The sequence below is a fragment of the Astyanax mexicanus genome, chromosome 4 (genome assembly GCF_023375975.1).
Source record: "Astyanax mexicanus isolate ESR-SI-001 chromosome 4, AstMex3_surface, whole genome shotgun sequence".
Taxonomy (NCBI): Eukaryota; Metazoa; Chordata; class Actinopteri; order Characiformes; family Acestrorhamphidae; genus Astyanax; species Astyanax mexicanus.
In genome coordinates this window covers 43,719,058-44,007,415 of record NC_064411.1, presented here as the reverse complement: position 1 = coordinate 44,007,415, position 288,358 = coordinate 43,719,058, and the positions used below count along the sequence as shown (strand labels likewise).

General features: G+C 37.7%; 12 protein-coding genes across 25 annotated transcripts; 9 read left to right on the top strand and 3 right to left on the bottom strand.

Annotated features, from left to right (window-relative positions):
• Positions 1 to 36,734: 36,734 nt before the first annotated feature.
• On the top strand, positions 36,735 to 64,627 carry septin4b (septin 4b). 6 transcript variants are annotated; one of them, XM_007239420.4, is made up of 13 exons: positions 44,349 to 44,440; positions 45,865 to 45,987; positions 47,413 to 47,736; positions 49,317 to 49,413; positions 50,166 to 50,252; positions 50,479 to 50,602; positions 50,740 to 50,874; positions 52,762 to 52,879; positions 52,969 to 53,070; positions 53,657 to 53,753; positions 54,893 to 55,055; positions 57,209 to 57,308; positions 59,902 to 64,627. In XM_007239420.4, exons 2-13 carry the CDS (start codon positions 45,865 to 45,867, stop codon positions 59,968 to 59,970), a joined length of 1,539 nt encoding a protein of 512 aa, XP_007239482.2. In that variant the 5' UTR covers positions 44,349 to 44,440; the 3' UTR covers positions 59,971 to 64,627. The 6 variants fall into 6 exon arrangements, with proteins under 6 accessions (XP_049334641.1, XP_049334642.1, XP_049334639.1 ...); XM_049478685.1 differs by lacking the exon at positions 59,902 to 64,627 and having other exon boundaries at positions 44,327 to 44,440; positions 57,209 to 59,197; XM_049478682.1 differs by lacking the exon at positions 59,902 to 64,627 and having other exon boundaries at positions 44,341 to 44,440; positions 45,872 to 45,987; positions 57,209 to 59,197.
• An 8,841-nt stretch (positions 64,628 to 73,468) lies between these two features.
• Positions 73,469 to 75,475, top strand: apoa1b (apolipoprotein A-Ib). The gene is made up of 4 exons (XM_007239417.4): positions 73,469 to 73,533; positions 74,106 to 74,155; positions 74,285 to 74,429; positions 74,523 to 75,475. The coding sequence occupies exons 2-4, from the start codon at positions 74,113 to 74,115 to the stop codon at positions 75,115 to 75,117; spliced, it is 783 nt and encodes a 260-aa protein (XP_007239479.3). The 5' UTR covers positions 73,469 to 73,533; positions 74,106 to 74,112; the 3' UTR covers positions 75,118 to 75,475.
• A 2,711-nt stretch (positions 75,476 to 78,186) lies between these two features.
• On the top strand, positions 78,187 to 83,630 carry LOC111194548 (T-box transcription factor TBX1). Of its 2 annotated transcripts, none has more exons than XM_022679061.2 (8): positions 78,187 to 78,332; positions 78,411 to 78,576; positions 79,566 to 79,667; positions 79,867 to 80,038; positions 81,435 to 81,590; positions 81,803 to 81,870; positions 82,728 to 82,813; positions 83,257 to 83,630. In XM_022679061.2, the coding sequence occupies exons 1-8, from the start codon at positions 78,311 to 78,313 to the stop codon at positions 83,412 to 83,414; spliced, it is 930 nt and encodes a 309-aa protein (XP_022534782.1). In that variant the 5' UTR covers positions 78,187 to 78,310; the 3' UTR covers positions 83,415 to 83,630. The 2 variants fall into 2 exon arrangements, with proteins under 2 accessions (XP_022534782.1, XP_022534781.1); XM_022679060.2 differs by having other exon boundaries at positions 78,188 to 78,332; positions 82,728 to 82,852.
• Positions 83,631 to 86,567: 2,937 nt separating this feature from the next.
• bace1 (beta-secretase 1) lies at positions 86,568 to 103,869 on the top strand. The gene is made up of 10 exons (XM_022679059.2): positions 86,568 to 86,727; positions 87,073 to 87,418; positions 93,649 to 93,737; positions 94,728 to 94,944; positions 95,066 to 95,203; positions 95,285 to 95,419; positions 96,373 to 96,474; positions 97,847 to 97,996; positions 99,196 to 99,367; positions 99,625 to 103,869. Exons 2-10 carry the CDS (start codon positions 87,161 to 87,163, stop codon positions 99,867 to 99,869), a joined length of 1,506 nt encoding a protein of 501 aa, XP_022534780.1. The 5' UTR covers positions 86,568 to 86,727; positions 87,073 to 87,160; the 3' UTR covers positions 99,870 to 103,869.
• An 895-nt stretch (positions 103,870 to 104,764) lies between these two features.
• On the bottom strand, positions 104,765 to 108,493 carry LOC111194455 (phospholipase A and acyltransferase 2-like). Its single transcript, XM_022678579.2, has 4 exons — positions 108,336 to 108,493; positions 108,099 to 108,219; positions 105,572 to 105,873; positions 104,765 to 105,480 (listed from the first exon to the last, which is right to left on the bottom strand). The coding sequence occupies exons 1-4, from the start codon at positions 108,351 to 108,353 to the stop codon at positions 105,391 to 105,393; spliced, it is 531 nt and encodes a 176-aa protein (XP_022534300.2). The 5' UTR covers positions 108,354 to 108,493; the 3' UTR covers positions 104,765 to 105,390.
• Positions 108,494 to 111,413: 2,920 nt separating this feature from the next.
• LOC103027673 (tyrosine-protein kinase receptor UFO) lies at positions 111,414 to 174,392 on the bottom strand. The gene is made up of 20 exons (XM_022679062.2): positions 173,675 to 174,392; positions 164,405 to 164,612; positions 164,082 to 164,182; positions 162,443 to 162,625; positions 156,085 to 156,165; positions 154,934 to 155,049; positions 147,998 to 148,193; positions 134,645 to 134,784; positions 133,191 to 133,335; positions 132,634 to 132,657; positions 130,861 to 130,990; positions 129,772 to 129,863; positions 121,733 to 121,828; positions 121,311 to 121,388; positions 121,080 to 121,172; positions 119,414 to 119,535; positions 117,218 to 117,327; positions 116,489 to 116,648; positions 116,153 to 116,289; positions 111,414 to 115,073 (listed from the first exon to the last, which is right to left on the bottom strand). Exons 1-20 carry the CDS (start codon positions 173,739 to 173,741, stop codon positions 114,617 to 114,619), a joined length of 2,736 nt encoding a protein of 911 aa, XP_022534783.2. The 5' UTR covers positions 173,742 to 174,392; the 3' UTR covers positions 111,414 to 114,616.
• An 8,882-nt stretch (positions 174,393 to 183,274) lies between these two features.
• si:ch1073-83n3.2 (uncharacterized) lies at positions 183,275 to 193,856 on the top strand. The gene is made up of 5 exons (XM_022679063.2): positions 183,275 to 183,417; positions 187,747 to 188,005; positions 188,201 to 188,234; positions 189,022 to 189,196; positions 190,535 to 193,856. The coding sequence occupies exons 1-5, from the start codon at positions 183,375 to 183,377 to the stop codon at positions 190,885 to 190,887; spliced, it is 864 nt and encodes a 287-aa protein (XP_022534784.1). The 5' UTR covers positions 183,275 to 183,374; the 3' UTR covers positions 190,888 to 193,856.
• A 4,883-nt stretch (positions 193,857 to 198,739) lies between these two features.
• LOC103027356 (cytochrome P450 2C15) lies at positions 198,740 to 205,898 on the top strand. The gene is given in 9 exon segments (XM_022679065.2): positions 198,740 to 199,046; positions 199,214 to 199,376; positions 200,067 to 200,216; positions 200,704 to 200,864; positions 200,997 to 201,173; positions 201,671 to 201,812; positions 202,957 to 203,144; positions 204,055 to 204,196; positions 205,568 to 205,898. Coding segments are annotated over 9 exon segments (1,479 nt in total). The 5' UTR covers positions 198,740 to 198,872; the 3' UTR covers positions 205,750 to 205,898.
• Positions 205,899 to 210,039: 4,141 nt separating this feature from the next.
• Positions 210,040 to 223,531, top strand: LOC103025252 (cytochrome P450 2G1). The gene is made up of 9 exons (XM_022679066.2): positions 210,040 to 210,303; positions 212,435 to 212,597; positions 217,999 to 218,148; positions 218,239 to 218,399; positions 218,992 to 219,168; positions 219,868 to 220,009; positions 220,777 to 220,964; positions 221,216 to 221,357; positions 222,749 to 223,531. The coding sequence occupies exons 1-9, from the start codon at positions 210,136 to 210,138 to the stop codon at positions 222,928 to 222,930; spliced, it is 1,473 nt and encodes a 490-aa protein (XP_022534787.2). The 5' UTR covers positions 210,040 to 210,135; the 3' UTR covers positions 222,931 to 223,531.
• Positions 223,532 to 224,416: 885 nt separating this feature from the next.
• Positions 224,417 to 239,496, bottom strand: LOC103024925 (cyclin-dependent kinase-like 1). Of its 6 annotated transcripts, XM_022679070.2 has the most exons (12): positions 239,300 to 239,495; positions 239,064 to 239,106; positions 238,033 to 238,069; positions 237,290 to 237,488; positions 237,069 to 237,190; positions 233,664 to 233,736; positions 231,232 to 231,322; positions 229,388 to 229,588; positions 227,491 to 227,573; positions 227,341 to 227,397; positions 226,673 to 226,825; positions 224,417 to 226,296 (listed from the first exon to the last, which is right to left on the bottom strand). In XM_022679070.2, exons 4-12 carry the CDS (start codon positions 237,455 to 237,457, stop codon positions 226,195 to 226,197), a joined length of 1,050 nt encoding a protein of 349 aa, XP_022534791.1. In that variant the 5' UTR covers positions 237,458 to 237,488; positions 238,033 to 238,069; positions 239,064 to 239,106; positions 239,300 to 239,495; the 3' UTR covers positions 224,417 to 226,194. The 6 variants fall into 6 exon arrangements, with proteins under 6 accessions (XP_022534791.1, XP_022534789.1, XP_022534790.1 ...); XM_022679068.2 differs by having other exon boundaries at positions 239,064 to 239,495; XM_022679069.2 differs by lacking the exon at positions 238,033 to 238,069.
• A 1,748-nt stretch (positions 239,497 to 241,244) lies between these two features.
• On the top strand, positions 241,245 to 249,512 carry LOC111194551 (adenosine receptor A1-like). 3 transcript variants are annotated; one of them, XM_049479023.1, is made up of 4 exons: positions 241,245 to 241,499; positions 244,013 to 244,095; positions 246,639 to 246,822; positions 247,930 to 249,512. In XM_049479023.1, exons 3-4 carry the CDS (start codon positions 246,650 to 246,652, stop codon positions 248,579 to 248,581), a joined length of 825 nt encoding a protein of 274 aa, XP_049334980.1. In that variant the 5' UTR covers positions 241,245 to 241,499; positions 244,013 to 244,095; positions 246,639 to 246,649; the 3' UTR covers positions 248,582 to 249,512. The 3 variants fall into 3 exon arrangements, with proteins under 3 accessions (XP_049334980.1, XP_049334979.1, XP_022534794.2); XM_049479022.1 differs by lacking the exon at positions 241,245 to 241,499 and having other exon boundaries at positions 243,779 to 244,095; XM_022679073.2 differs by lacking the exons at positions 241,245 to 241,499; positions 244,013 to 244,095 and having other exon boundaries at positions 244,104 to 246,822.
• A 5,951-nt stretch (positions 249,513 to 255,463) lies between these two features.
• Positions 255,464 to 286,483, top strand: tgfb1a (transforming growth factor, beta 1a). Its single transcript, XM_015603110.3, has 8 exons — positions 255,464 to 256,140; positions 256,297 to 257,733; positions 277,057 to 277,317; positions 277,845 to 277,928; positions 278,685 to 278,832; positions 280,239 to 280,389; positions 282,562 to 282,672; positions 284,093 to 286,483. Exons 2-8 carry the CDS (start codon positions 257,403 to 257,405, stop codon positions 284,138 to 284,140), a joined length of 1,134 nt encoding a protein of 377 aa, XP_015458596.1. The 5' UTR covers positions 255,464 to 256,140; positions 256,297 to 257,402; the 3' UTR covers positions 284,141 to 286,483.
• The last annotated feature ends 1,875 nt before the right edge of the window (positions 286,484 to 288,358 follow it).

The following is a 288,358-nucleotide window of genomic DNA, read 5'->3' as shown; positions in this document are numbered from 1 at the left end:
AACACCTTAGCAACCGCCTAGCAACCACCTAGCAACCACCTAGCAACACCTTAGCAACCACCCCGGATACCATAGCAACACCTTAGCAACCGCCTAGCAATACCTTAACAACCACCTAGCAACCACCTAGCAACATCTTAGCAACCACCCCGGATACCATAGCAACACCTTAGCAACCACCTAGCAACACCTTAGCAACCACCTAGCAACACCTTAGCAGATACCAGCCAGCACTGCAATCACACTCGCAGTTTCTGCAGGAACTGCAATCTAGTTATTATTATTATTCCACCTGTTTTTTGTCCGGTTAACTAGTGCCGCAGTTTTCGAAATATCGACTTCGTTCAAAAGAGAAAACGTGCGTCCATATCGGGAATGGTGGGCTTGTATACAGCTTTCCGATCGGACTTACGTTTTTCGTAAAAACTTCGTAAGTACGCGTTTTTTTGACCATTGAAAATGAATGGGCAGAACTTTGCACGCCCGTGGACGTCGCAATTTTTGAAATACGAAGATGAAACCAATTGAGGACCTGTAGAACTTATTGAGCTCTTTCCGAAAATATGCGTTACGAAAAGTTACGTCGTACGGATTTCGTACGATTGTCGTACGAAGTGGCCCCATTGGAATGAATGGGGCCAATCGGAGGACGGCAGCTAGATCGAAGGACAGGTAGCTAGAACTCCAGTACTGTGTGTAATGGAGCAGCTATGGGATAAAACAGCATTAGGTCAAAAGTTTGGACACCCCGGCCCCCCAGTACTGTGTGTAATGGAGCCACGGGTCAAAAGTTTGGACACCCCGGCCCCCCCAGTACTGTGTGTAATGGAGCCACGGGTCAAAAGTTTGGACACCCCCGAACGGCCAGAGCAACCTAGCGTGCATAGCTGATTGATGTATTTGCACGTTGCGTAGCAACGTGCAAACACCATTTAATCAAATTTATGCATATACATCACCTAGCAACCACCTAGAAACACCATAGCAACACCTTAGCAACCGCCTAGCAACACCCTAGCAACCACCTAGCAACCACCTAGCAACACCTTAGCAACCACCCTGGATACCATAGCAACACCTTAGCAACCGCCTAGCAACACCATAGCAAGCACCTAGCAACCATCTAGCAACACCTTAGCAACCACCCCAGATACCATAGCAACACCTTAGCAACCGGCTAGCAACACCTTAGCAACCACCTAGCAACCACCTAGCAACACCTTAGCAACCACCCCGGATACCATAGCAACACCTTAGCAACCGCCTAGCAACACCCTAGCAACCACCTAGCAACCACCTAGCAACACCTTAGCAACCACCCCGGATACCATAGCAACACCTTAGCAACCGCCTAGCAACACCCTAGCAACCACCTAGCAACCACCTAGCAACACCTTAGCAACCACCCCGGATACCATAGCAACACCTTAGCAACCGCCTAGCAACACCCTAGCAACCACCTAGCAACCACCTAGCAACACCTTAGCAACCACCCCGGATACCATAGCAACACCTTAGCAACCGCCTAGCAACACCCTAGCAACCACCTAGCAACCACCTAGCAACACCTTAGCAACCACCCCGGATACCATAGCAACACTTTAGCAACCGCCTAGCAACACCCTAGCAACCACCTAGCAACCACCTAGCAACACCTTAGCAACCACCCCGGATACCATAGCAACACCTTAGCAACCGCCTAGCAACACCCTAGCAACCACCCCGGATACCATAGCAACACCTTAGCAACCGCCTAGCAACACCCTAGCAACAACCTAGCAACCACCTAGCAACACCTTAGCAACCACCCAAGTTACCATAGCAACACCTTAGCAACCGCCTAGCAACACCCTAGCAACCACCTAGCAACCACCTAGCAACACCTTAGCAACCACCCCGGATACCATAGCAACACCTTAGCAACCGCCTAGCAACACCTTAGCAACCACCTAGCAACCACCTAGCAACACCTTAGCAACCACCCCAAATACCATAGAAACACCTTAGCAACACCATAGCAGATACCAGCCAGCACTGCAATCACACTCGCAGTTTCTGTAGGAACTGCAATCTAGTTATTATTATTATTCCACCTGTTTTTTGTCCGGTTAACTAGTGCCGCAGTTTTCGAAATATCGACTTCGTTCAAAAGAGAAAACGTGCGTCCATATCGGGAATGGTGGGCTTGTATACAGCTTTCCGATCGGACTTACGTTTTTCGTAAAAACTTCGTAAGTACGCGTTTTTTTGCCCATTGAAAATGAATGGGCAGAACTTTGCACGCCCGTGGACGTCGCAATTTTTGAAATACGAAGATGAAACCAATTGAGGACCTGTAGAACTTATTGAGCTCTTTCCGAAAATATGCGTTACGAAAAGTTACGACGTACGGATTTCGTACGAATGTCGTACGAAGTGGCCCCATTGGAATGAATGGGGCCAATCGGAGGACGGCAGCTAGATCGAAGGACAGGTAGCTAGAACTCCAGTACTGTGTGTAATGGAGCAGCTATGGGATAAATCAGCGTTAGGTCAAAAGTTTGGACACCCCGGCCCCCCAGCACTGTGTGTAATGGAGCCATGGGTCAAAAGTTTGGACACCCCGGCCCCCCAGTACTGTGTGTAATGGAGCCACGGGTCAAAAGTTTGGACACCCCCGAACGGCCAGAGCAACCTAGCGTGCATAGCTGATTGATGTATTTGCACGTTGCGTAGCAACGTGCAAACACCATTTAATCTAATTTATGCATATAAATCACCTAGCAACCACCTAGAAACACCATAGCAACCACCACAGATACCATAGCAACACCTTAGCAACCGCCTAGCAACACCTTAGCAACCACCTAGCAACCACCTAGCAACACCTTAGCAACCTCCCCGGATACCATAGCAACACCTTAGTAACCGCCTAGCAACACCTTAGCAACCGCATAGCAACCACTTAGCAACACCTTAGCAACCACCCCGGATACCATAGCAACACCTTAGCAACCGCCTAGCAACCACCTAGCAACACCTTAGCAACCACCCCGGATACCATAGCAACACCTTAGCAACCGCCTAGCAACACCCTAGCAACCACCTAGCAACCACCTAGCAACACCTTAGCAACCACCCCGGATACCATAGCAACACCTTATCAACTGCCTAGCAACACCCTAGCAACCACCTAGCAACACCTTAGCAACCACCCCGGATACCATAGCAACACCTTAGCAACCGGCTAGCAACACCTTAGCAACCACCTAGCAACCACTTAGCAACACCTTAGCAACCACCCCGGATACCATAGCAACACCTTAGCAACCGCCTAGCAACACCCTAGAAACCACCTAGCAACCACCTAGCAACACCTTAGCAACCACCCCGGATACCATAGCAACACCTTAGCAACCGCCTAGCAACACCCTAGCAACCACCTAGCAACCACCTAGCAACACCTTAGCAACCACCCCGGATACCATAGCAACACCTTAGCAACCGCTTAGCAACACCCTAGCAACCACCTAGCAACCACCTAGCAACACCTTAGCAACCACCCCGGATACCATAGCAACACCTTAGCAACCGCCTAGCAACACCCTAGCAACCACCTAGCAACCACCTAGCAACACCTTAGCAACCACCCTGGATACCATAGCAACACCTTAGCAACTGCCTAGCAACACCCTAGCAACCACCTAGCAACCACCTAGCAACCACCTAGCAACACCTTAGCAACCACCCCGGATACCATAGCAACACCTTAGCAACCGCCTAGCAACACCCTAGCAACCACCTAGCAACCACCTAGCAACACCTTAGCAACACCTTAGCAACCACCCCGGATACCATAGCAACACCTTAGCAACCGCCTAGCAACACCTTAGCAACCACCTAGCAACACCTTAGCAAACACCCCGGATACCATAGCAACATCTTAGCAACACCATAGCAGATACCAGCCAGCACTGCAATCACACTCGCAGTTTCTGTAGGAACTGCAATCTAGTTATTATTATTATTATTATTATTATTATTCCACCTGTTTTTTGTCCGGTTAACTAGTGCCGCAGTTTTCGAAATATCGACTTCGTTCAAAAGAGAAAACGTGCGTCTATATCGGGAATGGTGGGCTTGTATACAGCTTTCCGATCGGACTTACGTTTTTCGTAAAAACTTCGTAAGTACGCGTTTTTTTGCCCATTGACAATGAATGGGCAGAACTTTGCACGCCCGTGGACGTCGCAATTTTTGAAATACGAAGATGAAACCAATTGAGGACCTGTAGAACTTATTGAGCTCTTTCCGAAAATATGCGTTACGAAAAGTTACGACGTACGGATTTCGTACGAATGTCGTACGAAGTGGCCCCATTGGAATGAATGGGGCCAATCGGAGGACGGCAGCTAGATCGAAGGACAGGTAGCTAGAACTCCAGTACTGTGAGTGTATGGAGCAGCTATGGGATAAAACAGCATTAGGTCAAAAGTTTGGACACCCCGGCCCCCCAGTACTGTGTGTAATGGAGCCACGGGTCAAAAGTTTGGACACCCCGGCCCCCCAGTACTGTGTGTAATGGAGCCACGGGTCAAAAGTTTGGACACCCCCGAACGGCCAGAGCAACCTAGCGTGCATAGCTAATTGATGTATTTGCACGTTGCGTAGCAACGTGCAAACACCATTTAATCTAATTTATGCATATAAATCACCTAGCAACCACCTAGAAACACCATAGCAACCACCACAGATACCATAGCAACACCTTAGCAACCGCCTAGCAACACCTTAGCAACCACCTAGCAACCACCTAGCAACACCTTAGCAACCTCCCCGGATACCATAGCAACACCTTAGCAACCGCCTAGCAACACCTTAGCAACCGCATAGCAACCATCTAGGAACACCTTAGCAACCACCCCGGATACCATAGCAACACCTTAGCAACCGCCTAGCAACACCTTAGCAACCACCTAGCAACCACCTAGCAACACCTTAGCAACCACCCCGGATACCATAGCAACACCTTAGCAACCGCCTAGCAACACCCTAGCAACCACCTAGCAACCACCTAGGAACACCTTAGCAACCACCACAGATACCATAGCAACACCTTAGCAACCGCCTAGCAACACCCTAGCAACCACCTAGCAACCACCTAGCAACACCTTAGCAACCATCCCGGATACCATAGCAACACCTTAGCAACCGCCTAGCAACACCCTAGCAACCACCTAGCAACCACCTAGCAACACCTTAGCAACCACCCCGGATACCATAGCAACACCTTAGCAACCGCCTGGCAACACCTTAGCAACCACCTAGCAACACCTTAGCAACTACCCCGGATACCATAGCAACACCTTAGCAACCGCCTAGCAACACCTTAGCAACCACCTAGCAACCACCTAGCAACACCTTAGCAACCACCCCGGATACCATAGCAACACCTTAGCAACCGCCTAGCAACACCTTAGCAACCACCTAGCAACCACCTAGCAACACCTTAGCAACCACCCCGGATACCATAGCAACACCTTAGCAACCGCCTAGCAACACCTTAGCAACCACCTAGCAACCACCTAGCAACACCTTAGCAACCACCCCGGATACCATAGCAACACCTTAGCAACCGCCTAGGAACACCCTAGCAACCACCTAGCAACCACCTAGCAACACCTTAGCAACCACCCCGGATACCATAGTAACACCTTAGCAACCGCCTAGCAACACCCTAGCAACCACCTAGCAACCACCTAGCAACACCTTAGCAACCACCCAAGATACCATAGCAACACCTTAGCAACCGCCTAGCAACACCCTAGCAACCACCTAGCAACCACCTAGCAACACCTTAGCAACCACCCCGGATACCATAGCAACACCTTAGCAACTGCCTAGCAACACCTTAGCAACCACCTAGCAACCACCTAGCAACACCTTAGCAACCACCCCAAATACCATAGCAACACCTTAGCAACCACCTAGCAACACCTTAGCAACCGCCTAGCAACACCTTAGCAACCACCTAGCAACCACCTAGCAACACCTTAGCAACCACCCCAGATACCATAGCAACACCTTAGCAACCGCCTAGCAACACCCTAGCAACCACCTAGCAACACCTTAGCAACCACCCCGGATACCATAGCAACACCTTAGCAACCGCCTAGCAACACCTTAGCAACCACCTAGCAACACCTTAGCAACCACCCCGGATACCATAGCAACACCTTAGCAACCGCCTAGCAACACCTTAGCAACCACCTAGCAACACCTTAGCAACCACCCTGGATACCATAGCAACACCTTAGCAACCGCCTAGCAACACCTTAGCAACCACCTAGCAACCACCTAGCAACACCTTAGCAACCACCCCGGATACCATAGCATCACCTTAGCAACCGCCTAGGAACACCTTAGCAACCACCTAGCAACCACTTAGCAACACCTTAGCAACCACCCCGGATACCATAGCCACACCTTAGCAACCACTTAGCAACACCTTAGCAACACCACAGCAGATACCAGCCAGCACTGCAATCACACTCGCAGTTTCTGTAGGAACTGCAATCTAGTTCTTTTTCTTCTTCTATTAGTTAAATAGGTGAGGATAGCTTGACTCAATTTCAAACCCTTTTTAAAGGTGTTTTCACTCCATGTTTCAGTTTATCTGAACCAAAACATATTTTTGAGGTTCAAGTTTTGATCATTTGATCCTTTCTTTGTGTATGGGACTAATTTATAGATCTATAAAGTGCTCCTATATTCTCAATGAAGGTGCGGGCATGCACAATAGCGTTTGGTTTTACACTTCAAAGTCTTTCTAGAAATGGGCTCAACTGATGGGTGGTAGCATCTGGAGCAGTTTTGGAACAGGGAGTAGCTACTGTATCCTTTTAGCTGGGCTGACCAGAATATGTTTGCACCTCCTTATGTCTAATCTATTATTACAGCCAGCCTGAGAATTCACAATAAGGACACCTCTGTGATTCCAGTATCCAGTGCATATGATATAATTGTGAGCTGTGAAAACGATCACTTTTAGAGTGAGCTAAAGGCTTTGCCGTGTGGGTCAGCCAGACCTGACTCGTCCAGAAACAGTTTTCTTTAGTTTCCAAGCATCTTCTGAGGGTCTAGGAATCGGTACTCAGTGCATTCTGAAATCTGTAATTTCTCTAAAGAAAAAAAATATAATTTTAGTAGTTACAGAGTTGTTTGTTTTATTTTATTTTATTTATATATTTTTTTCTTGTGGGGTGGGGGGGTTGTTGTCAAGGCATGGTGCGAGTGTTGCTAAGGCCACCTTAACTTACCTAATGCTGCAGGAAAACCCTGCTAAAATATTACTTTTTTCCTCAGAAAGGTCCTGGAAGACTTTGTTTTGTACACTCAATGTTGTTTTCACTTCATGGTTCAGTTCATCAGGACCAAGACCACCTTTTTCTGAGTTTCAGGTTTTGATCATTTGGTCTGGACTGTGTTTCCCATCACCTTTCACACCTGCTATTTTGGTGCAGACAGAACTGAAAAGTCTGATTTGCACCAAAAATAAAAGGTAGACGTGAAAGAACACACTCAGTGCTTCTAAACTCTACTAAAGCCTGAGTGGACTGATAAATCACTGTGCTGTACTGATCGGTCGTCGACTACTGAGCTTTTTAAAGCGATGCAATCTGTGTAATTTATGTGATTGATTCACTTTGCCCTATTACATTAAAGCCGCAGTCTGGACGAGCTGCAGCTGACGAGTCAGTTTGGAGGGGGTTTCAGCAGTGTAAGCTTCTGGCAGTCAAACCACTGAAATGTAAAAGAGCACTTGTAAGACATGACGATATTTTACAAGTAGGAAGATTTACCAGAGAATATGTGAAATGAGTCACAGTATAATCTAAATTCCATTGTAGATAATTGCCAATATCACTTGTATAAGAAAACTGCATGATAGCGCTGCTTAAAACTGTCTATTAAAAATTGCCCCGGTTGTAATGAATGAAGGATTAAGTCCTTGACTTTTGGCTGTGTGTGTATGTTTCTCCTGCCAGTCCTGCCAGTTCTGTTGCGACAGCTCTGCCCTCAGGCCTGAAGGACCAGCACTTGATCGCGGCTGACAGATCAGCACAACCTTTAATGGAGCGTACTCAGTAAAACGAAAAAAAAAGAAAAAACTCCACTATTGTTACTCATGGGAAGGAAGCTGGAGCCGTTCATGAGTCGAACAAAGTTCCTGTCTAGCCAAAGAGCTGTTAGCATGGAGAAGAAAATGGGCTTATTTATTTATTTTTGGCTGTTTTTGCTTTGTTTTCGACCAAAGCAAGGCTTAAAGGTTCAGTCAGATTGCAGCGGTGATACCATGCAGGGCTGTTTTCTTGAACCCAACTTTTTTTTTTGGTTTTACTCTCTCAGAAATTCGCAGAGAAATTTAGAATAAACAGTTTTGCTTGGTCTGTTATAACTCCCCTTTAAACCACTCCATCTGTCTCCCCAACAACACACTAAAAACGTATGAAATCTAGAATAGAAGGTTGGATGAAAAACTAACATTTTTTTTTTTTAAGAGCTGGACTACTCGCTGATAGTTGATGACAGGCCAAAAACAATACACTAGAATAAGTCTTGCTGTTTTGCTATGTGTGTATCATTTCTGTAGTTTATTCTGAACTTGCATTTTGAAACCTAGAATAGCAGGTTAGCTGCAAAGCTAGCTGTTTTTCTGAGCTGGACTACTCACTAACAGTTGTTGGTAGTATAAGCTGAAAGCAGAATACGTGTTGCTAAAATCCTAGAAAAGCATGTTAGCCACAATTAGAAGAGACAGGTTTAAGTCTCTGAAGCTAACTAACTCAGCAGCCGCCCTCTGCAATGTTTAAGTAAGTTAGCTGTGATGCTAACCTACAGTAGATGTGCATGTGTGATTCCCCATTTGCTTGCCTTTTTATCTCCCTTCACAACCAGTAGTAAAAAAAAAACATCCTCAATATGATACCAGGATATGGAAATGCACAGTTATTTTACACCATGTGAAACCAGTTATCGCTGCATCACTTAAGACATCATTAAATCATGTTTCTCAAAGTGATGATGTACAACTTCAACCAAGACCACACTCTGAAATTGACCCACTTGCGCCGGACCGGATGCCTCAGGCCTTCTTCAGTCAATTAAGCATCCGGATAAAGGTTACCATGACAGCCCAGATCTCTTGGCTCACAGAGAGTCTGACTGACTGGCAGAGCGCTGAACACTGCACTGTTGTGTTGCCCAGAACTTTGGATTAACTCGTACATTGGCTGAGCCCCCACTCTTAGATTCCTCTCTCATTCACACACTGGAGGATATGTATTAAGGATGCTATTATGTGGTCTTTTATCTTCTTTCATGGACAGTTTGTTTGACAGCTTTTGACATTTGAGGAAGCTGCGCAGTTCTCCAGTCTGGATAAACTGAAGAGGACTTTGAGTCCTGGTCTTGCTTTATCTCTGTTAATGTACTTATCTTGCTGCTGTAAACATCTGTGGTTTGTACAGTTAAACCTCTAACAAATGGTGCAGAAAGATATTGGAGTTATATCAGTATTTGACGATATTTATTTATTTATTTATTTTTAGAATCATCTTCTTTGGCTAATATCTAAATATTTCAAACCAAAACTGGCTGATGTATTTATTGTATGTTTTGTTAATTTTTACGCATTGTTTGTTTTATTTAACCTGTTTATTTAACTAAAGGGCAGTGGGCAGTGTATGTGAGGGCAAGTTACCTAAAAAAATGTGAAACTCAAAAATGTGAAAAAAAAAAAACTTTCTCAGGAGGCACCTTTCATTCAAATCTTTGCATAAGTTTAAATGTGAGGCATATAAATGTTGCATTTGTTTCTAATGACTTGTAAGTCTCTCTAAGTTATAAGCATTATTATTAGCACATATATAAGATATAAATCTCAAGATATATATTGTACGTGTGTAAAATTGGATATCCACACCGGCCCAGAATTTCAGTGCATTTCGCTGCAGCCCTACCTTTAGACTTTAAAGTCATTTACTGTAAATGACTTTAAGTGCCTCATGGCTCTGTTTTAGGGTCTACGAAATTTACGTTAATTATAAAAGTAAAGCAGGTGTGATGAAAGTAACGAGGGGAAAAAATTGACGTGTAGGCCAATGTACAGGTTTAAGGAGATTCTGAGAATATTTACGTTGTTTGTTTTTTTGTTCAGAAGTGCTATGACCGTACATATTTAACAGACAGGCAAATGCTAACGTGTACAAGACTGTATACAATCTATTCAACTCCTCTTTTAGGAGCTGAGTGTTGCAGAGCATATCATATCAGATTAATTTGATAAACAGGGATTTGGGATGGAGAGGTGATCAATGCCAGTTAACAAAGAACATTGTAAGAATGTTTTTTTTTTTTTTTTGAGGTTTTACTGAGAACTATTAAGGTTTAAATTCCATTGTTATTTGAATGTTTCTCACACACTGTTTCCAGTTGGAAAACACTAACATTTAAGGGAACATTTTAAGTAACATTTCCAATGTTTCCTGAAAATTAAAATTATAAACATTGATACAGCTGATATAAAAATAATCAAATATATAAAATAATCAAAAAGTATTGTTTGGGTTATAAGATATGGAAAATAACATGCTGGTGAGGTTTTGCGAGGCATATCCTAGAAATGAGCTGAAGTTTCTCACACCAGTCCTAAATGTTCAGTAGGACTGCCGATGTTCAGATTGATCACTCTGCTATAATGGCTGCTACAGTAATTTTGGATTCTGGATGCATTCAATCTTCTACTGCAGCAGTTCTCTGGCTGGTCCAGGAATACCACTGCCCTACATAGCATTTTCCCTGCGCTAAACTACTCACTGCTTGTGGATGGTGTACACTTTCCAGACATACATTACTGAGCTAAGGTCCTGAATGTACATCACTACATTAGGCAGCTTGTTTGCTTGATGTGCTGTTAAACCCTGTGGTGAATGAACGGTCATATACAGCTCTGGAAAAAATGAGACCACTTCACTTTCTGAATCAGTTTCTCTGATTTTGGTATTTATAGGTAGATGTTTGAGTAAAATGAACATTGTTGTTTTATTCTGTAAACTACAGACAACATTTCTCCCAAATTTCCAAAAGAAATATTGTCATTTAGAGCATTTATTTGCAGAAAATGAGAAATGGCTGAAAAATGATGCAGAGCTTTCAGACCACAAATAATGCAAGGAAAACAAGTTCCTACTCAAAGTTTTAGAAATCAGTTTAGAAATCAAAAAAGGGTTTGGAATATATCTGGTTTTTAATCACAGTTTTTATGCATCTTGGCATGTTCTCCTCCACCAGTCTTACACACTGCTTTTGGATAACTTTATGCCACTCCTGGTGCAAAATTCAATGTCCTGTTGTTGTGGTGGTACGTGGATCTGATGCAGCAGTGCTGCTGGAGTTTTTAAACACTTCTATGTCACTGCTGGACTGAGAATAGTACACCAACAGAGTCCTGTGGGCAGAATCCTGTGAACACTGATACAGGACTATAAGATGACCAACACAAACTGTGCAGCAACAGATACAGAGCTTCTGTCTACAAGGTGGACTATTGTCTTCCTCAGCATTCAACAAAATCCTCCTACTTTATATAAACAGTACAGTGTTTAGGGTAGCACAGTCATTGGCTGCAGTTCATGTTGTGGGAAAATAAAGGCTTACCTGGTAAAGTGATCCCTCTACTTCTGAGGATCACTTCTTCTTTATTTCACTCTCTCACCATAATGTAAAACAATGAATAACACTGTCCCTCATGTTCACTAAATACATTTTCACCAGAGTAAACTACTGTAAAAAGCGTGTTGACAGACTGGCACCTGATCTGTAGTGTGCTGCTCATTTCCGGGCAGAATGACTCCGCTACTGTGGAAATGTCACTCAGCATGTGAACTGGCAGAAGGTCAGCTTCCCCGCTGCACGTTCATGTGTCTTCCTCACAGCCTGTGTCCATGCTGATATTGGTATCAGGTTCCAAATTCCTTAATATGGCTTCAATATTATCCATTAATCAGGAATTCTTGTCTAAGAATTAGTAATTAATAAATATATTAGGAAGTTTTTCCAAAATGTGACATTATGGTGTCAAATCAATTGTAAAATACAAAGGTATGTACAAAAATATTTTTAGATCACATTTTGATAAAGTTCTTAATATACAGGGGTTGGACAATGAAACTTAAACACCTGGTTTTAGACCACAATAATTTATTGTTCTGGTGGAAACAGGAGAGTTGAGATGCACATTGAATTCTGCCATGATTTGAGCAGCAGTGGTTTTATGTTTTTCGGATACAATCCGGGTTATCACCCGAACATCCCTTTCAGACAGCTTCCTCTTACAGCGTCCACAGTTAATCCTGTTGGATGTGGTTGGTCCTTCTTGGTGGTATGCTGACATTACCCTGGATACCGTGGCTCTTGATGCATCACAAAGACTTGCTGTCTTGGTCACAGATGCGCCAGCAAAACGTGTAGTCTACACAACAATTTGTCCTCTTTTGAACTCTGGTATGTCACCCATAATGTTGTGTTCATTGCAATATTTTGAGCAAAACTGTGCTCTTACCCTGCTAATTGAACCTTCACACTCTGCTCTTACTGGTGCTTAATGTGCAATTAATGAAGATTGGCCACCAGGCTGCTCCAGTTTAGCCATGAAACCTCCCACACTGAAATGACAGGTGTTTCAGTTTCATTGTCCAACCCCTGTATGTTAATTTCCCCAGTGTCATTATGTGACATCAGGACCACATCAGCCAATCGGATAAGAAGTTCATGGAGTTTTACAAGTTTACTGTTTTTTTTTTAATTTTATTTTTTTTTATGGGGGGTCGGGCTTTTACTGCCTTTAGACTTCGTTTTTTTATATATTAACTGTTTGATGTCATGGGGAGCTGAGCTCAGGATCCGCAGGCACCAATAAACTGGTGAAGTGAAAGTTTTAATGTAAATATATAATGTGCTGTATCACTATATGTTGGATGTTGTCTGCTCTGTGCAGGTCTAATTGGTCCTTTTGCTGTTAATAGACTTTCATGTGTATTTTTAACCCCAACCCTTTCATCGCTCCATCTCCCCCGGATTAATGGGCTCATTAAGATGAGTAAATAACAGCGTAGCTGCTCTACCTGCTAGGCTGTAACTCTCATTATGTGTAGACTACAGGTTGTTGGTTATAATATACTTTACATTAAGGTGTTATAACAATACCGAAATTATGACTATGCAAATTAAAACACCATAATACTTCTATATATTGATACTTTCTTACACCCCCAGCTATGAGCGTGCCATATCTTATCGTATACAGTATAATGAGAGTAATATCATGATTTTAAAAATCTATAATGGGATAATAGTGATAAGGGTATTTTTAGTGTAATTGTTTGTTTGCAGTTTATATGCATGCACTAAATATTCTACACAGTAATTTGGTAGATTTGTTGTTTGTGTAGCATAATTTATGTATAATTTATACAGATTAAGACTTGAGGTACATTTTTGTTTGAGAAATATACAAAATAGCCAAAAGGAATGTTTATCACTGATATAAAACTTTAACATTTATTTAGGTGCAGGAATATATTTAAAGTGAATAAAATGTGTTTTTTTTTATGCCAAGCATGTAATGTCTCACTGCTATAATGTACTGCTATAATGATAAAAAAGACCCAAATTGTGATAATAGTTGTATTCTCTCTTGAAAGCAGTTTAGTTTGTATTTAGTATTTTTCTATTAGCTGTAAAGCTTTAGGGGTATTTTTAGTATAATTGTTTACGTTTGCTGTTTAAATGCACTTTTTATATGTTACAGTTTCTTGTTATATTTTGATTTGTTTGTGGTCTTGGTAAGTTACTAGACAAAAGTTTACTTTTTTTTTGTTTCTACTGAATGTTTTAAAACTGTTACAATATATAAACTTTATTTTTTTGTTACAATAATACAGTCTATTCTATTTTATAAATCAATAAACATATATATAATCATTATCCCAAACACCATGTAAAATTGTGCTATTATTTACAGTAAAAGCCATAACACACACCCCTATTTATGGTGATTTTATTTTATGTTATTTTTTTATGCCACAATAAATCTTACTGTGAATAATCTGCACTAGAGTAGATCCCTGCCTTTCAGTTTCCACTCCATCGTGTCAGGCCCTGTTTTTAACTGGAGTGGAAAAAAGGTATCTGAAGGTATCTTCTGTAAGCTGTGTGACGCTATAAACCTGGCACGCTGCAGAAATCTGCAGGCCAGATTTTCCTGCTGGGTTTTGGTCCCGTGTCTGAGACCCCTCCCAAAGAGAAGAGCTTCATCACTCCCTCCTTATCCTCATCTCTGCTCTCGTTTATTCTCAGATCCTGCTGGTATTTCCTGAAGTCTATTGTACAGGGACAAGTTTAACCCCCCCAAAAGCCCTCCCTACCACCACCTTCCCTGAGATTACAGGCATTCTGGTCTTTTGCACACTGTCTCTCTCTCTCTCTCTCTCTCTCTCTCCCTCACTGTACCTATACCTCTCTCGCTCTCTTTCTCTCGCTATTGTTTCTTAGTGCTAATTTTCTGTATGCTTAGAAATAAGCTTCTGAGCTGAGGCAGGTTTCTTCCTGTGCTTGCCTCACAGTGTGTGTTTGTGTGTGTGTGTGTGTGTGTGTGTGAACCTCATTCCCTCCTTTGAGGTCATTTTTCCTTCCCAGCTCTGGTGGAGAGAGTGTGTGTGTATTTGTCTGTGTGTGTGTGTGCATCAGCAGTCTGCAGCATGGTAAGTAGAGCACGCTGTCCGTCAGTATCTACGCTAGTGAGCTTTATGGTGGTGCAGTCAGTGATGTATTGCTGAATTAGACACGTCTGTTTATCTGTCTGTTTCTGTCTATCTGTCTGTAAGGGAAGTAATTTATTTGCAGGACAGAAGACGAGTACGCACATTTAGCCCGGTGCAGTGTTGGTAGTTGTGCTGGTTTACAGCCGCTCTGAATCTGATAGACTATACTTTAATCAATTACATCACAGCTTTGCTGGTGCTGTGGGTAAAAACTGGGTAATAACTGAGTAATAACAGCATCTGCAGGCGGCGCTGTGTCGTGTGTGTGTGTGTGTGTTGTGTGTGTGCTCACTGATGTCACAGGTGGTCATGCCTGTATGGTGCCTCTAGAAAAAGATTGTCTGAGACTGTTCTACAGAGGGATAGCAGATTTTATAGGGTTTTCTGATATAAAATGTGTAAAATATGTTAAATATGTTAATACTGCAGAGATTTACGATAGAAAGTGTTCGTCACTGAAGAAATGTGCATACTAATAATCAGTGTGTATTGATGATAATCCATGTACGTTAATAATACTCCCACCTTGTTGTCGATTGGTGGATGTCTAGTCTCTACTATGCTGTATTTATAGTTATTCTGTAGTGTTTTTACAATGTATTTATTTGTTTGTATTTATTCAATTTAATGAATGTATGGTCTAGAGGATCTTAAGTGTTCATCACTCAACAAAGTCTGTAATGACAAGGAAAGACAAAATGGACTGAGTGCCCATATATGTGTTTTTTTTTTTTTTTATAAGTTGTGATGAAGATTGGATACAAAGCTGCACAATATGTTTCTGCCAGATATGTTTATTTTTAAGAGTTTTTGCTGCTGCTGTTGCTTTAAAAATGTATGCAATTCCACAAAATCACAACTACAAAACTCTGCATATGTTTTTTTTAATTATTATTTGAAACAACATATACAGGTTTTAAAAACAAGATTACTCCCAACTCAGTTTTCCAATCTATGCACCCAACAAGAGTCAAGAGAGATAAAAAGAAAGAAATGGAAAGAAGTGAAGAGAGAAAGAGAGATTAATCTAGCTAACATACAGCATTTGGGAAAAAAGAGACCTCTTAAATATGAGGAGTTTCTTTGATTTAACCAAATTGAAAAGCTCTGGAATATAATCAAGCCATCAAACCAAACTGAACTGCTTGAATTTTTTGCACCAGTAGTGGCATAAAGTTATCCAAAATCAGTGTGTAAGACTGGTGGAGCAGAACATGCCAAGATGCGTGAACAGTGTCATTCAAATTAATGGCATGATGCATATCTGTTTCTGTGATAGGTGGTGGTGACATTATCTGTATTTACATGCATCTTTAATAATTTGTAGCACAACACCATCCTGTAAAAAGAAAAATACTCATGTACCCATTGTTCATTAACATGAACCCAGTTTTCAAACATGACCTGTTTAATTATTAATTTGATCATATGCTAGTATGACTGAGCATTTTGTTTCATCATGGTTGAATTTCAGGACACATTTTATATAGATTTATTTTGTAACAGCAGCTTTGATCAACAGCTCTTCATTCATTTTTGCAATAGCATCATTCTAAACCATATGTATATATTTTTGGATTTTTATTTATTATATAGTTTCTTATAATCTAATTGTTGATTTTTTTTTAGACCATTTGGCATTTAGATTAAACAGGCGCTGAATGAAAGTCTTTAATATTTCTCAGTTCATTTATACTGTGGCTTTGCTCAGTGCACTGCTTCATTTTGTCCTGAATTGTTTGTGACTTTATGAATAGGAGTTTATTAACGATGCACACGTTTTTGTGAATTTGTGCCACTACTGCCATTAGCTCTGAGTTTTACAAGTCTGGCCCAGTGTGTATGCGTATCAGCCAACATCTGTAGCTGCTGGAGTGTGTTCAAGTGTGTTCAACTTCTCACTAAAGCCCGCAGATGAAAGAGCACAATCAACAGTTGGCTTTGGTTCATCAGGTTATTTTTCTTCAGCAGAGGAAGTGAATTATTGGTTGTTGATCTGTGCTAGGTCTGTATAGCTGTGTAATGCAGAGTTCTTGGCCTTCACTGAGACTCAGTAAGACGTATTGGCCCAGTGGAAATATGCGTCCCTGATCTATTAGCATGGAGGAGACCCTGCACCCTGTGGGCTTTCTACAAGAACACTGGGAGCAGCTGCCAGACACTGTGACTGACAGCTGGGGTAAACAGCACATCTAAATTTGCATCATGACTCTCTCGTAGACGAGAGCTGCGAGGAATTCGACCCTTCTTTCCTCCCAAACAATAGCAGCTGAAGAATGTATGACATTTAGTACTTTCTATCACTCCACCCCGAGGAATTATACTAAACAGAGAAATCTTAAGTGTGGTGTGGAGTTGGAGGAGTTGTGTCTTCTTAAATAGGAGATAATGACTAAAAATGGTAAATTTGTTCTGCCTTAGATACCATATATCAAAGTTTTTATCCTGCAATAAATGTTTTACTGTTCTGCACATCCTATGCTGCATTCCATTTAGCATGGAAGTCAGATTTCGGAGCTGAAAATGACATCACACCCAAGTACTGGCGTTGCACTGTTTAAAACATTTCCAGAAACAGTTAGCTAAAGACTTTGAAGTTTAGCATAACTGGTTTGATAAGACAAGATAAGACAAGATAAGACGAGACAAGACAAGACAAGACAATCTTTTATTAATACCACAATGGGGAAATTTACAGTGTTACAGCAGTACAGAGGAAAGGACAGAGAAACAAGTCAGGAAAAAATATAAACAAATAATGATAAATCTATATATACAAAAAAACAATTACGGGAAATATATAAATATAATATAATGATAACTGTTTAAATGTTAATAAACCATGAAATACTACTGCTGATTTACCTACTTTAAGCACAGTGCCGCCATCTTGTATTTGGAAATCTGGCAATTTAAATTTTCTGTCTGGAACTCAGAAATTAGATTTTTCTGCTGCCAACACGCCTGATTCAACTAATCAGTTATTTTACATGAAAATTTTAGATGCGTCTGTTAAAGCAGGGGATCCCATAAAGTGTGCAGGACAGGGTTATAAATATTTACATTTACTTTAATTTACTGAAAGCTAAGAAAGTTTTTCCTCCTACTGTGAAGTTGCTTTGCAATGTTTGTGACAATGATAAGTAGGGGTTGTGCTATATCGTATCGTACGTGATAATATCGCCAAAAAATTTTGAATATCGTGAACAATATTATACCCTGAAATATCGTCCCATATCACCCACCCCTAATTATAACATCAGGGTACCACTTTTTTGCAGTTTTTAGCAAAAGAAAAAATCCCACTGTTCTCATTTCCCATTATATATGTACTAGAGACAGATTATATCTGTCCAGTATCATTTATTTTACTTTAATCCTGGATATATGGAGATATTTGGAGTGCATTACTAGTATCTCATTTAGCCATATCATATTGCATGCAATAAAAAATTCTAAATTTTTCGAATTCAGCGTTTTGTCATATCGCCGAAAGTATCGTTATCGTGAAAATACCATGAAATATTGTGATATTATTTTAGAGCCATATCGCCCACCCCTAATGATTAGTTGTTGTTGCTGTTGTCTTCGTCAGTTGTCAGTCTTTTGCTTTGGTATTTAGTATGGGTGTATAGTTGCACTCTGCTCACAATTCGTTTCACAATCCGATTTTCTAACTATTTAAAGAACATGGAATTTTTCTTTTTCTAAAATGTAAACAATGTAAAATAATGCACCACAAAAGACTTCAGTCCCCTGCAATTATACATAATTACCAAGAACAGAGGTTTAATATTGTAAAACAAAATGCTCTATTTGCTTCAGTATCTTAAATAACCAAGTGATAACTTTAACTTTAAATTATTTATTTTTCTGAAACATAAGTGTACTTTTTCTTTCATACAAAAAGAACGAAATGAATGAAGAATTACCTTATTACGCTACTGCAACCAAATATGCTACTGTAACAGAGTATGTACGCGAGTTAAGCTTAATAAAAAAACAAAAAAACAATTTTGATTTATTTTTTAAATAAATGTTTTTTGTAGAAGTAATTTGCAAGTGCATGAATCCAGACACATTTCTCTTTTCTGAGGTTTATTTATACTACTCATTTCTTGTGTTATTTTATGTCTGAATCATTTTGTTAGGTTTTTATTTTATTAGGCTGTCTAAATTGCTGGTTTTGTTGTGGTTGCAGCTGCTGGTCTTATATAATATAATCATCTGACATAACATTCTTTTGCTTGGATCTTTAGTCTTTTTTAAATTTATGAACTTTTTAATAAAATATTTCAAAATTAAAGTCTGAAAAAGAAAACAGTCAGTGTGTAATTGGAATAGGTTACTTAATTTTGTCTTTTATATTTGCATCCAAATTCTTTTTTTAGAGTTAAATAAACTTTTTTTTTTTTTTTTTAGCTCTTGGTGCCATTGCAGTTCTATACTTAAGGTGCAGTTTGTTTTACTCAGGATGGTATTTGGTAGCTACGAATGCTTGGCTTGTTATTTTACTGCAGTATCATCTTTAGTTACATCATTTTTTATGAATGTGGTTTAGGCTACTGTGGTTTGAACTACTGTACTGTATCCACATCACTAAAGTCACGCTTCTGCTGATGCTGCTGTATGTAATGTCTTTTGTTGTAGAACTAATGAAACCTAATCCTTTAGATTCCATTTCCAGGGTTAATAGCGTTATCCAGTCAGAGATAGTGGAAGGAGGAGTTACTGTCAGTAATTGTGTTTCAGAATGCCAGCCAGCTTTTATCCGTCTCATCTTGGCATCTGTGCAGCCGTGCCTGCTCTATGGGAAGGGGAAGTGATCTGTATGTGTCTCTGCACACGTGTGTGTGTGTGCGTGTGTGTGTGTGTGTGTGTGTGTGTGTGTGTGTGCGTTTCAGTGGGCTGTGGGCTGGAGCTATCCTTGCTAAGCTTCAGAACAGAGGTCTGGCCATGTGCTATCACTTTTATCTGCCTCCCAAACTCTTTAAGCTGCTTCCACCCACAGATGCATTAAAGGGAATGAACCCCACCCACTACCGTCCTGCTGGAGTTATGTACAGCCCGCTGTGCGTGTAGCTACAAATGGAACAGAGCCAAAGCTTATGACACAGATATGTTTGATTTGCTCTGTGTAAAGAAAGGATCAGTGAGGGATATTTTTGTTTTGTGAAAACAGACATTTATACTGTATCCATCTCAGACTCAGCAGAATTTTACAGTGCAGGTACACTACCCAAAAGTAGCCTCTGAGAGCCTTTTTTACAGACTCTTATGACGAGACTTATCTAAACAGACAATGATGTAATCATAATTAACAAGTCTGCATGCAGCAGTCTGTGGTTTTTTGTTTTATATATATTTTTTCAGTGACAATTCACCTAATCTGAACTTTTGAACCGTTCTTATACATCCAACCCTTCAGGCTAAATTCTCACCCCTCACTTTCCGTCCTGAGATTGCTCTGTGTAAACTGCTCCTGATGCTGTTTTGCAGTAAAAGAGGATGGGTCGGAGCCCAGGGGGTGCCGTGTAGACCTCCTCGCCCTGCCTGTAAAATCACATCCTCAGGGAGACTGTGTCTGATGCTCTTATTAAAGCCGGCCAGGCCTTCCTGCTGAAGGAAATAGTCTTCATAGTGTCTACAGACGAGGCATGTGCAGCTTATAAAGGGGTGTATCTGTGGGCTGCATACATTGTGTAACAGAAAGTGTGGAATAACCTGCCTTGTTAACAGTCTAACGATTTGGTTCACACACTACCCCATTTACACACTGAGGATCATATGGCTCTGTTCTCTTACTCTTTATATCCATTTTGGCTGTTTAACCAAATAAGTAAAATTGTAAAGTGAATTTCCCTCTGACTTTTAATAACTGGTCAATGTACAAGTAAGTATATAGCTCTAGGCAAAAAGTAAGAGACCACTTACAAATTATGAGTTTCTTTGATTTTACCAAATTGAAAACCTCTGGAATATAATCAAGAGGAAGATGGATGAACACAAACCATCAAACCAAACTGAACTGCTTGAACGTTTGCACCAGGAGTGGCATAAAGTTATCCAAAAGCAGTGTGTAAGACTGGTGGAGGAGAACATGATGCCAAGATGCATTAAAACTATGATTAAAACCAGGATTATTCCACCAAATATTGATTTCTGAACTTATAAAACTTTATAAATATGACCTTGTTTTCTTTGCAGTATTTGAGCTCTAAAATCACAATATTTTTATTTGGAATTTGGGAGAAATGTTGTTCGTAGTTTATAGAATACAACAACAATGTTAATTCAATTAAAAATATACCTATACATAGCAAAATCGGAGAAACTGATTCAGAAACTTATCTTATTTTTTTTCAGAGCTGTATATAGTTAATTATTTAGTAAGTGTCTGTAAAAAAATATTTGTGTTTGCTAAGAATTGTAGGAAAACAATTAAAATGTGCAGAATGCTGACTGTCAGCTGATGCAGAACATAGTATATGTATAGATATATGTATAGATAGTATATGTTTGGAAAATAGAGTGTTTTAGAATAGAGGGTTATGTTTTTATGCTCTTTTGTAAAAATAGTTTTGCACTGCAGACTTTACCCAAACTCCTTTATTTACCTTATGAGAACTCTCCTCAGTGCTGCCGGATGGACAGTAATGTCTGTTAATGGCGCCTTGAAGGGACCAAATGATTAGATTTTAGATTTGAATCTAGGATTTATCTACTTGTTATTGTTATTGCAGCCACATTAGTTCTGTAATTACTTTTGGGTGAGTTGTCCAATTGCAGGTACATCTCTTTGTATGAGCACATGTTTAGAGCAAATCTCTGTAAATCTCTGTAAATCTGTAATATGTGGTACTTTGTGGGAGATCAGGATAAAAACAGTTATGAGTTTTATGATGCAGCAGATTCCAGCCGTGCAGATTTTCATCTCCTCCTCTTTCTGTCTGCTGTCTGAGGCCTTTCTGCTGCTGGCATTTCTTTAAAAACGGCAGTGAGACGGGGGCGTTGTGAGCAGAGTCCTCAGACAGGCACGTGTGGCACGGCTGACAGTGACGAGAGATAAGGCGTGGCTGTGAATCTAAAACAACTGTTTTGTCTGTTGTGTCTGGAGTTTGTCCTGGATCTCAGAACTGTGACTGCATTTCAGGTCTGTCCTGAAAAAAAAAACGTTTTTTAGGACGATATATTGTTTCCAAAAACTACTGTAAATAAATAAACAAATTAATTAATTAATAATCTTATTGTCATTTAAAACATATTTCATACTGCTGATATTTACACATGATAATACAATAGCATATTAATGCAGTTGCACATTATGTTTATGTAGCATTGAACATTTAATTTTTAATAATATGCACATGTTGGAATTGGATTAAAAAAATATTAAAATATCCTAAATAAATAAAACATATACAGAGCTGACATTTTAGCTCTTCCATGTTAACAAACTCTTTTTGCTGAATAAACACAATGCGCAGCTTTGACATAGCAAAAATGATTGAGGTTACGTACATATACTGTATAATTAGACTGTCATGATAATTACATTATCAATTTAGCGTACAATAAATGGACATGCTCTCAATAATTTTTGATAATCATGATATCGTCTATTGTGTTCATTTGTATGTTTGTTAACGTATATAATAGTCAACAATAGCATTCTAGCCAGTCTTGCAAAACCAGACCAATGCTTCAATAAAATGAGAAGAAAGAAGTATATATTCCCCAAACACCAAAGATTAATTACGATTTTGTTGGTTTAAAAAAAAAAATTGTCATGCTATTCCTTTATGGTTATGGCAGTTGCATTTAATTTATGATCTTAAAATGGCAATAGTATCGTTTATCGCAGTAATTTCTGTGATGAAAAATCGTCCACAAAATATTGTTATTGTAACAGGCTTACAGTTGTGGTCAAAAGTTTACATACACTTGTAAAAAAACATAATGTTATGGCTGTCTTGAGTTTTCAATAAGTTCTACAACTCTTATTTTTCTGTGATAGAGTGATCGGAACACATACATGTTTGTCACAAAAAACAGTCATAAAATTTGGTTCTTTCATAAATTTATTATGGGTCTGCTGAAAATGTCACCAAATCTGCTGGGTCAAAAATATACATACAGCAACATTAGTATTTGGTTACATGTCCCTTGGCCATTTTCACGGCAACTAGGCGCTTTTGGTAGCCATCCACAAGCTCCTGGCAAGCTTCAGGTCGAATGTTTGACCACTCTTCTTGACAGAATTGGTGCAGTTCAGCTAAATGTGATGGTTTTCTTGCATGAACCCGTTTCTTTAGCACTGTCCACATGTTCTCAATGGGGTTTAAGTCAGGACTTTGGGAAGGCCATTCTAAAACCTTAATTCTAGCCTGGTTTAGCCATTCCTTTACCACTTTTGATGTGTGTTTTGGGTCATTGTCTTGTTGGAACACCCAACTGCGCCCAAGACCCAACCTTCGGGCTGATGGTTTTAAGTTTTCCTGCAGAATTTGGAGGTAATCCTCCTTCTTCATTATCCCATTTACTTTCTGCAAAGAACCAGTTCCACTGGCAGCAAAACATCCGCAGAGCATAATACTACCACCACCATGCTTGACAGTAGGCATGGTGTTCCTGGGATTAAAGGCCTCACCTTTTCTCCTCCAAACATATTGCTGGGTGTTGTGGCCAAACAGCTCAATTTTTGTTTCGTCTGACCAGAGAACTTTCCTCCAGAAGGTTTTATCTTTGTCCATGTGATCAGCAGCAAACTTCAGCCGAGTCTTAAGGTGCCTTTTCTGGAGCAAGGGCTTCTTTCTTGCACGGCAGCCTCTCAGTCCATGGCGATGTAAAACACGCTTGACTGTGGAGACTGACACCTGTGTTCCATCAGCTTCCAAATCCTTGCAGACCTGCTTCTTGGTGATTCTTGGTTGACTCTTGACCATCCTGACCAATCTCCTCTCGGCAGCATGTGATCGCTTGCGTTTTCTTCCTGATCGTGGCAGTGACACAACTGTTCCATGCACTTTATACTTGCGTATAATTGTCTGCACAGTTGCTCTTGGGACCTGTAGCTGCTTTGAAATGGCTCCAAGTGACTTCCCTGACTTGTTCAAGTCAATAATTCGCTTTTTCAGATCCACACTGAGTTCCTTTGACTTTCCCATTGTAGCTTTTGTAGCTGAGTCTAATCACTGGGTCAAATGAGCCCTATTTAAATGGGCTCATGAGAAGTCAACAGCTGTAGTCAATCAGAATCACTTACAAGAAGTGAAGAGGCCATGACATGAAGCTAATTTGATTGACACAACTCGCTACATCACCAAAATTGACAAATTTTGTTGCTGTATGTATATTTTTGACCCAGCAGATTTGGTGACATTTTCAGCAGACCCATAATAAATTTATGAAAGAACCAAATTTTATGACTGTTTTTTGTGACAAACATGTATGTGTTCCGATCACTCTATCACAGAAAAATAAGAGTTGTAGAACTTATTGAAAACTCAAGACAGCCATAACATTATGTTTTTTTACAAGTGTATGTAAACTTTTGACCACAACTGTATGTATAATAATGTAACATTGATAATGTAACTATTGTAAAAGGCGTTTTTTGTTCCAGGAATAATTAGGAATCAGTCAGGTTAATGGCTTCTCCTTAATAAGTAAAATGATTGCGATTGTTTTGGTATATTGTATGATAAATCAATAATGTAATTATCGTGACAGGCCTAACTAACTGTAAATTTGACCTTTAATATTGTTTAGGCTACATAAGGAGTACTGTACATCTATTCTGAGCAATATATGTTTTGCTATTCATATTCATATTATAAATTGAAAATGTAAGGGTTATATTAAAAAAATATATTACAAATATACCCATTATAATCTGTATAAAAATGTAATTGAATCCCAGACTGCCATAGGCAACCCTTTAGTGTAAGGAACAGCCAATAAAGGCTTTACAATAGATTGTAAAACATTGCATACTGATGCATTTTAGCTAGGACTGATACTTCATACTATCCTAGCTGGTGCTTGGCTTTGGGTATAATGACGTTAGTCATATATATTGCTGCTTCAGAACATCCCATTCTATTGGTAATGCTTTTCAATGCAAAATTATACAAGGGATTGATCACCTAGTGTGCTCAACAACCAATTAAATGAGAAGTCTGGATGCATTTGGACGGTGTGTATGTGTCTGTATGTGTATTTGTCTGTCCTGTGGTGCAGAGTACACTCCAGTTCCCTGCACGCTCTAATGACATAATGGGCTAAATGGTGAGAGGATACACTGCAGGGAGGATCCTATGGGAGGCACCATTTCACAAGCAGCAAGGGACAAAGACCACCACTTCCACCGGACATTCCAGAGCTCAGTGTAGAGTTTAGGTGAATGACCAACTGTGCAGAGAGAAAATACCTTAGCAAGTGAAGTCCTCTTAAATGTTGTATAAATATAATCCTATTCTCTTATATTTGCATTACTTAATGCATTTACATACTCATTTATTAGTTCATAATCAGAATACTGCTGTATATAAGTAAAATAAATGTGAACAGCATGCTCAGATTGTTTTAGATTAGATTAAGATCTAAAATTCAAATTTAGAGATTTTCTTTTCCTCAGTGATCATATTTCTTAGTCCATGTACAGTTTGTATACACACTTTAACATTTAATGTTTTTTTTTTTTATTTCTACATTGTAAATTAATACTGAAGTGATCCAGACTACGAAGGAGCATATAAAAAATGTAGTAACTTAAAAGTGATGAACAAACCAAAATACTCTGGGGTAAAAATTATCCTTTCCTGGGCTGTTCCTGATGAGAGCCAGTTTCATCATACAATGTTTTTAATGGTCTTAGCAATTGCACTTGAATTTCTTCTTTCTTTTACTTAGTTAAGTAGTTTTTGCTTCTCATAATATAGATTAGAACATTACTCAAATAGAGCTATTTACTGTATACCAACTCTACCTCTTCACAACTTTACCACTAATGCTCTTAAACACATTAAAAGGCAAGAAATTCAAGCAATTAACTCTTCACGAGTTTAGCACAGCTGTTACCTGAAACCTGATTATTCCAGGTGACTCTACCTCTCTTAAAGCTGACTGAGAAAATTCAGCCAAGATGTTCAAAGCTGTCATCTAAGCAAGATGTGCTTCTTCAAGATGTGATCAATTTCAACATTTACTCAGTGTGCAGTTGTATTTCAACACTGCTGTCAAACAGAATTAGAATTCCCTCAAAACAGGCAGGGAACGTTGAGAAATTTGTTTTAGCTCTGTTAGCCTGATAGCATCTGCACTGTTTTTAGAGAGGGCTTTAAGCCTCCTATAGTGTTTTGGGGTGTTGCTTAATGAAAGATACAGACCACCTGCACTGTAACTGACACCATTTGGGGTCCATCAAGACCTCTGTTCCCCTGCCAAGGCCAATATCAGGGTGCTATTTCTAGCAGGCCTCAATTGTTATGTCTATTTCTATTGTTTTCATCTCAGGTACAGCTAACCTCCTGCTTGCTCTTTTGGCACTGAAAGCTCTTGAGACCTGCTGGCTCCTGTCCCAGGTCTTTGTTTCTTGTGCGAGAAGTCATTTCAGCACTCATTTCTACACTGACTCGTGGCTCATTGAAAACCAATAGACAGAATAATCCCTGGTTTCCTTTGGAAACTTTGCGAATGCTGAAAGTGAGAGCCCAGCTGTGTGAATGGCTTAGTTTCTTTCCAAGCCAAGCAATTAAGGGCCATTACTGAGAAAGGCATAAAAGACTTTGGGCCAATCCCATTTCTTTTTTGTACCAGTGTGTCACACTGTCACAATGTGATAAATAATTATCATTCACCACTACACTGTTTGAACTAAAGTTAATTAAATCTGTTATTGTATATGTAAAATGTTTAGTCTACTGCCATTGGCAACTTCTTTTCTATTGGTTGCTGGAACCAGCTAGCTGCATAACAGCTCTGTCCTACAGTTACTGACACTCACCACCATCAGTGTGTAGTCAGCCCCCCCCCGAGGATAACTTAGGTAAACTTCTAGGTCATATAATGTTTTACAGCCTACAACATGGAGGTCAGGCAGTTAATCAAGACAATAGTGTTCAGCATTTTCTGTATTGTGACAGAATTGTGCTGTCAGTATTTGGTAGTGCTGGGTGATATGGGAAAAATCACAATATGGATTTTTTTTTTTATATCACGATAACAATATATATCATGATTTACCACATTTAAGTATGTTTTCAGTTATTCTTCGAAAAATATGACAAAAAAATATAATTGCTTATTTTTTTCCATCTTTATTTCAAACTTTCACAGATGAGAATTACTACCTTTTAGTGCAGCAATATGTATATGTATATGTATCAAATGAAAACAGATGAGGTAGATGCACTAGCAAATTTTTTCAAAAGAACAATGCGTCTCCATTGTTCAGCTCTCATGAGTTTAATAACGTAAAGCATGCGGAATGTCGCAAAATCACATTATGAAGCTTTTTTTGAGAAGATTACTTTTTTTTTACTTATATAAACCGAAATTATGCAAAGGGACCACGCCAACACATTTCTCCGTAGCCTCCTTTATATATTTGCATGAATAATTGATGAAATTAATGTAGAATCGATAGGGAGGATAGAAGGTAAGCAGCATGATAGACACTTTTTTATCATCCCCACGATATTTATTGTCATATCGCACAGCACTGGTTTTCAGTAAACATAAAGGATAAAGCAAAAAATAAGGCAACCGCTTTAATTAAGTAAGTGAAGCATACAGTAAAGCTATTTTCATGATTTTTGTTGAATTTTCCAATTCCACTTTAAATCCAAATGTAAAAATGTCACTGCTGCACTATTTAAGGTGGAATGCAAAATTAAGCTATCCAGCTGGTTGGCTACAAAAAAGTACTAGTAGTGTAATTTTAAGGCTATTATAAAGAAAAGGGCTAGAATACATTGATTAAAACTACATTAAACAAAGATATGCAATGATTAATGCAATTTTACCACAGAAAAAACTTCTGTGGGTCTGTTTGGAGGGCCAAGCATCCCCAACACTTTACCTTACCCCTTTATCCCAACGAGAATCAGGACTAAGTGGTAGAGGCAATGGATGAATTGGGACTAAGCCTTAATATCAGCACTCTGTGATTTATCAAAAGCTCCACTTTTAAAGACAGACTACCGGGTAGAGTTATTTGTAGCACAAACAGTACACAGGCTTCTGAATCCAGCCTTGCTTTAACTGGGCTTTTGGCTGCAGTCCGCTCCTTGAAACGCGGTCTTGTCTTGAGCATCAGCCAAGAGTGTATGCAACTGAAATAGCACAGAGTAAACACCATAAAATACCATATAACTGTATCTGCACTGATATTGTTTCAGTAAACATAATTGCGCTGCTGCTCTGATGAGTAGCTGAGTAATTTAACAGGGTTGTTAAGTTCTCTTGAGAAGGCTCAGTTCACCATATTTGATCCATAAAGCACAGATGTAACACTAAGAAGTATGTGTGTTGTTTATGTTGGAGACTTGTGCAAGGCCACAGCTTGGGTGGTTGAATCTGCTTGTGCTAAAATGCTGTTTGGTTTGGTCTATGAATTCTGTAATATAATCATGCTCTTTATGATGTGGACAAATGTCTATTGTATTTTGCTGCATAGTGATGTTGATTTTAAATATTATTGGGATGGTAGACTATCACTGACATGAGTGGGTTAGATTTATAATTTTATCCTGTATTATCAACCCCAACTTCCACTGTAATCTGTCCTGCCCCCGCCCAACATGTGGTTTATTTTTTTGTTCGCTTGTGGTGAGAATGTAATCTGGTTTTGATGCAATTTAGTAACAAATATGCTTCTTTTATTTGAGCTAAAATAAACTGCTCATAAGTTGCAGTTTTATCTGATCTATTAGCCAGATAATATACTGCTATAAACCAACGTAGTCTCTGCTGCTCCATGCTGTTCACACACACAGTAATGTGCAGCGTTCACTGCTCACATCTGCGGTGCACGTCCCATTGACAACACTGTGTTTCATATATAATATATATATATAATATATATTATATAATATATATAATACATGATCGGAGGTGGGTATGGTGCGCAGTGTCTACAGTGGGTGGTTGGCAGGGTAAGTGGGAGACGGGCTGAAAATGTAGGCATCACTCTCTGTCCATTATCTAATGGTCTCTGTACTCTGCCCACTTGGAAAAGTGCTAGAACAGCAGTGCTTAACCCACTCCAGCTACTGTTTCTTTGGAAGTGGAAGTGAAAAGAAAGAGCAATCTCCCCTAGACTAACTTAAAGCTGCACTTTAACATAAATAGAATATGGTCATTTGGAAAGATTTCTTTAATTATAGAGTTTCCACTATTAACTGTGAGTGTTTTAGTATTTAATAGAAGTGGAAGCAATTAGGATGCTTGTACAGACCACGTAAACTTAGCAAGTGTTGAGGAGCATAGTGTAAAAAAGTCGCCAATACTCTAATGAATCAGTAACTCCAGATTTCCAAACCTGCTGTTACAACTGAAAAAAGGGAACTGATTCTAAATTAATGTTAATGTTACTTAAGAATGGGATAAATCACAAAAGCTCAAATAGGTTTCCAAATCATTTTTTGTCCATATAGTGTACAAGTAATGCATGCACAAACTGTGCACATGCCTCAAACCTCTAGAAGCAAAAGCCACTTATAGCTGGATTTAAGCTGATTGCTTATATAGGCAAAAGTCCAAGGAACTTTCTTTGGGTTTCTCATCAGTAAAGCAGGAATGTGGAAACACCACGCTTAAGTTTCACATCTTTTATTGTCCTCTATTCAGGAATGCAACCATATTTTAATAAAACACCCCAAACTATTATTTCAGACCACAGAAATGTTGTGATTAAAGCCCGCTGTGACGAGGGGGTCAAGGTTGAGTAAAACTTAAATAGTTAGGTACTGTTCCTGTGGTTCAAGCAGCACGCCTGTGCCTCATTCCACTAAATGAATGATTGGGTTTATGCTGGCCTATAAATGTTCTAGATATTTATTAGTTTTATATTTTATTAATATAGAATTTGTAACGCCCCTTTGCAGTCCCTATGATTTTTCTTTTAAATGGAAAGAAATAGTGTAACGTAGTGTCTAATATATAGTAATATAGTATTTCTATAAACAGAATGGTCTGTAGGTTGGATGTACTTGCTCTGTATATTTTTGACAATATTTTCTTAAATTTTTAAATGTACGACATGAACAGAAGAATATACATAAAAATACAGATTTTTACACATGGCAATTTATTTATGTTAACTTCCCCAACTGTCTCTTAAATGATAATTTTTTTATCACTTTTAAAAACAAAAGCTAAGAATTTCTCTTAAGAATAAATGTAGATGAGGCCGCTGGGTGCACAGCTTCTTTCAGCAAGAACGTTTGAGACTCTGGGAGAGAAGGAGCTGCTGAATGGGACAGGAAGTAGAGGAAATGGAAGGAGATTTTTCTGCTGAAAAGGCTTTGGCTGATAATTGAACAGCAGTAGTGAAATATGTAGGAAGCAGTGCTGCAACAATGCTTTCAGACATGCTAAACGCTGCAGCTTTCCGCCCATTAGCAGGCAGAAACAAGCTTGGATTTATATGATAAGCACTTACACCATGCACACAGAATGATGGATTAACCAGTATTATTCTCTACAACACCTAAAAGTAGCCTAAATGAGCTTGACCTTTTAAAAAAAGAAAGTAGCTCTTGGCTTTAATGTGGAACAGTGAGGAAATGACTGATAAATGACTCGAGGCTTTATTCACCAATATTTTCCTAAGGATTTTTAAGAAAAAATCCAAATCCAAAAACAAAATGTCCCAAATATGAAAACACTGGTGAATGCCAGAATCTTCATGAAAAATTATGTAAGTTACTTTTCTAAATTTGTAAATGTCATGATTTGAACATCCATAGGGCCATCACCTTGTAAAGGCTGGATACTTGTGCAGGGTATAGAGAAGTGTAGGGTTTTGTTGGGGACTATAGGGGAGTATAGTGAAGTATGTATAAGTTTTATAGAGATGTATAGGAGTCTAGGTGAGTATAGGGCTTTCTATAAAGTATAGGAGAGTACAGTAAAAATAGCATTTTATAGGGCAGTTTAAGGTAGTATATCGAGTATAGGGTTTTATATAGAGTATAAGGAGATGCTAGCTAGACAGAAGTGCCCGTGTGTTTCAGGGTAGATGTTTGATGTGTGGCAATGGCACATCTGGAAAGGGAGTCTGAGCCTTGTTTGGACCTTCATCAAAGTAAAACACCTTTTTTGACTCTTTCACCTCCTACCTGTAGTACAGCAGCACGAGCATGATCTGAAAGGTTCTAGATACCTGCTCATTTATTCCTTTTTTTTCTATTAAAGAGAATTAATATAAAGTTACAGATGTAGCAACCTTTTATGTTCCTGTAGAGGTTATACAAGCTGTATGCATGTTATTGAAAGTCAGCAATGGTCCACATTGGGTATTTGGGATGTAACACTTTGTACTGGATATTTTTATAAGGGTTTATGTCCCAATAAAATGCCATAATGAATTATTTATTGAGCATTTTATCTCCAATACAGCAGCTTTGCAAGAGAAGTGGAAAACCTTTTTCATTTGTAATACTTCTAATTCAATAGTAATTTTGGAGAATTTCTATTGGTCTAGTCATCGCAGAATTTAGACAAAATATAAAGAAAAAATATGCTGAAATGTAAAAAAGAAATCTGTCACGGTGACCGTACAGTATTGTAATTATGTGAGTGTCTGTGTAGCTTTCTAACTTCATAGCCGTTATCAGTAGGCGACTGCGGCCCATTTGGCTCTCTGCCAGTGACCCTGCAATGTAAACATTGATAAGAGAGGCATTTTAATTATGTTTGGGAATATGATTTAAAAAGAGGTTGGCTTTCTTTCTTCCTTTCCTTTTTTTTTTTAACAGTGTGTTATTACAGTGTCTGCTCTTGTTCCTGCAGTGATCTCGCTCCTGGTCTCAGCACTGTCAGCAAAGTTTAGTGCTGGATTTAATGGTTTTAGATGTCAGTGTCTGTCATCTACTCTTCTGTTGTTTTAGTATCAGATTATTGCGTAATAAAAGGCTGTGAAGTTTTGTAGTTAAAGCAGCTTTTCTTAAGATATTCATTTTTACATTGGGAGCAGAAGTATTCCTAAGCACAATAAATGAACAATACATTTTCTAATGGGTGGTATCAGTGTGCTGGAGTTATGGAGTTATACCATCACCTATACAGATTTGTAAATGAGTATATTTTTTAAAACAGCTATTGGTCACATGAAAATATCAGAGTATAGTTAGTTAGCATACCTCTGCTGCAAACTGCTGTTTTCCTGATATAATTGCCCTATACGTTTTGACTGTAATAGGCATAGGTTAGTGCTAAAATTCTGACATTGAATTCATTGAGTTCATTTAAAGGTTATAAATGGTTGTGGTTTTAGACTTCTACATTGGTTTTAGACAGAAGGTGCTCCCCCACTAATAATATTAATAGTAATAATTATTAATTAAATGTCCTGTTCTACATTGCAAGACCACAGTACAGGCTATAAGAATAGAATACGAACAAGATACATATTTAATGTGTGTAAAGTTTCATACGAACCATAAATATAAAATCCTTGTGCACAAATAAATGAATTATTTCAATGTCATGCATTAAAACTAAAAAATAAATTCAATTATTTTTCCTGTAAAAATGATGACTGTAGCTATATAATACATTTTCTTCCAAGTTTGGGCTGAACTTCTCCACAGTGCACGGACTAAAATTAAAGTTATGCAATGATCAGATTCCTCCACTCTGATAGAAAACCACATCACAATGCATATTTTAAAGGAGCTCTTCTGCATGTAAATCTGTGCAAAAATCCCCAAATGCCAAAAATCTTTTTAATCTTTTTCCCAAAAGATTTTGTCATTGTTTAAGCTGTCAGGTTTGGACTATTTTCAAACATATTTATTTATGTTTGAGTAAAATGAACATTGTTGTTTTATTCTATAAACTACTGAAAACATTTCTCCTAAATTCCAAATAAAAATATTGTCATTTAGAGTATTTATTTGCAGAAAATGAGAAATGTCTGAAATAACAAAAAAGATGCAGAGCTTTCAGACTTCAAATAATGCAAAGAAAACAAGTTCATATTCATAAAAGTTTTAAGAGTTCAGAAATCAATATTTGGTAAAATAACTCTGGTTTTTAATCACAGTTTTCATGCATCTTGGCATGTTCTCCTCCAACAGTCTTACACACTGCTTTTGGATAACTTTATGCCGCTCCTGGTGCAAAAATTTAAGCAGTTCAGCTTGGTTTGATGGCTTGTGATCATCCATCTTCCTCTTGATTATATTCCAGAGGTGTTTAATTTGGTGACAGAAACTCATCTTTTTTTAAGTGGTCTCTTATTAATTTTCAGAACTGTATCTGGTCATGATAGTCTTTTTTATTATTCAAAACAGCTTCTTTTCCTCTACAGATGCAGTTCGTCTGTCTGTGATAGATAAATGTATTTTCTCCACCCTGCAGTTGATTCGTCCACCCATCTCTGCGGTCTCTGACACAGATTAGAGTGGAGAAAGGGATGAATACTGGGTCTTAACCTACATCTCTGTCTCAGCAGCAACAAAGGCCTAAGCCGCTAAAGCAATCATGTTAATACCCTACATGTGATTGTGGTAAGAATTCTGCCTAAGGCTTTCTCCACTGGGACTTAGTTCTGCAAGAATACAGGAGAAGAAAGGTCTGCCCGTTTATGAATGGACTGAACTCTAAAAATTCAGAGCTAAAAGTGATTTGTGAACACGAAGACCCATCCTGTTAGATAAGCTAATCTGCTTAGTCCATACATAAAAGAACAGTTCAATGAAGAGTCAAAATTTATCTGCTCTTATCCTGGATACATTTAATGTCCAAAATGTTTGTGGACCCCTTCTAATGAATACTTACTTACCTTAAGGTGTACCCATTAATGACGCAGATGTGCAAATGCAAACATAAAGCTTGTCAAGTCCCTGTAGTGCAGGGGTGTCCAAACTATCGGGCCATTTGCAGTTTGCAGTGTTTCCTTTTTTGGAGCGGCCCGCTTATTTTAGAAATAGAATGAAAGTTGGCCCGCTGTTAAGCAGGTTTTTATAATGTGAGATTCAAAGTTTTAATGCTAGGTGAAAGAAACGGGCCAAAGAGTCTAAAAGCGGCGAGAGTGCTCAGTTGTAGTGCAAAAAAGGGGCCAAAGAGTCTAAAAGCAGAGAGAGTGTTCAATTGTAGTGCAGAAAAACGAGCCAAAGAGTCTGAAAGCGGAGAGACTATTCAGTTGTAGCACAGAACAAGGACAAAAGAGTCTAAACGTTGCCGTAATTAAGGAGTTTAATATTAAGAGAAATCATGAAATGAAACATCATTTTTTTTTAATCTAAGTTTACACAACACTGTCAAAGATAGATAAAGGTAGTAAGTCAAGTAAAATGGTGTGTAAATGAAAGTAATCAGGAAAATGTATTATTTCAAGTTGTATATTTCATTATTTGTTTTACTACAAATTTTGTGGCCCGTGACTTCAAATATATTTCTCCTTCTGGCCCCCAACAAAAAAAGTTAGGACACCCTTGCTGTAGTGAATACTGCCAATAGGAAAAAGAATAGCACTCTCTGAAGTAGATAAACTTCAACTTCCAGCTGCTGTTTAGACCAGGCAAGCAGGAGGGGCTTCATGCAAGCTAACCCTATGTGGTTGAAATCTCTTATTCATCCTGCTGTCCATCCTCTTTTTGCTGATCAACAGAGTGGGCGGTCTGTGGCTCCAGCAGGGGTCTGTATATTAAAATTTATCCTGCTACTTCTGTCAGCAGAACACCAATCAATCATAGTCAACCAATCTTTTATTAAACTCTGAAAATGAGTGTCATCCTCATTGTATTTTAAGTAATATACAGAGAAAATATACAGAAGAAAGTATTGAGAATATAAAACAGTAAATGAAACAGTATAAAACAAGACCATACATTTAATTATAAAAATAATACATACAAACTAATGAAACTGTGAGAGAGGAATTATTAAAATAGAACCAACTTAATATAAAACCATGAGCAGGAAAACAATTCTAGTTAAATACTAAGAGTAAAGGAAATGAAGTAAAGAATCAAGAGGCTTTTATTGTCATTCTATTTGAGTACATGTACTCAGTGCAACAGTGCAAATTATGTTTCTCCAGAACCATGAAGCAACACAGAACAATGATCTTCTCACTATTAACTATAGGGTCTGAGATTCTGCAGTTCCCAAACCAGACGGCAATGCAGGTGCTCAAGATGCTCTTAACAGTCCCTCAGTAGAACATGGAAATTAGAAATTGAATTACTAAAAAAAGAGTAAAAAATAAATTTAAAATAAAATACTGATAAAAATGGTAAAAATAGGTTTCATTGGCAGCCATACTTAAGCCCTATCTGGACGGGATTAGTATCTCAGGGGGTCCTGGGGTAATTTTTGATTTTATGGGGGGTCCTCTGTGATTTTATTCCCGTCCGGAACGACCATGTACATGCTTTTCTTAGACATCCACTGAGAAAATTACAGGCTGAATTATCTACTGTTTTTTACTTAAGTTGTCATAAGGTAATTTTTATTCCTGTCTGGACTCGCATTTGTTTCGTCACCTCACAATTACTAAAATAGCTATTTGTCAGCTGCAATGCAGCATAAGTACACATCAGGCGTGCATTTCCACGGAGATCCACGTAAACACAACAGCGAGTGGAAATGGAGGAGCTACTGAACGTGATGTCATGCCAAAAAACTTTTTCAAGTTTTTTCAGTTGCAGTCCGGATGCAAGAGTTTTATCATTGAGGAGAAGTGTGAAATATTTTTCACAGATGTCCCCCTAAGAAACTAATCCCGTCCAGATAGGGCTATAGTCCGTTTTTTTTTTTCAACATTCTGAAAGTTCTCACATTTTAAATAAAGAGAAAAGTCTAGAAATTAAAATTTCTTCTGAACTGTTCCTTTAAAGTTGGGCTAAAACAGAGCCTGTCTCGTGGGCGCTGGTTGGCAGAGTTCTAGAGGGGAGAGCAGTGTGGTGGGTGTGTGGAGGGAAGCAGGGTGCCAGGTCTATGTGTGGACGTCTTTGTTCTGGAGCTTCCAGATGTGGCAGGGATGCAGCATCGCTGTGCTCAGCGGCGGTGCCACTCGCAGCCTGGTGGTGTTGGATGACCGGCAGGGAGAAAGAGACCAGATCAGATTAGATCAGTGCACATGGGAGGATTAGGACTGTCTAAAGTGCTGCTTTCAAGTTAAAATAAAAGTTTTCTTTAAGTAGTTTGGGGGTTGTTTAAGTCTGTTGCATTTGATAGACTCTTACTCTCTTATATTCAGTTACTTTAATAATTCAACTGTATTATTACAGTTATATTGAAAGTTTGGACACACTAGGCCAAATTGGATATTTTGTACAATTCTGAGGCACATTTCCAGTAAAATGTATATATGTGGCACGTGCAAAAGTTTGCACACCCTGCTAAGGATGTAAATATTAACATCACTCTTTGGCTCAGACTTTTTTGCAAAAAATTATATCTTCCATGTCGTGGATCACAGATGTGGCTTTGCAGAATTGGGGCTTGTTAAAGTAAAGTTGGGCAGATGTTGAGGAAAAGCCTCCAGCAGGGCAGAGAGAATGAGAAAGCGGGTGAGAGACTGAGAGTAAGAGCTAAAGAGAGAGAGAGAGAGACTTTAGCAGCCACAGCTGTAGTAGCGACATGTGTTGGGGGGTGTTTCTATGTAAATGAGGCAGCAGCAGCAGCGTGTGGGGAAGTGTGAGGAACTGAGAGCTGGATGCTGGTGGACACTGGGTGATGATTATCTGACTCCTGTTTGACCTTCTTCTCTTCTCTGCTGCTGTGTGAAGTTTTCACTTGTTGGTTATATTTTGATAAATCTGTAAAAATGGCGGCAAACTCTGAGCTAAACAGTGACTATGAGGTAGGTTTTTGTTTGATTAGCACTTACGTTTAGTTATTCGCTGGCTGGTTGCTGTAATGGTCTGCGATTGATTGATCGATTGATTACACCTGAAGTTGACTGAGACATTACATATTAAGGCAATAATATGAAATTGGATGTACTTGTCTGTTATACACTATTATTTCTAAAATAGCGATTAACACATTTATCCTTTTTTGGCTTATAGAATAAAAATCTAACTTTATAATTTGGTAACATTTTATTGTATGCATAACATTTCTTAATGTTTGAACAATTTGCAAAAAGTACTGTTTTTATTTTAAAATTGGCATGTTGAAAAATTGTCCTTATGTGTCCCTGATCCATAAAATTACTTTTTTAATTTCTTAAGTCATTTTTATTTTTTGCAATGTTTCTGTTAAGGGTGCACAATAAATTATTTGAGCATCGTCACTGTAAAATGCACAGGTGCACTGCAGGATGTGCAATTGCAAATATATATATATATATATATATATATATTTTTTTTTTTCTTTAATACAAAAGTAATTTTGCAATGTTCTCATTGCCCATAAATGGCCTATTGTTTATATCTTCTTTTTTTATTAAAGTTTTTGGTACCCAGAAGGCATTAATAATATTATGAGACATGTTTGATTAATACATTCTGGAAAAATCTGGTGAAAATTCTTGAATTTTTTTTTTAACATTTTGCATAATTTAATAATTTGCATTTAAATCATTTGCATGATTTAATAATTTATTAGTTAATTGATACATTAATCTTACTGCAAAATGCACAATCACATAGCATGGCAGTGCTCATATGGTTATATTGCAGAGTGTTTAGTGCTTGCTGTAGTGGTGCATAGCTTTGTATTAATCTGAATGGTCAGATTAAAAAATGAGGTTATGAAAGCCAAGACCTTGTGCTTTACTTTCTTAATACAGTTATGTGCAACAAATCCACAACTGTGTAAACATTTATCAGATTGTAATCAGTTTAAGTTTTGTTTGCACCTGAAACTCTGTTTGAGAGGCTCACTGTGTTCTTAACTCCAACACACACGTACAAACACACGCACACACACACACAAACCATTCCGTGCTTTATTGGTCTGGCTCACAAAGAGCCCTGCTGTGCCGATCTGAACAACCACACTATTCACAGCTCCTGCTAACCACTTAACAGCCAGAGACCATAGCGGTGCTGCTGAAACTGTTAGCATTGCTTCTCACACTTACACTTCAAATGCTCTTTGATATTAGCAATGAATCAGTTTAGGATTTTTGATGCAAAAGACCTTCTCAAATATTATACATTATTATATTGAAAAACCACTATAGGTTTAAACTCTCCACTCCCCTAGAGGGCAGTGTAAAATGCAAATAAAATCTGCATCTTATGTTTGGTACAAGTTTCTTGTCAGTTTTGAACAGTAAGCTAAGGCTTGAGAAAACCCACACATATAAGTGTAAGCTGTGAGGTGTTATCTTGTGAGTGAGGTTGAACAATGGTCAGTATGTCAATGAGTTGGAGTGAGACCTGATAATGGGTGCAGATGGATAAAAGGATATTCCAGTTAAGAAGTTGTGCGGACATGTAACGTTTTTGATCCATAGTGTCATTTGTGTACTGGGAATACCTTACTAAAAGCATTACCACCCACAGTGGACAGTGCAGTGTGTAAGAATGATTGTGATTGGCTGTATCTAGATAGAATTATCATATTTAATACATTCAAATTCAATGCAGAAGGCACCACACGCATATCCCGCAGGTCAGCACAGTGTTCTTTAGCTTTTATGGGAGAAATATGGCAAAAGTCATGGGATGCGATAATAGTCCTAAGTCGTTTTATAGGCAGGGTATAGGAGGTTGTAGTCCACCTACTGATTTTGGCACATTCAGCCTCATACAGTATATAGATGTATATAAATTGATAATAAAGTGGTCTGCTAGGACATGGATTGGGAATTATTGATGAAGTTGTGCAGGCATTTAATGCTTCTAGATGCAGAGATTGACACGTGTATATATCGAGAATACATCATAGAAGGCATTACCACCCACAGTGGACAGTGCAGTGGGTGGGGATTAAAGTGATCGTGACTGGCAGTGTCTGGCTAGAATTGTCCATGTGTATAGAGACTGTGGGCTCTCCTTCATTGAATGTAGATGTGATTCCTGTCAATCACATCCTGCAGGTCAGTGCAGAGTTTCATAGCTTCCATATGACAATATGGCAAAAGTCATGGAACACAAGAGTTTGTTTGTGCCATCTGCATCCAAAACAAAGTTACTGAAAAGCCCTATTATTGGAAAAATGTACATATAATGTTTGTATTCCACCTACACATCTACATAAAAGGCTTTCATGCAAATAAATCACATAAAATAAAACTAAAACTCACACACAGTTTCTTATCTATACTTGTACCCAAAGTAGAAGTGCTGTAAAAACAATGATTTATTGCCCCTAAAAAAACAAACCCCGGTGTGGATTTGTGTGAAAGCATGCTTTCATCATGTGCTGTCAGTCCACTGTTCCAGCTGGAGATGAATGAGGCTTCCCACGGCAAACATGACAAGACGCTCTTAGAGAAGTAAATCTGAAGTATCCGCATTAGTCGTCGCTCCAGCCACCCCTGCTGTCCAATCTTAGCTTAAATAGAAGCTATTGTTATCATAAACTCTGCTGTATATTTTCAGTGCATGCTCTTGAGTTGTGTCTGTGAGTACGTAGGAAGGGGAACCACAAACCTCAGCCTATCCGACATCCCACGCTGCAGCGTCCCAGCCTCTCTCGCTTCCCTCAGTTTATTTCAACTGCACAATGGGGCCTTTGAGAGCGCTAAATCACCCAAAAACAAAACCCTTGTGGGAGGAATTTGTTGTAATAAGCTTAAAACAATGCTTTGCTGCGTTCATATGGCTGATGGAGCATTTTAATGATGCATGGCAAGGCGCATTTCAGAAATGTGTATACATGAACGACTGTGAACTGTGATCATTGTGTATTGTTGTTATAATATATTTAAAAAAATACTGCTATTCAACAGTGTTTTCATTTTTAATTCATTTTGATTTCTAATACTTTTTTGTACTAGTATGTTTGTTTATACACAGAGGACTCGGCAACATATTTGTAAGTACTGCGGCCGTATGATAAATAAAATTCTTATTGTTTTTGCAAAACTTGTTTTCACAATAAACCCATATTTAAGACATTACCGCAGCTATTTTTGATTGACAATAACCTGTAATTGTATTGCCTGCGTTCAGAGTGCAACAGAGGGAGATCCTCACGTTGCAGACTGCTTACGTTACATAACGAGGCTGGAGGTAGAGCGAGGCAGAGTAAGGTAGCGGTCCGCAGTGAACACGCACATCATACCATAAGAACTACTACATCATTTGGGAAAATTAATGCTGCCAAGCTACGTTCTGAAAAACCTTTTGAGGAGCTTAACTAGCATAACCTTTAACTCATAGACTGTGTATAGCTGGACAGAGGATTGTCTCGCAAAAGTGAAGCCACCACAGGTCGGGCGCCCCCTGCTGTTCGGTTTCAGAAAGCTGTGTAACCCCACCCATCCCCATAGGTTTCAATGGCAAAACAGACAACTTTCAATCACGTTTTTTCTTATATACTGTAATTCTACCTCCTTTATTTAAATGCAACAGCTAGTGTAACCTCTGCTTATATTGTCAAAGTTTTATATCCCCACAGAATTCGTTTTTTAAAACGTTATTCAGCTCTATTCAAAAAAGGTGTGGTTATTGTAAAAGGGCTGCTTATGGGCGGGACCAATAACAGACCGTCAGCTCCGCTCCGCAGCCTGTGATCGCGAGGCAGCCCTCAGGGGCGGGGTTATTTAAATGAGTAGGCTGCTCTCCACCGTCTTTCTTCCTCCTCTGGTCTCTACTGCGCAGACTCGGGTTCGGGATCGCCAACATGGCGGAAGATTTTGGCTTCATTTTCATTGAATGGATGGGAACGGAGACACAGCGTCCATCTTTTTTTACAGTCTCTGCTTTAACTTCACAAGAGTTGTCCAAACTTTTGCATACAACTGTGTGAATCTGTCATTTATATCAGATAAATCTGGGACACTGTGGAAAGTACAAGTGACCAACTTAATTTAATTTATTATCAGCATCTATTCCTGCATTTAAGGCCTAAAACATTTTCCAGAAAAAGTGATTTATGTTATTTATCAGTTTGTAATGTGGCCTTCCTTCTCACAATATTGTAAAAGATGCATTGGCGCAGAGAATAAACACATTATTTAAGGAGATTAAAGCTAATTTACTTAAAAAAAAACTCAGCTACTGTTAGCATCAAGGTTCACGGCTCCAATCCTGCTTCAACCCTGCCGATGCTGACTGTTACTAATGTGGCTAATTCTCCGTAACCCTAGTGAGTCAGGCTGCTGTTCTTTTGTTAGCATCGTGGCCCTACTGAGGCTGACTGTTACCATCTTGGCTAACCAACCTCAACCTTGTTGAGCCTAGCTGTTAGCATAATAGCATCCTTGCCATTGTTCCTTGTAGCCTTGCAGCTCCAACTCTGCTAAGTCTGGGTGTTAGCATTTGCGGCTGACCTGATCCAACCCTGCTGAACCCAGCTGTTGGTCACAATATTTGGACTTGCATCTTGCATGCACATTACTCTGTGGTCTGTCACTGTCTTGTTTCTTGGGGGGAGGGTCTTGGGGAAGTTTTCACATGGCTGGATGAACGCGTTATGAACCCAAATATCTGAGCACAACACACACAGGGGGCGTGGCTTCATTCTTTGCTTAGGATGCCTTTACTCCACTACATCTTTGCATAGAAATGATTGTTTGCTGTCATAGTAATGTTAAATGTAAAATGTTAGATTGTGCACCTTTAAATAACAAAGCGTATACATACGATACAAAACATGTTTTGCCTGATTAAAAGCATCTGTGATAAGTGATCAAAAGTGTTTTGCAAAGGATGAGTGAATGTGACAGTGTTTTGAGTGATTGTAGGTGACAGTGTGTCATCATGCTGATATAAATAAGGATTTGGGAGTCAGGAGTTGACAGTTGAACATGGCGTTGCTGGTGGGAGGACATGATCTGACTTGATTTTCACACACTCCTCTCTTTACTCTAGAATTATCCACCACTATCTCTACTCCCTGACTTCTAATTTAGTCTCTGTTGTTCTGAGTTCTTGGTCATTAGTGCTGACTGTGTTTGTATATGGATGGAGGCAGACACTCGAGGGCTCTGTTATGGTTCGATATGTGTACAGCATCAGAGTAGCAGGGTATATTGATCTATTTATTGTTCCTTCCCTCTCTTCCACTCATGTTTATTATGAGAAGGGAAATGCTGGAAGATCTTTTCTCTTGGGATCTATTTCGGATCTGGCCAAAGCTTTTAATCCCTTAAACTGCAGGTTCATTTAGTTTTAGGTTGTTTTATGTATTAACATCTAGGGGTGGGCAATATTATATCGTATATAATATATCGTGACACAGAAATATCATATTAAAAATCCATATTGTGATAATAAAGATGTTCTGTCTTAAAAGTAGTCTATTATTTACTGTGAATCTTTAGGTGTATTTATTGTAGAATTGTTTTAGTTTGCAGTTTATATGCATGCACTAAATATTCTGCAATATTATTTGCTGCATTATATTATTTTAAGCTATATTATTTATTTTGCAACATTATTATTATGCTGTTATACTCTTATACTACATTCCTGAAATTAATTAATTATTTTTTTGTTTTCCTATATCGCCAAGTATATAGTTATCGCAAAAATACCCTGAAATATCGTGATATTATTTTAGAGCCATATCGCCCACCCCTATTAGCATCACTGGTCAATTTTGAGTGTGTATTAAATATGAGATTGTGACTGTGTACTTTTTGTCTAGTGTTTGTGAGCAACATAAGCTAGCATAACTTTTAACTTTACAAGGGATGTTAAAACTTGCAAGTGTGTGAATCTGTAATTTATATACAACCTCATATCTGATAAAGATGAGACACTGGGGCAGGTTCAAACATTGTCTTTGTTTAATAATTTAATAATATACATCCATTTCTGCATTTTAGACCTGGAACACCCCACACAAAACAATTCGTTATTTATCACTTTGTAATATGGCCATTCCTTCTCACATTACTTTAAAAGACCCATTTGGCACAGATGATTCCAAGGATACCAAGTGTTTCAGGCATTATTTTTTCCCTTTTTCATGCAAACGTCTTTATAATGTGCAACAGTAAGGGGTTGTCTTTATTAACATTTTTTTATTCATAATTCTTCACACATTCTCTATTAGGCCAGTCCAGTCTATCTTCTTTTACAGTCATACCTTTTGTAATGTGTGCAGCATGTGGGTTTGCATAGTCTTGTTGAAAAATCCATAGGTGTCATTAAAAAAAAGGGTACCACATTGAAAGCAGCAATATGTTGCCTTTAAGGTGGTACAGTACATTTCTCTATTGGCAGCATAATTCAGAAAAGTACCCTGACACAATGTGCATGTAAGAAACACATTTTACTCACTTTTTATTTTTATTTTCTTGTCTCATTATTGTCACAGCATTTTCTAATATAGGGTTGTGGGAATTAATTTCAAAAGAGTTGTATATTAAATGATGAAATGCAATACTTACTAGAAATGTAAAACTGAATTTTGAGCCTTCACATTCAGGCCTTTGCATTCTAGGGCTCTAAAAGTAGCTGTAATCATATCCGTCAATGCATCGCTCCAAATGATGCCCATTCAGCTCCTAACCATAGGGAGATTTTCCACAGCGTGGCAAGAAGCTGAGTGGTGCAGAAAGCTGGTTGCAGCATTAATTGCAGTAAAATGGGCTGCTGAGCAGAGGCTGCTACCGATAGGCCTGTCAGTCTCTCTAGCTTTCTGCTGTGATGCTGAACTCATCACACAGGCTTTCCAGAGCATGACCAAACAAAGGAATGAATGGCTTGAAAAAGAAAAAAAAAAAAAGAAAGAAAAAGCACTTGAACGAAATACCCACTGCACTCACAGAGGAGTTGGTAGGCCTGCAGAAATCAATCAATGATGAGAGCAGACTTAGTCAGCCTCCTACTGCATGATCGTTACGTGAGTGTCCATCCCACCACCATCATTGAAAATTCCATGACATTGGGAGTACCGAAAGAGAGATAGATTGGTTCTATTGGGTTTGCTCAATGTGTGTCGATATATATGGTGTTGGGATCCATTGTGGTAAATCTGGTTGAATTCCGGTAACTTGCATTATTAGGGCCAGGACCTGAACTTCGGTTCCAGTGATAATGATGTCCTGTGTTGGTGCAGTAGTTGTAGAGCTTGGTGCTGATTGGTGCCCTGGGGGCAGTGTGGAAACGTGGTAGCTCAATGAGGTTGAAGGACACTGTGACCCAGAGTAGGTTGGTATAAAAAGCCAAAGCGCTGGGATTGCCATTTGGGACCAGGCAAGGGAATGTGAAGCTGTGTCCGTGGAGGAAAGACGTTACATCAGAGTAATCGTGGCAAAGCTTCTACAGGTGAGATTTTTTTTTTGGGAGGTTTAGAATATATCGAAGTACAGAGGTAACTTCGTGAGGTGGATGGGGTTTGTATGCTTTTTGTTTTTTCCTTTAATGACGAGATCATTTCAGTTTAGTTGCCGCCGTTGCATAAAACAACCTCTTGTTTCTGAAAAGAGGACAGCCTTCTTGACTTGACCTACTCTCAGGCTTTATTAAAATGAGCAATGTCTATTTCCAGCTGGAGAAAAGTAGGCTGAGCGAAATGTATACGTGCCATACTGCAGGAAAGAAAAGTTTGAAAGACTTACGTTCTGATAATCTTATTTGGGATATAATTTCTGTCTATAGTTTAGAATGCCTACTTCTACAATTATTTTTTTGTATTTAGAGAAGCCGGTGATTGAGTTATTGACCATTTACTGTCCATTGTCCAGAAATGGGTCAGTGTAGTCTGGCTGTTGGTAGGTTGATAGATTGAACATTGATCTCACAGGGCTGCAAATGGGCCACCAGCTCCAACAAAGGCTTTTAATTTCCTGCTTCCCTTTAGCTCCGGATGTCCACAGAATTAAAATCTGTTAAGAGAAGAATGATTAGTCTAGAGTCAAGTTTCTGTTTTTGTGCCTGTCTAGATCACCTAATTTATCTTTAGGAAACTGGTTCAAAATCAAGAATATCCCCAGTTGTCTACAGTGAGCAACAGTTCTAATTTTAGGGCTTCTGCTTTTACACATCCTTCTCATCTGTCCTCCCTCTAAAGCAAATATTTGGTGTGGTATGTGTGAGTGAAAGTAAAACATACTCTATATGGCGGTATTGACTTTTTCTGACATTACATAACTTGAGTTGACTCAAGTTAATTTCAGATTCCTAAGTCTGTGACTGAAGTATATTTTAAGAAATTTTAAGGCGAGCTTGGCAGACTGTAGAGCGTTCACATAAAATAGTAGACTAGATCTGTCTTAACATCAGTGAAGAAATAAAGGTTAAGGAGGGTATAAATATAAAATATTGTCTGAAGTTGAAGTGCAGTTGAAAACTGATGTTGAACATCAATAAATCATGTCAACTTGAGCGTATTTTTTTAGAGTTCGAGGAGGCCTGATTGGGTGGGAACTGAGTGGGTGCTAGGCATACTTAAAGTAGTTGAAGTAAACCTCTTGGCATCTTTCACAAATTTTAATAACTAATTGCTAGAGATTCGATTCCCAGATTTCTTTCATTTCCTCTACATTTCTCAGCTGATTTAATCATTTCATTTGTCTCTTTCTCTCCTCTTCCCTTGTCCATCCATTCTACCAAAAACTGGCCATGACACAATGGGTCCTTTGTCACTTTCTCTCCATTTGCTTGACTTGACTTCACCTTTGCCCTGTTCAATGGAACCTCCATCCTTCCTCACATCCCTTCCTTAAACGTACATCCCTTCATGGTTTGAGATGGCAGATTGCACAGTAGCTCCTGTAGCAATGGAGGACAGTGACCATGAAGCAGACTCTCCATCTGATGACCAGGACTCCAATCCAGCATCCCCTGAGCCCAGGGAGGTTGAGGCTGATCAGGTACTGGTGACCATTCCTAGGCCCTGGTGTGGATGTTCTCCAGGTAGCTCCCTGTGCTTAATAGGATGGGTTTAAAGCATCAACCCTTGATTAGTTTACTTGGGAGTGTGTACTATAGTGACAAAAGTGGTTAGATGGCTGGCTTCTAAGAGTGTATTCACACTAGCCTTTTTTCCTGGAAAAAGCTTGCTTTATGTGAGTAGCTTCAGTATGTTTGGTTAAATGTGAAAGCTGTTTTTGAATCTAGCTACCCGCTCCCTGTGCCACATGTGAGGTTGCGTGATTGGTACATTTTTTTTTAACATCGACTTGTCACTCTTTTAATAAACAGATATAATGAGCCACTCCTCCAAACAAGCCCAGAGCAAGTGTGAAAACACCCCCACAAACAGGCAAACAGAAGAGTGCCTTGCCTTGCTCCCCAGTTTACCTGCACCACTGGTCTCTTGGGCACACTGTATTATTCATTAGCTATGCTTAAGCTGGACAGGGCTTGAGCTTGAGAAACCTGAGCTGTTTTAGCACTCGAAGCTTCGGCAAATAGACCACTGTTTATGCCCCATGTCCTTTTTGGCTCTGAAGCCTGCTAGAAGGTTTTCCAGGTGTTGTTCAGGTAATGAGTGAAGGTGTTTGGAATGATTATATAACTAAAACTTCACTTTTAGTTTTAATTTCTAAATTTATCATCTGGCCTTTTAAAAACAGTTGCCTACATTAGGTTCTGTTGGTCCATGTTTTCTCCAGTTGGCTGTAGTCTTCGTGCCACGTGTGCAGTTTGAGTCGACACCTGCTGATGTATCTCATCCACTGAAGCATCTGTGAATATGCTGTGTGGACAGATGTTTGTCTGGCCACACTTATAGAGCAGTAGATCACTTCATATTTCTATACAGTCCTCTTGAGGTGTCTGTTGTTGAAAGAATTCTTTCCCTACTCCACTTATTTTTTCAGCAGCACAGCATTTAAAACATCTTAAGCAGGCTTGTAAAATGCACTTCCTTATTCTTTACTTATTTCAAAAGACATTTTAGCCATTGGTATCAGCCTCCTGTCTGGTGATGTAATCTTACTCCTTTTGTTTGCAAACTAACTATGACTAAGAAATCAACTCCTGTTCATTTCTTAGTAGACTTTCAGATATCAATAATTAAGGTCTTGAAATTTCTTGTCCTGCAGCACTCTCCTATAACACAAGCTCTGTTTGGAGATGTGAAGATCCTTTTTTCTATTAACACACACATGCTGTATGTCTAATCTCTAAACAAAGTCTTTTCTCTTCTTTCTTTCCTCAATCCTTATTTTAATTGTCACCATCGCCCCGTTATTTCTTGCCTTCATACTTGACCCTCTTCTCTTTTTGTACTTTACCTCCTGCTCCTTGCCATCTACTCATCCTTTATTCCACTTAAACCTAACCCACCTCAGAACTCCAGCCACTCCAAGGACGACTCTGAGGACTCGGAGCTGGAGAATATTATGGGACATCATCCCCCAAGAGAGGGCCACCCATTTCCTCACCACGGGCAGCCCGGGGTGGACAGTGAGAGCGAGGGTCACGAAAGTCCCCGTACCCCAGGAACGCCCACCTTTTTGAGGCCTCCTGCTGGGCGCAAGGCCCCGAAGGAGTTAGAGCACGACCCTAGACATGCCGTTCAGCGGGGCCTTGTGGACTATAACCTACAGTCACCCATCAGCCCTTCCAGGCCCAAGAGTCCCTGGGGTCGCTTTGACCCCTACGACTCCTCTGAGGTAATGCCAGGGAACCAAGAGCTGGCCCTGACTCAGAGAGAAGCTGAGTGAAAGTGCATCTGTTAAACCATACAAACTGCATGCAGTGGGCATGATGTAATGCTTGAGGATACTTATTTTACCTATATTAGCAACAAAGCACACAATCTACACTAGTTGCATTCTGTTTACCTTGAAGATCTGCTGTGGGAGCTGAGAATGACGTTGAATGCGCTCCAGTTAAACAATACAATATTTGTATAGTATTTCCAAACATTATTTAAAAAAACAAAATAAAAAAATTCTTCTGTTGGCATTGCTAGCATGCATTGCTATCTTGGTTGGTGTGAGTATGAAATCTGACCCGTGGGGGCATTCCTGTTGAATTTTCTTTTGAAAATTCCAAACTATTGAAATAGAAACTATAGAAATTCAGTTTGATTTGATTAATCAATGATTTTTTTTCTCTTTTTTTTGTCTAAAATCTTAATTTATACTAAAGACATGTATTTTTTCTGCTTAACTCAAGCTACAGTCCTGTTGTATTTGATTAGTAACAAGCTATTAGCTTTCATGACCTGATTAGTTATCTTTGTAGCACCAGTGCAAACCTGTTTTTGCCATTGTGCACAAAAACCATAAGGTGATTCTGGTAGCTCACACAAATGGGTGAACCAATTGTAAAGTTTCTAGTTGGCGTGGAATAAATTATTAAAAAAAAAAAAATAATGAAAAGAAATTTGTACATTTTTTTGTAAAGTTGGCATTTTGCAGATAAATAGATTTAATCATGACTGGCATGATCTATACTGGCTATATTAAGAAAATGGTCTAAATATGATTCTCTGCCAAACTGTTGCTTTATGATCTGCATATGGTTTAATTTGTGGAGGTGTTCTATGATAAATCCTCACCTAATGTTGGGTATTGTGCTGTATAGGATTTGGGATATTGGCTCTGGAATAAACTAAGAAACAGGGCTCAGACAGGACTACAACAGGAAGACTGTCTGCACACTACAGCAGAGTATGTTTTGAAGCAAACAGTAGCATTTTATAGTAGAAAAGTAAAACGAATCCATCTGCCTCCAAACACCATCTAACAGTGTTTAATTTATGCCTTCCTTTTGGGTTCAGAGTTGTTTAGGTTTGGATCTTTGATGGTCTGTCTGAAATGCTGGTGATGCCATATGTCTAAATGCTGGTGGTCCACTCCATGCTTGTAATTTGGTATAATTAAAGATGGCTGCCTTTTTTGTGTTTAATAACTTCTTTATATCAACCCAGGCCTGTCACCACTGCTTACCTAACCACAGAATGTGTGCTGGCTCCAACAGAGTTTGTTTAAACTTAAAGCTCACTGGACAGACGTTGAAAAATCACACACAACCAGTGTTTAGCAATGGTCTGAGCGATGAAGAAAATTTGCATTATTGTGAAGTTTTAGGACTTTTCTTGCCAAAATATTTTTGATGTTTGACTTCTTGATGTTTAGACAGCTAAAAGGATCTTTGGGCTATTGAACAATTAATGGTCATTCATTGTGTATCTCTCTTTTTCTCTCCCTCTCCCTCTCTCTTTCTCTCTCTCTCTATTTTTTAGGACCAAGATAAAGAGTATGTGGGTTTCGCCACTTTGCCAAATCAGGTGCACCGCAAATCTGTGAAAAAGGGCTTCGACTTCACTCTCATGGTAGCAGGTAAGCCAAACACTTCCTTTAAAATAGACATAAAAACAGTCATTTTAACAATTAAAAACGCACTGATTAGTATGGATACATCATCTTTTACTTTTTTTTAATCAGAAATCAGTGATCAAATGTTTAGGCATTAAAAATGCACTCTATGTATCCAATATTGTAGTAAAATAAAGAATAGCAGGCAAATATAACCTGCCTCCGGTAGGTGTCCTGTAATGTGAATATTGTGCTTGCCCACATTGTAATGACAATAAATGCAATTAATCAATAAACACCATATTTGGCACTTTTGTTTTTGTTTTACTTATATTTATTTAAATTTATTGAATTACTGTTAGCCTTTACAATAATACAATGAACAGTCTTTTCATTTTTTCCCTGTTCAATTTTTTACATAAATTTTGACACTGACTGAGTCTGGCTGTTGCAGTATGTTGAATCTTATGATTAATATACCAGACGAAATGCTGCAAAATGACTCAATGAATACATTGTTTACATTCACTTTTTATGAAAGTTGGCTGACATTGAAATCTGATTACCAAAGTTACCGAATATATATAAATATAATATATAAATTAGCAAAAGTTTACTACTTTGAAACATTGAATGAATAAAGGCATAAGAAGGAAATCATAAACAAACATGATGAAAATGACTGTAACAGTAAATTGAGAGTGTGTGTGTGTTTTAATGTAAATTTTTTAATGCATAGTTTCTAGTTGTACTAATTCTCAGTAATCTCTAATTAGGAGAGTCAGGCTTGGGAAAGTCCACTCTGGTTAACAGCCTCTTCCTCACAGACCTCTATAAAGACAGAAAACTGCTGAATGCTGAAGGTAACATTAACTCATTCTTTCTGTATTCATTTTTTTTTTTATTAAAATTATTGAATATAAAATTTACAGTAAGGCCATAGCTGACATCTAGAAAAAAAATCATTTATTATGATTTTCCCTGACCTTGAATTTAGTTTTTTTTTCTGAATTCTGATAAATTCTGTTGATCAGTAGTACACATATTCTGCATTAGATTTAACAATAAGTTATTTTTTTGTTTGTTTAGAGAGAATCACCCAAACAGTGGAGATCACCAAGCATACAGTGGACATTGAGGAGAAAGGCGTGAAGCTGAAGCTCACCATTGTGGACACACCAGGCTTTGGGGATGCGGTCAATAACACTGAATGGTATGGATGAAATGCAGTTAGAAGTTTAAAAAAATGGTTCAGCCATATTTGAAAACAATTTCACCAGGATAAGCATTCTTGAAAGCTCTCTAAAAACATAAATATATAATTTAATTTTTAATTTTTCATCGTTGCAGCTGGAAGTCTGTGGCAGACTACATTGACCAGCAGTTTGAACAGTACTTCAGAGATGAGAGTGGCCTGAACCGCAAAAACATCCAGGATAACCGTGTGCACTGCTGCCTGTACTTCATTTCCCCCTTCGGTCATGGGTATGACACATACATACTCTTAAATTTTCATATAATTTGGTAAATACACATTTTTTTACTTACTCTGAGTACATTTTCATTCACCCAAAAATATGTTCATAATTGTATAACTGAAATTATATTTGATTATTCAAGTATTAATGTATTCAACAGCATACTCTGATTTCTTAGATCGGAGTAAGGTCTAAAAATCTGATTAAAAAAATCTGAAAAAAGAGCTGGAACCAAAAAACAAACAAAAAAAAAACACTTTTGGTATAACTCTGAAACGGAAGGACTTAAATGTTCTTTATCTTCTAGCTGATATTGCAGCCTGACATGTTTTTCAAAGCCACAGAATAAAGTGACAAACATCACATTAATCTGATCATATTCTGTGAGTTTTGTGGTTGAGTGCAGAGCACAAATCTAAATGCCAGAATGACCGTTCCCATTTTTTGATTACCCAAATTATTCATTAGTTTACTGACTCTAACTTTTGCAGTAATCAGATTATATATATATATATACATATATATATTTATATTTATATATATATATATATATATATATATATATTGTTTTGCCTTGTCAGATTCTTGCCTACAAATAATGTAAAAAGTAGCAGTTTCTGAAGTGTCTAAACCATTCAAATACATCCAAATCTGTTAGTATACTAACCTGTGATTGTGTAGATGAGGCAGTGACTTTTAGTGTAAGTCTGCCCTCTACTGGAAATACTGAGTAATTACATCAGTCTTAAAATGTCACCTTCCTCTGCATCTCACCTTCAAAAGAGAAAATGACTCAGCAATCAAAACAGTCAGTTTCAGTAATAATACGTATTTTCAGCTTCACTCAAGAACTGTACTTTGTACCATTCACACTTATAAACTTACAGGTCTATAATAGCAAAAGTGTCGTAGCTAATCTGCTGCTGTACAGTTTATCAGCCCTCTCTAGTGTGGCCCTATAGTAAAAGACTGACCAGTGATAATAGATATGTAAATAAAGCTCTGGAAAAATGAGACCACTCAAAAATGATGTTTTTTTTTTTATTTTACCAAATTGAAATATATATATATATGATATATAATCAAGAGGAAGATGGATGATCACAATCTATCAAACCAAACTGATCTGCTTGAATTTTTGCACCAAATATTGATTTCTGAACTCTTAAAACATTATGAATATAAACTAGTTTTCTTTGCATTATTTGAGGTCTGAAAGCTCTGCATCTTTTTTGTTCTTTCAGCCATTTCTCATTTTCTGCAAATATATGCTCTAAATGACAATATTGTTATTTGGAATTTGGAAGAAATGTTGTCAGTAGTTTATAGACTAAAAGAACAATGTTAATTTTACTCAAACATATACCTATAAATAGCAAAATCATAGAAACTGAAGTGGTCTCTTCATTTTTTCCTGAGCTGTACCATTTACCACAATGGTAAATATCTGCACTATGTGGACAAAAATATTAGGACTGCCCATCCAATGTTTCTTCTAAAATCAAGGGTATAAAAAAGGGTTTGTCCTGCTTTTGTTGGAGTAACAAAAATGACTGAGTCTCTACTCAGTCTCTACCCACCTCATTCCACAAGTACTGACGCTTGATATTAGACCTGGTGCCATTCAGTTCTATTTTATTGGCAGTATTTCTCTACAGGGACTAGACAAGCTGCGTGTGTGTGTTTGCACATCTGTGTCAACAACGACTGCAATGTGACGTAGCCAAATGCATTCAATGCAGATTTGTTTTCTGGCAAATATGGTTCTTCAATGGAATCACTCAAAGGGCTATTGGTAGCACCAATCATTTTTTAAAGGTAAAAGTTTACAGTATTTCTTGTCCAGTATTCTACACAGATTTGTGTATTAAATTTTTTGCTTCTTTTTGTCCAGTCTCAGGCCTTTAGATGTTGAGTTCATGAAAGCTCTACATGAGAAGGTCAACATTGTTCCAGTTCTGGCCAAAGCAGACACGCTTACTCCCAGTGAGGTCAAGAAAAAGAAAATCAAGGCAAGTTATCAGTACTGAAAGCAATAATGAACTCCTTTACTGTCCCTGTCCTGTTGATGCATGTGTTAATTTTCATTTGTCTGATGCAGATTCGAGAGGAGATCGAGCAGTACGGCATTAAAATCTACCAGTTTCCTGACTGTGATTCAGACGAGGACGAGGATTTCAAACAGCAAGACCATGAATTAAAGGTGCAGTTTGAGATTCTACACAGAAACAGTTTTTTTATCTTGTGTAAAGAAATGCAGATCACCTGCAGATTCAGAACAAAATTGATTCAGGTTCTTGATTTGTATGTTTGTGTGTAGATGTCCCAATACGTTTGTTTATATATTGGATAGCTTATTTGAAATGCACAAATATGAACTTTATATAATAGAGGAAGACAATACACAGGCATACAATATACAGAAAATAAAATAATCTTGTATTATTTTAAAGATTGTTACCTTTTTAAAGTAGCCTAATCTTATTCTGGCTAAAAAATGTCTGGGCTTTTTCAAATATTATAAATTCTTATTATTGTATTCTCCTATGATTTAGAGTGCTGCATCATGCTTTTGTCCACCCATATAAACAGCTGATAAATATGTATTAGACATGATATTGACACTTAAACTAGACAGGTTCATATAGAACTGTGTGTGTGTTTGTGGTTGTTTGCAATAGGTACAGGGGAGAGTATCTGCAGTGCAGCAGCTTTACTGCATTGCCTCTTTTTTCGTTTCTGATTATTGGTCCTCCCCCTCTCTCCCCCTCCCCTTATTCCGTCTGCAGGAGAGCATCCCGTTTGCAGTGATCGGCAGCAACACAGTAGTGGAAGCAAAGGGCAAGAGGGTCCGGGGCCGCCTCTATCCATGGGGCATTGTAGAGGGTATTCTATTAGCTTCTACTAGCTACATTCAACTAATATATATATAAAACTTTTTGTTTACACTTCTGCACACATTACTCTTTTGTCTATTTGAGACGAAAGCTGAGAAATGAGGGGAAATAAAAAAAAAAATCTGAAAATGAGATTTGGATTTTGCAAAGAAATTCAAAAATGAGCCACAACCTCATAAGACAGCGGTTTATGGACTTGTGTTGGGTTTATGATCCAAAACTAACAAGCTGATCTGTTAAACAGGGTGGAGGTAGCGTCAAATCTTGGGCCTGCAAGGCTGCTTTTGGAAGGGATTCATTTAGTTTAACTCCTTAACAGGCCACAAGTGTAGGTTATTCTAAACCCTTTTTTTCTGCAATACAAGTTTTTTTATATTCTGAAAGATTTGAGGGCTTTAGAGACTCCTACAGGACACCTGAAGTAGCTGTCTGTTCACTCTCTACTACACTTAACAATTTCAGATCAGTAACAGGAATCAACACCTAATTCTACAATTCTAATTCTTCAATAAAAGACAAAAGTAAACAACCATAGCAAAACGAAAGTTTTGGAGTTCATGAAATATTTGATTAGTATTTACTAAAATATTGATATTTAACTAAAGTTTACAAAAGCACCAATATTATTATTTTTATTCATTATATTTTGACATTTATATACTTATTATTCCATTTGTTCTATTACGATTAGAATTTTCTGTAACCTTTAACAAATATATAACCTTTTTATGCAATGCTTGAATAGAAATCCTCAAGAATTAGATACATAATATCAAGCAAAAACTCGCAAAAATGCTGGCCTGTTAGATTTGTGTAACTTCTTAACGCAGCAAGAACCAAAAACATATAGCGGATATAAAAGAACGTTATGTCGCAAACTTTTTTTTTTAAAGAAAGAAAGCAAAAAAAATCCTTAAAAGCCTGGAGAAGCATCACAAATAAAAACAAATTGTTTCGTAATGCTAAATGCAGTTCTTGAAATTAGGGGGCATGCTACTAAATAGGTCTTATTTACTTTTATTTCATTAAAAACACATCTGAAAACAACATTTATTTTACCACTATTTAACTAACTTTTATTATTCAACATGCTGATGTTGATCTAATTAGTTTGCATGTGTTTTGCAGTGGAGAACTCTGCACACTGTGACTTTGTGAAGCTGAGGAACATGCTGGTACGCACACACATGCAGGACCTGAAGGACGTAACAAGGGAAACTCATTACGAGAACTACAGAGCCCACTGCATCCAGAGCATGACCCGCATGGTGGTGAAAGAGCGAAACCGCAAGTATGGAACACACACAATTATTTTTTGTCTTATCTTTGTTTAGCATTGTAAACTTTTTTAAACATTTTGTTTCTCTGTTTCATTTACTTAACCTGTAAAGAATATGTTCCAATTAAAGCTGACTATTAAGATTTGATATAAGCAAAATGTAGAAGAGTGAAAAAACACCTAATAGCACAAAGATATAAATGTATTCCATTTGCTTGTACTAGTTAAAATAGAAAAGATTAGAAAATGTAATTTGTAAATTTAATTTTTACTTTTTAAGAATTAAGGATTTGGTGACCTTCAGTGTACCAAATATAGGTGTACACAACATATATTAATATATTGTTACTATGACAGTAGCTTTGAGATGTGAAGTTGAAATGATCCATTATTAGAACCTACAAAAATGAAATGTAATTAAATGAGACTGTAAATGTTCCCTAAAGTATTTTAGGTTAGGTCCATAAATATCTGGACAGACACAATCTTCATTATTTGGCCTCTGCATGCCACACCAATGGATTTGAAATGAAACTTAATAAATAACAACCATTTTTTTTTAGAAAGCCTCCTCATTTAGAGGCTTAAAAGTAATTGGACAAAATATCTAACAATCAATTCCATTTTTAATCCATCATCAGGTAAAAGATACCGAGCTGATATTACGTGTGGCATATGCATTTGGAAGCTTTAGCTATAGTGCCCACAACATGCAGCTCAAGTTGGTGCTCTCAATGGAAGAGAAGCAGAACTTCATTGGGCTGAAAAAAAGAAAAAAAAAACATAAAAAAATGGAAATGGAAATGATAGGAGTGGTCAAATTAACAGTTTGGTACATTCTTGTTAAAACAAACAAAAAAAAAAAAAGCACAGTGGTGAACGTCCATGGAAGACAACAGTGGGGGATGATCCCAGAACACACTCACAGACGAAGTACACAAGTATCTCAAGTGTATCCTAAAGTGAAGACTTCATGAGAGCAAATACTGAAGGTTCACCATAAAAACCTGTACTGGAGTGATAGGAAGAAAAAAAGTATAGAGAAGACTTAGAACAGCTTGACACAAAGCTCTCCACATCATCTGTAAAACATATTGATGGCATGTATTTCTTGATGATGTGACAAAAGACAGAAGCAGAAGGATGAATTTTGAAGTGTACAAGGATCTATTTTCTGCTCAAATTCAACCAAATGCAGCAAAGCTGATTGGATGGCGGTTCACGGTACAGATGGACAATGATCCAAAACTTACTTTAAAAGGAACCCAGGAGTTATTAAAGCTCCACTAGGTAGGATTGAGATTTTATGCTCGTGGGCTCCCCCTACAGTTGCAGAGTGTAATAAATGTTTCAGGCGGATTAGTTTCTCTTTCTCGTTTTCTGGCATTCACAGACATATTCGGTCTCTTTCCAGCTTCTGCCAGAGTGTCTGTATGTTACTTTGTAAAGAATGAACCAGTAGTCCTTGTAGAGCTGTTAGAACTAAAGGTCGGAAAGCAGGTCGCAGTTCTCGCGAGCGTTGGTCAGAGGAGCCCGGCACAGACACGAGAGCACCGCAATTCCTCCTATTACACCTCAATGCAGCGCTGCAGTGAGTTTCAAGCTGTAATTTTACTTATTTAAAAAGATCAAAAATCAAGGAAATCCTACCTAGTGCTGCTTTAAGGCACAGAAGTTAAATATTCTGCACTGGCCGCATCAATTAGCAAATCTGAACCTGATCAAGCAGCATTTCACTTAATGCTTAAGACAAAACTAAAGGTAGAAAGACCCACAAAAAACAACAACTGGAGTCCACTGCAAAGCATTATAAAGGAGGAAACCCAGTGTTTGGTGATTTCCATGGGGTTTCAGACTTCAGGCAGACATGGTCTGCAAAGAATTCTCATCAAAGTGCCATGAATAAAAAGTTAATTTGTCCTGTTACTTTTGAGCTCCTAAAATGAGGAGGCTTTGTAAAAAAAAAAAAAAAGGTTGGAATTGTTGGCATGCCCAAATCGTTACGCCCAAATATTTATGAACCTAACTGTAAGTGTATGTCTGCACAAATGTTTTTTTTTTTTTTTTTTTCCATTCAGTGGGGAATATGGTTGTCTTGTTTTGCCTGGATAGGTTTTACTGTGGGTTAGTGTCCAACTCACTGTGTCTGTATGTTTCATTTCCAGCAAACTAACCAGGGAAAGTGGTACAGACTTCCCCATCCCCATGGTGCCGACAGTAACGGACTCAGAGACAGAAAAACTCATCCGAGAGAAAGACGAAGAGGTACAGCACCCGTCCTCTCCGGCCAATCATGAGCACGAGCCTCACCATCCAGAAACAGAGTCGCATCCGGACGACCATAGAGAACCAGAGCCTAACACTCCCCCTGATCCACACCCAGACGGGTCCTGACCACCTGGTTTTAGAAAATAACTAAAAATACACCGAGTTACAGAGTAACCCAGAAAAAGCCTGACCCCAAAAGTTGCAGAGGTGTCTCTAGAAATGAAGAGAATTTCTAATATTTAAACAGTGTTAGCATAGACTACACGGTACAGAAATCAGGGTTCATACACTTTTTAACCAATCAATTTCCATGATTTGTTCATGACTTTTCCATGCCTTCAAGGCAAATTTCCATGACCATATTTTTAAAACCTCAGTGCAGACATGGACAGTAAAAAAAAAAAAAAAAAAAAAAACTAGAACTATAATTAAAATTGATTATAGTAGGTCTAAAACGAATCTGATAAAAATGTTGACACACAATCTTTAATAATAAAATGTGTCTGATCCTGAGAGCTACATTGTGTAGGGCTAAATTACTGAATTAACTCTAAGCTGACGTTTTTTTTTTTTTTTATCTCAAAATAGATTTTCTCCATTGATAAACTCAAACACAAAGCGCAAATTCCCATGACTTTTCCTAAACTTTCTGGGTATTTTTATTTTCCAACACTTATCCAGGCCTGGAAATTGCTATTTTCAAATTCGATGACTTTTCTAAGTTTTTCATGACTGTATGAACCCTGAGAAATAGCGCCCTCTGTCTGAAAGTCACAAAGCACAACTTTAATTCAATTTCTCAGCCTGTTTTCTATCGCTATTCTTCTGTATCTGCAGCATGTGTGTTACCACAGACAGCCATTTTATAAATCTCCCTATAATTATTTAGAAAACCTAAACCAGAAACTTATGTACAGTAGAAGCAAATTGGAACAATTTAATAAAAATATCTGATTCTAATCTGAGTCTAATATATTTAGTACAGTTTTCTTAAATGATTGTCTGTGGTAAGTGAATATATGCTATAAATGATAAAGATAAGTTTGGAGAAAGCACACTATTCCCTTAGTTGTAACACCTTTGTGTAGTATGAACGCCGGTGTGAAATGGACTTAAGGCGTAGTGAAACGTGAAAACGAGTCCGAATCTTACATGCTGTGTTAACTTTACTATGTTTTTTTTTTTTTTTTTTTTTTTTTTTCCCATTTTCCATTTTTTCCATGTGTCATAGATATAGAACCCTGCACACGTTCGCAGCCATGCACTTAATGTTCCAAACACTCAAAAACAATTATAACAGTTCAGCTCAAAATATGTGCTTTACCACAAACACGAAGAGTATACAGTAGTAACAGTTCTAATGCAGAGTTCCTTGTCCCTTAATGTCATTTTTAGTATTTATATGTTTTATTTATTAATGCATTTATTTATATATGTATGTATGTATTTATTTAATTTATATCTTTAAACATTTTCTTCATGAATTCACTTCAGTTGTCCTTTTCTGTGTGATCTGAAAAGCACATCCACACCACTATCACAGAGTATCATAGTTGAAACAACTAACAGAGATGGGTAGTTTTCAGGAACCCACAAATAAATACTGTTTATCAGCATCACCCTAAACAGTGTAAATTAATCAGCCAGTAAATTACACTACAATTAACCATTTCACACCAAACTATTCTGAAAGTATTTTGTCTACATGTGGCTGATTAAATTATATATCTGTGGAATTCCTCTTTAATCAGAAGTGCTCATAGGAAAAAACACTTGGCTAAAACTTTTTAGCTCAACAATTTTAAATGATTGTATGACAGATTAATTGTTTAGAGAGTAACATATATTAACAGTGTTGAGTAAAATAAAGTATGACTGCTCTTTTACTCTGTGATTAAATCTTTCAAACATACTGTCAGCATGATTTTATGCCAAACATAATCAGTATTCACAAGCACAGCCCATTTTTCTGATCTTTAACAGCTACTCTATATACCATTTTAATATGCTTTTTTTGCCGCACAACAATTAGTATATACTGTTTAATCGATTTAAGTGAATTGTTTTTACATTAAAAATTAAAATGTGCATTATTTAGACTTTTTTATTTCTTTATTTATAATGTAAAAATATAGTAAAGAAAACAACTGATTGGTTGATATACTGTAAGATTCGTAATAGTAATTTACTATGTTCCTCTAATCCGGATTAGACTACATTTAAACATTATGGCAATGATTCAATTTCAAGCTACTATCTTTCAAATCTACTCTTAACTTTTTTTTTTTTTTTTACATTTAGGAAGTTAAAATATGCATTAATGCAGATTCTGTAGTGCCAAAGTGAGCATTATCGATCCATTTCGGTCAGTGTCCCGATGTAGCTCAAAGTACCCTCAGGGTTAAGCAGCCCACACAAGCAGCCGTGCAGAAGTAAAAAGTTCATCAATCAATCAATCGGCCAGTGGACTATGCTCAAAGTTTGCAGTATGGTCACGTGACCACTTTGGGCTTTGTGTGTGTGTGTGTGTAGGCCTTATTTCGATCCTTCATTGACATTTTCTGTTTTTCTCTGTTTTCTGTTTTTCCAGTTGCGACGGATGCAGGAGATGCTGCAGAAGATCCAGGAGCAGATGCACACTCAAAAAGAAGCGTATTAACCACTTTTCCCTCTACATGCCTGAGACATTGCCCACCCACTCGGCATCTCTTCCAGCCTTGCTCCCTTTTGCTCTAACCACAGCTGCACAAAATGTTCTTCCAAATCCACGTCTGAAGTCCACTTTATCTAGTGGGGCTGGAGCTCCCACTAGGTGTCATTAGGTGCCATCACTCCAGATGTGTTACAGGCACGGCAGCAGGTAACACACAAACGACTAGACCTAGACACAGCTGTTGTGATTGTTGTAGTTTGAAAATGTCATCGTGAATGTGTTTACATGCTTTTATAAAAGCCATTCATAATCAGATTACTGCAGATATCTGAATATTTTGAGAAATTGAAGATTTCTCAGATCAGAGGAAAAAATACAAATCTGATTAAGAAATCAGATAAAAAAGTAAGCTCTCAGTACATGCTTATCCAGAGTATTCTTGGATTTCTCAGACCGTGACATAATGTTTGGGTTGGTTACATCCGATTATATTATTGCCTGACTGAGATTTCCCAAGATCTGATTACCCAAACGCATGTAAACACTTCGATTGGATTACTGGCAAACCCCAGTGTTCTGAACTGATCAGATTTGATTAGAGGTGCACATAAATGCACTAATCATTTGTAAATCATTTTCAGCTTGTTTTGAAGGAACATTCCAGCATTTCTCAACCTGATCTCTGACCCTGTTTACATCTGGTCTCTTATTGTGTATTATATGTGGATAAGACCAAGCCACATAAAAAAGAAAAAAAAATCATGTATTGCAGGTATACTGAGACACATTAGAGCCACGCTATGTTGTGCTATAGCAGTGTAAACATGAAATATATGAATTAAGACAAATATGATTGTTTAAAAAGAAGCTGAGTATTTTTATCTGAACTATACAATGTAAATAAACTATATTTACATGGAATGCAGTATATTCCTAATTAACCTGTGCACAAACACAAAACGAATTTGAGTTGATTAAGTAGGGATATAGAGCAGGGCTGCAAAGATTAGTCAATTTAATCGACAATGTTGATTATTTAAATTTGTTGACTACAAATTTTATTGTCAACTAATTGTTAATTTATAACAGTACCACATTATACAAAGTGCTCGGGATAGAAGTGCAATGGGAGCTGGCTTAATAATTCACTTACACATTCAACTTAGTCTGTGTCTCCAAAATTGCCAACAGATTACATATTTAATCACTAAATATCAGTACTTTTATCATGTACATCCACATTTAATTAACATCCAGACATTTACCGGTAAATGCATTTTTAATTTCATTTTCTACTGTTTCTATCATTTTAAGAGATGAAGGACACTAATAAAAAATAAATAATATTTTATTCGATAACCAAAATGATCATTAGTTGCAGTCCTAATATAGATTCCCTTCAGGAATCACTATGATCAATTTATGATCAATCAAATACTCAACTACTGCTTTCCAATAACAAAAAGCTGATGTTTTAGCTTTAATCAGTACTTCAATAATTAGCTTTTACTAATATAATAAATCTTTGATCTTTTCCCAAGCACAGATCTTATGCAACACCAGCTTTGTAGATTATTTTCATAGCCTTTATGATGCATTTGAATATTATAAGGTTGAGAGAAATACTGGAGTGTTCCTTTAAAGGTTCCTTTAAACAGTGATGTGCTGTTTTCTTGTGTGTCCAACTGAGTCTTATATCTGTTGAGGTCAGAAAAAATGTCATGTGACTCCAATGCACCAATGCATTTTTTTAATTATAATTTGTTTTTGTGTGAAGGACTGTTTTTGTGGGAGCAAAAATCGTAAAGGCATTATCCTTTAAATTCCTATGCTTGTACTTGTCTGCACATAATAATATTTCCCTCTGGAGTATTTTATAATTGCCCAGGATCCAAATAGGATGAATAAGAGTTAATTATTTAATTTTTTTCTACGATGTGCTATTATTTTTATTTGTACAATTTTGTTAAATGAATGCATTTGTTGTACTGCATGTACATGCTTTTGTTTGTATTGCTACAAAAAAAAGAATGAAAACAGAAATAGCTTCTTTACATGAGTCTAAAAAAAATGCTATTTTATTTTCTTATAAGTGAAATAATAACTGAAGTACTGTAGAGCAATATTTTTGTTAACAAGGCTGACAGATGTGTTGAGTTCTTGTGTGAGGAAAAAACGATACAGGCGCTCGTTCCATAAGAGCATGACACTGTTAAACTAACCGAGAAGAAGAGAAGACTTCTAGTGATCATGTACAGTAGTAACACTCTCCATGTGTAAGCTAGAGATTAGCATGTGACTTGGCTTCTGAGCTTTGGAACGTTGTTGTAGTGGTGTAAAGTGTTCGAGGTGAAGGAGTACACCAGTGTTTTTTAACATGTTCTGTGAAAAATCAATGTTACACAATTTTCCAATAACCCCACATGTAGGCGATCAGCAGTATTCTTTAGCTTTAATGGGACGTGTGTGTGTTCGGCCTACTGCAGTCTACTGAACATACAGCTTTGAAAAATAGAGACCACCTTAGTTTCTGAATCAGTTTTTCAGATTAAAGGTATATGTTTGAGTAAAATGAACATTTTTGTTTTATTTTATAAACTACAGACAAAATTTCTTCCAAACTCAATTTAGAGCATTTATTTGCAGAAAATGAGAAATGGCTGAAATGACAAAAAAGATGCAGAGCTTTCAGATCTCAAATAATGCAAAGAAAACAAGTTCATATTCATAAAGTTTTAGGAGTTCAGAAAACAATATTCGGTTGAATAAACCTAATTTTGAATCACAGTTTTCATGCATCTTGGCATGTTCTTCTCCACCAGTCTTACACACTGCTTTTGGTGTTCAAGCAGTTCAGCTTGGTTTGATGTCTTGTGATCATCAATCTTCCTCTTGATTATATTCTAGAGGTTTTCAATTTGGTAAAATCAAAGAAACTTATTATTTCTAAGTGGTCTCTTATTTTTCTCCAGAGCTGTAATTCACATCTTCCGATAAGCACAGGCCAGTGTTCAACTACTCACAAGATAACACCTCACAACTTATATACAGCTTATATGTGTGTGGGTGTTCCCAAGCCATTCCCTGAGGTGGTAACACTTCAACATTAATTTGCATACTAAAATATTATTATAAAAAAATAATAATAAAATAAAATAGTGGTTTTACATCAATGTGTTATTTATAAGATTAAGATTTGGGATGTTTATACTAATTGGCCACATGTTAAATATCTGACTTTATCTGACCTAATTGTGGTGCATTCCCTATATGAAAAAAGTACAACATAATGTACATACATTTTTGTTTTATGTAACTGCTATCCAGTTTTGCTATTTTTCTCCATTATCTGAACCCTATAGCTGGTCTGTACACTGTGTAAATAATCTGGATAATCTGTATGAATGAACCAGTAAGAAGAAGTGCTCTAAAATTAAGGGGAATGAACGCTTTTTTTTCTCCATTAACTTTCATTCTAAATTAAAGACCATGTTTACTGCATTTAAACTATAGTCATTATAGAATGTTGAACTCTGCTGTACACTACAGACCATGTTAAGAAACCCTGAGGTACTCCTTTAATGAACTTTTTATGAAGTTGGAGTATTTAGTTTCCTTTACAAAGCATTCAATTTAATGAGAAATCTTGATCATCTGAGGAAGTAAACACATTTAGCACGTTTTGGAAGATGCTGTGTGTTAGAAAATGTCCGCCAATGCAATTATCAATTAAATATGCTTAAATTACATAGAATCATTCGCTTAAACACAAAATCCAGTCATTTAAAAGCTAAACTCACCCACCAACCACATCAGACAAAAAACCTAAATGTGACCAAATTTGATCTCTACATATGCATAAAAATATTTCAATACAGAAACTTGAGAATCTACAAAAAGAAAAAGTTGAAATGTTGATGGGGGGAAAAAAGAAAAGACAAAGAATGCTGAAACATATCTGCTAGAGCTACTGCCACAATGTTTCATCAATGCACTGTGAGAAACATGTATGTCTGTGGGACTTAAATAGCCTTTTCTCCTGCAACCCTGATTGTACCTTGTGAACCCACAAATCTGGATTTTTCAAAAAAAAAAAAAACATTTTTAATTTATTTTTTTCATTGTTTTTTATTAAGTTGTATTCAATGGGGTCTCTACATTACATTACATTGTAATTCGTCCATTTATTTAACTTGATTATATTAAAGAAGGATGATATTTACTTCCATTATAAAAATCTATATACAAGATTCTTAGTTTATTGAAAAAGTAATATATTTTCTGACCGATTCTGCGTTGGACACGAACTGGGTCAGAAAAGGTTATCGATTTGAGGCAGCATTATTTAGATTATTACTGTTTTATTGTTTTTAGTATTTTGTTTTTGACCCCATACTTTAATTTTGTATCAAATGTAATATCACAGTATTGTCATTTATTTGTCTCTGCACATCTGCAACATCTGCTCTGATGTTCCTTCATGTTACTTTGTTCTAAAAGGAACGGTAGTATGTGGTTTTGGATATATAAATATATATTATAAATCATGGCTTTTATTTGGTTTTCAGAAATGCATTAAATATATTGTATAATTGATGGTTGATTGTGAGGATGCAAATGACTAGAGCATTATTCTTTAAAATAATAAAAAAATCTCAATGTCTTGTATTGTGATTGCAATATTATTCCCCCTGTTCGTACTCTGACATGTACATCTTGATCTGGAATAGTGTGCTTATGTACTGCTTTTAGATGCATGCAATAGTATTTGTACAGTAAATGACAAAACACACTCATATATTGCAATGTATTAACCTTCTAATTCTAAATTCACCTTCACTGCAGCTTCCATTTGGCACAATCATTTAACCATAAAATAGTTTTATGCTTTTTAAACCAAACTGACTAGCAGTTTTCCTTATTTTAAGTTAATGTACATTTCCCCTTATGGGAACAAATGGTGCAATGGATCTCTCTTTGCTGTGCAGTAAAAATGCTTTGCTGTAAAGTAGACATGTCGAAGACTAGGTATAATCCTTGTCTGGTAAACTGGTCCCTAAATTACTCTTTATATCACTTGCCAATTGCTCAGAAACATGATTTATGTTCCAGATTTAAAACAATGAGTTAAAAAGAGGGTTTAATTGAGATTTTGCTCTTTCCCCCCAAAAGGGCTCCTCTTTTCAGGTCTGTACTGTGTGTTTGTTCATGTCTTATCAGCTGTTCTTTCTGCCAAGAACTAGCCTTGACTGTGTTTTCTAATAGGAAGCAGTAGTGCTGGGCTGTATGTCCAAAAATGCATATCACGGTATGTTTCAAGATTCTGATGCTTTCATAGTATATCCCGGTATTTTTATTTATTTATTTATTTATTTATTATATTTTTTGGGGGGCTTTATTATAGGTTTGTGACTTACTGTACTGTTAGGAGTACATATAATATAAAACATAAAGGCTTTAAATGAATAGATTTCTATTGGGTTTACTTTGCCCCACAAAATTACACAATATATGAAGAAATCAGACTTTATTATCAGAAAAACAGCTGGAGCAGTTGAAACAATAAACCTTACGAAGAGATATGCCAACAGCTTTAACACGGCTTCCTTTACAATATTATTAAATATTTGAAATAGTTCCATAAACACTATAAATGGTCCTTAAATACTTAATGTTTAAGTATTCAGGAGAGATGTTATGCTTAGTCATTAGAGGCATTACATTAGAGATATTTAAATTAGCCTCAATTCCCTTCTTTCTCCAGTTAACAAATAAATTCAAATTCTCCTTCAAGCTACAGTATTAATACATTTAAAAGGGCTGTAGCTACTGCTCATTTTACTCTTACAGTAGAGATGGCAGCAGAAGCTGTTCTCATTAATCTCAGCAAAATACAGACAACATATCCAGTTGCTCTCTCTGTGATATTCAATCAAAATACTACACAATATATTGTTTGTTTGGTTTTTTTGTAACTATGTTCATATAGAACTTTACATTGTGCGAATGTGATTTCACTTTATTTAATCAATTTTCTACATTGTAGATTAATATTAAAGACATGAAAATTACATAGTAAACAAAATAATTATTTGTCCTCCAAATCCCTTGACCTAAACCTAATCATTTGAGATTTGGGATGAGCTGGAGCTTCACAGCGTGAAGGAAAAGCAGCAACTATTGTCCAGGAACTCCTTCAAGACGATGACTGGTACCGTGTTTTCACATTTCAAAAACTCGGTTGTGTACTACACACTAATATTATTAAAGTATTGACTATGTTAATAATGCAGGTTTGGCAGATTAGTATGCAAAATATTAATGGTGTACCTAATTTTGTGGATGAGATGAAGTATTGATATATCTTCATAAGTCACTGCAAATTCTCCTGCTGAATTAAAGTTTAGTGATCTACCTCTTTTAATGGGCTAAAATGCTAATGACTATGGTAACACAGCTAAACGCTCCTACACTGCCTTCTTAGTAAGCTAGTGTGGGCAGTAAGGCTTTGGGTTTCAGACAAAGTTCCTCAGAGTATCTGCAGCAGTTCCCTTTCTGTTTCACTGAGTATGTTTTGTGAATATTTAAGAATAAGTAGCTTTGACACTTTTATTTAAACTGCATGATACATAATCAAACTGAGACGCAGCCTTTACTGATCCAGTGTTCCAACTGTTGAGATTTGCCGTGTGAGAAAGGTAAATTTCCTTTACAAACTGTTTATTATATTCACTTAGAGAAGTATATCTGCTGTGTCCCAGTGTCTTTGGTCCATCACTGCAGAAAGAAGCAGGGAGAAGTTGAGAATAGATAAAAAAATAAATAAAAAAAAAAGACTACGCACAATGTAATTTTATTTCTAAGCATCATGATTTTAAAACCTTTTTTTCTCCTTTCTATTCAAGAAGGCAGTTTATACTGCTCTGTCTTTTATACATATTTAAGCTCTGTTCTGATTGGCTGCACTGTGTCTTAATGGGCGGGGCTAAACTGTGATGTAATAGCGGATATGTTGGTATTTGGAAGTTTGTAGTTTTGGAACATTCTAAACTTATTTTGCAGTCTAATTAATTAAACATGACAATTTGATGCAGTAACCACATAAAAACTCTTCTGGGAAGGCTTTACTTAAGATACTGCTTACAAACATTGCTGCATGGATTTTATAGCTTTCAGCCATAAGAGCAAAAGTGAGGTCCACTACTGATGATGTATGATTTACATCCAACTTTTACCCCTCCAGTCTCCACAACAGCTCCTCCAGAGTGTAGCTGTAACAGTGTTTCCATACACAGTAATACATTCAATTTTAATACATTCTGGAACAAAAATGTGAAGATTTATCCTCTGTCCAGAAGTGTGTGTCCCAACCGTCCTGTCATTTGACCTGCAGTCTGAAGTCCAGCTTCACCATTAGCTGGAACAGACGTTCTTGGAGGTTAATTTAAGTTAAAATTTTATGCAGGATTTTTTTTTTTTTTGCATTTTGCTAACATGCTGTGTATGATTTTTTTTTTTTTTTTTTTTGCGACTCACCATTCTGAAAAATCTCAAAACGCATCTTAAAGCTAATTCACACATCAGATAATTTTACAGAGCTTTTAAAAACACGGACAAATCTTTGCTTTGCTGGTTCCTTACTTAGATATGTTTTTTTTTCAATGCCAATAAGTTGAGAACTGATCATTTAATATTTTTTTAATATCTTAATATTTCTTTTTTTGCATGGTCATTTTTACCATTATGTAATGCAGCATTTGCATGGGGACTTTGCTGAGTATCTGTGTCAAAGGGACAGTTCGATTAAGGCCGTTGCAAAGTTCTCTTAAATCAGTTCAAGCGTGGGCGTTTGTTTAAAAAAACGTTTAGTGGCTTTAGGGTAGCTGGACATCATGAACTGCCAAGCTAAATATTAGCATTGAAAACCTCTAAGTCCACCAAGAATCCAGTGAATGGAACATCATGTTTAAACAGAACGACAGCAATTCCAGCCATTTTCATTGAAATATCCATGCAACACTGAATTAAAATGAATGTGAAAGAAACACATGCCAAATATATACCAATGTATATATATATATTTAATCAACTAATCTATTGACAATAATTTTGTATGAAATCTTGTTCTGTTCTCGGTGTGTCGTTGTGTAGGTGGTGGACCATGGTCTCTTGTTTTGCGCCATAGTTTCTCTCTATTCCTCCGCCCACGGGTCACGTGACATCCATGATTGGCACCCACACATCACCTTCCAAAAACCTAATCTAACCCTGCAAAGATGCTTTCAAAGTGACTTTTGCTCTACTTTTTCCATGCTATTGTAGTTTATACAAGTGTGCTCCAATGTGCTCCTCTTGTGTCGGGTTATAAGGTGCACTATTAACTTAGCTAGTTTAGTTAATAGTGGACCTTATAACCCGATGCGCTCTATACTGCGAAAAATAGGGTATTGCTAAACTCCTTTGCTGTTTTGACGGCGCAAGTGTAAGACTCAAAAATAGACTGTTGACTTGGTGTATGGTAACAAAGAGCATGGTGAAGTGCCTTGCGCAGGGTGCAGGCTAAGCTAAGTAAACAAAGTTGTAATAAAAAATGACCTTCTTTTAAAGTCAAACGAGCACTGGATGTTAATCTACACAGATATCTCTCCTGAAAACTGTTTATTTGGGTCAGTAAAGCGCATTTGTTTATTTACAGTAAGCTTGGATTACCGGATTCAACAGCACTAAGGCTGGAGCATTAGAATTAGCGGCTAAACGCTAACCTGACAGTGGAAAACACAGGTGCGCCACTTACTGAAACAAACCTAGACTATAGTTTAACTGTCAAGATTTCACTCCTATAGGTGCGCCAGCACCCGTACACCCTCGCTTTTTAAACAAACACACACACAGACACGCTAACCTGACTTTTAACTCAACAATAAACAGAATATAAAATAACAAAATAATATAATAAAATAACATTGCTAACCCTAAGTGTTTTACATTTAAATGTTAGGCCAGCCCAGTTCTGTACCCTCTTGGTCTGCAGTCATTTCTTTTTTGTAATGTGTGCAGCATGTGGCTTTGCATTGTTTTGTTAAAAAAATGCCTGGAAGTCTCTAACAAAGATGTCACCTTGAAGCAGTGCTAGATGTAGTTTGATATGGGGAGTCCTTAGATTTCAAGCTGAAACTTTATTATGCTCCTTTATCCTGTTTTCAATGTTTAAGACCACCATTTTCCTTAGGTATTTAGGAGATATTGGGGAAATGTACTGCAACCAGTACTGAATGTACTGTCTTTAACCCTGAATAATGACTGAATAATCCTATTATAACACAGTGCAATTAGCACCAATAAAAACAGCAGGGCAGTTGTTTAAAAGAAGAAACTGATACTAGTTCTAATATTTATTCTCAGTGATGACATTGGTGTCTAACTGAGATAATGCCAGACCAAAGGTTTGTTTTATCAGTCCTCCAGTAGAATACTGTCCACACTACATTCAGTTCTACACTTAGATTAGCATGTTGTACGCTCTTAAATGTTTGGCAAATGCAATTTTTACATTGGTAAATGAACATAACTACAAATCCCTTTAGAAAAAAAAAATTCTGATAGCTCTTAAGACACATTTGGGGGTTATTGTTTATATAAAGAATATCAATAAAAAAAAGCCATATATAGTTTTTTTATTATCAAAAAGCATTTTTGCATGAAAGTGCATTTCAACAGTAGCGTCCAAAGCTTATCATATGACTATACTCTATATGGGTCATGACCTACTTTAGACCCGTAACAAAATATGATACTTTTAAATTAATAACTTTTTAAATAATTTTTATACTCTATATGGATCATGACCTACTTTACACCCATAACAAAATATGATACTTTTAAATTAATAATTTTTATGTACATCTAAAAGCAAATACTTTTGTGCTTTTACTCGAGTGGAGGTCTAAAGGAGGACTTCTACTTTTACTTTGTGTGTCTCTGCTTTAACTCAAGAACATGGGTTGGGTACCTTATCCATAGCTGGAAAAAAGAAAGCTGTACAAAAAACACTAAATAAATAAATAAAATAATTTAAAAAATTAAGATATTCCCGTTATCTAGATATTTAAATTGTAAACTGAGCCTTTGATCATTATAAAGGCACGAATAAAAGAATTAAAGTAATAAAACGAATGGTGGAGATTAAATGTCAAGAAAATAAGTAACAGTTATCCAAACACCCTGTTTTAACTCTAGACATATAAACGTACAAATATATACGTATAAATAAGGAAAGTAAAGGATGCATGATATTTTACTGTATCTTACTGTAATTACAGAGATAACAACTACAAGATCAACTCAACCTTCACCACTATCATTTAACTGATCTGACAAATGGGGCCAATTGGCCAGTCGTCTCCTGATCCACGCTGAGTTAAAGGAGTGAACAGAGCTATTGACACTGTGTTTAGAAATGCGCTCAGCAGGGAGCCGGTGTTTTACTGGCAGGAAGAATGGAAAATGAAAGGTTGCGGGTGAATTGTGGAGGGGATTAAGGAGAGGGGGTGTGAGCCTGGTTATAAAAGTCGTGTGAAGTGAAGAGAAAGTTTGGGGATTTGGGACACTGTAATCAAGTGCAGAGCCATCTCAGGATCAGCGAGGAGGGAGGGAACTCATTTGCAATTGAAAGCTAATGCTTTGTTACAGCGGACGGCCTGTCTTTGAGAAACATTCCCGTATACAGTACAAGCTTGATTATCTATCAGGAGAGAGAAAATGTTCTAAACTTTATTTAAATTCAAGTCATTTTAGAGTATTTTTATCTCTTCAGCATGAAATCACAGGTTGAATATTTAAGGAGCAAGGATGGGTTGAGAATCTTCAGTTTGCCAGTATTACTAAAATGTCATTATACCCTCTGACAGCACTGCACCAAGAACCTGTATTCAACAATAGCTGATAGATAAACATTGGTAGGACTTCCTTTGGCAAATATTTCTCAAACACTACAATGGAGTTACATCCACAAATGACACTTACAACTTTATGTTTATGCCACTGCAAGCCTTATGTTAACCATGTTCAGAAGAGGCATCAACTTCTCTGGTCACAAAAGTATCCAGATAGACCATTACACAGTGGACATGAGTACTGTGGTTTGATGAATCATTATTCCAGATCATTTTTAACTAAATGGACTATCCGGACTTAATTTGAGTGTAAGTACACTTCTGCGATTAACTATGGCAGAAAATTACATTGAGATTTTGCAGTTACATACGCTGCAACATCTTTTCCATGTGCACCCATGCATTTCTCAAGAAGTCCTGCAGTCCTGACCTGTCCCCAATAGAGAATGCGTGGAGAATTTAAAAACAGAAAATAACAATGACAGCCATGTGCTATTGCACACCTTATGTGTTTGGGAGAAGATAGGGAAAAAATAATAACTAAAACACTTTGCTTGGTATCCTCAACTCTAAAAACATGAACTGAATCTAGAAGGCTAAAGTACAAGGACAGTGTTTGAAATTGATTAGCAGTATTGAAGCAGGGATGAGCGGTTAAGTAATGGTCTGACGTTTGACTTTGCACTTTTTTTCTGCACTTTTGAACTTATATTCTTACATACGTGTGACACTATGTTCAGGGGTCCAAATGGATTTAAAACGGATGGACTGGTTCCATATTTGTCCTATATATTAATAGTCAACTGCAGTTCTGCTGACTCAGACGTCATACTCCCACATAGGCAGAGCATTTTGGATAGTGTCCCTGGAGTCCATCTTAAATTCCATGAATTTGCTCTGCTGATTTTCTCTTTGCTTTTGTAGGTTAATGATTAAGCATAGAGTTCATCAGGAAGGCTGAAAAAGTGCATTGATACATTTTCTGCTAATTTCTGTCCTAATTCCAGTAGATTGAATGCTAATGTTATAGAAAGCTTCTAATTGCTGATAGGATTTTAGCTTCTACATGCATCCAGGCTACAAGGTGTGATCTCAGGGTTATAAAGTTTAATTTTTTTTTAGTATGTTAAAAATACAACTAAGAAATAAACCTTTCCATCATGCCTTAAAATCCCTTTACTGTGTAAAAACCAGTACGTATATCTTCAAAATTGCATTAAATCTGTAGTGACAGACAAAGTCCACACACACACTGGACAGCTCAACTGACCCTTTAACCCATTTGTCATTTTGCCACAGCATGCAGAGCAGTCTGGCAGCTTTTTCTAATGCAGCGATATGGTAACAGAGTGTACCATGAAGATTACGACACTGCTTTATGGTGCGGGTCTGTACCCAATGCCCTTTCAGAACCTTATCAGAGAACCCAGGAGAGCGCTGGATCTTTTACCCTGATAAAGAAAAGACAGAGGGATAAAAAAAAAACAAATGAAAGAAGGAGATTCCCCTCTAATGCCACTGATTTGATCATTGAATTTTACTGCAGTAGATGTGTTTGCATTTTTTTTTTATCAGTTTACTCAATGCTCCCACTCAAGACTAATGGCCTGCCTGTTCACGGCCATGCAAATTTACAAGCTTGTGTGCACAGATTTTGTTGGGAACATAAAGTTCTGGTTATTTAAATTTTATTTGCAATCATAATGAGTTAGAAATGAACATATAAAATTATGAAATAAAAGGCAATAAGATAATTTAATCAATATTTTAAAGTATGTTCTAAATATAAAATATAAAAAACTAAACAATGCACTGTAAGGGTATGTGCATTGAGATTGGATTGGAGATACAAGATATTTTAGATGTTAACTTAATTAAGGTGATTTAAGTCATTTTCAAGTAATTTCAAGTCATTTCTTCAAATGATTCCAACCTGTAAAGAACAGGTTTAACATTCTAAACCATTTGACCCAATTATCTGCAACATAATTTGATTTATTTAACTTTCACACTCAAAAAGCATTAAAAATGTGCTTTTTTCATGCTAAAGTTAATTTTTTTTAAAAGTATCCAATTTTTACCAAGCTGGAGGATAGATATATATAATTATAGAAATAATGGTTCTCCACTGCCACAAGCATTGAACCCCCTTTATGGCCTTATGCCTTTACTACAATGAAAACAGAGCAAACTATATAGGTTCTAATCGAGTTACAGAAGTGTGCAATGGTCATTTAAAGAATATTATATTATCTGTATAAGCGACAGATGAGTAAATAGTACAATGGATCAAAAAGTTCTAAAAGGAAGTATGCACAAATAGTATGTTTTTGAATGATGCAAAACCTTTTTAAGTCAATATTCTACCAAGTGTTTACACAAATACACAAAAACATGTTCACGTTCTTATCTGCACGAAAAACGTCCAAAAAGCAGAAGAAACTGAACATAAACATCTCCACAGCACTTTTGTGCTTCTATCGATGACAACCTCCCCCTCTACTCAGTAGGTGACCATTGTACCCAACTCGTCCAGTGAATCAGAGAGGGGGTGAGGTCCAACTCCACAGAGGCAAACTCACTCCCCACAGTGTTCCCTCCCACTCCCCGGGGCCCTATAAAACATCCATCTCCACCTCAGGCTCATCAGTCTCTCCAAGACCAGCATCATCAACAGGTAAGCAGCTGAGCCAAGGGAACCGGCACTTTTTCACTGGACAGCCACGGCTGAAGAGTTGAAGATTTTACGCACTGAAAACTTATATATTGTATAGAGGCAGTTGTTGTAGGACATTGTACTTTTTAAGTTTTAGTTTTTATACTTGAGTTGTTTAAAAGACAATTCTAATTTGTGAAAGACTGGCTAAAATCACAATTTAGAACAACATTTACATTTTTCCCAATAGCATTTTAATTCTTTGCAAAGGCCTCCTAAAGAGTCACCCCAGGATAGGGACAAATCCTCCCTGGCTGTCCAAGAGTAATCTTGGGGATTGAAGATTATCCCATGGTTAAGAGCTAATCTGGTAGTGAAGCCTTTGTAACTCCATGCAGCTCTGTTATATCCAGTCTGGATTAGAGTGTAGGTTGATAGGCTTGACATATGCTGTAGACTGAACTCATTCAGGACGGCTTGAGAGTTTCTCTAGTTTCATCAGGCTTTAGGTAATAATTGTCAAAGATGTGTTGTTGCTCTTCAAAGCTCTTTAAAAGATGCTGACCTGCAATATTTGTTGCTTCTCTTCACAGATCCATCATGAGGTTCGTGGCTCTAGCACTGACCATTCTTCTGGCCGCAGGTAAAAAATGTTCCAATTTGCCAACACTGATAATAAAAGGTTTAAACAATACCTAGTCCAGTATGTCTGTTCCAGCAGCATGTTCAAAATCTTTAGTCTAAATTCGTCCTCCTCTTCCTGCTTGTTCAGGTTGCCAGGCCCGCTACATGCAGGCAGATGCACCAACTGACTATGAACAGATTAGGTCTGCAGTTGTGACATACCTGGGTCAGGTGAAGGAGACAGCTCAGAAAGCCATCGACCGTCTTGATGATGGTGACTACAAGGAAGTCAAGTAAGAGATTAAGCTTATTTTTCCAGGCCTACTCATTTATTACTCTAAAGACTAACAGTAACTATAAGATCTTTGTTCTTGTCTTCTTCACAGGGAGCGCCTCACCCTGTCCCTGCAAAGGATCCAAGGCTACCTTGAGGCTGCTTCTACCTCCCTTGCTCCAGTCAGAGAGACCATCGGTCCCCAAGTAGTGGAAGGCGTCATTGCTCTCCGCGCCAAGGTTGAGAAAGATGTTGAGGATCTGCGCAAAGAGCTGGAGCCCAAGCGCGAGGAGCTGCGCCAGGTGGTGAAGAAACACCTCGATGAGTACCGTGAGAAGCTGGAGCCCCTGATCAAGGAGTTCACAGAAAAACACCGTGAGCAGATGGAGCAGCTCCGCGTCAAGATGGAGCCCGTGATGAAGGATCTGCAGGAAAGGATCAAGACCAACCTGGAGGAGACCAAGTCCAAGCTGACCCCCATCGTGGAGGTCCTGCGTAGCAAGGCAACCGAGCGCGTGGAAGAGCTGAGGCAGTTTGTCGCCCCCTACGTCCAGGAGTACAGAGACCACGCACAAAGCGTCTTCGGACAGCTGCAGTCCAAGTACGAATCTGGAGAGCTGCAAAAGAAGCTGGCCACCGTGGGAGAAGAGATCAAGCCCCAGCTGGAGAAGATTGTGGAAACCCTCCAAAAGGCCTTCATGGCATAAACCTTCTTATCCTACACCTCTCCCACCAAATCACAGCCTCTTTCAACCCTTTCCTACATTTCCAAACCCTGTTACTAACACCAAGTCTGTAAGGCTTTATCATACAAAAGGACTCTTTCCATCACACACTTACTTACTCACACCACGCGCTGATGCAGCAAAGGACTTTTACTGCCTGTCTTACAATTGGCCAAGCTTTTGATGACACTTAAAGCAAACACATGCTTAAGTATATGCAAGACCTGTTTTTGTGCAACATTCTTTAACGCCTGGCTAAAAAATACCTTTCGCTGTGCTTCTGTGTTGTTAAAAAGTGTGCCAAAACAATGGCTCAATAAAAATAGACTGTTTCATACAACTTCCTTTTGTGTCTTAAGTGTTTTTTTAAGGTGTCCTTCAGCTTTGGCTCTCATCAATACATTAAACATTAGCAGAGCAGTTTAACATTATTTATTAGGCATACGGTGGTACATAAAATGTGTGAATTAAGGGTTATTTGGACATAAAATCATATTTTCTCTAGCTGTAAAACTGCAAAATCAAAATGACAGAATCTTTGGTTTTAGACATGGATCATTTGTTTGGTTATTTTGCCCCATTAATGACAAGAAAGCTCATAAACTTTCTCTAGCTCCGTTAATTCTACATAAATTTACTACTACTACTTTAATATGATAATACAAATATCTTTAAAAAACAGTTTCCAATTAAAACAGCCTTTACATTCAACAGAATAAAGTAATGCATAATTATTCAGAGAGAATGGGACGTACAAGACTTTGTAGACCAACAAAACTGTCCCCAGTGCATATTCACTTTCATTACTCCTCAAGATGTGCTAAACAAACTATTATTAAACACACACACACAAAATAGTTTCTGCATTAAGACTAAGAATATGACAATTGAACACTACTTCAAAACACTATTGTCAAAAAACTGTCAACTAAAGACTTTTACTACAACTGGGTTTGACAGTCCTTTTTTGTGTCAAATCTATTTAAAATATAAACTCCTTTATTATGTCCCAGGTTACTACTGTTAGCATTATCCCAGGTTAGCATTGCTAATCGATACCAGTTGACAACAGTATCAACCAAACACTATTCAAGCAATTCCACAGATAGAAGCTGGACAGTGTTGTGTGTACGACTGATTTAATGACACGCAAATAGATAGAAGTGACAGTAAACAGTATAATACTATTCATTTAAAATATTGGTGAGCCTCTCTTAACTTTTTTAAATATGAAATCTAACTTGTGGGGCATTTGAATTAAAATTTTCTACCTGAAGATCTCGACATCAGGTCAAATGTAAAGCAGCACAATAACTTAATGATAAATATAGGGATCAATTGGTTATTGTCCATTATCCTGTTGATTAAAAAATTGGAAAAAAATAAAATAAAAAGAAACAGAAAACAGAAACAGAAAATTTACACTAGGACCTATGAAATGCGTTTGTTGGAGACTAATGGGTTTTATTAGGATAATAAATCACCTGGAACAGATCCTGACCTGATGTTTGGTAGAGATCTTGTACTTATTAGTATTAGATGGATGAGACAACTTCATGAACTGCCTCAGGCAAAGTCTTGCCAACACCACCCTATAATCTTTTTATCCATGAACATTAGGCAAGGAGATCCATAAGCACATCTTGATCCTTAAAAACATGAGGTCAATGAATGATATGCAGGAGACGCTGTTTTTAAACCCTGTCAGTGTTTGACACAGATCAGCCAAAATATTAAGCCTCATGTTATGTTCAACTTTAGGAAACAGCATTCATTTCTTATAAATTATTTTTAGCTTAATTAATGTAAACCTAATTAATATTTTGTATAATCAAAGTGTTCAGCCTTATATATAACGGTTCACCTATGATAATCCACAATAAATCACAATGAATAAATACATAAAGAGATCAGAGATGGACGGAAATTACAATGTTTATCCAAAACTGAATACCGAAGTGAATACCATTTTTCACAGGTTTTCATTAATTCTACCTCTTTTTTCACCATTGAACAAAATTAAATAGCTATTTAATTGTATTTTTATGTTATTTTGTCTCAAACAAAATGCACGTTCAAAGCTCCAGTTTAAAAATATGTATTAAACACTTAAAACCTTACCAAAAAAGCACAACACATTTACCTCAGCAGTGCTATTCTAGTCATTCATTTATTTCAGTCATGCTGTTTTAGTCACACAATTAGCTAGCTAGCTAGCTACCCTAGCTAACCCAGCAGCGCCATTTTAATCATAAATATACTTAAGCAGCGCAATTTTATCTATAAATGTACCATTGACATGCCATAGAAAAGCTTGTCTAGTCCCTGTAAAAGTATTACCAACAGAATAGGTTTAAAACCCACTGGAAATTAGCTAAATTAACTGTGTTTTCTGGAATAATGGTGGGTGCTCTATCCAAAACTCTTGCTGCTGAATGTAATAATTAAATTACATATAACCTTACAGAAATCCTTCTCTCAAAATCTAGTAAAAGCCTTCCCAGGACAGTAGAGACAGTTGCTCCAACAAAAACAGGATACACTCTTAACTATTAAAAACCCTTGATTTTGGAAGAACCAAAGAATAAGCAATTATTAGCCAATCCATTTTAGCCGTCTGACAGGCCCTTCAGGCTTAGAAGTGATCCATTTATTTAGCACTGAGCTGAGGGCAGAGTTGAAAGTGGGGAGTTATTGAAGAACCACATCCACAGTGTCCACCAGGGGTCAGAGGGCGACTTCTTTGTTTCCTAGTTCTACTTTTCCATACAGGATACTTGTGCTAAAAATCCAATTAGCTGTGTGTTGAACACTGCAAACGGACCACAGGGACTTATTATTGATTGTCGCGAAGACACAGATGCACTGATGGTCTTCTGTCTTCAGTCAATAATATATACATGTAATTAAGCAGTACTTGGTCTTGATGGAGCGTATGATCTTGGTTTCTGAGGTTATGTGCAAAAGGAATGAATGAGTGTTGAGTAGAGGCCTAATTAGCATCTCACAGTGTATAAAAACCAGAAGGAGAGCTCAGTTCAGCTAGGACATTCTTAGACAGTGCCACCTAAAGCCGCTCTCCATTCCTTTTCTTACAAGGAAATTTGAATGTGGATATTCTCAAAGAGATTGGACTTAACTGAGTAACTGAATCAAACCACAGCAGCAGAGAAGGATGGATGGAACCTCACTGGATGGTAAAGCTGATTTTACCTTTGTTCTTTGTTTTGCTGACCATAAATGTGTAATCTAATGCTCATTCTGTCTATCTTCAGTCTCTAAGCTACCACAGGCCTGCACCATGGGCTTGCCTTGCCTTCCTGAAGACACCTGTGCCAAAGCCCCTCAGGTAGCGGGCATCAAAGTTCAGCTGGAGACATTTGGCCTGTGGCAGCAGTTTGATCAGCTTGGAACTGAGATGATAGTCACCAAAGCTGGAAGGTTTGTATGACTCATTTTTTCCAGAGCTGTAGACTCACTGCAACATTAAGAGACCACTTCAGTTGCTATTTATAGGTTTATGTTTGAGTAAAATGAACATTGATGTTTTATTCTAAAAAAATCTGACATTTCTCCCAAATTCCAAATAGAATTATTTTCATTTAGAGCATTTATTTGCAGAAAATGAGAAATGGCTGAAATAACAAAAAAGATGCAGAGCTTTCAGACATCAAATAATGCAAAGAAAAGTTCATATTCACAACGATTTAAGAGTTCAGAAATAATATTTGGTGGAATAACCCTGGTGTTTAATAACAGTTTTCATGCATCTTGGCATGTTCTCCTCCACCAGTCTTACACACTGCTTTTGAATAACTTTATGCCACTCCTGGTGCAAAAATGTAAGCAGTTCAGCTTGGTTTGATGGCTTGTGATCATCCATCTTCAATCTTGATTATATTCCAGATAAAAGAAACTTTTTTTTTAAAATTACTTTTAAGTGATCTCATATTTTTTTCCAGAGCTGTTTTTAGCAAGTGAAATGTTCTTATTTCTAGTCTAGTTTTATCTAATAAAAGTGTCTAATTCAGTTTAATATTTAATACAGACTCCACAAATTTAATTATCTGCTGATGCCGATATCAATCAAATATTGTTAAGTTTTCCTTTTCTTAAACTAAGTTGTTAATAATATATTTGACAGAATGCTGCTATCTACACTATGTAACAATTCCCATATTATGCTGTTTAATGAAAAAGTATCTGCCAAAAGAATAAGGCCCTTTTAGACACTTTTAGCATTTTTACAGAAGTAAAAAATGAGTGTATTGTTAATTAGTTAATTTTAAATTTACTACAACAATCTTAAAATAAGAAATATGAGCTGTTTATAGAGCATTTAAGAGGATTTCGCTTACTAAGGCATGATTTTTACTTTGCCAGATATTTGTGTAACATGTGTGTAACTAATGCTATCGCTGTTCCAAAAGGAGGATGTTCCCTACCTTTCAAGTGCACATCACAGGCATGGATCCTACAACAGATTATGTTCTCCTGATGGACTTCATACCTGTGGATGACAAGAGATACAGGTCTGTCAGAATCTATCAGCATAGCACATATGCTAGAGAAGCTACATCAGAGGGTATTCAGACCAATTCAGAATCAGAAATGGCTTTTTATTCAAAATTCTACAATCCAATTTATCCAAACACTGTGAGAGTGATATTTAGCCAGATCATGGATATGTATTATTTAAAACAAAATCTTCCTGCCCATAATCTTCTGCAGGTACGCCTTCCATAGCTCTTCATGGCTGGTAGCAGGGCGTGGAGATGCAGCAGTACCTGGACGAGTCCACTTCCACCCTGACTCACCAGCACGTGGTGCCCAATGGATGAAGCAGACCGTCTCATTCGACCGCCTTAAACTTACCAACAACCTCCTGGATGATAATGGACACGTAATATGCAGATGCTAAATACACGCAACATGCTGTTATAAGAGATCTACACTGATTAGCCGAATGTTATCAAGTATCATGTCCAATTACTTTTGCCATGGCCCACTAAAGCTAAAGAATACAGCACTGATGCTACTTTGACTTCAGCGCTGTCTGCGGGCGGTCCTGAGCCGAGGTGGGCTAAGGCCATGAACTCACTGGTTAACGTCGATTTCTGAGCCTTTCCTGATCAACTCGTTTCTCTGAGTCTTTTTTTTTACTAGCTACTGCAGACAAGGGAGGCTGAGAAAGAGTTTCATATGCAGTATCCATATACAACTCATATACATCTATATAGTTTTTCATAAACAACACAAAAATGGATTTTAGCAGAAGGAGACCTTTAAATAATCTGTTAAATAGATGAAAAACAGTCTTTTTAACAACTGTAACTGTACTTAAACAAACATTCAAACAAACAATAGTTTTTCTCTTTAAATTAAATATTCTAATTTGTATTCAATATAAAAAGGTACATATTAAATATGTTAAATATTAAATACAGGGCTCTAGACTAATTTTTTGCACTGGTTGGTTGCACAGTAGACCTTTATTTTAACACGTAGCGTAGTGGATTATCTGCAATGGCTAACGGCTAACCGACGATGCTAACTGTACTGACTGAGTAAACTGCTAAAATGTACTCAGTCAGCCGCAGACTGAAGCTGCTAGGAGTTCAGTGTAAACTGTAGAACTGGAATCCGGATCAAGGATTCGTTTCGTGTTAACATTACGGCGGGTTTATTGTCTAGCTCAAGCTGCGGACTGGAATATGGATCGCCAAGTGGATCGCCCGATATCTGATACGCTGATAGTTCAGGATCGGTCCCGTCTTTACTTTCATCCACTGGTTCCTAGTCATGGCCAGTGGGACTGGCATCCAGCTCACTTGTCTCTGAATGTTCTAAAACATGGAGGACATAACCTCTTCTTCTCTCCCCTTCTTTAACAAAGAAAATGTGAACTAGGTTGTCTTGAGTCCTCCATAATTTTAACACAGTTAAAAATAAATTTACCAACTGCAAATTCTGGAAACATAGCTATTTATCCATTTACTGTTGCTCCTTTATTGCTGGTTAGCATCACGCGATGCTTGTTGTCATTGTAATGTTTATGCATACACTAAGCGATACTACACTTATGCGTCATGTTTGATCGGATTACTGTGATCGCATATAAACAGAGAGTTTATTCAAACTTTCGAGGAAAGTGTACATATAAACACCTCGGTCAGATTCTAGAATTGGAATGAATTAATTCGGATTGAAGGAAATGTGTACATATAAACATAGCCACTGTGGATTGAGAAATGTTAAATTTGTGTCACTTGATCACATACATTTTGTTGATCTTGCAGATCATCCTGAACTCCATGCACCGATACCAGCCTCGACTGCACGTGGTCCTGGTGGATCAGCGAAGAGACAGTCATCTCTCTGCCCATCGCAACTTCTGCACCTTCTCTTTCCCTGAAACACGCTTCATTGCCGTCACAGCATACCAGAACCACAGGGTAACACATCTGTAAATAGGAGAGAGATACAATTATCAACTGTTGTCTTTATTGTTTTAAATTCAGTTCTGAAACATGATCTGAAACATTTAAATGTGCTAAATATGCCATATTTAAAGATATTTATTAGGAGGCAAATACTTTTTCACATCACTGTACATCAACAGTTCATCTGGCACATTTTGAAAGTCCTCTTTCTCTTTCCTCTACAGATCACACAGCTCAAGATAGCCAGTAATCCCTTTGCGAAAGGCTTCCGCACTTCAGACCCTGATAACTGGTAAGCAGCAAATTATAGATTAATTATAATAAAGTATTTTATCATTCATAAACAATCTCTAATCTGTGAGGTGCTGTAAAATGCTGTATAAACGTGAATGTGATTTCTGCCCGCATCACTTCACACTTTTCACACTGACAATTCTAGTCAGATGACCTCAGTCATGATCATTACCAACCACTGCACTGTCCACTGCGGGTGGTAATGCCTTCTGTGACATATTTCCAGTACACACATAACACTGTAGATCAAGAAATGTTAAAAAAACAGAAACAAAATGGAATGTCGTATTCATCTAGCACCCATTGACACGCCAATAATTCCCACTGCCTTGCCATGAGCACAATGGCCACGTTCAACCTCACTCACAAGATAACACTTCACAACTCATACAGATGTGGGCGGACCCACGCAGTCTCCTGAAGTAAAAATGCTATCCTATGATTTTTGGCACTGTCACTGTATATTTTTAAAAGGTTTCATGATATATAGAACCATCTACACAAAGTTTAAGCTTTCAATAGTAAATGATATATGGCTAAATATAGAACCACTTTCTTAATCAAAGCACCATTGAAGAACCAGTTTTTGTTAGGTGTACTAGTTAAACGTTTTCCAAAATTCAAAGCAATAAAACAAATGTATAACAAAAGCCGACATACAGTTTCTTCAAAAATATATAATCAGATCTTTAAGAGCTGAGACTATTTTTTCAAGTGGAAGAATATTTGCTGAAATATTACCAGTATCATGATCTTTGCTCCATCACAAGTTTCGCAAAAATATCCTGATCTTATTTTTAGGGCAATATTGCCCACCCCTACTGTTAAGTTATTAACATTATTGTCATTAATCAGGTCAACCAACGGTTCCAGACACCACTTTCCCCACTCCTCTTTGCCACTGCACCCTCAAGATGGCCCTCCACAGACAGGCACTTTTGGTGAGGACCAGGGGGCAACGGATAAAGAGCCTCTTAACAGTGAGATGTGTCTTTTTAGTTCAAAAAACATGTCTGTCAGAATTGCATAAATAAAGCATTTAGGCTTATTTTTGTTCATCATTTAATGTACAGGCTTACTATTCAGGTTGTTTTTACATATGTATTTTTAAGTGGCTATAAAAATCTGGGTTATCTAAGTAGGTTAATGCCTAATTAAAAGTACTACATTTGCCTTCAGATGCTTACACTTCTGGATTTTCTCACATTTAGCCAGGGCCTAAAAGAGACGTTCTTTGGCTCTTTTAGGCCCTGGCTAAATATGAAAAAGCTCTTCTTTTAGTGTAAAAAAGGAAAAAAAAGAATGCCATCACAAACACATCTGCCATCTGCAGCAAACCCACCAGCTGTTACTCCCTTCAAACATTATTCTTTTCTTTCCACAGAGCATTCGACTGGGCACTGTGGACTCCCCCATTTCTCACACAGTGAGCTAGCCCTGCCATTCACTGGGGAAGCAGCCAATACCACTGACAGCAAAACGAGGGGGAAGAGTGCTCACCTTCACACAGCCCCTGTTTTTCTCCACTTTCACTGCGAATAAAGGAGTCCCAAGCAGACAGCAGAACCTAGAACATAGAATTTTTAATGTTTAAATGATTATTTCAAGGCAACTGTTACCCGGTGCTGTGTCTTAAACTGCATGTATCTTTATACTGCCAATAAACAGATTAAAAGTCACAGTCAAACAATGTATTTGAACATTGTGGCAATTATTTAAATGTTTGGTGAAATAAAACCATCCCTGACCATCAGTAAATTTAGTATTTCATTTCGAAATCAAAGATTCAGAGTCTGGAGGAAAAGAAGAGAGACACACAGTCCAAGCTGCTTGAGGTCTACTGTGAAGTTTCCACAATCAGTGATGGTTTGGAGAGCCATGTCATCTGCTGGTGTTAATCCACTGTGTTATATCCACAGTCAAGTCCACAATAAAATGTTTACAGCACTTCATGGTTAACTCTCCCTGACAACTTTTATAGAGATGCAGATTTCATTTTCCAGCAGGACTTGGCACAATGCCTATTTTGTCAAAAGTAGCAAATGGTTACATAATGTTCTAATTTTGGGGTTTTCATTAGCTGTAAGCCATAATAATCAACAATGAAAGAAATACTATTGTAAATATTTATAATATGAGTCACATTTTGAGCTGAATTACTGAAATAAAGTAACTTTTCAATGATATTCTAACGTTTGAGCTGCACTAGTATGTAAATATATACAGCTTTTAATACTTACCTAAACAATCACATTTGCGCACTCTGGCAGAACTAGTAGGCTGAATAAATATATAATAACAGTAAAAAAAAAAGGGCTCCAAACCATTCAACAATGTATTTCAGTGTTCCTCAAACATGTTTTATCTGTGTACATTTACTGGAAGAAATGTTTTACAAGAGGCTAGCTAGCACACAGGCATAGCAAACGTTATTAGCTAACATAGCTTTCATTTATTTTCACTTCTACAAACCTGTAAAACAGGGACCGCTCTGAACGCGACTCAGTCCTCTGTAGTTCTGGGAGAAAATTCTAGAGGACGCTGTGGAGTGTAGCCGCCGCCTTCTACTGCCCCCTTCAGGTCTGAAAGGGATATAACTTCTGATGAGACATTTAAAGAGAGGCGTTGGAAAAAGGGGCTTGTATCGCCGGCATTAAGTTATTCAAAAGCAGTGTACGACTGGTGGAGGAGAGCAATGTTCCCAGCTGGCATTTTAAAGTTGAATAAACGTTGGCTCAACATTGATCAATGTAGATGTTATGGTTGAATCAACGTTGAATCAACTGTTGATTTAAAAAAAGTGAATTAACGTTGATATAGCAACATTGTTCAACGTTCAACCTTTAATAAACCATAGCTCACTAAAATTAGAAAATCCTATGATTAACAAAGTGTTAACAATGAGCTTACATTAATGTAGTAAATCTGAGTATAACGAAAGTTACCCATCACTACCAATCTGATTCACTAAAACAGTAAAACTATTAGAACATGAACATGGTGTTAAATTAAAAAGCAGTTTTTGCAAATAGAAGTAAAACACTTTTTAATTCCTCCGTCTAACCGTTTTTAGAAATTATGTGGTGATGAAATGTAAAATGCTGATTCAAAAGGCAGAAGGTTGAGGACATTATGTTGAGTTAACGTTAAAATTTCATAGTTAGCACAACCATTGAACAACCATTGTTTCAACATTGAAAAAACAACATACATTACTTTAGTCATATTTCCATCACATTTTAATGTTGAAGGTCAGTTGTATGCCAGCTGGGTTCATTTTACTCTTATACCTATATGCCTATAAATAGCAAAATCAGAGAAACTGATTTCAGAGCTGTATAGCAGTTAGCACTGAGATTTGAATGAACTCCGGGTTCCTCAGTGCCATATACATTTATATCTAAAATGTAATATATTATAACTTTTATGAGTAAACGCTTGGTTAAACTGGAGGAAAATACAATTCAAGTAAAGCCTTCTGTGCTGAGATTTCTAGAAGTCTGAATCTCTATAAACTTTCTCATAGAAAGGTGTCTGGTAAGCAGAAAGCTAATAATAATCTTCCTGGATGTTTAGGAAACTACGTCTCCCAGAATGCTCTGAAAGCATCGCCTTATTTTTGCCTGGAGATGCGTTGAGGGCGGACGGATGCGGAGTAGTACCGGCCACAGTGATTTAGCGTAGCGAACCGACTCACCATTCGAGTCAACGATTCATTTGCGCTGACAGAGGCTGCTTTCAAAACTGCATACGACTATAGCCCATTAAATACAGCAGCGTGTCCGGCTTCTAGTTAATTTACTAACTACATGGATTATTTACAGTTACTTATATAAAATATACATTAATTATTTTTTGTATATCTGAAAGCTATTTGACCTTTTTGTAATAACTGATGTAGTTAGCTCATTCACAAAAATGTGATGCCTTAAGAAACATATTGATGTTAAACTACTGCTACTACTTTTTGCATTAATGCTGTTTTTATTTTTATTTTGTACTGCAACAATAAACACTTACTGCCCAGATGAGATTTTCTACAAGCATCTAAAGCATTTGCACAGCATTATATTTTAAGAAAAAAATCAGTACACAAGGATTGTAAAGCAGTATTTTGCTAATTAATAATAGAAGTGTCTAAAACATGGAAGGTGTTATGGTTCAATTGGACCAAAAGGGTTCAATGAAAGAATATACTTTTAAGCATATCCCACATTGGGAAAGAAAACATGGTATATATTTTTGTACATTTCAAATAAATATAAATATATATTTTTTATTTTATACAAACAAATGCAATTTAGCAAGCAAATACCATGTTTGACCATACATTTTTTAATACATTTATATTTGACATACAGCTCTGGAAAAAATAAGAGAAAAGTAAGTTATCCTAAAGCAGTGTGTAAGACTAGTGGAGGAGAACATGTTTACATGATTAAAAACACATATAGGATAAAAGCACATTATTGTCAGAATTAATAATTATTACATAAAAATGTCCAGTAGACACAGATGCAGCATTTTATTACTTAAGTACAGTAAAAATAATACTCCAGTAGATACAGATTTTAGTATTTTAGTATTTAAATACTATTTTGCTTTTTCAGCACCAGCTGGATTCTGTTTCAGTGAATCGTGAATCGGTTCAATTGATCCGACACAAAAAAAAGACTCGGTTGATAGGAGCGATTCGTTGAGGAGTCGCTGGGCTGCTGCGGGGAAAGATGGAGGAGGTGGAGGCAGGAGGTGTTTAGGGAGCGGAGAGATGCAGATTATGGCCGCGCGGGAGAAAAGGAACGATAAACGGGTTTAAACACGGATATTTAAGGTCGTATTCGTTGCAAGGGAGAAGGTGAGCTTAAGGGTAAATTGTGTCATATTGATTTGGGTGTTTAAAGCTTGATTTATTATTTATATCCGGGTTTTCTGCTAAATCTAAATTGTTTATTATTTTTAAATATTATTATTTAATTTTCTTGACAGCTCGCTACTAGAATATAAGGTTATTGTAACGCTCAGGCAGCCCGTGCTGCTGTTAAATAAACGTAAAGGGGGAAGGAAGGAAGACACGGATGGTTTGGGCGTGTTGGTCGAGCGCTCGAGCATCATCAGCTATCTCTAATGTCGTGTTATTATTATCATTATAATAAAAATGCGTGCTTGTTTAATGATCGTAATTTAAGTCGTGGGATTTCAGTGCAATGTCAAGCGAACGTTCGCCCGACCGCTGAATGAAGAACTGGACGTACAGGACCTGAAGGAAAGCCTCCAGTACTCAGAGAAAGATGGAAATAGCTGCTCATTCTCTGCTTCTGTTCTGCTGGACCCTGCTGGCCGTGCTGGCCGCCTCAGTGCCCGGCTGTGGGGCCGCAGGGCTCCGTGTCGCCCTCCTGCATCCTGCCCGCCGACCCAGCCAGCAGGGGGCGCCGCGGAGACGCCGGGCGGCCAGGAGCGTGACCTTCGTGGACATGATCGACAACCTGCGCGGCAAGTCCGGCCAGGGGTACTACGTGGAGATGGCTGTGGGCACGCCCCCTCAGAAGGTGACGTGAGGGTTGAGGGGACTGGGGTATAGCGCAGAAAACGATAACATTGTGACAACGTTGGGGAAATTAGGTTAATTAGGTGCCCCAAATGTTGTCAGGATGTTAAAATAATGAAGAGTAATTCCTCACAAAGTTGTGACATTAAGTGACAGTGTTTCAGGGGGTTGTCAAAATGTTATCTGACGATGTTCTAAGTGGTTGTTTCAACGTTTTGGGAGGTTGTGATAATGTTATCTGACAATGTTCTAAGAGGTTGTACCAACGTTTAACGAGGTTGCGATAACGTTGTCTGACAATGTTCTAAGAGGTTGTGTCAACGTTTAACGAGGTTGCGATAACGTTGTCTGACAATGTTCTAAGAGGTTGTGCCAACGTTTTAGGAGATTGCAATAATGTTATCTGACGATGTTCTAACACATTGTGACAATGTTTTAGGAGGTTGTGATAATGTTATCTGAAAATGTTCCATGAGGTTCTGACAATGTTTTAGGAGGTTGTGATAATATTACCTGACAATTTTCTAAGAGGTTGTGCCAACGTTTAAGGAGAGGCTGATATCATTATGGTGATATTACATTCAATTTGTGTTAACTATATCTGACAATGTTTTAAGAGGTTGTCACAATGTTTAATGAGGGGCTGATAATGTTTTTGATAACATTCAAGAATGTTTTGATAATGTAGAAAGTTGTGACAGTGTTCCAGGAGGTTGTGATAATGTTTTAGGAGGTTTTGACAACGGTTTATGAGGGGCTGATAATGTAAATACTAGAGCCCCCTTAGAAGGTATGGTAAAGGTTGAGAGGGATTGGGTATAACCCAGCAAATAGTAGCATTAGCGTTGGGAGGACTGTTCTTTTGCTGTATCTCAACATTGTCACAATTCTGAAATGTTGAAATATAATTCTTAAGAAAGTCGTGACGTTGTGTGATAGCGGTATATGAGCTTGTTACAACATTATCTCAACATTCTAGTGGGTTGTGGCAATGTTCTTGGAGGTTGTGACAATGTTGACTGACAATTGTTTGAGAAGTGCATGATAATATCATCTAACAACATTCTTTAAGGTTGCAACAATGTTCTAGAAGGTTGTAACAACATTTCGGAAAATTGTGACTGTTATCTGAAAACATTCTTGGAGGTTGTAACAATGTTCTAGAAATTTGTGACAGTGTTTTAGAAGGCTGTGACAATGTTATTTTATTACGTAGGAATTTGAGACAATATTATTTCATTATGTAGAAATCTATGACAGCATTAGAATATAGAATAGTAGAATAGTTGAATAAAAATCCTATAGAATTTAATTTGAAAACAGCTTGGTTTTATGGTTTTTGTGATGTCACAAAAGCCAGCATGTTTACAGGAATGAAAATGTAAAAAATACACTGTCAGGGAACTATGGGATATGAAAAGTACCATATGCTAAAAGATTGTCTGTTAGTCTGTATTAGTAAACATAGCAGAACACTATAACTACATTTCTCTGGGCTTGTCAATAGGGCCTGTTTGGTGCTATGTATGAAGGGCATGGCCTTGTGTGCTGCAGCTGTGGGGTTGCCCAGAGCCTGGCACAAGCATTACTAACAAGCCTTTACTTAGAGAATCAGCCAACCAGTGCCACGAGCCCTGGTATCAAGGACTCTGGGCAGAGATTTTACCATTTTGACTTCACCAGAAAATGTGAGATTGAATACTTGAGAAGAGACAATGAGTATGATCAGTTTCTGTACTAAACAGCAAAAAATGTAAATGTAAAATAGTGTATGTCACATGATTACAATAGTCGATATATTACAGTTCCTCTATTTAAAACTTTTTTTAAAAAACTTTTTTATAAATTATTTTGAACTAAAGTTTAGTTTCGCTTAGCAAATGCTGACCCGTTTCAAAACAGTGCTTTAAAATCTTGACTCCAGCAGTTTTGGATTGACACTAAAAAGAATATTTCACGAGTGACACATATAAGAGTTACCAAAAGGAGATAACAGCAGGAGTGTTAAATTCCCCCAAGTGTTAATTATGAACAACACTGCTGTGTGCAACACTGTGTAAGCTGTAAACTGCAAGTTCTTATTTAAACACCTCTCAGTCACACGACAACACTGTGAAAGTCTTTCACTATCAGCAGTGTGATAGTTACGCTCTGTAGATGCTAATAAACAGACATTTATAACAAAAAATATTTTTTAAACAAAAAATGAGTACCAGTACCATGTACCAGTACCATGAACATTTTTGTAATTAGATGCATTAGTTTTTTGTTATTTTCTTACCCGTAGTTCTTCAGTTAAATACAGATTCTAAGTCATTAGTTTACATTTCAAGCTTTAATAAACAATTAAAATTATTTTGCTAAAAATGAATTTAGTTATTTTGTCGGATTAGATTTACAAATGTAGGTAATGCCTGCACGTATTGATGCATTAATGCACATTGCCTCAATCATCAGCTTCACCCATATCAGTGGTGGCTAATGCCGACATCGCTAATCACACGAGTACAGGAAAAATGTTCACATTCACATGGTAAATCAGTACCATCTGTACCTAAATCGGTGTTATGTACCGGAATTAAGTTGATGCTTTACTGACTGAAAGTAAGATTGGAATCTATGTTGGTGTTATTTTGAGCTTGGAATGCTCCTAATTGCAGTTCATATGTCATATTTGTGTAAAATAAAACGTTTTTTTTGTTACTTTGCCGCCTCAGCCCACAAGCTTATTTCACTTTCAGTATGGATTTCATATTTTTTAGCTTGTCCAGAAATGCATGTGTAAAGTGTGTCCTTTAATGGAGTCTCAAAGTGCAAGTTACATTTCCAAATTGTAGGTGGAACCCAGAAGATAGAAATTGCAATCCTCACATAATGCTTTGTCACAAACTTTAAATATGTCTCACCAAAATATTTTGATGCATGCCATTTATTGTATAGGTTGTGCAATATTGTTGTGTCGCCCAGGACAAACATAACTTATCTAAATAATCTAATCATCTTGTCAATTTTCCTTTTAGAGGTCATCAGGAGATCAACAATATATTATTATACACTGTAATTTACATCTCTAGTTTTATAGTATTTAAAAAGGTAACTATCACATTGGTATATGCATATTCCATCATTAAAGACCTCATGAAAATATCGACATTAGAAAAACCTCTAGATTTAAGAGAATGTCCAGAAATCAGAAAACTGATGTGAAAGCAAGTAAACACAAATGGCATAGAGATATTCATAATGGAGAAGTAACAGGAAGTAAATGTGTGTGTTTGTGTGTGGTGGGTTGCCAGAGTGGCAGGATGCAGGCTGCTGGCCCGGATTTAGCGGGCAAAAGGGGCAGGAAGCCAGAGGAAAGGATTGATGACCTGAGCAGTCACTGAGATAGGCAGAGACACATGCAGAGTCAGCAGTGCAGGACTGATGTGGTTGAGGCACAGTGCTGGAAGAGCTTCAGCAGAAAACTTTAGGAAGTTTGTGAATGCATGCACATGAGCTCGAATTATGTTCCCTACAGAACAGGACAGGATGCTGACTAGACCACAGTGTAATATCCACATATATATTTAGACATCCCTATTACATATTTAAAGAAAAGCTTTGGCAGTAGAATGGGATACTCTGTAGTAGCCGTACAAGCCAAATGCCAAGTGTAAGCTAGAGGGGTGTAAACCCCCATCACTGAGATGTAGTTGGAGTGGTGTTTGTGATAGACAACTAGTAAATATCCAACATTGTCAGGCATTGTCGGAGTGGTCCAGTGGACTAATGCACTGCTACTATGATCAGGAGATCACCAGTTCGAATCCTGTTCACATAGCTTGCCATCAGCTGCTGGAGCCCTGAGAGAGCACAATTGGCCTTGCTCTATCTCCACATCACTCCAAAAGGGTGATGTCAATCAGCACATGGCGTCTGTGAGCTGATATATCAGGTAGAGAAGTGTCACTGCGCTTTCCTCCGAGTGCGCTGTGATGCTACTCGGAAATGCTGCATCATCAGCAGCAGTTCAAATAGAGGAGGGGGCTGACTTCACATGTATCAGAGGAGGCATGTGCTAGCCTTCAATCTCCTGGTTTTTAGCCATCGCTAGTGATAGGGAGAGTCCTAATTAGTGCTTTGGGTAATTAGGTAATTATGTAACAAGAATTATTATAGAGTGATATCTGCTGATTGTTATGCATTAGTATGTAAAATGAAGATAAAGTGTTGCCTCAGGGTATGGCTTGTGAATGTTCATAGCTGTATAAGTTATGAGGCAGTATCTTGTGAGTGAGTTATGTGGTTAACAGACATTTAACATTCCTCTATCCTCAGTGTTGTGTTTATACCCACAATGGCTGGTAATGATAGTAATCGGCAATGTTTGGCTAGAATTGTCCACGTGTACAGACAAGCGACTCCGGCAGAAATCCTATACACAAAAGTCATGGGACAGGACATTTGGCATGTTAGTGCAATTTACAATTAAATTAAAGTACATTTAAATCTTTACATGATGTTGACCAATGATGATCTTTAATCATATTATAACAGATTGATTCACCAGGGTGGTTTAACATGTTTCCAGCTGTATCAGAATTGTAATATTCAACATTTTTCAATATTGTGAATGATATTATACCCTGAAAAATTGTGCCATATAACCCACCCCTAATTATCACATCAGGGTACTACTTTTGTGCTGTTTTCAGAAAAAGAAAAATGCACACTGTTCTCATTTCTCATTATTCATCTACTAGAGACAGATTATATCTGTCCAGTATCATTTATTTTACTCATTTTACTTTTTTATATCTCAGTTAGGGGTGTGCCATATCATATTGCATGCAATAAAAAAATTAATTTTCAATTTGTTGCAGTATGGTATTCTTGAAAAAAAATTAATTCAATGTTTTATCATAGTGTCAAGAGTATCATTATTGTGAAAATACCATGAAATATTGTGATATTATTTTAGAACCATATAGCCCACCCCTACTCAGTACTGTATTTTATCTGTATTGTGAGTGGATGAATGAGTAAATGTATAAATGAATGAATGACCATCAAATACACTGATTCAACACTACACTGAGATTACTGCAGTCAAATGCGGTAGAGTAGAGTAAGGGAGTGTTCATTCAAGAGCATTCAGCTACTACAGTCTTGAGCTCTGCTGCCCATCACATATCTCTCTCTCCTCCCTCTCTCTCTCCCTGGGTGTGTATCACATTTTGCGCAGTCAGTGAGTCTAGCAGGCCGGCAGCCTGTCTCTAGTGGCATGCAGGAGGATGATCAATAATACATCTGCTCTTTAAATACCCTTGCTGGAAGCCTGAAGTTGCAAGGACAAACACACACAGTAGAAGGCCCCCAAAATAACATTTCACTTTGCGTACACATCAGCGTCAATCATTAACCAGAGCTCACTACCCAAAATGCATGGATGAGGAAAGAGTATGGAGTTGGATGGATGTAGGGAGATATAGAATGGATGGTGTATCTACAAAGAAAAAACAATACAAACAGTGCAACAAAGGAACTACAACCCAAGTGAGCAAAACAAAGGAAACAATCACAACCTAAATTAACATAAATGGATAAACTAAAGAACAGAAAACTTACACAAACGCACATCCAAGTGAAGCATAATCCTTAATCCAAAATGGTACAAATCCTCAGACCATGCCAAACAGAAAAAATAAAAATGGCCGACAGTGACCTTTTAAACTCTCAGCCAAAGGATTTTGGTCTTTGTAGTTTTTAACCTGCTCCTAGGGAATTTCCAACATGTGTTTGATATTTTTGTTGTGAGGGAGGGTGCTGGTGGTTTTATAAGTTAAAGGAGCATTATGCATAAAATTGGTATTTCTAAAAAAAAACGTTTAAAGGACACGATTTACACATGCATTTCTCCACAAGCTGAGTATTGATAGCTAGGTTGTTTGCCATGTCCCATTGAAGCTAAAGAATGAGGCACTGCCGGTCATGATCATTATGACACACTGTGCTCCCTGTTCACTGTAGGTGTTAATGTAATACTGTGTATTGGGGAATGTTAAATGCTAAAACACCTCCAATTTGCATATTCCTATCCCATGACATTTGCCATGTCCCTGTATATTCTACACAGTACTGAGTTTTAGATCAAAATACTTATCTACCACTCTGGATTATTGTTGTTGAAGCTAAATTAAATTACAATTTACTTACTATGCTCACAATGTATGTATTCTTGTGTTGCAGTTGAACATCCTCGTGGATACAGGTAGCAGTAATTTCGCAGTAGGAGCTGCAGCACACCCATTTCTACGCAGATACTACCATCGTTCCTTGTAAGTATTGCTTGAAAAATAAGCCTTTTTCTAAAAAAAAAAGCAGATTACTTTAGCTAAAGTGTTCCTTTGTGATGTAACCTTGTCAAAGTAAAGTACAGTACAGATGTAAAGTACAGATGATACATGTGCAAAGGATGCATTTTCTTAGACAGTGCAAAAATGCACCGAAAAAAACATGGGTTCGCTGTTCCACCAATCAGGAGTGAGTGGTGTAGCCCTCGTGAAGCTTACACATATTTTGGATAGTCATGCCAAAAATCATGCCAAATACTGATAATTTATTTGAGAACAAAACAATTGGGGGGGGGGGGGCACAGAATGGTGCAGCAGTCTGAAGCGCTGCAACTATAATCAGGAGATCGCTGGTTCGAATCCCGTTAATGTAGCTTGCCATCAGCTGCCGGAGCCCTGAAAGAGCCCAATTGGACTTGCTCTCTCTGGGTGGGTAGATGGTGCTTTTTCCCCTCATCACTCCTAAGGTGATGTTGATCAGCACAAGGCTGCATCTGTGAGCTGATGTATTGGAATCGAGTCGCTGAGCTTTCCTCCGAGTGCGCTGTGATGCTACTCAGCAATGCTGCATCAGCAGCAGTTTGAAATGAGGTGGTGGTTGACTTCAAATGTGTTGGAGGAGGCACTTGCCAGTCTTCACCCTCCCTGGGGTGATGGGGATATACAACTGAGTAGCAGCTGAATGGGTGGAACAATTGGCTAAGCTAAATTGGGAGAAAATGGGAAAAAATTAGAAATAGAGACCATAATATGCTATAGGACATCCTACATATTCTTACAGCACCATGATTAATGTAGTAAAGTATTTTTTTCCTTAATATGAAATGTACCAACATGTTATTTTATCAAGATAACATTAGAAACAGATATATATTTTTATTGTTCATCTGAATGGTTTAAATATCTTATAATTAAAGAGTGTTGCTTCTCAGTTCACTCCTGAAATCACCACTTTTATCCTTTTTTTTATCCCAGATCCACATCATACAAAGACCTGGGCCGGAGTGTGTACGTGCCCTACACTCAGGGCCGCTGGGAAGGGGAGCTGGGGACAGATCTGGTGTCAGTACCCCACGGCCCCAATATGTCACTGAGGGCCAACATCGCAGCCATCACCCAGTCAGATCGCTTCTTCATTAACGGCTCCAACTGGGAGGGCATCCTGGGGCTAGCCTACGCTGAAATCGCCAGGGTCAGTCCTCTGTGTGTGTGTGTTGCTGGAGTGCATGATTGAGTTTGTACAAATTGTTTTAGCATACTTTAATATATTTAGTATAGCTGACGTCCTCGTGCATGTTCTTTCTTCTCGTCAGCCTGATGAGACCCTGGAGCCCTTCTTTGACTCACTGGTGAGGCAGACCAATGTGCCCAACCTCTTCTCCCTGCAGCTGTGTGGAGCCGGCTTCACCCAGAACTACAGCCTGGGCAGCGCCACTGTGGGCGGCAGCATGGTATGACGTCATCTAGATAGTCAATGTACATAACTACTTGAAAATACTGGGAAATAGTGACTGTACTGGGTTTCTTTGCAGATCATTGGAGGAGTTGATCCTTCCCTTTATGTTGGAGAGGTCTGGTACACACCAATCCGCAGAGAGTGGTACTATGAGGTCATCATTGTACGCATTGAGGTCAATGGACAAGATCTCAATATGGACTGCAAAGAGGTATAGGAAAAAAAGCAGGTCATGAGTTTGCTTTCATTGTTTTAAAGATGTGTATAGGAATGCTAATTATGGATTAATAACCTATTATAGTATATATTTCAGCACTGTTTATTGATGTATACATTCTGTCTTAGTGTACTGAAATGTATATTGACTAATACTTTCTACACTCATTGACAAAAAAACACCAAGAGTTAGTTGTTGGAATCTAGTGAAATTTTATATGTATGAATAAAATCTGGTGAACATTTCTGGAAAACCCTGCATTGTGTGAATGAGCATTGTCCTGCTGAAAAATGCCAATGGAAGCACTGTCATGAGAGGCAACACACGTGGCCGCAGGATATCCTGTACATCCTGTCACTAAATGTCCCTCATATCACTACTAGGGGTGACCAACTGGTGATTGACCAACTGGCCTTCTTACACAAACCTGACCATTTAATCATATCGCACGTATAATAGTTTACTTATCGTCCTGAGATATACCTGCAGCAATCTGGGGTGCATTATTTTTGTCACGGAGTGTATTCTATTTTTTATTCTAGTTTTTTTGTCTAATATTTCCTATTATAGTTCAGAGGTTTGTTATAGTGGTTGTCTATGGAGTAATACTTCATTATATGTTTATTCTAGTATTCTTGTAATATTGTGCTGAAGTCCTGCTGGATAGAATTATACAATTCTTATTGTTTTAGACTGAAATACATTTTGAAGTGCTTGTTATGCACTGCTGAAATCACAAGCACAGTTATTAACTGTTCAGACCATGTTTTCATCTCTCAAACTCAGAATGACTTGCTTTTCTATTTTGTAATAACAGTGTAAGAAGGGAGAGCATAAAACGCTGTGATATACCACCTGTACAATCATTTCTCAACTAAGAAAAGTCAACAGAAATTCACAGTAAATCATACTCATATCTCTCTTCCCTCTCTCTGCTTCTCTGACAGTATAATTATGATAAAAGCATAGTAGACAGCGGGACCACAAACCTGCGGCTTCCTCGCAAAGTGTTCCAGGCTGCTGTAAAGGCTATTGAAGCAGCTTCTTCAGTAAGTACCTCACTCCTCTCCCTCTGCTGCTAACGGCTTTGCTCTTTTCCCCCCACTGTCTGTGACAGAGAAAAACGAGGTGCGCAGGCTTTCCTTTTAAGCTTTGCGGTTTCAGCACTTCTGCTCTGTCCCCAGGTAGAGCCTTGCTGCTGTATTATTCTTCCTCTGGTCTGTTCTGAGGTTTTCTGGAGACTGTTCAGCACGATGTTCTAAAGTAGCTCATAACTGGGTTATCAAGAAGTGCATGCTTTCTTTCTTCATGTCTGATATTACATTATTCATAAGTTTCTGATGCCATTTTCAGATCAATGGATCTACTCAACATGAGCAATGTGTTAGTCATCTTTAGCATTTAGTACCACAGCCAGGCTAGGGCTTCTTTAGCCTTGGAACGTAAATTTTTCAAAGGCTTTTCAGTAAAGGCACTGGGTATATGTAGAGAACTGTGCCAACTTAAATAACCGTTTGGACCATTTTTCGCACTAAAAGGCGCACTGGATTATAAAGGGCACTGGATTATAAAGCGCACTGAATTATAAGGCGCATTATGCAACACTAGGAAGTAACAGGGATGTTGCCACGTTTTCCTTCTAATTCAGCAGATCTATCTATGGGGTGTAATTATGTTAAGTAAACAAAACTGTAATTCTTAAAAAAAAAGTCAAACGAGTAAAGAGCTTCCGTTTATTTGTGGAAAGCTTAGATTTCCAGATTTCAACTAAGGCTGGGTGCAGCAGCATTAGCATACTGGTTAACTGAATACCGCTCAACAGTGCTTCATGAGGAACCCTGAGTGTTCCAGTAAGCCATGGTGATATCAGCTAGCGTTTCAGTCCAAGTAGCTTGTTTTAGCATCCAATGCTAATGCTGCTCCAGCAGTGCTAGCCAGGGTTAGCAGCAGGCTACAGTTCAATATACTCACCTCCGAACGACGAAACAGCTAGCGCTTATCGCAGTTAGTGATGCTAATAATGCTAATGCTAATACTTTGCTGGCATTGGTGTGCAGAAGTCTTTTCATTATATTGTTATCATTATAATTCTTTTTTTTTTACTTTGTAACCTAATCTAACTTAAGGGTAGATAGTTTAATCTAGTCTCCATCTTATCACACTTCCTGGATCCCTGGTTTAAAATTAAAAGCTCTGTGAAAAGTTTTGTAATTGCGATTAAAAAAGCATGTAAAGATGTGAGTTTTTAGTCATATTACCCAGTCCTACTTCTCATCATTGTTACCAATGTTAGTATGTACAGTATTGTTTAAGTATTTAACTTTTCTTCCATGCTAACTCTTTTATCCGTCCTTCAGCTCTGACTCTTTTATCCTCTGTTTTTTTTCTCTGTCTCTCTGTCTCTGTGTCTCTGTTGTGCAGACAGAGCAGTTTCCATCTGGCTTTTGGCTGGGGGAGCAGTTGGTGTGCTGGCAGGCTGGCACCACCCCCTGGCACATCTTCCCCGTCATTTCTCTTTACCTGATGAGTGAGAACCGCAACCAGTCCTTCCGCATCTCCATCCTGCCCCAGGTGTGTCTGATTTTATATGTGTTCGGAACACAGTCACCCTGAGAAGAACAGAGCTGGCCTGCAGGACTTTTCTTATCTGTTAGAATAAGAACTGTTTGAAGCACAGGGACATCTAACTGTCAGTGGTGAGAATGGATTAAACAAAATACTTTTTTTTACAGGAAGAATTTACAGACGGCTGCTAAAAGAGGTCATCTCTATGTACTATTTACTCTATGTATGCCCAAATGTTTTCTTTAAGCCATTTTGCATTTTTTATCATTTTGAAACTGTGTAAGACAGAAATAAAACAGTTAAAACATTTTTAAAAATCCTGTTGCCCGTTCACATGGACAATTCTAGCCAGAAACCGCCAGTCACCACTGTCCACTGTGGGTGGTAACGCCTTCTATAATGTATTCTCCCAGTAAACACATGACACTGTGGCTCGAATAATGTTAAATTAATTTGTGACTTACGTTATATTAAGCTAAAAACAGAACATGTGTACAGTATTTACTGTGTGTGTGTACGTTTTAAGCCAGGGGTGTCCAAACTTTTTTTGTTGGGGGCCAGAAGGTGAAATATATTTGAAGTCACGGGCCACAGACTCTTTTGCCCTTTTTCTGTGCTACAAATGAAAACTCTCGCCCCTTTTAGACTCTTTGGCCTGTTTTTCTGTGCTACAACTGAACACTCTCTCCCCTTTTAGACTCTTTGGCCCGTTTTTCTGCGCCACAACTGCGCACCCTCTCCGTTTTTAGACTCTTTGGCCCGTTTTTTGTGCTACAACTGCGCACTCTCTCCACTTTTAGACTCTTTGGCCCGTTTTTCTGTGCTACAACTGCGCACTCTCTCCGCTTTTAGACTCTTTGGCCCGTTTTTCTGTGCTACAACTGCGCACTCTCTCCGTTTTTAGACTCTTTGGCCCGTTTTTCTGTGCTACAACTGTGCACTCTCTCTGCTTTTAGACTCTTTGGCCCGTTTTTCTGCGCTACAACTGCGCACCCTCTCCACTTTTAGACTCTTTGGCCCGTTTCTGAAATCTAGCGTTCAAACTTTGAATCTCACATTATAAAAACCTGCTTAACAGCAGGCCAACTTACATTCTATTTCTAAAATACCTCGCGGGCCGCTCCAAAAAGGAAACGGGCCGTAGTTTGGACACCCTTGTTTTAAGCTAATGCTCATGTCCTCTCTTTGGTCTTGTCTCTCTGCAGCAATATCTCAGGCCAGTAGAGGATGTAGCCTCTGCGCAGGAAGACTGCTACAAGTTTGCTGTTTCTCAGTCCAGCACTGGAACCGTTATGGGTGCTGTGATTATGGAGGGCTTTTATGTTGTGTTTGACCGCGAGCGCAAACGCATCGGCTTTGCTGTCAGCACTTGTCACGGTAAGTGAGGTATTTTTAATATGTTACTCACGATTTTTAGTTTCAGTCATATTTTTATAAACGGTTCAGGGCTCAGTTTCGAATGGCAGCTTGAAGAATCTAGATTTTGCACAGCATACTTTTTTTATCTTTACTGTCTTATTGGCATCAAAGGCAATAAATTAGACACAGGATTTTTTTTAACAGGGAGGTCTATTTAGATTAAAATCTCTTCCTCTTTAAGAAACACATGTACATTAAAATGTTGTCCTCTCCAGTTCACGACGAGTTCCGCACAGCCTCAGTGGAGGGTCCCTTCCATGGCTTGGAGCTGGAGGACTGTGGCTACAACATCCCTCAGACGGACGAGTCCACACTCATGACTATCGCCTATATTATGGCCGGCATCTGTGCCCTCTTCATGTTGCCCCTGTGCCTGATGGTGTGCCAGTGGCGCTTCGCCCGCTGTCTGCACCCGTTTGGCGCTGGTAACTTTGCCGATGACATTTCTCTCCTGAAGTGAAGTCAGCCACACATGTAGAGAGGAAGCACACCCGTACTGCACGAGGCCTCCGTCTTGTTGACCACCGGTTGGACCGTCTCAGAGAGGAGTAACGATGTCGGGTAGGGTGGGGGTGGTCGTGTAGGTCAGGGGGAGTGTATATAGTATGTATGTATTTACACCAGATGTCCTGTTGGACAGTCCTGAAGTGGGGAGAGTTTATAATCCTGTATGTGATGACGGTCCCGTCCCACTTAGCTAGTGTTGGGACTGATGGCTTGAGGTTGTTTAAGTGTGTAATGTTAACGTCTATTGTATGTGTGTGTAGATATGCGTGTATTTAGACCTTTGAGGATGAGTCGTCATTTTGTAGTTGTGTGTTACGCAATTTATTTCTCTATGGAAACTCTGAATGGAGTTTTTGCACATCTGTATTTATGCACCTGTTGCTTTCTATGGGCAACTGACCTTCTAAAGATGATCAATTTATAATGTAATTAAATTGTTCCTTTATATACAGTATGGCATATAATTTAACTTTATGTTTGAGGGAAATTAGTAAATCATGCTTTACACCCTAAAGGGGCATCTTTTAGCCAAGTCAAATGAATATAAAAAGTTATGCAACAGGATTTGTATCTATATAAATACATATAGTACAGAAAAATGTTTTCAATGTATTGCTCAATACACAAAATATATTTTAAGCCATTTTGGAGCATGTCTCATGAAATTCTGACAAAATATCAAGAACAACTTCCATATTAAACATATCAAAAAGTGTAAAAAAAAAAAGCAAAACATTAAATCTAGGTTTTTGCATGACAGCAGAATGATATATGCAAATGATGACATGAAAGTTGTTTAAGATTAAAACACTGCAGTAAAATGTACTACTATTATCAACATTCCATACTAAAATACAGAATAGCACATATAAACAACTTGAGTAGAACTTTTTTAGAATTTTAAAATTTTAACATGAATACTATAATTTTTGTAGTATTTGATTTTAGTAATATGGTGATGTGTTCCCTTTTTAGCTTTTAATAATAGCATGCACTTGAGCTAAAAAGGATTATATATATTTCATAATTTATGCATTCTTCCTCTGCATTCTATGTCTGGTGCAATTTGACTTATTTTGGGGGGGGGGGGGGCTGGAAAGAATTCCACAATTTTGACAAAAAAAACCTTTTTGTTTAAAGGTTTTTTGTCACACTTACTTCACATAAAAAATATATATATATTTACCTTGAAAAATCGTGCTAAATTTGCTTTCTTTAGTTTAAACAAGAAATAATTATATATATATATAATAATTTCATTTTCTCCCAATTTGGTTATCCAATTGTCCCACACCTTTGTGCGCCCCCATCACCGGTGGTACCTGGTGGAGCTGCTGCTTATTAATCATTGCCTGAGCAGCTAGCGTGCTCAGAGAACAGCGCAGCAGCTAGGTTCCGATTCATCCGCTCACAGACGCCACCTTAAGCGTGATGGTGAGAGAGCGCCATCTACCCACCCGGAGGGAGCAAGGCCAGTTGTGCTCCCTCTGAACACCGGCAGCTGATGGCAAAGCTGCATGAGCAGGGGGGTTCAAACCTGCGACCTCCTGCTCATAGTGGCAGCGCTTTAGACCGCTGACCACTCGGCGCCCCAGAAATAATTAATTTTAATTTTGCCTCAGACTTATAGTATTCAGCCCTACTGTAAGTAGGATTTTATTATTTTTTTATTATTATTTTATTTTTTATTTTATTATCACACAGCTCTTTGCCAGAAACAACATGATTTTTTCCATAGAAAATAAATGCAAAGACCTGTAGTTCCTAATATAGTCATGAAACCGACTACAAAATGACGATGAACCTCAAAGGCGTGCGTGTGCGACTGAGAGCTGCTCTCTCACGATGTCATATCCTTTACTAATAACGTCACCTCGAGATATAAAGACTACGTGTAAAGCCAACACTTCTTTTAATTCCTGACTATTTGTGATTTACAACAATACCAGCCTCTGGAAAGGAGTTCACCTATTACTAACCACACACACACACACACACACACACACAGGACTTGCTGTTATAAACATATGAAAGCTTACACAAAGATGCACTTTTATTTTTAAGGTCCGTTTTCTGAAAAATATCCTGTTATCTATGTATCTAAAAGCGCAGCAGCTTTTGTAATATTATTATTATGATTATAATTATGATTATAACGGTTATTATTTTGTTGAATGTGAAGCTGAGTAGTAATTCTGTGCTGGCTTTAATACTGTATGTGGCTTATGTGGGAACAAACATATGCGTGCACAATTTGCACAAATACACACAAAAACACACAACTAACCTGATCACGTTACAAATCTACTGTTGTTGGGCTTCTTCAGAGACTTTATTCACAATTGTACACACACACACACATGTGCGATGTGTTGCAACAGATATACACACGCACAAACACAAACACATCTCTCTTAACTCACTTATGAGCCTTCAGAATCCTTATAATATCATGCTAATATCATGCAGATCTGTGAGAGGTCACAGGGAAATGAGAAGCTGTAATTAGGGATGCACCGGATTTTTGGCAAAATAGTGAAAATGGCAAATAAAACCATTCATGGTGTTTGGCTGAATAATTAAAAAGAGCAAATAATGCATACAGAATAATGACTAATTTATTTTTAATTATATTGCCGTGTTTCTTTTAAAGAGCCACTAAACCCTTAACCATATTTTTGTTTCATTAATAGCGGAAATGTGTTCCTTTGAAGTAATGAAACATATCAGTCCTGCTTATAATGTTATCAACATTTCCCAACCTTTAAAAAAACGCTTTTACTGTGTTCATTTCTGCGTCTGCATACTGAGGCACACTGCTGCTGCTGCAGCTCAGCCAATCAGCTCTCCCTCCTGCCCTACGCCTAAACCCATACATCACCCAGTGCCCTGCACAAACTACTCCTCCCATTTTTTTTAGCCTTTTTCAAATTTGAGCTGAGAGAGGAGTCAGCAAAAATCAGGGGGGTTAGTTTCTCTTTAGTGTTAGGATTGATTTATATGAAATGAAATGAAATAAAGCGTTCAACATCAGTTATCACATTTATCTAATATAAGTTTAATCAGTTTACTGCTGAAAGCTTAAGCTAACTAACTGTAGCATTCATTTGTTTACTAAAAGACTGGCTGCTTTTATCTGTGTTTAAATGTAAATTTCAGTCATATGTGGCTTGAGTAGCACTGCTACTCTAGTGCATTTGACTAAAATTGCACTGCTTTAAGTACATTTCTGAATAAAATAGCAGTACTGAGATAGATTTATGACTAGAATTGCACTGCTAAGGTAGTTAGCTAGCTAGGTTAGCTAGTTAAGTAGTAAAATGTGTTGCTAGAACAGCACTGCTAAAGTAAATTTATAATCAGAATAGTAGCTACTGCTGAGTAAATGTATTAAGTATTATTTTTTGTCTTGTCTACAGCGATATTAAACATTTTAGCAAAGTGTTTATTAATACATATTTTTCATTGTATTTTAGCAACTGCAGTTTCTTTTCAGTGGTGAGAAAGTGTAAAAACTAATGAAACCTGCAAAAAACATATAAAAATATTCAGCCTTCGACCAAATGTTTTATTTTGTCCAGTTTTAGACAGAAATGATCATTTCGGTGCATCCCTAGTTGTGTTTGCCTATGCAGTACAGTAGTGCGCCTGATTATATCATGCTAGCTTTCATCCAATCAGAGCACAACATACAGTAGCTGATTTATATCACCTGCTCTCATGTTTCAACCCCTACAGATCCTGGTGTCCATTAGTTTTTAATGCATTGCACTGGACTGGAACACTACTTGATATGTGTGTCATGTTTCATTTTAATGTCCATTATTGGATTTTACACACCAGTGATATGCCACTTACTGTTGTCTAATGACTGTCAAACTGGATTTCTGGCTTTTGTGTTTGATTACTGAGGCACTGTTCAATATGCACTGAATACAAACCTATTGACTTATTGTTCGATTTCTGGTCTTTTTTTCCATATATATCAATATTTTAGCTTCACACAGACAGCAGCTGTTTCTTAAACCAAACAATGTGCTATAGAAAATACAAGTTTTACACTGTTATATATCCTCAAAACTATAGTACAACTGCTAGACCCTTTTATTCATATTTATCTTTGTACACAAAGTTAATATGACTATAACCACTACCTCACTATCAGTATGTAGTCTTGCCCACTAGGGCTAACTTTTCTTAGGTATTTAGCTAACATAAAAAATAAGTTTTTATGTTAAAAATAAGGTGATTGGCAGTATATTCTTATTAGCCTACACACAAAAATATATGCATCTTAGCAAGTGAAATAATTTTTATATGTTGCTTTAGTAATTTTCGAAAATTCATAGGTTCTGTTTGTAAAACTAAGTGTAAACAGGCTGGACTGCTTTTTTTTATTTTTATTAATGCACTAATAAAGTGTTAAGGGGTTAAAAGATTATTTAAACACGAAAAAAATAAACATATCCCATTGTTCTAAATCTTTATGATTTGTGCATTTAACCAGAACAGTAGAAATACTGACCATGACCAAAGGTAATACTTTAGAGACGGAGATTTTTTTTTTTTTTTTTTTATATAAAATATAGTGCTTTTTAAATATGTACATTAATTGCAATTTCCCTTTAGAATAATCCAAACAGTTTAAAAAATAAATAATTAAATCATTAAAATTTATATTTAAAGGGCCCGAATATATTGGAAATTTAATTTGAGTCTGTGAGAGGACCAGAGTTATAAAATGAGTCTTAACACTATTAGGAATCACCTGCTTAAAATATTTGAATCTTTTTTAGAACTCATCTTCTTGAAAGCTAATTTTAACTGACATTTAACTGACATCAGGAAACTAAACTGAACACTAGATGGTAGCGTGACAACATTGAATATTTATTACACTCTACCTCCCAACAGTGTCCACTAAAACTTAGGGGCTCAAGTGGAACAAATAGGTCCAAAATTGGTGACCATGGTTGTGGACCATGAAATATTCTATCATAAACCCACAGAGGGCCCACATGCACATCATTTATTTTTTTTAAATAATTTAGACAGTTCAATTATCCATTTAGCCTGTTTTATTTTAAAGGGACATTTGCTGTATGTTAAGCAATTATTAACATAAGGGTAATAAAAATATTAAAAGGTATATTTAAAACAGATCAAGGTCACCATGAAGAATACATCATGTTTGCCAGTCTAGGTGGACCTCGTTTCCAATAAATGCTATTTTTCACTCATTTTCTTGTCTAACTTGTCATGACAGGATGGACAAATGCATGCAAGTAAAAATATAAAATTACATTACATTACATTGCATACATAATGATTAACATTATAGTTTTGAGGGCCAATAGTTGCTGTATTCTGATTAAAAAACTCATTTATTTCTATGCAGTTCATCACACTAATAATAATTTCTAATATTTATCCTAATATTGAATTATATAAGCTGCATAAATTATACAGGGCTTTCAGAACTTGGTGCTCACAGTCTTCTTAGCTATAATCTCCTGGAACAGTGCTGTTGCTGACCTCTGCTCTTTGTCTTTGTGAAGTGGAATCTGCAGCACAATAACAAGAACATTTTACTGTATTTTTACACATGTGAGTAGTTTTATTTTTTTAATAACTTGAGGGAAGAGCATAACTGACCTGATTGCACACTGCCACTCCATATCTCACAAATGTGGCAAAATGTTCACAGTTCAGAGTTAACAGGTTGTACTCCAGAACTTCCCCCAGCAGGCCATACAGTCTCCTCCTCATATCTGTAGCTGCACTTGCTGTGCAGTCATGGCTGCTGTTGCTGATCTTGATACGAGCTCCTGTAGGCACTGGAACCTGCGCGAGCTGCTCCCGCCGGATCATAGTTTGCCCGAGAAGAATGTTACCGGAGGAGGGAAAGACTTTCTGCAGCACATGAACCCGGAACCTCCTCTGCAGCTCGCTTTCATCTAAAAGGGTCACAAAAAAAATCACACAATGACACAGAACTAGTATCACTAATATCAACTAATCCCGCGACTTTTGGCATGACCCTGCACTGAATGATTTCTGCCATTCGAATCAGTCTGTTTGTCTGTTCTAGCAACAAGCAGGGTGGTATTTCCTTCTATGATGTATTTCCAGTATTGAAGAACGGTAAATGCCCGCAAAACTTTGGAAATAGAAGTTCCCATCGATCTGGTACCCACTCTAGTGAAGACCAGCCTCACTTACAAGATAACACCACACAACATTAATGAATTTTACATATTTTACATATTACATATTACATATCCAGGTCTTCCTCGAAAAAGAGATATTAATCTCAAGGGATTTCCTGGTTAAATAAAGGTTAAATAAAAAAAAAATAAAAATATTTATTAACATCCTAATAATTTAACTCATGTTGTTTTAGGAAAGTTGTATCATTTTGTATGAAAGACATTTATACGGTACTTAAACATACTACGTCTTATATGTAACCCCATATTTAAATATGCTTACAGTAAAATTATAATACATTTAAAGAATATTACAACAGTATCACTATTATACACCAGGTATATTAGGAATGTAGTAAGAATTGATGTTCCTGTCTTTTGTAGGTAGCAAACTTCTAGTATACCTCGTTGGGTATAAAAATATATTTTAATATACTGTACTACAATTTTAGGTGTTACAAATTTACTTTATATTTTTTAAATGAAATAATTTAATTTACTTAACACACTCTGCTAAAAATGTACAAAAGTATATTTGGAAATAAGTATTAAAGTATATTGAATTACATTAAACTAAAATGTACTTCATAGTAGTCTATTTATTTAAAATACATTATATTGTACTTTTCCCATCAATCTGGTACCCACTCTAGTGAAGCCATCCAGCCTTACTTACAAGATAATACCACAAAACATATACACTGCAAGGTAACATAACTTTTTTTAATAACATTAATTAATTTAACATATTTCTTAACATCCTAATAATTTAACTCATGTCGTTTTAGGAAAGTTGTATAATTTTGTATTGAAATCAACCCTTTCAAGTTGTTCAGTGAGCATTTGCAAAGGAACACCATAGAACTTTCCACACATAGAACTTTAAATTTAGGACAACTTCTGAATAATTTTGTAATGTATTGTATTGTCATCTTTAAATTGTGTCACTTTGTAACACTAAAGCTCTCTGAAGTCTATTTTAGCTGCTCTATCACAGTAGATTTTACTTAAAAAATTAAATAACTTATATAATTTACTTAAATAATGTAGCATCATATTAACCCATGTATCTTCCTTGTTTCTCGTTCTGCTTAAGCCCGGCCCACCCCGCCCCATAAACTGTATTTATGAGTCTGAGCCCGTTTTAAACACAATATTTTTTGTGAGTAGAGCGTTAAAACTGAGCTTTTTTTAAAGGCTGTTTCAATGAGTGAAATCTGTTCAGAATGATGTTAGTTAACATTGCGAAACTGAAGAAGCATAGACCTATGTTATTTTTTTAAAGAACAGCTACACACCGCGCTGCAAATCAAATGCAGACAAGTAGAGAAGCTCATGTGTGCGTGAGTCCCAGAACTGCATGATTATAATATTTAAAGTACTTGGGCAACATTTATTTAAACGTTTTGATTTGTTACTTGGATATATTATGATAATCATGCCATGGCTTTATATAAAATAAATATAGCATTTTAAAAAATATGCCGATGTCACAGACTATTTTCATGTTCGGGCAGAGATTCTGAGCTCTACCCTGATGTAAAACTTAATAATCAATTTAAATACTGTTGTCCCATAACTTTTGGCATATCAAAAAGGATTCAAACAAAGGTTTGAGCACCCAGATCAAAAATTCTGTGAATAGTTTAGTGATCAGAAAACTGAATAAACTGATCTCTAAAAAGCATCAAGTTTCTAGAAAGTAAATATCAAATGCTCATTAGTGACTATTAGCTTTTAGGAAACGTCAAAAGTCATATGATATAGGACAAAAGTCACAGGACCTAGGAGAAAAGTCATAGGACATGAGAAAGAACTCATAGGACATAGGACAAAGTCATATGACATAGGACAAAAGTCATAGGACAAAAGTTACAGAACATAAGACAAAAGTCAAAGGACATAGGACAAGTTCCTGTCTCATATTAGTGTATGTTGTGGACACTCTGTCTAATCATCAATAAAAAAGTTACCTCCTACTGCAAAGTGCACCACATGGCCATCTCCTTCATACATGCCCCAGTGAGAGAAGCCAATAGGATACGAGAATTCAATCAAGTCTCCAAACCGGCCATAAAGAACAACATCTTTTATCTGCCAGTAAAAAGCAAAGCACAGATTTAAAGTGAGTAAAAGTCAGTTACGTGAGCTCACAGGATATAAATAATAACAAAAGTTTATCCAGAGCAGATAAACAGAACAGGGCCTACCTCAGCAGAACGCTCCATTTCACTTTCCTTTTAAAGCTGGAAACAGTAACTGCATTTAACCTTTAACTTTGGATCCCTGCTGGTAATAAAACATAGTTATTATGCAACTGAGCTGTAAACAGAGCAGAAAACTTTTACAGAAGACTTTAATGTTGACCCTGATTATACTTATGTTTCATAAAGCAGCAGTCATTACATTATTATTTTACACTGAAAGCAGGAGGATTTCTGACTGGAGAGGGGGCAGAACATGCTAATAAATGGAAGCACCCATTCAAATTCTAATATGTTCAGTTTGAAAACAGAGTTGTCTGTTAGGTTTTTGCAGAGGTTTTTGGATTTGTCACGTCCAAAGGTTTCAGACGATTTCACAATTATGACTACAGACAACATTTCTCCCACATTTCAAATAAAAATATTGTCATTTAAAGCATTTATTTGCAGATAATGAGAAATGGCTAAAATAACAAAAAAGATGCAGATCTTTTAGACTTCAAATAGTGCAAAGAAAACAGGTTCATATTCATTAGAGTTATAAGAGTTCAGAAATCAATATTTGGTGGAATAAACCTGGTTTTTAATTACAGTTAATTATGTCCTCCTCCACCAGTCTTACACACTGCTTTTTGATAACTTTATGCCACTCCTGGTGTAAAAATTCAAGCAGTTCAGTTTGGTTTGATGGCTTGTGATCATCCATCTTCCACTTGATTATATTCCAGAGGTTTTCAATTTGGTCAAATCAAAGAAACTCATCATTTTTAAGTGGTGTCTTTGTTTTTTCCGGAGCTGTATAGTATATATATATATACTTCTATAACTTCTACAAAATACTTCTGTAGAAGTTGAAATATCAACTCTAGCTTGTTACTCAAGTAAAAGTGTAAAAGTACTGGTTTCAAAACTGCTTAAAATACAAAAGTAAATGTAAAAGGGGAAAAGCTTATGCCATGCTATGGGAGCCTATTGTGCACTACTCAGATACATACAGAAAATTGTGTGAAAATGTAAGAAGTAGAATTAAGAAGTCATCAGAAAGAAATACAGTAAAGTATCACAATGCACGTTTTAAAAGTAATCTTACGCATGCTTTTTTTTAACCAGATTTCATACCAGACTACTGTTGTAGTAAATAAAATACACACACCTTAAACGGAGATATAAGAATTGTGCAGGCAGCATTTATTTCATATAAAAGCGTATCAAAATCTTTCCAAAAAAGTCATAATAGTGACATTAATGCTATCTAGAAAAACTGTATGAATCTAATGCTACACATGTGTACGTTACAACAGTGCCATCATTATAGTCAAAATACTGGCATTCCCAAGGCACTTCAATGTGTGAACTTCACATATGGATGGATGGAGGGATGGAACAGTTCTGTACCACAAGATGTGCAACAGGCGATGACTTAAAAAAAATAGAAATATTATCACCGCAAAATGATCCCAAAGTTCTTCAGAGCACTGAAACCGTCGTATTTAGGTTGAAACGATCTAACAAAAAAAAACTAAAATGTTATAGGGCGGCTGCATTTGTCCAAAAAAAAAAAAAGAGAAATGAAAGACATTCATGGGCAGAATAATGTACCTTCTGACATGTAATCTCCAGCAAACATCAAATCTCTTACAAACATAATTTTTTTTTCTTTGATCTAATAAAACTGAAGTTTGAATAATAAAATTCAAGATTAAGCCAAGTTTGAATATCAACATTCATCATACATAAACATTTAAAAAACATTTAAAATGGTAAAAAAAACAAATGTAAAATCAATATTCAAGACAGTACCATTGATAGTCTTTCCATCCTGTACCACAGAATTACGAAAGCTGTTGTTTTGGAAGGTGTATTAAGATGATAAAGGTGGCAAAAACATTGAGAAGAAAATCATGGATGATAAAGTTTTTTTATAGGGATGTCTAGATCTGATGTAATGAATGGGACTGATCCAGTCACATTTTAATTTTAAGGCCTGATCCACTTTTTTTTAACTCTTTTTTTATCTGCTTCATTATTGGGTTTTCCATCCACCTAATTTGTGCAAATGTAAAAAAACTTACAACTGAAAAATGGACACTTGAATGGAAAGTGAAAGGAACTCGGATCATGTCTAGACATCCCTATTTTTATCCCCATCACTATTTTTATCAACTGTTTTCTTCTTAGCTTTAAAATATATGTCAAAATCTTGGCCTTTTGATTAGCAATTTTTCAGATCTTCTTAATCAAAACTTTCACTTTTAGCATGAAATAGAGGTCTGCGCGGGACTGTTTTTTTAAACCCGCTCCCGCCCGCTCCCGCGTCTTTTTGTCCCGCTCCCGCCCGCTCCCGCAAAAAAATCACTTCTTTTAATCCCGCTCCCGCCCGCCACATACACATTCCCGCCGCTCCCGTCCCGCAGTCCTAATATGAATTGAATTAATTACATTTAGTGCTTCAAATTTACATATGTATTTATTAAAACAGCAATTCAGTTCGCAGTCCAAACACATGCCATCAGGTGCATCAAGAATCCTAGAAGTGGATTAGAAGTGGATCTATATTATATAAAATAATAAATGTAAAAATATATAAAATTAAATTCAATTAGTTTAATTAATATTTGTATTATTATTATTAATAATAATAATAATAATAATAATAATAATAATAACAATAATAATAATAACAATAACAATGTTATTGTTATTATTATTATTATTGTTATTATTATTATTATTATTATTATTTTGCACCAGTATAGTAAATGTCGTCCTTTAAATTACACACCCCCCTCCCCCCCCCCCCCCCCCCTCCTCTGCACACGCCTGCTGGAGATGCTGAAAATGTGTGTGTGTGTGTCCATCCTCCGAGAGATTTTTCTTGTGTTTTTTTGTTGCTTGCATGGGAATCATAGCGTGATTATTATAATTTTCTTAACTATTTATCAATTTGCGGGAGCGGGACCACATGTTAATGTGGTCCCGCTCCCGCATGGCCTGTATTGATTAAATTACCGCTCCCGCCAATAACAATTCAGTTTTGTCCCGCGCCGCAACATATTCTGACGGGTCCCGCGGGTCCCGCGGGACTCCCGCGGGAGTGCAGACCTCTAGCATGAAATTACAATTTCAACATTTGTATAAGCAAAAAAATAAATAAAAACACAAAAGATGAAAGTAGAAAATGATTAGTGCAAAGAGTCCATATATATATATATATACAAAAAAACGAAACTAAACCAAAAAAACAACAACAACAACAACAAGTAATACTGTGCTTAAGTCGCGGCTCTGCGGAACAGCAGAGGCCCGGTGTGTCCCGCCATGTTTCGCCTTCTGGCCTTCTGAGGCTGATTTGGCACCCAGCTTACTCTCACTATTAACTGCTGTTACAGAAACCATAGAACTGGTCTCAGATCAGACTGAGGACAGCGGCAACCTTTTCTTAACTGAGGTGACCTGTTTAGAAATATTGTACCTTTTTCAATACGGGATGGTTACGGGTTAACCATCCAGAATGCCTCTGTTCTACTGATAGACAGACAGTCAGGTAGAGTGACGGATAATCAGCAGTGTATTTTGACTGAGCTACGGTAGTTTACCCAATTCACACTTTCTAACTTAGATTTCTCCAACAAACTAGGCCTTGCATTTATTTCCCTTTTGCTGTTATTTTTTTAAATCATTTAAACAGAAGTGCTTCAAGTTGTCTCAACTATTTGTGGACGGATAGGTTGAGCTGAACAGTCTCCAGAAGGCCAAACTTGAAAATTCTCTATTACATATATATCAAAAACTGTAAAAAAAAAAAAAAAAAAATCGTAAAGCTTGGTGACTTGACTTGACCAAGTCTTTTAGCCAACAAGCGCCTTGATTCTAATCTAGAATGGCAGTGATAGGCTGGCGAGAGGAAAAGCTGAGACTCTCCATGTTTGGAGAGTTTTAGTACCACCTGAGTTTGTTGCTAATGCATGTGTGATTCATGTGTGTTTATCTAAGCTAGCATCAGGCTAACTAGCTTGTCTGAAGAACACTGATCTGATGTACTTTATTGAATATGGTTGTGTGACTAATTATGACTGATCTATTAAGTAATGCTGCATTCCATCTGAACTGAACTGAAGTTCCAAGTACAGCTAGGCCAAAATATTCATACAGTGACACAATCTTAATGATTTGGGCTCTGCATGCCACCACACCGGATTTGAATGGAAATAAATGAGATGTGGTTGAAGTGTAAACTTTCAATTTTGACTCAAGAGGCTGAACAAAAATATCCTATGAAGTGTTTAGAAATTACAACCATTTATCTACAGAACATTTGTTTCTTCATTCTCTGTATTATTCTCTGTATTATCTGTATTACTGATACACCTCCTTCCTGGAGAGTTGTGAATGTTTTTCTTTTCTACTTCTACTGTTGTCTTCTGTGGAAGTTCAGGACTTTTTGATTCTCCACTTGTATCTCACCACTGCACTCTTTTTCCTCCAGAATGTACCAAACTGTTAATTTGGCCACTCCTAACATTTCCACTATCTGTATAATGGATTTCTTATTTTTTCTGGCTAATTATGGTCTGTTTCACTTCTATCTGTTTAGCTGCACTTTCCACACTGTGTAACTTGCTCTGCTTTGCACAGTGTTAGTATTGCTTTTTGTTCTTAATTTTTCATTGCTTGAATATTATTTTAATTATAATGTCTTGTATTTTATTTACTTTTTTTCATTTCCTTTTAACATTGTTCTTAAACTATTTTCTTAAATTACAATAATTATTTTTCATGTTTTTAATTTGATTTCTCTTTGTTTCAATGAAGTCTGAATCATGTTTTATCCATGCTTTATTCTTATTTTATTGTTTTATTTCCATTTTTATTGTTACGCGTTTTTGTAATTTGACTTCTCTTTGTATTTTCTCAATTGTACAGCACTTTGAATGACTATTGTGTATGAAAGGTGCTATATAATAAACTTTACCTTGCCTATTGAGAGCACCTTTAACTGCATGTTGTGGGCTCACAGCACGCACAGCGTACAAATTGAAATGCTACACCTGGAATCATCTTTTATTACACAATAATATAAATTATTTATATAAAAATCTTTTATTTAATTACTTTTGGCTGTACTGCACATCTGTCTGTTTGTATTATTAAATCATTCATACACACACTGTACTATCCAATTTCTGTGGATATGTTTTCGTGGTGTTTGGATGTACAAAATACTGTGTAATGTGTTTTCATCTGGTAGTGCTAACAATGATAACATGGGGCATAAAAAGGGGGCCATATTTTTGTTTGATTAGCATACAACTCAATTTGTATCAATGTATTGTGATACACAGTGTTTAGCTGTAAACTGTTGGATATGTCAGAAATGTTTCTTATAATGTGTACAATTATCTGCATTTTTAACGGTGTGGTGTCATTCCTAGCTCCGTCATCCAACTTATGAAGTAAATGGAATGCAGCATGACTTTCACAAACACATTATGTAGAAAGATAAATGTGTGTATGTGTGTATTTGTATGTTGTAGTGGACTACTGACCCATATTTTACTAAATATAACTTCTCAGAGGACGAATGCTGAAGGTCCACTGAATTAAATCAGTCGATTCTGATCTTGGATGAGTACTTTTACTCTGAAATGCTTCCCAAACAAGTCCCACTGACTGTGTATATATGAGTGATTTAATCCCGCCCACAAAAATGTACCTGTAAAGTACCTTATTTTACATATTACTTTGCACTACCGAGAATCAGCAGACAACAAAACAACAAAATGTTCTGTGTGTTCGGTGTGTAGGCTTTGGCTTGGCCTTTTATCTACTGCTCAAACGATAATGCCGACTGTCTTTAACCAGGTTTTAACCCACTTAGGCTCATTATGCTGCAGTGGAAGTGTGTGGGAGGGGTCATGATGTGTGTGGGAGGAGTCATGATGTTCAGTCATATATACAACCATACATTTTTACTATATTTCAACTCATCAGGGGTATGGAGCTCATAGAAAACTGTGCTAATCTATTTTCTCCCTATATTATAACCAATAATCATCAAAAATCATATATGAGTAAAAGCTTTTGGTCTATAATATTTACAAATCCCTAAAAATACAACATGGAATGTCAGGGGGAGTGTGTGGCAAAGTGTGTGTGGCTCCACCACTGAGTGTGGAGGGGATGTGCAAAGGGCAGAAGGACAGGGTCAATACCTAATCTCTCCACAAGAGGCAGTACAGCGCCAACATGGTTTTCTAGCCTCTGTAAGTTCTAGCATGGTCCCAGCATCACTGCCAGGGTAATCGCTTCCCCCCGGACACGTCTCTCTCCTCGGGGGGCTGGATCTCCGCAGGGGGCACGGGGGTGGAGCGTGAGGACGGTTGTAGTAAAAGTGTGGGGGTGGAGCCTGACAGGTTCAGGCTCTCTAGCGATTCCGCGCTGAGCAGTCGCTGGCTCTCGTGCTGAGGGCAGATGACGTATCGGTTCGGAGGGTGAATCTCTACAGTAGCCTCAGTGTCTGTGCCCTTCAGGGCCCCCAGGGGACAGAGACCCCCCATGCCGGGATCCCGGCCTCCCACCGCTCCCAGCTCGCCTGAAGACTCCTCCATGTTGACGTAGAGAATCTCGTCAGGGTCCTGAGGGTCAGGCAGCTCGTCCAGGGCTTTCTCCAGCTCGCAGCGCAGCATCTCAAAGCTCGGCCGGTCTTTGGGACTCAGCAGCCAGCAGGAGAACATCAAGGAATATCTGCAGCGAGAAAGAGAAAATTTAAAGTTACACTAAGAGAAATTATTAAAAACTACCTTAACTCAAAATTCAATATATACAGATTGAGGGTGCACTTTTTTTTTTCTCTCAGGACGATTTTAAACAGAGAGAGAAGCATTTTTTTCATAGATTTTAATTCATTTTGACATTTTTTTAACCACTGTATTTTAGTTTTCGGTATAAATTATTCCATCTTTTCACACATTCATACGAACACCAAAAATGTTTTTTTTTACCACCTTAGCTGAATAATTTTAGTTGCTAAATATTTCTACATCTCAAACTTAATTTAATAATATCAGAATTATGCTGTAAGTAGTGTTTAAATTAATTTTTGTCATGCTTGTTAAATAAAACAAACAAATATATTTTTTTTTATTTACTAAGGAAACATAAAAATGTTTATATATTCGTAATACCTACATGTATTAATTTTTTGCTCATCAAGAAAACATAATTTTATGCTAATTATTGTGTCTTTTCACTTATTACTATTACTTGTAATATTATAATTATATTGTAAAATGTTAAATTCCTCAAATATATGAATTGCACCACATATATAAATATAAAAATTATTTCATTCATTGTTTTTTTCTAAAACAATTTAGAACAAAACAAAAAGAAAATCAAATCAAGGTCTTAGATATATAACCCTATTAATTCCTACAGACAAAAATGTATTTAAATTTGTGTGCTAATCTGTGATCACATTTTTGTGTTATATTTATGCGACAAAATATCGAGAGAGAGAGAGAGACTGAACGAGAAGGGATGTAGTGAGACAGAAGGATGAGAAAGAGAGAAAGACAGAGAGAGAGAGAGAGAGAGAGAGAGAAATTATGCCCATTAACTCATATTAGGTCAGTGGTGGTCATGTTCTAAAATTTGTGCAATAAGCTCACTGCTGTTTGAAGTGATTCTGCTGCTTTGTGATTTTGTAACCTCACACAACCCATCTTAGAATGATACAAATAACTTATATAACCCTCTCAACTCTGTCTCTGTCAGGGATTGTTTTTTGTTTTATTTGTTTGTTTATTTGTAGGCACACTCACATGCTGTCCAGGCAGTCTGGCGGCTGTTTGAGGCGGTTGCCCTGTCTCAGGTAATCATAGATCTCACTGTTTTCCACTCCGGGGTATGGTGTCTGACCACGGGTGGCTATCTCCCACATCGTCACGCCGAAAGACCACTGAGAAAGATACAAGTGTGTGATTAGCAATAAATGACAATAGACAAAAACACAAAAAGTATAATTATTACAATGTTAAATCTAAAAGCACACATTTTGCAATGCTATATAAATAAATTAAGATTAAGAAAAATATCACAATACAATATAATCACTCCCACCCAATCAGACAAGCCCAAAACACGCCACAGTAACTTACCACATCACTCTTGGTGGTGTAAACTCTGTCCGCCAGGCTTTCGATGGCTATCCACTTGACGGGCATCTTAGAGATGCGGCCTTGTCTGTAGTAATCTCCATTATAGATCTTCTTAGACAGTCCAAAGTCAGCAACACACACGTTCATGTTCTCATTCAGCCTATTAGAAAATACATGTTTTACCAAATCTAAAACCTCTGGAATATAATCAAGAGGAAGATGGATGATCACAAGCCATCAAACCAAGCTGAACTGTTTGAATTTTTGCACCAGGGGTGGCATAAAGTTATGCAAAAGCATTGTGTAAGACTGGTGGAGAAGAACATGACAAGATGCATAAAAACTGTGATTAAAAACCAGGATTATTCCACCAAATATTGATTTCTGAACTTGTTTACTTTGTATTATTTGAGGTCTGAAAGCTCTGCATATTTTTTGTTATTTCAGTAATTTTTTTCATTTTCTGTAAATAAATGCTCTAAATGAATATTTTTATTTGGAATTTGGGAGAAATCTTGTCCGTAGTTTATAGAATAAAACAACAATGTTTATTTTATTCAAACAAACCTATAAATAGCAAAATCAGAGAAACTGATTCAGAAACTGAAATAGTCTCTTAATCAGATACAGATTTTATAATTAGTGTATTCATTTTAATATTACTGACCAGATAAGCAGGTTTTCATAATAGTTTTTATTCTTCTAGTAATTTAGTGTTATAGAACTCACATGCAGTTGCGTGCAGCCAGATCTCTATGAATGAAGTTCTTGCCACTCAGGTACTCCATTCCTCGTGCAATATCCGTCATAAACTTCACCAGCATTTGAGATGGCAGATACTGCAAAAACAGAGATTAAAATGAATATAAATCATACATATGTGATTTGTGACCACTAGAGGGCACTAGAGTGCTTTTCCAGTTCTTTGCTCAGCAGACACTGGTCATTTCAGCTGTGTAAAAGTGGGCACGCACCATTTAAAAAAGCACAATACGTTCCAGTGGGTGTTTCAAATGTTCCAGGAACTTCTGTTATGATAACAAATGTGTTTCCTAACTCTGGAGCTGCAAATGAATCCAGACTTATGATAACATTTTAATCCATTAGGACGTAATGGAGCTGTTAAAAGCAAGAGTGGATATTTAGAAACCTCAAAAACAGAAAAAACTTCAAAAACAGCGGGCCATTAGGAATTAACACATTGCGTGTGTTGTTAGGGATTAATAGGATAATATGTTACACAACTAATGTAAAAATTTAATTATGTGAATTAGGTGAGTCATGCATTTTTTCTTGTTACAAAAATGCCAAAATGGTAACTTTAAAGAATAATAAAACTCTTTATTAACTTTGGATAGAAATCAATGTAATATATTATTTAAAGCATTTGGAGCATTTCTATTAGTCTATTTATCATAGAATTCTGACACTATGTAAATATGTCAACTGTCAGATTCACATAATGTAAAAAAAAGTAAGAAACTGACTTGATTTTTTAAAGCTCACCTTCCGTCGTTTTTTCTTTCATTTTAAAATGTCTAGTTGTGGTCTCTAGTATGAATGAATGACATGTGAGCCGTTTTTGTAAAAAAAAAGTGCTCAGGTGTCTCTATATAGCTCTTTTTTAATGGACTGTTTTAGGGGTGTGTCCAAAATGACTGGATTCCAGCTTTGCTCATGAATATTCATACATGCAAACAGCATGCAAATATCTGTCCTCTGATTGGCTAGGAGCACTGCGACGCCCCTCCACCGCTCTGCCGCTCACTGCCTCCCACCTCCTAACTGATGAGCGGTGATGTTGCGTCGCTTCAGCTCCGCCTCTGGGAGTTTCTCGAGCCAAGGTGGGCTGGTCTGTGAGTTTCTGCCTACGTAGGCAGAAAGATAATTCAAAATTCACCCGTTTTTCGGAGGGGGGGAGGGGGGATTTCTTTGCTTAGCTCCTGCAGACAATGGGGGCTGCAAAACAGTTTAATGTGCAGGTGTACACATTCAACTCGGAGAGACCTACTGTATTCCACAAAAAACAAGAAAAATTGGATTTTCGCGGAAGGTGAGCTTTAACCATCCAAAAGTAGAATATATTTCTACAAATACACTGAATTACAGGGTAGTACTGTAATTGGATGCCTTCGCTACGTTCCACAAGTTAGTTGGTGAAATGTGTTTTTCCCTCCTGCATATTCCACTGTGATCAAATGTGAGTGGAAATTTTGAAAAGTGGAAGCGTTAAAGAACTACAGCAACTCAATCATGACGTATATGTATACAGGTCTGGAAAAAAATAAGAGACCACTTAAAAATGATGAGTTTCTTTGATTTTACCAGATTGAAAACCTCTGGAATATAATTAAGAGGAAGATGGATGATCACAAGCCATCAAACCAAACTGAACTGCTTGAATTTTTGCACCAGGAGTGGCATAAAGTTATCCAAAAGCAGTGTGTAAGACTGGTGGAGGAGAACATGCCAAGATGCATGAAAACTGTGATTAAAAATCAGGATTTTTCCACCAAATATTGATTTCTGAACTTTGAAAACTTTATGAATATGAACTTATTTTCTTTGCTTTATTTATTTGAGGTCTGAAAGCACCCCATCTTTTTTGTTATTTCAGCCATTTCTCATTTTTTGCAAATAAATGCTCTAAATGACAATATTTTTATTTGGAATTTGGGAGAAATGTTGTCAGTAGCTTATAGAATAAAACAACAATGTTCATTTTACTCAAACACATACCTATAAATAGCAAAATCAAACTGATTCAGAAACTGAAGTGGTCTCTTATTTTTTTTTTCCAGAGCTGTATATAGAATTTAGAATGGGATGTCACAAAAGCACCTGTAGGTAAAATGTGTCACAAAACTTCTGTCCATATAGCGTACACTCTTATTAGAAAAATAAAATCGTAGGAAAGAAACTCACTACAGGGCTGTCTCCAAGTCTTGAGTAGAGCAGGTAGCTGTGTAGGTCTCCATGCTTCATGTAGGGCAGGATCACCACAGGAGAGGGATAACCTTCACTCTCTACAGTCTGCAAACACACCCCTGCCACACACACAGACACACATAAATAAATGTATATATATATATATACATGTATATATATATATATGTATATATATATATACATATATATATACATATATATATATATACAGTTTACACCTGTAAAGGATTTGTTGGAGAGAAGTTGAACAGCAACAATTCCCACGCACATAATCAACATGTTTACTCTTCTGTCATAACTCCAGTTTAAAACTGCGTAACAATCCTGATTCCTGTGTTTTTTTGGCAGCAGTTTCTGGCACCTAAGCCTCATCTAACTCTTCCAGTTTTAGCTTCTTTCACATAACGCAAGGCGAAGCTTCCTCAGAACTAACCGCAGCTATTCTGGCAAAACTAGAACAGTGAGAACATTTTGGATGGCTTGATAATATTCTGATGAAAAAAATCTGGGAGAGGTTTATAGAGTTGTTTACACACATACTGTGTTAAAAGTAGCCTATTACCTTTTCTGTGAAACGGTGACTCTGTGAAAGTTAAACAGGGGTGAAGCAGTACACTAAAGTCACGGTACACACCATATCACAGTTTGGACACCATGGTTTAGCGCAATAGGAATAGTACAAACATGCATATGGAAGCCAATTTCTTTTTATTCTTATTTTTTATTTTCAAAACCCATTGGTGCTGTAGCGCTGCAGCTTAATACCATTACTGTATTCACACCTGCCCAAATGAGTCACAACAAGGAGAAAACGAATCGAGAGTCAAAACTGACCGGACCAAAATGTGCAGAAGTGAAAACCCTCTAATATGATCTCAATAATATAAAGCTCTTTATATCTGGTCTCAGTCAGTAGGCTGTTCTTTATCTGATCACACTAACTATCAGCATTTTATATTTTACAGGTAATTAATGCTTCAGTGTACTTCAATGTGCATTGTATACTCTCTGTGTGAGTTAAATCAAACCATCAATCCGTAATGTCCTTAGTGTCATTTGGTATCAATAAATGTAACATTACACACCTGAAGTAAGTTACAAAATATATATATATATATATATATATATGAAAAAAGTAGAAGCAGAAAAGCAACTAATCAAACTACTAGGAACTAAGCTGTGTTTGATTCTGTTCTTGTCCTCCTTATATTGTGTCATTTTTATTTAAAATGAAACCATTAACCTCAGAAAGTGTGAAGGTAAGTCATATATAATGCAGGACGCCCTATGCACATTTTTGTTGTAGGTCAGTACAGTACAATTTTGGCTTCCATAGGACATGGTAAAAATATATCCAAAACTAATAGGACAGTGTTCTTCTATACTGGTTAACACTGATTTATTTTCCATCCATCCATCCATCCATCCATCCATCCATCCACCCACCCACCCACCCACCCATCCATCCACCAATCCATCTATCCATCCATCCATGCATCCATCCATCCATCCATGCATCCATCCATCCATCCACCCACCCACCCACCCATCCATCCATTGTCAATACTGCTTTATAAAACCATTAACCTCAAAAAGTGTGATGGAAAGTACAAAAAAAGAACTTAAAACTGCAGAATTTTACCTAGCAGCCTCATGACGTTCTGGTGGTCGAACTCCTTCATGCAGGCCGCCTCTCTGAGAAAGTCCTCCATCTCAGTGCGGGTGCAGATTGCAACTAAATCACATCAATCACATCAAAGAGATTATTTTTAAGAGTACGTTAATCAGAACTTATTAAATATAGAAGGGATGGTAGCTATGTAGAAAGAAAAAAAATATATATATTTTTGTGTCGAGTTTTATGTTGACTTACTCTTCATGGTCTTTACGGCCACTTTTAGAACAGAATCCTCTTGAGACAACAGGCCTTCCATTACAGAGCCGAATTCACCTGTGGACAAATACATAGCCACACACACGCCATACAGGGTCAGTCAAAAGACTTTCATAAGTCAAACTAACTTAAGCGCACACACACATTTGCAGTGTAATAAAGTGTTTTAATAACGCAGGCTGTTTTTTTAATATCATAAAGACATCATTTAATGTTTAATGCCTTAATTAGTGTTTTGTTTTAAAGATAAGTATATGATAATGTTCAAAATAAACTTAACATTGATTGAAAGGTGGGTACAAAACAGCAATACGGATCAAATAAAATACAGAAAAATACAAAAACATCTTGGGTCTGTACTTTAACAGGATGTCCTGAATGAAAATTGTGTGTTTATTCACCTTCTCCGAGTGTCTTTCCCAGGGTTAACTTGTGTCTGTCCACCATCACGTCCTGTAGTTTCTGTTTCAGCTCATCACTGATGCCCAGAGAGTTCACTGAGGAGAAAAACATATATAACGTGTTTATTAATACTTTTCAAACTTATCTGATTTCTTGTTAAATAATAAAAAGAGTTTATACTGCTTTTGTTGGATTAACTGTCCCTTATGTACAGGGAAGGCAACTGTACTACATTTTACATTCTACAATTTGAGCACTGCTGTGAGGATTTGATTGCATTCAGTGACAAGAGTGTTGGTAGGGTCAGGATTTTTCAATGATAACCCCCCACCTCATTATCCCCAATTTCCTAACAACTCATCCCAATAGCACTTGTTGAAGGATCAGCCATCTTTAACTGATTTAAACCTAGAATACAGTCAATCATCAGACGTTTATTGCTATCTTGGCAACATCAAGCATACACCCCTACTCATTACACACACACACACACACAGACATGCCGCAGTGCACAAACCCAACTTTTACATTAACAATAAACAGAATACATAATAAAATAACATTTTTGTTCCTGTATATGACCAAGCAGGTCAGTTTTCTGTGCTGAGAAGCGCAGAAGCCGTGCGGCGTTAAAATAATAATCCACCAAAGTCAGAGCCGCATAACTCTTAAAGGGAATCGCAAGTGACACACTGATTGGTTTATGTCATGTTACACTCTAAACACACCCATAATTAATTAAGAGAATTAGTACATGCCTTTTGCGCATTTCGAGCAGTGCATTCATACTTTTCCCATCATTACGATAGCAAAGACACGCTGACGCCCTAAATCAAGGTGGTGATTGTCGGTTCGACTATAGATTGCTAAAATAGGGCCCAAAAAGAAAAGTAGCATTAAATTAGAACTGAAACAGAACTGCTTTTAATCCATTGATTTAGTTCACTTCACTTTTATCTGTTCAGTGCTTCCTAAATCAAAACCCCCTTTAAGCAAGAGGAAGGAAGAAAGAGAGGAAACAAGACTGAAAAGCAGAAGCCATCCTTCTCTGGACCACAATTAGGATACGAGTTAACAAGGAAGATTAAACAGAGACACTTGCATCATAGAGGAAAAATAACCATAATACTAGATTACGTAATCCAGCAGGACACTTTAAATCTTTCATAAATTAAATTTGACATGCCAGGGATGGACAGTCAAATACAATCATCCTCTACTTCAGAAAATGTGTGAAAGATAATATTGGTAAAATACGCTGACATGCCAAATGTCATGGGAAATGGGACAAGAAAGAGTGTTATGTGAGTACCAGGAATACGTCAAAGAGGAGACTAACACCCACAGCGGACAGTGATGTGGTAATGGTTATGACCTTCTGTGTGTTACAAATTGTTTATATGAATAGACAAGTGACTCTGGCAGAAATCACATTTATGCATGATGCATTTATGCACATTTTTGTTGCAGGGAAGTAGGGGTGTGCCATATCGTAACATACACGACAATATCGCCAACATTTTTGAATATCGTGAACAATATTAAACCCTGAAATATGGTGCCATATCACCCACCCCTAATTAACACATCAGGGTACGACATTTTTGCTGTTTTTAGTAAAAGAAAATTCACACTGTTCTCATTTCTCATGATATACCTACTAGAGACAGACTATATCTGTACAGTATCTTTAATTTTACTGCAGTACTGGATATATGAAGATATTTCACATGCATTATTTTTGTAATTGTGCATTAGTGTATTCTTAAAAAAAACAGTGTTTTGTCATATCGCCAAGAGTATCGTTATTGCAAAAATACCATGAAATATTGTGATATTATTTTAGGGCCATATCGCCCACCCCTACAGGTAAGTACAGCGATCTTTAGCTTCCATAGGATATGATAAAACTAAAATGTCCAAAATTGATGGGTCAGTGTTGTTCTTTACTGGTAAACACTGATTAATCTTACTTTGTTAAATTAACCCTTGTGTGGTGTTCATATTTTTGATACTCGTTTACTTTGTTACTTGTATTTAATGCAGCAAAAATAAGCAATTTTACATTAAAATGCTTTACACATGCTTGCTTCACCTAAATTGCAAGCAATATAAACAGTTTACATGGTTAATATTTGCCCTTTACCTTTCTTATGTTACATTTCTTTCAAAAAGTGCTACTCTTTTTTTTATTAGTTTTTTTAATAAAATGTTTATATATGCTTATATATGCTTTATAACTGGATAAACAATCCATTAAGTTTGACAGCCTTTCTGTCTCTGCTCTCCAAAAGAAAAAGAACAGCATCAGCTGTGTTAAATCTCCACTAACCAATGAAAATGCAGCATAGCTCTGATTTCACTGGTAAAATTCATCACAAACATAAACACTGCTCAGCCACACTTCCGCAGCTTGTTGGAATAAGTTTTGTTGTTACAGAACAAAAACATCTCCCGCCATTTGGATCCGTTCCTGACAAGAACTTAAGCGAAGGCATTTCACATCTGCTGCATGAGAAACTCTGTGAAGCTTATCTAGAATCCTCATGCTTGAATAACCGGCAGTGGAAAAGACCGTGCTCTGGCTAAACAATCCCAAAGGAGAAGGAAGTGGAAGGGAGGTGACGGCCAGGGAACCGCGCCAGATTATGATGAACCCCCCTCAACTCCCAGCTCTGAGAACCGAGCGAAATAAAACAATGACTTGATCTATGTACGAACTCTATGATTTCATTTCTTCCCCTCTCCAGCCTCCATCTCTCTCCACTAACCCATGATATCATTCACCATTCGAGCCGTCTGCTTTCACACAAAAGGAAGTGTGGCCGAGGGACACGAGCAAGTTCACCACCTTTTTAAAGTGATAGTGTTTATTGGTTCCACATTTCAATTCCTGACCTGTGTCAAATATGCATGAAGGAATTTTAATAGTCAATATTTTGGAACAGCTAAAGTTTGGTGAAGATAAATCTGTTCCAAAAGTACACTGATGTGCCAAATGTATAAAAAAATTATCATGAAGTGTTACCTCAGAGGATAATTTGGGAATAGGGCTGGGTAAAATATTGAGTTAATATTATCAACATATTTTCATACAATATATAAATTGAGGCAGACTATATCAATATAGACTATGTTTGCTTTCTCTTTTGAAACCGATACATCAGATGGTTGATCTTCCCCTCTGTAGAATATTTCTCATGTTCATCTACAGCTGAATGTTAATAAAAGTGCCTGTTTAAACTCTGAAATGTAGTTTTGTCTTAGACGTGTCTTTTCATAATTACTTTATGGGATGAAAAAATATAAATATATTAGTTTTGATCCATGGGATCCATTGATATATATCTGATCTTTATGTAGCTAAAAAAATATTAAGATATTAGTTTTGATTCATATTCGTATTTGATTTTTTATTATTTTTTTTACACAATTTTGTGTAACTTTATGAGGTACTACAGGCTACAGGACATTTTGAACCAACCCCATCATCACCCTCACAAATGCGAATGACGACCAGAGTAAAATTTTATACCATGGTAATTTCTGGATACCAACACTGTCTTGTATCGGATTACAGTATTTATTTTTTTGATGAAAAAAGAAAGAAAAATACAAAACTGACAAAAGCGAGCTTAACATGTTTAACAAGCTAACTGAGCTAAATGATTCATCTACAGCTTCAGTTCTTTCCAATACTGATACAATGATAATTGATCTTTCTATCTCCAGAATTTATATCCTGTTCATCTATAGCTGAATTTTAAAAAAGTGCCTGAATTAAATTTAGTTTTGTCTCCGATGTGTCTTTTTTTTAATCCCAATGAGAACAGTGTGAATTTTTCTTTTGCTAAAAACAGTACAAAAAAAGTAGTACCCTGATGTGATAATTAGGTGTGGGTGATATGTCACAATATTTCAGTATATAATATAATATATATTAAAAAATGTTGGCGATATTATTGCGTACGATACGAAATGACACACCCCTAGCTACTAGTACCTTATATATCCATTTAGTATTAGTCAAATTATTGAAGCAGCTTCCCTCAGCAGTTCACCTGCTAATGTTTAGAACAACATGTTTACGAACGTGTTATAACATGTCAGCTTGGTGAGAATGCAGCCTGCGGCACATAATTCATCTCGTCTTCTGAGAGTGCCTGAAGGCTGTTTGCGTCATTAGGCCTGTATTGGGGCACATCTGGTGTGTGTAAAGAGTGTGTGTGTGTGTGAGAGAGAGATGATGGGCTACCCAGCAGCTGTGAGCTCAACACCAGGCCAGGGGCCCAAGCACATAGTATGCCCTCAGTCTTAAAACATGCTGTCACATGTTACTATGTCCACTAATCACAAGCACCCTGCAGTCTGAGAGTGTGGGACTGTGTGTGTACATAGTTAGTTACATATATATTACTACTATTATTACAGGTACTTTACATATAGGTACTTTTGCACACAGTTGTAGTTGTTAGTTTACATCAACTCGCCATTGACATAAAATGAATGGCAACAGAGGTTCGGGATTGTACACACAGGTTAAAACATATGCATACAGCCCACCTAATGTTTGGATAAATGTCTCTTAGCAGGTTGAACCCAGACCAGACAGCAATTTACAAGCTTCTAGAAGAATTATGGAGGGATATTGGACTCTTCTTGGTAGAAAAACAGTTAAAATAGTTGGTTTCCTGGCAAGAGACTGATTTTTAAGTCCACACATTTTCAAGTTGAGATCAGTGTCTCTAATAATTGTGTAGTTACACATAAACAAACCATGTAATAATATTGTAACATTGTTACAGAAGTATTCCAGTTATATACAGCTCTGGAAATAATTAAGAGACCACTTCAGTTTCTCTGAATCAGTTTATCTGATTTTGCTATTTATAGGTAAATGTTTGAGTAAAAGAAACATTGTTGTTTTATTCTATAAACTACAGACAACATTTCTCCCAAATTCCAAATAAAAATATTGTCATTTAGAGCATTTATTTGCAGAAAATGAGAAATGGCTGAAATAACAAAACAGATGCAGAGCTTTCAGACCTCAAATAATGCAAAGAAAACAAGTTCATATTCATTTATCAGTTCAGAAATCAATTTTTGGTGGAATAGCCCTGGTTTTTAATCACAGTTTTTATGCATCCTGGCATGTTCTCCTCCACCCGTCTTACACACTGCTTTTGGATAACTTTATGCTGCTTTACTCCTGGTGCAACAATTCAAGCAGTTCAGCTTGGTTTAATGGCTTGTGATCATCCAGCTTCCTCTTCATTATATTCCATTGTTTTTTTTTAATTTGATAAAATCAAAGAAACTCATCATTTTTAAGTGGTCTCTTATTTTTGTCCAGAGCTGTATGTTAAGTAATTGCACATATGTTAGCCTGCTGTTTCTATTCTACAACCACTTTGCATGTGTGTGCAGTCATTAATATTAATTCCTGTTGTTTTGTTTCATTATTAAAAACTCATTATTGCTATTAAACTTAAGTAAACCTCCAACTGAAACAGGACCAAAAACCAATGGCCCAAACTTTTCTGAATGCACACTATGATGCTCACTTTCAACAGGGCTAATGCTCATCCACATACAACCCTGACGTTTATGTGCCATGATCTATGCCAGATTTAAAAAATATGCATGATGCTATTTCTATCAGCACTCAACTCTATGCTGTAAAATCTACAGAAATATTTAAGCTACATTAGACTTTAGACATTAGATTATTACAGGGCACCATTAGGAGCCTCAACAAACTTCATGCCGAGATATCTGGCATGTTGTGTGACACGTGTTATAAACGCGTTTCACCGTACTTCTGCTTGTGTAGCTCTATAAATATTGCCCATGTCAGACTACATTTTTAATAATTTAGGATGCATTTATATTTTCATCACTTAATCTCATCTCTTTAACTCTCTCTATTGTTCCAGACTCTTTGAAATGTTTTTCTTTTTCATTCTCCCTCTCTGTCTCTGACACTTTGTCACACAGGCAAGCTGAGACACATCAGGAGCACAACGAGGCGACTGTTTGAACTCGAGCACCCACTGAGATGATGAAACATGATGCCTTATCATGAATGGGTGTCCCCCCGGTTCTCCCAGAGCCAGAAAGGTAAGTGCTGGTAACACAGACAGTCTATGCTATGCTGTCTGTCTATGTTACCATCTGACAGCATGTAAAGCTTCTCAATCAGCTAATTATATGCCATATACATATACTATGTAGTGGTGGCTTAGTGGTTAGAACACTTGGTTAGTGATGAACATTTGGAGGTTCAATACCCTGTCAAACTGTCTTAGATTCTTACACTTGCCCTTGTATAATTGTTCCTGATTGTGGACTTGCTGCCCATCTATCCATGTCTTGACATTAGAACCAGATAATCATCATGTTATTAATTTTAAATGGTTTAAAGTTTTAATGTAAGACTTAACAAAATTGCAGAAACCACTGAAATATATAAAAATTAGTTTTGACCACTTTGGAGATAAGGTTTTTTATCAAAAGATCAAATAACTCACATACTGTATATATAATTTCATGCAGACGTATCATAATGACTTAATCTCTATATAGAGAATGATGCTACCACCACCAAGCTTAACAGGCAGTACAGTCTTAGGCAAAAAATATTGTGTCTTAAACACCCAATACTTCCATTATAATAAACTGTTAAGCTAAATATATGGCCCTAAACTTGACTGATGCACTTTTCCAACAGGACAATGCTTGTCCATTTACTGTTCTCATCTCAAGATCTACATTTTTGACCCTGTATGTGTAATTCTCACCCTACTGAATTTGCAAGAAAAGCGGCGTATTAAACTTTGATCTTTTACACACCTTCCCATTAAGAAGAAACAGTACACCTTGGGAAAAGGGTTCAGAGAGTTAAGCCGAGATTGACAGGACAGGAATTGGTTAGTGGAGTGGCTTGGGGCCTTTAAATCTGTGCTGGAGTGAGCAGCCTGTGTGAGCTGGTACAGGGTCCTATATTTTGTCCTTAGAGTCAGAGAAAAGACTGTGTTTGGACAAGCTGAGAGATTCTAATCACCCTTATTGAGTTCAGGTGGAGTGTGTCACACAGACAGAAACAACTAGACTAAATACTGTACGCTACATCAGCAGAACTCAGGTGGGGGTGTTGCTCTTGAATGCTAATCTGAGCTCAGATTAGCCATTTCGGGTTGTAATATTCAGGACTTATTGCATAATGACATGCCAAATAAAATGCCATATAACTAGCATCATGACCTAGATGTGATTTATGTCAGAATTGCTTGTCTGTTGGCACGGACAATTCCAGCCAGACACCGACGGTCATGATCATTACCTCCACTGCACTGTCCACCATCGGTGGTAATGCCCTCCTGAATTTTGGCATGTTAGTGAATGTGCAAAAGTGTTAAGACGCCTTTTAATCTAGCTCAGTAACAAAGCCAATCAAAGTCCAGAAGTCCCCTTTGGGATCAATAAAAACAGTACCTACTTACTTACCTTTCTTCCTTCCTTAGTTACTTCCTTCCTTCTTTCCTACCTACCTACCTACCTACCTACCTACCTCTCTTCCTTCCCTTTTTAGTTATTCCTTCCTTCATTCTTACCTACCTTCCTTCCTATCTACTAACCTACATTCCCTCCTACCTACCTACCTACTTACCTTCCTTCCTTCCCTTTTTAGTTATTCCTTCCTTCCTTCCTACCTACATTCCTTCGTATCTACTAACCTACATTCCCTCCTACCTACCTACCTACTTACCTTCCTTCCTTCCCTTTTTAGTTATTCCTTCCTTTCTTCTTACCTACCTACCTTCCTTCCTATCTACTAACCTACATTCCCTCCTACCTATCTGCCTACCTTCCTTCCTACCTTCCATCCTACCTACCTACTTACTTATCTACCTACCTATCTATTTTCCTCCTTTCCTTCCTCCCTTCCTTCCTTACATGAACTAGGACTGGTGCAGCTCACTAGTCTTCCAGGTAGGTAGTTAAGTTTAAGCATAAAGAGCATGTTAAAACTCACGTGTTGCTTCAGTGGTGCGGCGGCTGTAGGTGCGGCGAGCTCGATACCTCACCACCAGCTCTCCACTCTCCATCATTGGCTCAAACGCCTCACTGCAAATAAGCACACAGACATTAATAAACACATAACGTAGTGTTTTCTCAGAACGTGGCTGAATTGGGGTTTTACTACTGAGTTTTACTTTAATATTCATCATATGTTTGCTTCAAACTGCATACAGCAGCAAATTCATCTCTAATTATGTTTGCTTTCTTACAGTAAACAACATACTGTTAGACATAATATTATGAATCAAGGTCTCAAAAGCCATATAAGCAATTTTTAAATACTACTCATACAAGTTTGAGTATTTTAAGGCAAGAATATGATGATGTAGAGAAATTTGATGGTTACTAGGATGTTATTTGGTGATTATAAGTAATATCCAAGTTTTTTTTGACCAACTATATCTTCAAGGTAACAGCGGAAACCATGTTAAATTAGTTCTTTTGTTACTTTTTGTTAAGGTATAACATAATATGTGTTCTACTTTCTTGTTATTCATAATAATCCACATATATACTCTTTTTATGGCTTTTTGATAAATCTTGAGTCTCATGGCTTGTGAAAGCAGCCTAGAAGCTTTTAGACTGTAATGAACACACTGTAATTTGCATATGCACTTTTTTCTGCATTAAATGAATCATTATTTCCATACACTGTGACCTGTACTGTACACTTTAGTTGTAATATTAACGAGCAAATGTTCTTTACACCTCTTTTTTTGTCAGTTAGACCTTCACACCTTTTGCTAAAGAAGCAAAAGAGGTGAATTTATCTCTATAAATGACTGTTTTTCATCTAATAAATTCAGATTATACATGTTAAGGTAAGCATCTGTGTGTTTGTGTGATCCTTACATTCTCCCTCTGAGATAACTCAACCTATTAAAGTATACGGGTGTTTGTCTATTTATATATTTGGATTCTGAATTGCATATCAGTTTTAGAAGCAGCAATATTTAGACATTTAAAATTGTCCACGCTGGTTTTAAAAGTCTTAAGCAGCAGTAAAATGGAGCCATTAGGCGTTGGCCTCATCTCTACCCACCCGAAGCGTGTCTCCTTCCTCCGCAGCTTGGCCACGTACACCGCCATCAGCACTGCCAGAGCGACGGCTACAGATATGGCCATGACCACATACCACCAGTGCCAGGAGAACGCTGGTGAAGTGTTGTCAACTGAGAGAGAGAGAGAGAGGGAGAGAGAGAGAAAGAGCAGATTAAAGAAGAGAAGACTGGAAGTTTGTTACTAAAAACAGCAGCAAGTTCACATGATAGCGTGTGCTCAAGGCCTAAAAACAGAGGAAAAGTGTGTGTCTGTGTGTTTTTTTAAGGGAAGTTTAGGTTACTGCTGGTCACAGAGGCAACTAGAGCAATGAACCCAGGATACTAGGGTTTAACAAGGCAGAGAAAAACATGCCATATCATTATGAACTGAATCATTTCCTGAAGATCTGTAATTAAATTAAAAATCAAATTGAATTAGGATAAACTAAACTAGAAAAAGAGTCAGAGAATGAATTCAAACCGAATCAAATTGACCTTTTATTGAAAACCAACAATAAAAAACTAAACTCCAAGCAAACTGGATCAAATGAAAATTAATAAAACTGAATTAAATGATGCTCTGCACTGTTTTCTGTAATAATTACAGTAAAACTGATCAATTTGTGGTGAATTATAAGTAATTTTCCAAATAATAATAATAATACAAATCAACTGAAGTAACATGATAACATGATTAACTGGGTTGACTGTTAAAGAATATCAACTGAATCATAACTTAATGGTGACATATTGGAGTAAAATAGGGGTAAATCTGAATTGTGACCTGTGTACAAATGGATTCAAACTGAATTGTAATCAAAACAGATTTCGGGATTTCGTCATTGTTCTTCAAAAAAAAAAAACATAAATCAGGCATTAATGGGATTAAATTTGAGACTGGATCGTGTCCCAAAGATTTTGTGTGTCCTTAAGTCACACCCTGGATGTGTCCTAAAGAACTGTAATTAAATCACATAAAATAATGTTTTCTAAAGATTTTCTAAAGAATCATAACTGAACCACAATCAATCTGAGTTAAATCATGGTGATTTTTTTTCAGTATTTCAGTGTTGGAGTTTGGCTCAGAGTGAAAGTGTTTACATGTGTTTGTCACTCGTCTTGTGGTTGGTAATTAGCTCATAAATGATCTCAGTGGACAGGTTCTCGTTTAACACAGGGCGTGTCTCCTCCGCTTAATGTGCCTAACTCACTCTCTCTCTCGCTCCCTCCCTCTTTTCCTGTGTATTTTAATTCCTCCACCAAGTCTGGAATTCGCTCCAAATCCCTCCCTGTCTTCTGCCAGCAGCCCGGCGCTGTCCTCAACTTTTTCACAATCTCCCTCTCTCTCTCTCTCTCTCTCTCTCTCTCTCTCTCTCTATCTATCTATCTGCATCTCAATTGTCTGTTTTCATCCTGTTCTCAGGCAGGGGTAGACTAAGCTAACAGAGATGTTTCAGGTAATAAATATTTATGACTTGGTCTCCTCTATTCCTCCATTCACCCCCCCAACCCCTCCCCTCCGTGTCACTTTTCCTCTTTGTTCCATTCGTCTCTTTCTTTTCTCTCTCTTCCTCTTTTCAGAGATGAGGATAGGGAAGCATCGCCTGAGTGAGAAACCAGCAAGAAGGAGAAGAAAATAAAAAAAGAGAAGGAAATGCCACGGACTGACAAAGCACGAGATCATCTCCATCAGTCTGTTTGTGTGTGTGTGTGTGTGTTTGTGTGAAAGAGAGAGAAAGAGAGAGAGAGAAAGAGAGAGAGAAAGTGTTACTTACCAACAGGTAATGGCTGTGACATTTCTGAAAAAAAGGCGAAAGAAAAATAATAATGATTATGACTGTTATGATTAATATTATTATCATTAGGAAATTATTATATACTGTCATGGTCGCTTAGACTGTCTGAGCAATATGAAAATATTTATTATTATTGTGATAAGTTACACAGTGATATAACTTAATAATTAATAAATAATTAATAATACTTTTCCTAGAATATCGTTGATATTGTTAGTAGTTTATGTTTTATTATAAAAAATTAACAATGCAGCACAGAATGTGAAATGTTGAATATAAATACTGAATATATATGAGTAAAAAAATATATATAGTGTTTTTGTATTGTTTCCAATCTATCTTTTCCAATATATTTCTATGTAACATGATTATAAACTATACATTTGATAAACTGTCATATGAAAATGTATATAAGTATTTTTGTATATATTTGTTTTCTGTATCAACCACCTAACAACTATTATCTGAAGGCAGCATGATACCTCAGGTGTATTCCTTTCAATCATTCCATTCCCTTTTTCATCCTGTTCTCCTACCTGATGGAATTAGAGAGAGTATTTGGAGTGGAGTCCATGGTCCATGTCCAGCTCCTGTGTAAGCACTCATCCTGAAGGAGATGTTTGACAGGGGGGTGGACAGGTTGATAGGCAGCTCATTGTCTAATCCCACATCCAGCATAACCTGCAAGAGTGACATAAGCAAATAACAGCCTCAATATCTGAGTTTAGACAGAAGAACTTGCTCAAACTTTATTGAACGATTTATAGAGCTTACAATCTGCCACAAGTATATAAATCTACTTATTTACCAGACTTTTAATACACTTGAAATATGCAATGTCAAAATCATTACTCAAATTCATAAATTAGATTTCTTCCAGTGCTTACATTTTTTTTCCTTGTGAGGAAGGGGAAATTTGCTTTTAAAAATCTTCAAATAAAATAATCAGACCCATAAAATCTGATTCAAAACCCAGAAAAGGCTTCACAGGAAAAGTAACCTCACACCAATCTCAAAAATATGTGTTTCTGACCTCTGAATCAGATCTGAATTTTCAAAATCTGAAAATGTGTGGATTTTGAAAGTAAATTAAAATATTAAAATATTAAAAGGTCTATTTTTAAGATTGATTACATGGTCGTTTCAAGGCATTTGGGGGCTCCGAGGAAAATATACCCTGAAAAAGTACAAATTACCAATATATATCATTGCTAGCCAACCTGCTGGTAAATTACACTGTTTGTATAAGATATATAGGCCTAATTTATTTCAGTGTAAATTATCATTTATTATGTATTTTCTTCCAATTATTTTTTTTTTTGGTTCCTGAAAGATAACTCCATCGCTTCATGATTGCTGAAGTTTTATATTTTGCCAGCTGCAGGAATCATGAACCTGGCTGTATGGCTACTGTGAGCAACTAGTGGGAGGCACCTCCTTGAGGAAGATTCAGATAACAGTGTCCTTATACGATTTTCTGCACTGACCATCATACAATTTAAAAGGACGCTTACGCAGGCAATTGACTGGTTTGCTTGCCTTGTTGCAACAGGCCTGACTGCTTACCAGAGACAATCATTTAGATAAACCTTTAGATATAACCTGTTGGTGCAAAATACATTGGGCTGTGTTTTCACTGTGTTTTAAATAGCGTTTGACTCAACCAGTTTTCTGCAGGGAAACACATCAATGTTACTGTCTGTAGCAGTCGACTGAGCGTATTGTGCTTATACAGCAGGTACAGATTATACTGAATCCGCTGATGTATGCCGTGACTCACTGTCTGAAATGGATCCCATACCATACGACTTACAATTCCATAAACACTGCTGATCAGATTCAAACCAATTTCCTCCTGAACTTACCAGAATCCACAGTCACTGGGATGAGCAACTGTGACCAGTCTGACGTGAGTAAGATCAGGAAATGAAATTCAGACACAAACCACAAGAGCTTGAAACTTTTAAGTGAAGCTATTTCTTTACTGTACCTGTTCCATATTAGGTGTGCTATACTCGATTATATAGCCCTGCAGCTCTCCGTTCATCTTGCCGGGTGGTTCAGCCCAGCTGATCAGCACCTCTGTTCCGTTCAGCACTGCTGTTACATTCACCGGTGGGCTGTCTGGAACTAAACACACAACATCAATACATTACAATGATGGAAAAATATTCCAGTCCAGTCTGTGTTACAGCCTGTCTGCAGGTCCATACAAAACAGATCATTTAGAGAACGATGACCTCATGGTGTCAGCTTGCAGTGCTGGACGAAGTACACAAACCAGCAGGTCAAAACAAGTTCAAAACAAAGCGTTCGCTTTACTTTACTCTTATTCTCTGTCTCTTTCATTTTTACATTTAAAAAAATGTAGTGGAGTAAAAGTTAAGAATCACCAAAAATAGAAACATTTAAGTAAAGTAAAGATACAAAAAAAAAGACTGCTAAAATACATTAACTGACCTAAGCTGGATTTGCATGATCAATAATACAGCTTCGGAAAAAATACTTAAAAGCACTTAAAAATTATGAGTTTTGTTGATTTTACCAAATTGAAAACCTCTAAAATATAATCAAGAGGAAGCTGGATGATCACAAGCCATCAAACCAAGCTGAACTGCTTGAATCTTTGCTGAAGGAGTGGCGGCATAAAGTTATCCAAAAGCAGTGTGTTAGACTGGTGGAGGAGAACATGCCAATATGCATGAAAACTGTGATTAAAAACCAGGGTTATTCTACCAAATACTGATTCCTGACCTCTTAAAACATTATGAATATGAACTTGTTTTCTTTGCATTTTAGTTGTATCAGGTTTGATAACCTTTTTACACACATACAAACATGTGATCTCCTTTACTTATATCAGGTTTTGTTTTCTTAATACTATAATTTCTGAAGACATAGTAAAAAAATAATATAAAATTAGTTTTTGAGAAGTGTTAGACATCTTTTAAACACACATTTTATGTATTTAATGTGTAGAATTGTTTACAGCTCTGCTCTTATAATGATGATCCCATTGTCCTCATAAACTTATAAGGTCCCATACATATATATATATATATATATATATATATATATATATATATATATATATAACTGGCTGTTACGGGAGGATCTGCTGCTAAAGTTAAGTCCTGGTGTCAGATATCACAGGGCCTACTAAATATGATGACTGGCCCTAGCAAGTTTAAATGACACAACCCCCCACACACACATAAACACACACAAAACATAGTTTACAAATTCAAAAACATCCTATATGCTGGTTTTGGCCATGATCGAACATTATGTAATGTTTAACAGCCTTATCTTATCTCTGCCAGTCTGAATTCTTACACAGTCTGCTGGTGTTTTGGTTAGAACTTTTATCCTCAGTGAATTAGCTTTAGAGATAAACTCTAGGGGCAGTTCTGCAGACAGAGATTAAGCATAGTCTTAGAAAGGAGATTTTTTAACTGAAAGGAAAATAAAATGGTCTACGACTAGGTTTAATCTCTATCTGGGGAAAATTACATATGTGGACTGAAATTATCCTTAGCTTCTTAGTCTGATTCTAATCTAATCCTTCTTTACATAATCTAAACCGACAAAAGTATTGAGACACCTAAAATCAAGGGTATTACTAAAGAGTTTGTACTGCTTTTGTTGGTGTAACTGTCTCTACAGTCCAGTACAGACATGGAATTGCTGTGAGGATTTGATTGTATTCAGCTACATTAGTATTAGTGAGGTCAGTATGTTGGATGATCTCCATCCCAACTCATCCTAAAAGTATTGGAAGAAGAACCATCATTCCAAACAACACAGAGCCACTGCTCTATATCTCCATAGTTGGGGATGACTTTATAGCCCTGTAGCAATGCCTGCCTGTATGTATTGGTCCTGGTGCCTGGTTGTCAATGTGATCTTTTGTCAGTCTGAGCATTAGAATATTAGATGTTATTAGTGATAAAAGGAGATAAGAAGGGTAAAGAGTAGATCATGAGATAATGAAAACTTCTGAAGGACTTCTGGAGTACGAATGAACAGAAGAACCAGGGGAGTTGTTTTGACAGCCTTGAGGTTTAGGGTGTGGATGGGTATTCCAGCTGTGTGTGTGTGTGTGCCCCAGCTGTTTGGACGCGGTGAATGCAGAGAATGCAGCTTTATTGAAGGAAAAAGGGCAGTGGCAAAGGAAAAGGTTAGCCGATGGTTTGAGGGCAACTGAGAGAAGGCACAAACACACACACATACACACACACACACATGCTATCTACTAGGGTTGCAACTAATTACTATTTTGGTAGTCGACTAATCTGCTGATTATTACTCCGATTTAGACAATTAGTATCTCTGCTTGCTGCTGTGCTTATGGCTTCTGTTTCTAGCTTTTTCTTTCAGTTCAAAATGATAAAAACAGCTGAACATGAGATTTAAAGCCCGTAGAAAAGTCCAGAACATTTAAAAGCCTGTTTCTGTTGTGTTTGGACACTTTTAGAGACGCAGGTCGAGTTGATTGTAAACTTGTGTGATTTAGCCCATTACCGTTTTTCCATTGTGTTTCTGTCCCCAGTAATTTGTGTGATTTTTATAATCAACATTGTCGATTATATCGACTAATCGTTGCAGCCCTACTACCTACATTATATACTGTCCATCATAATATAGGGCTGTATCACCTCTAGTAGAGCTGGGAGATATGGCCCAAAATAAATTAAATCCGATTTTCGATTTTAACCAATTTTTTCCCCTACTAAAAATCTAATTACAGATGATAAAGAAATGGTTAAAAACAAGCTTTAATTTTGTTTTGACTTAAATTTCCCCTTTTTGGTTAAAGTGCAAGCAAAAACAGCCAGTTGTAAAAACTATTGTAAACAGTGAGAACATCTAGCTTTCTCCATCATATTTTAGATTGTGACACAATGCACCCTCAAACTTAAAATAAATAAATAAATAAACACACCCTAAAAAAACAAATAGAAATAAATAAAATGCTGCCCTTTTTGATAAAACTGACAAAATAGAAACAAGTACAATTTAATATGCTATTAAGTAAGTAAAGTAAAACGTCTGTAGTGCATACAGGACCTGGTACACGGTTGGAAGATGAAGGTGTTAGAGAAAATTGCTTGTTTTATTTTAGATGTGGAGCTAGAGCTGCTGCTGCGTTCATTCTAATAACAGCACTAACAACACCACTCCGCTACATGATTCTGTTTAAGGTGTAGAGATGAATTTGGTTGTGCTGCTTCCTTTAGAAGCAAGCGGTTTTAAACACACCTTACAGTGAGGACTTGTTAGGTCCATGTCTGACGCCACAAAACCGAACCAACTCCAGATCACGGAGCTAGTTGCTCCTTTCTTAAGCTCCGCTGTCATGTTGTGTGTGTGTGCGTGTGTTGGGGGGTGGGGCGGGGCGCGCGGGGGACAGAGAGAGGGGCGGGGTGTGTGCGCGGGAGGGAGGGGCTAAGCTCACTCTGAAGTACTGGAGCACACAGGGGAGCGTTGTGGTGGAAATTAAAACTCAGAGAAAGTCGATTTTCATAAAAACACATTGTCCTTAACTGTAAATTCGAATTAATCGATAAAATTGATTTATCGCCCAGCTCTAACCTCTAGTGCAGAAAAGTACATAGCGATCAATTTAGAGTATTCATTTTTTTCCTAGGCAATTTAGAGTATCCAATTTACCTAATGTCTGTGCATTGTTTAACAAGACAATGCAAAACCACGTGCTGCACACATTACAAAGGCATGGCTATTGAGGAAGAAGATACAGGTACTACACTGCCTGCCTGCACTATTAAAAAATAACACTTTTCTCTGTTTAGTCCTGAAAATGTAGGGACTAAACAGAGGAAAAACACACACACACACACAGGTCCCCTCTCTCTGTCTGGTCTCGCTCTTCCTCATCTTCCTTACTTCGGTGCCCTCCCCCTCCCACTCCTATCCCGTCTCTGCTCCGCGGCACAAGAAGAAAAACACACCAGCAGCCAAACGAGCTGAACTCAGAGAGAACAGATCCAACAGAATAACAGGCTGGAAATAGCAGTGTGTGTGTGTGTGTGTGTGAGTGTAGAAACTCAGTGAACTCTGTGAACGCATAGATTAAGTGTTTTTTCTTCTGCTGCAGCACAGAGCACGTTTCTTTTCTTTGTTTCTTACACATACTACAATACTACAACACACACACACACACACCCTCTTTCACACACTCATGCTGCACTCTTACTCACACACACTCTCTGGCTCTGTGTCGCAGGGCTCTGGCTGCAGGTTCTGATGATGCTATCAGGAAGCATTGGCAGTCTGATTGTTTCCACATGTGCCTCGGCACCAACAGAACTCTCAACACTACACTACCACTACACCCCTCTCCATCACTCTCTCTTTCAATGTTCTGCTCTCCCTCTCTTTCTCTTACATTCTCTTTTGCCGTTTCTCTTTGTATAATTTATTTATTTATATACTCTCTCCTACTTACTTACCTATTTTGTTTTTATTAATCTCTCTCTTTTTTCTCTCTTTTATATAGCCCTGCTGTCCCTTTTCTCTCTGTTGCTCTGTCTTTTTGTCTTTCCCTCAATATTTTTCTTTTTCCATCATTTTCCCTTTTTACTCTTCTTCTCATTCTTACTGTTTCTTTTTCTCATTTTTTCTCTTTCTCTTTATCTGTTTTTTATTTTCCTCTATCTATCTATCTTTCCTCTATCTTTCTCTCTCTCAATCTTTTACTCTCCCTCTCTTTTTCTTATATTCACTTCTCTCTGTTCTTCTTGCTCTTCTTTGTCTTTTACCCTATCCTATCATTTTTTCTTTCCCGCTACTTCTCCTTCTTTCTTTATTCTTATCCTAACACTGTATACTTTTTATTTTTGTAACATCCCTTGCTTTTTTATTATCTCTTTCTCTATTCCTCTCTCTTTTATGTGGTCCTTTTTCTTCCCTTCTCTCCACTGCTGTCTTTTTGCCTTTCCCTTACTTTTTCTGCATCTTTCCCCCTTTTTACTCTTTTTCTCCTTCTTACTTTTTCTTTTTCCCATTTTCTCTTTTTTATCCTTTGTTTCTGACTCTCCCTCTCTCTCTCTCTCTTTCTCTCTTTCACCTGTTTAATACAAATTCCCACATGTTTTCCAGCTCAAGCCAAACAGAGAGAAATGAAAGACTTACAGAACTCTGGACTCGGCCAGCAGGGAGGAGATGGGAGAGAGAGAGAGAGAGAGAAGGGTTGGGCATTTTGGAGGAAAAAATGAGGAAAGCAGGTTCAGAGTGAGCCAAGAGAGAGAGAGAGAGAGAGAGAGGGAGAGAGAAAGTCACGCCAGTATGATTTTTTTGGTTTTGGACAGGACACGGCTGAAAAACACAGGAATGAAAGTGAGAAGGAAGAAAGACAGAAGTGACACATCTAGCTGTAGCATTAACAGTGCTGTGTGTGTGTTGGGGAGTGTGTGTGTGTGAGTGTTTGGGAGTATATGTGTGTTTTGGAGTGTGTGTGTGTGTGTGGGTGTATGTAAACTAAAAAAAAAAAGAAATCCCACGCTTCTCCTTTCTTGCGTACCTTCACTCGCCTCTATTTGTGGAAAGTTCTGATGAAAACAGTGCTGCACTGATTCCCTGAGCTGAAGCCACGCCCACGGCACATCTTACTCACCACTGACCACTGTGGTCTTATATACAGTCACACAGTGTAACAGCCCTGCCCTGCCCACTCTGGCCTTTCTAATTTCCCCTGTAAACCCGACTGCTGTGCTCATTTCATGTTTTAACTACTGTGTTCTCTCTATCAAAAATGACTCGCCCATTATAGCTGATTATTAATGCATAACAATACATATATTAATATGTAATGTATGTACTGTGATAGATCCTTTATGACACTTAATTCCTGTACTTTTTAAAATTGTATTTGCTATTTATGGCCTGATACATTTGAAACAATTGACAAGTGATCACATTTAAAAACTACGCAGTATTATGCAAGAACATGCATTTCTGGACAAGCTGAGAGCTGAGAGATAAGGAACAGTCACAAACCATGTAGATGTATTAATTTGCGAGAGCTATAGATTTATTTATTTTTTAAATCATTTTATTTCTAATTTATCCCCATTTTCTCCCCAATTAATCAGCGAAATACCCAACCCACTCACCCTATCACTAGTGATGCCCCAACACCAGTAGGGTGAAGACTAGCACATGCTTCCTCCGATACATGTGAAGTCAGCCATCGCCTCTTTTCAAACTGTTGTTGATGTAGCATTGCAGAGTAGCATCACTGCGCGCTCGGAGGAAAGTGCAGCGACTCGGTTCTAATACATCAGCTCACAGACGCAGCCTTGTGCTGATCGACATCAACCTTTGAAGAGATGTGGGGAGAGAGCACCATCTACCCACCCAGAGAGAGCAATACCAATTGTGCTCTCCTAGAGCTCCAGCCACTGATGGATCTACATGAACTACATGAACAGGGTTCGAACCTGCAATCTCCTAATCATAGTGGCAGCGCTTAGCTTCCTGGACAACACAGAGCCCTCCTGAGCTATAGATTGTTCACAGACATTGTAAGTAAATATATTCCAAATGTGATTCCAACTTTGTTCTCACAACAGTTTAGCTCCACCAATTTGGAGCTTGTTGGATGAGAAGCAGAACAGAGAACAGAGTACAGAGGCAATTTACATATAACAGTTACATAGGCACATTCCTGTGTCTGTGATTAGGCTGGAATATGGTTATTCATTTAAAAAAAACACATAAACAACCTAACTGGAAAATAAAACATAAGAAAAACACGGGATAAGGGTTTCTTTAAATACTGCACACTAGAGTGTGCCAGCCATAAACGTTTGAAAAATGCTGAGGCTTTAAATGAGTCAAATGTTTCCCATCATGCCCTGTAACACATCTGCTGCTTTCGGCTTTATGAGGCCTAAAACCCTCTTGTTTTAGCTCCTCGCAATTAGTCACAAATCAGCCTGTTTGCTGTTGGAGGCCACAGCAGTTTAATTGGTCGAGCACGCCAGCAGTTAAGAGTGACTCACACACACACACACACACACACACACACACACACAATCCTCTGTACTGGAAATGCTCTTACAGTGACACCGTGTTCAGAACAAACCACAGAGAGATGCTAAAAGCTGCAGAAAGGAAGGAATGGAGATTAGTTTTAAGTTGGAAAAAAATATAAATAGAGTTTTAAAGGATTTTTTTCTTTTAGATTTTGACCAACAACTACTGAACTTGCCTTTATATTGCACATTTAAATAGCCACTTTAACCAAAGCGATATTACACTGACATGCCAAATATCATGGGACAGGTACCATCTGTTTGCCAGGACAATCCTAGCCAGAATCCGTTGGTCACAATCATTACCACCCACTGTGCTGTCCACTTTAGGTGATAATGCCCGCTTTGATATATTCATGGATTTAAGGTCTGTTAAATGCCTCACTTGAACTAATTCACCTTGCCATGAGCATGCTGTAGAGTGCTCAACCTTACTCACAAGATAACATCTCACAACTTATACAGGTGTAATTAAAATACATGAACAATTTACATTATGTTGTTGTTTTTTACTTTTTGTATGTTAGTTTATTGGCATGACTACATTAATATATATTGCCAAAGTATCAACAGACCCCCCCTCCTTCTTACTATCTGTCCCCTTCGCTTTCCCTCTCCTTCGTCCCTCCTCTCTCCTTTTTTCTCTTTTTTCCTCTTCCCCCTCTCTCTCATTCTCTCTCTGTCCCTTGTCTCTGTCTGTCTCTCTTTCTCTCTCTCGGTTGTGTTTAGTTCAGCAGAGCTTTATTGCCAAGAATCTCAACAGTTGGATAATTAAGAAACAGATACTCTCAGATTCTCTCTCTACTTATATCCCATGTAAAATCACTCTCTCTCTCTTTCTTTTCCCCCTCACCTCTCTGTTTCTCTCTTTTTTCCCCCTCTCTCTCCCTCTCACTCTTCCCCAGGGTAAAGCTGGCTCTGGGAAACAGGCAGAGAGTATGTTGTTTTTTCTCCCCCCTCCTCCTCCTCTGCATTTTCCTGTTCTCCCTCTCTCGCCCTCTCTCTCTTTTCCCTCCTTCTCTTTTCCCACAGTCAGCTCCTGCATTTCATCCTCTTCTTTTCTGGGATGAAGAGAATCCCGGGGTCACTCGGGATCAGTCTAGAGGAGACCCCGCTGTCGCATGAAAGGAGAGAGCGAGAGAACGGAATGAGTGCGGCCGGCCGGAGGAACGCAGGAAATGCATGCCTGATCCGAATCTGTGGAATTCCCAAAAACTCTCACTGGCAATAGAGAGAGAGAGAGAGAGTGAGGGAGACAGAGATGAATAAAAGAAAGAGAGATACAGAAGAAAAGAGAGGTAGAGGAAAGGAAGGAAGAAAGAGAGAAAAGGACTGAGAGAAAGGAAGAACCGAGAGATAAAGTAACAAAAGACACATTTAAAATATCTAGAAAAAGATAAAGAAGGGAAACAAAAATAAAAAAGTGCATGCGAGATATGAATGAAAAAAGAGAGTTAGAAAAAAGGAAGGAAAGAGAGAGAAAGTAAGAAGAAAGTGAGAAAGAAAGGAGTGAGAGGTAAAGAAATGAGAGAGATGGATATATATAAGAAGTAGAGAAAAAAAAGAAACAGAGATAAAGAAGGGATTGAGAAAGAAAGAGAGAGAGAAAGAAGGAAGAAGAGAAGGAAGAAGAAAGAGATAAACAAAGGAGAGATACAGATATCTAAAAGAAGTAGAGAAATAGGGATAAAGGACGGAAATAAGAGATAAAGAATGGTTTGAGAGAAAGAAAGAGAAAGGAAAGAGAGATTGAGAAAGAAGAAGAAATATAAAAAATGAGAGAGAGATACTGATATCTAAAAGAAGTAGAGAAAGATATAATACAGGAGGGAGTGAGAAAGTGAGAGAGAGAGAGAGAGAGAGAGAGAGAGAGAGAAAGGAAAGAGAGAATGAGAAAGAAGAAGAAAGATAAAGAAATGAGAGGGACAGACATCTAAAAAAAGTAGAGAAAGATAAAGGTGGGAAATCGAGATAAAGAAGGGAGTGAGAGAGAAAGAGAGATAAAGGAAGAAGAGAAAGAGGGGGAGTGGCAGAATGGGATTAGGCCTATAATCTGATCACACTGAATCGGTGTGTGAATAGACAGACATGTTGGATGTCAACACGTGACACACACACACACACACACAGACACACACACATGGGGGATTAAATATACACAGGCTATGTCAGCCTATAACACACAAACACACTCACACACCCCCACACACACTGCAGTCTTGTCATAGGTCAGCGTGCAGAATTAAAGCTCACTGAGGGAAAATCTGAGTCTTTCTTTACACTATGTTTATAACTCTCTCTCTCACTCTGTCTCTCTTTTTCTCTCTTTCTCTCTCTCTCTCGGGCACTCTCTGTCCCTTTTCCTGAATAATTCAACGTCTGCTATGAATTTGAATTTTTTTCCTCCATCAACAGACTCAGCCTTGGACAGTACACACACAGGAACACAGACCATCTGATATGTATTATATTCTCATACAGAGACTAGAATATAATATCAGCTGCATTTACGATGATTTGTGAGAAATATTTGCATTCACAACTAAATTTAGAGCATCCTACACAGCTTGTTTAAAAGCGCTGTAGAGAAATAGGTGCCTCCAAAAGCACAGGACAATAAATGATAAGGTGAATGCCCCACAGCTTTTGACCATTTATAGAGCAGAAGCCAGTTTGTCAAACTATCATGATGAATAGACCAACGGCTTACAATCTCATTACCTCACTCTCAAACTTAGTCATTATACACAAAGCCTGGCAAAATGACCAAATACTGTTTTCATATAATTTTGATTTCTTCTCACCCCCAATTTAGAGAGATGTTAGCAAAAAGTAAGTAGAGAGGAGCATGTTCTAACAGTATGATGGGAGGAAGGTGATGGAAGGGATGGAGAGAATACAGCTCTTTAAAAGATTAAGAGACCACTTCAGTTTCTGAATCAGTTTCTCTGATTTTGCTATTTATAGGTATATGTTTGAGTAAAATTAACAAATATTTCAATTTAGAGCATTTATTTGCAGAAAATTAAAAATTGCTGAAATAACCTAAAAAGATGCAGAGCTTTCAGACCTCAAATAATGCAAAAAAAAACAGGTTCATATTCATAAAGTTCAGAAATCAATGAAATAATAATGGTTTTTAATCACATACATTTCATGCATCGTGGCATGTTCTCCTCCACCAGTCTTACACACTGCTTTTGGATAAATTTATGCCACTCCTGGTGCAAAAATTCAAGCAGTTCAGCTTGGTTTGATGGCTTGTGATCATCCATTTTCCTCTTGATTATACTCCAGAGTTTTTCAATTTGGTCTCTTATTATTTTCCAGAGCTGTATGTGGCAACCCAAATGATATGGCAAACCCTTTCTGTGTTCGAACAAACAAGTAAAAAGAACTAATAACTTATACTAAAGACTGAACACTGCAGTGTTTCCTCTAACGTTTTTATTTTTTATTTTTTGCAGGCTTTCTGCAGGCTTTTTTTGTATCGTATGTTTGTTTGTATGCACGTCTGCATTTTTGCTTGTTTCATGTTGTGTGCATGTTGTTCCATATTGCACCATGGTACTTTTGTTGCACTGTGTACCTGTACTCAGATGTGATGACAATAAAAGCCTCTTGACCTGACTTGACTTAAGAATAGATGTTCTGAGATAAATTACTTTTTTGTATAGCACTACTGAGGTAAATTCATGATTAGAATAGCACTACTGAGGTAAATGTACTGTTCTTTATTGGTATGTTAGTAATTTTCATCTTGTTAGGCTTCAGATTAGGCCAAAGACGTTTTTTCATTTTGGTGCATCCTCGATAATGGTTAATGATGATAATGATTAAAAGTGGCCTCTAAAGTGTGATAAGCTTGAGAAACTTCATTTTCATGCTCAATATCCTCCTCTTCTGCTTTTCTCCCGCTGACACTGACCTTCCACTCCTGCACTCCACGTTCTGTTTACAGGAAGATTTCATAATGGCACTTTATGGAAAGTACCATTCGCCCACCTCTCTCTCTCTCTCTCTCTACCTCCTTAACTCTCTCTTTTTTTCATTCTCCAAACACTTCTTCATCCATTAGCTGGCATGGAAAATCTCAGGGCTGCCTCACAGACACAGTGGAGCCACACACTGTCATACCAGGAGTTTTGTGAAAGAACTGCTCACTCATTTTTAAACATGCATCCACACCTTCAAACAGACATACTGTATATAAATACTAGGAATTAGTGTCCCATGACTTTTGCCAAGTCCAATAAAAGCTAAAGAATGTTGTAATGACCTGTTAGACATGTCTGTGAGGCATGCACCGAATTTTCATGTGATGATTTCTACCAGAGTTGCTTAATGGTTTGTTTGAATGGACAACACTAGCCAGACACCGTAGATCACGATCATTACTACCACCCACAGTGAGAGTGCCTTCATTCATGACTAAATAAAGTATTCCCAGTTGGGAAAACTTACTTACTAGAAAACACCTCATAACATATATGTGGACATTTCCAAGCCGTGTTCTGATGTAACATTTTATTATCAATATGTACTGCTATCCCATCACTATTTCAATACACAGACCTGCCAAAAGTCATTGGATAGTTCCTAGCCCATGATGTTTGGCATGTCAAATATACAGGTCTGGAAAAAAATGAGAAGTTTCTTTGATTTTACCAAACTGAAATCCTCTGGAATTTAATCAAGAGGAAGATGGATGATCACAAGCCATCAAACCAAACTTAACTTCTTGAATTTTTGCACCAGGAGTGGCATAAAGTTATCCAAAAGCAGTGTGTAAGACTGGTGGAGGAGAACATGCCAAGACGCAAGAAAACCGTGATTACAAACCAGGGTTATTCCACCAAATATAAAATTGATTTCTGAACTCTTAAAACATTATAAATATGAATTTGTTTACTTTGCATTATTTGAGGTCTGAATTCTCTGCAACTTTTTTGTTATTTCAGTCATTTCTCCTTTTTTGCAACTAAATGCTCTAAATGACAATGTTTTTATTTGGAATTTGGGAGAAATGCTGTCTGTAGTTTATAGAATAAAACAACAATATTAATTTTACATAAACATATACCTATAAATAGCAAAATCAGAGAAACTGATTCAGAAACTTACAAATTGTGGATTAGCCCTGTTTTTGTCCTTAAAATTAGTGAAAAGAAACTGATACACATTCACACTCAGACTCATACCCACAGTATTCAACTTTCCCTCTTTCCCGCTTGGCCCCACCCTCTCCCTTGGCAGTTTACCTTTAAATAGTGTAGTGTAGTGATTGACAAACTGCACCTACAGTACATAAACATCACACAGCTCATTTACACTGCTCAGAAATAGCAGTGAGTAAACTGTACTGTACACTATACTGGAACTCCTTCACTTAGTGACCCCTCTCAGCATTCTTTGTTTCACCATATTCAGCTGTTAGTATTACAGAAGATGAGAGGTGGGTGATATAATGATTAAAATGATCAAAAGCTATCACAATTATGACCAATTCTAGCACAATATCATAAATCTATCATAAAAAGCAGCTACATAAAGAATTATTCAGTAATCACTGCATAAACCACTACATAAACCCGGCTGTACTTTATCTTTAATCTCTCATTTCAATTTTGTTTCTTAAAAAACAGTCTTTCAAAATGCAAACTCATGACATTATGTGACATTTCCATGGCCTGGTTCATGAATTATGGAAGTAGTTGTTACATATTAACCCAGCTCTTTATCAAACTCAGCATTTTGGGGTTAGCAAAAACACGTACTTCCCAAAGAATTAACCTCAAAGCAGCGAACACAAAAAATTCCCTTTCCTATTACCAGTAACAGTGGTGTACCTCAGGGCTGTGTGCTAGGACCCCTCTTGTATTCTTATTTATTCTGTTTCAAATAGAACTTGAGTTTTTTATAGCACTGATGCTTTTTATGCTCAATAGTCAACGATTTTTAACTATTGCTAGGGGACCAGATCTTTTTTTTTTTTTTTTTCAAATTTAAATGCAAAATCACTCCTTTCCCAAATCATCTCACAATACTTTATCTTTAATATCTAAGTATCTGAGAATTTGGTTCAGTGTCCAAAAAACAGGCCTTCCAAACTGCAAACTGATGACATAATGAGGCTTTGTCCACTTTATGTCCGAAGTTACAACACAAAGAAAGAACAACGAGGAGGCAAACAGTTCAAGGAAAGTTCAACAACCATTGTTTAACAAGCTGTTTAGTGTCCAAGTTCCTCTGCTCACAATAACTCTGACCCTGCTTCTGCTTACCTCCTTCACTGGTGCGGATAGTCACCCATTGAGTCCAATCAGAGACTCCCTGGCTGCTCCGACAGGCCACTCTCACGTCGTATTGGCTGAAAGGCTCGAGGTCAGAGATCAGATGACTGGCAGGTGGGACATTAACGTTCTGGTTGTGAATCATGTGATCTGGATTCAAGATGGAGTCCTCTCCTGACTCTCTTAACTGCAAAGCATAAATGTGACCAATAAAAACAGTTAATAACTTGTCACAGTTGGGGGTGTGCCATATCATATTGTATGCAATAACTGACATGTGTTTGTTGTTACATTACTTTTATTTTGCCGGCTTTATTATTCTGTTTCATTATCATTATTTTTATACAAACTCATGGTCTTGGAGTAAGTTATTGTTTGTGAAACAGGATATAAAATACATTTGGAATAAAATAGTTTTTCTGTGAACACAACAGTATAATTTATGCTTATTTGATATATGAATACTGGCTTTGGTTAAATTGGCCATGTGAAGATATACTTAAATAAGTTTTTCAGTTCCTAATTCACCAATATCTTCTGAAAAATGTACTCTGATCAGTTCTTGATAAAAGTTAGAAGAATAGGGCAAAGGAACTACAATGTTTTTTAAAGTGCAGAACTATTCACAGCTCTTAAAATGCTCTTACAATGATGGACTGTCCTCGTGAACAAAAGTAAACAAGTCGAATAAGAAAAACATTGATAAATGTCAGAAACTGTAAAAAAGTGTTTTTTTAAGCATGGTTGGAAAACGTAAAAATATCAATATACTTGGTATACTATGGTTAGTGGAGCAATGTGGTGCTCAACGGCCACAGGAATAACTTGATGATTGAGGCACTTTTGGCCATTCGCTTTCATTTCAGCACAAACAGAAGGTCCTTGCTTCTCACTTCCCATTTTCTCTTTTCCTCATTTTCCCTCTTCTCTACAGATTCATCACAAAAGCGGCTGTGTTTCGTTACTTATCTGAGCGTAGTTTTCCCTATCTACACTCTCCCTCGCAGCCCTCGAGGCGTTGCCTTGCTGGTTTTGGCTGCTTTTGTGCGCCACACTGTACTCTTTATTGATTGAGGTCATTAGCATTCGGCTGCAGCGCGAGACACACTCTGGGCCCAGCAGGACACATGAAAACCATTCACATCAGCAGAAAGCAGCAGGGGGAATGGAACGTGCTGTCTTTGCAAAGCCGGCACAATAAACAGCATCAAAACACCGAACGCCAGCACAAAAGTTTCCCTCACTCAGCTCCTAAACCACATGAAAAGGCCGTACTGCCTCAAATTGTTCGCGGCTGTGTAGTGGATGCAATAACGGGAGCTACTGCAGAGAGAAAGAGAGAGATAGCCTCTCCTGAAAGGCATGAAACTGTTTAAAGCAATTTAAAGCAGTCTTTGATAACCACTTTGCAACATCAACGAATGAGTTAAAATAGGAAACATGACACATGTAATCAACAGGCTAATTTATGGTTAGTAATGAGGCAAACAGGGGATCGTAATCATGGTTTGGTACAAAAGAAGGATCTACAAAAAACGTCTTTGAGGGGCAAAGATTATCAGAGAATCTCCAGTTTGTCAACAAAGGCATGAGAACATTTTTGGAATGTTTGAAAACAATGTTACTCAAAGAAAGATTGGAAGAAATTTACATTTTTCTTCGATTTGTGGAATTGGGATGAGTTTCAGTGCATAAATGGCAAGAACACAAGCCTAAACTGAACATTTTCGATATCCTTTGTCAAGTACTACAATACAGTTTCAATAATTACATCGAAAATGACCCTCAGTGCAAAAAAAAAAAGCCTGTTGGTACGAAAACTGTACATTTAATCAGTTTTTGTTGACTTTCTGAGATATGTACGGTTGACTATGCATTTTAGCAACACACATAAACCTATGGAGCTTTAGAACAGTCTAATTAAACACATTGAGATCAAGTTGAGATATGCTGGCTAAGAGCTTAGATCAGCATGGGCCCTGGTAACTGACCAGGAGGGGCGGATAGTTTTTCCCTTAAACGTTGATTCATTTTCTTTTATTTTTCATTATCCACTGCATTACAAAAACATTTTTTTACCAAAAAGATTCTTTGAATAAACTGGCAAAGCTATTTTTTGAACGGAGACTCATTTTCGGCTTATGTTGTACCACACTAGTTACAACATTAATCATAATCTCATTTGTCTAAATCTTTCAGCCTTATGTTAACCATGTCCAGAAGTTGCATCAATGTCTCTGGGCTCAAAGGCATCTGGGATCAACCATCTTACAGTGAAAATGTATATTTTGGTCAGACAATTTTTTTGGAAGGAAGGAACATCTAGACTGTTTTCAGCAGAATGTCCAAAAATTGAGGGTCTATCATGTTATGGGGTTGTGTCAGCACACTTCTAAAGTCTGCATCTGCACTGCAAAGTAACTGTATGTTACTGATCATCTCTCGTTATGTGCCGATTAATCAATTCTGGAAGTTTTTCAACCTCAGTCTTACTTTTCGCCAAACTCAGCATTCTGGGGTAAGTAAGAAAATTGTACTTCCTAAAGTATTAACCTCAGTGCGTCAAACTTGAGAAGTTTACCTTCCTATTACCAGCAACAGTGGTGTACCACAGGGCTATGTACTAGGGTCCTTATTGTTGTTGTTCTTCTTCCAACACAACTGTGTTACTGTGTGGCAAAACTCTCATTAGTTCACTGAGGACATTGCTTGCGTATGGCTGATTTCTTCTCTGTAAGCTGATTTATTCTGACTGGAAATCCAGTTGCGTTCTGGTGTTACATTGCGATTAACCTCTGGTTGAGGGTGATCAATTTCAAGAACCTTAGAGCACATTATATTTTTTAGAGGACTTTCAGAGTCTGATTTATACATACCTACGGATTTTAATTTTACCAGTAAGGCTGTAAGGAGCAGTAAGGAGCACTTCGCCAAATTTCAGTTTTATTCAGGATTTTAAGTTTAGTTCTTAAGCACCGGGGTTGGAGTAGCATTAGCATTAGCTGCTCACTGCTATTTCCCCATTCAGAGGGGAGTATTAACGGTGCGTTGCCTTCTCCTAACCCTGACTAGGACTGCTGGAGCAGCATTAACATTACCCACTAACCGCACCAGCTATTTCCTCGTTCAGAGGGGAGTATTATCGGCGTGTAGCCTGCTCCTAACCCCGGCTACCACTGCTGGAGGAGCATTAGCATTACTTAAGTACCACGCTTGCTATTTCCCTGTTCAGAGGGGAGTATTATCGGCCTGTAGCCTGCGGTTAGCCGCTAATGCTAATGCTAATGCTCCAGCCTTAGTGCTGGAATAATTCGGTAATCTAAGCTTACTGTAAATAAACAAAATGGCTTTACTCACCCAAATAAACACATTTTTTCAGGAGAAAAATTTGCGTAGATTTACATTCAGCACTTGTTTGACTTTAAAAGAAAGTCTTTTTTTAGTACAGTTTTGATCACTTAGCTTAGCTTTACTTAACTTAGTTAGCTACCCTCTCCACCACCACCTGACCTGCTAAATTAGAAGTTGTTTATAGTCTCTCTTAAAATGCTTATTTATTACGGTCAATGATAGTGTGCCTTAAAATACGGTGCACCTTACAGTGCAAAAAATATGGTACATAGTTTAAGAACCACTCAAACCCGTGGTTTAAAACTTCAAATAACGATAAGAGATATAACTGCTAGACTTAGCAATATGGCAACCACTTGTCCAAGCAATGGACAGAACGCTTTGTGGCATTCCTAGTGCAACCTGAGACAATGATAACAGTGAATAGAGCACTAGAGGCTGTGTATTGGGGCCGGGGGGGTATGAATGGGCGAGTGCGTGCGGTGGTATGTGAATGGAGATGAGTCACAGCTCTGTGGTAAAGAGAAGTGGCTCTGCCTGCAGGACAGGAAGGACACAGTTATGGCGCGAGTGTCGGAGGCTCGAGCTCCACGCGAGCGGCAGGGCGAGTCATTTGTGAGTCACACCTCAACGGTTGTTAGTCAGGTACATAAACAAGGCTGCAAAAGTGACAAGCACTGCTGGATTCTTACTCACACAGCCCGGGCATTCCTCTGGCCTGCCTCACGCCTTCACAGATCAACCTGATTACGCTTCCCTATAAAGACTCATTGCTTCCAGTCTCTGCACACTGATCAGTCCTGCTTAGTGCACCTGTTCAACATACCCTTTTATTCTTCTTGCCTATTCTTTCTTTTTTCTTCCTTTTCTAGTGGTGTGATGATCTAAGGATTCACATCGCATATGACAATTGATCACCACTTGCACATATCACAGCTCAGTGATATGTGCAGGACATTCTGCAGCCACTTGTTCTGTTGCCTCCCATAGAAGGACTTCCAACTGGCCTTTTTTTCAGCAGGATAATGCTCGCTCATACACAGCAAGCGTTTCTCAGAAATATCTCAGTCACTAGATTTATTTTTGCCAATTAAGCCTTTAAGGGATCACCTGTCCCAAAAATGTCCCAACTGTATCTCATATTGTATCCAGGCACTAGAGCCTTCCTTTAATGATATCATCTCTCCACACTATTCAGTTCTGCTGTATACAACTGTTTAACACACCCTTCCTTTTGTTCTTGTCCTTTCTTTTATATTTCTTTCATTCTATTTTAAAATGTCCCATTATTGTCTGTCTCATACACCTGTCCAATAATACTTTTCTTTCTTGCATTCAGAAAAAGGAAAGGAATAAAAGAAGGAACTTAAGCATGAAGAATAACCCTTTATTTTTGCAAGCATGTTTCTCCCATGCTTATCCCTGCCTTTCTTTCTTTTATTCATTCTATATTGTAATGTCTGAAACACCTGTTTAACACGCTTTATTCATTTATTTTCATCTGTCTTGTCTCATTTCCCTGTTTAAATCTATATCTTTGTCTTTCTTCACAGTCATTTTATTTCTATTTTTAATTTCATAAATATTCATTGCTGTCTTTTACCATTTCCACTACTATGTTTTTCCCTTATAAACTAAAGTTCAGTATATAATATACTATATCATATCTTCCTTTGTTTCTATTATTTCATTTATTTCTTTGATTTTTGTTTCTTTGATTTTTCTTCCATTCAGAAAAAAAGAAAAAAAAATGAAAGATGGAGAAGAAGGCAAAAAGAATAACCCCTTATTTGTGCAAGCATTTTTTCTTCCCAAACTTACCCCTGCCTTTCTTTCTTTCTTTCTTTCTTTCATTTTATACTGTAATTTCTAAAACACCTGTTTAACACACTTTATTTATATATATTTTTATCTTTCTTTATTTCCTTACTATCTTGTCTTTTCTCATTTCCCTGTTTAAATCTTCCTTTCCTGTCATTTTATTTTTTATTTTTAAATCCTATTTTCTAAATCTTCTTTTTCTCTTTTTATTCTTTTACAATTTTCAACATTTTGATTCTTTGTTTTAAACATAACTACTTCTGTCCCTCTCAAACTAAAGTTAAGTATGTTTTATAATGTAGAACATAATATAGTATATCATATCTTCCTTAGTCCTCATTCTTTCATTAATTTCTTTGAGTTTTGCTTCTTTCTTTTCGTAACTGCCTTTTGTTTCTTCTACACTCTTTTGTTTCATACACTTCTCTGAGGTTCTGCAGCATTTTTTGATTTGCAGGTTTCTCCCCTCCCCTCCTGTCCCGACCCGCTGAGCCCCCATCTCCCCCCATTTCCTCCAGCAGAGCGGCTCAGGCAGAGGGGCGCACGGGGGGCGCTTTTATTAGAAACAGACGCTCTGGGGTGGTGCTCGACTGCACAGGACTATAGACCTACATACACACTCACTTTCTCTCTCTCACACACTCACTTATACACACACACACATATATACAAACACCGTTCTACCAGCACCTCAACAAGGCAGTGAGGCCTCTCTAAGAGTGAAATCTGATCCAGTAAAACATGACCAGGCAGTATGTGTGTGTGTGTATGAGAGTGTGTGTGTGTGTGGGGTGGGATCCTTTTGTACTCACATCATTGTCAAAAAAGCAAAACTTGTCACACAAGAAGAGCTTCTAGAATCAAGTCTTTCAACTATACACACATATACTATATGGACAAAAGTATTGGGACACCTGCTCATTCCCTGTTTCCAATGAAATCAATGGTATTAAAAAGCATCTAGTCTCTGCTGCCCAAGAAAGAATTTCTACTAGGGGTGTGCCATATTGCCAACATTTTTGAATATCGTAAACGATATTATACCCTGAAATATCGTGCCATAACACTCACCCCTAATTATCACATCAGGGTTCTACTTTTTTGCTGTTTTAAGCAAAAGAAAAAATCACAAATTTCTCATTTCCTATTAAATATCTACTAGACAGATTACATCTGTCCAGTATAGTTTATTTTACTTTAATCCTGGATATATGGAGATATTTGGAGTTCTGTTACAAATCTGCTAAAATTCTTGTATTTTTTTAATATGTTTATTTTTTTGTCATATCGCCAAGAGTATCGTTATCGCGATAATACCATGAAATATCGTGATATTATTTTAAGGTAAAAATTGCCCACCCCTAATTTCTACTAGATTTTTGGAGCATCAATGTGAGGATATTAAGAATTTAACTGCATCCAATGACAAGAGCTTTGGTTTTAGTGAGGTCAGGATGGAGGTGCACTATCACCATAACTCCAGAGAACACAGCTCCACTCCTCCACAGTTTAAAGCTGGGAGGTTTTATAAATCTTATGATTATCTGCTACAGATATTTTAAAGGCAATAGACCTTCTCTACAGGGACTAGACAAGCTGTGTTTGTCTTATTTGCGCATCTCTGTCAACAGCAACGGATACAGCTTTAAATAGCTGAATGCATTCGTTAATAGATGGGGTGTTCACAAACATTTGGACATACAGTGTGACTAAAGTACAGGTCTACTTAAAATCAGTTGGGTTTAAGGTTCATACCTGAACAGTACAGAGAGCGATGGAGTAAATTCCTGCAAATCCTGGAGTCCAGGACAAACGAATGCTGGCGTTAGTGACCTCTACAGCTTTTACATCCTGCGGCTGGGCAGGGAGGACTGGAGAGAAAGAAAGAGAGAGAGAGAGAGAGAAAGAGAGAGAAAAAAAAATTGGTGTCACAATCAACAAGCACAGAGTAGTTATCGAACTTGATCACAAATTAAACTATAAAACAGAGAGGTAAGCGCTGCCACTATGATCGATCGGAAGCTCTCCAGTTTGAATCCTGTTCATGTAGCTTGCCATCAGCTTCCGGAGCCCTGAGAGAGCACAATGGGCCTTGCTCTCTCTGGGTGGGTAGATGGTGCTCTCTCTTTCCACATCACTTTAAAGGGTGATGTCTGCAGCACAGGGCATCTGTGAGCTGATGTGTCGGAACCGAATTTATGGAATGTAGCGGAGAGGCATTTAAGATCCTATAAGTACAAATACCACAAAGCTGTAGGTAACTGTCCATAAAGCAAGGCTCAGCATCTCTCCAGAAGTCTTTTGTCCACTTTTTAGTTCATTGTTTTGTAATCACCAACACAATGGTGGTGCTATATGTGCTGTTTGGGTCGACAAGAGGATGATGGGTTCCTCTTAATGAGTCTTGGTTCCTCCCAAGGATTTTTCGTCTCCGTATGAGGTAGTTTTTACTTTCCACTGTTTTGTACTTGCCCCTATCACTGTGGTGTGGTTATAAAGGGGTTTGGGCCCATTTATCTTACATCCGTTATAAAAAGCACTATGTAAATACAATTTAATTGAATTTAAAAAATGTCTTCAAATGACAAAAACACTGTTTATAGCTACTATTTCTGGGACACTTTTTTTGAAGCACTATTCTTCAAAAAATGATAAAAAAAAAGAGTTATCATGGCAGACTTATTGGAACATCGTGAACATATGTTTCTGACAAAGTGGCCACAAAATTGAGCCATTCATAAACCTGCCAACTGGTGATTCAGTGAATATACAGTAGGTGTAAATACTCTGATCTGACCTGAGCTTTGCTGAACTGAAGGAAATGTAAGAAGCAGAGAAGAGGATGTGAGAGCAGGTCATCTGCTGAGCTCAGCGTTAATAGCTGCCACCTCAGAACACACACTCACCGGTTACGACTCCAGAACCTGATGATGCCACACCTTTGCGGTTATGAGCCTCGCAGGAGAACGAGCTGGTTTTATTTAATCCTAAAAAAAAAGGAGAAGAGAGTGAGAGAATTTCAGGAGAGTCAACAAAACATAAGGAACACAGTCAGCACATGATTCTGGAGCGGATTTGTTACAGGGTCGTTATCTGGTCCGGTACGGTGTGTGTGTGTGTGTGTGTGTTCTGAGAGCTGTGTTGTTGAGTGATTCAGTGTTTGAGGAGAACGGGAGCGGAGTTCTCCCTGAAGTGTGACAAATTTTGGGGTTAGGAGAAAAGCTGAGTGGCTAGAGTTACTTCTTCTTTTTGGGGGGCCGAATATTGAAGAACACACACACACACACACACACACACACACACACACACATACACATACCCCCTCCTACACACACATAGACACACACAGAGCACTCTCACACATTCTGACATTCACAAATTTGAGTGCTGAAGGAGCGCAATAGAGGATGTCTTGAATGGTGACTAACTCACACACACACACACGCACACACACACACACACTCACAAACCACATTCTTCACACATTCTCAACAACTCACGGTCATGGGCAGCATTAAGAAACACTATGCCTCCATTGTGTAAGGGCCAAACAAGGGGTCAGAAGAAGGGTCACGAGATCTGATGGACATAGGGTGGTCACTGACTTGTGTGTATATGTGTGTGAGAGTGTGTGTGTACTCTTTATCACTGTGTTTATGTGTGTTCAGGGTGCTCAGAACTATTCCTCATCCACTTTCGGACCACAATCTCTTTTGTTTCCTTCCCTAAAAACAAAATTCCTTCTCAGCACTGAGCTCACGATTAGTTTCATAAACAAGAACGCTCTGAAAGTATTTATTTCACATCCCAAAAAGCTTTGACTCACTGTTTACTGTAAAAAATGCCTGTGTGTGAGAGTGGTCTGGTGGTGTACAGCTTTTATAGAAGTATGAACGAAGTCTATGTTATTACAGTTTATTTGATTTTAATTAGTGCTGTTAATCTGTAAAAAAAACAATATTCTTATTCCTAATATTCTCTCGTTTTTTCCTCCAATTTATCTGCCCAATTGTCCCACTTATTCAGCTGCTACTCAGCTGTATATCCCCCATCACTAGTGATGCTACAACACAAGGATGGTAAAGACCTTCTCCGAAACATGCCTCACAGGGCGCTAGGAGGAAAGCGCAGCGACTCAGTTCTGATACATCAGCTCACAGACGCCTCATGCTATTCAACATCACCCTTTGGAGTGCTGAGAGGAAAGAGCACCATCTACCCACCCAGAGAGAGCAAGGCCAATTGTGCTCTCTCAGGGCTCCGGCAGCTGATGGCAAGCTATTGTAAAAAAATAAATGCTGGTATTTTCCTGTATTCTTATGAAGGAGACAAAAATAAGTGTGTAGTGTGGTGTGCCTGGCAAACAGACTACAGCCATATTAACATCAAAAAGGATATTCTGATGCTTATAAATTTAAAATACTTTAATGTGCTGAGTAAAAGTTTAACAAAGAGCTTTAGTAGAGGAAACGACGAATAATTGTCCGTTTTGGGTACAGTTGGTATGTTTAGCTTCACAAGTTAGCATGCTAACTATTAACTCTGTAAAATCAGGATGTGAATGTGGGACTAGACACATCTGACCACAGCAACTGTTGCAAAATGATTACAATATGCCTTCATACCCATTTGTCCCTGCAGTCAAAACGAGCCTATAGTGCACGATGTGAAAGTGCAGTAAGAATCGTAACCCCTGTATCATGATATAATCTGCTGTATCAAAAGTTTCTTGCAAATGCACATTCCTATTCTGCACATTATGATACAGCATTTCAAGAGTCCAGAGACCTACAGTGACATTCTGGATACTTTTAAAAAATCTGTATGCAGTTGTCATTGAGTAGACTGAAGCTGTGTGTATGCTTAAGTAATGACTGTTGAGTTTAATGGCAGAAGCCGGTGGTCTGTGTGAGGAGTCACCGGACATGTTTTAGTGTGTGTGTGTCTGTGTGTGTGTGGCAGCTGGCATAAGTGGGCTCATTCCAAGCCAGTGAGTGTGCCCACTGATGGTGAACCGTCCAGGATGAGTCAAAGCCGCGCGCCCCTTTTTCTCCCTCTCTCTTTTCTTCCAGTCTCTCTCTCTCTCTCTTTCTCTGGCCATCTCTCTCTCTCTCTCTCTCTCTCTCTCTCTCTCTCTCGCTTGCCCTGCCTTTGTGACTCACTCCCTGAAGCTGCAGGTCGGTTCAGCTGGAACTACAACAGAGGCAATATCTGTCAGTCCGGCGTGGCAAGTGTTCAAAAAGGCCTTTCTTTTTTCTCTTTCATCCTCTCTGAGCCTTCCTCCCATCCCGCTCTCCCTCCCCACCGCTGCTCTTTCACCAGCACCAAAGGGCAGCGTCTTATTGGACGAGTCTGACCTGGCCTGCAGCCAGATAGAAGAAAGAAGGTGTGTGTATGGGTGAGCGCTTGTTTTTGTACATTTTTAGGACACAAATCTCCTCATGTTTTAGGAAAAACTGAATAGTTACAAAACAAATAAAAATGTGTTGAAGTTCACTTAAAATCATTTTTTTATTATTTTAAACTTCCACTATAGGTTAATAATTATATAAAAGTACTATATGTTTAAAAAGTGCACAAATTGCTGCAATAAATTACAATAAATGAAATATATAGTTTATTCTTAAAACTGAAGCTTTAAATAATGGATGTTTATATGCAAAATAAAGGATCAGAGGTTTTTTAAAACAATAATAATATATTGTTATAAACAATAATATCTTGTAATTAATTATGATTAATCACAAGTTACAATGCTAGAATTTCCTCGGATTCTAAAGAGGAAGACAAAACAAATAAAAGTGTATTGGTGTGCACAACAAATTTCATTATTATTCCATAACATCCCGCTTCCCACTTCTTAGTAAAAGTTTCTGTGAGGGTTCTCTGAATGTATCAGATCAAACTACATTAATAATTTAAACCCACTCTATTATACCTTTCACATGCAAACAATATCTATCTATCTTTTACAATTTTAAAATAAATGTAGCTGTTTTGAAAAAGACTGAGTCATGTGCTGCAGTTTCTCTTTAGCTTAAACTGAATCTAAACTACACAGTACTACAGTAAGTGTGGTAAAAGTCTGAACGTCGTCATTTTACGACACTGTAAGTTCATAAATTTAACAGAGGAAGTAGAAACTGGACTGAGATCTGGTCTTTAAAAGTATTCGTCTTGTACAGAAAATCTTTAAATCGTGTAATAGAGACAGTTTTACACAGGATGTTTGAAGGTTTCGAGTTCAGGTCTTTTTAAGTTGTGATATATGGGACATGTTGGTGTCTGTTAAAGCAGCGATGGTGCACAGGAAGGCCTGGAAAGATCTTTAGGATGTTTAAGATCAAAGTGGGTGGGGGAGGGGAGGGGAGCAGGGATGTGCTGCTGTCATTTAGTAAATGCTCCTCACTCACACACTAATACAAACTAATACACACACAGTTGTTTCTATACAGATTTAGGACTGTCAAAATTAACCATTAGTAGTGTAAATCAGGTCATTCAGAGTAATTATATACGGTGCTTATTATGAACTATGAGCATCTGCATACAGGTCCTCATAGCTTTATAATACTTATATAATAATTACTTATGTATTTATTAAATATTACCTGATTATTTTTTACCTATCTATTTGTTTGTTTGTGTGTTACCTGACAGTGCAAATCTTTAATTAAAAAGCTTTAATTAGCGTCATTTTAATGCAAATTCATAGCAAATAAAATCATGTAGTATAAATTAGGGCTGCAACTAATAATTATTTTGGTAGTCGACTAATCTGATGATTATTTTTTTGATTAGTCGATTAGTCCGCAATTGTTTTTGCCATGTCCTGAATCTCCAAAAAACAATAGAAACAACTGAACATGAGATTTAAAAGTCATTTAAATGTCTGGATGTTGTTTAAATGTGGAAAGTACTGAAATTTAGTGAGTAAATGTGTAATCTGTTATGTTTTGGCATTTTTAGAGACACAGACTAAGTTTCTGTTCCCAGCACTTTGTGTAATGTGGTACTGTTACAAATTATTGATTAGTCAACAATAAAATTTGTAGTCGATAAATATATTTATTTGACATTGCCGATTATATCGACTAATCGTTGCAGCTCTAGTATAAAGAGCATTATTGTATAGTAGCAATAAATAGAGTAATAAAGTAAATAGATTACATGTAATCTGTAAGACGTAGAGTGGTAACAATTTACAATAAGAGTACCACAATTTACATCCCTTACAAAAGAATGTCTTAGTTAAGTATTAATTGACATTATAGTTATAAAGCATTATAAATCAAATAATTTCAACTAATGCCCCGATTCATTATTAATTACAACAATTAGTGTTTAACAATGTATTGTGTCAATGAATACTTAGTTGAGACGTTATTTAACCATTAAATAATGAATATTACTGTTGTTCACAGTGTTAATTGATTGATTGTACTCTTATTGCAATGTGTTACACATACACACATACTGTGTGTCCACAAATGGACTATGGATAGACTGGTCTTCTTATCTATCGATCACATTCTTATGCTGAAACATCTTCAGCATCTTCAGCTTTACTACCTGCAGTAATTTTACTGATTACACAACGGAATGTTCATTTCTTAAGAGCTTCTGTTTTAGATAAGATTCTCTTACAGTTTGTGCAGATTCATAGAATTCACAGGTATAAATTTCAATCAGCCATTACATTAAAACCACTGACAACTAAGGCTGTGTTTTAGCAAGTACTTGGTGATAATACGATACATATCATGATACATGGGTTATAATTCAATACAACAATATATTGCGATACATTGCAGCTCTTTAGGCTTTATATTTTTATTCATTTCAGTCTGTTTTCTATATTTTTTAACTGTTGTGTTTTTGCTCACAATTTTAACCGAATCAGAAATAGCTGCATGCATTCGAAAGCTGAAGTTCCTTTTATAGAAAATAGCCCACTGTTGTTGTGTTAAACTGGTAATGCCTGAACTCACTTTCCCAGTTTGTTCAATCTATTTACAATAGATCAAGTTTTAAGTAACTTTAGTTAACAATTAGCTGTTTCTGTGTTACATATACTCAACTATTAAACCTACATCAGTATAGCCAGGCTTATAAGTGTTATCTAGTGTATATTGCTTGTGTACTGGCAGGAACCTGGTTGATGGTTGGTGTGGTACAGTGGATAACTCTACTACCTGCCAGTAACTTAAAGCCCAACTAGTTAGGATTACCTTGATTTTTTATCTTTTTAAAGAAGTAAAATTACAGCTTGAAACTCACTGCAGCACTCCATTGAGGTGTAAAAAGAGGAATAGCGGTGCTCTCGTGTCTGTGCCGGAGCTCCTCTGAGCTCAAACCAGACTCTGTAAGTTTTCCGAGGCAGCCGCAACCAACGCTCGCGAGAACTGCGACCTGCTTTCCGACCTTTAGTTCTAACAGTTCTACAAGGACTACTGGTTCATTCTTTACAAACTAACATACAGACACTCTGGCAGAGGCTGGAAAGAGACCGAATATGTCTGTGAAAGCAAGAAAATGAGAAAGAGAAACTAATCCGCCTGAAACATTTATTACACTCTACAACTGTAGGGGGAGCCCACGAGCACAAAATCTCAATCCTACCTAGTGGGGCTTTAACTACCACATCGTGTGGGAGACTGCGGTTCAATTCCAAGTCTGGGTGACTGAATCCTGTACTACACCAGTAAGAGTCATTGGGCAAAACTCCTAACACTACACTGTAAACAGACACATACATAATATGTCATGGAAAATTAACTTATTTCCATTTTGTGTTAAGCAGCAAAAAATTATGATTTAATTTGATTTAATTTAATAATCCTTATGCAACAATGCACGTCCTCTGACGTGAAGACTGTACTTTTGCACATTGCAAAGATGATGATGGTGCTGAAACGACACATTGTGCAGCCAAATGTCACAGCTTCATATGCATAAAAATCATAAAATTATTATTATTATTTTCTTTTCTAAAGAGTTTAAAGGATGTAATTTATTTTAAAAAATACTATTTAGTATATTCCGTGTATCTATTCCTACTTTATTATGTCATCACTCTGAAGCTACACTCTGCAGTTTTGAGAGTAAGGAACTAAAGCAGTGTTCAGACACACTGACCCTTGCAGTTGAGGATAAGCGCTGTAGATAACAGCTGTGAATGTGTGAACTGTGAACTCTCACAGTCAGAGTGTCTCAGTGCTGAATCACGCTGTGTTAAGTTGTGCAGGAATAAGTGTTAAGTACCAGTGATGTTGAGGGTGGATGGAGACAGGGCCACTGGGTCGTTCAGTGTGTTGAGAGGGGCGCCGTCCTGAAGCCAGATGACCTCTACAGGCTCAGGGGGCCCGTGGGCGATGCACTGCAGACTCAGGCCAACATTAGCCACTACAGTCATGGGGTGAGGCTCCACTGAGAAATGAGGAAGACCTGAAAGACAAAGCAGAGAGATAAATATGTGAGGTCAATCACTGCAACCTTCGAGGAGCCCTAATCACCTCAGAAAATGTATGGAATGTGCTTAGAAGACCTCAGAAGGCTTTCACAAATATCCAGAACATAATGAATTATCTAGGACATTTGACATACGTAGACTGATTGATAACTAAATCACTCATTTAACACATTATCGTTTTGTCATTTTATATACAGCCATTCCTCTATTAAAAACCTGCAACACATTCAAGTTGTCCCTTAAGGTTTTTTTATTATTACTGAAAAAACTGAAACAACTTTCTTAAATAAATTAACTAAAAATGTCACATAACAACAATTCTGTGATTAATCAAGGTTAATAAAGGTCAAGAATATTTTTAAAATGCTGGTAATTCTGTTTTGTTTCAGTTATTCCAACTTACTAAAATGAAACATGCATGACATGCGCTGTCTATGTACAGCTATGGAAAAAAATAAGAGACCAAATAAAAATGATGAGTTTCTTTGATTTTACCAAATTAAAACCTTTGAAATATAATCAAGAGGAAGATAGAGCCATCAAACCAAGCTGAACTGCTTGAATTTTTGCACCAGGAGTGGCATAAAGTTATTCAAAAGCAGTGTGTAAGACTGGTGGAGGAGAACGTGCCAAGATGCATGAAAACTGTGATTAAAAACCAAGGTTATTCCACCAAATATTGATTTCTGAAATCTTAAAACTTTATGAATATTAACTTGTTTTCTTTGCATTATTTGAGGTCTGAAAGCTCTGCATCTTTTTTGTTGTTTCAGCCATTTGTGTGTGTGTGTGTGTGTGTGAGAGAGAGAGAGTGAGTAAGTGGGAGAGGTTTTCTGATTTGAGGTTTTGTCACAACCATAGACTGTATATAAAGATGGACGCCGTGTCACCGTTCCCATTCATTCAATGAAAATGAAGCCAAAATCTTCCTCCATTTTGGCGATTCAGAGACCAGAGTCTGCGCAGAAGAGACCAGAGGAGGGAGAAAGGCTGTGGAGAGACCGCCTACTCATTTAAATAACCCCGCCCCTGAGGGCTGCCTCGCGGTCACAGACTGCAGAGCGGGGCGGAGCGGAGCTGACGGTCTGTTATTGGTCCCGCCCATAACCAGCCCTTTTACCATAACCACACCTTAATAGAGCCGAATAACGTTTTAAAAACCGAATTCTGTGGGGATATAAAAATTTGACAATATAAGCAGAGGTTACACTAGCTGTTACATTTAAAAAATGAGGTAGAATTACAGTATATTAGAAAAAAACGTGATTGAAATTTTTCTGTTTTGCCATTGAAACCTATGGGATGGGTGGAGTTACACAGCTTTCTGCAGCCGAACAGCAGGGGGCGCCCGACCTGTGGTGGCTTCACTTTTAAGAGACGATGCTCTGTCCAGCTATATACAGTCTATGGTCACAACAAATCAACAATTACCTTCTAATTGGATGTGTCCTTTAATGGACACCACCTCTTCAGTCCCTATGACCACTGCACAGTGGTAGGCGCCCATGTCCGACAGCTGGACCTCCTCAATCCTGCACACAAAAAAAATAGGGATTAGCCCAATTCAGGCGATTCATAGCTCAGAATCAGGATTACAGTTAGATTAAGCATCAGCCACGTTTGAGAATGGGTCAAAAGCTGTTTTAAAGCCATGCTTGGCCGTGTGAGGGAATATGAGAACATGTATGTGAAATTAAGGCGACTGCACCTATAAATATGGTCATCTGCAGGAAAAGAAGACAAACGGAGCTTACCGGAGCGTGCTCATGACCATCCAGTTGTCGTCACTGAAGGGCATCTGCACCTGATTGGTGTCTGCAAATTCAAGCACCTGGCCCTCTCTGAGCCACAGTATGTCCGGCGGGCCCTCGTCACCTCCGTCACCCTGCAGGATGCAGTGCAAGCCCACCGGCTTCCCCAGTGACGAGGTTACATTCGCTGGGCTCTCCACAAACTGCAGCCCTAAGGGGACATAAAGATTCTGTTAATTCTGTTAGTTACAATTTCTGCTAGCTCTGCAAGATAACTTGCCTTTTGTGTTAGTGGAGACAACCAATGATGTGTCACATGTCCTAAAGGCCTGCTGTCATGGTGTGGGGTGCAATTTTGTACAATGTCAGATCACCTTTATTACAGTCACTTTAACAGCCCAATGTTACATTAATGAGATCATGCAACCTGTGGCCCCACCTTTTTTGAACTGGAAGGACCATTGCATGACTCCATTAGGAACCTCTACAACTCAGTACTACAAATCAGCTGACATGTTACATTATATGTGTTATTTTTATTTGATTAAAATTTTGAAAACTATGTATCATTTTTGTTCCACTGCACACTAATGCAATACTTTGTGTTTGTCTATCACTTAAAATCTCAATACAATACAGTTTGTGGTTGTAGGGAGACAAAATGTGGAAAAGTTTAAGGGGTATAGGCGTGTGCCATATCATATCAAATGATATCATATAATTTTACCAAAAGAAAAATTTACACTGTTCTTATTTCCCATAATATATCTACTAGAGACAGATTATATCTGTCCAATTTAATTAATGTTACTGCAGTACTGGATATATGGAGATATATGGAGTGCATTATAAGTATTGTGTAGTAGTGTTTTCCTAAGAAGTCAGAAAAAAATCAATGTTTTGTCATATCGCCAAGAGTATCGTTATCACAAAAATACCAGGAAATATTGTGATATTATTTTAGGGCCATATCGCCCACCCCTAAAGCCACTGTACACACTTATTCTGTATTTGTAGCTCAATAAAAATTATATATATCAGTGTAACATTTGTATCATTTATTGTTCCCTGTTACTAGTGTATAAAGACTATAAAGTTACTCCAACAAAATCATGGTCATCTATTTTTAATACCCTTGATTTCAGAAGAAACAATGAATACTTTTGTCCATATACCTAATACATCTGTCTGTGTTCATCCAGCATCGGTTCCATCAACCCAAACCAAAACCACCATGACCAGTTTCATTGTTTACAACGAACCCTCAGCTCAGCAAACACTGTCAGCTACCATCAGTGCTGCTTTCAGAATGGAGCTTAGAAACAAAAAATCATGAAGCTTCCCTACTATGGGGTTATACGATGCTACGCAGGCCACAGGTCTGGCAATCTGCACTTTGTCAGGGGTTAGCGAACCTCAAACAATGCCAGCATGAATCACTTTCCACTGGACTCCTCCCTTGTCCTCTATTAGGCCACAGAACTGAAATGTTTTACATTCTTCCGGTGGCATGAGCCTGATAACAAGTCCTGCTTCTTCAGTCTGATAGATAGCAGACGCTTATCCATCTGAGTAAAGTGCTAGCAGCACAATAATAATACAGAATGTAGTCGGTCAATCAGTGGATACCAAAGCGGTTAAGTGTATGTTAATTCTGACGTCAAATCAAAAATGCTTAAAAATCAAAGAATTACTGCTTTTACTGAGGCCAAAGCTAGCTAGCTGTCTCCTGATTCCACTCCCAACGTTCTTTGAATAACTTTATATATAATTTATTTCAATTTTTTCCCATTTGCTCCCCAATTTACATGGCCAATTACACAACCCACTAATTTGAACCCCCCTATCACTAATAATGCCCCAACACACCAGGAGGGTGAAGACAACACATGCTTCCTAAGACACATATGAACTCAGCCACCGCTTCTCGGCTCGGTTCTGATACATCAGCTCAAAGACGCCCTGTGCTGCAGACATCAATCTAGGAGTGATGTGGGGAGAGAGCGCCATCTACCCACCTGGAGGGAGCAGGGCCAATTGTGGTCCCTCTGAGTGCCGGCGGCTTGATGGCAAAGCTGCATAAGCGGGGATTCGAACACGCGCTTTAGACTGCTGGACCCCTCGGCACCCCTTCTAACCCCATTTTTGAATGGCCGGAATAAAAATTCACCTCTATAAAGGCCATTGGTAAATATTTTACTATGTTTAGAGCCCTATATGTTTTATTCTAGGCACATTTTCTCCAGTACTTCACTGTATCCTCTGAATTACAAGGTTGTTTTAGAGTTGTAAAGCTAACATTGCTAACATACATGCAAGCTAATGCAAATACTGTGCATCAATTAGACGTATGCTAAGCTACACTAAACTAAAGTGGGTTAAAATGGTCATAATCATTATGTCTTATAGAGTGCTTCAGACATCACATTTTCTCTAAGGCTTTCAACAATCTGAGCCATTATGCATGCTGTTTTTGAACATGTTTATGACAACTACGTACATAAATATGTTATAATAAATGTATGCTTTAAAAAAGTGTCTTGTTACCTAACATTTGTTGTGTAATCAATTTATTATTCAATGTAGAAATTGCATAGACTGCATTTTGTGTCACTAACCTTTGTAACATGTTTTGTCATTTAGCATTAGCATAATTAGCAGCCTTTGCGTTGACTTATTTTCTAGAAGTCTATTTTTCTTTATATCTATTCACTGGTGGGTATGGAAAAATGCATAGGGAATGCAATAGGGAATACAAATGTGTTTATTTTATTTTATTACACAGATTCATGTAATTGCATTAATGTAGTATTACCTGCTAGGTTAAATTTAATAGTTTAATAAGTAATATTAATTTGTTCTGAGCATATGTATTTACCACAGAATGTGATAGACATGATTTGTTAAAATAGAACTGAAAAGGAAATGGAAATAAAATCAATGCTAAATGCGGGTTGCCAAAATATGTGCTACAGAATGACGCATACGTTCCATAGTTAATGAGCTCCAGAGGAAAAGTGCAACTATCTTTGGATTTTCTCAAGCCTGTCAGTCAGTCTGATCTTTGACATCATGGCTCTGAACTCTGACCCTAACATAGATCATTTGTCCTCCCTGGGCCATCATGTTGGGACATTAACTCTGACATACTTAAACATGCTGCTTTGACGTCAACCGAACTCTGGCAAGAGCTTTTAGAAATTTGGAGCAAGAGTTAGCGGTGACAGGCCCATAATTTCCGCATTAAATAGTCCACCATATCAACATAATTACATACAGTAATGGGATTTTATTTCCATATCCACTTTAAATACCACTGTATAAACATAGAAAAATAGGACTAAATTTGTCTGCCTTAGAAATATTCTCATATTTTAATAAATGTTTCATCATCAAATAAAGACTTTATAGTATATGGTTAAACGTTTTTGGACACCCCTTTTAATATCGTATTCAGCTAATTTAAGTTGCACCCATTGCTGACACAGATGAGGAATACATACACACAGTCACACAGTCCCTGTAGAGAAGTATTACCAATAGAATGGGACTCTTTTCTTGAGCAGAAATGCAGTTTTCCAAATCACTTGGAAGGAGTTAAGGAGTTGGGAATTATGTCGGCTGGTGATCATCCAATATTATCCTGACCTCCTTAATGCTGTAATCACTAAATGCAATCAGATCCTCACAGCAATGCTCTAGTATAATGTGTAAAGCCTTCCCTAGTCTGTAGAGACAGTTACTCCAAAAAAACAGGACACACTCTTGAATAAGCAGGTGTCCCAATACTTCTGTCCATATAGTGTACAAATGAAATCTGAACATCTGTGCAGTACCTACAGTCTTTTAGCCGATTTAACGTAATCAGTGGTTGTGCTCCAAAAGATCAATATGATATGAACTGGAATTCGGACAAGCCACACTAAGAAGAAAAAAGCAGGGATTTACAGGGAGAACACGAACACACACACACACACACACACACACACACAACTCCCAGGATGATATTTAAACTGAGGCCCACTGCCCGCACTGTGAAAGCTGGGTGATCTCTGCTTTGGCTGGGCCTCTCTAGGCTGAATGGCTTTTAGCTGGCCGGGTTTCTTCTGGCACCTCTCCTTTTATGTCTTTCAGACCTGCAAGGAATGAGCCAGGCTAGCCCTGGACGTAAACAGTCCCATATCCAAATGGGCTATTTTGGAATTTGGAGTACTGTGGAAGTATATAGGCATGTACACTCATATTCTACATGTGTCCCATGACTTTTGCCATGTCCCATAAAAACTAAAGTATGCATATGGGGTCTCATGCATCAAATGTTGATGTAATGTCTGAAAGAGGATCTTTTTTGTTTGCATGGACAATTCGAGCCAAACATCAATTCGGTCACAATCATTACCACCCACTGTGCTGTCCACTGTGGGTGGTACTGCCTTGTATGATGCATTTCTGATACACATGTGACACTATGGATTGAGGAATATCAAATGCTCACAGCTTCAAAAACTAAATGTCAAATCCAACTGCACCCACATTCAGGCCTCTCTTTCACTCTGATAATTCACGACGCCTTGCCATGAGAACACTGGCCAGTGTTTAGTCTCAATCACAAGATATCACCTCACAACTTATAGGGGTGGGAGCTCCCAAATCATGCCCTGAGGTAACTCTCCACGACCGATTTGCAATGTAAAGTTTAACAATCCACAGCAAATTATTATCCACAGGCCAGATGCTTTTGGTAGGTTGAAGTCAAAACTACACAACAACTACACCCCAAACTCTTGTGATGCATGTTGGGTCATTATCACCAAATTGTGCCAAAGTTTATATTCTCAAATAGTCCTCCTTATTTATTCATTTCATCTACTTTGTATAATCTACCAGCTGTACTGGCAGTAAAACAGCTCTAGATCATGAAGCTCCCTCCACCATGCTTAGCAGTTGGTACAAAATTGTCCACATTCAATGCTCCACCTTTACTTCTACAAACATACCTCTAGCATATGATCATGTGTTTGGATAAACAACTTAATCTTTGTCTCGTCTGACCTTACAACATTCCTCCACTTAGAGATTATTAAAAGTAGAGATTATTAGATTTGTTGAACTGCAGCCCTAAAAATATGTGCAAAGGTTTATAAACACCTGCTGTTCTAGAGCTACTAACCGTAGGAAGTTAGTCTCATTGGATTTTGAAACATTGCTGCAAGGATTTGATGGCATTTCACCATCAGCTCTTTAGTGAGGTAAGGTATAACAATAATGGATAATTAGTAATAGATGAAAAATCCCACTCTGATTCATCGCAGAGGTATTGTTTGGAGTTTCAGCACTCTAGAGAAATCAATTCCACTGCTCCACATACCAGTGCTGCAAGGCTGTATTCCTCTTTATCTGACAGATGGCATTATACATGGTGTCACTCCATAAACACTCCTCACCAGACTTTTTCATTCAGTGGTTTCTTCCTCATTTTTGTCTCAACACCCTATCATCCATCCAATGATAAGACTGAAACATTTCGGCTGCCAAGGACAACACTTAGCGCATGCTGAAAAACGTCACTCCCATTATCTTTCCCCCTTTCCCTTTCACACATTTTAGTCTTTCTTTGCCTCCTTTTTCATTTGACACTTCTCCTCCCTATCCTCGCCTCTTCATGCCATTCTTCTGGATCTGACTCAACATGGGCCCTCTGCTCCTAACTCAATCCATCATCTCTGTACACTGAATCAGCACAGACCCTGACTCACAGTCCAGAGCTTTCTCTCCCTTTATCCCCCTCTTCCGCCCCCGCACGGCAGAGCCCTGCCCTCGTCCAATGCTGTCCATCAAACACACACATCCACACACATCCAAACACGGCTTCAAAGGGATCTAGGTTGCATTCCTGTCTGCTGGAGCGTCTGTTAAGATGCGTCAGGCTCACAGCAGGACGAGTGTATCTAATTATCTGATTGACTTCTAACAAAGCTATGTGTTTTTTTTTGGAGCGTTTTGATGTAAAAGAATTAGGACACCTGATAATTTATTGTTTTTCTGAAATCGAGGGTAATAAAAATGGTTTATCCTGCTTTTGTCATCTCTACTGTCTCTACTGTCCAGGGAAGGATTTTTACTTGATTCTGAGCATTGCTGTTTGGATTTGATTGCATTCGGTGAATAGAGCCATGGGAGGCCTGTAAAGTATTAGATGGAGCACCATCATTCCAGACAACACAGTTCCACAGTTACACTGCTCCACAGATTAATACGGGGGGCAGGGGGGTGCTTAAGTGCCTTTAGGGTCATGATTGGCATTAGGCATGGTGCCAATAGGTCACGTTTATCTGTTCCAGAGAGCCCTATTCAACCAGCAATGTTGGCAAAATGGATAAGCCATGCTTATTCATTACAACATTACTAGATACATTGGCCTTTTTCTAATGCAAAACAAAAGAAAAGAAAATTTCACACTCCCAAATTTCCAGATTGGCTGTATTTGAGGTGAAATTGAGCAATTTTCCTTTTGCCCAAACCATCATTAAGTAACTGTGCAAAACACATTTGGGAGGCCTGTATGTGTCACTGTGTGTGTGTGGTTAAAGGCTTGATTCAGCTGAACATAATTTGTTTGTAATCACGTAGTGCTTTTTTCAAACAGATGCTGTCCCACAGTACTACACGTCTAAAAAAGCAAGCCGCTGGTGACAGCAGAAGGGCAACTCCCAAAAAGAATTAAGCATTAAGCACTAACTTCTACATGAGTATTAACAAGAAACACTGAGGTATCCAAGACTCCAATTGAAAAGCTACTTGAGATCTCAAAAAAGGAACAATAAAAAAATTCAAAACACGAAAGGAAAACCTATGTAAGATATTAATAAAGGAACACTAAAAAAAACAATACTTAAAATATTACCTTTCCCAAGATTAAGAGGAAAATATCACTAATAAAAACAAGAACCCAAAGAAAAAGCTTCAGAAGATTCTAAAGATTTGACACTTTTCCAAATCAATGAGGAAGAAACTGAAAAAGAAAACAAAGAACAAGAGGAAGTACCACTGAAATGAACTAAGACTTAAAATAGTCACATTCTGCTCCGGTTGACAACACATAGAGAAATTCTTCACTTCAATATGTAGGGTAGGTGTGCCATCAGGTAAAATAGCACAGGTATGTTAAGTCGTATGGGACATATTAAATTCAATTTACTAGTACTAAGCCAATTTCCTAATAAGCCAATTTCCAATTAGAAACCACTTTTTCATTTAATCTGTCTACGAATATATATATATATATTTCTCAATCACCAATCACTTTCTCAAAGTGCACAGAAGTGACAAATCTCCACCCAACACCTTTGGTACAAGTAAGAGTGTTTGTGATCCATTGCCTGATGTTTTATTGGGGCCAAATACAGTCCCTCAAAACGTACAACAATATTTAAACATCTAATTTAATGAGGAAAGTGGGACAAACCCAAACATCCAAAAGAAATGATGGAAAGATACTAAAATGTAGATGTATACATTTTGTCTTTAATGTTTTTTTCTGTCTGTCTGGCAAATGATGTATTAATGTATTAATGTAAATAATGTTGTACTAATGAAAAACTCTTCCAAAGTCATGAGCTACTATACATGAGACAACTATACATTTATTAAGAAAGCTTTATTAAGAAGTGTTGGCTGATCTGTTCTCTGGAGTGACAGATCTCCACCCAAACCTTATGTTTGTGACCCAGAACTAATCATTAATCTTCAGAACCTGACATTACTAATGTTCTTGAGGGTAAATGCAGTGAACCAGCTCTCACAGCCATGCTATAACATATAAAACGTAAAAGTCTTTCTTGAACCAAACTTAAAAAAAATAGATGAAATTATAAAGAGAAAATATCAGCAAAACAATTAGGCCTGATTGAGTAACAATAGTGTATTAATGGTTTATTCATTAATGGGCAGCTCTTCCAAAGTCAAAACATTGCTCACACCCTCTTCTTTTTTTAGAAAGGCTTTACATTAGATGTTGGAACACCTTGTAGTGAGAATTTGACAATATTCAAATACAAAGACAATTTAGGCTGGAGTTACTTTTTACACTTATTACACATTTTAACAAATCACTGGAACTGTGTTGTCTGGAATTACAAATCTCCACCCAAAAGAGTTAGAATAATGTTTGTGATTAGGAACTGATCATTAATCTCTAGTACATAAAATTACAATTTTTCCTGGGACTGAATGCAGTCAATGAATCAATTCTCACAACAATTTAGTGTAGAGCCTTCTTGGAGAAAAGTGGAACAAACTCAAACTGTCAAAAGAAACAATAAACAGCAGATTTATACACAGCTTTAAAAACATTATTTAATGAGTGTTTAGCTGTTCCAAACTCAAGAGTTTTAATATGAAGCTTTCTCACAACCTGTACCCTTTAATGAAAACACAGTGTAGTGTGGATTTGACTGTATCCAACCACACTCAAAAGTTAGTTAATGAATTTTCTCAACAGTGTTCCAATGTCTAGTGTAAAAAGCCTCATTGGAGAAAAGTGAGACTAACTCAAACAGCCATAAGGAACAGTGGAGAAATGTTCCCAAAGTTTTCCCAAACACAGAAATATTTATATGAAGCGTCTTACAACATCTAACCTACTCTTCTAAGAAAATATCTAGCTGATAATGAGGATTTGACTATATTCCACCACAAATTATTACTTTCTTTGATTTTACCAAATTGAAAACCTCTGGAATATAATCAAGAGGAAGATGGATAATCACAAGCCATCAAACCAAGCTGAACTGTTTAAATTTTGAGTGGCATATAGTTATCCAAAAGCAGTGTGTAAGACTGGTTGAGGAAAAAACTGAAAACTGTGATTGAAAAACAGGGTTATTCCACCAAATATTGATTTCTGAACTCTTGAAACAATATCTGAACTCTGAAATAAATGCTCTAAATGACAATATTTTTAATGTGGAATTTGGGAGAAATCTTGTCCATAGCAAAATTAGAGAAACTGATTCAGAAACTGAAGTGGTCTGAAGCTGTATGTTAATGAACTGTACAAAAAAATCCAAAAGCTGGAGTTTGGATAAAATTTAGGCTTTTAGGGTCTGTAGAAGTTGGTGGATGCTATCCTTCTCCAATGGGCAACCCCAAAACTCTTAAGAGTCTGCTCTACACTTGCTCTACAGTGTTACTCAAGCCTCCTGCTCCTCAAAACTTGATTAACTTCACTTAAACCTGCTGAAAACACAACAGAACAAGCCAGCCATGACTTACCTGATAAACTCTCAGCGGTGGTTAGCTCCAGGGTGAGAAAAAGCAGGAGAAATCCGAAGGTCTTCATCTTCTTTGCTCTCAGTGTGAGAACTTCTTGGAGACGGTTCGTTAGTTTGGTTGTATTGGAATCGCGCGCTCGCGGTGTTTACTCGATGACTCACCGTCACCGCATCGCTTCAACACAACAATACTTCAAATCACGTTTTAAACCTTGAAAAAGACTGTTAAACCTCAGACAGGATAGCTCAAGCTGTTGCTGTTTAAGCAGCAGACTTTCCTTTCAGCCACAGAGTTCTCCTTTTCAGGTTTCGAGTAGAAAAAATGCCTCAAAAACAGTTTGAAACCTGATGCTGTGGAGCGGAGAAGTCTGGTGTCGTTCTCTTTCAGCTGAGGTAAATTAGCTAGTTACTCAGTTTCTGTCAAATAAACAAAAACTCAAGTGGTAGAAAAACTAAAGTTCCCTGTGAACTAGACTATTTTAAACTTCTCCTAACCTATAAACCCCTCACAGGAACCACACTAGCTTACTATAGTTCTCCCGGTCTTCCAGTTTCCCCTCAAAAGTTGTTAAAAGTAGCTATTTTAGGAGCTAGTTAGCTATTTTTGAAGTCCTGTTTCCTCAAGCCGTTTCCCAAGACACCCCAACCTTCCCTCACCAGAGCCCCTCTACTCTTTCTTACTCCCCCCTTCAAACTTCAGGACTCAAACAAATTCCTCCACACAACTTCTTTCCATTCTCCTCGATCCCTCCTCCTCCTCCTCCTCCCTCTCTTCATCCCTCCCTCTGGGTCTCTCTCAGTCTCCCTCTTTTTCTCACAGAAGACGAGAAAAGGCGGGGGGAGGATGGGTCACTGGGGTAGACATTACGCTTCAATTGCCAATTTATCACCCCAACAAGTCAACAAAGCTGTGTTTGATGTGTTATTTATTTATATCTATCTTTTACTTCATAAGTAAAACAAAGTTTTACTTGTTTTAACACATAAGAGCCTAGACTCATTTCTAAACCCATGAAAATTAATGCCAAATTAGAAATTGAATCAGATAAATTCAGTAAGAAGCTCATTAAAGTTTTTGTTCACAAATGAAGCAAAAACTAGTTATAAAAGATGTAAAACACTCAATTATTGTGATAATTTAAATGTATTAAGTGGTTGAGACCTGTAGAAGATAAATATCAATTTAACCCCCTAACAGCCCAGGCCTGACATTACACCACTAAATCTTGAGGATTTTTATTCAAGCATTACATAAAAAGCTTTCAATGTTTGATAAGGAGCATCACTGAAAATCATAACTGTAATTGTAATAGAAAATAGAAAAAAAAAAAAACTTAATTTAAAAATCAATATTTTCCTGAATACAAATCAAACAGTTCATGTCCTCCAAACCTTTAGTTTTGTTATGTTTGTCTAGTTTTTACGTCTGTTTTCAAAGATGCAGAATTTGGGTTGATTCCTTTTACTGATCTAGAATTATTAAGTGAAATAGAGAGTAAACAGGCAGCTTCTCCAAGTGTCCTGTAGGAAATAAGTTATAATAATACGTTATTTTACTGCAGAAAAAAGGGATATGTATCACCTACACCTGTAGCCTGAAGTCATTTTAGGGGTTAAAAGGAGTTTAAACATACCACAAAAAGTAAGGAAATTAGTTTTTAGTAGAATATTTCCTTGTTGTAACAATGCTTCTTGGCAAGAAATCTTATACTTTTAAAAATAATTCCATTTTAAATTGTGCCACATTTGTATGGAACATGCATTTGGCATTTGTGGGATGAACAGCCCTTAATATGTTTGCCAAATCTTCTCTGCAATTGCCAAAAACTAATTTTTCTGTTGCTGTTGACACTTGTTTTGAACTTCGCGTACTCCCAAGATCCTGGTTGCCACTTAAAGGGCAGATTATAGTGGTCAGGTGGTAGGTGTATGCGTATGCTCCAAGAATTGTAATCATGCGACATTTAACTGTTCTGAATAGAGCCTGCGTGATAGGGCAACTTTAAACTGGTGTTCTGCAAAACCAGGTTGCGACATTTTTTGGAGTGAGCCCCAGTACCATCTCCAAATTGAAGGGCAAGTTCCATATAACTGGGGATGTCAGAGACAGTGCACAATGTGGGCGTCCCAAGAAGACGACACCCCAAGAAGATCATCAAACACCAAACGAGTCAATGGAAGAATAAGCTGTTTGTCTTGACAGAGAGGATTTGCCAAATCTTTCATGCATCCCACAAATCCCCGTTCCTTACAGACAGCCTTTTAAATAATAAAATATTAATTATTATTTATAGTGCTGTGTTTTAGTTTTATCTCCAGCACTAACCCATCACTCCCATATTCTGTTAATAAGGTCAGATAAATTAACACAGATTCACACACAATGTCCTGTGGTGATGCTGTCAGGATGTTTAGTACAAGTTACTTACAGACTTCATAAGTTAACTTGAAGGACACATAGCTATAAAGAACTTTCCAATTCTTATAAAGGGTCTGCACAGCCAAAGTTGTTCCCACTAGTTGCTCAGGGATGTTGCTATGGTGTTGCTAAGAGGTTGCTATGGTATCCCATGTACTTACTATAGTGTTGCTAAGTGGTTACCAGCTGTTTGGTATGATGTTGCCAAGCATTTGCTCTGGTATAGCTAGGTGGTTGCTTAGATGTTGCAAGCTGGTTGCTAGGGTGTTACTAAACTGTTCCTAGGCAGTCCCCCTCACAGTCCCCAACCTAAACATCTTCAAAATATCTGTAGATAGAACTTGAACAGAGACTAGGATTTTGCCAGGGGCATAACTTAGAGGTTTATGATTAGGGGGGCTAAGCTTTATCTAGAGGGGGGTCTAGGGGTAAACCCCCCAGAAAAGGGAAAGATTACCCCATACTGGCATAAAATAAAAAATATTATTTTACAAAATAAAGATTCCCCAGCAAAAATGTTTTCAGTCCTTTTTTTGTTGTACTCTTTAAAGGTACAGCAACATGCCAAAAAGAGACAGGAACTTCTATTGTGCCCCATTACTTTTCACTGCACTGACCCATGGGATATGCATGTGAGGACTTCTGCATTAAATAGAATCAGTGAATGTAAGTCGCTTGTTGGTCCGTACGGACAGCTCTAGCCAGACACCACCAGTTCTAATCATTTCTACCTACTGTGCTGTCCCCTGTGGGTGGTAATGCCTTTAAAGAAAAAATAAATCAAAAAAGAAAGGTCTTAACCATCTTGCTCGCACAAGCAGGTCTCACTCAAACTCCAAGAATTCATGTAACCTTGCCATGAGCACACTGGCCAACCTGTTCAACCTCACTCACAAGATAATACCTCACAACTTATACAGGTGTGGGCATTCTTAACGCTTCCCCTTCACTGCTATCCCATGACCTTATTGAGTTTTACTGTGGTCTTCTAGACATAAGATCATGAAGATTTGTTTAAAAAACAAACGATTCTGAGTCACTGTTTTGTCAGAGGAAAATCTGTGGCCAAAGCACTTTTCCATCCATGGTGGAGTCAGCACTGCAAAAACACTGACTGGAAATGCATTGCAATAAACAGAACTAGACTAAATCTTTAAAAAAAAATGGAATTTTCTCACAACAGTTTAAAGTTTCGTAAGTATGCGTAAGAAGTGTTTAAATTCTTTTGTGGGATTCCACCCAATTAGAGTCAACAATTCCCCCCTCAGACAGAGACATAAACAAAGATAAGGACAGAAGGTAACACAGACAGTAAGTAGCTCATTAGAACAACACTGCTGCATTTGTGTTCGTTTGTTTGGGTGCACGCTTTGCGGTGTCTACGTCTGGAGCAGGTGGAGGTTTAAATTCGGATGAGGGAACCTGAGGGAAGGAGGTGATATAGTGTAGTAGGAGGGAGGAGGAAGAGGAGGGGGAAAGGAAGAATTGATACTTCATGAATTATTTAGTTTGTGGGTTTTTTGGAGTAGAGGATTCCCTCTGTTCCATGAAGATGCAGGAAAGTGGTGTTGTTGTGGGGTCAGGTTGCACTACTGAGGGTGTGGTGTGTGTGTGAGTGTGTGTGTGTGTGTGCGCGAGTTTGTGTGTGTGGGTGTGTGTCGGCCCTTTAAGTGAAGGTTTGCGGGGGACTGAGCAGTGTTCCCAGGGTCTTTAATGGAGATGGAGCTTCGCCTGAGAAAGACCCCATTGTGTGTCCTTCGCTTTTCAATAGGACCCGACTGGAGGAATCAGGCTCACACATCACATAGATACATGCAGAGAGAAAGAGAGAGAGAGAGAGAGAGAGAGAGAGCGAGAGAGAGACAAAAAGTCGAGAAAAAGAGAGAGCAAGCAGGGACCTGAGAGAAAGAGAGTGAGACAGAGTGACAAAAACACAAAAATTAGAAGAATGGAGGTCTTTTTTCTTGGAAGACAGAGCACAGCAGTAAAGGGCAGGGTTAATTAGGAGTGAGCAAAAGAGAGAGAGAGAGAGAGAGAGAGAGAGAGCTCCAAGGGTGGATTAAGTTCATTCCATTTATGCATTAATGCAAAAAACTGGCTAAACAGGCAACAGTTAAGAGATCACACCTCAGCAACAGCTCTGATGTGTCCTTCAAGATATGCTGAAAATGTAACTAGGAATAAAAAACAAATATTACAGCTAAATGCAGTTTACAACTTAATAATTACTTACTAATATCCCAACCTTTATTATTGCGTTGATTGCATTGTAATTGTTTCAAATGGCAACACAAACAGAGATCTACAACCAATTGTTTATTGTTGAGTTGTTATTTTACTACACTTACTGAAAAATTAATTTACCTCCCTGAATTGCTGCAAAACTTAGCATGCACTAACTGAATGTCTCAGACAGATATGTAAATTGTTAGAGGTTGGGTCTCAACTAGAAGTGCTTTCTCCGCTGCCTTATAAATAGCCTCTCAGAGGTTACTTCTGGGCATTGTACCTCTTGGTGAGAGATTGTTGACTGCTACACATGCCTCTATGATGCGCTTAAAGACAATTTGCCTTGTTGCCAGACTTTAAGAGGAGCACGCCATTGAACTGAGAGAAGCAAGATGGTACTTTTGGTGAATTTCCCTACATGTAGACTAGGGTTGCACGATATATCGTTCAGACATTGTCATTGTGATGTGGCATGCGCAATAGTCACATCGTAGGACGTGCAATGTCACTTGAGGCCATTCAATTACACATGTTATGTTGCAATGGTTTGATTTCTGACACAAGAAGTAGATACACAGCGCTGTCTCTGTGTCTGTGTAAGTGACAGCCTGCTGCTGCCTAAGAAGCGCACGGGTGGGGGCAGGAGTAAACACTAGGTAACTGTATGGCCTCCATCCACATGCTTGGGCATGTGCTTGTAAACGTGAATGTCGAAAGCTGTGCAGCACATTCCAGCGCAGTTTTTCACAGATATTTCCAGTTACAGCTGAATTCACGCTTTTAATCCCAGAAAAATGCTCTTATTTACCTTTTATTAAGCAATGGTCAGGTTTGAGTATGGATGGCTTGTGGTGAGAACTTCAATCCTACCTTTGCTGTGGAGTGACACACTGCCCCAACTGCTGGTGATGATCTGGGGAGCCATCTCAAATGACATTTGGTCACCACTAGTGGGTGATATGAGGGACATCCTACAGTCACATGCATTGCATTTCATGGCAGGGTTTCCAACTGCCATTTTCCAGCAGGATAATGCTCACCCACAAACAGCAAATGATTCATAGGAATTTACTTGGCATTTATGGGATCAGCCTGAATGCCAGCTTTGACAAAGTGTTTTTTTTTTTACTATAAAAATTACAATAAAAATAAGACAGTAAAATTGTGGCAAATAAAAAAGGTGTAAATTTTTAGTTACAATTTTGCCACATAGCACCATGCAAGCATGAACCTTAACATTTTGAATGTCAAGGTCCTATCACTACTACTTTGAACTACTTTGAATCTGACGTTTATGTAGAAAATAAGTCAACGATTTACTTTATTTATATCTTAAAGATTTGGTTATGAAGAAATGTAATGCAATAAAATATTTTGTTGCAAAGTAATATCTTCTAAGTACAGTTCCATTCATGAAAACAATGATACATCTTTTACTTAGTACTACATTCTCTGGTAAATCTATTCGAAGTCTATTGTTGGTGCCTACAAAAGGCTTTACACACAAGGCTGCTTAAATCTGTGTTCACAACAAGGTGATACACCTCTTTAGTGGGCGTTGCCTCGTACCTAGCATGAGAAACACATACCTAAACACAATTAGCAAACACTGTCTCTCCCACAGCTGCAGCTTTTAAACAGACAAACACTTCAGCAAGGCCAATACACAAAGGCTTAGAGAGGGCATGGGAAATATGACACCCACAGTGCTCTCAGTGACTGACGCCTAGTGGATGAGAGCAAAAATACAGTGAGGTCTGCAGTGTAACAACTAGGGTTAGAACATGTATTCTATTACATAAAACAATTAAATTGATTTCTTAATAGGAAATACAACACCTGTTTCATTTGTCTAGTGTTAACATTCTGTTTACCTCCCTTTTGTGACCTAAGGGTCCATAATGGCCTGAAGAGAACTCTGGTGGTGTATTTACAGCTTTCATGGAAGCTGTAAAGATCATGCTCAGGTCATTATAGAAAAAGTTAAAATATCTATTAAAAACTATTTTAATAGTTTTTAGTAAAACATAGTTTCTTTGCTGTTAAACATGGTGGTGTCAAGCCATTTTTGACTCTGATAATTACCCACAGCAATCTCAGCAATAGAAAAACAAGCAACTTTATAGGAACAACTTTATTACCTGACCATACTTAATACACTTGTGAATAAATGCAGTCAAATATATTGAAGCAATGACTTGTTGCTGATTTTCTTTTCCATCTGTGGTCTGGAGGCATCCATGTCTTCCAGAAAAGCTCCAAAAACATTTCCACTGTGTTGGTCTATCCCAGATGCCTCTGATCCTAGAATAGTTAATGTTTCTACTTTAATATGTTGTGATATTTTGCAATTCAATTATGTGGGCAAGATGATACTAAAAAGCATAATTGAATGAAAACACACCTTTACATTCATAGAATCTGAGTACAGTTTAATGTCACTAGAATATGTGGAATTTGAAGCCAGAGGACAATACTGCTTTCTAGGGGGTCGGGTTTAAACACAACACAAATTAAACCAACAATATTTAAATTAATACTGTGTTTCTGAGAATTGATACAGAATTCCAAAACATAATATTGTCTTACACCCTTTTTTAATGAACAGTGGAGAAAATAGCTCATTGTGATATTTCTTATTCATCCAAAAATCAGCAGTCTGACTAAAATTTAGACCATATTTAGCTAAAAAATTGTTGTTCCCAAAAATAGCTCAAAGAAAGAATTCTCTATTGTTTTTTTTTGGTAACATCTACCTACTGTACCTGGTGCTTCCGTCAGCCACTTTATCAGATACCCTGGACCAGACAGCTGCAGACATATGCCTCTGACAGGCCGGTACATTGGAGAGGTTATGTAAGAGTATTGTGGGCAGGCTCCTAGGAGGCTGATTGACCAGTAATCCTCCATTTCCAGCCTCTGTGTCTCTCTCTCTAGCTCTCTCTCGCTCTCTCTCTCTCCAACACATGACATTGAAAACAATCAAAATTATGGCAGGGCATATGAGAACGTATGCCCCTGCAACCTCAGATTAGCACAGCCTGGTTGAGGACAGCTGTATGCGGAGTGACAATCCCACGCCTCGTAATCCTAACAGCCTTGAGAGAGGGCACACATTTTGATCTTTGGGCACATGGACAGTGCATGGCCATCAGGAAGTACCAGCCAGTGCAACAGGAAGTGATGGACTGCAAATACATGTATACAATCATTATAAAAAAAAGCCTTTTTTTCTTTCATTGTACACAGAACGCACATTAATAAATCCCACTAACACCATAAGCCTTAGGTTAATCATGGCCAGAAGTAGGTTTAGCTTCTCTGGCCTTAAAAGGACACATTTATATAAGTGGAAATGTCTTTTCTTGTACGAAAGGGATGCCATGTGCTCCAAAAACAACCTTCCAGACTGTATTCAGCAACAAGTGCAAAAGCGAAAATCCATACTGTTATCTGACATGCTGGATTCTGCACATTCATAGGTTGTTCAAGCTGGCATCCCAGCTGGTCCCATAAATCTGGAGTCTGAACAGGCCAAGGAAATGTTGCAGTCTGGCAGATATATTCCTGGGAAACCCTTCAGTGTATGGGCAAGCATTATCCTGCAGAAAATTAGCAGATACTGAATGTCTCTACCGGATGTCCTGTGCATATTGCTAAATTATTAGTATCACCCCTGTCACCAGATCATCACACCAGCAGTTGTGGCAGTGTGTCACGCCACAGCAAAGGCAGGATAGAAGCACTCATCAAAGACCTCCATACTCCATACAAACCTGACCAGGATCAGATCACAAACAGAACCTAGATTCATCACTAAGAATTATATGGTTCCAGTGCATAGCAGTCTAGGTTTGTAGTTCATGATACCTCTGCAAATGAAGGCGACTGATGGTGGCAGGCAGTTTTTCTCAATCCAGTGATGTTCCCCCTCTCAAAGTCTGTCTTAAGCCATATCTAGACAGGATAAGTTTCTCAGGGGGACGTCTGTGAAAAACTCTTGCATCCCGACTGCAAGTGAAAAAACAGGAGGACCAGTGAGGTTTTTTTTTCACGTTCAGTAGCTCCTCCATATCCACTCGCTGTTGTGTTTATGTGGATCTCTGTAGAATCGTGCACCTGAAGTGTAATTACAGTACGTGGCAGTGGACAAATAGCTATTTTATTAAATGCGAGAAGATGAAAAATCAGAGATGTGAGTCTAGACGGGAATAAAATTACCAGAGGACCACGGAGTTCAGCGAAAACAGTAGGTAATTCTGCCTGTATTTTTCACAGAGGACGTCTGATAAAAATATACATGGTCACTCCAGACGGGAATAAAATCACAGAGAAAGAGAAAATTAGCCCAGGACACCCTGAGAAACTAATACCAGCTGGATAGAACTTTTGAGACATTTCAAGCAATCAACAAACTCTCACCAAGAGGTACACAACCCAACAGTATCCTTCGAGAGTATTTTGACTGGGTAAGTGGGCAGCACTTTTACATCCATCTACACATGTACTGCACTTGAGAAAAAAACTGCATGCCGACTTTTGCAGTAATAATACCGGAGGTGTTTTTTAAATTATTTTTGTTGAGTGTATTTGTCTCAAATTTGTTACATAATGAGACAGTAACCGTTATCAACAAGTGCTCGGCTGTTTTGATCAAAGAGGAAGAGTGTGAGGAGGAATTGAATATGACATCTGGCGTTTTTTCACCGTGGGGTCAGATGAAAGCTCTGATCGTAGGCCGGGTGGGATTTGCTGTGGGTTATGATTGAGATTATGATTACGGCAGTTCACGGGTGTATGTGATGTTTATGTGTAGAGCTCGTCCTCTCTCAGATTCAGCAGCAGCAGCAATCCCATCAGGCCTCACTTCTCTCTCGGATTGGGCACTGGCTGCTGGAATGTCCTAAATGAGTAGGGATTATTCTCTCTCTCTCTCCCTCTCTCCCTCTCTCTCTCTCTTTCTCTATCTCTCACGCTTGCCCACACACACAAATTGAGAGTGCATTCTGAGGCTGTGGGTCTTTGTATTTTGGCTGCTTGGCTTACCGTAGACATGAGCGCAGCAGGGGTGTGCCGAGGCTTCCTAAAGAAGTACGGTAAGGCTGGCACCATCTTCTCTTCCATTCCACTTCTTTCACGCAGTCTTTATCTTAAATTGGATTTTGTTGGCTGGTTTTCTTTTCTTTGCATTTAGTTGTACAGTCTTGGTTGAAGGTACTGGCACTGTTAGGTACTGCATTGCTGTTGATGTACCTCGGTTTGCATCCTGGGAAACCAATTTGTTGGCAACCTGGGTTCCCACATTGTTTTAGGTTGCATAAAGTATATGGTTCATATGGATTCTTACAGGAGGTCCTTAACATATGGACCATAAAACTGTTTGGAGTTTCTTTAAACTTCCAGAAGGTCCAGATTTTTAGTTCAACCCAACTCACAATACATACGGGCTGTGGACCACATATGGCGACAGTTTGAGATAAAGTGATTTTTATGATACAAAAAGTGGATCTTTAATGGCATTGCTCTTTCTTGTATTTTTATAATTCATTTAAGTCATTTAATCCAAGATACATTCTGTAATACAAGAATGCATTTTTCTCACATTTTTCAATACTATAATAATAATACTCCTGCTTTAGTCTGTAGTGTCTTATATGGGAACTAATTTACACAAAGAGCCCATTTTAAAGGTGTTGTCACAAACCAATTTAAGTACACTTATGTAAATCAACATATATGTAAATACATGAGAATTTTTTTTTTTTGATGTTACCAGTTAGCATTACCAGTTACAGAGTTTCAGTCTGCACAGAAATTCATTAAAAGGAGTATAAAGAGAAGTTTGTAAATGGTCACATATGATGAATGATGAAAAATAAAATGTAAGAAAGACATAGGATATGGGTCTTTTAAAGGAGCAGTACACAACTTCTGCCACTAGATATCACACTAGAGCACATCTCAACATCTTAGACCAAAACAAATATATTTCCTCTCTTTCATTTGCAAATCCCGATGTAAGTGGTTACTAAACACAGCTGAGCACATTGGAGCAGTTATAAGTTAAGTAGGCCTGAATTTCACTATACCATATTCTTTAAGTCTGTGCAATCCTCTCTAATATAAGAGTACCCTGGCATCTCTCTTGGACTGCTGTTTCTTCCCATGTTCTTTCTGTCTTCCTGTGTGTTTGGTGTGATTTCTGCCCTTATCTAATAGCTGTTGTTGTGTTGGATAGCATGGCTATCCTGTTCCGATCCCTCTGAGCCCTGCTGTTAGTACTAACCTGCTCCAACCACTGCTAAGCTCAGCTTCTTTGTCTGTTAGCATCATGAATCCAGCCCTGCCAAGCCTGGCTGCTAGCATCATAGCTAACCCCCTACAATTCTGCTGAGCCAAAGTCCTCCCATCTGTTTAAATGGGGAAAAAGCAAAATACTGTAAAACTTAAGGTCAGATTACCTTTTCAGAAATATATTTGAAGTCATTGATACAATCTAATAAAAAACCTTAATGACTGTTTGCAGCACTTGACTTAATAGTGCACAAAAGAAAACAAGATTTTTCAGCTTGTTGTGGCTACTGCACTTTAACAGATCTCCACTACAAGAGGTGGCCTCCCCACTAGCTCCCCATTGGCTCTTTGTGTTGAGAGGTGGGATTTTATATGTAAACAGGCAGAGGGTGGTTATTTGATAGGAGAACTTTACACTACAATGGAGTTGACATTTTCTCAACTTAATGCAAATTAATTATGAAGCGGTGAAGCAACATTCTAACCCGATTGGCTACCAGCATTTCCAAGGTCCTCAAGTCTCTGCTCTCTAAACTGTTGGTTCCTTTCGCATTTTATTCCTACCATCGTAGAGAAAACAGTAGTTTTTGTTTTAGCTCGGGAAACATTTTAGTAATCTTAATTTCGTTATCAGGTACATATTTAATCTAAGCTCACATTTAATTTATTATTGAAGCAGTAACCTTTTTTGTGCCTTTTTTCTTGTGGGAAGCTGGACCATGATACACAGTGAACTGAGCTTCGATACGCCCATAGGCAACAAACATAGGGTGTCACAAGAGACTCGAAGTGTTCTAGTGTGAACACAGGGTTAACATCCCAGCACCAACCCTCCTGAGCCTGGCTGGTAGCATTGCAACTTACCTTCTACAACTCTGAGGATCCTGGCTGCTGTTTGTGGCAACATCACACAACAGAGTCAGACCCTTCTGTGCTCAGATGTTAAAAAAGGTCAAACTCAAACAGTGTTGCTATATTTTTTGTATTTTTGTAGTCTGTAGTTTGTAGTATTTCAGAATGTAGGCCTCTGATTCTATTTTTTGTGTCATCTTCCAGTACAGCTTGATCTGGTCTGTCTACTCTTTTCCTTATGTATTATTTAGAGGCTGTGAGTGCCATTTCAAAATCCCCAGTTTGTGTCTCTGTTGACCTGAACTATCCACATTTTCTAAATAACATGCAAGATTGTTAAACTGTTAAAAATATACATATTAAAGTCAAAATGTGTCATTTGGCCAAGGATGGAAAAACACTCACATAATATTTTAATTAAATTATGCATGCATGTGTGCGTGTGTGTGTGTGTGTGTGTGTGTGTACGAATTATGCATGGATTTCCTGTGTGTTACATTCTTCCCTATATGGGTCTATCTGACCTGTGCACTCTGAACAGATTACAGCTTCATGTTTAACATCCACATTAAACCCCATGCATGCCTGATTTACATCCCACAGCTTTCGTGAATTATTCCACTCATGGCTGCATGCCCATGAAAATGTATCTCTATAGAGATATAGAACTTATATACTGTATGTACAGTATATACAGTATTTTAGTATACTAAATTAAATCCTTGTATTTAGTGAAAACTATAATTCAGAAAAACGTACATTATTTTGACTTTTTTAATTTAATTAACAGAGACAGTGAACAATAATCAACATCATCAGGCTATTCGTAATGTAAATGAGCACAATTTAGTTATAATGGCTAATATTCATCTGCAGTCTCAGTTGAGCTTATTTTAAAAAATGTAAAAAAAAAAAAGGAGTTTTAACACAATTTAAGTCATCTATAAAACAGAATGCATACAATTTACACATTTAACCTGATTTGTATGTTGACAAACCAATTTATGTCAAATAATCATGTTATTTTAAACCAATAATTGTAAGCCTTAGATATCTTAAATCAGTTGGAGAAAAGTTCTTTAAGGAAAAGCTGATCTTAAAGATTCATTAAATACATTGTACTGTCAGCTCTTGTAGTTGTTGTGGACCTACATTTTTTTTTACAATTTTTATCATGCTAAAACCATAAATTACTCCAACACTACAGTTATATATCATTTGTATGTAATTACGTCATTACACATTTAATTGCGAAGTTACGTAACTAATTACATTTTCATTCAATTTACATTTCATTTTAAACACAGCCGTTCTCAGTTCATTACAGTGTCATAGACGCCCCATTTGTCAGGAATCCAATTGCCAGTCCTGTTCTTCACAGCATTTCTCTGACATGAATCCACACTACTGGGTCAGGAAGCTTCCTCAGCAGCCTCAGAGATTAATCCACCTGGATGAGACTCCAATAATCCCTGTGAAAAACAAATGGAGCGAACTCTGCAGCATGGACATGTGCTCTCCGTGTATGGATATTAAAGTATGTCAGCTAGAAGGTCGGGGCATCATCTGTCTGCCTCGCTCTGCTCTCGCAATGCTGATGCTTTTATTTACATTTGTCAGGCATCAGGAAATTGAGACATTCCTAATTCCAATATGGGTGTTTGGTCTGGAATTAAATATCATCTGAGATTACTGGGTCAGTCATGTGCTGTCCTCAGGACAATACACTGCAATAATACATACTAAAGTGTGCTTCTTTCTTTTAGTGAATCTTCTGAAATCAGGGGGAGGAATAAATATTTTTTTATTTAAAAATGCTCCTTGCTTTGCTCTTTGTTGGAACATTGCTGTGAAGATTTGATCACATTCACTCACAACAATGTAAAAATATATATTTTAGTAAGTCTAAATATTTGATTTTTCTTAGTAACATGTTGTATTATAAATACTACAACATTATTATAAATACACTCATCGGTAAAAAATAGTTATTCTGCTTGCCATCAGCAGCCAGAGTCCGAGAGAGCACAATATGCCTGGCCTTGCTCTCTCTGGGTGGGTTGATGGTGCTCTCTCTCCCTACATCACTAGTGTGATGTTTTTCGACACTAGGGTCTGCTATTTGATGTTTCCTCATAAATGCAATGATGCTAGTGATGCTAGCCTTCTCCCTCTTAGTGTTGGGAGCATTATTAGTGATGGGGAAGTAAAGTAAAAAGGTAGTTGCACCCAGAATTAATACATCTCTCTCTCTCTCTCTCTCTCTCTCTCTCTCTTAGGTGGTTTCATGTTTAAGCAGTGGAAGGAGAAGTATATAGTGCTGACTGTGGAAGGAAGCCTGTTTGTGTGTAAAGATGCTGATTCTCCTCCAGATCAGGTAGTGGTGCTACAGAGTGACTGCCACTCCATAGTGGAGGGCAAGGAGATCTTGGATCTGCCCCGTTTGCCCCCTGGTGGGCGCAGGGACTGCTGCTTCGCTCTAATTCTGCCCCAGGACAAGTTCCTGCTGTTGCTTTCAGATGACCCTGATGACTGTAGGTCAGTATGGACCTTCAGCCTTTTCATGAATATTGCACTTATTTAACTAGTTTTGGTGAATCATTTCTGTTGTAAGTTTGTATCAAGTTAAACAATGTTCAGAAACAATCAATGTTAAACTTTATACAGTATACTAAAGCATAACACTACTATCTGTAAACGCAATTAATTTCACTGATGTTCTTTCACCCACAGTCAATGGCTGAAACTACTGAGGAAAGTCAAAGAGGTACGTCTTCAACTGCATAAACCCTGTATAATCCCATCTCAAAAGTAATGCCACAGGTCTAGCTCTGCCCGTACCCATATATACGTTTCAATAAGAAAACAGCCCATTTTCCATCAAGTTTGTCGCTTCTAAACTGTCTTTCCATCTCCAGTGTCTAACTCAAACAGTTCGTTTTTTTCCAGAAAACACATGTAGTGTTTTTGTACTGGCGGTAAAATTAACAGACAATCTATATCAAGTTTTTTTGCAGCTTTTTTAGTAAGTTGGGTGTTAGAATACATTTTCCAATGAGATCAGATTAGTTGTTAACCAGACATCTAACATTAATGTAGTTTAAAATTGTAGCCTGTTAGATTAGTTTAGTGGTTAAACTGGACTGTAGCTTCAAACAGTCTCTGAGCTGTACTTTAGAGTACATAACACTTATTGGACAAACTGGCTGTCATGTGGAAAAACATGTTTCTGGTCATTTTGGCTGTGATATAAAAACCTTTTAAATATCCTTGATTTCAGAAGAAACAATAATTAAGCAGGTGTCCCAATAGTTTGTCCATATAGTATAACTAAGATAAATTAGTATTATCTCAGCTATTACACACAAACCAAAACAGATAGAAATCTCTGTTTCTGTCAGTTGTTCAGAGAAAATCTGTATTTAAGGCTGGTTCAAAAGTCTTAACTCTAAATCCTCTTTGAAAGGGACTAGCTAGTAAATTGCCCTGGATGAAGATACAGTCAGGTACTGTGAATACCATACATGTAACTGTAGTGTACCTCTTCTCTTTAGGGTGTGACGTCACCGCTGACCCTGCAGCGGCAGCAAAGCATCGTCCCCTGCATCACAGACAGAGACCCTCTTCCAGACACCCCCACTGAGAAAGAGCCCTCCTCGCCCGTCTTCAGCGACAAACCCATCAACTCCCCGCGTACCCAGTCCAGAGAGAACTCTTTCAGGAGCAGAGGTGCGTATCAGAGAGGGGGTTTTATAATTCTTACAGGAGAAAACTGAGCAGCAGCTTGTAGTTTTCTCATGCAGCCACTTTTACTTCCTGCTGTTAGCATTGAGTTTTGTCTTTTGTTGGTCAAATAGCTACTTTTACTGGGTTTTAGCAAATGGCTCATTGACTTTTAATTTCAAAAACACTATAGATTAATCAGCCACACACTGTCTATCAAGTCCTTTCATCTAGTTGCTCTGCCTATAAATGTGTTCTTCCACAGTTACTGTTGCATGTGCAAAAATCCTATTTATTCAAATGAGAAAAATGAGAACATAGCTCAGGTTTGGTTAAAATAGCTACTGTTTTTTAATGCGATCAACAGTTTTAGGAATGTGCATTTGACTCTTAATACACTTAATCTTACTCTTAATACATTAAAGCGATTTTTTAAAATATTTTTTATTTCTAATTTTCTCCCAATTTTTTCTCCTTAATTTATGTGACCAATTGTCCCCCCAATAAGCTGCTAGCCAGCTGTAAATTCATTAGTAAAGCCAAGTACAAGTTTGGGTGAAGACTAGCACATGCCTCCTCCAACACATGTGAAGCCAATAACCACCTCTTTTTGCTGCTGATGCATCAATGCAGAGTATCCAGCTCGCTCGGAGCAAAGCTCAGTGACTTGAATTTAGTTACATCTGCACAGAGGCGCCTTGTACTAATTGACATCACCCTTTGGAGTGGTGTGGGGGAGGGGGCACAATCTATCCACCCAGAAGAAGTAAAGTTGTGCTCTCTGTTGTGCTCTCTTAGGGCTCTGGCTGTTGATGGCAAGCTAAATGACCGGCATTTGAACCGGCTATCTCCTAATGATAGTGGCAGCTATTTAAACCGCTGGACCACTCGGCGCCCGTAAAGCAATTTTAAACTTAGGCACATTGTCCTTTAAAGCAAAATTATACAGCATTTCTACCTCAAAATGTGAGAATCCTCTGACATGATCGAGAGAATAGCTTTTCCATTGTTGCTACTCTAGGTTTGGGAACTATGCTTTTGCATCAAATCTATGCTATACCCTACACCGCACTCTGAAATGTAACTACTAATCACAACGATGTAAATTGCAGCAATTGATTGGTGTGATTGGTGCGCTGATCATCGTACTTTGTATTGGCTAGAACTCTAAATGGTTAATACAATATTTTCCTTAATTTAAGGTTGAAAATCACATCTTGATTGTTTCTTTACATATCAACTGAGCAATTGTGTCACCATTGAAATATTCATGCCAAAATAAATATCCACCTGACTCTATATACTATATACTATACTATACTATATGTCGATTATATCATCTAGGCAGCGTACGCCAACGGCAAGCCCGCAGCCCTTCAGTGGTGCCGCCCCATCGCTCCAACGACTGTCTGCGCCACGGAAATAGCAGCGACGCTCGGGCTGTGAGGGCGGTCTGTTTGCTGATGGGTGGAGCTGCTGCCTCGTCAGCACTGGGGTACATCAATTCCTGCTCGCCCGCCTCCAGCATGGCAGCCCGGGCTCCAGAGATCACCCACTCTACTGCTTTCTCAGAGCTCGGCGGAGGCACTTCATACCACGCCTGCAGCCAGGCCGTCGACTCGCCTCATTTTAACAGCTTCGACTTCGAGGGCGACTCCGACTTCGATGCGTTTGACTGTGGAGGTTTTGCGTTCTAAAACAGCAGAATGACGCTGTCATGTGTCCTGTGTCAGTGCAGATGTTAAAGGTGCTTCACTGGAAAGCGGCAAGCAGATGTTGCGACTTAGCTGCAAATGCTACGGTGCACTGGTTCTGTACAGGTTATGTAGGTTGATCAAGCACAACTAGTTACTACGGGAGAGTTCCAGGGTATGGAACGCGTCAGCTTGAAGGAATACTCCAGCATTTTTGCTCTATACTCATCTTCTGCATCTGTAGCATGTGGTTGATATTCACTGACAGTAATGTCTTGTTTTGTTTGCCATTAATCATATTTATTAATCACCATTCTTAATTCAGTTGTAGTGATTGGATCATGATACAGCATGTTCACACTGGGCCTTTTCAGATGGTGCTTCTGCATCAAGTTATGGGCTGCATGTTGGCGACAAGCTGGCAAACTATGTGTCACGATACAGGGGTTACAATTTATTATATTGCAATATTGTAAGCAAGTAAATACAGCTCTGGTAAAAAATAAGAGACCATTTAAAAATGATGAGTTTCGATCAAGAAGACGATGAATGATCACAAGCCATCAAACCAAGCTGAACTGCTTGAGATTTTGCACCAGGAGTGGCATAAAGTTATCCAAAAGCAGTGTGTAAGACTGGTGGAGGAGAACATGCCAAGATGCATGAAAACTGTAATAAAAAAACAGGGTTATTCTACCAAATATTGATTTCTGAACTCTTTAAACTTTATGAATATGAACCTGGTTTCTTTGCATTATTTGGGGTCTGAAAGCTTTTTTTGTTATTTCAGCCATTTGGAATGTTGTCTATAGTTTATAAAATAAAACAATATGTTAATTTTATTTAAACATATACCTATACATAGCTGAACTGAAGTGGTCTCTTATTTTTTCCAGATCTGCATATGATATATTGCATTTATTTTATCTAAAAAATAATTAAATACATCATCATATTTACAAAATCTGAGTACAAGAAAACTTAAAATTTTATCCAAACAGAACAGTGGAATTTGAAGACAACACTGCTACCTACTGGTTGCAGTCTAAAACAAATCCATCTTTTATTTAAAAATTGTAAATTGAGTTTTTGGGAATTGATATAGTATTGTAACACATAATACTGCAATACTTTGATATATTACTATTTTTTTACAGCCCTATCAGATATTGATAGATCAGATATTGATAGATCAGATGTTGATGTGAGGACACAAGTCACTGTTCCACAGGTTCTGTTTTACGTGAGCACTTTCAGCCAGCCCGCCAGTCAGCCAGCCTGCCTCATGATGCTAAATACAGTTAGTGGCATTTGTAAACTCAGCCCTTTTACTGCAATTAAAAGTGTGTAATCTGCTCAGTGTCATGCTGTGTATTAAACTCTGTGATAATGATTGACAGTGTAATAGATGTGGTTTATATGCAGAAACCTGTCACACATAAAAGTGTCCAATGGGAGAATTTCCCCAATGAACATATGCAACTGTCTGCAATACTATGAGATTCTGTTATTATTGTTATTGTTGCTGTGATTGTTTCTTGAACACGTTCAAATCTTAATCTGAGGTAGAAATTAGAGTTATTTGTATTTTATATTATTATATGTTCTATTATATGGCCTGTCATGATAACTAGGTTTGGTGGATATATGTTGTAAAATAAATTAGTGTCATAACAATATTTTTGTCATTTTAACCATTTTATGGGTCAGATACAGCTCTGGAAAAAAATAGAGACCACTTGAAAAGAGTAAAAATATAATAATAAAATAGATAAATACACAAAATGTAGAAGTAGGGAAGTAACAGCCAAGTCCAAGTGCGAATTGCTAAAGCAGTTTGGATGATTATGAATGTTTATCAGTAACATGAAATGTTTTGCACAAGGAGTGGCATAAAGTTATCCAAAAGCAGTGTGTAAGACTGGTGGAGGAGAACTAAAATCCAGGGCTATTGCACCAAATATTGATTTCTGAACTCTTAAAACTTTATGAATATGAACTTGTTTTCTTTGCATTATTTGAGACATCTCTACATCTTTTTTGTTATTTCAGCTAATTTTCTGTATATAAATGCTCTACATGACAATATTTTTATTAGGAATTTGGGAGAAATGTTGTCTGTAGTTTATAGAATAAACAACAATGTTAATTTTACTCAAACATATACCTATAAATAGCAAAATCAGAGAAACTGATTCTGTTACCGAAGTGATCTCTTAATTTTTCCAAAGCTGTATTTAGATGATAAACCGTGATAGCATATTAATGCACCTACACCATTTGAAAGCAGCAGATTTTTCTTTTAAATTGAAAGGTTTTTTTTGAAAGATTTTTGCTTTAATTATAGTCTGGAAGATGTATTAATATAAAAGAAAGTCAAAAAGGCGATAACATAAATATCGTGACAGGCCTAATATGTTCATTTGTTTATTCGTCTGTTTGTTCTTAGTCCTATCCTCAGGTCAAAATTCTGGGACTATTCAGATCACTGGCCTACATAAAGGCAATATTTTTGATATGACTGCTAAAAGCATTATGAGTAGTTTGGATTCTGTTGTGACTGCAGAAATGATTATCTGCTGTCCCCGTTCTCTGTGCAGTTTTATTGTGATGACTATGCAGTTCTCAGAGATGTGTCGACTGCGTAGATGGTGTTGAAACCCCTCTGTGCTTTACCTGCGCCTCCGTGCTCTGAAGAAGACTTTTCTATTGGATTTTAATGCACTGCATGAAATGTATGTTCTTGAATATTCTGTGCTTCTTTTTTTTTTACTCATTATCTTGTCCTAATATACCCCGTTTCCCAATCATGACGTTGTGACCTGCTTTTCTAAATCCCTTCCACACACTCTGCCCCTGCTGTTACGTATGTAGGTGTTTGTTTGCGTGGTATGCGTGTGTGTGTATGAGTGTGTGTGTGTGTGTAAAGGTGAGTAGGCGGTGCAGTAGAATAAAGGTTGATGCTACAGTGACTGGACATTTCTTTGACTGTTATTTTGTCTATGTGCATTTTTTTTAACACAGTCAGCATAAAGTATTATCTGAGAGAAATAATGCAGCAGATTTTAAAGGAAGAAAGAGAAAGAATGAGAGAGAAAGAGAGAGACTAAGGTACATTGAATGTGATTTATGTGTTATAGTTTATGGGCATGCTTTAAAAATATTAACCCTTTCAAACCCTGTGTCATGTATTTTCTTATTGCAAATGTTTTGTAACACTAGAACACTAATTGAGACCTGTTGTCCATCAGAAAAGATCATAACCCAGCCAATGAAACAGCAGCTTAGCTCTGAACCCTGCATTAGACAAAAAAAAAAATTAAATAAAACAAGTCAGACGTCAGGGCATGTCAGCACTACAGAACAAATAAGTCAAAGTAATACAACCTCATTTTTACTAATTCTGTAATTTAGAACACTTTTTAAATCACGTTTAGGAATCAAAAATAGTTAATTGGAATAATAATATACGTTTATAAATTTTATATTAGGATAGTAATGTTTTATTTTGTGTGCATTACAGACAATGAAAGGTATAAAAAGGTATAAAAAGTAAAAAACTTAACCAAAGCAAAACATAACATATTTTTTGTGTTCAAGTTTATTGATACTGCCTGATATTCAAACAATAAAGCTTGAATATTTATTGAAATAATACTGAAGAGTTTTCAGACCCTTTCACTTCTTACACATTTTATTATGTTGTGCTTTTGTGCTAAAATAATAAAAAAGGCTTTAAACAAAAAAAATCGCTATTATTGTGCCATCAGAATTCTATAATCATAAAGTGAAAACAGTTTTTTTTAAATAAAATAAATTAAAATATTACATTTGCACTTTGCCAGGGTTCAGCTCTCAGGTTCATACCTGATTTGTACAACAGAAACAATACACAAGTCTGAGAAAGTCCAAGAGGATCTTAAGACCATCATAAAGACCAGAACCTGTCGGTTTTTGAAACAGCTTCTTCCCTTGGGCCATCAGGCTGCTGAACAGCCAGCCTTAAACTCTTTTACAAACTCACTCTGAACTCATTTTACTATACTTACTTACATTCACACTGAACCCACCAAGACTTTTCTCCCACTTACTTGTCACATATGTTTGGATTCACACTATATCAAATCTATTAAGCTTCTACATGTTAATAGTCTAATAATAAATGTATGTATAGTTTAAACTATGTGTGCAATTCTATATTTTTTATTTCTATCTGTATTTACTGTTTTTTTATGCTACTTTGAAGTACTACTGTTATTACTGTTATGTGACAATAATACAATTTGATTACAGCAGATTATGGATAAGCCACTCAAGGACGTTCACAAAGTTGTCTATCAATCACTTCTGTGTTATCTTGGCTGTGTGCCTGGGGTTATTGTCTTGGTGAAAGGTAAAACCTTCTGCCCAGTCTGAGGCGTGTGTGATCTGTATCAGGTTTTCATTAGGAATATCTCTGTATTATGAACCCACAATATTTCATAGTTTATCTGCTTAATTAAATTTTGTTTAATAATGAACACCCAGGCCTGCCACACATTCCAAAAAGTTGGGAGAAGGATCAAAAGATTGGAAGGTTGTACTAGTGTGGGTAGTCAGTGGTAATAATAATAATAATAAAAAAACACGGCTGCAAAAGGAGTATTTTGTAATTGACTCACATGACTGGATATTAAAAGAGCATTTTATAGAGGTGTAGTTTCTCAGAAGAAAATATGAAAAAGTCTGCAAAAATATGCATATCAAATATGTAATGTACTGGAAATCACAGCATGGGCTCAGGAAAAATTCCAGAAATCACTGTCTGTGTGAACACAGTTTGTTGTGAAGTCCAAAAATGCAAGCTAAAGCTGTATCATTCAAATAAGAAGCAATATGTCAACACCTTCCAGAAACAATTCCATCTTCTCTGGTCCAAAACTGTACAATTTTCATTTTGATTATTCTGACTGTCAGGTTGGAGAAGGTAGAGGATGCAGAGAGCGGACACAAATGCGAGTTTATACATTTTTTAAAGAGAAAATAACCCAAACAAGACTACAACAAGACAGATAAACAGACAGGGTAACTATGAGAATTACAGAATACTTAAAGACTGAAAAAAAAGAAAAACCTACAACCTAACACACGTAAAAAGTTCTAGAACCGACAAAGGAAACAGGAAACACATTGCTATAAATACACAAACAAGGCGGGAAGGAAACGGGGAACACCTAGAGGTAGGTAACGAGGGGGTGGAGCTACAGACAAAAATACATTTTTGCCTTGCTCTGTTTTAAACCAGCTTTTTGTTGCATGCCTGAAATGCAGGAAGAGATGTTATATATTAATAAATGAAATAAAGTTGAGCAGGCAATAAATAAAATATGCAAAAATGCAAGCTTATAAAGCATGCAAAGAAATAAAAGTCAAAATAAATATTAGAAACATTTTTATTTTGTTTTATTTTTATTTTCTTGCTTTTTTCATACCATCGCAAACATTTCTGTGCACCCATAAATGTTTTACTATGAAACTATGACCAAGTGCACGTACTGTTGGTGTGTCTGCATCCTGCATATACATTACTGACTATTGATTAAGTCCTAAATTGACCTTCACTCACAATTGAACGTAACAGTTTCCATCAGCACATATAAGGAAGCAGTCCTTCACATGTATAAGCTTGGGTGTTGTGTAAGAGGATAAAGAGAGTAAATATGCATGCTGTCTTCAGTCCAGAATCTATGCGTGACATTGTCTGACTGCTTTACAGCCTGAACCATTAAATCCAGATGCTGTGCCTTGGTAATCTGAAGAGATTACTGCAACTGTCAAACTGCACACACATTCCAGAACAACTGCATCTGCATCCTGCTGGTTTAACTCTCTCCCTCTCTACTGCACACACAAACACTAATGATACATCCATGCTAACAGGGAAAAGCATTCTTAAAAAATGACTTTGCTTTTAATTAATAATAATATAGGTGTTAATGCTCCTCACATCTGTTTCTTTTTTGGAAAAGAAGTTAGTATGTGAATTCAATCCTCTACATGCACTTTAAATATGTTATATGTGTCATTTTGAGGTTATTGAAGCAATTAGCATCAGTGTTGTAGTATTAGAGTCCAGTCTCTGTCTCGAGCCAAGTCTTAAGACCATAAACGAGTGGTTTCCATCTCATCTCAGATTCAATCTCACTTGAAATCCATCTGGTCTTTCTCTCATGATGAGGTAGACTAGGACATTAGTGTCAAACTGGAGGTGCATCATATCATATAGGCAATATTATGACCAAAAAAAAATCTCACTCTCATTCTCTTTTTGTTATGGTCTGACCCTAGACTGGGTTATAACATGATCCACCATCATGTAGAAATCCTTTTCGAGACAGTAGAGAATATTTCTTCAACAAAAAGCAATAACTTTGGTTTTGTACCCTTGAGTTTAGAGGAAACAGTGATATTAGTATTATATAAGTATTATAAGTGTTGTGTTGTTAATAAAGGAAAGGGACATTTAGAGAAAGATTATAAAACTGAATGTCAATGACCTCAACATTGTGTGTGTAAAATATTGATATTTATTATGTTATATGTACAAACAGCTGTAATACAATGAAATTGAAACATTTTATGTTTGATGTATTGTTTTCATTAAATTAAGAAAAGGCAATAAATATGAATCACAAAACTAAGGTCAACCATTTTTTTCAGAGACTTTAAACATTAAATCTGGTCAAATTGACCTCAAAGATAATAGGAGGGTTAAATATCATATAGTAGGCAGGCAGAAGTGAGGTCTTTATATGAGATCGGATGGGTCGCTTGATTCACTCAAAGATGAGCAACTTCATCAAACCCGGGGACAGTGTAGAGCATCTACATCTACTATAATGTGTGTTTGGAATAATGCAGCATATAAAAATGCATCTGAGTAAAAGTATTAAACTCATGGAAAATATTTAGGTTTCCAGAGGTGGAAAAAGTACTGAAAAATTGTAATTAAGTAAAAGTACCTTTACTTTGCTAAAATCAAGTAAAAGTAAAAGTACCCATCTAAAAATCTACTCGAGTAAAAGTAAAAAAGTACTCAATTTAAAATTTACTTTGAGTAAAAGTTACATTGTTACTTTTAATTATTTGATGTGAAAAAAGTATTTGTTCAGACCACCCCATAAAATATTTTTTTCTTTACTGTTAAAAAGTTAAGGTCATATAGGTGACTATAATCAGTATTTTTATAGTTTTACAGTTCATTATTATTTTTTAACTTGCCGTTGCTCTGCTTTAACTGCTATTTACTTTTTTTTTAACATTCAAGCAGATTGTTTAATGTTCCCAGTAAAAAATTAAGGAAATATCATTAAAAACATGAAATCACCAAACACTGCTGGGAAAAGTTCAGCTGCGCTGCCATGGAGAACAAAACTCGATTTTTTTAAATTCAAACAAGTAGTTTTTTTCCTCAGCATTTCATGTTTTACTCAGTAATGGGGAGTTTTCCAAAGAAGTGAAGTAAATTACTTGTGTCAAAATGAACTTGAGTAAAAGTAAAATTACCTAATTTGAAAACTACTTTAAAAATGACAAATTACTCATCAAATATACTTAATTCCAGTGAGTAAATCTAATAAGTTACTTTCCACCTCTGTAGGTTTCACTGTGCTTGAATCCCAACTACCCTCTGATTTTTAAATATTCCACTAAGCTGGCCATCAACAAATTTCAACACCCAAGTTCCCAGACTGTAAGAGTTCTCATCTCAGTTTCAGGGCTGCGAGTGAACAGTGTTCTTTGTTTGCCTTACTGTCCCACGACTGTATGGGCTGCTGCACTCTGCTGGAAAAGAAGTCACATGCTTCCGCTTCGGCCCCTCCTACTCAACTGCCTCACAGCTGCAAGTCTTATCTTGTGAGCTTCATGCTGGTAGTAAACAGAAGAAGAAAACTTAAAGCAGACGAATATTAAGTTTTTAAAGTAAATGTTTTCACCAGAGATTAATTATGGAGATCTCTAACACGATGTTGTTGGTGGGCTTTGTGGTGGTTCTGCTTGTGGTGGTCAGATGGAGGAGTAACAGACGCAAGCTTCCACTTCCTCCGGGACCACTAGCTCTGCCTGTGCTTGGCAATCTTTTCATGCTGAACAAAAGTGCACCCTTTAAAAGCTTCCTGGAGGTAAGAGGCAATGCATACAGCTGTGTGAACTTTCTACCAGATGTTGTTGTAACAGGGAGCTGACTTCGGTGGAGCTGCTGTAATATGCAGAGCTGGGAAACCAGAAACTTTGCAACGATCAAACCTATATTATTGTATGATCTGGTAATGCCTGTTTTCTATAACAGTGGAGTAAGATCTATGGACCAGTGATGACGGTGTACCTTGGACCCCAGCGAGCGGTGGTTCTGGTGGGCTATGATACAGTAAAGGAGGCCCTGATAGACCAGCCAGATGACTTTGCAGGCCGAGCCCAAATCGCCTTTCTACACAGAGTAGTAAGAGGCTATGGTAAGATGAATGCTCCATACTTACTGTTATTCAATATTAATTCAATGCACTACATATAAAAAAGCAAAAAATTGGGACACTTGCTTGTTCATTCTTTCTTCTGAAAAAGAGTTAGTGAATGTGGCATCAACATTGGTAATGGCGCTCCAAGTGGCTCAGTAGACTCTGACAGTGGCACTGAGAGAGCTAAAATGGCTATGTTGTCTCTAGGTGGGTAGATGGCACTCTCACCCCTCAGGTGTCTGTTGGATGTTGTATCAGAGCTGGGGATGTGGTGCTTTCCTCCAAGAGTGTTGGCTAACCAGTGATGTTGCATTGGCAGTAGATTAAAAAAAGTGTGGTTGACCTCAGGTTTTTTGAAGAAGGTGCGCTTATCCTCACCCTTCTAGTGTTATTAGCATTGCAGGTGATCAGGGAGTCCTAGTGAGCTGGTCGGAGGTTAGTGCCAATAATGCCAATAGGGTCATGTCTATCTTCTCCAGAGACTCTTACTCTTCTGGCAGTACTTTTCTACAAGAAAAACTAGAACTGCTGTTGGTAGACAAGTCTACTAAACAACTTAAACAAAGTAGCTAAATGTGTTGTGTAGAAGGGGTGTCCACAAACTTTTGGACATATAGTGTATTGCCAAACTGAGAAGATTACTTGACAAGATTATTCTCTATGTGCTTTTCTCATCACTCTCATCAGGACTTGTTATCGGTAACGGAGAACGCTGGCGTCAGCTCAGGCGATTCACCCTCACAACCCTGAGAGATTTTGGGATGGGGCGCAAGAGGATTGAGAACTGGATTCAGGAGGAGATCAAACATCTTCATAACAGTCTCAGAGAAACTAAATGTAAGTAGCTTTATGGATTCTAGCAACAGATAACTTAATAAACAACTAAACATAAATTTGGCTCTCTGAGGAAACTTTTGGGAAGTATACCTCTTGGTGAAAGATTCTTGACTGCTAGACATGTTTCAATAATGCACTTTGAGAAGATACAACATTGAACTGAGGAAAGCAAGATGGCTGTTTCAATTAATTATTATCTGTCAGCCAACCAACATTGCCTTTGTTTGCAGTGGGGTGAGTTTCCAAGACATTGATAAAGCCTTGCTGTAGACTGTTTATTCCCTTCAATTGGATCTCCAATCAAAATGCTGTGTTGTCCAAGACTAGGCTTAATGCCGGTCTGAGAAACTGCCTCATAAAGTATACTGATTCTATGTCAACTTTATATCCTTCTTGTCAGTAAGTATATTAGACAATTAAATTTGTGTTGGTTTAGTTCCTGACAAAGATAATGGCTTGGTTTTCTTCACATGCTTGCTTCACATAGCCGCCCCATTTGACCCCACCTTCATCGTGAGCCGAGCTGTATCCAACGTGATCTGTGCGCTGGTGTTTGGGCAGCGTTTCAGATATGAAGACAACAACTTGCTCCGTCTTTTACAGATCATCAATAAGCTTGTGCGCTTCGGCAGCAGCCCATAGGGACAGGTAAGAGTACAGTACAGTACAGTAGAGTCCTAACAGATCCATTTTTGGTTTATGTGGATGATACAGTAGTAACAATGAGTGATCTTATGTAGTGTAGAACCTCACCAGTGATTATACCGACTTCTCTTAAAGGCATACAATATTTTCCCGTGGCTCATGGAACAGCTGCCAGGACGTCACCAGAGCCTGCTCAGAGAAGTGGATGAGATGATGGATTTTTTTATGGAAAAAATTAAAGAGCATGAGGAGAGCCTGGATCTAGATAACCCACGGGACTTCATTGACTGCTTCCTCATTAGAATGAATCAGGTGAGCTTTTGGTAAAATGTTGAATATGATGCAGTTATAAGTCTTAAGTCTAGGAGATCGTTGACATTTGGGAACCATTTTTTTCTAATTAAACAGTCACACTAGATTGAAGGTTTTGCATTAATCAGCTCTTTGAGGAAACTTTTGGGAAGTATACCTCTTAGTGAAAGATTATTGTCTGCTAGAAATGTTTCTACAATGCACTCAAAGACTTTAAGAAGGTGCATCATTGAACTGAGGAAAGCAAAATGGCTGTTTCAATTAATTTTCATCTGTCAGCCAACCAACATTGCCTTTGTTAGCAGTGGCATAATGGGTGACTTTCCACATGGATCAAGCCTTGTTGTAGACTATTTATTCCTTTCAATGCACGATCTCCAATCAAAAATGCTGTGTTGCCCAAGACTAGGACATTTCTATTTTTTTTTAGAAATGCAAGTATTCCTGAGTGTCTGGAGATTATTACATGTTATGTCCCTGTTTTTCTCTCTCATCAGGAAAAGGACAATCCAGAGACAGAGTTCCACTATAATAACATGCTTTCTGTTGTCCTCAACTTGTTTCTGGCTGGGACTGAAACCACCAGCACTACAATCAGATATGCTCTAATGATACTGATTAAGTACACACATATACAAGGTATAAGCTCATAGAAATGTCTTTTCCATATTTTTAAAGCAGAATTATTTAAAAAAATTGCGTACTCAAGTAAGAACCACTTGGTAATTTTAATGACTATTTGGTTGTTATGTATCTTCAAAAGAGTCTCACAAACACAACAGAAAAATGGGAGTGTTGTGGTGTATTCTATAACTTAAATCCACCTTCCAAGAATGAGTACCTGTGTTTTTGGTTAAAGACCCAACATTTTACAGTCCAGCAAGATCCACCCAATTGTTCAATTGTTAGATGTTTTTATTTTTATAATTTTTTTCCCAATTTAGCTAGGCCAATTGAACCACCCATTCATCTGCTACTTAGCTGTATCTCCCTCATCACTGGTGATGCCTCAAAACACGGTAAAGGGTGAAGACTAGCACATGCCTTCTCCGATACATGTGAAGTCAGCAACCGCCTCTTTTCAAACTGCTGCTGATGCAGCATCACTGAGTAGCATCACAGCGCACTCGGAAGAAAGAGCAGCGACTCAGTTCTGATACATCAGCTCACAGACGCCTTGTGCTGATCAACATCACCCTTTGGAATGATGAGGGGAAAGAGTACCATCTACCCACCCAGAGAAAGAAAGGGCAATTGTGCTCTCTCAGAATCTGGCAACTAGTGGCAAGCTGCATGACCCGGATTCGAACATCAGCAAGCTGGACCACTCGGAACCCTGATTTTAGCACATTTAACATGGACAAATATATACACAGGCTCTTTTATTTGGAAGGTGGTGGATATAATTGTGTTGTTTAAAAGCTAATAGCTATGCTCTAATTAGCTCAAAATAATATTAAATAGCCTGTTGAAATGTTGAGTTAGTAGCTACTTCAGACTGAATTCCCTTTGAAAATGATATGACCAAAAAAAGAAGAGAAAGCATATAGAATAGAAGCATCTTTTTATCTTACTAAATAACCCTTACTTTTGGGCTGCAGCAGGGATAGCTGCTCATCTATAATATAAGATGCTTATTGGGCTAACTTCTTCTTTTTGAATTAACTCCTTATATGACTACTGCATTCATGTTCTCTTTTTTATATCAGCTGCAATAAAAACCTAAATACCCCTTATTTTTCTGGACCACAGGTTAATATTTTCTGTTGTTATGTTCAATTAGATCAAATGCAGAAGGAGATTGAGACTGTGATTGGAGGAGATAGATGCCCTTTAATGCAAGACAGGAAGAGCCTCCCCTTCACAGATGCAGTAATCCACGAAGTGCAGCGGTACCTGGATCTAGTTCCATTTAATCTTCCACACTGCGCCACACACGACTTCTCATTCAGAGGACATGCTATTCCAAATGTGAGATCATTAATAACTAGCAAAACATGACTTAATTAGACCATTTGTACAGAACACACTTTTTTAGTTTATACTAAATGGAAAAGACTTGATTAAATTATCGTTCTATGTAAGAGTTTGTACATTCCTAATACACATTTCAAAAATGAAATCATCAAGTAGCCTTTCAAAAAGTTTTAGCACCTTTAGTCTTGTGAACTTAACAAATTCTCACACTCTTTAAAGCCTCTGGAAACCTAGCTCTGATTTATCTTTCTAATTGGATTAATTTTGGCTCTTTTGCTCCTCCTATATAAATGTACAAAGTATTTCTTTTCAATATATCTTCCCGAAGACTTATAAATCTCCGCTATTTTTCACTACTATCACTCTGGATGTAGAATGGGCGGGTCTAAAAGTAGGTTAGGCTGACATCAGCAGAACCCTGACCAATCACAAGGCAAGCATAGCTCCCCCCTCCTATCTTCAAGTCTGAGCAACTGGTACGGTGAGCTGGTGGTCACTTAGCTACCATCCAAGCTAAAAAAAAAAGGCTTAAAAGTGCAGCTAGACACTTTTGTTCAGCTTCTCCATTTCAAGGCTGTATGGGTTGCCATGGAAATGTAGACAAACGTTTGTTCGCCAATGATAGCTGTCAGTCAAATTCATTCATTAGAATATTATTCTCATGTACACACAGTTCTCAGAGGGGTCTGAATAGTACTGAATGCTTCACATACCTGCTATATATATATATATATATATATATATATATATATATATATATATATATATATATATATATATATAGGAATAGGTTCAACTAAAGTGTATATGTCTGTATATGTTTATTAGCAATGCTACTTATCTATTTTGGGTATAAATCTGAAGTATTTTAAACACTTACTCACGTTCTGTTCTTGTTCTTCAGGGTACCATCATAATTCCTTTACTACACTCAGTTCTGAAAGATGAGGGGATGTGGGAGAGCCCCTGGACTTTCAACCCAAACAACTTCCTGGATACAAACGGCAACTTCAAAACTAACCCTGCTTTTATGCCTTTCTCTGCAGGTAAATACTGTAAATACTGAAAACAGGACACATTAACCTACATTTATAACACAGAATAATGAAGTGTCCCTCTCTCTTTTGTGGTATTTTAACACAATTCAAAATCAAAGTGTTTCCTACATATTAATGCCCAGTACTCTGTAATTATAACAGATGTGCTATATCAAAGAAAACTATAACAACTACAACAATAAAAAACAGCAAAGTTTCAAATCAATAAAATAGGATGTAAAAAGTTTTAAATGTTGTACAGAATAATAAACAGAGTTGTAGTAGTTCAGAGTAGAGAGTGCTGTATAGCTTATAACAAAAAACAATAGCCTTGTATTTGTAAAATGCAGGTCAAATATTAAGGTGGATAACATAGGGGTGTGTTGTATGGTTATTTTTGCAATTACAAAATTCTTGGTGATGTGAAAAAACTAAGATTGTTTTTTTATTTCAAGAATATACTACTGCAACAAAAGAAATTGTAAAGTTTTATTGAGTAAAAATTAAAAACAGTTTCAAACATTTACATCTACAAAAACATCTATAAAACATCTATAAATGCTTGTCTGTTTCATAAACTGTAACTTAGCAAGACTTTGTTTCTGTATAAAACAATATTAGTGTAACAAAAATAAAAATGGAACCATAATGTAGAAAATGTCATAACAAATCAACCACAACTTTAAAGTGCAGCATATTTAGTATTTATATTTAGTATATATATGTGTCAGCAGCAAGAGGGATTAAACATACCAGCATCGTAATACAATCCAAAGGGCATACACAGCAAGGCAATATCAGAGAGCAGGCAAAAATCTGGGGCAGTAAATACAAAAACAAGGTCAAAATGAGAGCGCTAACACAGGCAACGGAAAACACTTTGTATGAGAATGAATCAATCAATACTCGGAGAGGTGTGTATGGCGTGAATGTGTATAAATAGTGGGTAGAACAGGTGAAATCAATATTCTGGTGATTCAGGTGACTTCCTAGTGGTGTTGTGTTGTGCAGTGTTGTGTGATCATGTGAGGAAGTGATGTCAGTGTGAGGTGCATTCTGGGTATCATAGTGTGGAAGAGAACGGCGCACTATCTTTGCTAGGCGTGACAGTATGTAAACTACAAGCAAATGATTACAGTACTAAAAACAGACTAAAATACAGTAAATGCCAAAACAAATACAAAACAGAGTGCTTTCAAGAATATCGCTATTATCACAATATGGTAAACACCTATGATAGCATCACAAAAAATAGAAAATAACAATATTCTATTATTTTATAATATATCTGAAGTATGAATTAAATAGACTTAAATCAGACTTAATTGATGAGTAGTGAAGCTGCAGTGGTAACTGTTCTATACTCTCTGTGTTCTGTAGGTAAGCGCGCGTGTGTGGGGGAGTCTCTGGCTCGTATGGAGCTCTTTATGTTCATCGTATCTCTGCTACAGCACTTCACCTTCAGCAGTCCAGGTGGACCGGACAGTGTTGACCCCACCCCTGAACTGAGCAGCTTTGGCAACCTGCCCCGCATGTACCAGCTAATCGCCTCCCCCCGCTGACCCAGTGCAGTACTGACTGTGCTGGTGTTCGTTTGTAACACCAAAGCAGAGCTAAGGAAGGATGCACTGTCTTAACCCTTGTGTGGTGTTCGGGTCTGTGGGACCCGTTTTTTTATTTTTCATCAAATGATACCAAAAAAAAAAATTTTTCTAACTCAAACTCATTGGCATTGGCTCATTTTTTGTGAAAAACATATATCAAAACACATTTTCAATAAACACACACTGTACACACCTCCACCCCCCCCCCCCCACCCCCCACCCAACACACACACACACACACACACACACATTTATATTACATACAGTATGTTTGGCCAGGGGTTAATAAACATTGCTTCATTTGTAAATTTGAAACTAAACAAATTTTCTACTCATATCTTGAGTTTAATTCATTTTCTTTTACATTTTATTAAAAAACTAATAAAAAAAGAGTAGCACTTTTTGAAAGAAATGTAACATAAGAAAGGTAAAGGGCAAATATTAACCATGTAAGCTGTTTATATTGCTTGCAATTTAGGTGAAGCAAGCATGTGTAAAGCATTTTAATGTAAAATTGCTTAATTTTGCTGAATTAAATACAAGTAACAAAGTAAACGAGTAACAAAAATATGAACACCACACAAGGGTTAAAATGGCAGGTGGAAGCTGGTGATTGGTTGAACTATGATTGATGTGCATTGTGATGTGAGACTGTTCTAATTTTCACTAGAGCTTTCACATCTCCTTTAGAGATGGCAACATTTTTTTAATAGTGCACAATAAACAATATATCAGTATTTGTACGTAAGGGAATGTGTATTTGATTTTGAAACAAAAATAATGTGTATTAATCACAAATAAAAATAGAACAGATACTTATGTTTAATTAAGTACAAGAAATACATTTTAAAACTATTTAAAAATAATGCGTTAATACCAAAGGCTTTAAATAAAATGTTTGATATCAAAATGTCACTGAAGAATTAATGAAAAAAAAAAAAAAACATCCATGTGGAATGCTGGTCTATATTACCAATTAAAAGTTTATACACACCTCTTTTCATTAAATATATTTTCTTGTTTTTTTATATTTACATTGTAAATTTAATATTAAAGACAATAAAGTTTTTACATAATTTGTGAAACTCATTTTTTGCCTGCTTTTGTATTTCCATTTGAGTCTCAAACGCCCCTGTAAACACTCCTAGTGCGAAAAAGCCAACCATCCATCCATTTCCTGTGAGTTAGCTGAAAGAGTTTAATGTCACAGTAAGGAAACCTGCATAGAACCACCCTCGCACCACCGCTCACCTATCAATCCCCACCAGAGCTCCACCCACTAGATCAGTTGAAGAAAAGCCTTTTTGTTTAAATTTTATTTTGGTTAAAAACTTCAAACAGTAAACAGTAGAATTAGCCAGCAGACTTCGTCTGATGGAGGGATCTGTACCTACGGCCTATGTCTCCTTCTGAAAGGTAATGAAACTGACAAAAATGGAGCTGGTGAGATCTCTTAATGTGAGGGTCATTGTGTGCAAAAACTTCATGAACATGTTTTGTATAGACCATGGACCTGTTCTAACTTAGTTAGTGTTAAAAAGTGTTAAAAAGAGGTATACTATGTCCCCTTTAAAGCTATACAGGAACAAATCTGGAAAAGGCCAGTGTTTAATGCTGGACATGCTACAGAACGCCAGGTGTAAACTAGTGTAATCTATAGGGGTTGGGCAATTAAATTGAAACACTTGGTTTTAGACCACAATTATTTTTTGTCCCGACAGACAGTTCTGGTGGAAACAGGAGAGTTGAGGTACACATTGAATTCCGCCGTGATTTGGGCAGCTGTGGTTTTATGTTTTTTGGATACAATCCAGGTAGTATCCCTTTTAGACAGCTTCCTCTTGTGTCCACAGTTAATCCTGTTGGATGTGGTTTGTCCTTCTTGGTGGTATGCTGACATTACCCTGGATACCGTGGTTGGATTATTGTTTTTTTGTGCGTTAACTAGCTAATAGCACACCTCAGCTAACCTACCACCCTGCAGCAAATGTGTTTTCAACATGTGAAATAGTTCTACAGTGACTGCATGGTCTATGGTTAGGGTGACCAGATGTCCCGCTTTGTGCGGGACAGTCACGCAATTTCATTACTTTTCATGCGTCCCGCAAATTGAGACGCTGTCCCGCATTAGTGGCAATCAGACTCCAGTTTTAAAATGCGTGTTTTGTAATCTGGCATTTATTAAACGGCTGTGTGGGGAAAGCAGTGAAGGCTGTCAGCAGGGGGCGTGCTGCCCTGTTTTCTCTCTTTTTTTCCAAAACGCGATAAACGCCAGTCTTGTTTTCCCGCAGAACGCCACATCTCCACTCATCCAATCACAGGGCAGCATTCCACGAGCTATCTTATGTAAACACGGGCGCTGTTGAGCGTGCCGGTATTTCGTGTAGCCTACTTTCAGTTTCGTTTTTCACTCTCAAAGTCCGCGAAAATGAGCGGTTTTGATGGTATAGAGGAGCCTGTTCGTGAAGCAGTTATTGAAAAAAAAGAGAAAGCCATCAAAAGAGTCTCCTGTACGAGAAAAGGTAAAGAAAATGAGGCATTCAGGAGGGGGGAAATGCCCGCTGTCATCTGCAGTTCACACAAACACACACACACTATACTACACCACACTACACTACACTACACTACACTACAGCACATTAATGTAACGTGATTTTGGGGATTTTATAGTGTTAATGTCTTGTTCATTAATGAAATTTTGCACTTTTTTGAAAAGAAATGTTTTAAAATTTGTGTTTTTAGGCCCAATGGTTAAACTATTATATTCAGATGTACAATTTACTGTTATTTAGTATTGTATTTTGCACATAATTAGTAAAATATATATATATTGATGCCAAAGGATATATAAGACATTTTGAAAAAAAAAACTTGGCATGGATTTATTGCGTTTTGCGAAAAAACGAATTATTTTTCAAAATAAATCTTTAAATATTAAAATCTTGATTTGATTTTTTTGTGTTATTTTAACCTTAGTATGGTATTTGATAGTTTGAAACAGAAAACGGTGGTTTTCAGCCTACCACTTTCTTGCTAAAGAAAACCCTTTTTTACTCAAATTGATAAAAATGGATTTATAGCGTTTTGGAACCAAACTCTTCATATATATATATATATATATATATATATATATATATATATATATATATATATATATATATATATATATATATATATATATACACACATACATACATACATATAGGCTACACACATTTTTTATTTGTTTCGACTGCCTCGATGCATTGGTGTCCCACATTGTCCCACACAAAAATAGTCTTTGTCCCACATCTGTTGAATTGGAATCTGGTCACCCTATCTATGGTTATGAAAGAAATGATATTTTCTGAGTGTCTCACAAAAGTGAGTACACCTCTCACATTTTTTTAATGTTATTTGTTAGCTTATTTATATATTGTTTTGGAAATTCCTAGGTGAAATTGACCAGATTGTGCCCAAAGTGTCAATATTATGTTTGTCCACCATTATTTTCCAGTACTGGCAGTGCTGGACTATAAAGGTGGCCAAACAAATTATTGACACTTTGGGCACAATTTGGTCTTGGGCGTGGAGTGCACTAGAGCTTCACGGGTTGCCAGTGGAATACTGTTCCACTCCTGCTTGATGATATGATGGAGCTGGTGGATGTTAAGACCTTGCCCTCTTTTATCTTCTGTTTGAGGATGCCCTAGAGGTGCTCAAATGGGTTTAGGTCTGGATTAGGTCTGGAGACATACTTGGACAGTCCATTACCTTTATCTTCAACTTCCTCAGCAAAGCAGTGGTCATCATTGAGGTGTGTTTGGGGTCCTCTTATGTTGGAAAACTCCAATTTGATTCACTGTTAAAAGGAAGAGGGTCATGCTTTGCCTCGGAAAAGCTTGATCTCAGATTGAATCAACAGGAGAACATTTAAAGAAACCCCTATCTCATCAGAAACTCCTTTCCCCTGTGAAGGATGGGGATGGTATCACTTCCCGGGTTGGCAATATTTACCTACAGGAGCTCAGCCCACTCTGCTTTCTGTCTGACTCAGATAAAATCAAGGGGTTATTGATCTACCCTTTATGTTTTACCTCTGTCCCATTCACGCTTCTGCAGCCACTCCTCCTGGTGACCCTGTAAGTTTCACCTCTGTCCCATTCACACTTCTGCAGCCACTCCTCCTGGTGACCCTGCAAGTTTCACCTCTGTCCCATTCACACTTCTGCAGCCACTCCTCCTAGATCCCCGTGCACAAGTATATAAAACCCCATGTGCCCTCCAGGACAGACAGGGGGGAAAATCAAAAGACCAGCTGAAAACCAGACAGCAGACAGTGACTCTCTTGCCTGAAGAAGAGCCATGGACTTCTCCAGCACGTCTCTTTTGATTGGCTTGGTTGTGGTTCTTATCATTTTGGTAAAATGGAGGAAAAAGACCTACAATCTCCCACCTGGACCACCAGCTCTGCCTCTGCTTGGCAATATCCTCAAAATGGACGGCAAAGCACCCTTTAAGACCTTTCTGAAGGTAAGAGGAAAGCATAAGCATGCATGTTTGCACGTCTACAGTGCATTTTCCAGCTGTTGCTATCTGTAGTAGTTATGCTCTGTTAGAGGGCAGATGTTTGGGGCAAAGTTCAGGGCAACCATGTGACTGACTGGTGTTTATTTATTCAGTACTGTGACCTGGATTTTATATGGAGAAAAAAAACTAATAAACTAATAAAACTGTGAATGTGTTAACAGTGCCATAAAGAATGTCATGTAAAAAAAAAGCGTAAACAAAGGTACTTGCAGTGACCTACACACTAATACTCTAATACAGGCAGCATAAACTTTTCTGAGGTCTGAAAACTCAGTAATGCTATAAAGAATTCAAAGAAGGCTGCAGCCATGCACAAAACAAGAGCTCTATTAGATAAGCAAGGGTAGTGAACGGACTGAACATATATAAAAAAACTAAACAGTGCAGAAAAACAAGTGTAACGCCCACTTTATATTAAGTTTTACCTCAGGGAATGACTTGGAAATGCTCACATATGTATAAATTGTGTGGTACTATCTTGTGAGTGAGGCCGTACCTCAGAAAATGCTGGCATAGTCAGGTGACGGGAGTTAAAAATATACATAGGCATAGAACGCATTACCACCTATAGTGGACAGCTCAATGCAGTAAGTAGTAATGATCGTGACTGGCAGAATCTGGCTAGAACTGTCCATGCAGCTCAGTGAAGTTTCATTTGGTCTACACAGGACATGGCAAATGTCATGGAACACTACTAGATACTAGTTCATGTCTAATTGTCATGTCATTGATTAATATATAAATTAATAAAAAATGGTATAAATTGACATTGGGTGTACCGATAGATATTTTAGATACATATATTATTAGCAGCAGGATTAATGGTTATCTTAATAAAAGTAATAAGGATGGTGGTTAGATGTAACTAAGAATAGGCAACTGGTCCGAGGCAACAATATTAGTGTTGGATTAGGATTAGAGTAAAGCATGGGTTGTTCAAAAGGAAGAATGATGATGGGTGCAGCTGAGCACCTCAGGGTGGGTTTGGGTTGTGAGGTCAGCACTAGCAATTTATCATGTTATCTTTGCAATTTTGAAACATTCTTAAGATACAGCAGGTGGTGCAGATTTTAGGTAGTCTCATCCTCAGACAATACATTTACACTTACACTATATTGCTAAAAGTATTTGCTCACCAATTTAAATAATTAAACTCTGCTTTCAATCACTTCCACTGCCACAGGTGAATAAAATCAAGCACCAATAGGCATGCAGACTGCTTTGACTAACATTAAGGAAATAATGGGTTGTTCCCAAAAGCTCAGTGAATTTCAGCCTGGTACTGTGATAGGATGCCCTCTCTATGACAAGTCCATTTGTAAAATGTCCTCACTACTAAATATTCCACAGCCAACTGTCAGTGATATTATAAAAAGTATAAAGTTGAAGTGTTTGGGAACACAAAAAGCAACGTAAAAAAAAGCAGGCTCATATACCTTTCAATAGAATCAGTTGCTACAGGTCTTGAAATTTCATGCAGATTTCATTTCAGATTAGCTTAAAAAACAGTAGAACATAAAGCTTCATCGATTGGGTTTCCACAGCCGAGCAGCTCCATCCAAGCCTTACATTACCAAAAGCAATATAGTGTATCTAAGCCAATCCAGAACTAGTTGGCTTTATCTCGTTGAACTGTAAGCATGCTGACCAGTGTTAAACCTCATTCACAAGATAACATCTCACAGCTTATACAGGTGTGGGAATTCCCAAGCTGTTCCCTGTGGTAATACTTCATGTTCAATTGACCTAAAACAACTGAAACACTAATATGATTAAAGCTTATAAATGATTGCTTATCATTATGCATGAATGTATGGATGGAACAATGCATTTACATGCATTAGAGCAGTAAACATGTAACTATTAAGACTATTCAGAAATTGTAATTGTAATATAAAATGCTTAAATATCCGAAATAAATTAACCTTAAATGACATCAAACCACCATTTCAATATACAAGCTTGTTTATATTACTAAGTAATTATTGTGGCAGGCCTAGCATGAAGTCCTCAGGCTGGCTAGCATGTCCCGGACAGACTGATGCATGTTGGTGATGTCTGTCTCCTTTAACAGTGGAGTGAGACCTACGGGCCTGTGATGACAGCATATCTGGGACCACAGAGAACGGTGGTCTTGGTGGGCTATGACGCAGTAAAGGAGGCACTCATAGACAATGCAGACGACTTCGTAGGAAGAGCCCCTATTCCTTTTGTTATGAGAGCTCTGAAAGGCTACGGTAAGATTCATTTCCATACACTGCACTGTAAACCCACAATTACTTCAAATTTAAATAAATTAAGTCTGTTTTATGTAAAAAAGGATATTTCTGAAAAAATGACTCAAGTACTTTTAAATATCTAAACATTTGTGGGCATCATCAGGGCTACCTTAGGTAAACTTGTAGATCATGTATTATTATTAACTGCCTGGTCTCTGTGTTGTAGGCTGTAAGAACAAGCATCATTTTCTGAGCTGCTAACTGTACTATTAGGCTTTAATGTAGCATTGCAACGCACTCAGAAGGGAGACACTGGGTGTAGCATTAACTCTGAGCTTTTATTAACACCGCTCCACTCTCTACATTGTACATGCACATCCAGGTACGTTCCTCAACTGTGTCCCACCAGATACCTGTACTCTGCATAGGTTCCCATGCTCTCAGTACATCTCCCCCTTTTAGCTATATGTCCACTTTTACAATTCTGGAACTTGTTACACTCTATGCTTATAGAAAACATTAAGTATTTTCAGCCTAGAACAACAGCAATAAACATTCTGTAACCACCTTTTCTTCCACCCCCCCCCTTTTTTTTTGCAGTTAGAACACAAACTCAAATGTCCTCTAGGGGTCAGGGTTGACTTCCTGGATACCCCAAACTGTGCAGGGATTATTCTGCCCTGTGATTCCACAGTTTGCTATGTGAAACGCTGGTGGTCACAAGTTCATCCTAACTGGTGGTCTAACGACTCGTCCCGACCTAGTTACCGTGGGGTCAGGAATCACTCTGATATGTGATCTGTTTCTTCTCAGCTGGCCAGACGGAATGTCGACATTGTAAGACCTCGGTGTCTTGGCCTGGCCACTGACAGTTCCTGTCCCTGTGGTGTTCTTCACCCAGACTCTCTGGCCAGGTACAAGCTCCTGTTTAGTCTTTGTTCGATGTCTTTTGTTGTACCAGAAAGCTTGTTTCTGTTTCAAGTCTTGATCCTTCCTTCTGAAAGCTTGGAGGTTGGGCCAACCTGGTCGAAGCTTCTTCTGGCTAGTTGGCAAGGGGGTCCTGATGTTGCGTCCCATCAGCAGTTGTGCAGGAGATGAACCATGAGCTAAGGGCGTAGCTCTGTAAGCCATGAGTGCTTTGTGTGGATCCTCCCCCTTTTTCAGAAGCGCTTTAACTGTCCGTACAGCCCTCTCAGCTTCACCATTACTTTGAGGATAGTGGGGGCTGCTGGTCTTGTGAGTAAAGTCATAGTCTCTGGCAAAGGCTGTGAATTCTGCTGCAGAGAATTGTGGTCCATCAGTGATTAATGTCTCCGGGACTCCGTGGCGGGCAAATATAGACTTCAGCTTGTCAATCACTGATACTGCAGTAATGGATGTCAGATTTGCCACTTCCACGTAACGAGAGAAGTAGTCAATAACCACAATGTACATGGCACGGTTCCACTGGAACAGGTCCGCTGCCACCCACTGCCATGGTCTGTTCGGCAAAGCTGTTGTCAGCAGTGGCTCTGGTGCAGTCTGAGCCTCCCGTGCACAGATTATGCAGTTCTCCACCTTCAATTTGATTTGTCTTGACAGTCCAGGCCACCATATAGACTGCTGTGCTCTAGCAAGACATTTCGTCATGCCCTGGTGACCCTCATGTACTGCATTTAGCATTTCTTCCTGCATTATTTCAGGAATGACTAGTCTCTCACCTTTCAGCAGTAGGCCATCCACCACTAGCAAATCCTGGTGATACTGCCAGTAAAGCTGGAGTTCCGGTGGAAGAGCTTTCCGGCTGTTAGGCCAGCCTGTTTGTACAAGTTCCTTCAGCCTTCTGCAGGTGTTGTCAGAGTCTTGCCTGTGTCTTATTTGTGCTAGCTTTCCCTCTGATGCTGGCAACTGTCCAACAATGTGGTTGACGGACACGCAGACATCCTCTTCCAGCTGCTTTTCCTCTATTGTGGGCACCGACCCTATTGGGGCCCTAGAAAGTGTGTCCGCAGCAATCAAATTCTTTCCTGGAACATGTTCAATTTTGTACCTGAAGCGAAGTAGTCGCAATCTGAATCTCAAAATGCGCGGGGGCAAATCATCCAGTGCTCTGCTTCCTAGCAAGGAAATGAGTGGTTTGTAATCAGTCTGTATAAGAAAGTCCATTCCGACCAAATAAGACTGAAACCGTTCACATGCCCATGTCAGTGCAAGTGCTTCTTTCTCTATTTGCGCATATCTGCACTCTGTTGTTGTCATGCTGCGTGAGATGAATGCGACAGGGCGCCAGTCTCCTGATGACTGCTTTTGAGACAGAACTCCTCCCAATCCGAAGGAGGAAGCATCTGCAGCGACTTTTGTCTCTTTGTCTAGGCAGTACTGGGCTAATACTGTGGGTGAGCTCAGTTCCTGGCGTAGCTCGTCAAAGGCTCGCTGTTGTGCTGTCCCCCACACCCAAGTGGTGTCCGCTTTAAGCAGATCTCTCAGTGGTTGTGTGAGTTCTGCTATGCGAGGGGAAAATTTTCCCACATAGTTAACCATGCCCACAAATCTTTTCACGTCAGCAACTTCTTTAGGTGTTGGCATTTCCCTGATGGCTTTGATTTTTTCCGGGTCTGCTTCTATACCCTGTGCCGAAACAATATGGCCCAGAAACCTAACTTTCTCCACTGCAAACTGACACTTTTCATTGTTTAGGGTGAGGCCCTCCTGCTGCAGCCGCTCCAACACTCGGTGCAGTCGCTGGTCATGTTCTTCTCGTGTGGATGCGAAGACAAGAATGTCATCGGCGTGGCACACTGTACCTTCCAGTCCAGTGAGCATCTGGGTTAGACGCTTTTGGAAGTGTTCAGGTGCGGACGAAATTCCAAACGGAAGTCTTTTATAACAATATCTCCCAAATGGAGTGATGAATGTGGTTAATGGGACTGACTGGGGATGTAGAGGCACCTGCCAGAACCCTGCTGTAGCGTCCAGCTTTGTGAAGACTTTTGCCCCTGCCAGCTTGGCCAGGGTCTCATCTACAGCAGGCAGTATGTGTCTCTCTCGGCAAACATACTCATTTAGATGAGTCAAATCTGAACAGATTCTCACCTTGTTATTGGGCTTTGGAGCCACCACCATCCCAGCACACCACTCTGTAGGCTCCTCAATTGGTTCGATCACTCCTCTTTGCTCCATCCTTTCAAGTTCTGCTTTGACTTTGTCATACAATGGTAGAGGTACTCTTCTTGGCAGTGACAATGCATAAGGTTTGGCATTTTCTGTCAGTTTAATTTTGTACTCTCCTTTAAGGAGTCCCAGTCCTGTGAAGACTTTGGGGTATTGTCTTTTCATGTCAGCCTCCAGTTCTTTAACACTGTCCACCGGGTGCAACAGTCCTAGCTCTGTTATAGCTGGGAAGCCCAACAGAGGTGTAGCCAGTCTCTGTATAACAAACACTGGTTGTGATGTTGTCTTGTCCTTGTATGTTAGGACGGCATTAAACTGACCTCTTAATTTCAGTGGTTCTCCACTGGGGCCACACAGGGGTTTTGTCGCTTTGACTAGCGGGCCGTACAGTTCTTTGGAGTAACTTGATGCTGGGATCACAGTCACATCCGCCCCTGTGTCCAATTTAAAAGTGATGTCTTTGCCATTTACTTTTAGTGTCTTTCTCCAGCTAACAGATTTTGCTCCTGCTGATACTGCTCCAAGGAAAAGAGTATTGTCCTCATCCTCCGTAACAGCTCCAACTCTGCCTGACCTGCAGACAGCAGCAAAATGTCCCTTCTTTCCACATTTTCTGCACTCTGCCTCTCGTGCAGCACAGCTATGTTTAGCATGTGCAGGTGCTCTGCCACAACGTCCACATTTCCGACCTTTTTGGTACTCTTTTGGACCAGTACTGTTAAAAGTCTTTCCCGGCTGGTTATCTTTGTAGGCCTTTTTCTGGAACTTTAAAAAATCCACCTTGGCCTCTTTTTCATTTTGAACTGTATTTTCCCGAACCACAGATTGCTGTCTCTTTATTTCTTCATGTTGTCTTATTTGCAACACTGCTTTTTCCAATGTTAATGCACTGTCCAGTTGCAGCTTTTCCGACAGCCCGTGATGTAGTATGCCCACTACCAGTCTATCTCTTATCATTTCTTCCTGTAGTGCACCATATTGGCAATTCTCGGCTAGTTTGTAAACTGCCGAGATGAAGGACTCAGCCGATTCCCCTGGTTCTTGGCACCGTTTGTTAAAGCGGGCCCTCTCATAGATTACATTGTGTTTTCCAATGAAATATCTGTCAAACGCTACTTTTACAGCTTCATATTTCTTCTTATCAGCTTCGCTTAATCCTAGTGTGCACAAAATGTCGTCAGCTTTATCTCCCATTGTGTACACTAAAGAGTTCACCTGGTATTATTCGTCTTTACCGTCCAGTCCCGCAGCCACGCGGAATCTTTCAAAACGACGACTCCAGTTGGGCCATGAAGAGTAGTCCGAGAAGTCGAAGTTTTCTGGTGGATTTATGGAAAACAGAGAATCCATCGCGTTGCTTTTTTTTTTTTGATAGACCTTGCTCTCAGCGCGGTCCTCTCGACGGTTCTCCCCCAACCGACGGCGTATATCTCACTAGCCTCTGCTAGCTTTAGCTTAGCTCGCCCCAGCACTGGCTGCCTTTTTTTCCTTCTGCACGCAGCGCGGTCTTTCTTTCCCCGACAACTTCTTCCGAACGATGTCCAAGACGGGATTCTTCACTTCTGACACCATGTACTATTAGGCTTTACTGTAGCATTGCAACGCACTCAGAAGGGAGACACTGGGTGTAGCATTAACTCTGAGCTTTTATTAACACCTCTCCACTCTCTACATTGTACATACACATCCAGGTACGTTCCTCAACTGTGCCCCACCAGATACCTGTACTCTGCATAGGTTCCCATGCTCTCAGTACACTAACTGTATTGACTGAGCATTTTATGTTGTTTACTCTATAGCACTTTCTTTCTATTTCAAATCTATATTTTACTTAAATGAAATCAAAGAGAAAACTAAATACAAATTTGTTTTATTATCTGACCATAACATTTAAAGTTGAATTATTATGAAACGCAACTGATATAACATAAAAAAACAATAACTCACAAGGCATAATAACTAAAATATTGTTGTCTAATTAACCTTATCCAGTAAACATAAAAAATCAAAATCAAAAAGGCAAAAAAAAAGTTATTTAAGTACATGCAACTTATCCAGGCTTGCAGTGTGGTACCAATATATTCACTAGATTTTGGCGATATGATATATCAAGATACAGAGGTTACAATTCAATATATTGCAAAGTTTAAGAAGTAGAGTCTTTGCTGTAAAGAAAATCTAATAGAAGAAAAACATTGAAATACACTTTTTACATACATTATATCAGTTACTCTGTATCAGTTTGTAACGCTCTATATCTCTGTTCCAGGACTGGTCATCAGTAATGGTGAACGCTGGCGTCAGCTCCGCAGGTTTACACTCACCACCCTGAGAGACTTTGGGATGGGCCGCAAAACGATGGAGGGGTGGATTCAGGAAGAAAGCAAACATCTGCTGGAAGCTGTTAGAGAAACCAAATGTAAGTGGCCACCATTATTTTGTTTCACTTTCACAACAAAGAAAATACCTTTAAAATGTCTGAAAGTTTGACCTTGTTTGCTTTCTTTAGCTGTTCCTTTCGACCCCACATTCCCCCTGAGTCGAGCTGTGTCCAATGTGATCTGTGCCCTGGTTTTCGGTCAGCGCTTCAGTTATGAAGACAACAACTTCCTCCGCCTTCTCCAGATCATCGGTGGAGTGCTACGCTTTGGCAGCAGCTCGTGGGGACAGGTGAAAGAACAGGAGTGGGAGAAGGTCTGGGAGAGGCTAGTGAGGGCATCTACACAGACTTTTCAAACCACAAAAGAAAACAAAATTAATTAGCATTAATCTGGCGCCTCAGTCCACGTGCTTCTTCCATTTTCAGACATGGTTTTGTATCTCTCAGCTTGTCCAGAAATGCATGTGTAAAGCACATCCTTTAGAAGAGTCTCAAAGCACCAAAGCAACTTACACTTCCCAACTGTAGGGGGAACCCAAGAGCAAGAAATGTTCAGGGGTGAAAATGCTTGAGTACTTAATTAGATCTATTGTTCTAGTTTAGTTAACTTGTCAACAGAACACATTTACTAGATGTATAGATACAATCACTTACATATTAGCCTCACCCAAAAACACTTAAATATAAGTTATAAGGTGTGTTTTAGTCTGGAGTATTTGAACACAGTGGAATACGGAGGAGCCAGTGAGAACCTATGCTATTTATATATCAGCTATAAAGGCAGAGTTTAATAAAGGGTGAATTATTTAAGATTTTGGCTATTGTTTTTTCTGTACAAACTAGGGCTAATTCTAGCTTTAACCCTTTGCTCTCATCTCGCAGTTGTACAACCTCTTTCCACGGCTGGTCGAGCTCCTTCCAGGCAAACAGCTGCACTTCATTGATGACATAGATGAGCTCCGGAGATTCGCTATGCTTAAAGTACAAAAGCACCAGGAGACTCTGGACCCTGACAACCCAAGAGACTTCATCGACTGCTTCCTCATCCGACTCAATCAGGTAAACAAAGCCTTATCCATTGTCATTGCTTTAATAGCTCATATTGTTGCTGGCAACGTTTACAACAGGATCAATCCAGAGGATTTACTCTCCTGAAATTTTATCAGGTGTATAAGAGTCATATAACTTAAAGCTGTGGCCAGGAGGTTGTGAAAAATGTTTGCCCCCCCATTCTTCTCTATTAATGCATATTTGTCACAGTAAATTATGGCAGGTACAATAGTGCACAACAGGTACGATGGGGCACAATAGATTACGCTTGTGGCTTGTCTACTGTATCTACTGTAACTGTAGATTAATCCTTATTTACAAACAGAAAGTAACGGAATCAGAGGGTAATCGGTTACACTGTTATTAATTGTGCTGCATGTCCCCCATGCACTTGAAGGGAGGCAGATTCTGGCAGGGAGGCAGAAATCGACAGCTCACTGAATTGACAACATGTCACTGTCCACCGCACACCCTTCTATAAACCAATGTCTAATACAGATTAACATTCTAGGGCAGTTTTAATGTAATGTGATAAACTGTGATATCTGTATATCTGTTAGTGTAATGTAACTAAGCACAATAAGGTAACAAAAATTGCCATACCCCATGCGTACAACCACTATAGAGTAGGTCAACTGTAGGTTAAATGTATAAATTGATTATATTTTACTGCTTGTCCTCTAAGAATGAATGCATTTTTTTCATCAGGAGAAAGACATGCCAAACACAGAGTTCCACTATGATAATATGACAGCAACCGTCATGAATCTGTTTCTGGCTGGAACTGAGACGACCAGCACTACTATCAGATATGCTCTGATGCTGCTGATCAAGCACCCAGAAATACAGGGTAAGATATGTCCTGCATATTTGATAGAATCGACTGGACTTAGAATCAACAATTATTTTATTACAGAAAGTAAAATACAGACAAGTAAAAAAAGTCCAGTCTGGGGGCATGCTTTACTCCCATTTTCCCAACATGACCTTTATATACTACTAAAAGGGTGTGGCAGAGTCGTTTCAAAACAATCTATAGATAAAGTAATCCTTCCTGTCTTTATTTAGTACATCATGTGGTTGCATCCAGTTGGATGCATTTAAACAATGGTGTGTATCTTACATGAGGGACAAGAGACCACAGACACCATACATAATTCTTAACATTTCATCAAACCCATGGATGACAGAAAATAATTATTAATAAGGCATACAATGTGTCAAATACTGATTTCTTCTTACAGACTCAAGTTTAGGGCAAAAAAAGTTGACATTTTGGTTTCATCTGTCCACAACACCTTCTTCCACATGTTTGCTGTGCCCCCCACTGGCATGTGGCAAACTGCAAACAACAATTCTTATGTCTTATGTAGTTCTGTGTAGGACTTTGTAGGATTCTTTCAACTGGGCTGTGGATTTCTGCAGCTCCTCCAGAGTGACCATGGGTCTTTTGTCTGCTTCTCTGCCCAGTGTTCTCCTTGCAAGCCACTGTACTGGATTATACAAAATGTGTGTAATACAGAATACATGGATGGCACAGCAATTATAGTAATGGTAATATACTCTTCATTACAAATAATAATGATTTTGAAATATCCATTCATTCTGTCCCTTTAGAGCGCATGCAGAAAGAGATTGACTCTGTGATTGGACAAGAGAGAAGCCCCATGATGGAGGACAGGAAGTCTCTTCCATTCACTGATGCAGTGATCCATGAAGTGCAGCGCTATGTGGATCTCGTGCCTCTCAATGTTCCTCATTACGCAGTGCGGGACATCACATTCCGAGGCTACACCATCCCCAAGGTAAGAAATTACAAAGAAACTTTGTAACCCACCACAAATATAATAGCTGCTCTGTGGTGGTTCTGCGTAAGGTTCTGACTATTGGAGAACAGGGTGAAAGAGTTATAATAAAGTTTGCAGAGAGACAGATTTTAATGCTACAGTCTGTAATTATATGATCATAAAATGTTCTATATCATATGGAGATGTTTTTTTATTTTATTTTATTTTATTTACACTCCCCCAACTGTATCTACCTGCGTTTCCTACAGGACACAGTAATCCTCCCCATGCTGCACTCTGTTCTAAGGGACAAAGATCACTGGGAAAGCCCGTGGACATTTAACCCCAAGCACTTCTTGGACAATAACGGAAACTTCAAAAAGAACCCGGCCTTCATGCCATTTTCTGCAGGTAAAAACTGAACTGCAGTACAGAAGCATTCCCTATACAGAAAAATCTACACTGAAATCTGTCCACCACTCTGAGAATACACCCCCACACCTGCACACCACACACATTCCACTACACCATGCACACATACTTCACCATGTTTGTTATGTTCGTTGATTAAACAAGCTGGGATAATTATTAACCTCAGGTCTAAGTTTTATCTCTCAGTACGTGCTACTGTCCCATCACTGTTAAAAGGATTTGATGTTGTCAGTATAGATGTATAGTATGTATTATATATTATTATTTGTATATATATATATATATATATATACTTTCATATGTGACTAATAATCAGGAGAAACATGGGAAACTGCATGGAATTTCTCATGGGTGTTGTAGCTCATTCAGCAGTGAGAAAGCTGTGTAACATCAACAGTGAAATCAGAATAAAATTAATATATATGATGATGGGATGATACAAATAATATGCATTAATATACTATTTAAAAAATGCAGAACAAATGTAATAAATTAAAATAAATGGCAAATGGCAAATAAAACAATATAATAATATTATGCAAAATAGCAACAATATAATAAAAAGGATATATAGACAAATTTCCATATTTATAGTATACTGTAAAATAAATTAATATTTCTTACAACTTAAAATTAAAATAAATATCTAACATTATATATTTTGATTATCATTCACATTAAACAAATATCCAGACTGAAGTAGCACCATTTCAATGAAGATTACAAAGGAATAACAAATTGTTATCCTTATTGAAATTAAATACAAAAACAACGAATAAAGTAATAATAAATTTTTCATTTTAACAAGTCCTATAAATCAGGTAATAATAACATTTAATCCTGATTAAAATCCAATAAATACCCAAAGTAAAGTATTTAAACAAACTTAAACCCAGGTAAAAAATAAAATATCCAGAATAAATAGATAATAAATTAATAATAAAATAATAATATAAATAACATTAATAATAATATTATAACATAAATAATAAAAAGTATAACCCACAATAAAGTTATTATACAGACAACTTTTAGAGCTTAGGAAAATATTTATAAATATCAAGAGTAACGAATAATAAAGTCACAAATAATTCTGAAATTTAGTGAAATTATAATAAAAGTAACATCAGTGATAAAGTTTCATAGATAATCTAACCTGTAGTCTATAATTAAACGGTTGTTACTGTATTTTTTAATATGCAATGATATGATTGCCTAGTATAAAGTAACTAATGGAACTTTGGACTCAATTATTTATTAGTGTGTTTTGAAGAAAATAACAAAAGAATACTCTGTAGACATGCTGATAATAACCCTAGACCTCTCCCTCTCTCTCCCTCTCTCTCTCTCTCTTTCTCTGTGTTCTGCAGGTAAGCGAGCGTGTGTGGGGGAGTCTCTGGCTCGTATGGAGCTCTTCATGTTCATCGTGTCTCTGCTCCAGAACTTCACCTTCAGCTGCCCCGGAGGACCGGACAGCATGGACACCAGTCCCGGCGTCAGCGGCTTCGCCAACCTGCCCCGCATGTACCACCTCATCGCCACCCCCCGCTGAGCACGGACAGTACTGCACTCACACAGCCTTACAGAGTCTTCTTACCACACCTGAAACATTTCACTCACAGACTTTCAGAGAATTTAATTAGAGCTGCACAAAAGAGGAAAAACTCACACTGCTATACTTTTTGTATGCAATGTATATAAGAATTTTCAATGGTTTTACCTTGATCTAATATGTCACAATTTAAATAATGCACTGTGTATCATATATAATTACACTGGACATTGCTGCCTTAGACTAAATGAAGCCAATTATTTTATATTGTTATATTGTGTTTTAAGTAAATATTGTGTTTAAATTCAGTAGAATACATTGTATATACATATACATATCATAACCACTTTCATATCGTCATAGCAGTTGTGGTGCAATTCATAATATAATTAATAATATTATATAATTATATAATACCTCTACAAAAAGTTTGTAGTTTAACGGTAAACAAGAAAAAAATTATTAATGTATAATTCATTAATTATAACCAATTATTATAAAATTCCTAAACATTATTTATTATCATAGCTGCTTAAATGCAAAGAGAACCAACTATTACAAAAAGAATAACCAACCACAAATATATATATATATATATATATATATATATATATATATATATATATATATATATATATATATATATAGATAGATATATATATAGATAGATATATAGATATATAGATATATATACACACATATATATCACCTCAATTAATTAAGCTACAGCAATTGTTTTCCACAAATTTGCATAAAATATATAATATGTCTACATACATTGTGTCTTTTGGTAAAAACAAAAAATGTTTTATAATTGTCTTAGCTTGTATTAATGACTATTTACAGTAACATTTTGCACAATGTGACATTGTGTTTAGAGCTGCATAAACATTTTTCTGTATGAGAAGGCTATTTTAATCCCCACACAGATGCCATGTTTTGAGTGTCAGTGTATTTCCAATATGACACATTTAATACATTAGCTGATAACAAATATACCTTTTTATATTAGAGTCCACATATACAAATAAAAGCAAATATTATGCATTTAAAGTCCTTCTACACAAACTGAAGGCATGTGATCGAGAGAAGATGAGGCAGGGAGGTGGGGGTGCAGGGCGGAGCATCCCGTCACTCAGCCCGGTTATCTGATAAGATGATCGGAGACTATCAGTCAAGGCAAATGTCAGGAGAGCGGCGGATCACTGTCCCTTACTGAATATCAATGGGTAGAAAGTAGCAGAAGCCCTTACTGTACATTTCCAATTAGGGCCATTCAGAGAAGTAGGGCAAAAAACGAGGTCAGGTTTCAGAGCTGTCCCAACACTTTTTAAGCGTGTTCTTTCAGTATAAGAGAAAGCTAACGGTGTTGTGTAACTACTGTGTTTGTCTTCTGTCTAAATACTGTATATATGGCAAATTAATATTTTTATTAAAATACAAAATTGAATACAAAAAAAACAAAACAAAACACAAAACACAAATGTGCTTCAAATGTATTTGTATTATTTGTTTTACTTCTGTCAATAAAAAAATCTCTACATTCTTTTCTGTGTAAGTAATTTTTAATAAGCATTTGTTAATGTACATGACATAAATATTGTATCCTTCGATTAAGCTTCCCAGTGCAACATACTACCAACTGAATGGCACGCACTAATAGTGAAAGTTCATTACTCCACACCTACAGAAAGGCAGAGATTCATAAAGGCACAGAAATAATTTAAAGGAACTACATGCAAGATGTTTGACCCTTTTTTACTACAGTAATTCTACTGTAAATTACCGTAGTCTATCACTTCGTCTATACATAGTCTCTATATGGGTCATATGAGTGTTGTATGAGCATTCTATCTGGATAAGGCCTGCAAAGCTGCAAAAAGTGCAAAAACTGTAAATGCACCAAAGATGCTTTTTAAACAGATGCAAATCCGATCACTTAAATGACCTCAGGAGGTGGACTGACATGAATCCTAGGTGATCCAATCACAAGCGATTGGCAAAACCTATAGCTGAGTCCTACCTATACATTACCGCCTTCATGGTTTAAACTGTAAAACGATGCAGAATCGTGGACATATGCAGAGCCAACATGTTGAGTTTCGGTCATAGGTTGCCAGATCTGTCTAGAACCCTCAAGAGGTATTGCCAGTTGAATACAGAACCCTCAGTGGGGGTATTCTGACAGTAGTTCTAGGGTCTAAAGAGACTCTGGATTGAAATCATCTGAAATCATACTGGATTGGGTTAATGGTAAAACCAGTTGCAGTACTTGCACGCTGTTCTGTATTTTACTGCAAATCATACATAATTCATTACAAGATGATTACTTACAAAATAGTTAAAAATGGCATTTTGTGAGTTTCAAATCAAGTAAAACATTTTCAATTGTATATTTTAACTTAAAAAAAACATCAAATAAAAGAATAGATATTATTAAAATCTTGTCTTGTTCTCATGAAGCTAATGTTGTCTCTCCTCTCGTGAGAGGTTTCTTATCACACCCCTAATGTTCACACTACAATAATAATTTGGTCATATGCGTCTCTAACCTCCTCTAAATTAGATTTGAGGAATCAGATAATGGTGGGTACTCAAAATCCTGTTCACACCTGTAGTTTGTACTAGTCATTTCTGATCAGATCACCAACGACGCATGTTAATTTAGCAACCAAACCCCTCCCACTACAACTGAAACTTCTGGGCATGTGATACTTGTCTGTGAGTAAGATAATCATGGATGATGATAATGGCATGTGAAACTGTGAATTTCGAGACACCAACTATTTTAGTCTTAGCTGAAGAGGAAACCTGAAATAAAGCTGCAATAATAATATTTAAAATGAACAAATTCTGGCATTATTGCCATAGAAGAATTCCATTTACTTATCATTATTACTAGTATTTCTATGAGCAGCAAGAAATAAGATGAGCTGTGTATTTATGCCACAAATCACACAAGTTTGCTCAATTTGGCACAACAATTCAGCATGTTAGGATTCTGTAACAGTATTATAACAATTTCATGTTTTTGCAACTCGTCTAAAGCACAGTTCAGAATGATTCTGAAATGAGAGTACACAATTTTATGTAAGAATATTTTACATAATAACATGTAGCCCCTTTTATAATATGTATGTGCTGCATAGAACCAACCAAGTCCATGTGAACCTTCTTGGGCCGCCATTCTCAATGCTGCTCATACTGTATCTACAATATGTCTATTTTCATATTTACATGTACTTTGTCATCTTCAGTCGTCAGTCAGATGTTGGGCAGATGGTGGTCGTATTTGGGTTTGTGCTTGTTCTTCAGCTCAGGTGCTGGGGAGATGTTGCTGCTGGGCAGCTGAGGCAAATACTGCATCTGGGATACAAAGTGAAGTGGCATAAAGCGACACTGTGCAGCACTTTTACCTTAGACTAAGAGTTTCTGTTGATGGTACACTTACTGTAATTTATACTCATGGCTTAAAAAGCTTAGGCCTGTACTGATAATTACATTTTCAACTTATCATTTAATATTTGGATACAATTTCAATCATCTTCATTTAGAGAGCACTGATTTTTGATATATGTTTTATTTATTAAGGATATTTAAACATTTAAATTACAGTAATAAATAAATAAAAAAAAATCTAAAAATGGAAATAATATTGTTTATTGTAATAATGGCCAAAAGTAGGTATTGTGACAGGTCTAGCAGAGCCGTACAAGATTAATTTTCCCCAGAACAAACTTACCCCGGGCATTCGGCGCCTGGTGCCTCTCTCATGACGTCTGCCGGGTCGTTCCACCTCTCTGCCCCACCCTGCTCCACCCTCTTCCTGAAAGTATGTCAACTCCAATAACTCCTCACATGACAGTCTTCCAGCAGGATCCATCACTAGACAGGACTAAACACACACACACACACACACACACACACACACAGTACATGAAAGTTTCCTGCAACCTTGATTTCCTAAGACAGCCTCCTAAATAGACGCTGAGCTCCACAGTTTTTTATTATATATTGTATAATTTTGTTTCCTTTTATTCTTTAAGTAATTGTCTCGACAATCCAGAAAAAAACTTTCTACTAGATTTTTGTAGTATTGCTGTGAGAATTTGGTGACATTTAGTTATAATTTAGCTTAGCATTATAGAACATAGTTCCTCTGCTTCACGGCTTCTCTAGCCCATGCCTTGCATTAGGCATGATGGCATTAGGTTCCTGTATATCTGCTCTGAAGTGTCCTTTTTCTGTTTTCTGTTGAAAATACTTCTTCTCTACAGGGACAAGACAAACTCTGAACTTTGTCAGACATGGAAGCAACCCAAAGTAGATAAATGTATTAATTAAAAATGGTCTCCACAATCATTTAGATATACAATATAGTGCACTGCTATTACATCCACTGAAGCTTACCTTCATTACAGCAATAGCATGAGGAGACGCACCATGGAACCTCTTCTCCAGCGGTTCCTACAGTAGCACACAATTCATTCATTACCCAATACTTTTATTGCTGTTTGGAGTGTGTATGTGTGTATTTGTGCTTGTTGAGGAGTGTGTTACCATGGTATCTGGCTCAGGGATGCTGACTCCGCTGAAGAAGACATTGGAACGGAAGACCTGCTGGTGACGAGGGATCAGGTCACCTAAAAGGTGAAAGGACAAAGACTTTATCAATCCTTAATATGCATTAACAAGCACAGTGAGATCAGGTGAAAGCTTTATCAGTGCTTTATTAATTTAATGACTTAATGACAGGACAGTCAACAAAGTCTGACAAAAATCGCAGTTAGTTCATTTTCCATTACGCTGGACAAACTTGCTTGAAGCCAAACACTGTTCTAGAGGTGCTTTTAAGACAATACAAATTTAAGAACCTGCAGACACCCTGCAAACATCTCACACATTAAAGTAGCAGTAAAATCTGTGTCAATCTAGAAAATCAATCTATTATTATAATGGATAATAATCAGGGATGCATTAAAGTAAAAAAAAATTATCAAACAAAATAAAACATTTGGCCAAAACATAACTGCAGAATCCCAAACATGTTTTTTTGCAGGTTTTCATACATTTTGTCTCTTTTTTGTAAATTAAGTTTTAATTAAAATGTAATTAAAACGTAATAGACTGAATGTATATACCTTTTTAAAAAAGCAATTGCAAAAACTATTGTAGTTTTGCAATTTAAAATTAACATACCATGACCGCATCATTAAAATTGTCCTTGTTTGGTATAAATTATTCTGTCTTTTCACTTAATTGGTTGAACACTGTTAAACCAGTCCTTTTTGCCATTTTAAGCTAAATAATGTCAGTTGCCAAATATTCAGTACATCCTTAATCATGATACACTTGCTCATCTCACTGAAATACAGACATAAATAAACTCTAAATATGATTTGACATTAATTTGGAAATTATTACTATTTCCTGTAAGATAGCCGTTTGTTACCACTTTTCAATAATACAGTAAACATCTTACAAGTGAGTTCTATTATAATATTATATTATTAAAGCGTTTTTAACACAATTTTAATCACATAAGAAAACCTATTCTATACTAACATATAAAATGACTGAATTAACTTTAGAAGGTCTACACAATTTTGTTTACGCTGACAATGCTATTGTTAATCTTGTCGACTGCTACACGTATTGATGTAATGCTGCCTGATGGTAATACACACCGGACATGAAGGTGATACTATTGTGATTCTTGGGGTTGGGTGGTATCTTGGGTGGCACCATAATTTATAGGCTTACTGCTCACCTCTCCTAAATATTGTGTGATGTTCTTTTGTGCTATTGGCGAATTACAGATCGGAGCCTTTTCTGTTTAATGAGACGTATTTTTGCGTTTACATTTGTCTTTTATTGTTTATAGCATTTGTCCATTGAGTGGACAATACAATAAAAATAACTGGCATCTTTCTATATACAAACTATACACACCAGACGCAATGCAATTTCGCTGTACTTTGTACAAGAAAATTACTACTAAGTACTAAATTAAATGCAAAAAGGTTCAGAAATGTGTTCTTTGCTTTTTAAAAAAGAAGCAAAGTTACATCCGGTATTTAACTTTTAAATTTAAATGCTGACTATATTTCCTGCTTGTTTTGTGTTTACCTGATCAATTAGCTGCAGGATTTCACATATTGTTAGGGAATATTTTGTAAATAAAGGATAGGGGCAAAAAAGTTATGTTTAAATTTTATTTGTTCTGAAGTTATAAGTAGTGTTTCAGTGTGGCCTACGTTTTGTTTGAATGAAATGAAAATACAGAACTATGTATATAAACAGGGATAAAGACTGGATGTTGGAAAATGTATCAATAAATGTGAAAGTAAAACAAAATCAAATAAAAAATAATATGTTTAACATAGAAAATATCTGGGGGAAGTTTTGTTCAGCTCAGTCACTGATCTATCAGAACAGATGGAAACTTCAGCTGTACCCAGCGTCCTGCGGATGAGGTAGAGCTGATCCACGTCGGACCTCCCAGGCCATAGGGGGTTTCCATTCAAGAGTTCAGCAAAGACGCAGCCCAGGGCCCATACATCCACTGCGGGGCCGTACTGTGTGTCCCCCACCAGCAGCTCCGGAGCCCGATACCACCGAGTGGCCACATAGTCCGTGTAGTCATCGCCTGGGCCAGCTATCATGTACACACACGGTCATACACATATCATACGGGGAGGATTACAACAGCAAGCCGAATGATGGACTACATGTTAGCCTATGGTAACAATACACTGAAACCCAAGAACAAGGAAGGTAAGCAGAGCTTGGGTGGCACTAACTGGCTGACCGGGTTTGGGAGGCCCTGGACTTCACACAAGGCTGAAAGTGAGCAGCTAAAAAAGAGGGGTGACATAGGCGAGCAGCATTAATTAGTCATTAGAGAAGCAAAGATGCTAAATGCACATAAATGCAGGGAGAGAAAGAGAGACAGAGAGAGAGAGAGAGAGAGAGAGAGAGAGAGAGAGAGAGGGACAGAGAGAGAGAGACAGACAGAGAGAGAGAGACAGAGAGACAGACAGAGAGAGAGAGAGACAGAGAGATAGAGAGAGACAGAGAGAGAGAGAGAGAGAGAGAGAGAGAGAGGGGACAGAGAGCGTGAGAGAGAGAGAGGGACAGAGAGCGTGAGAGAGAGAGAGAGAGAGAGGGACAGAGAGAGAGAGGGACAGAGAGAGAGAGACAGACAGAGAGAGAGAGACAGAGAGAGAGAGCCAGAGAGATAGAGAGAGCCAGAGAGATAGAGAGATAGAGAGACAGAGAGACAGAGAGAGACAGAGAGAAAGAGACAGAGAGAGAGAGGGAGAGCTACCTTTTAATTATGGCACTACTCTCTTCACTTCTCTCTTTATTATTAATATTTTTTAAATATGTTGCCCTTATATGTGTAAAGTGGTCCAATTTAGTTCATAATAGGACATTTGTCTATTGTTATTGCTTGTTTATAACTGAATAAAGTATTGATATTGGCAAAGGCTGTTACTCTCTAAATGCAATGCAATTAAACAGCAGCATCTTTTAAGTGTTAAAACTGTACACATCAGACGCAATGCATTTGTTTCTGTATTGTTCTGTATTTTCTGTAATGTATTATTTAGTTCAGCCCCAATTTCAAAAAAAGTTGGTAAAATGTAAATAAAAAATGGTGCTTATTCATAAAGGGCTTGAACCCATATCTCTGTAAAGCTGCTTTGTAAAAACGTTTTTTTTTTTTGTAAAAATCACTATATACATAAAACTGCATTGAACTGAATGTAATTAAAATTTTACACTGAGTCCCAACCTTTTTGGAATTGGGGTTGTACATAAAAATAGTTGTGTCTTGGGAGGTTTCATTCTAGGTCAGTGTCATCAAATCCAACATTAACACACTGTGCTAAGCTAAAACATCCAATTAATTTAATACAAATTATATACAGCTCTATAAAAAAATAAGAAACCACTTCAGTTTCTGAATCAGTTTCTCTGATTTTGTTGTTTATAGGTATATGTTTGAGTAAAATGAACATGTTGTTTTAATCTATAGAAAACACGTTTATATTCATAAAGCTTTAATAGTTCAGAAATCAATATTTGGTTGAATAACCATGTTTTTTAATCACAGTTGCATGCATGTTCTCCTCCACCAGTCTTACACATTCAGCTTGGTTTTATGGCTTTTGATCATCCATCGTTGATTATATTGAGGTTTTCAATTTGGTAAAATCAAAGAAACTCATAATTTTTAGGTGATCTCTTATTCTGAATTAAGACGGGAAGAAGGAAAGACAGATGGTGACTTACTGAGAATGCGGGCGAAGCCAAAGTCACACAGCTTAATAATGCCAGTTTTGGTCAGGAGGATGTTTTCTGGCTTCACATCCCGATGGATACACTGTGGGATACATTCAAGAAACAGCGTAGTTAGCATTAGCTAGCTGTGTCTTTAATACAATAACACTGACCTTTTTTAAGCAAGTGTAAATAAACTCTGTTTTAACTAAGATTTTAACATGACTTCAAATCAAATTTCACCAGCAGAACACAAGCAGTCCTCTGACAAACAAGGACAAGACGAAAAAGAGTTTTTTTTAACTGGAAACAAGTTAGCAGACTAGCTAACTTTATGTTTAGCTAGAAACATGCTGTCCAAAGCAGCACGCTTAGCATTCATTAAAACTCTTGCCAATACAGTCAAAAAATGGCTTACTAGACATGTAAATAAATAATTATTAGCAATAAATAATTAAAGGAATAAGCAAGTGGAATAAATACGCTAAAAGGTCCGAAATGGTTGCAAATCAATATTGTTTTTTTTTACACAGTTACAGCCTGTCAGACACAACAGGAGAAATCATGTATTTTGTAAAGTAAACTAACTTATTAATTTATGTATTTGTTTATGCCGGCATGAATAAAATAAAGTTAAGGAAATTGTAAAAAAAAAAAAAAAAGTAATTTATTTCACTTTAAGTAAAAAAAAATACTTATTTTACTTAAAGGCTATTTACCAGTTTTAGTACATGAGTAAATGTGAATTAAGCAATTTATGTTAGAAGTGTTTACTTACTTACTGTTGTAATTGTTTATTTATACTATAATCAGTTAAGCACATCCCTTAGACACACCAGTAGTTAATTTATATGACTCTTAAAATTCTTTATTTACTGCTTTTGTAGGTTTGAAATGGAAATTTTATCAGGCTGCAATGGTTTCCGAGGAAGTTCTGCTCCTAAAATCTACATTAATGTTGAATAATTCCATGAAAATATACAAACTTAATTTAAAACAGTTAAAAAAGCAAGCAAGTAGCCTTTTGGAGACACTGGGAACTCCCTCAGCAAGACAAAAAAGTCAAGGAAAGCAAAGAAAGTGAATCTGACCTACTGCGGTCACCTTTAGCTAGATCATAAATGATTACATGTAAGGCAGTTGCAGAAGCTGCCATGCATGTCTAAGCCAAAGCACTAATTCCACAAAATTTTGTAGATGTGCTGGACAGATTTATTACCATCGTTCTGCCAGTTCAACTTAAATATATTAAAAAATATATATTTAAAAAAACAAAAAGCAGATTTTACTACTTGTAACGCTTTGACACAAATTATACCTGACCAGAAAGAGATAGACACACACACACACATTGTCCAGCTGTGATCAGATTTCACTTTTTCCCCTCATTATTCAAGCGAGTGCTCGTCCAGGGCTAGCCAAGGACGTATCAGCATGAACAGGTCACTGAGAGGTTAGCATTTCTGGCATCACTGAAGACATTGCTCAACAACACTGTTAAGCTTGGTCTGAATACACAACGTAGTTCACACAAAACTTTTCCAAACTAGTTCAGTTCCATCACATTACACAGCCAATAATATGCACATATACCCTTCACTTAGTACTGTTTCCAATGGTTTGATGATGAACATAATTTACATGCAAATTCTGTTGTTAGTTTACATTGTAAATTAATATTGAAGTCACCCAAACTTCCTTTCCTGGGGAGGTCCTGATGGGAGCCAGTTTAATCATAACGTTTTTCATGGTCTTTGCGATGGACTCCTCTTGAGGATACTTTTACATTTCTTAAAAAAAAAAATTATTTACTTAGTTGAGGATTTCTTGCCATAATATGGATTAGAACATTACTCAAATAGAGCTATTTACTGTATAACACCAACTCAACCTTTTCACAACTTCACAACTGATGCTCTCAAACACGAGAAATTCCAATAATTAACTTCTGACAAGTGCAGCACAGCTGTTAACTGAAAGTCTTTCCAGGTGACTACCTCATAAATCTAACCAAGATATCATATAAGTGCCTACTTTGAAGAATACAAAATACAAAACAATTTAAGGTTTGTTGATCACAGGCAAGAAATCACATCAGCATTCAATGCAGGAGGCCCCACACGCATATCCCACAGATCAATGCAGCATTTTTTAGTATGGCATTTGGCATTTCAGTATATTTATATGTATAGAAATGTATTGGTTTGCTTAATGTCTACTGCAAGAGGCTAGACTCCCATCGATCTACACAGTAATCTATTATACTGTAGTATATCTGTAGTTTTCTTTGAAGCCTTGCAACAGTGCCCAACAATGCTTTTGTGTTTTTCACTCTTTAAGAAAAAAAATACATTGTAGCTGTAGCTGAATTCATTACAAAGTTCACACTGTTTGTTAAGCCAAAACAGGTTAGGGGCATGCAAGTTCAAAGGGTTGAGACTGACGTTGTTTTTGTGGCAGAAGTTGACGGCTTGGAGAGTCTGCCAAATGATACTCTTCAGCTGGGCCTCAGGAACCCTACAGAACACAGGATACACAAAGAGAGGAGCTGTTGTCAAGACATAAGAACGCTGGAGGGCCAACAGAAAGCTATATGTCTTCGTTTCTATTCCTCGCTTTCCCAAAAGACATGCAGAGCAATTGAAAAAAAGCGCTTAGCCGTAGTAACGCCATCTCCAATAGCAACAGGCGCCTTTGTTTTCAGATGCGGCTAAGGTTACTGCAAAAAGGCTTCTGGCCTTTAGATGGAGATAGTTAGACAGCCTCTGGCGGTTTGTTGCTTACAAATGAAGCACAATCTAGAATCGGCCCAACCCAGTGGGACTTAGCCACACGAGAAACTGCCTTAACTGAAGTTTTTGACTTTTTGGTACAGAACTTACAACCGAAATTCTTTAAAACATTCTTTCAATCGATAGTTTTGTTCCTATGGGCAGTTTTTAGAGAAAAGGTACCCACCCAAATAGACCATCAGCCTTAATTACTTTATATAAGCATTGGTGCTGTGGTTCCATATCACCTATAGCCAGACTACAGAGACAACAGAGACCTACGTATTTGCTTGGCACACCCCATTTTCCCATACCAAGTGTCTCAGACTGCCTTCACTGAGTTTAGAGTGCAGCCTAAAAGACCAGAAGCAAATTTAATTATATTTTCTTTCTTGATGATGATGATGATGATAATGTTTAAAAAAGACATAGTGTGGATAGTTATGCAACTATTTAAATTTCCTTTAAATTATAGTACCAGAGTTCAGTTCTGTTTCTCATGGAGATGAACCAAAGCTACTAGGGTCCAAGTGTAACCTGAAATAATATTTCTAAAAAATGATTTAAATATGTGCCTATATTATCTCAGGGACAACTAACTTTTGGATTTGCACTTAAGATGAAAAGACAGTTTAGAGAAGAATCAATTGGTGGGAATTGGCTTTTTTGTAATTGAACTATGTGGGGATGGGTTGAGCTACACATCATAATGCAATAATCTAGCTTCATTTTTGAGAAACACTGCGGTGTCCATGCTTTTCTACAGGGATTGCTTAGGCCCATCCCACGCTAGATGGCATATACATTTTATAAAGCCTAAATTGTATTTGTGTTTAAAAATGAAATAAAATCAAGCTAATGATACTCAGTCTTTTAACCCTTGTTCTTAAGAAGAAATTTTCTCTTTAAACATTATGTAATTTTTAGAAAAAAATGCAGATTATAACATTAACAAATGTTTTATTATTTGGGATTTGCTCAGTTTACGAGAATGATGAGATCATCATTATAAGAGCAGAGTTGCAATTAAAGCAGCAATTATGTGCTTTAAAAACCCATCATGTACCTGGTCCCCATTTATAGCATATTTTGAACGTTTGCAAGTATCTGATTGGATTGAAACCTGATGTATTTCTGTATTTTGTATTTTGTTTGGTAAACTGGCCCAGAAACGTATCTTGACTAAAGATACTTTATAAAGTACCTGGACACATCCATTGTGTATGGAAGAAACTAATTATTTAGTCTAATTATTTTCTTTTTGTGTAAAGGTAAATGGCAATTTTATTATTATTTATTTTTTTATTTTTTTATTTTTTGAACGGAAGGGAAAGGCTTAATTGTGCCTTGGGATAGAGGGTACGGGAAAGTAAGAAGCTGTGTCTATGTTTTTGTGGATTGGTTTGATGTTTGAACATTGTTAGAAACAGAATATTCTAAAAACACATCATAATCTAACTAATACGTTTTGCTCAGACTTTTTCTCTAACTATTTTAACAACATTCTTAGAAAGAAACTGGTGAACAAGGCCCATTATTTTTGTTTAATGGGCCGTTCAAGCCAATAGCAATTATACAGAAGCAATCCTGATAGGGGCATGCATCAGGAAATGAATCCAACACCATGTGAAGTCAGTGAGTGCTCATTTTCAATTGCTGGGAAGTCTTAGCTCTAAGCATAAGAATGAAATAAAATATTAATTTGCACAATTTAGGATGATTTTGCAAATTTCTACAGTCACAACAACTGGCTCCAATAATGCATTAATGCTGTATTAACATTAGTCACCAGCCTGAATTCTCAGTCAAAATGCTTCATAAGATCTTGGTCAAAATTGAGGCCTTAGGCCTCAAAACACGTAAATGATTAAACATGAGCCTTATCCACTATGAAATAACTGCACTGTTTAAAATTTGTTTCTGGGAAATCATCTGCATGTAAGAACATTTTCTCTAGGTCTTAGCCATGAATATGTCAAATAATTGCTTCATCTAAACAACCAAGAAATAACCAAAAGAGAATAAATGAGAATAAAATAAAATTTATGTTTAAAAATTTGTAAATGTGTGAACGTTCTACACAAACACAATTTCTTCGTAAAGCAGCATTATACCAGATATTATGAAAGGTATTTCTGGCTTGTCGGATTCCCTACAGTTTTGGAAGTGGAATTTGTGCTTTAAGACACTTCTAAAGGACATGCTTTACACATGCATTTCTGGACAAGCTGAGATATACTAAATGAAGCATGTAGAGTAATTTTACAAAATATGAGCTTTATGCAATTCTGGCGAGTTTTGTTATTATAGCCAGTGTAGCATTAACATGATTCTAAAGCTAATATTTTAAAGCTCACCTTCCGTCGTTTTTTCTTTCATTTTAAAATGTCTAGTTGTGGTCTCTAGTATGAATGAATGACATGTGAGCCGTTTTTGTAAAAAAAAAAGTGCTCAGGTGTCTCTGTATAGCTCTTTTTTAATGGACTGTTTTAGGGGTGTGTCCAAAATGACCGGATTCCAGCTTTGCTCATGAATATTCATACATGCAAACAGCATGCAAATATCTCTCCTCTGATTGGCTAGGAGCACTGCGACGCCCCTCCACCGCTCTGCCGCTCACTGCCTCCCACCTCCTAACTGATGAGCGGTGATGTTGCGTCGCTTCAGCTCCGCCTCTGGGAGTTTCTCGAGCCAAGGTGGGCTGGTCTGTGAGTTTCTGCCTATGTAGGCAGAAAGATAATTCAAAATTCACCCGTTTTTCGGGGGAGGGGGGATTTCTTTGCTTAGCTCCTGCAGACAATGGGGGCTGCAAAACAGTTTAATGTGCAGGTGTACACATTCAACTCGGAGAGACCTACTGTATTCCACAAAAAACAAGAAAAATCGGATTTTCGCGGAAGGTGAGCTTTAAGCTACAATGCTACATATTGCTGCTTTAATGTTAGAGTAAATCTACTGGTGTACCTTTTGTATCTGGTCCACAGTGTACCTCTGTATATTGTAGGCAGGTAATAATGGAAACACTGAATTCAGATAAGGAAACATAAGCATGACAAATAAACTATAAAAAAGACCAACCCCTTTGGATGCTTGTCCAGTTCATTGAGGACAGTTTGTTCACAGAACTCAAACACTAGGTGCAGTCTTCTCTTCCTCCTGAACACCTCCAGAAGATTGACCAGGTTAACATGCTTCAGCTGCTGCAGGGGGACCAGAAAGAGAGGAAATCTCTGTGTTATAGGAAAGATTGATCATGATAAAAAAGATTAATAAAGAGAGAAAGAGTGCTTTATCCTTACCTTCAGCATTCTGATTTCTCTCAGTGCTATCTTCTTGATGACTGGGTCATCTTCAGACTCCACAAACTTTTTTATGGCCACTATCTGGCCTGTATCTCTGTTGCGACACTTAAATACCACACCATAGGAGCCTTCTCCAATCTTAGCCAGCTTCTCATACTTCTCCATTGTAGATTAAGAAGACTTGAAAACATGAACGCTAAAAGAAAAATAAAACAGATGATGTACTGGTAAGAACCTGGCAAAAAGTAAGATGATGTATTGCTGATACTAACAATGTAATATGCATTCATGTATTCATATTCACACACCTACACAATACATACTTTCAACATTATCACAATATGCACATATACCAGTATTTCTTTTCCAATGTGAAATACATTTTTTGCTGACAGATACAAAAGAAAAATTCTCACTGTTCTTATTTTCTATTACATTTATACCAGAGACCAATAACATCTGTCTAAAATTATTTATTTTACTCTAATAATCAATACAATAAGAGCATGTTGGATCACTGACTTTGGGTGATATCTTCCTATAAATCCTGTATTTGTAAACACAGCACAATATGTACAGCAAAAAATATAAACAGCAAAGTCAATTTTTCAATATTGTGAACACACTTCGTAGGTGTAAAAATACAGAATTAACCATTTATTAGCCCCATTTTAATCCTTCTATCTACGTAAAAAGACCACTCCGGACCAGACATCATTTAGGTGCTGAACCATTCTTACCTCAGCATGGATACTGACTTGACTCGCAGATGCTGTACTAACAAATGTGGAAAATAAAGTAGCTGTATTTAGTATAGTACCAAATGAAGTGCCTATTTTTATATTATAGACATCACAACCCCTGTTTTAATTCACAAACACTTTTTTAAACGAATTAGTCAATTATTTTCTGTACAATAGGACATAAGCCATTTTATATTTTCAATTTGTATATTTTTTGAATGTGCAGAAATTCAAATAATGCATTTTTTTTTTCTTGAGATAAATAAATCTAAATTAAAGGAAAGCTAGCTACCAAAAAATACTTTGAGATAGAGATATCAGTTCAAAAACTCTCTACAGAACTTCAGTGAGACTTATTGGACATCCAGCATCTATCGCTATATTATGTGTGATTCTGAATACTATTTGGAATCACTTGGTCTACAATAAAGCTGGAACATAATAAATTTAAAACCCAAATGAAAAAAAATATATACATACATCAACACCTATTTATGATGGTAGACCTATATATTTTTGCAGATCCTACTCTAATTTTTGACAGCAGATTTCTCAATTTTGCCCACATTATAATATAAATGTAAACAAGTAAACTTAAAAATCTTAGCAAATCATAGGAAACCAAACTTTTTATAATAATAAGTTAGCCTGCATTTTAGGAGTTTGGTTTCCTGTAGAAAAATTGCAGTTACATTTAAGGAACCATATTTTGAGTGTAATGAATAAAAATCGTATGATTTCTGTATGAATAATTATAGAAACATTTGAAATTCTAATTAACTAAGCAAACTTAATCATGTTTCCCCTATATATATATTATATAATCTGTAACATCTAAATGTTAGATATCGAACTGTCTTTAGAGGTTTCTAAAACTACATAAATATAAACCAAGCATGTAAAACTAAACATAAACACATGAAGAACTGTTTACTTTTGCCTACAAACAGCTAAATAGCATTTCACAAAGCTAAATTCAAGAAGAACAGAAAATAATGTGCTTTCTCGTTGTATAATTAGGTACCTACCTGAAAAAGAAATCCTTGAGCTGTAGCTAATTAGTAAAAAGTCCTAAAAACACAGTGAAAAGTCACATGACAAAACCTCATTTCTACATTCTCACAGTTTGCTAAGTTTCTGTCCCACTCTGCTGCTTTTCCCCTGAATCCCATATCAGACCTGTCCTGTCTTTGTGTTCAGTCTAATGTTTTCCCCTGAGCCACTGCTCCATGGATCCCACCACACCTGTTCTAATGCTGCTTACCTGCCACAACCTGCTCTACTGACCCAGCTAACCACCCAAACCTCTGCTCTGGAGCTGCTCTGTTCTCTCTCGACCACCCTGATTAACTTCACTAACACTGCTGGAGCTGAGCTGCTGCTCTCCACACTTTATAGCTAACTAGTTACACGGCTGGGTTTGTTGTAGCGATGCTCGACCACTGAACGAATCATTTCAGCACTTTTTTCCCAACGAATCAAACGAACCGATTCACATGTTCAAATGAACCAAATTCTAGTTTATAGCTCCCAAATGATAATGTTAAAATGATAGAACCTCTTAAAGTTGCTATTAAGGTAAAAAATACGATTTTAAAGATTTCAAATAATTAATATAACAGTCCCTTACTTTAAACTAAAGAATCCATTAATTAAATTATGGGAATAATTAAGCCATTAAATTAAGTGAATCATTACAAAATGTTGAGAAAAATATATATATATATTTAAGGAATAATTTACTAAATTGAGGGATGTTTGTTTGATATGTTAGGGGCTCCACAGAATTCCTTTAATTGTGTGAATAGAATAACAGAATGAACTTATTTTAATCACATTAATATAACATATAATCTTCTATAATAATAAATTACTTCTAAAACAATTTACTATAATTTACACAGATAAATGAATCAGGTAAATATTTAAATCAACTTTAAATACAAAATATAACAGCAACTTAATGAATACAATAAAAATATTTTTAAACAAACAAACAAGTGAATGAATTAATAAATTAATAAATGAATGAACGAAAATACTGTCCTGGTACAAACAGCTCAGTGAGTCAAATGAATGTACAAAACGAAAGGCCAAAAATATCTCACTTCAGCATTTAAAGCTAAAAAGCTTTATTGTATCGCACGTTCAATTCTTTAAAACGGACAGTTCAAAAGAATCGGTTCATGTAGTTCATCACTGCGCATATACCCTAGCAACGCGTCCAGCAACGCATACTGTCAACATCCGGGGCACTGAACCAAAAAAGCCTTATATTCTTAGTTTCCATTTATTTACTCTTTGTGTGTTAATTTAATGTTTTAACTACTATTATTTAGTTAAATAATAAATGTTGTACAAAAAAAAAAACGTTTCACAGAACAGGAGGGAATAATTAAAAATAGCGTTGACCTAGTCGCCCCCTACTGGATATGTTGAAAATGACAGACAAAACAACATATACAGTTCTGAAAAAAATAAAAGACCACTTAAATATGATGAGTTTCTTTAATTTTTCCAAATTAAAACTCTGGAATATAACTAAATTTTTGCACCAGGAGTGGCATAAAATTATCCAAAAGCAGTGTGTAAAACTGGTGGAGCAAAACACGCCAAGATGCATGAAAACTGTGATTAAAAACCAGGGTCATTCCACCAAATATTAATTTTTGTACTTTATGAATATGAACTTGTTATGAATATGTTCTTGTTATTTCAGCCATTTCTCATTATTTGCAAATAAATGCTCTAAATTACTATGTTTTATTTTTATTAATTTGGGAGAATTTTTGTCCTTAGTTTATAGAATAAAACAACAATGTTTATTTTACTCAAACATATACCTATAAATAGCGAAATCAGAAACTTTAGAAAGATTTAGAAACTTAAGTGTAAAACCTTACTTATTAAAATGTATTTAAAAAAAGCCAATACATTACACTTTTTGATGCAAATTAATTGTTTGATCAAGTTCACTCTCGCAGTTCAAATATGAATTAAAATCTAATTCTAACTGAACTGAACACTCCACAAATGTCTTCCAACATTAAACAAAGCGCTCATAAAATTTACTCTCTTTTTTATTTTGATTGGCTGCTCTTTGCTACCTCGGATCCTATTGGTGTATATAGCTGTCAATCATTGTCAAGTACGTTGACCGGCCACCAATCAAACGAAGAGAAGTGAGAAAACAGGCGGAGCGTCATGTTGAAAGCCAGGTGCAGCGGCTGTGGGGTGTTTTGCTGGAGCAGGTAGTTGCTCATTTCGTGAGAGTTTAGTTCATGACTCAGTTGAACTGAGTATGCGTTTGTTTGCTGTTGTTCTTTGTACTAGACTAGTTGTCAAGTTAGCGCAGTTTATCTGAAGGGTTTATATTTGATCCACCGTAGCTAAACAGTTTCTCTTTTCTCATAACGAGATTGAGAGCAGCTGCTCTCTGCCACGGAATGCACTCTTTCTCCTAGGTAAGATAAGCTGTAATATCTATCTGCTACTTTTATTGAATAAATTAATTTACAGTTTGTAAAGTCTGCTTTCTTCTGTCGGTCTCTCAGTGAGCCTCATCATTTTTCGCACCTGAAAATCCGGTGTACTGTCGAGTTGTGCTACCTTATCAACCCGTGCTACGCTAGTGTATATTTAACTGTAATAATATAAAGGACGCATGTTCCCGTGAAGTAGCTATGTTTAGATAGCAAAAATCACTTTCATGGTAAAGTTATGGCAATGAGCGGTCATTACGAACTGCTTTTTTTTTTTTTTCAATGATAAATATTGTATTTATTATTCATTTTCATTTACACTTTTGTGCAGTGACCGTGGGTTAAGAAAGGGAAAAAAACACCATAACTAAAATTTTAGGTCGGCGCACACGCAATCCTTTTAGGAAGCATATATCGATGGGTAGCATAATTCAACAGAACACCCTGTCCAAACAAGGCAGGTGTGTAAAGGCGCCATCTGCTAGTGGGGACGAAACAGCCAATAAAAGCTAAATAAGTGTTACATTTAATGCAGTTTTAGTGGTTCCTCGTTACAGGACTTTGGCCCCATTTGAAATCCATTTTTAAAGTAACTATTTTTATTGATTTTATTTGTTTAGAGCAGTGATTCGAGTCAATTTTTCAGAGTTCAACAAACTTAAAAAAAATCAGAACTTTTCATGTAGGTAATTTTAAATCACTGTTTTTTAAGACTCCTTTGCGTTTTTTGTGTTTGTCTCTAGCATTCTCCTTGGCTCAAATTACTTTACATATATGGCACTTCTAGAAAGTGACTACAACCTTTTTGTAATTTAAACGGTTAAAAAAATTAAAATATTTCTAAACCTTATTTTTGTAATGAATTGTTAGAACCAGTTTCGTCATGTTTCAAAGGTCTTTGCAACAGGGATATATTTTCATTTATTTTTTATTTTATTTTATTTTTTTTCTTAGTTGAGTAGTTCTTGCCATAATATGGATTAGAACATTTCAAATAGGGCTGTTAACTAACTTTACAACTGATGACTGATGCTCTCAAACGCATTAAGAGGACAAGAAATTAAAGTAATTAACTCTTGACAAGTTCAGCACAGCTCTAACTGAAAGCCATTTCAGTTGACTCTACATCATAAAGCTGACTGAGAAAATCCAGTGAAGATGTGCAAAGCCGTCTCAATCTTAGCAACAGGTGATATTTTGAAGAATCTAAAGTACAGAACCTATTCTGGTTTGTTTAAAGGTGTAATTTGAAATGGAAACAATCCAGAGATTGTTATATCAATGCAAGGTGGAAAATACATGAGAAACTGAGTGGGGACAGAACCAACAGTATTTTCTCACAGTCATCAGACTGCTAAACTAAATTGGGACTTAACAGAAGTGATTATTTTTGGCCCCAGTGAAGAAAACAGAAGGCCAGAGCTTATGTCATTGTAAATGGTACAGCAAAACACAAGTGAACTTTTGTGTCCTAACAGATTCAGAGCTCAGTCACCATTCTAGCTTCTGAAAAACATAGCAAGATTCAGAGACTTAATAGAAAAACTCATTCACGCCTTTATTTCCAGGAGATTAAGGGTGCTTTCACACCTGCCTCGTTTGGTCCGGACTTTCGGACTTTTCAGTTTTGGTCCGAACCAAAGTAGCAGGTGTGAAAAGGGCCGCGAACCACGGTCCGGACCAAAGGGCCAGATTTTGGTCCGACCAAGAGAGGTGGTCTCGGTCCGGATCTTCTGAACAATGGTCCGGTTCGCCTGCAGTGTGAAAGCGCTTTTCTGGATGGTTCGAACTTTCAGACCAATTACAGAAAGCTGAGCGGGCGTTCCTCAACAGCAGCAGAAGAAGAAAAATAACCAACTACAACTGACTGCAGCCTGCGGGAAGGCGGAGTTGGAGGTCCAGCGCGTCCAGTCCCACCCACTTTGTCTACGCCACGCCTTGTCAGTCTCGCAAGCTTGTAGTGTATACACAGTATTTAAGCCGGTACATTATTCTTAAAGTCCGCTAACTGCCCTGTACATTGTTTACTTCCGTTCAGAGGCGGAGCTAAGACATGATGCTGACAAAGTGGGCGGAGCTGGACGCACTGGATGTCCAACTCCGCCTTCCTACAGGCTGCCATCTATGATGGACTGCTAAGTCTGTCTGATGATTGGCTTAATAAAAAGTGATTGACAACGAAAGTGTAGTATCTGATTGGCTGCAGTCGAAAATGATTGACACATGCTCCGCCCTTTAGCCACGCCCACTGGGGCTCCAGTCTGCAGCATTACCCTTCTCCAGGCTGCAGTACCCTCTCAAAATAACCGGAAAAGCAGGAAAAATGAGCCGTGGATACAGCTGCTTCAGGACAAGCACGTTCGTTTGGTGAATTTGAACTAACATAGGGTACTGTGCCTGAAGTTGCTGCTGCTGGTATTAAAACCACAATAGCAGCAGCACTACTATGGAGACGAAATTAATCTGTTCATTAATTTTATCCTTATCTTGGAAAGGCTTCCTGACGAATGAACCACCCGCTGAATTGTCAACACGCCAAGGTCAGACGCATGTCCTTCTAAAACCAAACAGCGTCAGGGTAAGGAAAACGCATCGACACGTAATTGATAATTAAAGGATGTAGGAGTATCACACAAAGCTCTTTGGTGCGCTCCTTAAACTGCAGTGTGAAACAAAAATAAGCGAACCAAATATATACAATGTAGCAAACACATGAACCTTGGTTCGGACCACGGTCCAGACTTTCAGGTGTGAAAGCACCCTAAAATACTGTAACCCAAAACATCTATTGGGGAACTATGTTGCTGCCAGAGTGTTGCTAACAAGGACAAAGAGGCAGGAACATATTAGTCCAGTGCTCAGATCATTACAATGGCTCCTGATCAGGTGGAGAATAGAATTTAAAATACTCCATCTCGTATATAAAGCACTAAACGGGTTCAGACCAACTTGCATCTCTGATATACTGGAGCAGGGCTGGACTGGGACAAAAAATCGGCCCTGGCATTTTTGGTTTAGACCGGCCCCTCATAATTTGCGGAGCACAACCAACTTGTAATTTATGTATGTGGGGTTACAAAGAAGCATAATGTATCATTAGCATATTCAATTCAATATAGAGTTCTATTTCTTTTCTATTTTTTCAGGTTAAAGGTGCTTTCTACTTTAAACAGTTATAATTTGTATCAGGCTACAAAAAGGGCTTTCTGTATAGCCTCACCATTATCAACTTTATAATAAAAATTGAGCTTCATTATAATCATGTTTTGTTTTTTGGGATGGAATGTTGTAACAGGGCTAGCTCTTTTATTAAATGCTTGAAACCAGGGTTCTCTCCTACTCTCACCATGAGAGGATCTTTTGATCTAAGTAGAACAAACAAACAATGAGCATGATTGTGGCGCTTTATTAAAAACAAAAACAACAGCATTACTTTTTACAAATATTTTTTCCTTATTACTGGATGCATTTTAGTGTTCTTTTAAGAAATATCAGCTTTAAATTGATAAAATTAAATTATATTAGTAGGGTCAATCACTTATTAGAGAGAGGGCGAGAGAGAAAGAGAGCGAGCGAGAAAAAGAGAGAGACGGTCAGAGAGAGCGAGCGAGAGAGAGAAAAAAGAAAGAGAGCGAGAAAAAGAGAAAGAGAGCGAGCGAGAAAAAGAGAGAGACAGTCAGACAGAGAGATCGATAGACAGAGAAAAAAGGGAAAGAGCGAGAAAAAAAGAGGGAGAGAGAGTCTGAGAGAGAGAGAGAGAGCGCGCGCGCGATTAGGCGAGCGAAAGAGAGACCCCTCTAACTTGTGGGCCGGTCTCTTAGAAAAAAAGGACGAAAAAAAATCCGCATCGGCCCCTCAGGACTGTCGGCCCGTACGCCAGATTACAAGTCCAGCCCTTTACTGGAGAAATATTGTCCTCTCTTTATAATATTTATGCATTTCCATTGAATTCAATTTGCAGGGTCTCTCCCTTTCTTGCCTATTGATTTGTGCCCCTCAGTCAGATAATCATAAATTAATTTTAAGAGTAAGAATAGGTGCTCAAAGAACTACCTGAAGATACTGTGTATAAAAAGTCTCTTTTAAATAAACTATCTGTGCCATTTCCAAGTCCTCAGCATCTCATTTTAAATGTCAGGGCCCTCAGAATTCTACTAATGAAGTGTAGAGCTACTTTGAGCTTGCTAATGGTGAAAAATACCACATACATTTTCATGGGCAACTCTATGCCCCTATCGCTATAGCATTGTAAGCCTGTGGGAAGTATTGGCTAAAAGTGCTGTATTTTGGAATGCTAGGGGTGAACAGAGGAGGCCTATTCGACAAAAGTTTCAGACCAGATTTCTCTTTTAAGGGTTTGAGAGACTTTGTTATTTTTTTCTTTCTCTCAGCCAATGTAGACAGAGTTGGGAGTGAAAGTGTATGAGAAACTGTGGGACTTGCAGCAGATGTTCTCAGACAATTAAATCTTGAGTGTAAATATTGTAAATACTATACTATTCTTTTTGTCTGTAATTTTTTTCTTTTGTCTTTCTCTATTCACCTAAACTTGAGACCTTGACTCACAACCCTCACACTACTTTTAGGTTTCTCAACCTTATTTAAACCTGAAATCCCTTTAGGATAGTTTAAGCATAACAGCGATCAATCACGCTTATTATATTTATTACAGAACAATGGTTTGTTTGCTCTGTTGGTAAGATTTTGTGTTTTTTTCTATTGTTTGGTGCTAAAATGGTCATGCCATGTGATCAGGTATATAATGAAGTAAAGGAAGTAGCCTGAAACGGCCTCTGTCGCCACAACCCACACACAAAAACTTTCACACATACGCGTGCATGTTTTACATGTGTGTGTCTATCTATTCCTGCCATATGTGGGTGTTTGTGTGCACATGTATATGCACTTAGAGCTTCCTCTACTGATTGCAAGGTTGGTGAGCTCTACTGAGGTTCATCTCTCCTTCATTTGTGATGGCTGGTGTTGGAGAAGCTATCTACACAGCACTGGAAATCTCCATCGCTGTAGCATGTTGCCTGGGCAATGTGCTGGTCATCTGGGCAGTGCAGACATCAGGGGGCATCAAAAAGCCTACCTTCTGCTTCATTATGTCCCTTGCAGTGGCTGATTTCATGGTTGGGGCGGTGGCCATCCCCCTGGCAGTGCTGGTAGACGGACGATTCGAGACGTCTTTCCACGGCTGCCTCTTCATCAGCTGTGTGGTCATTGTGCTGACCCAGGCCTCTGTATACTCCCTACTGGCCATTGCTGTGGACAGATATCTGCGCGTCTACATCCCTCTTAGGTAAGAACTTGTGTTAATACCGGAGGTGGAAAGTAATTAATTACATTTACTCAAGTTACTATAATTGAGTAGTAATTTGTACATTTTAAAGTAGTTTTAAAATAGGTAATTTTACTTTTACATTTTGACACAAGTAATCTACTTTGCTACATTGGAAAACTCCCCATTACTGAGTAAAAAATAAAATGCTGGGAAAAAAACAATTGTCTGAATTAAAAAAAAATAATAGTTGGTGCACGGATGCTCACGCGTGGAATAACGAGGCAATAACGTCCTCATGCAATACAAAATGTGCCCCGCCGGACAGAGCTGTCAGCTTTTAAAACTTCCACATCAAACCTAAGAAAGTATGTGGTGGTAAGTATTTTTAACATAAACAATCTGCTTGAATGTTAAAAAACATTTAAATAGCAGTTACAGCATAGCAATTGCAAGTTAAAATATAACAATGACCTGTACAACTTTAAAAATACGGTTTATTGTCACCTATATGACCATAACTTTTTAACAGTAAAGAAAAAAAATGGATCATAGAAACCTATGCAACTTGTTCTTGAAAATGTTTTATGGGGTGGTCTGAACAAATACTGCCTGAAATATCCAAATTATTATGTGAAATAATAGTTCATTAAAAACAATTTAATTTATTATTTTTTGTATTTTTGTATATCAAATAATTAAAAGTAACTATGTAACTTTTACTTAAAGTACATTTTAAATTGGGTACTTTTTTACTTTTACTCGAGTAGATTTTTAGATGGGTACTTTTACTTTTACTTGAGTAGAATTTTAGCAAAGTAAAAGTACTTTTACTTAATTACAATTTTTCTGTACTTTTTCCACTGGTTAATACAGAGTGTTTTCTGCAGCCAGGGACCCCTTCCTGTGGAAAATAATTTCATGGACCACCACAATTAATTATTTAGTTCATTTATTAATTTACAATAAAATCTAAAGAAAGAGTGAGCAGATATAGTTTTCTAACGCTGTGGTACCACAGGGTCCACATCACACAGTGTGAAACTTACTTACCTACATGACTGAAAACCAATCTGATATGAAACTACTCTGTAACTAACTGCTCATTTTATTTGATCTGTGTTTCAGGTACAAAGGAAAAGTCAAGCTGATGCACTCAGGTGCAATAGTTGCAGTATGTTGGGTCACTGCTGCAGTGTTGGGTTTGGTACCCATGTTTGGATGGAACAACCAAAGCTCTTTACCACTTTCCAACTCCACCACAATTGTATGCCAGTTCCTGACTGTCATCCCAATGTCCTTCTTGGTCAACTTTAGCTTCCTCAGCTGTCTTCTTCCTCCCTTGATCATCATGATCGTTCTGTACTGCTGCATCTTCTGCGTGATATCTCAGCACCTGAGAAGAGACATTGCGAAAGCCACCAAGTCCAGTGCTTATTATGTGAAAGAGAGGAAGCTGGCCAGTTCACTGGCTCTGGTTTTGGCTCTGTTTGCGGCCTGCTGGCTGCCGATACACATCATGAACGCTGTTGAGTTTTACACCCAGGGTAGCTATGTTCCTCACATGGCTTTTTATGTTGGCATTCTCCTCTCACATGCCAACTCAGCGGTCAATCCTGTGGTGTATGCTTTTAAGATCCCAAAAATAAAGCAAGCATACCAAAGAGCTTATAGGAAGGTTCTCCCATGCAAAACAGAAGAGCAAAAAGATCAGAGCAGCCAGATGACAGAAACTAATAAGGCAACCAGCACTGCTAAGTCTAGTTCTGTTCTGACATAAGCTGCAGGGCACTGAGTTACAATGCGAGCTTTGCTTAGAGTTGCTCATTTTGATAAAATTGTGGGTGCGATCACCACTGTCTACGCGAACCAAGATATTGGTAAAGCTTTATTTTACTATGCGTTAGGCTCTTGGCATTAACCAGATGCAGTACAAGCTTAAAAATACTTCTTTTGGAATTTCCATCAAATCCTTGCGATTTACTTGATATGGGTGTACTACATATTTAGAAAAAAAAAGATTCCTTATGCACTCTTTAGTAATGCTGACGTTTCTTTGCAGAACAACATTAAGCCAAATAACCATGTGAATCCTACTAAAAAGTTTAAGGTGAAAGGCCAATCCAACATTAAAGGAGTTCAAAAACACAGAGGTAATCAAGCACTGGTAGAGGCATTCATAATTAGTCACAGCTGCAGAGAATTAGTAATCAGGTGAGGATGAGCAGGGGGGCTTTCCATGATTGGACGAATAATGGCATGTGACTGTGGTCTGAGAGGGAGTAGTATTCTGGGAATTGTAGTCCAGAGTGTCAGTAGAGGGAATAGGTCCAGTAACTATCTGATAGACTGATGTTTTCAAACATTAATACATAAATACCTACAATAATGTCCCAATAAAAACAACAACAAATAATAATAATAAGAAGAATAAGAATAAGAATAAGAATAGTAATAAATAATATCCATTTTGTTTGTTTTTTAAATAGCATAATATAGTACATTCGGATTCATCAATTAATTTCCAGAATCAAGTGATCAAGTGAATCAATTTACAGAATGATATTCAAATAATTAATACTCTTTCCCCCCTTTTTTTCTTGCTAATTTCTTTAGTCAAAGTGTTTGTAGAATTGATCTAAACAAATGATCTACTGTACTTTTTTTATATACGTGAAACATGCTAGATTTCTCTCTTTTGTTCTTTGTTTGCTGGCACATGAATAAAATAAAGGAAATGTTTAATCCAACAATTTATTTGATTTGGTTATTTTACTGTCAATGAGTGAGATGTTAAAATAATTATGGAATAAACTGCAGAGTTTTTTCATGTGTGACAGTTGTAATGTATATAAGTACGGACAGCACGACAGGGGTTGAAAAGTCACTACGTCTCTTACGCCCTCTGGTGTACAGTACAACTTTTAACTCCACCTATTTCCATTCAACTGAATGAGAGATGAAGGAATCTTTAATCTAAAATTACACATCCAGGGTTTTGGGTTACACATCCAAGTTGGGTTCTGTACATTCTCCAAGACCTCCTGTGTTTTTTTTTACAGTTAATACGCTTTATAGGAATTATTCAGTGAAGGAGTGTGGCGATGTGGTGATTGACAGCTGAGGGCAAGTTGATTGACAGGTCGCCTGAGAGCATGAACGCACACCGCCACTGTGGCTCAGTCCCGGAGCACACAGTCAGATCTTTCTGAAATTCTGATTTTACTGTTAAAAATGACATTTCTTAGGTAAAATAATGGCTTGTTCAGCAGTTAACTGTAGTAACAGACCCTCAGAGAAACCTTCTCTGCATTGTTTTTCGGTAAGTGGATAATTTCCCTCCATCAATTCATTATTATTTGTATTTTTTTTCTTCTCCCTAATTTTAGTATCTAGGTTAGGTTTTTAACCAAGTGGTAGGTACTTAATGCTAGCTAGTTAGTTAACTAGGTTAGCCAACTCAGGTTAGCTAAGTAACTTGTTTGGCGAATATAATAGGGAAATGCATAGTAACTAATGGGGAGGGCGGGGTTTGGGCAGTCACATGGCCCCGCCTCTCACCTCCGCAGCGACAGTTGGCTTCAATTAGCCTCTACTGTGCAAGCACACGCAAGATGGCAGCTTCCATTTCGGCCATATTTTGGCTTCAAAACGCCGTAATGAGAGTGAATTGGGACATCCTATGTCCAGTCTATGGAACAGATTCAGATTTCCAAAATTGAAAGTGATTCTTACCTTCACTCTTTCAGACAGCATGGTAGCACTAGCAATGATGCTGTTGTAATAGGTACCACCTGAGGGGCATCCATGGTAACAGATATTGTGTAAAGTAGAAGTTAAGACACGATGACAATGTTTTAATATGGCTTAGTCCTCTTTTATAAACCAAAGTCTTCAGTAAATCATCATTCTATTCTTATCATTAAAACATGATTGCATTTTTAATCCCAATTTACCAATCCCAATTTTACTAATTAAAATGCAGGCTAAAAATGTAGACTTAAACTCAATAAGAATGCAATATGCATAGCCTTTATTAATATGAAATAAATCCCAATTGTGGACGAGCCCTTAATTGTAGAGATTAGTTCAGTGAAGGTAGCTGCCATCTTGGAAAGCTATTAAATGTAAAGGTCACATTTTATTTTTACTCAGGCATTATACACTTTCACATTCTTGAAATAGGCCATTGTACTAAAGAGGCAGAATCAAATGACCTCAACAGCTGAAAGTGTAGGTAATTTTAAACATTTTGTCTAAAAAATTTAGACAAAAAAAGTCAATTTTAACAAAAAATGAATTTGGATGACATGTGAATGCGGGTCTATTGCTGTGTTCATGAGGTTCTGGGGCTTTACACTAAAAACTTTGTATACTTATTTAAATATATATAGCCCACATCTTAATTCTCTGAGTGTGAGACTAATATACTTTATCTGGCAGGGGTCACCTTTTCTGGTCATGGTTGGAGCTCTGGGTTATTAACAACAGTTGTATAGTAGATTCCCAAGTTTGGCAAGCTGCCACTTTTGGGCCCTTGAGTTGCTTATTTGTCCCTATTTTGATGCATTTAGGTTCGTGCCTGTGTAAAACCAAACCAAACAGAGGGAGAAAATAAAATCATCAACCGATTCAGAACATAGAAACAAACTACAGGTGTGAAAACGCCCTTAGCTTGTTTTCCTCTTAGACCGAGGTCATTTGGGTGTCACTGCTTGGTGCTGCAATCGAGTGTTAGTGGCTTTTATATAAAGAAGATGATCTGATTATTTTGAACTTTGTCCCCACACTCTGCTGTGAATGTGTACTCTCTAAATCCTGTCATGTTCTCAAGCCTCGCCACCAAACTTCTGCTATTGGAAAAGGAACTTTCTGCACATCAAGCGTTTCAGCACTTTTACACCTTAGTGTTCTTGGAGTCTACTAGTGTGAGAATTATCCCAGTTCATCTGTGGTCATAACCACGTACACAAAATGCTGGAATAGCTGTAGACTCTAGACCACATTGACGTGAGAGTATCTTCAGATAGGAAGGGTGGTTGCATAAGAGTTCCAGGTAGTTGCTGGGCCTGTATTCAGAAGATGTGTGGACATAATGGTGTGATATGATTTTAGCCAAACGTGTTAAGCTGTCCATATATATACTACTTTAAAAAGACTCTGAAAAGACTTTTAACATCTAAAGACTTACTTACAGACTTTTTACTCACAGAATAATCATAGGCTAAAATTTTGCAAAGACTAGGGATCACTAACTGCAAGACTGCAAGTAGATTCTTTCTGAGGGTATTTCCAATCATGCTTCTGGTGGAGTTTACATACAGTATATAATACATAGTAAGTTACAAATAATGTGTATATCAATATGTGATTTATCAGAGACTCACAACTTTTGTCCCCATCAACAGTTTATTTTTCCAACTCCCCAACTCATCCCAAAAGTATGTAGTATGAGCACCATCATTCAGAGCACACTGTTCCATGCTGAGGGGCTGGGTGCAATTGCACATCTATAGCTGTGGAAAAAAAAAAGAGACCACTTTTATCAATTGAAAACCTCTGGAATATAATCAAGAGGAAGATGGACGACCACAAGCCATCAAACCAAACTGAACTGCTTGAATTTTATTTTTGCACCAGGAGTGGCATAAAGTTATCCAAAAGCAGTGTGTAAGACTGGCGGAGGAGAACATGCCAAGATGCATGAAAACTGTGAAAAAAAACAGGGTTATTCCACCAAGTATTGATTTCTAAACTCTTAAAACTTTATGAATATGAACGTGTTTTTTTTTTTTTTTTTTTTTGCATTATTTGAGGTTGGAAAGCTCTGCATCATTCTTGTTATTTCAGCCATTTCTCATTTTCTGCAAATAAATGCTGTAAATGACAAAATTTAATTTGGAATTTAGGAGAAATGAAACAACAATGTTTATTTTACTCAAACATATACCTATAAATAGCAAAATCAGAGAAACTGATTCAGAAACTGAGGTGGTCTCTTAATTGTTTCAGAGTTGTGTGTCAGCAAGGGGTGCAACTTAAATGAACTGAATGCATTCATTAAAAGTGGTTTCAACAAACATTGCCGATATAGTGTATTTAAACACAACCACTAGAGGGCGCCATGTATCCATTAATCCCTCTACCTTACCTCTACTTTCTACTAATTTTGCTATAGAAACACCAACCTTGTACTTACTGGCGACTTTATTAGAAACACCTACCTTGTGCTTCCACTTTCTGGCCATTTTATTATAAACACTTACCTTGTTTTTCACTCACTGGCCACTTTATTAGAAACACCTACCTTGTGCTTCCACTTACTGGCCATTTTATTAGAAACACTTACCTTGTTTTTCACTCACTGGCCATTTTATTAGAAACGCCTACCTGGTGCTCCCACTCACTGGCCACTTTATTAGAATCCCCAACCTTGTGCTTTCACTCACTGGCCACTTTATTAGAAACACCGTCCTGGAGCTTCCTCTCACTGGCCACTTTATTAGAAACACCTACCTTGTGCGTCCACTTACTGGCAATTTTATTGGAAACACCAACCTTGTGCTTTCACTCACTGGCCACTTTGTTAAAAACACCTTCCTGGTGCTTTTTACTCACTGGCCACTTTATTAGAAACAACCACCCTGTGCTTCCACTCACTGGTCATTTTATTAGAAACACATAACCTTTGTTTCTACCCACTGGCCACTTTATTAGAAACTAATTTGTGCTTCCAATCACTGGCCACTTTATAATAAAACACCTACCTGGTCCTTGCCTCTCATATATCACTTTATTAGAAATGGCTACTTTTTTCCCAGGGTTTTTAGGCTAATTTGGTTGGAGAGAAGCTGAACAATCACTGAAATAAAGACTGGAAAGGAAATTTTAAAAGGGTGAACTCTTGCTTTAACTCACCATAGATCAGACATCCTGGGCTTTTTCAACCTTTAGTCACAAATGTAATTCTTGCTATGAGTCATTCTATAAGACATACTTTACTCAGGCAATTCTGGACAAGCTGAGAGATTCAGATCCATAACTGAAAGTGAAGCATGTGAAATGATGGCTTAGACTGATATTACAAGATTTTATACAAATATAACTTAAGTTTTACAGTGTTAAATAGTTGACAAGTGTAATCCTGCCTTATCTGCTTCACCAGAGTCACAATGTGCAGTTAGCAGCATTCTGAGAGTAGCAACGATAGGGATGCTATTCTCTCTGTATACAGTCAGTCAGTAGAGCATGATTCTGAAGCTGATAGTTTAATGTAATATAGGGTTAGTAATAACCTGAAAATGGTTTTGCTGTAGATGAATGTAAAACACATGAACCAGTCTGAGGCGTGAAGAGAGGTTTATAAAAAATGAACAGAGACAGTGGGCTATGGAAAGTATGGTATAAGTGTTTGTGTGTATGTGTGTGTGTGTGTGTGTGTGTGTGTGTGTGTGTTTATGAGAATGTGTGGATGTTGGACAGCACTTGGCTCAGTTTGTGTGTTAGTGTGAGAACTCTGACTACCATCAGCACATTTTCAGTGTGTCACTTTGGCAGTTGAGAGTGTGGTCAGTTTGGCCAGACATCAGTGTCACTCACAGCCTATTTACCTGTCTGCCCTCTGTGTGTGGAGGAAAAAGAGGAGAGAATAAGAAAACAGAGTAAACTGTGAAAGAGAGAAAATCCAAAAAGAGTGAGAAAAAAATCCAAAAAGAGTACAGCGAAAATAGAAAGAAAGAGAGATATGTATGAAACAGATATAAAACTCAGGGAAAAGAAAGAACAAGAGAGAGAGATAAAGAAACAGGGCAAAAGAGAGTAAGGGAAAGTGGAAGCAAGAGACAAACAGTAAAAACAGTAAAAAGTGAGAACATTTTAGAAAGAAAAAGAAAAAATCAGGGGCAAAGAAAAATTGAATGTTGTATAGACAGAAAAAATGAGAAATAATTACGTAAAGAAACAAAAAAAGAAAAAGGAAAGGAAATGAAAGACAGATAGATATAGAAAAAAAATGGAAAAGGGAGACGATATATATAATAAGAAAGGATGAAGAGAGAGGGGGGGACTAAGAAAAACTGTAAAAATAAAGTGAAAGAGAGGAATTAAAGTAAGACCAGGAAAATGAGAGGACAATAGAGCCAAAAAAAGAAATAATAAACAGTGATAAAGAAAAAGACTCATACAGAGACAGATCAAGAGACATATATTTGCAGTGCAAAAAGAGAGAGGAGAAAGGTATAGAAGCACATGGAGATTGAGAAGAAAAAATATAGAAAGAGAGAATGAGAGAAAGAGGGAGGTGTAAAACTGTGTGTCGACTTATGTGTGTGTGGGAAACAGAGAGAGAGAGAGAGAGAGAAAGAGCAAGAGAGAGAAATGTAGAGAGATAAAGGAAAAAGATAAAAAAACATAAAGGATAAGTAATACAGAATAACGGAGGGGAGGAAAGAGAGAAAAAGAAAGAAAGTCTTATACATATTGCCTCATTGACTCTGTCACAATCTTTACTGTGGGCTTCCTGGCGAGTGCAGTAGAGCTGTGTGAAGAGCAGATGTTTCACAGAGTCCGTTAGCCTCATTTCCTGGGCGGAGAGCTCTTCGCTCTAATAGTGCAGTAACAGGAACCAGAAAAAAGCAGAGGAAAAAAGAGCAAGTTGGTGAAACGCCTTCCACAAATCATTTTGTCACCAGCAAGCTCTGACAAAACAGAGAGAGAGGGAGAGAGAGAGAGAGAGAGAGAGAGAGAGAGAGAGAGGGGGGCAAATAGAAGGACTTACTAGACCTGATAAGAAAAATACACAGCCCTGACAGATAGAGGCATAAGCAGAGCGAGGGAGTGAAAGAACAAGCGAGAGCAAGGAACAGAGCTGAGAAGGAGTGTGAGGAGTGCCTCACTTCTTCAGGACTCAAAACGAGTGAAAAAGCATAAAAGGTGGACGTTGAAAAGAGTGGAGTGCTGGAGAGAAAGAGAAAGAAGGGAATAAGGAAAGGAAGAGCAAGAGAGGGAGCGCAACCTGATCCCAGGCTTACAATAGTGAGAACAACTCCTGATCCCCCTGCTACTGCCGTGGTGTTCTCGTCCGACACTCGTTCACTGGCTCTCGTCCTTCCATTTGTCTTTGTTTTACAACTTGATCTGGATGATCCTGTGCTGCAACACTGCAGGGTGTGTTCCAGAAGGACTTCACTTTCCTTGCCCTAAGGGCGAGTAAAGTGTGTACATGCTCTGAGTCTGCTGTCGGAGAGAGGCATGCAACCTTAATCAGGGTCTCTTCACTTGCTTTTGGGAAGGACGTCAACGACAGCTGCTTTGTAAGCTCTGCTACACTAACTAGTAAAGGTACTGTCCACATGACGCTTGTTATCTAGATCTTTAGACTTTAGGCTTCTTTCTGCTTGTTGAAACGTTTAGGATGACCTGACATTTATTAGCATTTAGCAGCTTAGTACTACTGCTCATGTTCTCTCTTCCCCTTTGCTAACTGATTGTCTACAGGCTGCCGGGAGAACCTCTCTGGCCAGCAGAGGAAGCCAGGGGTCATCTGATCAACCTTTGGTGAGAAAAGCCTAGGACGGTCTCTCTTTCTGTACTCCTGGGGGTGGACTCAGCCTCTCTATTTTGCTTGATGGACAGCTGAGAGACAGCAAAGCACGTACGTTTTCAAAGGGTAAAGTGGCAAGGCACCTGTCAAGTGGCTAGACGCTGGAACAGGTCAGAAGGGAGCCGTCAAGCAAGGGCAAAGTTTGAAGCTGTAAGATGCTCGTTTGTTGCACAGACTTGCTGTTGTGTCTGGACAGTAGGTTTTTGAGGTGAGGTAATAAGCAAACTGTCAAGTGGCAAATAGTCGTGCCAGAACAGGTCAGAAAAGAACCGTCAAGCAAGGGCAAAGTTTGGGACCAGAAACCGTAAGGCGCTTACTTGTCGCACAGACTGGCCGTTGTGTCTGGACAGTAGTCCTTAGGTTTTCTCTCAGCCGAACACTGTTTTCTCAGCAAAGCCAAAGAGAAGCAAAGGGTCTTCAACACAGACACAGCAGGGAAACTTTGGATTTCGGCCAGACCCGTGGACTCTAACAAGCGACCCTGTGTGTGCTTGCCAGTGCTAGGACAGCTTGTTGAAACGGCACTTTAGAGACTCAGAGAAACACTAAAAGATTGCCAGTCCAGCTTATGTCCTGAGTGACTGCATGTGCGTATGTGTGTGTCTGTGTTTATTTGCCTCTGAGTGTGGATCTGGCAACGTCGCCAGGGCTTGGACCCTGGGGAGCTCTGTGTGAGTCCACCTTCTGAATAAGTGTGTGGGAGTGTGGGAGAGAGACAGATCACTTGTCAGCCGTGCACACACACACTAAAACACTTAATTCCCTCTCTGGACCAGAGAGCAGACAGCGAGAGGCTGCATGCTGGGATTCCCCCTCACACTCCGGTATATGTATTGACTCTATTATTTCTGGTGCTTTCCATGATACCATCAGTATTATAATCAGGTATAATCAGGTAGCTTCCCAGCATCACTAACAACTCCATCGCACCAGGTGTTCCATAGCACACCTGTCCTCAGTACAGCTCGTACACCTGGGTATCCTACGGACGAAGTTCATCATGAGACTCCTGTGTCTAGCGCTGGCTGCCCTCTGCCTGGGGGCCACAGTGAAAGGCATGTCTACTTGCAAGACGCTGGACCTGGAGGTGGTGAGGAAGAAGCGCATCGAGGCCATCCGTGGGCAGATTCTCAGCAAGCTGCGAATGGCCAAGGAGCCCGAACCTGAGGTTGGAGAAGAGGGAAAAGACATTCCTGAGGCCATCATGTCAATCTACAACAGCACAGTGGAGCTCAGCGAGGAGTGGAAGAACAAGACAACCCCTGACTCCGAGCCCCAGGAGGAGGAAGATTACTTCGCTAAGGAGGTGCACAAGTTCACCATGACACGCAGTAAGTACACATTAATAATGAATTAATACTTGGAATTCTATTAGGAATCAAATCGGTACCACATGGGAGGTTCTTTTATCTTTAAAGGACAAAGAACCTCAGCATAATAATTCAAGGTTTAAACTAAGAACCATTTAAAAATCTAATTAAAAAGTTTTCCAGTCAGGATTAAGCCAAGTCTTACACTAAACTTTCTTTTCAACAGAGGATCTTCATTCAAAATGCTTTATAACCAAAGTCTAGGGTTTGCCCCTGTGTTGACAACTAATACTAGGACTTTTGAAGCAGTTTCCCAGACAGGGATTTAGCCTGGTTTGTGGAATATTTCCTTTTAAAAGGCTGTATACTCCACGACTAGATTTAACCCCTTCCTGGGAAACTGACCCTTAGGGTTCAACCTCTTAACTCTATAGAACCACTGGAGGTTCCTGACTTTTTTTCCTCACTGCTGTGAGACTCAGAAACATCTCAGACACTTTGTATTGCTGTAGTTCACATTATTAATTCATAGGCTGTACAAAATTGAGTCATCTTACCTGACAGAGGTTTAGCCTAGTCCTAGACTAAACTAATCTCTATGCAAAATACTGTGTAGATCAAGCCTATGCCTAATCCCTGTCCAGGAAATAGACACATAGAGAATAAAATGTTAAGATTAGGGAATCTCAGGTAATATTAGGGAAAAAAGGTAAGGATACAATGAAGGTACAATTTTAGGCATTGTGGGTGAGGTTTCCTGGACAGAGATTAGACCTAGTCACAGACTATATTTTCCTATCAATAGAAAATCTTCATTTAAATGCTGTGTAGTCCAAATCAAGGACCCTGTTGGAATCTTTATTTTTAAGTGTGAGATGTTTGGTCTGATATAAATTGATCAAATCATATGATTAAATGATCATGTGGCATAAGTAAGATGCATAACTATATCAATAGCTGTGTTATCATCAAATGTCAGGGAACCAAGGAATGTATCTTGATACAAACACTGATTTAGTTCAGATTTAGTTGTGTCTCCCATATTTAGTTGATACAATTTAAACTGAATTAAGGTGAACTAGGATCTTGCTATCCAAATAAACTGGAATAGAAAGAGAGAGACCCACAAGGAAAGAGTTTCAGATGTTATGTCTCTTCACATCTAGTCCTGATTGAAAGCAGAACGAGGCTGCTGACTACTGAGAGAATTTCAGTAGCAGTTACTGTCGAAGGTAGAAATGAGAGGCGTGCAAGAAATGTGTGAACATTTTTAGGGTATTTAAGGACATCTCAACACACGGAAGCTCATCACTTGGAAGCGATGCCGCCTAAAAGGAGCGAAGACAGAACCAGCCCAGTTTCTTGTTTATCCAGTTAGAACTGCTGCATGCTGACCTCTCTTTTAGACCTACTGCTCATAGAAATCTGCTGGACATGTGAGAGAGGTTAGATGGTTTTCTTGGAAATGAAAAGATGATTTGAATCAAGTCAAGTCAAGAGGCTTTTATTGTCATTACATCTGAGTACAGGTACACAGTGTGATGAAATTACGTTCCTCCGGAACCATGGTGCAGCATAGAACAACAAGCAATAGACAACATAAAGTGCAGGAGTGACGACAGTGCAACATAAAATTATAAAATTATAACACTAAATAACAATAAATACAATAAATACAAAAGAAGAGACAATTTAAAGACAGGACAGTGCAGTACCGATACGGTATAATAAAGTGTATAGCGGGGATAAGGTGCAGAGATGTGTGACATACTGTAACATATAGAACATATATATGAACAGGGAAATCACCAAACTTCCCAGGACTATGCCAGTCTGGGAACAGAGTGGAGCTATGTTCTTTCATATTGCCACTGTCTAATGAAAAACGAGCATCTTCATTTGTGTTTATTTTTAGTTCACTACATAATTTGGACAAACTGTCCCTTACACTATGTATAAAAAACCTGAGGACTGGACCAATAGAAAATCTTCAAAATGAACCTTAAATATTTCCATTGAAAGTTAAGAAGGTTTTATTTCTCTCCTGTAACATAGCTGTTTTGGAGATACAGGTGTTCATTGGACAGGCTATAGAGAATATATACACTAAATGAATTTAATTCAGTCTTATTGGTACTGAAGAATAAAGTGAAGCACCTCGCCATGAAGACTGGCACAAAGTGTCCTACCATGTAAAGTTACAGAGCAGAGTCTCCAAATACTGAGGGCATAAAGTGTATAAAACTTCCCAATTCTCTGCTGACTCAGTTACTGCAGAGATCAGATCTGCTATAAGAGCTGTAAAAGGGGGACTGACTCCAAACTAATGACATTGGATTTAGAATGCAATGTCATAGAATGGGAAGAGCTCCTGTAGGTATAAAATATATTTGTGTCTTAGTGTTCTTTTGGTGTAAGCACTGTGCAGAGTAATAGGCTTGAAAAGCATATTGGTATGGAATAGGACTATACTGAACTCAGTTTTACAGAAAAATCTTAGTGTTGGCATCATCATATCCTTTTGAAACATCTTAAAGACCTGTTATTCAGTAGATCATTATCACTAACTCCATATATCGGCATCATCACTAACTACTATAAATTATTAAGTGACAACTACAAGCAATACAGTAACTGCCATGAAACTAAAACAAACCTCCTGTTACGGGTGGGCAATATTATATATTATACAATATATCGTGACACAGAAATATCGTGATATTAAAAATCCATATTGTGATAATAGGGCTGTTCTGTTTTAAAAGTAGTCAATTATTTACTGTGAAGCTTTAAGTGTATTTATTGTATAATTGTTTTAGTTTGCTGTTTATATGCATGCACTAAATATTCTGCAATATTATTTGCTGCATTATATTATTTTATGCTATATTATTTATTTTGCCACATTGTGATTATTCTCTTATTATACTCTTATACTATATTCCTGAAATGAATGAATTATTTTAGTTTTCCTATATCGCCAAGTATGTCGTTATCGCAAAAATACCCTGAAATATCGTGATATTATTTTAGAGCCATATCGCCCACCCCTACTTCTTGTTGCTTAAGGGTGAGAAATTGATGTTTTGACCCACATAGTTTCACGTTTCAATGTTTATTTATCATTTGCATAACATGCCAAGACATTCATGTGAAGAAATTATTGTGCTGAGGCAGGGGTAGTTAATATATATAATAATATATAAAATATACGCAAAAATACAGACAAAACAGAATATGGACCTAGAAGAGGGAACTCTCCATTATGTACAAATGTATATACATAGTAATATATAGTAATCTATATATATACAAACAAATACATTGATTTATATACAGGCTTTTCAAGGGGTTTAATTAGTAGTGATCTAACCAAATATCATTTTTTATAGCATTTGATAATTGTATTCAGGAATGTCCCAATCAGGTTTTTCCCCGATACGATTTGATTCAATCTTATTCGAGCTTTGTGTTTGTATGAGATGCAGTCACTTAAATTGTGAAAAAAATATCTATAATGAGGTAAATGTGCTATGGTTTGGGTCTGTATTGTACAGTTGCATTAGCAATAGCATTTGCCTCCAATATATTCTAAATAAGTTTTTTAGTGATGGTTTATAAACAAAGAAAGGCTTTTGGGTCTCCTGCCAGTGTTTTAGCTAGAGATTTATACAATTTCAGATATATAATTTTATACTTTCGTGCTCTACTGTAAAATGGTTCCACACTGCAGACTGTAACTAAACTCTTTCATTTACCTTCTGAGAACTCACCTCAATGCTGCCAGCTGGACAATAATGTCCAATAATGGTGCATTAGTGAAGAAATCAAAAACTTGGTTAAATCAAAAACAGAACTCAGAACTACTGAATTGGGATTAAAATAGCCAATGGATTCCCAACCCATTAAAATATGCTAGGACTGACCACCATCCTGAGTCACTGGTTCAGATCAGGACATCCCTAATGGTGTTGTTAATAGTTGAACTGCTTATATGAACAAAACACACCTTGTTTATCATGTATGGAAGCCTAACTGCAGAACTATGAATGCCTAGCATATGATGCATCACATTGGCCTGTATTATTACTCTTCTACTTTTTCTTTTCTTAGTTTCTCATGCACCTTCTACGATCTTCTATGAACTTCACTGAGACGCTGCGGCCGCACTGTTATTGTTATGCATTACTCTGGGAGTATCTGTGGTATTTTTATGGTAATGTTATGTTAGTGTGTTTGCTCCCATGTGTTTCTAATTTCTTATTCTAATCGTGCTTTCGCCTCTACGTTCAAACACCGGGCACAAACATCTAGCGCCCTTCAGCATCTGTTTGTTTAATAGCCCTGGCAAGTCACATGTCCACGTTTGATTTTCTTCGGGCACGGCGAAGTGCTCTCCCACCTCGTGGACCTGCTGTTAGCGATTTAGGCCCATCTGTTGATGGGTAAATACTTGTTTTTTGAACCTCGCCACCCGCCTTCTTTTTATCACCCCTCTCCTCTACTCCCTCGAACCACTTCAAACGGAGGAGGCATTAACGTGAAGCCCTTGATCACAGATGTACAACCACGAACAAAGGCACAGGAGACAGGGCGCTTATTTCAGCTCCGAACTGTCGACTAAGAGGGAAGGCAGAAGAAAAAAAAAAAATAACCCTGTGGGGCGAGGGATGAGGGTGAGAGGGAGGAGGTGGACAAGCAAGATTTCCCTCTATTCCTGTTTTCCTCTTTTTCTTAGTTTTTGTGTTATTCGCTATCCCTCTGGGAGTGGGGGTTTCCTGTAATTTGATCATTGGCCACCTTGGGATCTTTCTTTCTCTGTCTATGTCTATGTGTGTGTGTGTGTGTGTGTGTGTGCATGTGTGTATTTGTGACAAAGTACCAGGAAGGAAGGCTGGTAGTGCCTTCTGTATGACTCAGAATTAAGTAGTCCCGCGGGTAAACGATGAATTTCCTGCTGACAAAGTCAACCCAGGGATAAACTTCTGCTTTCGGTAATGCAATATATGTTACATAAAATGATATATAATGTTATTTAAACTGTCATGCAAAATATTTTATCTCCAAACATCTTCTTACCTTTGATTGAAAGAAGATGTAAAAATATTTTATATATTTTAAGTAATTTTAGATATTTTGTATTGGAGCATTTAAGTGGTAGCTGCTTGCTAAATAAATAAATAAATAAATAAAAAACCTATGATAATAGTAATAGTAATTTCAACTATCTTCTTTAATGGTCAATACCTTACAGGACCACCAGAGAGAGAGAGAGAGAGAGAGAGAGAGAGAGAGAGAGAGAGAGAGAGAGAGAGAGAGAGAGAGAGAGAGAGAGAGAGAGAGAGAGAGAGAGAGAGAGAGAGAGAGAGAGAGAGAGAGAGAGAGAGAGAGAGAGAGAGAGAGAGAGAGAGAGAGAGAGAGAGAGAGAGAGAGAGAGAGAGAGAGAGAGAGAGATAGATAGATAGATAGATAGATAGATAGATAGATAGATAGATAGATAGATAGATACTTTATTAATCCCCAATGGGGAAATTCATTTGTCCAACAGCACACAAATAACAACAACAAAAAACAAAAACACACAAAAAACATACACGACAGAGTCCACACCCAGGTACAAAAAAAAAAGAGCAGGTATGATTTGGGTGGTGGGCCATTCTTCTCAGCACTGCAGTGACACTGGAGGACATGATGGTGGTGGTATATGAGGTGTTAGTGTGTGTTGTGCTAGTAGGAGTAGGTCAGACACAGTAGTGCTGCTGGTGTTATTAAACATCCTGGCGTCACTGCTGGACTGAAAATAGCCCACCAACCAGAAATATTCAGCCAACAGCGTCCTGTTGGCAGCGTCTCTTGGGCAGCATGTCTTGAGCAGTGTCCTGTGGGCATTGTCCTGTGTGCACTGAAGAAGGACTAAAGAATGATTGCTTACACAAACTGTGCAACAACCAAGAGATTAGCTTCTGTTTCTGACTTGACTTTATCTACAAGATGGAGCAGCTACGTAGGAGTATCAGTCAATATAGTGGACACAGTTTTGGCTGGTCTATATTAAACATGGACATTTGATGCATATAAAACATAATTTGATTTAGTTCATATGAAGTAGTGTACATTTTCAACTACTAACTGAAACCAATTTGTCAGACTACAGCCCATATTTACAGTGATGCTTCTAGGACTTTCCAGATGCTCAGGGCATTTTCACACCTGAAAATCCGGACCAATATTTGTTACATTACATTACATTTGTTATGTATATGTTATATTTGTTATATGTTATGTTATATTTGTTATGTTGTTGTGTACATTTGGTCTGGTTAGCTTTGGTTTCACAATGTAGTTTAGTGAGTGCTCTAAAGAACTTTATTTTACTACTATGTCTTGTTATCATCAGCTACCTACTATATATTTGTGGAAATTAAGCGTCGTCAGTATAAACTGTGGGCCCATATGGGTGAGGATGTGTGCTGTGTTGGATTTTGCGACAAAAAAATGGTTCTTTTTCTTCTTCTGTAGTTTAATGAGTGATGCTATGTTGTTCTAGCTTCCTGAAAATTGGTCTGAACCATCTAGAAAAGTGGACATAATGGACAAGGGTTCATTAGATCTGGACAAGGTAGACCTACAAGCTCCCATATGTAGACTTTTTTGGTTATTGGATCCACCCACTTAAAATCAAAATGAGATAAGTAGATTCAATTATAATTTTCTAGTACTGTAGCTAATACAGTAAGAAAATTAGGTTTCCAGTCCAGTTCCTGGAGGTCTAACCTATGAATGAGATTACATAGCTAGCCAGTAAGCTAGCTAGATGGATAGATACAGTACATAGACAGAAAGACAGACAGATGGAGTGTCTGTAGGGATCTGTTTTGTGCTTTGTCTGTTGTCCCATCTCAATTAAAGTCACAAGACTCTCCACACACATCCACTCAACATCTATATCCATTACCAAATAAGTGCTCTCACACTTCCCCTCTCTCTCTCTCTCTCTCTCTCTCTCTCTCTCTCTCTCTCTCTCCAGCTACCCAACTCAGGAATTTATTAATTCACACTCCTGAGAAGTGTTGCCTGCCAAAGCTAAGTTTAGAGGAATTGTTTTTAGCGAGCAGCGTTCTAATACTTTGCTAGCATTCACAAGAGCAATAAAATCCTTGCCATTATGGCTTGAACTTGTTTTCATTATTTTCCTCATTACTCAGGGCAATCTGCTGTTCCTTCCCATCTGATAGGTTTCTTAATTGCTGTCTTTAAGGGGGGGCACATTCTTGAGCACAAAACACTTTATCATAGATCCTGTTCCCCATTAAGAGGTGTGTAGAGCCAATGCTCTCTTTCTGCCCGAGAGAAGACATCCAAGACTGCGCTATTCTTCCATGCCGCCTTGCTGACGGCATTCTGTTAACCTCCCTTGATTCTGGGCTTATTATCCAATTTTTTATGTTACAGGGCTTGTGTCATGGAAAAACACACATTTTTTGAGTCGTTTGTCATGTCATATATAGAGTAAACATTCGTAAAATTGAGCAGACTGCTTTAGAACCAATAGGTCTTACTTATTAAGCATTCTTAAGAAGAAAGATCTTCTTAAATGTCACAATTTTTTTTTTACCAAGATTCTGGCACTCTAATTTAAAAAAAAAAAAAGGGTAATCGTCATTATAAGAGCAAAGTTGTGAATGATTCTGTGTGTTATAAAGAAAAAAATTATAAATTAGGAGGATATTGTGGAATGAGGCCTATTTTTTATGATTTTACAAAATATTATTCCTGTTGAGCAAACACTATTTTATATCAGAAGAGCTTGACAACCCACCAAAGGTACTTTTTTTTAAATGACAGCTCACTGGTGGAGACCCTTATCCACCCTCTAACCCAACATCACAAGGGTCATTAATGTTCTACCAGTGGAACTGCCACAACTGGATCCCATTTATTTTGGCTGCTAAGCATGCTGGGAGTTCCTTTGCATGTTCTTAAATGCCCCAAACCTCTAATCTCAAACTCAGTGCCACCAAAATTATTCAGACTATTTTTTGTGGAATAAAATATGAGAAAATGCACAGCTCTTTAAATACTCATTATTCAATGCTATATTTAGTTCTGATGTGGCACCAAATGACATCATAAAGAATGACGTATGGGACCATGTACGCCCCCTACAATGTACCATTTTGCCCTCCAGGAAATCTGCTATTTGAACATTTGCCTTGTCAGCACTTTTTGTAAGGCTCCATGACCTCGTTCTGTAATTGCCTGTATATAAACACTTCTAATTAGTGTGTTTCTGACTGTTGTAGTGCCAGCTGAAAAGAACATGAAGTGACTTCTCCTGAATTACATCATCTAAGCTATCTCTATTACCTGTATTTAACTAAATATATTGTGTTTAAAGTGTAAAGAGGGGACTTGTTTGCATATCACTGCGTATCATTGCATATAGGATAGGATGACTCCTTAATTGGTGACAGTACTACTTGTACACTTGCTATGATTCCATGCATGCCAGTGGTCTTAGTATTAAAATTCCTTTCTACATAAGAATAGATAGCCTGAAATAGACATAGTCCAGATTTCAGAGAAGCTGCTGGTATGTTTGAAGGGAGGCCCCAAGGGTGTGCTGAGAATGGATCATCTGTAGAATGTTATGAATTTAGGCTGCATGGACATAGCTTTTAGAAAAAGGAAGTCTATAACCCTTAATGTGAGTCCTATGAGAAATCTTCAACAAACCTCGTGTCCACTTTGGAGAAAATATTAGCTCAGCGATAACATTGTAAACTGAATGTCGCCTGAGTGCTCATATCACAGTTATTTTAACATGATGAATGGGGGTGGAAAAGACTGTATTTACAGTAGATGTCAAGCAGTGAGAATTTACAGTACTGTGCCGAGGTTTTAGGCGCCTAATCACATAATTTAAAATAATTTCTCACAGCAGTAAGAGAGTTTATACTGTACAAACCCTGGATCACATAGAACATATGAAGGTAAATTTCTAATTTTGACGAAAGTAGTTGAGATCTTGTGAACTAGATTGAGGAACAAAACTTGGTGTCAGACTGGCTCCTACTGAAAAAGAAGTAAAAAAAAGTACTGAAAGCCCTGATTTACTAATCAGGTGTTGGATGATGATGTTACGTACCTCTAAATGTGTAATTAACATTTAATTAACAATTTTTTCACTAAACATTTTTCATTTAAAATTCTCCACACATTCTCATTATTAGGATCAGGACTACAGGTATGCCAGTCCATTACCTGCATATTATATTCTGCAGTCATCGCTTTGCAATATCTGCCGCATGTGGTTTTTGCATGGTCTTGTTGAAAAATGCTAACATTTCCATGGAAAAGTACATTTTGCTCAAAGATCTTAATGTACTTCATTCATGCTGCCTTCACAGAAATCTCCTGACAAAATATCCTATACATTGATATGGCAGGTCCTGGCTTTAAGATTTATCTTATAATAGCTTATTATAGTCTGGATGGCATGTTTTGTATCTGGTTCAGAAAACACCCACTTGTTTGCTTGACCACAATATACTGTGTTGCCACTTTGTGATGGTCCATACCAGATGCCTCAGAGCCAAGAGAAGTCCACGTTGCTTCTGGACATGGTTAATTGTTATGTTAAGGCTTCTGTTTTGCTCCTACAATACATTTAAAGCCAATCACCTACTTATTTCTAACTGTTGCGGATGTAGCATTACCGAGTAGCCAACACACTCTAAGGAAAGTGCAGCTCCCCAGCTCTGATACATCAGCTCACAGATGCCTGCGCTGGCCAACATTACCTTGGGAGTGATATAAAGAGAGCACCTACCCACCCAGAGAGGTCATGGCTTATTGTGCTCTTCCGGACTCCGACTGCTGATGGCAAGCAGCATGACCAGGAATCGAACTGGTAGCTAGTGGCAGCTCCTTAGCTCCTTAGTAACTTTGCCTTGTAGTGTATTGAGAAAGGTTCACCTAATTAATTCCTTGCCCCTATTGCTGAGTGACAGTTGTAGATAAAGTTCTAAAAATATTAACGCTGTGATTACTTTACCAGTCTTTACCAAAGAGAGAGAAGAGAGAAAGTCTGCAGAGAGCAGTGTAGTACTGTATGTGCAAGCCATTTGGGAAAATGGGGCGATGGAGTTCATGGGAAAGAGAGAAAGATGGACGGATAGATGGGTGGGTGGATGAATGGATGGATGGAGCAGTGTACTTTGGAGGCTGGTATTTAAGCCTGCTGGAACGTGGCTGCGCCCGTCTATAATGATAGGCCTGTCTCTGTGCCTGTTAGGACAGCTGTCCTGAGCTTACCTGAACGTGGGCCTACACACACACACACACACACACACACATACATACATACACACACAGCTCCACCCAGCCGCTGTGTTCGCCCTTGAACAAAAGCTGTCTGTCTTCTAGGACTTTTCCACGGGCGCAGCTACAAATATCTATAGCAGTTTCCCAATCAAGGCAAATTTGCCGTGTACGGTTGCTGAATAGCCCAGATGTTTTTCCGTGTAAAATCCCTGCGTATTAGCGCGATGATTCAGCCGGTGTCATTTGTCACTGTGTTGACAGCGCAGAGTCGAACAACATTGCCACCATAATGAGTTTAGCTCGTATTCGTCAGCCGTACCTTGGCATCCCAAGCCGCACTAGTTGAGTGAGTCATGGCGCTAAAGTGTAGGAGCTAACTAGCTTTGACAATTACAGCGGATTGTACGAGAGAAACCTGCGTGTCGGGGCAATGTTTATCCATGCAGGACGGCTGCAGTGTAATTATCCTGTTATGAGGCCTCAGGTTGTGGAACTGTAGACTGTGGAAAGGTGGCTAATGGAACAGCCCTCCTTTGCTTAAACTCCTCCTGGCAGTCGACCCCTTTTCCACGTCTACCTTCTCCATCTCTCACTCTCTTACACTTTGTACACTACGGGTCATTATCAGAATACTGTGCCTTTTGGTCCTCAAAAAATTCCAAAACATGACTATGCATCAAATAAGGCTTTATAAGAGCTTTTTTATTTTTAGCTTAATCACTTTTTATTTTCATATATTTTATTTCCCTTCATGCTGGCGTCCAACCTGTCACAACAAGCTGCACAACTGGGTGGACAATTAGATGCAAACTGGCATTTGATGAAAATGTGATTGACCTGTAGAGTTGCAGACATGTTGAACTGTTCATGGTGACATATATATAGTAATAATATAAGAAAAAATGTTATTTAACCTCTTAAAACAATCATTCAGCTCAAACATGCAGGATATTAACATATTCCTATATGTCTAAAAATGCAGTATGTGGACACCCCTCCTACTAATGGGATGCATTCACCTACTTTAAGTTGGACCAGTTGCTGGCACACACACACACACACACACACACATACACACACAGCTCGCCTATTCCCTGTAGAGTATTTGAAAGTATTTGAAGTATTTCCAGTACAATGTTAGCTGTAGAGCAGTGGAACAGCTGCAACACAACTTGATCTCTGAATCCAAATTTGAATTCAATTTTATTTATATAGTGCTTTTTACAACAAATGTTGTCAGTAAGCGGTTTTACAGAGATAAACCAGGTCCAAGCCACTTATAAGTAAGCACCACACTGATAATGCCAACAATGGCAACGAAAAAAATCCCTCATACTAAAAGAGAAGAAACCTTAAGAGAAAACCAAACTCAGTAAGAGTAACCCATCCTCACAGACAGAACAGATAATAAATAACAGAATAAAGATAATGTGATTAAGAGATAATGGGGAGCTATAGCTAAAGCAGGAACAGGTTCTGAGTTATACTGTGAGTAGGTTAGTCAAGTCCAGACAGTGAATACAATCAAATATTCAAAGCAATGCTTGTCTCAACATCTAGTACAAAGTAGAAAGTAGAGACAGTCAAGGGATAAACCCTTTTTAATACCCTTGATTTTAGAAGAAACAGTTTACGAGCAGGATGAAAAATGGATAATCACAAACTATCAAACCAAGCTGAACTGCTTGAATTTTTTCACCAGCAGTGGCATAAATTTATCCAAAAGCAGTGTGTAGGACTGGTGGAGGAGAACATGCCAAGATGCATGAAAACTGTTATTAAAAAACAGGGTTATTCCACCAAATATTGATTTCTGAACTAAAAGTTTATGAATATGAACTAGTTTTCTGAAACTCTTTTTGTTATTTCAGCCATTTCTCATTTTCTGCAAGTAAATGTTCTAAATAACAATATTTTTATTAGGAATTTAGTAGAAATGTTGTCCGTAGTTTATAAAATAACACAACAGTGTTCATTTTACTCAAACATATATCTATAAATAGCAAAATCAGATAAACTGGTTCAGTAACTGAAGTGGTGTCTTAAAGAAAAGAAGAATCTTTACATCCCTGAAGGTCTTTGATCAGCAGTTTTTTAAGAAGGTATCACCTGTTCCATTTTTTTGTGTAGCCTCGAAACTCTGACATAATCGTTTATTATTTAGTCTTGTTTAAGGGAAATTCCCCCTATATGAGGGCGTTTTTTTATGTCGGGTTTGACTGTGCAGCCATGTGGTACTTCAAAATATTTTCTTGTCTGGTGATGAAAAAAGGCCTTCAGGGTATTTCGAATAGCGTCATATTGAAAAGATAAGGTCTTCACTGAAGGCGAGATGAGCGTCATATTACAGTTTAAATGTTCTATAGTCACCTCAGTGCATTGTATAGTCGATGAGCCAGCAGAAGTCAAAGAAGTAATACAGTACATGTTTATATACCGTATTTTTCGGACTATAAGGCGCACCGTATTATAAGACGCACTATCAAAGAACGCCTATTTTCTGCTATTTTTCCATACATAGGGCGCATCGCATTATAAGGCGCGTTAAGTGACACTAGAAAGGGTGCCTATATCAAAGTGAACAGGGGTGGCGCCATGTTTCCCTTCCCCCACCGGGGGTGGTCGCTTGCCGGTGGAGCGTCTCAGTATACAAATCTAGCTCTTTCAAAGTCAAACGAGTGCTGGATATTAATCTACACAGATTCCTCTCCTGAAAACTGTTTATTTGGGTGAGTAACGTGCTTCAGTTTATTTACAGTAAGCTTAGATTTCCAGATGTCCACTAAGGCTTGCTGCACCAGCGTTAGCATAGCTATCCGCTAGCACGCTAGCTAGTCACCTAAACTAGTAAAGTTAACCCAAACTTAAACGACAGCGTTACACTGAGTAATCCTGCGTGTTATGGTAAGACAGTGAGATATTAGCTAGCGATTCGTCCCCCGTAGCTTGTTTTAACACGGTAAACAAGCAGATTACAGGCTGATAAAACTCACCTCTGAGAGAGTTAGCGCTTAGCATCTAGCTAATGCTAGCCAGGCAAAGCAGCACAGACTTACAGGCCGATAACTCACCTCTGAACGGTGAACGCTTAGCGATTAGCATCTAACTCTAATAATACTGCTCCAGCAGTATTAAAAGTGCTAAATTTAGAAAAAATACTGATCTCTGAACAGTGAAAAAGCTAGCTAGCTAAGCGGTTAGCATCTAGCTAATGCTATTGCTGCTCCAGCCTCGGAGCGGCACGGCTCTGCACGGAGTGTGTGTTTACTGCTCCTTACACCTGACGGGTAAAATTTAGATAATACTGATCTCTGAACAGTGAATAAGCTAGCTAATGCTATTTGCTGCTCCAACCTCGGAGCTGCACGGCTCTGGACTCTGTATAGCACTGAAACTCTGTATAACGCTGCACGGAGTGTGTGTTTACTGCTCCTTACAACCTGACGAGTAAAATTTAGATAATACTGATCTCAGTGAATAAGCTAGCTAGCTTAGCGGTTAGCATCTAGCTAATGCTATTGCTGCTCAGCCTCGGAGCTGCACGGCTCTGGACTCTGTATAGCACTGAAACTCTCTATAACGCTGCACGGAGTGTGTTTACTGCTCCTTACAACCTGACGAGTAAAATTTAGATAATACTGATCTCAGTGAATAAGCTAGCTATCTTAGCGGTTAGCATCTAGCTAATGCTATTGCTGCTCAGCCTCGGAGCTGCACGGCTCTGGACTCTGTATAGCACTGAAACTCTCTATAACGCTGCACGGAGTGTGTGTTTACTGCTCCTTACAACCTGACGAGTAAAATCCATACAAAAGGCGCACCGTATTATAAGACGCACTGTCAATTTTTGTGAAAATTAAAAGCTCTAATGTATAAAAGTTCACACTTGTTTAAACTGTCTGAAGGCACATTGCTTAACATAGCCATAGTCATGTGCATAGTTCAGTAATTCTCTCCATTATCAGACTGATATTGAGAACTGGATTGGCATACACCTAAAAAATACTGTAATATTGACATTAACTAGTAGATATAAAATTGTTGTTCTTGTTCTTGTTTCTTCAGTTAAACTCGTTTCATAATTGAGGGAAACTGGTGAAATCAGCAGAGGCACATGTTTATATTCATGTTTGTGATGTGACACAAAATTTCACCATCAGAGTTGCTCAATGTCAGACCTCACGGGGCCACGAGTGACCAGAAATTTGATGTGATCATCATGCTGAAAGATGCGTGATTATGTTTGTTTTAGTTGGGTTTCTACAGCAATCCAATCAAGATGTTTGTGATTTATAAATTTATATGAGGGACTGTTTGGAACAGAAAGTGGGTCTACTAAGTGTGTTTGTGTGTGTAAGAGAGAGACTGAGAAAAAGAGAGAGAGAGAGACAGAAAGAGAGAAATTAAGCAATAGATTTGTCATTTCACAGTAAGACAGGCTGAGGCAGGGATGTGTATTTGGGGTTTGGCAGAGGTAGAGCTTTACTTCACTCCTACGTCTGCTTTTACCTTTCAAACATCGACCTACTGCCTCCCAGGAGTGAGGTCTGCTTTCCAGTCATTGCTTCACTTTAATGAAAAAAATAAATAAAGTGTTTCACGGAACTGCCCTTCTTCAAAACTCTACAACACTGTTCGTGTAAGAGAGAGAAGGTAGGGTATCATACATTTTTTCAAAAGTAAATAAAAAGTAATCCCATTCCTGAACTCTGTAGTTGTTGCGTTTATATTGCTAAATACTGTTAAACAACACAAAAAATTGGAAATACATCACCAGGGTCTGTAAAAATAATTAATTAAGGCAGGACACTAGGCCAAAAATTAACACACTAAATTTTCCAGATTATTCAAATATCGTTGTTATCCAATGAAAAACACTTATCTCCATTTTTGTCGATTTTTAGTTTACTACATAATTTGAACAGACAAACTGTCCTTTACACTGTGCCAACATTTGTTGATGAACGGACCAATAGAAACTCTTCAAAATGTCCTGAAATAAACTCTTTTTTATAGTAACTTCCATTGAAATTTTACTAGGGTTTTTCTTTCTCCTGTAAAGTTGCTGTTTTGGAGATAAATGTTTTTCATTGGACAGCAACGATATGTAAATGTGTAAATATTGACACCACTCAATTTAATACATCAGATTATTTAATCCCAATACTTCTTTGAGTCTTTGGTTTAGCAACATTGATCAAAGCACCAGTATCCACCTCAATGTCCTCAAGGTGCTATTGACAAACATTGCTGTTGCATAGCCAGGTCCTATGGGGAGAGTTCTCAGAAGGTAAATACACAAAAGTACCTTCCCTGCAATGTTTATAGGAACTGGGAACAAAATGGTCTGGTATGTCAGTCAAACTGGATTATAAGATACAAAAAATATTTATTGATAAGTGTTCAATAAATATTATATACAGTAAAATTGCAGTTTTGGCATTTAGACTACCTAATTTATACAAACAGCTTTTGGCCCAATGCTAAGTAGTTTTTAAATTTATTTTAGGGCATCTCTTAAAAAAAGGTAATGTGTTACTGTCGCTAATGTTGGAATTCCTCTAAAAAAGTTATTCAACTTCAAGTTAAAAATAGATAATTCATGGCATTTTTAATGCTGTTAAACATGGTGGCGGATGCTTTCTGACCCTTTTCATGGCCAAAACTTTAATTAAGATGATTTTTTTTATTCCTGATACTATATTAAGCTCTAGTTACAGTCTCACTGTTCATTTGCAGCTGTTTTTGTAAGAATCTGCTGACACAGTCACAGCTCATAATATTCCACTCAGATGCCCAACAGCGCCTTTCTTAGTAAATTACACGGCCACAGTACAAACACAATTAACTGTAAGAGCTGCAGGACTGCACATAACTGTAATAAAGGAAATTGCACGCTACTCAGAGCAGGTGGCAGGTACGGACGGCGGCGGCAGCGGCAGTACTATCAGAGTCGCCGCGACAGGTGCTTTTCATTAGGTCTTTCATTAGGCCAGCTGCATGTCCAGCAGGATGTGTATCACCCTCTCTTCTCTGGTAGCTCTTTGTGGTTGTGGGGAAGTGAATCAGACACGGATTGGTAATTATTTGCAGCAGCAGTGCAGGATGAAAGTAAGGTCTAAGGACCAGGGACTTGTGAACCGATGCTTTATGCTGTTTGGTGCCACTGTGTCAAGAGGATTAGGTGAACGTGGAGCAGCTCACGTCATCTGTGTTACATTACAGAGAATAGCCTTTTAATTAGAGAAGCAACCACTCTTTGCTACCATTTCTTTACAACCTTGTTATGAACATCTACACTTTTGGTAATGGTCTTAAAACAGGTTGAGTTTTAGAGTGAAAATTCACTTATCTTACAGTGAAATTTCTTTGTATGAACCAGTACATACCAAATACTTAGCTTGTCTTACTGTAACTTGTAAATGTATATACAAATAAATAAATGAGGACAACTATTTGTCAGATAGAGCCAGGCAGGGAAGACGTGGAGGCAGGTAATAGAAAATATTTAATAAATAAATAACAAATAAACAAAGAAACAAGGAACAAGTAAACATGTAACAAAGAAATAAACTAAAACAAACGAGAGATAATAAATAAACAGAATAATAAACAGAGAGGCTAACAGAGAGAAACAAACTAATAACTGAACTAGATAAACAAGACAAGGAAATAAACGAGAGACTAGAAAATAACAAAATATCAATGAGAAATAAACAAGAAAGGATAAACTAGAAAAAACAAGAATATAAACAAAGAACAAGGGACTAGAGCTAAGGCTAGGAAAACAATGAAACGCGGAGAGACAAACGACAGGAGTTGGTGCAAAGACCGACAGCAAACACTGATACAGAAGGACTATTTAACACACACACATGGGAGGTGGAAACACCTGGGTCTAGGGGGCGGAGCTACAAATTGACACAGGTGGAAAACTACTGAGACAGAACACAGGGGCACAGGTCACGTGGGACACACACAGGCAAGAGGACAGACAGGAAACAGGGCCAGGACATGACACTATTAACAAGACAGTAACAGTTGGGTGACTTTCTGATCTTTAATTTCTAATTTCACAAAATGTATGATGATCTCTGTTAAACCAAAACGTAAAATACTTACCGGGTCCTACTGACTTTATAACAGCCAAAAATGACAGCCCCAAACTTGTGTAGTTTTCTTATATGTTTTAATTAATAGGCTACACTTCAGTCACACTCTAGTAATGAATTACGCTTATGTCTTGTTTGAGTTTGAATAATAAAATCAGAATTGGCCTTATGCTTTTAAAATTTGTTTCTGGCAGTCCTGGATGTCCAGAACCTGCCGCAGCTCAAACTTTCAGGCTGGAGTATGAGCAAGAAAAATCACCTCCAGAGTAGACAGTTAAAAAAAGCTTGTAATGTCATGAAATCACATGGTAAATGTCAGAAAGTCCTGGTTTGTCCTCATTTCTTTATTTGTTCCTACATTTCAGTATCAGTACGACCTAATAAGTATTTTGTATGTACTGTACTGATTAGTGCAGAAGCTGCTGCACTGCTGCACAGTGCACCACCAGTGTAGATTCTGATAAAGTCTTTCTGAAGGTTTTTTGCAGAGAGATGGACTTTGTTGACTTAGTTGACTTTTTCTAGCGATCCTACAGCTAGTTGATTTGGAGCGTTTTTGCCTGTTAGATATCATCTTGACATTTCTTAACTGTATTATGGACTGAGGAAAGGGCTACCTGAAAACTAGGGATACACAGAATATTTGGAAAATAATATTGTTAATAAAAAAAAACAACAAAAAGAAAAACATTTTTGGTGTTTAGCCAAATAAATGATTATACTAATTTAATTTAATTAATATATATTTATATTTTGATTATCCAACCAATGTGCAATTTGTTATTTTAGGTCATATTGTGCTTTGCTGGTATGTTACAAAAAAGGTTTATTGCTTAATAAATTATTTTAAAGTAGCAGTCATTTTGGTAAGTTATCTTCCTTTAAATATTTGTCTTTTTAATATTAATAAAAAAATGGCAAAGTTTGAACCAGTGGTATTCAGTATTTAGGCAAATGTGTAATCTTATTTGGTTTCTGTTTCAACCAAAAATGTTTATTTTAGTGCATTCCTAATCGAAACCCTGTGCTATCTTCCCGTCTTCCGCTTCTCCTACTTTACGGGCTTCAGTTATTTTAATGTTAAGTTTTAGGCAGCTGCTTATAGGAGCCCATAGCTGCTGACTGTGAGGAACACGGTTTGAGGAGTATTTTTTTTCATAAAGCTTTAATTTTTTTATCACAAGGACTTAACTAATGATAACTGTAAGCAAGCCATAAACATAAAATGCTTTTATTTAATTTTTATTAAAGTAAACATTAATCTTGCTTAAAACAGTGGAATCTTTTAAACATTTTCTTTGAACTTTTGGAGATAAGTTCATCTTAATTTACTTAAACATTCATAGTAATTGAAGATTTAAGCAGGTATGCCTAATCTTACTAACCTATAACTACACTTTTATAACACCTTTTTGCCTCTAAATAACATTCACATAATCACTTGTACTCAACCAAACAACACACACCAGAGAGAAGCAGCAGCCAATCATGCACAGCATACTATCAACCAGAAACAACCGTCCAGTCCCGGACGACTGTATTCCACACATTCACCATTACACTCACACCATGGAAATTTAGAGTGTCCAATTTACTTGATCTCCATGTTTTTGAAGCTCCACCCAGATAGGGACTTGAACTCAGAACCACTAAACCACAGTGCCTTGTAAAGTGATTCATTTTTAATAATCAGGAAAACAAGCGTTAACCCCGAAAATTACAGAGAAACCTCAACAATTAAATATAATTTCAGATTTGTCAGTATTTAGAATGTCCAGACCTTTATTACAGCTTCTATTCTATTCTCACTAATTTTGCCTTTCATTTTCTGTTTTTCAATAACAGCTTCTTGATTTGTTCAACTGATCTAAGAATCTCTCTCTCTTTCCTGTTTCCCTTCATCTAGCTGATAACAAGACTTCGCAGATGTTCTTCGATGTGACGGAGATAAAGAGAAGTATTGTGGACTACAGGCTGCTTTCCAAGGCCGAGCTCAGGCTGCGCATTGTAAACACCGCCATCCCCTCTCAGCAGAGACTGGAGCTGTACGAGGGCCAGGGGGGCCACGACCAATACCTAGGCTTCCACATCATCTCCAACGATCTGAAAAACCGCTGGATCTCGCTTGACGTCACATCCACAGTCAAATCCTGGCTACAGTCTCAAGGTTAGTGTAAATGAGGAGTGAAGAATGTAAAAAGGAGAAAGGACTTCTAGGAAACGTACTAGACTCTCTAGGAACCTAATTGAGCTGTGGAGCAGTGGTTGATGAGGTGGGGTAGTGATCATCCAACATCCTTTCTCACTAATGCAATTTTGCTGAATGCAATTAATGCAATCTTACATAAATGCAGGAAAGCCTTTCTTTCATAGTAGCAGGAGGAAAAGCAAGATGAACTATTGTTATTATTATTTTTAGAAGACATAATAAATAGACATGTGTCCCAATACTTTTGTCCATGCAGTGTATTTGGTATGCCTACTGTTTCTATTCCTCTGAGACTCTTCCGAGACTATGAGGTTTGTTTGAAGCAGCCAAACACGCAGTTATTTATTTATGGATGATATTAGTAATCCAACGAAACCCACTGATGGGTGGTCCACAATTTAATTCTGTCCTAATGACTTTAGTAGTATTGCAGGATGTGGTTTGGGTGAATGTTAATTTTATGCCTCTGTGTTTGTGTTGTGCAGGAACAGAGAAAGAGCAGAACTTCGAGCTGAAGCTGCACTGCGGCTGCGGATCGGCCGAGCAGAAGTTATACTTTCAAATATCAGGTTTGATCTTTTACACTGGATTTGTATCAACCACAAATAGGCACCACCATAGAACTGTCTCATCATAACCTCAAAACTAACTGTGCTTAAGTTGCTTTTTTGTAAATCCTTGTTGGTGATTAAGTTATTTTTTGTAAACCAAACCAAATTGTAGTTTATACACTGTTTAATTTAAAATTGTAGTTTTGTAGTTACTTTGTCTTTGAATTAAGGATATATATTTTTTAAATGATCAAAATGAATGAAAGTCTGCAAAAAAAACTATATTCATTATTCTGAAGATTTTTGTTCAGTTTCTGTTTTGATCAAAAATTTGTATAAGAATAGTTTGAGGTAAGATGTTATTTATTTATTTTTTTTTAGAAAGCCCATTTCCACCAGTTGAAATGTAATTTCTTTTTATTTTATTTTGGGATAAGTCATTTGAAAAACGTATTATTATTTTGAGACACTGTCTCATTATTTTTTAAATAATTAATTATTGTAAGATACATCATTATTTTAAAATAAAAAAAATTGAGATGATTAAAAAATAAAAATACATTCAGATCTTTTTTTTTTTTCAGTGGCAGTGAATGGGCGTCCATACGTTTGCTGTAAGAGCAACAGTAGAAATGACATGTGTTGTGAATTTCTTTTCACAAGATTGTAATTCTAAATTCTAAACAAATCCACACAGAGAACGTCTTCAGTGCCTAGGTGTGTCCACACTTTTGATAATTGAGTGTGTGTTTTTGTGTGTGTGTGTGTTCTCAGGTGTGCATAAACCAAGAGGAGACCAAAATGCCCTTTCTTTATTAATGGCCAAGCCGTATATTCTGGCTATGTCTGCCCCACCTGATGGCAACACTCACGTCTCCACACGCAAAAAACGCTCAACTGGAGCTGAGGAACCGTGTGATGAGTGAGTCTTTCTCCTTTTCTCTTTTCTTGTCTCTTGTATCTACATTTTGCTCGTAGATAGGATACACCTGTTTACAAATGGGCTCTTCTAATGAGTATATTCAGCTACTGTACGTCATTGTTTAACCCTTTGCTTACACAGAAAATGTGCAAATCCACACATTCAGACCCAGCCACGATGCATTTTCAATGTTCTAATGGAGGGAATGAGGTTTTTGGCCAAAATCTTGCGATACATGACCCTATCCAAGCTCCCTTCAATATGGTGCAGCTGTTATGTCCCCTTTGCAGAAAAGCACCCTCAAAGTATGATGCTTCCACCCCCATGCTTCACGGTTGGGATGTGTTTTTGGGGTTGTACTCATCATAATGTCACAATCATAATCTAAATTAGGACTACATTCTGTCATATGAAAAAGTTTGGGCACCCCTATTAATCTTAATCATTTTTAGTTCTAAATATTTGGGTGTTTGCAACAGCCATTTCAGTTTGATATATCTAATAACTGATGGACACAGTAATATTTCAGGATTGAAATGAGGTTTATGGTACTAACAGAAAATGTGCAATATGCATTAAACCAAAATTTGACCGGTGCAAAAGTATGGGCACCCTTATCATTTTATTGATTTGAATACTCCTAACTACTTTTTACTGACTTACTGAAGCACAAAATTGGTTTGGTAACCTCATTGAGCTTTGAACTTCATAGCCAGGTGTATCCAATCATGAAAAAAAGGTATTTAAGGTGTCCAATTGCAAGTTGTTCTCCTATTTGAATCTCCTCTGAAGAGTGGCATCATGGGCTCATCAAAACAACTCTCAAATTATCTAAAAACAAAGATTGTTCAACATAGTTGTTCAGGGGAAGGATACAAAAAGTTGTCTCAGAGATTTAACCTGTCAGTTCCCACTGTGAGGAACATAGTAAGGAAATGGAAGACCACAGGGACAGTTCTTGTTAAGCCCAGAAGTGCCAGGCCAAGAAAAATATCAGAAAGGCAGAGAAGAAGAATGGTGAGAACAGTCAAGGACAATCCACAGACCACCTCCAAAGAGATGCAGCATCATCTTGCTGCAGATGGTGTCACAGTGCATCGGTCAACAATACAGCGCACTCTGCAAAAGCAGAAGCTGTATGGGAGAGTGATGCGAAAGAAGCCATTTCTGCAAGCACGCCACAAACAGAGTCCATCAGTTATTAGATATATCAAACTGAAATGGCTGTTGCAAACACCCAAATATTTAGAACTAAAAATGATTAAGATTAATAGGGGAGCTCAAACTTTTTCATATGACTGTAAAGTTGCTCAAAAATGGCTTCAAGCTAGTTCACACAGTGCACTGTGAACACAATGCGCTGTAATGTGATCACCTCTCACCCATTTTTCTGATTCTAATGACAGGAAAAAGGAGACCTGCTGCAAGCGGAGGCTGTACATCGACTTCCGGAAAGACCTGGGCTGGAAGTGGATCCACAAGCCCAAAGGATACTACGCTGACTATTGCATGGGCTCCTGTACCTATATCTGGAACGCTGAGAACAAATACTCACAGGTAGGAAAACATCTCGTCCTCCGACGAGTCCGTGTGACGGAAGACCTGTGAGCATTCCTTAGCTTTCCCTGATGAGCCGAACAGGCAGTTCCCAAAACAACATTCTGGGTTTTTTTTTGTTCCTTCCTGTCTTGATCATTTCCTTAAGTCATTTCCTGTCAGAGGCATTCCTGGGGCAGGCATGTGCAAAGCTGGCTTGAGAAGAGTGCTCAGTATGATTATGTGATTTGAAATCTAGATTTCTGTTTTCGAAGTTTCGAGAAAAGAAAAGAGAGGAAGCTGAATACATTACTGGAAGATCTGCTGTGGGGTTTCCAGCACTTCGAGCATCCTTAGTCATACAAATTTCCTATATGTCTGAAAAGTCCTGACATCTAGAGTATGTACTTAATATGATATATGATAACATTTAATTACAGTAATTATTCTATTGTTTAGGAATTATTTCAGTGTAATCATATCATTACAAGTATAACTGTACTGACAGGTTTGAGCCTTTCCTTTTTTTCTGTTTTGACTGTGGAAAATAAGTTAAAATAAATAAATAAAAAATGATTGGAAACTCCCACACCTGTATAAGTTATGAGGTGCTATCTTGTGCTTGTGAGTGAGCATGAACAAGGGCCAGTTTGCTTATGGTAAGGTGATGTAAATTCTAAGTATCAGAGTATCCAAATAAGGCCTGATAATGGGTGGCATTTAACATTTGTAGATCTACCAGAGCAGCGCAGTGTATTGAAATGATTGTGACCAGCAGCATCTGTCTAGAATTGTCCATGTGAACAATAGACTGTATAGCTGGACAGAGCATCGTCTCTCAAAAGTGAAGCCACCACAGGTCGGGCACCCCCTGCTGTTCGGTTGCAGAAAGCTGTGTAACCCCGCCCATCCCCATAGGTTTCAATGGCAAAACAGACAACTTTCAGTCACGTTTTTTTTCTAATATACTGTAATTCTACCTCCATTATTTAAATGCAGCAGCTAGTGTAACCTCTGCTTATATTGTTAAATTTTTATATCCCCACAGAATTCGTTTTTTAAAACGTTATTCAGCTCTATTCAAAAAAGGTGTGGTTATTGTAAAAGGGCTGGTTATGGGCGGGACCAATAACAGACCGTCAGCTCCGCTCCACTCTGCAGCCTGTGACCGTGAGGCAGCCCTAAGGGGCGGGGTTATTTAAATGAGTAGGCTGTCTCTCCACAGTCTTTCTCCCTCCTCTGGTCTCTACTGCGCAGACTCGGGTGTCAGGATCACCAACATGGCGGAAGAATTTGGCTTCATTTTCATTGAATGAATGGGAACGCGACACAGTGTCCATCTTTTTTACAGTCTCTGATGTGAACAGATTCTGTGAAGCGACTCCAAAAATCACCAAAAATCATTAGTGGAAATTATTGTGACCAGCAGCATCTGGCTAGAACTGTCCATGTGAACAGATTATGTAAAGTGACAAATCAAACTAACATTTAATGCAAAAGACCCTTACATGTCAGCAAAGCAGTCTTTAGCTTCCATTCTCTTTGAAGAAAATAAACAAATACTGTTGTAAAAAAAAATGCTCATCCAATGTCCCATGACATTTGGCCTCATCAGAAGACACATTACATTACAAGGCTAAAAAGCCCAGAATGTTTTTATGATGAATGGACCAATAGTAATGCTCCAAAATGACGTGGAATAAAAGCTTTGTACATGTTTTTTATTAATGACAATGATCATTTGTTGTATTCCAAATCTGTCTGCTTAAACTGGGAATATTCAAACCAAAAAAAGTCAGATCACCTGATTTACAATTGAAGGACTGATTAGATAAATACATTCTGGATAGTAAATGTTACCAGTTCCTAAAATTATTGTATATTTGTTTACTTGTGTCTATTCAATTCCTCCAGTCTCTTTTAAGAAAATAAACACATAGTGTTGTAACTGTCGATATAATTATGTCAGATGTCTGAAGACTTTGTTTCTCAGAGGAATAAGATTATATATTCACTGTACTGTAAATACACATTGCATAATTTCCTCTTGCCTGTAAATAAGCCTGGTACTGTGATCTTGCATACACACAATTTGACAGCTTGCAAGATAGCCAGTGCCTATTGCACTCTGACCTAAACCATGCATATGGAACATATGTCTGATATATATTATATGTGTGTGTTTTTCTGCAGATTTTAGCCCTGTACAAACACCACAACCCTGGTGCATCTGCCCAGCCCTGCTGCGTACCTCAGGTCCTGGATCCTCTTCCAATCATCTATTATGTGGGCAGACAACACAAGGTAAATATATTTTTCTGTGTAAGCTTTATGTTAAATTGCCAGTGCAACTATTTATACCAGTAACAGAGGGGAAGCTGACAATATGTGCAACAATAGATGGGTTATCATCAATAATTGCAGGGTCATTTGAGATAATCCAGATAATCTGAACCCTGTTCCCTCACTGTCTTTGCTTATTTGCTTTTTCTTGATTTGTGATTAATGGGTCCAAATCTTATCTTAGGTCAAGAGTTTTAAGAGGCAAAAGAGTAAAATGGTCAATTTTTGCTGGCATAGGTAGATTAGACACAGCAGTGCTGCTTGAGTTTTTAAACACTGTGTCCACTCACTGTATTCCACTCTATTAGACACTCATTATCTAGCTGCTCCACCTTGAAGATATAAAGTCAGACAAAAAAAGCTCCTGACATTCCAAGAACAGTATACAGTGCTGAAAAAAATATATACGAAACCAACAAATAGAGGTTTTTCCTTGATTTTACCAAATTGAAAACCTCTGGAATACAATCAACAGGTTGAACCAAGTTGAACTGCTTGAACTTGAAAAAAAAAACAATGTTCATTTTACTCAAACATATACCTATAAATAGCAAAATCAGAGAAACTGATTCAGAAACTAAAGTGTTCTCTTAATTTTTCCCAGAGCTGTACATACTGGGACATTATAATTAGCACAAGGAATTTTTTGCTTCTTGCCAATGAATCTCATTCCATTGGAAATAGTGTTATTTTCCCTTTTAAATGGAGCCACATTTGTAAGGAACATGCATATGTGGGTTGCGTCCATAAAACATTGCCAAATCTTCTCTGCCAGTGCCAAACAGCTCATTTTGCTGTTGCTATTGACCCTGGTTTGAGTACCTGATTGGCAGAACCTGTGAGCATGGGCTCTGCTATAGTATCAGTGGGTGTCTGCTCCAATAATCAGATCAGCATGCCACGTTTGACGGATCTGGAGAGGGTCCGTGTGATAGGGCATCTTCAAGCTGGTGTTGGTTCTTTAAAACTTTAAAAGTCCAAATTCCAAATTGAAGGCCATAGATTGCCAATATGTCTTGTTTCCTTAAATGTCAATCATCCAGTCCAACAAACACCAAACGAGTCAATGGCTGAATAAGCTGTTTGGCATTGGGTGAGCGGATTTGGCCAATTTTCAACAATCATTGGTGCAACCCACATACTCAAATCTACTGATCAATCCCACAAATGCATGTTTCTTACAAATGTGGTTTCATTTAAATAAGAAATTACCAGGCTATCCAACTGTATAAGATTTATTGTCAAGATGCTTTTTTACAACACAAAAAATAATCTACCAAACACAAATTTTCTTACTTTTGGTGCTATGTTTTATATTGTATATAAAATAATGCCTATGTGATAACTGTTTCTTCTAAATTGCATTGTCTTTTCTGTTCAGGTGGAACACTTGTCCAATATGTCGGTTAGAAACTGTAAGTGCAGTTAAAGCGACTGAAGTCCATCTCCATAGACGCCTTGCACTCCTCTTTCTCCAATAAGCAAGCACACACACACAGCCGACACACACTTGGATAGAATGTCCCTGGGGGAAAGGAGTGAATCACAAGATGGCAGGACTGAAACGGACAGAGAAAAAGAAGGAAAAAGCAACGGGAAGAGGAGAAAAACGTGACAGAGACCAAAGAAAAAGCAAAGCCATTCTTGAAGACTTTTGACTTTTTGACTCACAGGTGCCTTCTACCTTCTTCACAAGATATCACCAAGGACAACCTACCGTGTTTCATTACAGAATATGCTTTATTTTATTTGTAATCTTCAACTACCGTAGTATATCTTCATTAATTTATTGCTGTTAGTAAGGTCAAATGGTTTCACGTTACGCTGTTGTGTCCAGTTAAGGTGTAAGTCATGAAGATTGGCGATGCTGTTAAGAGCAGATAAGAGCAGAGGTAACATTGGAGGAATGTGTTTCCAAAGAGACATGAATGTGCGTACAAGAGAAGACCAAGAAGAACTTTGCACTAAACCATGCTAAGAATAAGGGGTTGTGGGGGTGGGTGGGTAAAGGGGTTACACTGAAGATCAAGAGTACATTAATGTGTGTTGGAGGATTGTTCAGTGTTCAGAACTGACATGACCACTGACTGATAAAAAAAAATAATAATAATATTACACTCATCGTCAAAGAAACAGTTGCACCTAGAAGGAATAAACCGACAGGAATGAAACTTGGTGGATAGTCGTGCCAGGCTGCCATTGAGTGACCGGTCCCACTTTTGTCTTTGTGGAGTAGACCAACAAATAGTCAGTGGAAAGAAGAACGGTTTGCTGTCATGTGTCACATGTTCAGAAGAGACACTGGTTCTAGACTTCTTTGCTTGGGGGGAGGGCATTATAACATAAAGGGGCGATGTTGATAGTTTTATTTTTAAAGCCAGAGCTAATGATATTGGTTAAAAATTGATGCATGAAGTAAAAAAAAATAAAATGTTGCATTGATGCATTATAGGGTTTCCTAGAGAGTATGTTTATTGAATGAAACATTCCTAAAATATATGAAGAGGGGTATTAAGTTAAGTCTGTATTAGGAGAGATTAGCTGCTACTAACCAAGTTAGTAGTTTGCTTAACAGCTAGTTGCTAGTTATACAAGTTAAGCAACAAATAGGGTTAGAAGCCACCTAGCAACAAATCATCACAGGTTAGCAAACATTATCATGTGAAAGTCAGTCAGTTTAAACTGGAAGAAGTATGTATTTCGGCTTTATATATCCTTGCCTCTCACGTTCACACTGACAGGACCTGTCTTACTGAACCAGAACGTCTCTGAATGAACTTTTCCAAACAGTCTGCTGCTTTTATAGGTCTCAAAGAGCCAATCAGAAATAAGCAAGGAAATATCTTCACGTTGCAGAGCAAGATGTGTTTTGGTAATTGGTTTACAGATTTTTTTCAGAGATAATTGTAAAAATAGTTGTTGCTTGCATTGCGCTTGCGGGTGGCTCAATACAATAACAGCTCAAGGTACCACTTTAAAATAAGACTACCTTTATAAAGGGTTTATAAATGGTTTACAGTTAGTGTATTAATGGTTACTTATTAGGTTATAAATGCCTTAAAAATCATCAATAATCAGTTATAACACATACTCAGAAAGGGCAACAGTATAGATGGCTGTGGGTTCACTATTATGCAAACAACAGGTTATTGTTGCCCTTTCTGCGCATGTGTTATAACTGATTATTAATGATTTTTGAGGAATTTACAACCTAATTAGTAACCATTAATAAACTAATTGTAAACCATTTATAAACGATTTATAAAGGTAGTCTTATTTTAAAATGGTACCCAGCTCAATGTTACATACTTAATAATAAGGCCCTGCAAACAGTGGCCCTACCTTTTCTGAATGCACACTCTTGCTTTGTAAACACAGATACTTGCCATAACATGTTATCAACACTCCACTGTGGAACACCATTAAAAAGCTCTACAATTGTGTTCAATTTTTAATCATTTATTGTTCCTGGTACCCATTATCTTCCTTACAATTTGCATTGCAATCCAACACTTCCTTCTTGGTGCACGTATATTTGTAAGTTTTTCTTTGATGAGGAGTGTATATTAGGATTCACTGTTGTTGTTTTTGTTTCTTTAAAGCTTTATGCCTGTATATATATATGTGTGTGTATGTGTCCGTTTTCTTGTATAGATGTTTGTATGTGTTGAGGGGTGGCTGCATGTGCCTCTGAGGCATCTACAACTATTGTTCTGGACAACTGTACAGCTGTATGCAAAAATGCCCTGCCCATAAAGGGACGTCACCCTGACACCACTGGTTCCCTTTGCCTGGATTTGCATGGCCCTGTGGGCTATAACATGTGATAGGAATAGAGCTGCCCTGCCCAATAGCTTTGCTGTGGGTCTGTGTGTGTCTCAGAGTGTGTATCTACAAAAGTGCCTTAATCTTCTTTATGGTCCACGTCTGAAGTGCATTTCTAAGTTTTGCTCAACAACAACAACCAATATAAACATGCTGCTGTTTGTCTGATTAAGTCATAATTATGAAGTTTATGGAATTACAGAACTTAATGTAAAATGTAAGATTGGTCAAGTGTGGTCAAGATTTTTTGGAACATGGGGGTTTTCAGTATTAACTTGAAAACTTGCTCTGGACACTAACTGGCTCACAAAGGTCAGGTGTACCCTACAAGGCTGTCAGAGTTATCAGATCATTGAAGCTTTTAAACTAAACAACCTGTTGTCTTGTAACCAGGAATCTTTCAGTCACTATGGTTCTCACTAGAGGTCTGCATGGGACTGCTTTTTTAAATGCGCTCCCGCTTGTTTTAGTCTCGTTAGCACCCGCTCTCGGCAGAAATCGCTTGTTTTAATTCCACACCCACCCGAAGTCCTGATAGCAATTGAATTAATACAATTTGGTGGTTGGAATTTACTTATGTATTTATTTAAACAGCAATATAGCACTGGACAGCGCTGTTCCATTTCTTACCACAGCCCAAACACATGTCGTCAGGTGAATTGGAGATGATGAAATTGTCCCATCGGTGTGTGTGTGTGTGTGTATGTGTGTGTCTGTCGGTCCATCTTCCGCTTTGATTTTGATTTAGATTTATATTATATTAATATTTATCAGTTATATCTTGAGTTTTTTTTTGTTGTTTCAAATAAATCTTGTAGTAGAGGTGTATTTAGGGATGAAGGTATTAATTTATTAATTCAGGAATAAAAAATATATAAAATTTAATTTACTTTAATGAATTAGTAAATATATGGTTATTATTATTATTATTATTATTATTAGTACTAGTAGTAGTATTAATCTTACTGATTAATTAGTTTTGCTTTTGTTTGTTATGCATGGAAATCATTGCCTGATTATTATAATTTTCTCAGCTAATTTTTGGAATCGCCTGGTTTGATTAAACTCCCGCTCCCGCCAATAACAAATCAATTCTGTCTAGTGGCGCAACATATTCGAATGGTTCCTGCGAGTCTCACGGAAATGCAGACCTCTAGTTTGCACTCTATTACTAATCACAAGACTGATCAGCAACCCAAGGACACAAGTCTTTCACCAGGAGGAACCCACAGTGAGCCTGAGTGCTCGACAAAATTACATTTACACATTCAGTGCCCTGCACAAAACATGTATCATATGTTCATTCATTCACAAATGGATTTCTGGTAAGAAATCAGCGATAAATGTTGTCTGAAACACGAAAATAGAATATCTGAAAAAATAAAAATAATATGGACGCAAAAATAGATAAACACCCTAGGCTTTGGCTGCAGCAGCAGATATTAAAACTGCCAATGTGCCTTTGATCTGTCAGTGAGCTCTAAAAAAAGAGTAAAAACAAGAGGAGTGTCCTGTATTTTGGACTTTGTGTGCATATTTCTGTGCAGTTTATTATTGAGCAATGAAATAGCTTGGTAATATCCCATGTTATTGCTCAGATTTACTTGCACATGAGTAGACCTGATAGTTGAATCATATTAAGATCAGATCAAGGAAAAACATAAGAGACCACTTAAAATTTCGTTTTTTGATTTTACCAAATTTAACCTTTGAAATAAACCAAGAGGAAGATGGATGATCACAAAACATCAAACCAAGCTGAACTCCTTGAATTTTTGCACCAGGAGTATCTTAAAGTTATCCAAAAGCAGCGTGTAAGACT

Bases quoted from the DNA above. Each gene is read 5' to 3' on its own strand.
- septin4b (XM_049478685.1), top strand. From the start codon at position 45,865: ATGGCAGATTGCACAGTAGCTCCTGTAGCAATGGAGGACAGTGACCAT. The intron at 50,253-50,478 runs GTAACATTAACT...TTGTTTGTTTAG, and splicing joins AAAACTGCTGAATGCTGAAG to AGAGAATCACCCAAACAGTG. The intron at 55,056-57,208 runs GTATGGAACACA...TTTCATTTCCAG, and splicing joins GTGAAAGAGCGAAACCGCAA to CAAACTAACCAGGGAAAGTG.
- apoa1b (XM_007239417.4), top strand. From the start codon at position 74,113: ATGAGGTTCGTGGCTCTAGCACTGACCATTCTTCTGGCCGCAG. The intron at 74,156-74,284 runs GTAAAAAATGTT...CTGCTTGTTCAG, and splicing joins GACCATTCTTCTGGCCGCAG to GTTGCCAGGCCCGCTACATG. The intron at 74,430-74,522 runs GTAAGAGATTAA...TCTTCTTCACAG, and splicing joins GGTGACTACAAGGAAGTCAA to GGAGCGCCTCACCCTGTCCC.
- LOC111194548 (XM_022679060.2), top strand. From the start codon at position 78,311: ATGGATGGAACCTCACTGGATG. The intron at 80,039-81,434 runs GTAATATGCAGA...TTGATCTTGCAG, and splicing joins TCCTGGATGATAATGGACAC to ATCATCCTGAACTCCATGCA. The intron at 81,591-81,802 runs GTAACACATCTG...TTTCCTCTACAG, and splicing joins CAGCATACCAGAACCACAGG to ATCACACAGCTCAAGATAGC.
- bace1 (XM_022679059.2), top strand. From the start codon at position 87,161: ATGGAAATAGCTGCTCATTCTCTGCTTCTGTTCTGCTGGACCCTGCTG. The intron at 93,738-94,727 runs GTAAGTATTGCT...TTTTTATCCCAG, and splicing joins AGATACTACCATCGTTCCTT to ATCCACATCATACAAAGACC. The intron at 95,420-96,372 runs GTATAGGAAAAA...CTTCTCTGACAG, and splicing joins TCAATATGGACTGCAAAGAG to TATAATTATGATAAAAGCAT.
- LOC111194455 (XM_022678579.2), bottom strand. The intron at 105,874-108,098 runs GTAACTTTTTTA...TGACCCTTTTAG, and splicing joins GGTGCACTTTGCAGTAGGAG to ATGAAAGCGAGCTGCAGAGG. The intron at 105,481-105,571 runs GTCAGTTATGCT...ATTGTGCTGCAG, and splicing joins GAGTGGCAGTGTGCAATCAG to ATTCCACTTCACAAAGACAA.
- LOC103027673 (XM_022679062.2), bottom strand. From the start codon at position 173,741: ATGAAGACCTTCGGATTTCTCCTGCTTTTTCTCACCCTGGAGCTAACC. The intron at 134,785-147,997 runs GTAAGCAGAAGC...TTGTGTGTTTAG, and splicing joins TATCCGCACCAGTGAAGGAG to TTCCAGACAGCCCACCGGTG. The intron at 115,074-116,152 runs GTGAGTGTGCCT...TTCTCGCTGCAG, and splicing joins CCAGACTGCCTGGACAGCAT to ATATTCCTTGATGTTCTCCT.
- si:ch1073-83n3.2 (XM_022679063.2), top strand. From the start codon at position 183,375: ATGAGCGCAGCAGGGGTGTGCCGAGGCTTCCTAAAGAAGTACG. The intron at 188,006-188,200 runs GTCAGTATGGAC...TTTCACCCACAG, and splicing joins GATGACCCTGATGACTGTAG to TCAATGGCTGAAACTACTGA. The intron at 189,197-190,534 runs GTGCGTATCAGA...TATATCATCTAG, and splicing joins GAACTCTTTCAGGAGCAGAG to GCAGCGTACGCCAACGGCAA.
- LOC103025252 (XM_022679066.2), top strand. From the start codon at position 210,136: ATGGACTTCTCCAGCACGTCTCTTTTGATTGGCTTGGTTGTGGTTCTT. The intron at 210,304-212,434 runs GTAAGAGGAAAG...CTCCTTTAACAG, and splicing joins CCTTTAAGACCTTTCTGAAG to TGGAGTGAGACCTACGGGCC. The intron at 218,400-218,991 runs GTGAAAGAACAG...CTCATCTCGCAG, and splicing joins GCAGCAGCTCGTGGGGACAG to TTGTACAACCTCTTTCCACG.
- LOC103024925 (XM_022679068.2), bottom strand. From the start codon at position 237,457: ATGGAGAAGTATGAGAAGCTGGCTAAGATTGGAGAAGGCTCCTATGGT. The intron at 227,574-229,387 runs GTACAGCTGAAG...TTCACCTTTTAG, and splicing joins CCTCATCCGCAGGACGCTGG to GTGACCTGATCCCTCGTCAC. The intron at 226,297-226,672 runs GTAAGTTTGTTC...TTTGTATCCCAG, and splicing joins CCAGGCGCCGAATGCCCGGG to ATGCAGTATTTGCCTCAGCT.
- LOC111194551 (XM_022679073.2), top strand. From the start codon at position 246,491: ATGGCTGGTGTTGGAGAAGCTATCTACACAGCACTGGAAATCTCCATC. The intron at 246,823-247,929 runs GTAAGAACTTGT...TCTGTGTTTCAG, and splicing joins CGCGTCTACATCCCTCTTAG to GTACAAAGGAAAAGTCAAGC.
- tgfb1a (XM_015603110.3), top strand. From the start codon at position 257,403: ATGAGACTCCTGTGTCTAGCGCTGGCTGCCCTCTGCCTGGGGGCCACA. The intron at 277,929-278,684 runs GTTTGATCTTTT...GTGTGTTCTCAG, and splicing joins GTTATACTTTCAAATATCAG to GTGTGCATAAACCAAGAGGA. The intron at 278,833-280,238 runs GTGAGTCTTTCT...TTCTAATGACAG, and splicing joins GCTGAGGAACCGTGTGATGA to GAAAAAGGAGACCTGCTGCA.